Source organism: Myxine glutinosa, chromosome 1 (genome assembly GCF_964187855.1).
Source record: "Myxine glutinosa chromosome 1, kmMyxGlut1.1, whole genome shotgun sequence".
Classification (NCBI taxonomy): Eukaryota; Metazoa; Chordata; class Myxini; order Myxiniformes; family Myxinidae; genus Myxine; species Myxine glutinosa.
This window is the reverse complement of record NC_136261.1, coordinates 402,589,742-402,878,099: the sequence shown is the minus strand read 5'-3', so window position 1 is coordinate 402,878,099 and position 288,358 is coordinate 402,589,742. Positions and strand designations below refer to the sequence as shown.

The following is a 288,358-nucleotide window of genomic DNA, read 5'->3' as shown; positions in this document are numbered from 1 at the left end:
GCCACGTCTTATCCTTCAGTTAAAATAAGGTTATGGCTTAAAAAAAAACAACGCGGCTCTTTGAAGAGGACCGTCTGCGTCATAGCTTGGGGGAGGTTGAGTCACAGAGTTTAATTCTCAGTACTTATGAAGATGCAATTATATCTTAATACATTAGTTGTGCTAAATTAAGTTGTGCTAAATTAATAGAATTAATTCCAGTGTGAACGAGGAAGTGTACATTCATTCTGATTCCCCAGAGAACTATTTCTCCAATGTCGTTGCTCGGTGACGATCTAGTTTTTTTTCGTGGGATGTGACGTGTGCAATCTTGTACAAAACTCAACACTTATTAATATAGCTTCAGACCTAATCTATTTGCTTATACGATATACTAATAATTAAATGTTTGTTCTGTAGACTAAATCGTGGAATACATGAGTTTGAAGTGTGGTGCTGCGCACACAACTTGCTTGCCAAAGAGGTAGGCCACAACACGTTTGTTAAAACCAAAAGAGTCTTTATTACAAAAGCTCGAACTGCAGCACTGGGCAGGCTCGAGCTTAGAGCCCGCATATATGTGCCGAGGCCACGCCTAGTCCACGGGCGTGGCCGCTCGGTCGAAGGGCGGGGCATGTGGCATCGGTCCCCGCCTGGGCGCTCGTGCCACCCACTGGTGCGCGGATTTATTGCCCCATGTGCCCGCCACACGTGCCCCCACCAGAATTCCCACGCACCTGAAGGGTGAGTTTGCGGGGAAGCCGGATGACCCGGCTGAAATGCCCCCTGGCGATGGGTGCAGGTTGGGGGGTGGCGGGGCTGGGGGATGCCGGGGGTCCGATCGCCGGGGGGCGGCCTCGACGCGGAGGCAGAGCTGCTGGCGGGGGTGCTGGGGGTCTGACCGCCGGGGGGCGGCCTCGACGCGGAGGCAGAGCTGCTGGCGGGGGGTGGTCCGGATCGAGGTGGGCCGGCTTGAGGCGGTCCACGGAAATGCGATCCGGGGCACCGCCGATGTCGACCGTGAAAAATTTGTCCCCGGTCGCCAACACGCGGAAGGGCCTGTCGTACGGGGGCCGTAGCGGTGCCCGGTGGGCGTCGTGCCGGATGAACACGTACTTTGCCGTGCGAAGCTCCAGGGCGACGTGGGAAGGCGGGCAACCGTGGTGTGCCGTTGGCACCGGGGCAAACCTCCGGGCGGTCTCCTGAAGGGTGGAGCGCTGTTGTGCCGTGGACCAAGGAGCCGTGGAGTCGGGGATAAATTCACCCGGTACCCGCAGTGGTTGCCCGAAGACCAGCTCCGCCGAGGACGCGCGCAGGTCGTCTTTGGGCGCCGTCCTGAGGCCCAGCAGGACCCAGGGGAGTCTGTCGACCCAGCCGCCGTCGCAGAGGCTGGCCTGGGGGTGGTAGGCCGTGGTGCGGTGTAGTTTCACCCCGAGCCCTTGCGCCACCGCGGCCCAGAGCTCCGAGGTGAACTGGGGGCCGCGGTCGGACGAGATGTCCGAGGGGGCACCAAACCGGGCAACCCAAGTGGCGATAAAGGCTTGCGCCACCGCAGCCGCAGAAGTCGTCGCCAATGGGACGGCCTCCGGCCACCGTGTGGTGCGGTCGACCATGGTGAGGAGATGGGTGAACCCTCGCGAGGGGGGCAGAGGTCCCATCAAGTCAACTTGCACGTGGTCGAACCACCGCTCCGGCACCGTAAACGGGGCCAATGGTGCCTGGGTGTGGCGGTGGACCTTTGTGCGCTGGCACGCGAGGCACGTCCTGGCCCAGTCGCGGACGTCCTTCCTGAGGCCATGCCAGACGAACTTCTCCCCGACGAGTTTCTGGGATGCCCTCGCGCCAGGGTGGGACAGGCCGTGGATGGCGTCGAATACTGGGCACTGCCAGCCAGCGGGCATGATGGGGCGAGGCCGGCCGAGGGAGACGTCACATAGGAGGGCCGTGCCTGCGGCGTCGAATGGCACCTCGGTGACGCGGAGGCCCGTGACGGCGGTCCGCAAGGCCTGGACGCCGGGGTCGGCAGTCTGGGCCTCCGCCATCCGGGCATAGTCGACCCCGAGGTGGACCGCATGCACGACGGACCGGGAAAGGCAATCCGCCACCGGGTTGTCCTTACCCGCCACGTGACGGATGTCCGTCGTGTACTCGGACATGGCAGAGAGGTGGCGCTGCTTCCGTGCCGACCATGGCTCGGCGACCTTGGCCATCGCGAACACAAGGGGCTTGTGGTCCACGAAGGCCGTGAATGGGCGGCCCTCCAGCAGATGGCGGAAGTGTCGGACCGCCAGGTGGAGCCCGAGCAACTCGCGGTCGAAGGTGCTGTACCGGCGTTCGTGCGGGCGAAGCTGCCGGCTGAAAAATGCCAGCGGTTGCCAAGCACCACGCACCCATTGCTCGTGCACCGCGCCCACCGCGTAGTCCGACGCGTCTGTGGTGAGGGCGATCGGTGCATCGGGCGCCGGGTGCGCCAGCATGGTGGCGTCGGCCAGAGCCAGCTTTGCGCCAGCGAACGCCGCGGCCATCTGCTCCGACCATGCGATGTCACCTTTGCCCGGCTTACCCCGAAGGGCCTCGTGCAAGGGGCGGAGGAGCTGGGCGACATGGGGCACGAAGCGGTGGTAAAAGTTTACCATGCCCAGGAACTCCTGGAGCCCCTTGATCGTGCGGGGCCGCGGGAAATCCCTGACCGCCTCCACCTTGGCCGGTAAAGGGACGGCCCTGTGCTCGGTGATGCGGTGCCCCAAGAAGTCGATGGTGGCGACGCCGAAACGGCACTTGGTGGGGTTGATGATTAGGCCATGCTGGCCCAGGCGTTCGAAAAGCGTGCGGAGGTGGAGCAGGTGCTCGTCCCGGGACCCGCTCGCGACTAGGATGTCGTCCAGGTAGACAAACAGGAAAGGTAAGTCACGCAAGACGCTATCCATAAGCCGCTGGAACGCCTGAGCCGCATTCTTCAACCCGAAGGGCATCCTTAGGAACTCGAAGAGGCCGAAAGGGGTGATGACGGCCGTCTTCGGGACGTCGTCCGGTTAGTCGGGGACCTGATGGTAGCCCCGGATGAGGTCCACCTTAGAAAACACGGTCGTGTTGGCCAACCGGGCGGAAAAGTCCTGAATGTGTGGGACCGGGTAGCGGTCGGGGGTGGTGGCATCGTTGAGCCGGCGGTAGTCCCCGCACAGAACCTTCCAGCAAGCCGCTTGGCAAGCCGCTCGGTGAGCCGCTCAGTGAGCCGCTCAGCGAACAAGCGAGCGAGCTAAAGGTTTCGGCCTGGACAAGCCGTCTGCGCTTCACGTCGACCAACAACCCATTCGCACATAGGATGTCCGCACCAAGCAATGCCATTGGCACGCTGGCGGTCACGAACGACCATTGAAAGTGCTGCCCTCCGAACCGCAGGGAGAGGCAGCGCTTCCCGAATGTGCGGATGGGTGTACCGTTGGCGGCAAGCAACGTGGGTCCCCGGCCCGCAGTTCGCTTGTCGGACATGGAGGCGGGGATGACGCTTACCTGCGCTCCTGTATCGCAGAGGAAACGGCGCCCGGACAAGGTGTCCATAATGAATAGGAGGCTGCCGGAATAGCCGACGCTCAGGGCCACTAATGAGCGCCGGCCTGGTCGTTTCCCGACTTGTGAAAAGAGCATGGTGGGCGACACGTCCTAGCCTTCGGGCCGAACCTGGCGTGGAAATAGCACCAGGCTTGCGGCGGCGGCCGCGGTTTTCTCGGCGGCGGTGGTGGTGGGCGGGGCGCGGCAGCGGCCACGAGGGACGCTGTCGCCTCTGCCCCGGGATCCACGATGGCAGCACCATAACTCGACCGCGTGTCGCAAGCCGCGAAAAACTTGTCGGCCTCGACGGCCAGGGCGTGGGGTTCCTGTAGAGGTAGCTGGCGTAGGAAAAGCGCCCGGAATAAGAAATCCGGGGCTTGGTCACCCAGCAGCGACAGCATATAATCCATCCGGATGGATGGTCGTGTGTCGCTGAGTTCGGGAAGGTCCAGGAGGCGGTCGGCCCGTTCGATCTTCGTGAGGCCGAACGTGGCGATGAGGAGACGTTTGAGCGCCCTGTACTTGTGGTCGGCCGGCGGGTGCCGCAGGATGGACACGACTCGGGCGGCAGTGCCGGGCCCGAGGGCGGTGACCACGTGGTAGTAACGGGCCTCATCCGCCGTTATGCCTCGAAGCTGAAATTGCGCTTCGGCCTGCACGAACCACACATCGGCCTGTGCTTCCAAAAACTCGGAGTTTTACCACGACGGCGTTGTTGGCCATGGCGCGTTCGGTGGTCAGCAGCGGCTGAACCAATCGGGGTCACCAGTGAAGTGTGGTGCTGCGCACACAACTTGCTTGCCAAAGAGGTAGGCCACAACGCGTTTGTTAAAACCAAAAGTCTTTATTACGAAAGCTCGAACTGCAGCACTGGGCGGGCTCGAGCTTAGAGCCCGCATATATGTGCCAAGGCCACGCCTAGTCCCCGGTCGTGGCCGCTCGGTCGAAGGGCGGGGCATGTGGCATCAGTCCCCGCCTGGGCGCTTGCGCCACCCACTGGTGCGCGGAATTATTGCCCCATGTGCCCGCCACAAGTTAAAGTTTAATTCCATATTGCAAAGGTAATATGAAATCATAGACGGTCCTTTGGAGAACAAAGAATGCTTTGTGAGACTTTAATTATCGGCTCCCCAGTACATTTGCCCTTCATAACTGATAAAGTTTCAAGAGTTACAACTGCAGGAAGCTTTTTCCCAAACTGATACATATGTATTTAATTCTGAATACACATCTTATTCGTTGAATACAAATTACATTTTTTGTCCTACAATATTTAATTAAAAGAAACTATTACTTTTACCTACTTCAAACTTGTCGATTTGACTGCGAGGCTTTGAAACTGATAACACCTAATTTTTCGAGCAGGCAGGTCCCCCTGAAAACTGTTTGCCTGCAGCCTAATTTCCGACCTGTCAGTCCAAAGCTCTCAGACAAATAGTTGTTAGGTTGGTAAATTCTATAGAACACAATTAAAGCCGATTAATATATGCATTAATGTAGCTTAGCACTTCCCAACCTTTTTTCTGTCGTTTCCCCCTTCAACCAGTTCAACCGTCCGGATTTCCCCCCACCCCTCCTCCCCCCCCCCCATATATATATATATATATATATATATATATATATATATATATATATATATATATATATATATATATATATATATATATATATATATATATATATAAACAAGGAAAAAAGTAGCCAAAACACAAAATTTACACACACACACACACACACACACACACACACACACACACACACACACACACACACACACACACACAAACCTACACACACAGAGAGACATATACACACTCACACATATACATTTTATTTTAAAAAAATTATTGTATATAAATTTTTATTTACCGACGATGTTATAAATGTTTATGTGAAGTAAAAAGTCGAAGAACAAAAGAATTAAAGATTTCAGATTTATTCACGAAAGCACAATATTACACAGATGCTAATATTGTATTTCCCTTGGAATAAGTTTCCCCCCTGGAATCCTAAAATATTCCCCAGGGGGAAATTTCCCCCAGGTTGGGAAATGGTGATGTAGCTTAAGCAAGCAATTAAAACAATTAAAACTTAAGTGTTTGCAACAAACGGTCGAGGCTCAAGAAAAATCCACTCGATCACAAATTAAGTACGCAAATAATTAATTTTCTTCAACATCTGGCAGCCATATTGGATCAAAGAAAAAAAAAAAGTTCAAAAACAGAAGAGTTGGCTCGCAACAGGTTGACTGCGCAGGGTAAGTATTCTATGAATACCATCTAGTTATGTTCAGTGATGTCTACTTAGATGGAAAAAAGATGTTAACATCAAAAAAATTATTTTGTTCTGTTTTCTTTTGCCATTTTGGTAGACATGTCAAAATGACCCTTTTCCAATATATTGACCATTTCTTGAGCTTTGCGAATTACCTGCACACTAATCATGATTGTTCCCATGGTTACACAGAAACACTGCATAGTCATAAAACAGTCATAAAACTTATACATGCATATAATTATGGATACATTATCAAGCAGTCACCGTTTTTGTACACTGCTCCTTTCCTACGCCATCTCCAGGCGCTGCATGACGTCAATGCCGGGCACGGAAGGAGGCTCGGCAATGATGCATGCTGAAAGGGAGTACTCAGTTTTTACTCTGGTTGTTTTCTTGTTGTACACCGCTCCTTTCCGATGCCATCTCCAGGCACTGCACAACGTCATTGCCGGGCACCGAAGGGGGCTCGCTGAAAGGGAGTACGCAGTTTTCACCCTGGTTGTTTTATTTCTTGTTTGTCTGGGCGATATCTCAGCCATCCTTTGAGCTAGGAAGCTGAAATTTCGGCACAATAGTGAGCAAGTACTTTGTCAAAAACAATATTTTTTGTTTTTTGATTAATCAATTAATTGATGAGTTATTTAATTATTAGCGATTAATTAAGTACTTATATATTTCCTTTCTCTTCTGGGCATTATCTCTGGCACCTTTTGAGCTGAGAAGCTGATATTTGGACATGCCAATGACCAAGTGATCTGGCTGTAAAGGCTATTTTTGATTTATTGATTAATTGATTAATCGATTAATTATTTAATTATTAGCAATTAATTAAGTACTTATATATTTCCTTTTTCTTCTGGTCATTATCTCAGGCACCTTTTGAGCTAGGAAGCTGATATTTGGACATGCCAATGACCAAGTGATCTGGCTGTAAAGGCTATTTTTGATTTATTGATTAATTGATTAATCGATTAGTTATTTAATTATTCAATTAATGACAATTAATTGATTTTCTTAAGGTTGCAGATTCGGATGAAATGGTGGTGGTTTCGGTATGCTATAAGCCAATTGGTTATTTATTTAAATTTTTTATGATTAATATTGTTACGGATCTTAGACGACGGCACTCCCCTTAGCAAGGGGGGGGGGGTTAATCCCCGTTCTATTTGTACTGGCCGTCTCCGATCCTGAAGCTACCCCGCTCCCCTGTGGGGCGGGATTGGCCGAAGTGATTGGTCAAGGGATTCTCGTACACCTCCGCCAATCCCTCCACAAGGCAGTGGGTAACTCCGCTAGAAACCACGGACAAGATGGTATTTGCCGAGCGGGTTAGCAGTCCGAAGTTCGAGCCATTTAACAAAGACTAACCCGATTCATAAGCGTTGGACGAAATCGCACCACAGGTACTCAATGGGGAAATCACAAAGACGATCGGATGTGAAGGAAAAAGAAACCAAAGGTAAGAAATAACAGGATTTATTATTATTTACACCAAAAAAACCCAAAGAGGAAGAAGAAACGAAGTAATTCACAATAGATAGACACAGAGCAATTCTTACTTATACAGGCTTAACTTATATCCCGGACAACACAAAGGACAGACGACGGGCAGACTCACACGAATGGGGAATGAATGGGAAGGATGGTATGGGCAGGCAGAGAAGGGTCCAGGCAGATGGTAGGCGTCGAGGTAGGCTCCAAGCGCGTGCTCCGATCCACGCTTTGGGGTCGAGGCAAAAACCCGGCAAACAGCTCCGCTCTGGGCTGGCAGCGATGAGCCGGTAGCTCCACGTATTCGGCTTCACACCGGCAGCTTTCTCAGGCGTACCCTGCCTCATGCGCGTCCTCTGACTCACGCGTCTCTGAAGTTCTCTCAACACTCCACAGAATCTGCCTCTGGTCCAGCGCACCTCCCTCAAAACTCTCTCTCTCCTCTGGCCCCTTACGCATCTCTCTCGGTGGGGGCTGAGGCAACGGGTTTTATAACCCCGCCCTCTTGAGCCATACCCACTCATCCTTGGTTGGTCGGCAAGGGCTTTCCTGGCTCCACCTTCTGATGACGATGGGCGGGCAACGCCCTTCTTCTCCGGGCTGACCGCGTGCGTAATGGAGTCAAATGCAGTTTGTAACGGAGGTAATGCAGTTGGTAATGCGGTTGGCAATGGAGGTTCTGGGGCCATTGAAAGGGGATCTATCTTATTTCATTTGGTGCAGCGCAAGGTCAACTAGTGGACACAGAGCCTTACCTGAGACATATAATAATGAGATAACTATTGAGGGAAGCCTATTATTTGCTACGTGATGCGATGGACTAACTAAGGTGCAAACAATTAACAGCCAATTAAGGGGAAATGTACACGGTGGGTTATTAGGGATTTTAATACTAAATTTGATAAAGTGAAGGTTCTAAGAACCATAACAATATTTATTAATTTTCATAATTAGTAATTTATTTATTTTCTTTCTCATCTGGGCAATATCTCGGGCACCTTTTGAGCGAGGAAGCTAATATTTGGACATGGCAGTGACCAGGTGATGTGGCTATCAAGGATATTTTTGATTTATTGATTAATCATTTAATCGATTAATTATTTATTGATTAATCAATTAATTATTTAATTTGGTATTAATGACTTATTTAATTACATTTCTAGAAGATACATCTTCAGATGAAGCACTAGTGGTTTAGTTATGCTATTAGCCAATTGATTAAGAAAAATTTTTACAATAATCTTTTGTTGATTTTAATTATGCAATTAATCAATCAATTATTTTACATCTCTCCCTTCCAATACAGTCTCGATGAGCTTCACGGCGGTATTTCCGGGCACCCGAGGCGCCCCGGCAATGCCACGCTGGAGGATGTTATTTATTTATGTGGCATGGAGCGGTGTACTTTGAATGTATCTGTACTTGTTTTCTTGTTTGTACACTTGGTTTTTTGTTTGTTTGTCTGGGCGATATCTCAGCCATCCTTTGAGCTCGGAAGCTGAAATTTCGGCATAATAGTGGGCAAGTACTTTGTCAAAAACGGTATTTTTTTTTTTGATTAATCAATTAATTGATGAGTTATTTATTTATTAGCGATTAATTAAGTCCTTATACATTTCCTTTCTCTTCTGGCCATTATCTCAGGCACCTTTTGAGGTACAACAGCAACAACATGCATTTTAAGGCCATTTTCCCTGCTAGAGCGGGGGTTAGCCTTGTGGTACCCATGACAATCTTCTCCATTTTGCCCTATTTTCTGCATCTCTCCTTGTTAACCCCCTTGCCCGCATTTCTTCTTCCACCATCTTTAGCCAAGTCTTTCTCGGTCTTCCCCGTCCTCTACTTCCTTCTACATTAATTTCCATCACTCTTCTCAACCAGTCACTTTCATCCTTCCTCAACACATGACCAAACCATCTCAACCTGTTCCTCTTCACAGCATCAATCACAGGCAATATTCCCATCATCTTTCGCAATTCATCATTTTTCTTCCTCTCTCTCAACGATACTCCGCACATCCATCGAACCATTCGCATTTCCACCCTTTCCAGCCTTCGTTGCTGCCCTACGTTAATTACCCATGTCTCGCTCCCATAAATCATAACACTTCTCACACATGCAGCATACACCTTTCCCTTCAGCTTCAGCAACACCCTCCTCCTCATCAGCACGCCACTCAGTTCCCGAAACTTCTTCCATGCACATCTCACTCGAGCAACCGTTGCCGAGTCTGATCCACCTTCTCCATTCAGCATGTCTCTGAGGGAGCAAAATGTTTTCACACCTTTCAGCTTCACGCCGTCTCCAAGATCCAACTCAACATTTCCTCCATCTGCAGCTCCCTCTGTGCACACCTTACATTTGAATGTAGCTGCCACACTGGTAAATGACCCTCTCAGACCACTACATTTTTGATGAACCCACTCAGCGCACATTGTACATTGAATGGAGTTCACTACAACACCCTTCCTGCACACAGCACACGGCCACTTCCCAGTTCTTTCCACCTCACCACATGCTTTACCACTTGCCATCACCTTCGTCTTTCCGATATTCACCTTCAGACCTTTTGTCTCTATACATTCCTTCCACTTGTTCATCTTTTCCTTCAGTCCATCCATACTTTCCGCAATCAACACCAGATCATCTGCATACAACAACTCCCACGGTAAACCCTCCTTTACATTCTGAGCCAGCACCTCCATCACAGCTACAAATAGTAGTGGACTTAGTACCGACCCCTGATGCACTTCCACCTTCACCTCAAACTCACCACTGTTCCCGTCCTTCGTCCTTACAGCTGTGCGCGCTCTTTTGTACATTGCCATCACTACTCTGATCAACCATTCCTCCACTCCTAACTTCCTCAATGCCCATGTCAATACTTTGCGTGGAACCCTATCGAATGCTTTCTCCAGATCAACAAACCCAAAAAACAACTGCTTCCTCTTCTCCATGTACTTCTCCTGCAACTGCCTCACAATGAAAAGCGCATCTGTCGTTCCTCTTCCTGGCATAAATCCAAACTGCATTTCGTCGATCTTCACTTTCTTCCTTATCCTCCTCTCCAACACCCTTTCCAATACTTTCATTCCATGCTCCAATAACTTTATCGCTCGGTACGAGCCACACTCCAGAGGGTCACCTTTCCCCTTGTATAGAGGGACGAGGGTACTCAGTTCCCAAACCACTGGAATGCGGCCTTGTTTCACCACCAGATTACAGATCTCCGTCATTCTCTTCACACCCCCAACTTCCTGCTGCCTTCAACATATCTCCCACAACTCCCGTCGGCCCTCCCGCTTTTCCACTCTTCATTGCTTTTATCGCTTCCTCAACTTCCTTCTCAGTTATCTTCTCTGCCGGTCCTAAAACTGGGTTACTCTCTATGTTGCCATCCCATTCATTCTCTGTATTCAACAGCATTTCCATATATCTTTTCCATCTTCCTTTAATTCCATCTGGGTCGACAATGATTTGTCCCACTTCATCCTTCAAGCAACTCACCCCCATCACATCACACCTCTCTTTCGCTATGTGCTTTGCAATCCTGAATACTGCTTTCTGACCCTCTTCCGAATCCAAGCGTTCTCCGAACATTTTCCTACATGCCTCCTGCGCCTTTGCTACCTCTTTCTTTGCAGCCTTCCTGGCTGCCTTATAACTTTCATGCTCTGCTGTTTCTGCTCCCGTACCCTTCGCCTTCTGCCACTCCTTGAACTTCTTCCTCTTCTCGTCAATCCACTTTCCAACTTCATCATCCCACCACCATGTTTCCGAGTGCCTCGGTGGTCCTTTTGTCCATCCACATACCTCACCAACGGCTCCCAACAGACTAGCTTTCATTGACATTGAACCACTTTCAAACTCAACCACATCATCCTCTACCCTACTCAGCCTCTCTTTTAATGCCTCCCTTACTGTCACCTCTTTCAACCTCCACACCTTCATTCTTGGTTGGTACTTCACGCGCCGTGCTCTCCTCGCACCTTTCACCCTTATGTCGCAGACAACCAAGTGGTGCTGTGAAACAGCCTCCTCCCCCGGGATCACTTTTGTGTCCCGGAGGTGCCCCCTATCTCTCCTACGCACCATCAGGTAGTCAACGGTTGTCGTCGACCCACCTGACGTGTATGTAACAAGCTTATTGTCCTTTTTCTGGAACTGAGTATTACAAATCAACAAATCAGCTCCATCAGCAAACTCCAAAATCCTTTCACCTTCTCCATTTCTCACACCATATCCGTAACCCCCATGAACTCCCTCAAAACCATCCATACTCCTTCCCACATGTCCATTCAGGTCTCCTCCCACCACAACAACTTCCTCATCTTTCACGTTTTCCATCAGCTTCTCTATCGCACACCAGAACTTGTCCTTCTCTTCATTGCTTCGACCAACCTGCGGAGCATATCCCGAGATGACGTTCACCAAGAGCTTTCCAATCATCATTTTCACCATCATCAACCTATCACTCACTCTAGTCACACTCACCACACTGTCTACAAACTCCTCAGAAAACAGGACACCAACACCATTCATGCCCTCCGGGCACCCTTGCCACACAAACTTGTATTTCTGTCCCTGCCTACCCTTCACCATTCTCACACCACTTCCCTTCCATTTCGTCTCTTGCACACAACATATGTCCACTCTTCTTCTGACCAATACTTCCACCACTTCTCCTGATCTCCCTGTCATTGTCCCTACATTCCATGTCCCAAACCTCAGAAACCGATCTCCACTTCGGGCTGCACCCTGCACATATGTAGTTGTAATTGTCATGGTTCTCTTTTTGAAACAATGTTTTTATAGCCGGATGCCCTTCCTGACGCCAACCCTCTTAGTTGTCTCTTACGAAACGCAGGGATACGGTGTACCTATTCTGACCAGGGTACACACTGGGAAACGTTTAAAACATGGAAATTCGGGGGGGGGGGGGGGCGTCAGCATCACGGCTGCGCTTTGAACATATTCCAACAATATCCAAACAGAACCATGAAAACCATGAAAAACAATCTGGGAAAAGTCTACAAGCGAGAACTTGGATTTGAGAAAGAAGGAGCAGAGGCGGAAGAAAAACGAGATACAGGGGGCGGGGCACAAGTCGAGACGAGGAGGAGAGCGAACAAGCAACGTGTCCAGGAGGAGAGAAAGAATCAATATATAATTATTTGTCTAGGGAGGTGAGGTGAGGGGGAGAAAATAAAATAAAAGAAACAAGCAATACAGTGAAGGAAAGAACCCAAATCGACAAAACACCGACGGGGGGAGGGAAGCCCCAAGTTACCAGGCCGCGCACGAGGTACGACCCAGAAAACGATTAACTACACACAAGTTTGTACGAATTACAAACCAATACCAACCAGAAACACACAATAACACGTACACAGCAAAATAACCAGTGGAAATTTGACAAAGACAAGAATGGGAAAACACTTAAAGTTCGATGCCGTGGGGAGCTCGAAGTACCCTTCACTCGCCCGAGGAACCGGAAACTGATATTTAGAAAGTAGGAAGTAGGAAGCTGATATTTGTGAAGCTGATAGGAAGCTGATCGTAGGAAGCTGATATTTGGAAATGCCAATGACCAAGCGATTTGGCTGAAATTTTTTTTTGATTTCTTAATTAATCAATTAATTGATTTATTTATTTAATTATTCGCAATTAATTAAGTACTTATATATTTCCTTTCTCTTCTGGTCATTATCTCAGGCACTTTTTGAGCGAGGAAGCTGATATTTGGAGATGACAATGACCAAGTGATTTGGCTGTCAAGGCTATTTTTGCTTTGTTGATTAAACAATTAATCGATTAATTATTTCATTATTTGATTAATGACAAAAAAAATGCTTTTTTAAGTTACAGATTCGGATGAAATGGTGGTGGGTCATGTGTTCTATTAGGCAATTGATGAATTTTTCATTTTTTATTTTTTACGATTATTATTTATTTATTTTCATTATCAATCATGTATTTATTTTCTTTCTTGTCTGGCCAATATCTCAGGTACCTTTTGAGCTAGGAAGCTGATATTTGGACATGACAATGACTAAGTGATTTGTCTGTAAAGGGTATTTTCGATTTATTGATGAATCAATTAATCGATTAATTATTTATTGATTAATCAATTAATTTTTTTTTTTTTTCATGATTGACTTGTTTAATTAAATTTCTAAAAGTTACATCTTTGAATGAAGCACTTGTGGTTTAGTTATGCTATTAGCCAATTGATTAAGAAAATATTTTATGTCAATATTTTATTGATTGTAATTTTTATTTTTATTTTTTTTTGTATACAAGATCGAGGCTCGTGTAACAGCTAATTTGTGCAATTAATCAATCAAATAGTGTGCACCTCTCCCTACAAATAGTCTGAGCTGCACGGCGGTATTGCCGGGTGCCGGAGGTGCACTCAAAGGAGGATATTTAATTATTTGGCATGGGGGCGGTGTACTTTGAATGTATCTGTACTTGTTTTCTTTCTTGTTTGTCCTGGCGATATCTCAGCCATCCTTTGAGCTAGGAAGCTGAAATTTCGGCACAATAGTTAGCAAGTACTTTCTCAAAAATTGTATTTTTTGTTTTTTGATTAATCGATGAATTGATTAGTTATTTAATTATTAGCGCTTAATTAAGTACTTGTACATTTCCTTTCTTTTCTGGCCATTTAAATCTCGGGCTCCTTTTGAGTTAGGAAGCTATTTCGACATGTCAATGTTCAAGTGTTCACTGTCCTCCGCTTCCGGTTTCGCGATTGAGGTGGCGACTTTTGTTCTCTCCCAGCATCCAAAGTTAAGTTATTTTACCATTTGTGTGTTTTTCCATTTTCCACTCGTTAAATTTCCACTCGTTGTTTTATCATCGTTGCGTTATTGTTTGTTTCTAGTTCGTTTTGGTTGGAATGTCCTGTAACTTCTAATATATTAATAGTTTCTGTTTGCCCCATGTGTGCGGCATTGTAGCCTGAGGCTTCCCCCGTCGAAGTTTGTTCACTTAAGTTCCTTCCTTCGCTGTTTTTGCTTGGTTCTTAGATTTTTCCCTTCTCCCCCGAACTTCCCCGAACATCTACTCTTTGTCTAACGTTAAAACTCCCCCCCCCCCCCACCCCACCAAAACAAACAAACAAAAAAAAACATAAATTTCCCTTTCTCCACGTGTGCTGTTGTTTCATCGTGTGCTTCTGTCCACGTGCGCTATATCGCCCCGCCCACATTATCTCCTTGCCTTCCACCTGTTGCCCTGTTCACGTGACTCGTGGTTTTCCCTCCAGGCCTTCTCCCCATTGGTATTTTTGTGAATATAAGATTGTTCTTCACGGTTCTGTTTAAATATGTTTAAACTTTCCCCTGCAGTGTTTTATTCAGTGGTATATTACAACATGCTGTTTTTCTTCCTATTTTAAAGGCTCTTTTCAATTTCCTCTTCAACTCATTCCACTTCAAAACAAAAATTCAATCTCTTATAATTCTTCCTCACTACATGCTCTAAATTCACATTCATTCCACCCCTCCTCTATCGCTCTTAAACGGATCGCTAACTTGAAAATCACAATAAACCCAATTTGTTATAAATGTTTGTCTTTCATGAATCATCCACTTTCTAAACTCCCCCCTTGCCCCTCCCCTCCAAATCTCCCCCCTTGCCCCTCCCCTCCTAAACACCCCCCTTGACCCTCCCCTACTAAAGTCCCCCCTCATCCCTCCCCTTCAAAACTCCCCCCCTAACCCCTCCCCTTCAAATCTCCCCCCATACCATCCCTCTCCAATTCTCCCTCCTCAAAGCTGCCTCCTCCCCACTTCGTCTCCCTTCTATCTCATACCTCCACCTCCCCCAACCTACTTTCCTCTGTCCCCCCTCAAACAACCCCTCACTGTGCCTCCCCCCATCACCATCAAACCTTTCATCCTCCTCATCCTTCCCTTTCTTGTAACTCTTCTGTAATCTCTGACACACTATCAACTGCTCTCCCTACCTCCCCCTGTCATCCTTCATCTGACCCTACCCCTCTCCTCCCCGGTCCTGCACCTGATGTTCCTCCTCTCTCCTCATTAACGGTATGGACCTCAAACATCCGGGGCCTTTGCTCAAACCTGATTGATCTCTCCATTCAGGTTGCTTCTGACAATCCAGACTTGATCTGCTTAACAGAAACTTTCCTCCTTCAAGATGTCTCTGATTTCTTAATATCTCTTCCTGGGTACTTCCTCCTCCGGTATGATAGACCTAAGCCTCGTCCTGGTGGTAGGGTTGCTGTCTTTAACAAAAACTCTCTTCCTCACTCTCCTTGCACTGCCCTCTCTCCAACCCACCCCCAGCAGTACCTCCTGCTACGGCTTCCTCTCTGCTCCCACCTTTTGTTCATATGTGTTCTGTCCCGTCCTCTAACAGTGATGACTCCATTTACATTTCGCTGTCTGACAACATGGACCAACTTCGATCAACTCATCCAAACTCTCTCTTCCTCAAATGTGGCGACTTCAACTGTCATCATGCCAGCTGGCTGGGTGTGGGTTCCTCTTGTCGTGGAAGTGTGTAGGGAGACTCAAGACTCCAATGATGTCACAGGTTACAAAAGATCACAACTTTATTAACTGGTTGTTCACTTCATTCCAATACCAAATAATGCCGTTTAACTCAATGGACCAGGTAACTCTATCCGCATAGTCCTTCTTGTTCGGCCGATGCTCCTCCGCCATTCCCGTCCTCCTTCCTCCCATCGGGCAGAGGTTCTGATGACAAGTCCCCTGACTCATAGTTTGCTCTGGTTTATATGGGCCTTGTCGCGCTAATCCCTTCTCCGCAAATGCCCTGAGGTCATGCATGCTCGCCCCCCTGCTGGGGAGTTCCTTCACCCTCTTTGCATCCCGATGTCCCAAGTCAATAGTGAAGGCTTGGGAATGTGTGTTAGCCCGGGGCCGTGCTAAAGCTACACAACAGCACTCCCAGCTTCGACAGGGCGAGATGCATTCCTGACATTCTTACGACCACCTGCTCGTACCTTGGTTCGTTACCAGTTCCAACCAATGAGTTACACTGAGTTACACTTCCACAATTCCCTCATCTTTTTGTTTTTGTTTATATTAACCATTAATCTAAACATCAATATAAGTAAACAATCAATCACTGCAAGTAAACATCAATACAAATATAAGTAAATAAATCAATCACTGCAAGTAAACATCAATACAAGTATAAGTAAATAATCAATCACTGCAAGTAAACATCAATACAAGTATAAGTAAATAATCAATCACTGCAAGTAAACATCAATACAAGTATAAGTAAATAATCAATATCTACAAGTAAATATCAATACAAGTATTCAAACCATAACTTTGGTAATCAAATTCCCTTAGGCATACACCGTCATCCTGCAAGAATCAAAAAACATTTCGTTGGTCATTTACTCCTTCAATATTGTTCAATCTATTGCATTTGCATCACAAATATCTTTTCAAAACAACACTTCACCATCACCAAGATACAACAATTTCACTTCATTTTCAAGTTTTGTAAAGCATCTGCACCATCTGGCAAAAACGTTTGCCTCCACACAAATGTTGACTTTGTTTGAAAGGAAGGGCTGATCACTTGTGTTTGAATCCAGGTATGAAACATTTTCTCCTAATGTCTTCATAGCACCTGCACTACTTCGTGTAGGATTTCGCTGTTGTGGTAACATTGCGGAGTCATAGACTGACCCTGCTCTCCATGTAGCATTCTTGCCACTTTTTGCTGTAAACCATAGTAATTCCTGAACAAGGCCTTCACCCAGTTGGAGTCGACTTGCCTCCTCCCTCATTGTGAGTGGGCAGCAAGTATTGGTGTGACGTTGATTGGCCAGCAAGATGTGGAACAGGGATGCCGGATGCATCCACAATGATGTTGGGACCATGGTGTTCAGGTCATCCATGGTCCATACCAGGAGTGGCCTGCAGAATCGTGCACAGCTGTTGTGAAAAGGCACAGCCATTGCTTTGCAGCTCCATGCTGGCTCCCCGGAAGTTGGTGAAGTAATAACATATGTCCCCGCATTTCACAGAGGTTGCAGGTAAGGTGTCGTTGTCCTGCAACTTCTGATGTGTTGAATGTTCCAAGCCTTCGAACAAGAGTAAGTGATCGCCTTTCTTTCATCTGTTGCAGTGTGATCCAGGCAAATGGTCACATAAATTTCCTTGGTGAAGGTAAGCATCCTTTTCCAAGTTACACGGGAGAATGTCTTCATCATTCTTTGAGAAAGAGGGTGTATGCCACGTTTAACTTCATTTTTTAGCCACAAATTTTCTTTCTCGAACTTCTTCCCAAATCCGTTAGCACTCTCTTCAAAATGTGATCTCGTCTTATCCTTATGCTCAGTCACATCTGAATCTGCTTTCCACACACACTGAATCAGATAGGGTACATCTTACCATGAAATCAGCATAATCATGTATATCTTCCGACAGTTTCACATTCAACAATTTGTTGTTTTTCCTTAACACAAAAAAGTTATATTCATTTATATGCGTCACACAAATAATATTCAATCAGGTATGTATTTTATTACTAAACTAAGAATAGCATCCACAATTGCTTTCAGGTTAATATAGTTCAAAAATTAACTCATGCAGGTATTTTAGCACTACTCTAAGAAAATAAATTGTATATGATTACAATCACAAACGGGAATACCTAATTCCCAACAACAATTTTTTCAAACCAACAAATTAAACATAATGTATTATTACCATAATTCCTCTCCACTTTTTCTTTTCCCTCTTTTTTTTTTTTTTTAACAGTGTGTCACTCGTGGTGATATGAGTTCACCGATATTGTAATTGACACAACTCATAACATTGTCGTTATGCCATTATCTTAATTCTACTGTATTCATTTGCAACATCACTTGATTTAATCTTTTAATCTCAGTATTTATGTCGCCATAAAAGTCTTCCTTTTCTGGTTCCACATTTCTTTCCTCATTTGTCACTTCATGCGTTATCATCGTGTTGTTGGTTACCTTATTCAAACACACCGTCACTAAGGCTTTCAAGCAAGCCACCACTAAAACAATTGCCAATATAACTACTAAACCAACAAACAAGTCTGCTATTCCTTGTATATATTCATACCTATGACATAATTATATGTCAATGACATTCAACATTGTATACCAAACTAACAAGCTTCCTAAAAGGTAAATAAAGACAATCCCTTAATATGTAACATAAATCAGATTATTTGTCTTACCCTGATCCCCCTATCTCCCGGGGTCGAAATAAATCCCCTAATCATGAGTGTAGTTGTGATACATTATCCCTCATGTTGCGCTAATATCAGTAGATAATGGTATGTAATGTAGGCAAATAAATGTCACTATCCCAAGTAGGAATATCACATGTTGAAAATGTAATGTTTATCAATGCAAGGGGTGTTAAAATGTAATTCAAATGAATGTATATCACGACTATCATTTATCCGCCACTGAATGTTCTGCTGGGCTGCTAGGTGCAGCCTCATTTTCTGTGGGATCGTCCACCTTAGCCCCATGTGCTTGCTTGCAATGAGAGGCATGAATCCAACTTTCTATTTTGGGTCCATATTTGTTTCTATTCTTATCAATCTCCTATGGTTTATCAATTCGTTCCAAGATACCGCAACCAAAGGTTTTAACCAAAGCTCGACCAAACTATTTCCAATGTGAACAAAAAATGCCAGTGAAACAATGATTCGAGGAATTAACTTCAAGGGGTCAATAAATTTATTCTATAACCAGATCTAATTTTCCCATCCAATAGTTTGCCTTGCCACATGTCATATTATAACACTTTAATAAACCTTCGAAAAATGTTTCCCATCTCAACAAATTTCCTTTTTTTACAAATAGCCATGTGTAACTTACGTATTTAACTACAATTTCCTCTCAATTTGTTTGGCCTAACTGGCCGCAAAAGTGGCTGCCAGCATGCAGTACCGTTTTTTATCTACCAAGGAAGTGCTCGTCCACACAAGACCTCTACCAAAATGTTGTTTGTAAAAACAAATCTGGGATTTCTGATTACATGGATGCACACTCTCAGGACATTTTCAGGCTGCTGTTAACAATCCACTACGATAAATTAATTCCTTTACCCACAATCAAATAATTAGTACAAATTGAGGATATTATCCCTATCACATTCTTTTATAGATTCATTATGTTGGATCTAATTTTTTCCAATAATTTTCCACTGCTGTAAGGAAGAACAATAGCTCTCATAAGTCTTAGTAATATCGTACTTAATTTGCCCAGCATCGAATAATTTATTTACTATCCTTTCTCATCTGTTAACCAGTGACTTTGTTTGAACTCCAGAACTCAAAACCCACAATAGTTCAAACCAGCAAAATTTTCTTTACTATTTTCCCATATCATCTATGCCTAAAACACATCCATACATACAGCACAATTTATATGCTGATAAAATTCAAGTTTATATATATAAAAATCCATGAGCAGAGTACTCTGGGAAGTCAGTGTAAGACCTCTCCAAAATTTGCCTAATTTTGTACTCCCACATTTTTATGAAGCTCATATCCATAAATAGCTTTGATTCTCATATAAATTCGATCACAATGGAATCCCAAGGTTACTCCCAATTTTTACTATTAATGAATAGCTGCTCATAACTCAGCAAATCAAATCTTTATTCTCCATCTCACTTGACAAAAGTGATAATTTTCATAATCAAATTATATTTCTATTTTTTTTTATTTTACGAATTCTCTCGATATGCGATCCCATCCCCATGGAACTATCTATTTTCCAGACAAGGCACACTGTCGGTGTCAACAATCTTGTAAGATTGATACACAAAAACACTAACATTGACACACAAAATACCCACACACACATGCATTATGCGTATTTGTTTGCGTTGGAACCTTTATTTACAGATCCGGATGGGTGTCAACTTTATTTCAATTTCTCAAAATTTGTCCTTCAATTTTATAAGCGCTAATACACAAATGGACCAAAAAGTTTATTCTTAGAAAACCCCTATGACGTCACATTGACATTACCCTTTCAGTTCCTACAATAATTTATCCAAATTTGACTACCCACCCATTTGTATGTCAGTCGACCACTGACCTATCAATCGTGTGGAACAATAGTCCGAAATTCCCACCTGATCATGATCATGTCACTTGGTTTGCCAAAAAAATTGCAAAGCCATTGTTCCAAACTTTGTAAATTTAAAATTTTGTGCCCAACATAAAAGATCCAATTTCGGCATTTGATCAATTAAATATCAATTTGCTTACAATCAAAAGAAAAATGAATAAATCTTGCTCCGAAAACTTTTCAGACCCAAGAATCATCGACAGTTATTAACGCACAGGTTGTAAACCTGGTGCGTTATAGCGTTTGCCTGGGAATTTCTGTCGCTCCAAAAGTGAAGCACGTTTCTGTCGCTCCAAAAGTGAAGCACGTTTCTGTCGCTCAGATGTGTAAACATGACGTCATCAAATCTATATTTAGGCTAACCATGGGCTACCCCTTTGGCTGGTACGCGGCCGCTCGCTAGTACATAATATAGGATATATTTGTTATATGTTATGTTATAGGATATATAGGATATATGTTATATGATATAGGATATATATAGGATAGGTTATAGGATATATATGTTATAGGATAGGAATATAGGACCCAAATGACCCAGAGGACCCAAATGACCCAGAGGACCCAAATGACCCAGAGGACCCAAATGACCCAGAGGACCCAAATGACCCAGAGGACCCAAATGACCCAGAGGACCCAAATGACCCAGAGGACCCAAATGACCCAGAGGACCCAAATGACCCAGAGGACCCAAATGACCCAGAGGACCCAAATGACCCAGAGGACCCAAATGACCCAGAGGACCCAAATGACCCAGAGGACCCAAATGACCCAGAGGACCCAAATGACCCAGAGGACCCAAATGACCCAGAGGACCCAAATGACCCAGAGGACCCAAATGACCCAGAGGACCCAAATGACCCAGAGGACCCAAATGACCCAGAGGACCCAAATGACCCAGAGGACCCAAATGACCCAGAGGACCCAAATGACCCAGAGGACCCAAATGACCCAGAGGACCCAAATGATCCAGAGGACCCAAATGACCCAGAGGACCCAAATGACCCAGAGGACCCAAATGACCCAGAGGACCCAAATGACCCAGAGGACCCAAATGACCCAGAGGACCCAAATGACCCAGAGGACCCAAATGACCCAGAGGACCCAAATGACCCAGAGGACCCAAATGACCCAGAGGACCCAAATGACCCAGAGGACCCAAATGACCCAGAGGACCCAGAGGACCCAAATGACCCAGAGGACCCAAATGACCCAGAGGACCCAAATGACCCAGGGGACCCAGAGGACCCAGAGGACCCAAATGACCCTCTGGGTCAATAAAAGTTGAAACTGGGCAAATGTCAATGAAAATTTGCCAGACCCAGACCAGAAAATGACCCAGAGGACCCAAATGCCCAGAGGACCCAGAGGACCCTGTGAATGTGAATGAATGTGAACATAATGTGAATACTAGTAGCAATTTTACAAAAACCATGGCATAATTTCAAATCTTGACCCGAGATGATAATTATGCTACATCATAATTTCCATGTGCCAACCTGGGCGGAATCCAAGTGGATTCACTTGTTCATGTTTTTTTTTTTTTTTGTTTGTTTTTTCTATACAAGATCGAGGCTCGTGAAAGAGCGAACATTAATCACACAGAAAGACAAACCGACACATAAAACATATAACATAGGGAGCGGTAGACAAGATGGGGAGAGAGGGGGAAGGACACAAACACAACATTTGAGAGCAGGGACCGAGAGACATGGAGACATCGAGAGATCTGAGAGAGGGCGAGGGCTTTGGGGGGGGGGCATGGGAAGGGGGCAGTGGGGGAGGTATAAAACATATGGACACTGCCAGGACTTCCAGGAAAGAAGTTGGAATTTCAAACAAGGTGGATCTGGGGTGAATTAGCGGGGGTAGAAAAGATCAAGGTTTTGGATGGGGGAAGATAAGAGATGGTGGTGAACAGCTGTTTTAAAGACCTGGAGGGAGGAGTGGGATTGAAGGGAGTGAGGGAGTTTGTTCCAGAGGCGGGAGAAAAGAGGAATGAAAGAGTGAAGGTGAGCGGAGAGCCGAGATTTCGGCAGTTTAACCATCAGAGGGTTGCTGGCAGATCTTGTGCGACCTGTAGGAATACTTGGGGGACAGAGCACAGAGAGAGCTGGGGGTGCAAGGCCGGAGAGGAGTCGGTAGAAGACAGAAAGACCACCTACCTGCCTGCGGTGAGTGAGTGAAAGGCCCTCAGAGATAGCTTCATCGCGGGAGATTCCAATAATTCTGAAAGCTTTGGTTTCAACGGCGTGAAGCCGAGCTAGGTGTGAGGCAGGAGCACCGGCCCATAGGGGAGAACAGTATTCCATTGAGCTGTGGATGAAAGCCTTGTATGTGGTGAGGAGCTCAGGTGTGCCGAGGAAGGACTTCGCACGACGGAGGATGCCCAGTCGGCGACTGGCTTTGGAGGCCAGCTTGGAAATGTGGTTTTCCCAAGAAAGATCATGGCAGATAGTGAGACCCAAAATCTAGAGCGACAGAACTTCTTGGAGAGGATTGTTGAGAAAGTAGATGGGAGGGTTGTCCAGTCGATCTTTTCGGAGAGACATAGTAAGAGTGTGAGATTTGTCAGGATTGAAAGACATGTTCCACTTGTTTGACCAGTCTGTGATTTTGTCCAGGTCTTCAGAGAGTGAGGAGGCAGCAGACTGCCGATCTGAGGGAAGAGGAATGGAGCGGCAGAGAGTGGAGTCATCGGCAAAGAGATAGAGAGGATTTTCGAGAGAGTCAGAGAGATCATTGATGAAGACCAGAAAAAGCACGGGGCCCAGAACACTGCCTTTGGGAACTCCAGCCTGAACAGGAAGAGGAGATGAGAGAAACCCATTCAGGGCCACACGTTGACGACGACTAGAGAGGAAGTCCGCCAGCCATGCGTGGAGATTTCCATGGATACCAAAGGAGGAGAGTTTGGTGAGCAGAGCGGGGTGCCAGACCGTGTCGAAGGCACGTGATATGTCGAGGGAGACAGCTCTAATTTCCTGTTTGGCATTGAGGACCTCCATCCATTGTTGAGACAGCAGAAGCAGCATGTCCAGAGTAGAGTGACCTGGTCTGAAACCAAATTGATGATCAGAGATCAAGCCATTGGAGAAGAGGAAAGATTTCATATCAGAAGCAATGATGGATTCCATGACTTTGCTGATAATTGGGAGAAGGCTGATTGGTCTGTAGTTGCTAGGATCTGTTTTTGCACCTTTTTTGTGCAGAGCGGTGATGTTGGCTGATTTCCAAGCAGATGGCAGTTGACCTTGAGCAAAAGAGAGGGTGAAGAGAACAGAGAGAGGGTGAGATAGAGCAGCAGAGCAGGATTTTAGGACCCGTGGGCTGATGCCGTCGGGTCCAGTTGCAGAATCAGAGTCGAGGGTTGACAGAAACTTTTCCACCTTGTCAGGAGGAAAGGACACGGAGTCCAGGAGCAGCAGGGTACGACTGGGTATGGTGGGTACAGAGAGGGATGGGTTTGGGACACAAGATTTAGAGGCAAACACAGAGTTGAGGCATTCAGCTTTTTCACGTGCGGAGTCAGCTGTGTAGCCGTTTGAGGTAAGGGAGGGGATGGAGGGGGAACAAACACCAGAAACGGATTTGACCAGACGCCACCAGGATTTGGAAGAGGGAGACAGATAAGAGAGTTCGGTCTTGAGAACGGAGAGATATTGTTTCCTGGCTCTCCTGAGGGTGGACACACACTTGTTTCGGGCTTTGTGAAAGGAAATGAGATTTCCTTCCATTGGATTTGCTTTCCAGGAGACGAAGGCAAGTTGTTTCTGGGCAACAGCCTCACCACAAGATTCCGTGTACCATGGATGGGAGGAAGGGTATGACAACTGAAGACGAGATGGGATAAATCTGTGCATGAGAGAGAGCAATTTACTTTGGAAAAATTCCCAGGATGAGTTGATGTCAGAGGTGGTAGAGATGGGAGACCAGTCCAGATGATTGATGGCTGCTTGAAGACCGTGCCAGTTGGCCTGAGTGAAATGCCAGACTCGTCGACGCTGAGCAGGCTCCCTGAGGATGGTCAGAGAGATGTCCACTTTAACAAGGACATGATCAGATGATCCGATCGGAGCAGAAGAAGAGCAGCAGACATTTTCAGGGAAGTTAGTCATAACCAAGTCCAGAAGAGAAGATGTTCCGTTGACTGAGATCCGGGTCGGGAAATTGACAGATTGTGTCAGTCCCAGTGAGTCGCAGAAGTCCTTTGCTGAGGAGCCATGGCTGGTGAGAGAGGTACCCACACCCAGCCAACTGGCATGATGACAGTTGAAATCACCACATATGAGGAAGAGAGAGTTGGGATGAGTAGATAGAAGTTGGTCCATATCATCAGACAGCGAGATGTAGATGGAGTCATCACTGTTTGGTGGACGGTACAACACACATATGAACAAGAGGTGGGAGCGAAGGGGAAGCCGTAGCCAGAGGTATTCCTGGGGGTGAGGTGGAGAGAGTGCAGTGCAGGGCGAGTGAGGAAGAGAGTTTTTGATAAAGATAGCAACCCCGCCTCCAGGACGAGGCTCAGGTCTATCATACCGGAGGAGGGAGTAGCCCGGGAGAGATACTATGGAATCAGAGACATCATAAAGGAGGAAAGTTTCTGTTAAGCAGATCACGTCTGGTTTGACAGAAGCAACCTGTATGGAGAGATCAGTTAAGTTTGAACGAAGGCCCCGGATGTTTGAGGTCCATACCGTTAATGAAGAGGAAGGGGGAGCATCAGATACAGAACAGGGGGGAGGAGGGGTAGGGTAAGATGTGGAAGAGGTGGAAGAGGTAGGGAGAGCTGTTGAAGGTGTGTCAGAGATTTCAGAATAGCTCGGAGAAAGGGAAGGATGGGGCGGACAAAAGGTTTGATGGTGATTGGGTGAGCCACAATGAGGTGTTATTTGAGGAGGGGGAAGAGCGAGGCAGAAGGTTGGGGGAGATGGAGGTGAGAGTTTGAAGGGGGAAGAAGCGGGGAGGACGCTTTGAGGAGGGGGAGTGAGAGGGGGGAAATTGAGAAGCAATGAGGGTGGGGAGATTTGAAGGGGAGGGGTGAGGGGGGAGTTTGGGAGGGAAGGGACAAGGGGAGGGATTTGAAAGGGATGGGATATGGGGGAGATTTGGAGGGGAGGGGTGAGGCAGGAGTCTAGGAGGGGAGGGGCGAGGGGGCGTCTTGGCGGGGAGGGGTGAGGGGGTAGTTTAGGAGGGAGGGGGCAAGGGGGGAGATTTGAAAGGGATGGGTGATGGGGAAGATTTGGAGGGGAGGGGTGATGGGGAAGATTTGGAGGGGAGGGGTTATGGGGAAGATTTGGAGGGGAGGGGTGAGATTGGATTTTTGAAAGTGTACGATTTATGGGAAACGAACATTTATTGCAAAATGAGTTTCTTGTGACCTTCGAGTTAAAAATACGTTTAAGGACGCTGGATGGAGGATGGAGTGCAGGAGAGTTTAGGGAATGTAGAAAAAAGGCACTATAGGAGATGGATATTTTTTTTGGGATGAATTGATTTGGTGAGAAAGTCGAAAGCAGCCTTTTAAAGAAGAAGAAGAAAAAGGTGTTATAAAATATGACGGAATACATAACTTGAGGGGAAAGTGTAAACATTGAAGGTTAATGAGTGAAAACTATCTGGGGAAATGGGGGAGAAACACGTGGTCGAAGAACGAACGAACGAATAAGAATGAATAAACGAATGAGAACAGAGAAGGAAATGTTTTTTTTTTTTTTTTTTTTTTTTTGAGTTGAGATTTACACAAGGAAGTAGGTAGGCTATGGGTGAAAAGACTGGGAATACAGAGAACGAAAGTTATTGGATCACAAACGACGGACCACTGAGAGAAAAACATAGCCTCAAGGTTGTACAGTGCACACTGTACAAGGCCTTGCTCGCGACACGGCAAACAGACGATCAATTTATGAAAGATAAACACCGAGAAACAACCAAAGTTGCACACAATAACTTCACACACCGAAAGATAAATACAGTTTCGACAAAATACAATTGTGAACAGACTTAACTTCGAAAAACGTGGAGACCGTGTGGAGCTTCGAAAATCCCTGCCGCCGTCTCCAAGATCTCGCGAGATCCAGGGACGATGTTTGTCCAGTAATCTAATTTGTTGAGGCCAATCGTCATTTGGGATTTGTCGCAATGAAGGCCTAATCATTGTCTGAGGTATCGGTCAGCACTGGTACCCTTGATCTTGGTTTACCCTATGAACTTGTCTTCCTTTTGGTATACGGACATCCTCTTTTCCAATGTCCCATCCGTCCACACTTGAAACACCGGTTTCTGTCGTTGCCTGGTCTGTGCACCTGTGCACTTGTATTGCTGGGCTGCATCTCTACATCCCTGAGTTGCCACTGCAATCTCTCGTTATCTCCTGAAACACGAAAAAATTCTCTGTACCGTCCTTTTTGGGGAGACAACTGGAAATCAGATGGGACAACTGTCACTTTCATTCCTAATTTCGAGGGCAGTTGTGCATTTGTCTCCTCCACTGTATCCTGTATCCTTTTTATTTTAAGTTCTAGATCCGTTATCCGTTCTTGCTGTTCCCGTTGTCTGGATTCACCATCCCAAAGATGGAATGCAAGCCAGTCTACCGTTAGATTCTGTCTTTTCCTGGCTTTCAATCTTTGTTCCAATCTTTCCAATCGACTTCGCTCAAATGTACCATCTCTTGGAAACTCCTCATCATGTCCCTTTGTCCACAAATACCAATTCTCGACCTGCCTTATAGCTTCGGCACCATAACGGTCATACATATGATGTGTACAAGTACCTTTTTGTGGAATCTCTGGTTGTCCTTGTGTATTCTTGCAGGCTCCATTTCCCATTTTGCCTTTTATCAAAGTAGCGTTGGATGTGTTGTAGTTTGTTCCTCTAAAGCTTCTCTCGTACCTCCAGGAAGGATCTCTCCACCTGTTCAAACGGTGATTTCCAGAGAATCTCTCTCACCTGTGGCTTTTGCACAATCCAATCTCACAGATCAGTATTTGCAGATGAGCCAGAGGGTCAGTATGAAATGGGTGAATCCTCAGGTGTCCGCTCTGTCGAAGGGGAAATCACACAATGGTAACCGCACATATATCTATATATATATAACTCACCACCTTGCTCAATTTTCCAAGGTTGTCTTCACATTGATAATATCTCACAAAGATATCAAAGCTTCTTTCTTGAGACCGCATTTTCATCAATCAAACAATCAATATATTCAATTCAATTTATTCAGTTCAATTTATTCAGTTAAATTTATTCAATTAAATTCAATTATTCAATTTCAATTAATTTATCAATATTCATCAATAAATCAAATTAATCCTTTTGGATGACTCCTTGCATAAGCCCTTTCCCCAATGATGTCAGGACAGGTCCATCTATTGACTGAGATCGAAGCTCATCGGTCGTCACCTCTGGTTCATACCTCATGTCAATTGACGAATCATTGTTCTGTCCTAGGGTCATATCTGACCTATTTTTTTTTTTTTTTCCATTTTTCCCGGTCTTCACAAATTTTCTTTGCAACCACTAAAGGCAACTCATCCTTCATTCGTGAGACCGCCAAAATGGATGGCAGATATTAAAGTTCTTTGGGAAAAAGATCTCATCATTTTTCTTTTAATAGTACCCAAATCTCTTGGCAATATAAATTTCGTAAAACTCCTGAAATAAGACTGTAAAATTCCTTCAATCATGCTAAATTTTGAAACTCCATCGCTTGTAACACCCAATTTATCCCATAGGGCTTGAAAGTTCTTTCCCAAGTTCATGCAATCATTCTGCATTTGAACCCTATGATATCATTCATAATAATCATCATGATTTTATAGTCATGGTCCTATCACCATCATCTATTTAAAACGAACATTTCCTTTATCACCACAGCTATGTGGTATAATCAACAATAGAATAAAACTGTACATAGCAACAGGCTACCTCATGGCCACTTAGTATACCTATTGACAATAAGTCATAACAATATCGAATAATCATTGAACAATTAAAAAAATCGCTTCCACTGCTCCAGCCGCAGCATTCATCATTTTGTCTGCTCATCCGCGTGACCAAAACGAAATAAAGGGAGCTCAACCATTACACAGCGCTTTTAATGGCGCATGCCATAGGAACTCAACGCAATTTTGACTCGGCCAGAAAACGAGCAAATTTTGCAGGATGTTAACTGGAATTAGTCGTGAAAATATATCCAAAATACACAAAAATACACACCCACACAAATAAACAGCATTTATTCCGTTCAACAGAACAAACATTTCCTATATCATGACATGCATGTCTTCAAAATTATATGACCAAGAGAAAAAGTAAAACTAATTAAAACTGCGGGCAGTGATGATCCGGGGACCATACCGCTCCATCCTGATTGGACGGGTGCGTGCTAGAGTCGTTAACAACGACAGTCCAGATCCGATTGTTCAAAATTTCAACTCAATCGATCGAAAAATGAACGCAGGGATGCATTTTAAAGGTGCAGTGGCACTAACTGAGTTGCCACGAATATGGCCACGAAATTGCCAATATGGCCATCACAAAATATTTTCCTTAATCAATTGGCTCATAGCATAACCAATCTGCAAGTATCTCATCCAAAGATGTATCTCTGAGGAATTTTAATTAAATAAGTCATTTATAAATCAACGAGTTAATTTATTAAATGATTAATCAATAAATCAACATTTTCCTTGACAGCCACATCACTTGGTCAGTGTCATGTCCAAATATCAGCTTCCTTACTCAAAAGGTGCCTGAGTTAATGTAATGTAATTACTGTAATAAGATTACTGCAATTACTGTAATGATTACTGTAATTACTGTAATTACCTCAGGTAATTACTGTAATGTAATTACTGTAATGTAATAAGAAATGTAATTAATTAAATAAGTACTTCATTAATCGCTAATAATTAAATAACTCGTGAATTCTTATCCGATTTACTTAACATTTGAGTGTCCCCAAAACGTTGGAGCAAAACGTTGCAACAACGAAAGTGAAACGTTGTAGCGACGTTGTGGAAACGTTAGCAAAACCCAACATTTGAATGTTCCCAAAACGTTGGAGCAAAACGTTGCAACAACGAAAGTGAAACGTTGTGGCGACGTTGTGGAAACGTTAGCAAACCCAACATTTGAATGTTCCCAAAACGTTGGAGCAAAACGTTGCAACAACGAAAGTGAAACGTTGTGGCGACGTTGTGGAAACGTTAGCAAAACCCAACATTTGAATGTTCCCAAAACGTTGGAGCAAAACGTTGAAACAACGAAAGTGAAACATTGTAGCGACGTTGTGGAAACGTTTTACAACAACATTATTTCAATGTTGCAGGAAAGTAATGTGAAAAAACGTTGAAACAACATTGTCGATACGTCAGCAAAACCCAACATTTGAATGTTCCCAAAACGTTGGAGCAAAACGTTGCAACAACGAAAGTGAAACGTTGTAGCGACGTTGTGGAAACGTTTTACAACAACATTATTTCAATGTTGCAAACTTTACTTTACAACTTTACAACAACTTTTGTTGAAACTTTACAAAGTTACAACTTTACAAAGTTACAAAGTTACAAAGAAACGTTACCACAATTTTTACAATTCGAATGGGATTTATATATCCGTCAACTAATTCAATCAACAACTATTTTATTCAACATAGCCCAAAAGTCAACAACAATTTCAAAAATCCTTAATTTTCATCCGATTCACTTGACTTTTGAATGGGATTTATATATCAGTCAATTAGTTCAATCTGCAACTTTTTATTCAACATAGCCCAAAGTCAACAACAATTTCAAAAAATCCTTAATTTTCATCCAATTCACTTGACTTTTGAATGGGATTTATATATCAGTCAATTAGTTCAACCCACAACTATTTTATTCAACATAGGCCAAAAGTCAACAACAATTTCAAAACATCCTTAATTTTCATCCGATTCACTTGACTTTTGAATGGGATTTATATATCAGTCAATTTAGTGCAATCTACAACTTTTTATTCAACATAGCCCAAAGTCAACAACAATTTCAAAAAATCCTTAATTTTCATCCGATTCACTTGACTTTTGAATGGGATTTATATATCAGTCAATTAGTTCAATCTACAACTTTTTATTCAACATAGCCCAAAGTCAACAACAATTTCAAAAAATCCTTAATTTTCATCCGATTCACTTGACTTTTGAATGGGATTTATATATCAGTCAATTAGTTCAACCCACAACTATTTTATTCAACATAGGCCAAAAGTCAACAACAATTTCAAAACATCCTTAATTTTCATCCGATTCACTTGACTTTTGAATGGGATTTATATATCAGTCAATTTAGTGCAATCTACAACTTTTTATTCAACATAGCCCAAATTCAACAACAATTTCAAAAAATCCTTAATTTTCATCCGATTCACTTGACTTTTGAATGGGATTTATATATCAGTCAATTAGTGCAATCTACAACTTTTTATTCAACATAGCCCAAAGTCAACAACAATTTCAAAAAATCCTTAATTTTCATCCGATTCACTTGACTTTTGAATGGGATTTATATATCAGTCAATTAGTGCAATCTACAACTTTTTATTCAACATAGCCCAAAGTCAACAACAATTTCAAAAAATCCTTAATTTTCATCCGATTCACTTGACTTTTGAATGGGATTTATATATCAGTCAATTAGTTCAACCTACAACTTTTTATTCAACATAGCCCAAAGTCAACAACAATTTCAAAAAATCCTTAATTTTCATCCGATTCACTTGACTTTTGAATGGGATTTATATATCAGTCAATTAGTGCAATCTAGAACTTTTTATTCAACATAGCCCAAAGTCAACAACAATTTCAAAAAATCCTTAATTTTCATCCGATTCACTTGACTTTTGAATGGGATTTATATATCAGTCAATTAGTTCAATCTACAACTTTTTATTCAACATAGCCCAAAGTCAACAACAATTTCAAAAAATCCTTAATTTTCATCCGATTCACTTGACTTTTGAATGGGATTTATATATCAGTCAATTAGTTCAATCTACAACTTTTTATTCAACATAGCCCAAAGTCAACAACAATTTCAAAAAATCCTTAATTTTCATCCGATTCACTTGACTTTTGAATGGGATTTATATATCAGTCAATTAGTTCAACCCACAACTATTTTATTCAACATAGGCCAAAAGTCAACAACAATTTCAAAACATCCTTAATTTTCATCCGATTCACTTGACTTTTGAATGGGATTTATATATCAGTCAATTTAGTGCAATCTACAACTTTTTATTCAACATAGCCCAAAGTCAACAACAATTTCAAAAAATCCTTAATTTTCATCCGATTCACTTGACTTTTGAATGGGATTTATATATCAGTCAATTAGTTCAACCCACAACTATTTTATTCAACATAGGCCAAAAGTCAACAACAATTTCAAAACATCCTTAATTTTCATCCGATTCACTTGACTTTTGAATGGGATTTATATATCAGTCAATTTAGTGCAATCTACAACTTTTTATTCAACATAGCCCAAAGTCAACAACAATTTCAAAAAATCCTTAATTTTCATCCGATTCACTTGACTTTTGAATGGGATTTATATATCAGTCAATTAGTTCAACCCACAACTATTTTATTCAACATAGGCCAAAAGTCAACAACAATTTCAAAACATCCTTAATTTTCATCCGATTCACTTGACTTTTGAATGGGATTTATATATCAGTCAATTTAGTGCAATCTACAACTTTTTATTCAACATAGCCCAAAGTCAACAACAATTTCAAAAAATCCTTAATTTTCATCCGATTCACTTGACTTTTGAATGGGATTTATATATCAGTCAATTTGTTCAATCTACAACTTTTTATTCAACATAGCCCAAAGTCAACAACAATTTCAAAAAATCCTTAATTTTCATCCGATTCACTTGACTTTTGAATGGGATTTATATATCAAGCACAGGGAGCAGAGGAAAAACACGAAAAAACAACAGCCCTGGCTTTGCTTCCTGGAAGCTTCCTGCAAAACGCTTTGCTTCTCGCAAAACGTCCGCCAATGGGAACTAGAGGGAGGGGAGGGAGAAGGAGCGGGAGCAAGAGACAGGTAGCCGAAATGGAAATGAGGGACAATGAGGGACAGTGAGGGAGTGTCGGTATGCAATTTTCATCCAATCGCCATCTTTCACAATAATTCTGGACCGGCATGAGATGGCGTTGTCTGTCATTAATTTATATTGTAATCAAACGAGTTTTAGACATGGCGGGAAAACTGAAAAAAAATTATTTATTTATTTATTTAAAACGGGTGTACACGATTTGTACACGTGTACGGACCTTACCGAACCTTACCGAACCGGCAAACAAATCGCCTCATGGTGCACTTCATGAGCCGATTTGCCCGCAGACCAGAGTAAGGCTCTTCACACCCAGCGTATAACGTACGTATCCTCGCAAGCACACGAATAATAGAATCATTTAAAACGTTCCATCCGTGACTTTTACCTCGGACGGTCGTGACAAAAATACGTTTACACTCCTTGGATTACCTATGGAATGCAAGCCCCACACACACATCCTCCACCATGTTCAGAATTCGTTTTTCATAATGGACCATCCCCAAGACGCCATGCTTACCTTGGCGACGTCCACTCGAAATCCCAGCGGTGCCTCCAGATTGTCGTGGAAGTGTGTAGGGAGACTCAAGACTCCAATGATGTCACAGGTTACAAAAGATCACAACTTTATTAACTGGTTGTTCACTTCATTCCAATACCAAATAATACCGTTTAACTCAATGGACCAGGTAACTCTATCCGCATAGTCCTTCTTGTTCGGCCGATGCTCCTCCGCCATTCCCGTCCTCCTTCCTCCCATCGGGCAGAGGTTCTGATGACAAGTCCCCTGACTCATAGTTTGCTCTGGTTTATATGGGCCTTGTCGCGCTAATCCCTTCTCCGCAAATGCCCCGAGGTCATGCATGCTCGCCCCCCTGCTGGGGAGTTCCTTCACCCTCTTTGCATCCCGATGTCCCAAGTCAATAGTGAAGGCTTGGGAATGTGTGTTAGCCCGGGGCCGTGCTAAAGCTACACAACAGCACTCCCAGCTTCGACAGGGCGAGATGCATTCCTGACATTCTTACGACCACCTGCTCGTACCTTGGTTCGTTACCAGTTCCAACCAATGAGTTACACTGAGTTACACTTCCACACTCTCTCACCAGCCATGGCACCTCAGCAAAGGACTTCTGTGACTCATTGCGACTGACACAATCTGTCAATTTCCCGACCCGGATCTCAGTCAACGGAGTATCTTCTCTTCTCGACTTGGTTATGACAATCTTCCCTGCAAATGTCTGTTGCTCTTCTTCTGCTCCAGTCGGTTCTTCTGATCATGTGCTTGTTGAAATGGACATCTCTCTGGCCATTCTCAGAGAGCCTCCTCAACGCCGACGAGTCTGGCATTTCACTCAGGCTGACTGGCACGGTCTGCAAGGAGCCATCAATCATCTGGACTGGTCTCCCATCTCTACCGCCTCTGACATCAACTCTTCCTGGGAATTTTTCCAAAGTAAACTGCTCTCTCTCATGCACAGATTTATCCCATCTCGTCTTCAGTTGTCTTACCCATCCTCCCATCCATGGTACACTGAATCCTGTGGTGAGGTAGTTGCCCTGAAACAACTTGCCTTTGCCTCTTGGACGGCAAATCCAACTGAAGGCAATCTCAGTTCCTTCCACCAAGCTCGGAATGTGTCTACCCTCAGGAGTGCCAGGGAGCACTATCTCTCCACACTCAAGAATGAACTCTCAAACCTGTGTTACGTGCTCCTCCCAAAACCCCGGTCACGGTGTACCTCCGAGCCCTGAGAGGAGTCACGGCAGAAAGATGTGTTATTCTGTGTCAAAGATCAATGGTGAAACCACACCAATTGTTACCAACAAACAAATATTGTATTAAGGTCACACAAGAATAACAACACAAAACAATAGTAATCAATTGTACAACCAATATATATTTCCTACGATGGTACCATCAGGTTCGTACAATATAACTCACTGTGCTCCAAGTGAGCAAAAAGAAGAACATTCCCAATGTCTCTATTCCCGGCTTCAAGCCAAAGTTGATTTCGGCTTCAAGCCAAAGTCAATCCACTCCAGTGATCATCCGTACAATGTAGTATCGAGACCAGAATCCCGTTGGGTTGGCAGTTACACTGCCAAAGATGGGCGAAGGTGTCCTCGAGAAGTGACGGGGAAATCACACCTTCAGGTATGGACGTTTGACGGCTCTCAATCGGCGAACCGCAGATTTCCCACTCAAAAGCCACGTTACACACACACACCAAATTAACATTTGGATGCGGTGAGAATGGTTGAAGCGAAGTGAAAAACCTTGAGCGATGCGCAAAACGCGCGAGTCAAAATGGCCGACGGCCCGTTCTCGTGGCGTAGCGGCACTCCGATGATTCTCGTCGGAATCAACCGCAAAACCTGTCACGCAGGTTTATCTGTCACAGCGATAGCAACTCTGTCACAGGAATCCCTTTCCCAGGAAACCCAAAGTTTACACGTGACCCTCGTTCGCCAACTTTCGCTCAGGACCTTGAAGCAGCTCGGCTTCTTGTCCGACTCACTTGCTCCGCCTTTTCTTCCTCTTCTTCCTCTTCATCGTCGTCCGGTTCCGGTTTCATTTAAAACATTAACTTTTTTACCTTTTGAAAATAGTAATCTCCATTTCCCTTAAACGACAACAATAATAGTACATGGATTCAAAAATGTTTACAGTGGATGAAAACCACAACAACGGAAGTGACGAATCCGTAACACTTCCCCCCCTCAAGAAAGAAAGTTGGAACATGGTGAAAACTTTCTTTACATGCAAAAACTCTTTTAACAACAAAAGTAAAACTCACTCCCAAAAGATCAATTCACGTGAACAACAATAATTTGTATTCCCCAAAATAAAGCAACAAAACTTCCAAACCACCAACAGGAAATTCCAGAGTTAGTTCACTCTGGATAAATCATCGGCAATTTTTTTGAATGATGGTTAAGGGGTTGTGATCAGAAATCCAAAGCAAAGCAAATCTATAGCACTTTTTGAAGGAGGCCGAGCTGAGAGCTAGGTTTCATGGTGGTTGGGTGGTGAGGCCTGGAACTTTTTTTTTTTTTTTTTTTTTTGTATACAAGATCGAGGCTCATGAAAGAGCGAACATTAATCACACAGAAAGACAAACAGACACATGAAACAAATAACATCGGGAGCGGTAGACAAGATGGGGAGAGGGGGGAAGGACACAAACACAACATTTGAGAGCAGGGACCGAGAGACATGGAGACATCGAGAGAACTGTGGGAGGCAGAGGGCTTTGGGGGGGAGGCATGGGAAGGGGTGGGGGGTGGGAGAGGTATAAAACATATGGACACTGCCAGGACCTCCAGGAAAGAAGTTGGAATTCCAAACAAGGTGGATCTGGGGTGAATTAGTGGGGGTAGAAAAGATCAAGCTTTTGGATGGGGGAAGATAAGAGATGGTGGTGAACAGCTGTTTTAAAGACCTGGAGGGAGGAGTGTGATTGAAGTGAGTGTGGGAGTTTGTTCCAGAGGCGGGAGAAAAGAGGAATCAAAGAGTGAAGGTGAGCAGAGAGCCGAGATTTCGGCAGTTTAACCATCAGAGGGTGGCTGGCAGATCTTGTGCGACGTGTAGGAATATTTGGGGGACAGAGCGAAGAGAGAGCTGGGGGAGCAAGGCCGGAGAGGAGTCGGTAGAAGACAGAAAGACCACCTACCTACCTGCCTGCGGTGAGTGAGTGAAAGGCCCTCAGAGATAGCTTCATCGCGGGAGATTCCAATGATTCTGAAAGCTTTGGATTCAACAGCGTGAAGCCGAGCCAGGTGTGAGGCATGAGCACCAGCCCATAGGGGAGAACAGTATTCCATTGAGCTGCGGATGAAAGCCTTGTATGTGGTGAGGAGCTCAGGTGTGCCTCGGAAGGACTTCGCACGACGGAGGATGCCCAGTCGGCGACTGGCTTTGGAGGCCAGCTTGGAAATGTGGTTTTCCCAAGAAAGATCATGGCAGATAGTGAGACCCAAAAGCTTGAGCGACAGAACCTCTTGGAGAGGATTGTTGAGAAAGTAGATGGGAGGGTTGTCCAGTCGATCTTTTCGGAGAGACATAGTAAGAGTGTGAGATTTGTCAGGATTGAAAAACATGTTCCACTTGTTTGACCAGTCTGTGATTTTGTCCAGGTCTTCAGAGAGTGAGGAGGCTGCAGACTGCCGATCTGAGGGAAGAGGAATGGAGCGGCAGAGAGTGGAGTCATCAGCAAAGAGATAGAGAGGATTTTCCGGAGAGTCGGAGAGATCATTGATAAAGACCAGAAAAAGCACAGGGCCCAGCACACTGCCTTGGGGAACTCCAGCCTGAACAGGAAGGGGAGATGAGAGAAATCCATTCAGGGCCACACGTTGACTACGACCAGAGAGGAAGTCCGCAAGCCATGCATGGAGATTTCCATGGATACCATAGGAGAAGAGTTTGGTGAGCAGAGCTGGGTGCCAGACCGTATCGAAGGCATGTGATATATCAAGGGAGACAGCTCTGATTTCCTGTTTGGCATTGAGGACCTCCATCCATTGTTGAGACAGCAGAAGCAGCATGTCCAAAGTAGAGTGACCTGGTCTGAAACCAAATTGATGATCAGAGATCAAGCCATTGGAGAAGAGGAAAGATTTCATATCCGAAGCAATGATGGATTCCATGACTTTGCTGATAATTGGGAGCAGGCTGATTGGTCTGTAGTTGCAAGGATCTGTTTTTGCACCTTTTTGTGTAAAGCAGTAATGTTTGCTGATTTCCAGGATGCTGGCAGATGACCTTGAGCAAAAGATAGGGTGAAAAGAACAGAGAGAGGGTGAGATGGAGTGGCAGAGCAGGATTTTAGGACCCGTGGGCTGATGCCGTCTGGTCCAGTTGCAGAATCAGAGTCGAGGTTTGACAAAAACTCCTCCACCTTGTCAGGAGAGAAGGACACAGAGTCCAGGAGCAGTTGGGTTCGACTGGGAAAGGTGGGAACAGAGAGATATGGGTTTGGGACTAAGGATTTTGAGGCAAACACAAAGTTGAGGCATTCGGCTTTGTCATGTGCGATGTCAACTGTGTGGCCATTTGAGGTAAGGGAGGGGATGGAGGGGGAACAAACACCAGAAACGGATTTGACCAGACGCCACCAGGATTTGGAGGAAGGAGACAGGTTTGAGAGTTCATTCTTGAGTGAGGAGAGATAGTGCTTCCTGGCACTCCTGAGGGTAGACACACACTTGTTCCGAGCTTGGTGGAAGGAACTGAGATTGCCTTCAGTTGGATTAGCCTTCCAAGAGGCAAAGGCAAGTTGTTTCAGGGCAACTGCCTCACCACAAGATTCAGTGTACCATGGACGGGAGGAAGGGTAAGACAACTGAAGGCGAGATGGGATAAATCTGTGCATGAGAGAGATCAGTTTGCTTTGGAAGAATTCCCAGGAAGAATTGATGTCAGAGGCAGTGGAGATGGGAGACCAATCCATACGATTGATGGCTGCTTGAAGACCGTCCCAGTCGGCCTGAGTGAAATGCCAGACTCGTCGACGCTGAGGAGGCTCTCTGAGAATGGCCAGAGAGATGTCCACTTTGACAAGCGCATGATCAGAAGAACCGATTGGAGCAGAAGAAGAGCAGCAGACATTAGCAGGGAAGTTGTCATAAACAAGTCTAGAAGAGAAGATACTCCATTGGCTGAGATCCGGGTCGGGAAATTGACAGATTGTGTCAATCCCAGTGAGTCACAGAAGTCCTTTGCTGAGGTGCCGTGACTGGTGAGAGAGGAACCCACACCCAACCAGGTGGCATGATGACAGTTGAAGTCACCACATATGAGGAAGAGAGAGTTGGGATGAGTGGATAGAAGTTGGTCCATGTTGTCAGACAGTGAAATGTAGATGGAGTCATCACTGTTTGGGGGACGGTACAGAACACATATGAACAAAAGGTGGGAGCGGAGAGGAAGCCGTAGCCAGAGGTACTCCTGGGGGGTGAGGAGGAGAGAGGGCAGTGCAAGGAGAGTGAGGAAGAGAGTTTTTGATAAAGATAGCCACCCCACCACCAGGCCGAGGCTCAGGTCTATCATACCGGAGGAGGGAGTAACCATGAAGAGATATTAAGGAATCAGAGACATCTTAAAGGAGGAAAGTCTCTGTTAAGCAGATCAAGTCTGCATTGTCAGAAGCAACCTGTATGGAGAGATCAGTCAGGTTTGACTGCATGGATGCATTTAGGGACATGGAGTTCACAGGTTAATCCGTGGAGGAATCTTGGCTCGGCTGTTCCTGAGCACTCAGTGCTTCCAACTCTTCTCTTGATCATAAAAATCATAATCATAGTTGTAGAGTCGGTTGCTGTAGTCACGTGAGTCGCGGTCCCCATCTCGGCTACCACCGTAATAGTCATCCCGTCGAGAGTTGCCAAAACTGCGCTGCTGCTGCTGGGAGCCTCCGTAGTAATCACGACTGCGGCCGCCACCAAAACTACTACTCCCACCCATAGCCACCCATAGCCAGCCATAGCCACCCCTGACACTACCTCCATGTTTTCCTCCTCTGTAGCCCCCTCGATGCCCAGGGCCTGCCTTCTCCACTGTTATGGTCCGACCATCCAAATCCTTGCCATTCAAATCCTTTTCTGCAGCTTTGGCGTCCTTTGTGTTTTCAAACGTGACAAAGCCAAACCCTCTCGACTTTTGCGTCTCCCTGTCTTTTATCAGCAGCACTTCCAAGAGTGGTCCATATTTGCCAAAGATAGAGTCCAGAACAGCTTCACTTGTGTCAAAGTTCAGTCCACCTTCAAAGAGCTTGCCAACATTGCCTCCATCCATGACTTGTGTGTGCTGACACTTAGTTTCAGGGTACTCGACAAGAAGTGACTGTGCAAAGCGTGACGTCAGTACCTTCTCCTTCTCTTCAGAGCGCTTCCTACCCATAGCACGAGTCACTGCACAGGATGGAAAGATACCCGGAATCTCCTGCTCTAACTGTGCAGTGTTATTTTCCATACTGGGCTTTTCAACCAACATTGGATTACCAGAAACTCGACCACCAGCCAAATCAACCCCGATAATAAAAGAGATTCCCTTTACAGGAAGAGTGGCTTGTAAACCTACGGTGACCGGTCCTGACACCAAATAAGACTCTAAATGGATGACATGAAGAGGAGCTTTAACATAGCCACCAACCCCCTGTAAATGAACACTAACACCAGTTGCCTTCTTCTCTGACAATGGCAAAATGCCCTCATGCATCAAAGATTGATGTGCTCCTGTGTCCCTCAATACCCTAACAGGTCTCTGGTTAGTCAAGTCTCCATCCAGTAACACAAACCCCTCTGAAAGAAAAGGTTTGTAACCCTCTTGAACAAGGTCATTCTGTGATGCCGTAACTTTGGCATGGGAACCTTCACCAGGCACTGTCCCCGAAGGACGATTTCTCGCATTGGCCAATGCATTCGGAGTTGTACTAGTCTGATTGGCCGCTCCTGATTTTTCCTTTTCAGGGCATAACATTGGGACATCAAATGCCCAGGTTTCTTGCAAAAAGCGCAAGTAGGCCCGGAGGAAAAACTCGTGGTTTTCCTCAGGCCCCCCGGAAGATAAGTCTGTCTTGGAACTGTAGTCTTCTGATCCCTAAAAGTCGCGGTATCAGATTTGTCCCCATCGTCATCTCTAGGCCGCCTCCATGAATATTTGTTCTCCGCACCTGATTTACCATAACTCCCCTGGCTAACTCTAGATGGGAAGTAAGGTTTGTGGAACCCCATCCTGTGTGTCGAGGCATAGTCATCTGCCACGGTTGCTGCCTCATACAACTCTGGTACTTTCTTTTCATCCAGATGTACTTTAATGTCCGCGTGGACACACTGTTTGAATTCCTCCACCAAGATCAATTGTCGCAACAGGTTGAAGTCTTTCCCAATCTCGTTCGAGTCACACCACCTATCAAACATGGTTTCCTTCATTCTGGCAAACTCCACATGCGTCTCACTCTCCCTCTTCCTGGCATTCTGGAATTTTTGCCGGTAAGCTTCAGGGACCAATTAATAGGCTTTGAGAATGGCTTTCTTCACTTTCTCATAATCTGCACATTGGTCAATCGGTAAAGCCGAAAATATATCTTGAGCTTTACCCACCAAAACACTTTGCACTCACATAGTCCAGGACCCCACAGGCCATTTTAGCATTTGAGCCACTTTCTCAAAGTGTAAAAAAAACTTGGCTACCTCCTTTCCATTGAAGGGTGGAACCAGCCTCACATGCCTACCAACATCCCAAGTGGTCTGACTAGTTGTCGAACTAGCCGGCATGGATACTACTTCTCTCCGTTCCCCCAGTAATTCCAGCTCCTTGAGTTTAAATTCCCTCTGATACTCCATGTCACGTTCCTTTAACTCCCTTTCGGCTCTCCTTTTAGTCCATGGGCCCGGACCCGAAATTTCACTAATTGGTACCACCCGAGGTGGCAAGTTCTAGTAATGATTTTTGGAAAGGTGCATGTATGTGGGATACATGCTGATGTGATAGCAATTCTGGACTGGTAGCTTAGTGGTAGTTATCAGCTATTTTATACCCGCACCCTGTGAAAAGGCGTTCGACGGTTCGGATTGATTTAGTCCATGTGTGAAATTTTGGGTACGGGCCCATGGACTAATTGGGCATATTAATCAGAAAGTACTGAGACAACGTAGATCCCAAAATTATCGCTTTATGTCTTATTTTAAACATACAATCTTCACATAGTGTAATTTTGGAATACAACAGCTACTATAATACACGTACGTGATTGTTATGGAAATTGTCACATAAACATGTCACAACATGAAAAGGTCACAACACATATTAATCAAACGGTTTTCTGAATCAAGGGAAAGAAAGTCCAGAGGCTGTACTGAGCTCATCTGCTGAGCCCATCTCAAGTACATGTATGCCACAATAGCTATAAACAGTACTAGTACTCAAATGTTATACAAAATGGTTGGAAATCACATACTAACAGAACTAACAGACTGTAGGCTATGTACCCGGTATGGTCAGGTAGTGCTTCACATAAAGATGAAATGACACAACACATTATCAAAATGTCTACATGTCTACATGTATTCTGAGGGTGTTTCCAGGGAAAGCACGTCCTGTGCTCTTCAGAATAATACTGAGTATGTCAATGTACCAAACTAGCGATATCATAGTCAGTCATCGAACTGCTCGTCTTCATCGGAGTCTCCGAGTTCGAAGGATTCTTCATCTTCCTGTTGTTTCTGGTTACTGCAGGTTTGTAGCTTGCACATGTCTGTGCATGACAGTCCATTGGTCAGGCATGTGCATTTTGGCAATTTGCAGGAACGCACACACTTGCAAGCTAAGAGTTCCAAGACCACATCTGGTGCTGGTGGTGAACGCATCCAGTGGATGGCGAGCTTGCCATCTTCATCCACTGTCCATCCATGCTCGGTAGGGTTTGGCACCGCTGGGCGAGCCTGCAGACAGCACTTCCATATTGCTGCCTGGTAGTTGGCTCGTAGGACGTGCATGAAGAGACAGTCTCTACATGGTGGCAACTGGCTGGACTCGACTCCTCCCCTCTTTGCGCAGAAGAGCTGGTAGCGCAGTTCGTTGACCTCACCAGTCCTAGCAGCTGCACTATACATGCGACAGATGAACTGCTGTACCTTCTCAAATAGTTCTGGGTTGACATCCCATGACTGACCAAGCTGTCTAAACGTCTCCTGGTAGTTACTGTCGTTCCTCACCAGCTTCAGTGCTATCAGCTTCCCACGGCCAGCGAATGCGCTCACAGTGTCACACCCTGTAAAGGCGTGTAGCCCAACCAGGCTGTCACACATGCTGTCTCCAATTGAGGTTGCCAGTTTGCTGATGTCGACAAACCGTGTGTGCCACATTTCTGGTAGCGGGGGCAGGGGATCTCCTTCTGGAAGGCTACACAGAGCACCATGACATCAGTGTCCTCAGCTGTGACTACGACTGCCTTTGAGCCAGCATTTGCAGCATGCAATGCATGCAGGAGCAGACGGGTATCCGCTTCTTCTTGTGTCGACTGCAGCTCTGACACTTCCACCCATTCATTTTCTGTTATCTTGTAGCATGTTTCCTCACAAGTCACATACAGTTCCTTGTCATGCAGCATCTCTTGGAACCTTGGGAGTTTCCACTGCTCCACCAGGAACTTGATGAGGCTGGTCTTGTTGCAGGCGCTACACAGGAACTTTCTCCATTGCTGGATGTTGTGCCCCCCTGCAAGGCTCTTGTACTGAAGGGCTGTGCTTGCACCACGGTTGAGCCTTTCAGCATCTTTGATCGAAGGCTGGCGGTAAACATCAAATACCACGTCAACCCTCTGACTCTGTCCACACTCATGCAGGACCCTAGACAAGGCCACCTCTGCTAGCTGTGCAAAGGTTTTGTTGTTTCCATTAATCTTTTGCACCAGACTCATCCCATCAATGATGCACGTCGAAGGTGTTGGGATAGTGTCTGCAGGAGATACATTCTTCTCAAGCTCCCTGGCAACTGCGGCCTTGTTCGTCTTTCGTAGGGATCCATCAGCATTTGCCAGTGCCCACGGTAACGGACCTAGTGGGTGGGCCAGGACATCCTTCATGTTCACCTTTCTGCTCTCAGCGACAAGGATCATATGGCTGAACAGTTTTCGATCTGCCTTCAGAACAACATCTTGTGCTTTCTTTCCACGGGATGTCTTTGTGGTGACATTGGCGAATGTCTTCAGGCTTTGCTTGGACATCTTGTCGTGGAATTTGACAGATGGTTGATCCTCATCTAACCTTGTCTTCTTGAATGTCTGGTACGCTTCTTCTCCTATTTCAAGCGCCTTCAGAAGGTCCCTGGCCACGTCGGGTGGAGCCATGGTGCCAGTGGACAGACCAATCAGGTCAGTGTTGTCAGGGAACATTGGATTCAGCCAGTTGTTTTCCATGAGATCTATGAGGGACTTGACAGCAGTTTCGTCTTTCCTGATCCTTGGAGCATGTATATCTGGATGAGACAGTTTGGAACTGCCCTGACCTATCATGTCCCTCAGTGCTCTCAGATACATGGTCCTGTACTCAGCTGTCAGGTAGTACTTGCTCACAGCCCCTGGTTTCAAGCTGAACCCCTTTGTCCCTCCTGCCGTCTGGGTGTCTTTGTTAACTGTCTCTTCGGTCGTTTGGTCGACAGGGATTCTTCCGAAGGGGTTGTTGGGACCGAGTTGAACTGAGAATCCCCCTCGCATGAACTCAGCATACACGTCTGGGTGTGTGGTGGGCAGCTGGGACATCTGGGCATAGTAGTATGGGAGGTAGCGTGCATAATTCAGCCTGTCATATGCGAAGCACCATGGGATCATTGCACGAATTGATGCCAGGTGTAGCACCCAGTCTCCCTCTCTTGATGCTCGAATGAGACCCAGCAAGATCTCGACAATGTCCAGATACGACATCCAGAATGCTGAGAGGCTGCCGTTTCCACCTCTGAGGAACTCGAGGTATATTCCAAACAGTTCCATGATGCGTGCGCATGAGCGGTCACCAAGGACCTGCTTCAGGGATGCCTGTGAGATATCTTTGCAGAGGCTGTCAATGATCCTCAGTGTCTCATCCATGTGGACCACATCGTTGGCGTGAGTGGCTTCCAGCCACGAGAGGAAACCCTTCCAGGCCAGTCGAGTGAGTGCCTCATAGACATTCTTGTGTAGGTGGACTGCCCTGTTGTACTTGCGGCCATCCATGACACCATTAATGGAACCTTCTGCGATCACACCAGACTCGATGCAGAGATCTCGCAATCCAGCATCTTGAAATCGCTTCCCTATTATTCCCATCAGTGTGCAGATGGTGTGGAATACTCCGAGCCTGGTGATGATGGTGTTTTGGAACTTGTCAGGGTGTTTCCATATAATCTCCACAGCCTTTGCATACAGTGCCTGGTCAAAGACACAGACAATCTTTGTCAGGTCCAAGGAGTGCATGATGTTCAGTGACTGGTTTAGCACTTCATTGACAGTCGACATTTGTGTCGCTGGAGCATTAATGGTAGGCAGGTAGCCTACATTGTCTGGAATGACTGTCACGTCATCTCGAGTCCGGATGTTGAAGCCTGTCCAGCTGCTGATTGATTGCTCTTCTTGTTGCGACATGCGTGCCATGACCCAGACAAGATTCTTCTCTTTGGCGAGCTGAGTCTCAGCTGCAGTGTCAGCATCTGCACTTTTGCTCTGTGGTGGTCCCACTCGTTGTCCAGCGTTGTATGCTTGTAGCATTGGTGGTGGTGCATCAATACTTCTCTGCTTTGTTTATCCTACAGTCAGCATGGTTCTGGTGGACACTGGGGTGATTGGCTTTGCTTGTACGGCAATCCCATTCACTCTGTGAGATGTTCCTTCTCCACTGGTGGTCTCTTCCAGACGGTCGATATTATCCCAGGCTAAGGTTGTGAATATGCCAGGATGGATGTTACCTGGGAGGGCAACATCACTCCCTGATAGCGAGAGCTTTTGGAGACACAGAGCAGTGTCGATCTCTTCCATCTGAGAATAGGACACACTATGGCCGAGTCGGTTGAGGATGTGTATCAACTCTATATTCCCGGTCAGTGACTTGATAGCGAATGGCAGAACGATGTGCTTCGGGGGCTTTATCAGTCCACGTGTTACAGCATATACCATGTCATAGCCGAGTGAACACAGAAGCCGCTGGACTCTTTGAGATGCATGATCAGGGTCATTGGAACCTGTAAGTAGATAGCACAGGAAGACCATGACCGACTCTGGAATGGTAGTGTCCTCTGCTTCTGGTTTGACTTCCGGTGGCCAGGCTTGAGGGGCATCTTGGTTCTTGATGTCGGCTCTCATTTTCAGGGCTGCTTTGGAGACCACATCTTCAGCATGGAGGCCTTTCTGAGTATGCAGCTCTGCTTGTAGCGATTGGTATTGTTTGGCAAGTTCGTATATGGACAGGTTGTCTGGAAACAGGAGGAGTTTCCCTTTTCCCTCAGAGAAGATGTGCAGGGAGTCTGCAAACTCGCTTTCCAGTTTCCGTCGTATGTGTTTCTTGGTTGATTCCCTTACATGGGCAATACCAAGAGAGTTCATTGAAGCCACCAGTCTAGAAGAGAGATCAGTCATTGTCATCACTTGAGGATTGCCAAAAAGCTCCCTTCTGATGAACAGGAACAGCTCATTGTAGGCCTGATCCACAGCAGCGCCATACTGAGCTTCAGCATCATCATCTTGGCTTGCATCCTGTCCACTGCGAACCTCTCTTTTGGTATAGAACCGATAGCACGACCTATGATAGTGACCTTCTGCAGCTACCAGGTCTCTGCTGACTATGGCAAGGATTCTGCTGTCCATTTTCTCCATGGCTACATTCCTGATTGTGGCGTCAGCTCGCAGTTCTCGACATTGTATGAGGATTTCTCTCGTCTTCTGTCCTTTAGCATACTTGGTGTCTTTCTGGCAGAAAATGCACTCTGCCTCATAAGTCCTTGATGTGCTTGCACATTGTCTAGCTGCTCTCTGTGATCCTGTGTCTTGAGCAGGTTCACTGGCACTGGCACATTTGAGGATGCCATCAAGATGTCTTTTCATGGTGAAGAGACTGCGACATTTTCTGTGGTACTGGATTGTTGGAATCTGTCCATCAGGAAGGGTCGTAGCTAGTTTCAAAATTGCTGCATGTTTTCTGATCTGGGCTGCCCTCAGCAATGTTCTCCATGAGTCAATGTCTTGTAGTGAAACCAGCTTGTCTGTATTGTCATTGGAACAGTGGATGATGCACTCCACTCGTGGCCGCTTTAGTGGCAGGCTGCTTGCTCCGTCAGAGGCCATGTTCAGTCAGTTTTCACCTGCAACATAGAATTATCAATCCACATTACTATGTTGCACAAATTAGTAGTCTGCCAGTCCTTAATTATATTTAATTACACTTAATTAGACTGGTGAAACCATTGGACTGATATCTGAAAGCAAATCAAGCATTCATGACTGGACTTATTCTAACCAGGCTGCAAATGTATATCACCACTGATGAGGGGAAATCAGCACTTTACATATCTGTCATATATTTTCTGCTTAACTAAATAGACATAATTATTGCAGAGCCTCTTGTTCTTGCCTCACCTACCAGGAAGTATCCACCAGTGGCCAAGTATACGGAATACGGAAGAAAACTGGACACTGCCAGCATCCAACATATATTTTGTTCTTAACTAAGACACTAAAACTGAAGAAAAAGTTAGTTTCCACACATGAATAAATACAAGAATATGTATTATATAGTATAACATACATGTCTTTATTACAAACATCCATTTGCTAAGATATTTAAGCATGTTACATTGTCTATTCAGCTAAAAAAATGATTTGGAAGATGATACTAGTAACAACAGCGCGGAGTTGCGGTATCGCGATTAATGCAAAAACAGCTTTCCTGCAAGAAAAATGAAAAAGCTACCCATTTGGAATTGCTATCACATATTATTTTACTTATATGGGTGTAACAAATAAATTGGCACCATGGAACTTTTGCCACCTCGGGTGGTACCGATATCTGGTCTGGCCCATGGACTATTTCCTCTGCTATTTCCTCTGCTCTTCTTTCTTCTTCAGCTCTCCTTTCCTCTGCTCTTCTCTCCTCGAGTTCTCATTCCTGTTCTGCTCTTCGTTCCTCGAGTTCCTTTTCAGCTCTCCTTTCCTCAGCTCTTTCCTCTGCTCTTCTTTCCTCGCGTTCTCGTTCCTGTTCTGCTCTTGCCTTTTCTGCTCCCCATTTCCTCTGCTTTTAACCTTTCCTGGCTCTGCAGTTGCATCTCCATTTTCCGGAGCTCCACATTTTCTTTTTCCTTGGGTAACCAATCCAAGGCTACCTCTTTCCATGTTCCTTGTCCCACCAGAGATTCTACCACCAATGTCTGCATCTCTGCTTTCTTCATATTAACTCGGACCTCCAAGTTAAAATATTTGGCCAATATCAAGAGTTCCGATGTTTTTAACGCTTGGAACTGTGCCTCATTCGGGGACGCCGCAAATTTTTCTGCGTCAAACACCATGGTGACTATTAGTTAGCACCTGTTAACCTTCACACAAACATTTTCAAATTTTTTTGAAATATTTGGGAATGTTTGAAAAATTCCAAATTTGGTAATTTTGGGAATGTTAGGGAATTCTATCCCGGATGAGTATGTTAGGGAATTCTATCCCGGACAAGTATGTTAGGGAATTCGATCCCAGACGAGGATGTTAGGGAATTTAATTAGCAAAGTCGAGCCCTCAATTTCTGTTACGTGCTCCTCCCCAAACCCCGGTCACGGTGTACCTCCGAGCCACGAGAGGAGTCACGGAAGAAAGATGTGTTATTCTGTGTCAAAGATCAATGGTGAAACCACACCAATTGTTACCAACAAACAAATATTGTATTAAGGTCACACAAGAATAACAACACAAAAACAATCATAATCAATTGTACAACCAATATGTATTTCCTATGATGGTACCATCAGGTTCGTACAATATAACTCACTGTGCTACAAGTGAGCGAAAAGAATAACATTCCCAATGTTTCGATTCCCGGCTTCATGCCAAAGTTCATTCCGGCTTCAAGCCAAAGTCGATCCACTCCAGTGATTGTCCGTACGATGTCGTATCGAGACCAGAATCCCGTTGGGTTGGCAGTTACACTGCCAAAGATGGGCGAAGGTGTCCTCGAGAAGTGACGGGGAAATCACACCTTCAGGTATGGACGTTTGACAGCTCTCAATCGGCGAACCGCAGATTTCCCACTCAAAAGCCACGTTACACACACACATACACACACCAAATTAACGTCTGGATGCGGTGAGAATGGTTGAAGCGAAGTGAAAAACCTTGAGCGATGCGCAAAAGCGCGCAAGTCAAAATGGCCGACGGCCCGTTCTTGTGGTGTAACGGCACTCAGATGATTCTCGTCGGAATCAACCGCAAAACCTGGTACGTAGGTTTATCTGTCACAGCGATAACAACTCTGTCACAGGAATCCTTTTCCCAGGAAACCCAAAGTTCACACGTGACCCTTGTTCGCCAACGTTCGCTCAGGACCATGAAGTAGCTCGGCTTCTTGTCCTACTCACTCACTCCGCCTTCTCTTCCTCCTCTTCCTCTTCGTTGTCGTCCGGTTCCGGTTTCATTTAAAACATTAACTTTTTTACCTTTTGAAAATAGAATCTCCATTTCCCTCAAACGACAACAATAATAGTACTTGGAATCAAAAATGTTTACAGTGGATGAAAACCACAACAACGGAAGTGACGAATCCGTTACACCTGTCTCCTTCCTCCAAATCCTGGTGGTGTCTGGTCAATTCAGTTTCTGGTGTTTGTTCCCCCTCCATCCCCCCCCCCCCCCCCCCTTACCTCAAATGGCTACACAGATGACACCGCATGTGACAAAGCCGATTGCCTCAACTCTGTGTTTGCCTCAAAAGCTTGTGTCCCAAACCCATCTCTCTCTGTTCCCACCTTACCCAGTCGAACCCAACTGCTCCTGGACTCTGTGTCCTTCTCTCCTGACAAGGTGGAGAAGTTTTTGTCAAACCTCGACTCTCATTCTGCAACTGGACCAGACGGCATCAGCCCATGGGTCCCAAAATCCTGCTCTGCCGCTCTATCTCACCCTCTTTCTGTTCTGTTCACCCTCTCTTTTGCTCAAGGTCATCTGCCAGCAACTTGGAAATCAGCAAACATTACCGCTTTGCACAAAAATGTGCAAAAACAGATCCTTGCAACTAGAGACCAATCAGCCTGCTCCCATTTATCAGCAAAGTCATGGAATCCATCATTGCTTCGGATATCAAATCCTTCCTCTTCTCCAATGGCTTGATCTCCGATTATCAATTTGGATTCAGACCAGGTCATTCTACTCTGGACATGTTGCTTCTGCTGTCTCAACAATGGATGGAGGTCCTCAATGCCAAACAGGAAATCAGAGCTGTCTCCCTTGACATATCACGTGCCTTCGATATGGTCTGCCACCCGGCCCTGCTCACCAAACTCTCCTCCTGTGGTATCCATGGAAATCTCCACGCATGGCTTAGGGACTTCCTCTTTGGTCGTAGTCAACATTTGGCCCTGAATGGATTTCTCTCATCTCCTCTTCCTGTTCAGGCTGGAGTTCCCCAAGGCAGCGCTTTGCGCCATGTGCTTTTTCTGGTCTTCATCAATGATCTCTCTGACTCTCTGGAAAATCCTCTCTGTCCCTTTGCTGATGACTCCACTCTCTGCCATTCCATTCCTCATCTGTCAGATCGGCAGTCTGTAGCCTCCTCACTCTCTGCAGACCTGGACAAAATCACAGACTGGTCAAACAAGAGGAACATGTCTTTCAATCCTGACAATTCTCAAACTCTTACTATGTCTCTCCGAAAAGACCAACTGGAAAACCTTCCCATCTACGTTCTCAACAATCCTCTCGAAGAAGTTCTGTCGCTCAAGCTTTTGGGTCTCACTATCTGCCATGATCGTTCTTGGGAAAACCACATTTCCAAGCTGGCCTGCAAAGCCAGTCGCTGACTGTGCATCCTCAGTCGTGCGAAGTCCTTCCTTGGCACACCTGAGCTCCTCACCAAATACAAGGCTTTCATCCGCAGCTCAATGGAATACTGTTCCCCCCTCTGAGCCGGTGCGCCTGCCTCACACCTAGCTCGGCTTCACGCTGTTGAAACCAAAGCTTTCAGAATCATTGGAATCTCCTGCGATGAAGCTAACTCCGAGGGCCTTTCACTCACTCACCGCAGGCAGGTTGGTGGTCTTTCTTTCCTCTACCGACTCCTCTCCAGCCTTGCTCCCCCAGCTCTCTCTGTGCTCTGTCCCCCAAATATTCCTGCAGGTCGCACAAGATCTGCCAGCAACCCTCTTATCGTTAAACTGCCAAAATCAAGGCTCTCTGCTCACCTTCACTCTTTCATTCCCCTTTTCTCCTGCCTCTGGAACAAACTCCCCCACTCTGGAACAAATTCCCCCACTCCCTTCAATCCCACTCCTCCCTCCAGGTCTTTAAAATAGCTGTTCACCACCATCTCTTATCTTCCCCCATCCAAAACCTTGATCTTTTCTACCCCCGCTAATTCACCCCAGATATACTTTTTTGAAATTCCACCTTCTTTCCTGGTAGTCCTTGCAGTGTCCATATGTTTTATACCTCTCCCGCCTCCCCCCAAGCCCTCTCCCTCCCACAGTTCTCTCGATTTTCCTGCTCTCAAATGTTGTGTTTGTGTCCTTTCCCCTCTCTCCCCATCTTGTCTACCGCTCCCCATGTTATATGTTTTATGTGTCGGTGTGACTTTTTGTGTGATTAATGTTAGCTCTTTCGCGAGCCTTGATCCTGTATACAAAAGTTAGCTCTTTCACGAGGCTCGATCTTGCATACAAAAAAGAAAAAGAAAAAGTGATTTGGCTGGGAACGCTATTTTTGATTTATTGATTAATCAATACATCGATTATTTATTTAATTATTCGATTAATGAGTTTTAAAAAATAATTTTTTGTTACAGATTCGGATGAAATGGTGGTGGTTTCTGTGTTCTATTAGGCAATTGATTGATTTTTTTTATTTTAAATTCGATTATTATTTGTTTATTTTAAATATTTATCATTTATTAACTCGACTGGACTACCATCCAGTTGAGTTCATCACATGCTGAACCCTCCGGTGTCCAGCGTCTGTCATCGTCGTCATCGTCTGTCATCTGTCGTCCGTTAACTTTTCGACGTTAACACTCAAGAGTCCACCAATATCAACCGATTATGATCAAACTTGACATGCAGCATCCTTACCTCAAGGACCAGGTTGGTATTACATTCCAGCCCGATCCGTTGAAAAATGGCAGACTTAGGCAACCATTTTGTTTTTGGTCATGAAAATGACTAACACTCTAGCGTCCACAAATATTAACAGATTTTGATCAAACCTATAATGTTTAACTCTTACCACACAAGGTAGGTTGCTATCGCATTCCAACCCGATCCGTCACAAAATGGCCGCCATAGGCTGCCATATTGTTTTCAGCTCTGTTACGACGTTAAGACTTCAACGTCCACAAATATTTATGGATTTTGATCAAACTTGGTGTGTGGGACTCTTACCACCTACTCAAGTTCAAAATTTAGTTCAGATCCTCGTGATCGACAATGCACTTGCATGAGTCTCGGTATGTTGGCACATGTGTTTGAAAACTATGATTTTTCAGAAGATTTTCTGAATACTGTATTGAGAGAGTGTGACAGAATATACCGGTCTCAAGTTGATATGCTATTAAGACGAGGTACGTTCAGATTGTATCAATTGTAAAACAAGGACAAGTATAAGGATACAATGACCTTAAAATTATTACACAAGGTTGTTGGCTTTTCATTTATGTCAAATTTAGTACAGACAACTGACCTACTTTAAAGTTGTCCAGTCAGTTCAGTTGAGTTCTGCTTCCCTGGAAGCTCTAGTTTTCCTTCTCATCTGGCCAATATCTCAGCCACCTTTTGAGCTGGGAAGCTGATATTTGGGCATGACAATGGCCAAATGATTTATCTGTAAAGGGTATTTTTGATTTATTGATTAATCAATTAATCGATTAAATATTTATTGATTAATAAATTAAATATTTAGTTATTTTAATTAATGACTTGTTTAATTAAATTTCTAAAAGTTACATCTTTGGATGAAGCACTGGTGGTTTAGTTATGCTATTAGGCAATTGATAAAGAAAATATTTTATGACAATCTTTTATTGATTTTAATTATGCAATTAATCAATCAAATATTGTGCACCTCTCCCTCCAAATACAGTCTCTTTGAGCTGCACGGTGGTATTGCCGGGTGCCGGAGGCGCCGTGCTGGAGGATATTTAATTATTTGGCCTGGTGTACTTTGAATGTATCTGGGCAGTGTACTTTGAATGTATCTGTACTTGTTAAGTATTTTCTTTCAACCAATGATTGTTTGGCTCATTTTGAGGGTCTGTACTTCACTTACGAGAAAATATCCACATGTAGATGCTGTAGCAGTGTAGTTTACAACTTGATGAATTATTTAGCTTGCATATTCGCTCAAAAGCAAGGTGAAAATTATTTAATTATTTTTTTAAACATAATTTCAAATCCATTCTAGCCTGGTGTTGGCTTAATGTTTAGGGTGCTGGCTTTGGGTCCGAGGATCTTGAGTTTGAATCCCAGTCAATCGTTGAATGAACGCCAGGGGGGTTGACTCAGCCTGTCATCCTTCCAAGTTCGGCAAATTGAGTACCAGCTCACTGGTAATTGGGGCACTGCATCAGTGCCGCAAACACGCTACCAGAGAAATGATGCAAACCCGCAGCCACCGCCTGCATACGAAACAACAACAACAATTTCATTATTTTGTCAAATTTTAGATCTCCATTGGGCATTTTAAAATGGAAGACGCCTCTTCCCCACCCCCCATCCCTCCCCCCCCCCCCAACCCAGAAGTCAAGAAAACGGAAACAGCCTTCCTTACAATGTGATGAGGTCAGAAAGGCCAAGGTTCATCAGGTGTGTGTGCTTTATTCATCAGGTTCAATGAATGGACAATTTACTTTCTTATCTCATTTGAAAGATCCTATTCAGAGGTTGAAAACGCTTCAAGACATCCGTGACAAGCGACTTTCCGAACCTTCAGGGTTGCCCCTCCTTATGGAAGAGGCCTGTCGATGCATTCCCGCAGAATGTTTATTAGAACATGATTACCATTGAGACTGTTACCAGAAGTTCACCATGAATCTTCATCTGTCGATGCATTCCCGCAGAATGTTTATTAGAACATGATTACCATTGAGACTGTTACCAGAAGTTCACCATGAATCTTCATCATTTGACTCAAAGTGAAAAGGATGATGCAGGCCCTTCAACTTCTTGAGTATAACGACGATCTTCAAGCGACAAAGATACCATTATATTTCAACCTGACTGTATCTTTTGTGCAAAAGGAAGGCTTGAAAGGTATTAAGATCAAAGGTGTGTGGACAACAGAGAGCACATCCAAGTTTAAATATAATGGTTAAAAGAAAGTACTTGATGTTGCAGATAAAAGGGGTGATGAGCAGTTGTTGGTAAGAATAAGGGGCTTTGATTTGTTTGCCTCTGAGGCAAGGTATCGCAAAAGTTGTACAAATTACATTGCAAACATAAAGCCAGGTAAATGGAGAAGCCTAAACGAAAAAGAGAAGATCGAGCAACAAAATCTAGAAGAAGCTCAAAACAAGGCTTTCAAACATGTATGTCGAATCGTAAATGATGAAATTCGATGTAACTGTAAAGTAATGGAGCTAAGTGATCTTTGCAAGCAATATGTATCTGTTCTCCAAAGCAGCCCATTTCCAAATCCCAAGTACAGAGCAAGTAAGTTGAAAAGCAAACTAGAAAGGAATGAAATGTACGTGGTTAAGTTGTCATTCTGCAAACTTGTTGACAAAGGAAAGTTTCAACGTTTCCTGGTATTTAGTTCCAACATTCAGTGTAGATGGAGCCATTAAAAGATGAGGCCAATAAATTTGTTGAGACATATCCATCTGGGATATTAAAGCATGATTAGATATTTTGTGCGGAACCCAAAAAATAATCTTGATTACACATGTGCACGACATTTTCCTTTGAGGAGTTCAACATTGATATTTTATTTTGTTTTAGAGCTAAAGGGCCGATATCTGTGTCCAGTTTTAATCATACATTCTCATGGGGTGAAAGTTAACTTTTAAAGTTTTGAAGATGAACACGTGCTACAACATTCCTCGTTGATTTCCTCTTCTGCCCCCCCTTTTGGGGGGGGGGGTTCATTTTCATCTTTTTTTCATGTTTTCAAACTTGTAATGATGTATCTTATTGTTCATGAGCAGTGTACACTCGACAAGTTAACTATTTCTTTATCATGTAGATGGTGCAACTCTACCCCTAGGATGCTCAGATTAATGCTTTTACAGAACAATTTGTCCATTACTGCATTATGTTCACCATATCCTTGTGCATTGTATTGCTCTCGTTGAATTTCTCCATTTTCCAAAATATATATGAATTGTGTTGAATTGTTTACTCATAGACTGTTTTAGATGTGATAACCATGAATGAAAAAAAATATCTTCGTCTGCCTTTACTCAAAAACATCACATGGATTGATAAACTTATCGGAGATCAACAAAGTCTTCATGAAATGTCCAGGAAATAAATCAAATATCCCAAACATATTGATACTCTCTCAGACAATCTGTCTCCACAAAATATGTTCCAGAAGTTGTTAATGAAACTGTTTGAATTAAAGTGATTTTGCTGATCTACATATATCACATTTTAAAAAAGTATTCTTTATGGAGACATGTTCACGGTTTTCTTTAAATCTTTGAAACAAGTGAATAGTCCAATGTAATGTCACGACCAACCTGTCAATTATTTTTGGAATACATGTGGTATTAGTTATCAAGTTTATTTGCATGTTTGCTTGTGAATAAATTAATTGTTATGTGTGTATTCTTGATGCTGCATATTATTTATTTCCGACTGCAACATCAATACTTGTTCTAACCAGGAAAAAAAATCCCTTTTATGTGGGTTAACTACAGAATGTATGATGTTTTCAGCATGCTGACGTCATGTGATGTCATTAAGTATAACACAGACAACATCTGTATAAACTGAAATAAGTGTAAGAATAGCGGCAGATATGACATATTTCAATATGTGCTGAAATGACTATTAACACAAGAAGACGTCATGCGTAGCACGATACTTGCAAAATCCGCCCTCCCCCCCCCCCCCCCCCAAGTTTTCCATTGATACAGCAAATTGTCCATTTCATGAAGATTAAAATTTACAATCTTGATCAAAGCTCGGGTCAACAGGATGAAAAGTGACGATTTTTCAGATGAAAAATGAGGATATTAGAAATTTGACCTATGTTGACCCTTTGGCCTATGTTGACCTTTTGGCCTATCTTCACCTAAAATATAATTCGTGGTTGAATTCAGTGACCAGATATGCAAGTCCTCTTCAAATTTCAAGTCAATCAAATGAAAATTGAGGATTTTAGAAATTTGGCCTATGTTGACCTTTTGGCCTATGTTGACCTCAAATATACTTGGTGGTTGAATTCATTGACCAGATATGCAAGTCCTCTTCAAATTTCAAGTGAATTGGTTGAAAATTAAGGATTTTAGAAATTTGGCCTATGTTGACCTTTTGGCCTATGTTGAGCTTTTGGCCTTTGTTCACCAAAAATATAATTTGTGGTCGAATTCAGTGACCAGATATGCAAGTCCTCTTCAAATTTCAAGTCAATTGGATGAAAATTGAGGATTTTAGAAATTTGGCCTATGTTGATCTTTTGGCCTAAGTTGACTTCAAGAATACTTGGTGGGTGAATTCAGTGAGCAGATATGCAAGTCCTCTTCAAATTTCAAGTCAATTGGATAAAAATTGAGGATTTTAGAAATTTGGCCTATGTTGACCTCAAAAATACTTGGTGGTTGAATTCAGTGACCAGATATGCAAGTGGTCTTCAAATTTCAAGTCAATCGGATGAAAATTGGGGATTTTAGAAATTTAGCAAATTTGGTGACCTTTGGCCTATGTTGACCTTTTGACCAATTGACCCCAAAAACAATAGGCTTCTGGCTTTTGACCAACTCTACCATTTGGGGAAGTTTGGTGAAGATCGGTTGAAAATTGTGACCTGTAGGCCGGTGACAAACAAACAAACAGACAGACAGACAGAGTCACAAACACAACCGATCAATATACTTGAAAAATCTTCGAATTTGCAAGTAATAAAATCAAAATTTGACAAATAAGTAAAACTTTGTCAGATTGTTAAACATAATAAAAAGTAATGACATGCCAAATTCGGTGTCATTTGAGCTGATAATTATTGAGAAACAACATAACGAGGGTGCAAGTAATTCACATACCTCAATATATTAAAATTACATCGATATATTAAAAAATTAAATATATATTAAAATATATATTTATTATTAAAAATATATATATTATATTAAAATATATTATAGTATAGTCTTTGTGGTATTTATATATTTATATATTACTTATATATTTATATTATTATATATTATAGCATTTAATATATAGTCGATATATTAAAAAAAGGGACATTTTGACGTGTGTGTACCAGTATGATAATAGAAAACATAGACCAAAATAATTTTTTTGATAACATTTTTTTCCATCTAAGGAGAAATCACTGATCATAATTATGCACATTGGGGAGTATCACGGGGGGGGGGAGGTTGGCTGAAGGGGGTGCACGATAGGCCCGTCTGGCCCATGGACTATAAGATCCAGGCTTTCAGTGACATATTGGATGCTACTATCCAGTCTGTACCTCTCTGTGGCGAGGATGTTGAGATCACATCGGGATTCACTTAACTTTTTTTTTTTCTTTTTTTTTTGGGATACTTAATCGAGGCTCGTGAAAGAGCTAACATTTATTTCACAAACAAATCAACCAGACAAACAAAACATACAAAAAGAGGGAGCGGAAGACAAGATGGGGGAGAGGAGGGGAAGCACACAAACACAACACCTGAGAGCAGGGAGAAGCATGGGAGGGAGAGGGCCTGGGGGGAGGAGGCATGGGAAGGGGGGGGGGGAGGTGTAAAACAAACTTGGCAGTGATATTAATGTTTCCACATGTTGTCCCCGAGATGTGTAAGCCTGAGGGCCGACCACATGCCTCGTGGTTGCAGTAGGTTGATCGGTATCTCAAGGAGATGGGAATGGGCTGGGCGTCATGCTGTCTGGGGGATGGTGGCATGGAGGCCCGTGGAGTATCGGCAGAAAGTGGGCGTGGCAATGCGCTGCCATACCTGACCTAACCTGGCTAACAGTGTTTGTGGTATTTTCAGCTGGGATGAAAGTTATGGGAAAAAAAATCTCAGTTTAACTGTGGTGTCAGCAAGGGGTTTTTTATTTTTTATTTTTTAAATACTGAATCGAGGCTCGTGAAAGAGCTGACAACCACGAGGGAAAGACAGCACAGGGGGACCACGGGGGAAAGACAGTACAGGGGGAAACATTCATTAAAACACATTCAACAAAAAGACATCCAGGAACACAGTACAGGGGGACCACGAGGGAAAGACAGTACAGGGGGAAACATTCATTAAAACACATTCAACAAAAAGACATCCAGGAACACAGCACAGGGGGACCACGAGGGAAAGACAGTACAGGGGGAAACATTCATTAAAACACATTCGACAAAAAGACATCCAGGAACACAGCACAGGGGGACTACGAGGGAAAGACAGTACAGGGGGACCGCGAGGGAAAGACAGTACAGGGGGACCGTGAGGGAAAGACAGCACAGGGGGAAACATTCATTAAAACACATTCAACAAAAAGACATCCAGGAACACAGCACAGGGGGACCGCGAGGGAAAGACAGTACAGGGGGACCGCGAGGGAAAGACAGTACAGGGGGACCGTGAGGGAAAGACAGCACAGGGGGAAACATTCATTAAAACACATTCGACAAAAAGACATCCAGGAACACAGCACAGGGGGACCATGAGGGAAAGACAGTACAGGGGGAAACATTCATTAAAACACATTCGACAAAAAGACATCCAGGAACACAGCACAGGGGGACCATGAGGGAAAGACAGTACAGGGGGAAACATTCATTAAAACACATTCAACAAAAAGACATCCAGGAACACAGCACAGGGGGACCGCGAGGGAAAGACAGTACAGGGGGAAACATTCATTAAAACACATTCGGCAAAAAGACATCCAGGAACACAGTACAGGGGGACCTTGAGGGAAAGACAGCACAGGGGGAAACATTTATTAAAACACATTCAACAAAAAGACATCCAGGAACACAGCACAGGGGGACCACGAGGGAAAGACAGCACAGGGGGAAACATTCATTAAAACACATTCGACAAAAAGGGTTGCTGCAAATTGGAACATGCATTCCATAATATTGGCATTTCTTGTGCCTTCACCACAAAAGACATTTGGATTCCCATTTTGTGCTTGGAGGTAGCTGTTTCATTACCCCACACACTCAAAGTGATAAGTGGACTTAAGCAATTGGTTCACGTCTATCTGTCCACAAATGTGGATAACTTATTTAAATTGAATGTTATATTTTGAACATTAATCGGAAAATGAACCAGTAAACAAACCTGTCGCTTAATTGGCTGTCTGTTTTCACCGACTGCACATGCGCAGAGAAGAGAAAGATAGTATTATGATGGTTGTGAACCGCCCCCCCCCCCCTCCCCCCGGGGTGAGAACATCGATGAACGTGAAGAACTCTCTAGAATCAGTTATGCTGTTGTGTTGGGTGGGTTTAGTTAGATTATCCCTTTCTCTGCAATTCTCTTACCTGATGCTCTCGCATCTTTCAGACAAAAACCCAAAAGCACTCGGAGGGAAAGATCGTTGGGTGTACGGGAAAAACCATGACAAGAGCAGCAGCCGACCATGGGGATGGTCCGGCCATTCGGAATGATTGTTGCGGGAGAATCATGTTGTACATGCTGCACATATTGTACATGTTGTACATGCTGCACCGAGTCAAAGGGCACGCCACGACCTCACCTTCCAGAAAGCCCACCTCTTACGCACATTACTCCCTCATATATCCGCTCGATCGAATTGGCTTATAAGCCGGAATACCAGAGTTGCTGCTGTTGGAATGTGCTGTTGACCCGAGGAGAAGCTGCCTACCTGTTTGCGCCATGGAGGGATCGCTTGCCAAGATCAATTGCGCTGAAGCTTGGACGGGCTGCTCCATAGGTGAGACAGACAGCGCGAGGCAGACTGCATTGTGAGGAGTCAAGCATGGTGCTGATGGACGAGAGCAAGAGAGCCACAAGGTTCTAAGCGTGGGAAGATATTTCCATTACTGATACACATGATCCTTCTCTTGCTTTCCTCAAAATAACTGCTAATTTGTCTCCTTCGGATGCACAAGGAGTATCACAGTTGAAAGAACTATCAACGATTGGCCTCTTGATCCATCTGTTTGATGTTTACATTCGCACGTCACACTCTTCCTCTGAATTCTAAAGCTTACACGACACACACTGTTCTCATTCACACTCACTACATTCTGCTCTCATTACCCCTCCCTTTTTCCTTGTTTGTCTTCCCATTGCGGGATTGGCACACGTATGTCGATGCCTGCCGAGGGTGAGACAAAAGTCTACCATATACTTTGCCCTCCCTCTTTATCATTGTCACTTCCTCTTTGTACTTTTTGTCCCACGTCACACCGCGGAGCAAAAGGGGGACTATGGTTTTCCCCTCCGTCCGTGTGTCCGTCCGTGTGTCCGTCCGTGTATGCATCCGTGCATGTGTGCGTAAGCGAAGGACTGAATTATAAGTTGGTGTGTGGGTGCAACCCACGTCAAAATCCAAGATGGCCACCGCCATGTATGTCTGACGCCATGTATGTCTGACGCCATGTATGTCTGAACCTTGTGAGCGGAATATCTTGAAAAATAAACGAACTACTCACTTTTAATCTGGTTTGTGGGTGTATCTACACATGAGGAAGAACGCTATTGAAAATTGGGTCGCCACGTCAAAATCAAAGATGGCCACCGCCATGTATGTCTGAACCTTGAGCGGAATATCTTGAAAAATAAGCGAAGTACCAACTTCTAATCTGGTGTGTGGGTGTATCTTGGCATAAGGAAGAACGCTATTGAAAATTGGGTCGCCACCTCAAAATCCAAGATGGCCGCCACCATATATATGTCTGAAATTTGTGAGCGAAATATCGTGAAAAATAAACAAACTACTAACGTCTAATCTGGTGTGTGGGTGTATCTACGCATAAGGAAGAACGCTGTTGAAAATTGGGTCGCCACGTCAAAATCGAAGATGGCCACCGCCATGTATGTCTGAACCTTGTGAGCGGAATATGTTGAAAAATAAGCGAAGTACCAACTTCTAATCTGGTGTGTGGGTGTACCAAGGCATAATGAAGAACGCCATTGGCAATTGGGTCGCCACGTCAAAATCCAAGATGGCCGCCACCATGTAGATGTCTGACCCTTGTGAGCGAAATATCTTGAAAAATAAACGAACTACTAACTTCTAATCTGGTGTGTGGGTGTATCTAAGCATAAGGAAGAACGCTATTGAAAATTGGGTCGCCACGTCAAAATCTAAGATGGCCACCTTGCATCTTCCACTTTGTCAACTCACATCACTTCACCGACGGGGGACCTAGGCATAACGCTTGTTTAAGTGATTCTTCACCATTGGGAAATAGGGCCGTGGATGGATGCTTTTGATTACAAGTAATTATGTATTATGTATTGTGGTTTTCTGGTCGACTCTAGGATACAAAACGTAAACTGTTCACCTGGCTGACGTATGCTTTCTCCTGAGTGCCGTTCTAGTTGTTTGATGTGCTTGTAAATGCACGACGTGGCCAAAAGTATGTGGACACCTGAACATCACACCTGTATGTGCTCGTCAAACATCTCATTCCAAAATCATGGGCATTAATATGGAGTTGGTCTCCCCCTTTGCTGCTATAACAGCCTCCACTCTTCTGGGAAGGCTTTCCACTAGATGTCAGAATATGGCTGCGGGGATTTGCTTCCATTCAGCCACAAGAGCATTAGTGAGGTTGGGCACTGATGTTGGGCGATTAGGCCTGGCTCGCAGTCACGTTCCAATTCATCCCAAAGGTGTTCGATGGGGCTGAGGTCAGGGCTCTGTGCAGGTGAGTCAAGTTCTTCCACACCGATCTCGACAAACCATTTCTGTATGGACTTCGCTTTGTGCACAGGGGCATTGTCATGCTGAAACAGGAAAGAGCCTTCCCCAAACTGTTGCCACAAAGTTGGAAGCACACAATCGTCTAGGATGTCATTGTATGCTGTAGCGTTAATATATCCCTTCACTGGAACTAAGGGCCCCAGCCCGAACCACAAAAAACAGCCCCAGACCATTATTCTTCCTCCACCAAACTCCACAATTGGCACTATGCATTCGGGCAGGTAGCGTTCTCCTGGCATCCGCCAAAACCAGATTCATCCGTCGGACTGCCAGATGGTGAAGCGTGATTCATCACTAGAGCACGCGTTTCCACTGCTCCAGTGGTCCGTTTCCACTGCTCCATTGCCATTTTCACATGCAGTGTCAGGGCTGCCAAACCATATCGAAGACACAACATATGTCAAGGGAGAAGGCTCTGATTTCCTGTTTAGCATTGAGGACCTCCATCCATTGTTGACACAGCAGAAGCAGAATATCCAGATTAGAGTGGCCTTGTCTGAACCCAAAATGATGATCAGAGATCAAGCCATTGGAGAAGCGGAAGGATTTAATATCAGAAGTAATGATGGATTCCATGGCCTTGCTGATTATTGGGAGTAGGCTGATTGGTCTGTCGTTGCAGGGATCTGTTTTTGCACATTTTTTGTGTAAAGTGGTAATGTTTGCTAATTTCCAGGATGCTGGCAGATGACCTTGAGCAAAAGAGAGGGTGAAAAGAACAGAGAGAGGGTGAGATAGAGCGGCAGAGCAGGATTTTGGGACCTGTGGGCTGATGCCGTCTGGTCCAGTTGCAGAATGAGAGTCGAGGTTTGACAAAAACTTCTTCACCTTGTCAGGAGAAAAGGACACAGAGTCTAGGAGCAGCTGGGTACGACTGGTTAAGGTGGGTACAAAGAGCAATGGGATTGGGACACAAGATTTTGAGGCAAACACAGAGTTGAGGCATTCAACTTTTTCACGTGCAGTCAGGTGTTTAGCTATTTGAGGTAAGGGAGGGCAATGGAGGGGAACAATCACCAGAAACAAATTTGACCAGATGCCACCAGGATTTGGAGGAGGGAGACAGGTTTGAGAGTTCAGTCTTGAGAGGACAGAGATATTATTTCCTGGCTCTCCTGAGGGTAGACACACACTTGTTCCGAGCTTTGTGAAAGGAAATTTTGAGAATTTTACAACAGAAGTAAAATCTAGAATTTTTTCTTGATTAATTTTGCAATCTTTATTTTATTTAAATTGAATAAAGTACTTTAACACTGTTGAACACAAATCGCCTTCTTGTTGCTTCCACTAAACTCCAGTTTAGCAGTACTTGAACATGTTAATTAAGTTGGTGAATAAGGGTGATGTGGAAGACTGCTTCATTGTGCTTAACATCTGGAATTTTTCTTTTTACCAATTTTAATTTCATTATTATATTTAAATTGAAATACACATTCCATGGCGTAACATGTTCAATGAACCTAGATGGTTCTCAATCTCATTTCCCTGCAAAAGACTGATGCTGATTTGTACACAGGTGATGTCTATTTTGTAAATGTGGAAGGCAGACAACACAACAACGATTCATCTGTCACAGAAGATTCAAAATGTGCTTCTGCAAAGGAAGGCTCAGATGATATTCACATGACAAACGGAAGTGCTTCCTGTTTTGCAAATGGTGAGTGGAAAATTTAACATACAATCTTTTGTGTTGAGAAAATACAAGATTTTCAGAAATGTGTTAAATATTTCGCATTTTGATTTTGACCAAAAAATGTGTTCTTTCTTTCTGTAGAACAATCAAGAAGTAATATGGGACAAATAAGGTCCAGTCGTTGCTTGACAGTGTGGAAGAAGCCTTTTTTGAAGAAACCATCACAAGATCAAGGCTCGCTTCCGTTAAAATACAAGTGCGTGTCTGGGCCTTGCAACACTAACATTCAGATTAAATTATGCAAACACAAAAAGGTTGTTGAAAGGCGAATACGCTACAAGTGTAATGTGTGCAGAATGGATTTTTCTTCAACGAGTGACATCAAAATACACATGAGGATCCACACTGGAAAACACCTCCACAAATGCTCGATATGTGATAAAGCTTTCTCTCAAAAAGGCAGTTTGAAATTACATATGAGGATCCATACAGGAGAGCGACTTCACAAATGCTCGATATGTGATAAGGGTTTCTCTCAAAAAGGCAATTTGAAATTACATTTGAGGATCCATACAGGAGATCGTCCTTTCAAATGTTCGATATGTGATAAAGGTTTCTCTCGAAAATGCAGTTTTAAATTACATATGATGATCCATACAGGAGAGCATCCTTACAAATGTTCGATATGTGATAAAGGTTTCTCTCATAAAGGCAATTTTAAATTGCATATGAGGATCCATACAGGAGAGCGACCTTACAAATGCTCGATATGTGATAAAGGTTTCTCTCATAGCTGCAAATTGAAATTACATATGAGGATCCATACAGGAGAGCGTCCTTATAAATGCTCGATATGTGCCTACGGTTTCTCTAAAAAAGGCAATTTGAAATTGCATATGAGGATCCATACAGGAGAGCGTCCTTACAAATGTTCGATTTGTGATAAAGATTTCTCTCAAAAAGACAGTTTGAAATCACATATGAGGATCCACACAGGAGAGCGACTTCACAAATGCTCAATATGTGATAAATGTTTCTCTCAAAAAGGGCATTTGAAATTACATATGAGGACCCATACAGGAGAGCGTCCTTACAAATGTTCAATATGTGATAGAGGATTCTCGACAAAAAACAATTTTAAATTGCATATGATGATCCATACAGGAGAGCGTCCTCACAAATGCTCGATATGTGATAAAGGTTTCTCTCAAAAAGGCAATTTTGAATTACATATGAGGATCCATACAGGAGAGCATTCTTACAAATGTTCGATATGTGATAAAGGTTTCTCTCATCAAGGCAATTTTAAATTACATATGATGATCCATGCAGGAGAATACCCTTACAAATGCTCGATATGTGATAAAGGTTTCTCTCATAGCGGCAAATTGAAATTACATACGAGGACCCATACAGGAGAGCAACCTTACAAATGCTCAATATGTGATAAAGGTTTCTCTCAAAAAGACCATTTGAAATTACATATGAGGATCCACACAGGAGAGCGCCCTTACAAATGTTCGATTTGTGACAAAGGTTTCTCTCAAAAAGGCAGTTTGAAATCACATATGAGAATCCATACAGGAGAGCGTCCTTTCAAATGCTCGATATGTGATAATGGTTTCTCTGAAAAAGGCAGTTTGAAATCACATATGAGAATCCATACAGGAGAGCGTCCTTACAAATGTTCGATATGTGATAACGGTTTTTCTGAAAAATGCAGTTTGAAATCGCATATGAGGATCCATACAGGAGAGCGTCCTTACAAATGTTCGATATGTGATAACAGTTTTTCTGAAAAATGCAGTTTGAAATCGCATATGAGGATCCATACAGGAGAGCGTCCTTACAAATGTTCGATATGTGATAAAGGTTTCTCTCACAACAGCAGTTTGAAATCACATATCAGGATACATACAGGAGAGCATCCTTACAAATGCTCCATATGTGATAAAGGTTTCTCTCACAACAGCAGTTTCAAAAGGCATATGAAGATCCATACAGGAGAGCGACCGGACAAATGCTCGATATGTGATAAAGGTTTCTCTCGTACCAGCCATTTGAAAAGGCATATGAAGATCCATACAGGAGAGCGATTTCACAAATGCTCAATATGTGAGAAAGGTTTCTCTCGAAAAGACCATTTGAAATTACATATGATGATCCATACAGAAAAGCATCCTTAAAAATGCTTGATTATGTAATAATGGTTTCTCTCAAAGGCAGTTTGAAAACGCATATGAAGATCCATACAAGAGAGCTGAATACTGAAATACCAGAATATGAAAAATGAGGTGAAGAGAATTTCGAAATTGAAGAAACCTGAAATTGTACTCGTGATAGTCAGAGCAACAGTAAATCCGGATGATCAAGAAAAATCCAAACTGAGCTCTTAAAAAGTATTCCGGGGAATATCATGACAAATAACCTGCAGATGGAGGCTGTCTGAGGTTCATTGAGGATTCTAAAACTTGGAAAAAAGCTATGAGAATGAAATTTCCACAACCGGATTCATGAATAATAATCGTTTACGGAAAAAGGAATTGGAGATTTTGAGTTCTGGGGGAACTTCTTTCCACCTCCTAAAACCCACCTATGGAGATAACAACCAACGAGGGCATCCTTACAAATTTTCTATTTGTGACAAGGATTTTTTTTCTAAACGGTGCTTCAACTTCCATCGTGCAACCCAGGCTGGAGTGTTTGCATAAAAAGTGCTCTGACTGTGGGAAAAGGTTTGTTTTTGCTGATAAACGTTTGCTAAATTCACATAGCATTACCCATACTGGGTTGTACATTCCCCCCTTGTAAGCGATCCTCAGCCATAGGCAAGGTATTCAGTGAACCAGTAAGGAGAAAGCTATGGTAAAAGCGCACAGTCCTTTGGGCAAATACCTTGTAATCACAACTTCTCAGAGTACTATCTATAACCCCCGACAACCAGCCAGCACCCCGAACCCCTTGATGAAAGCCATATGGCTGGCTGTCACCAGAATGTCCACAACAATGACTGCAAACTGGCGTTGGAAGGCAACAAGAATCTCAAAATGCGAACCCCATCCGCATCCTCAAACTAAGTTTCAACAAAATGACAGCTTAAAAAAAAAGAGTAAACTTTATTAATTTGGTTCTCCCTATTCTTGTAATCGAGAATTGTTGAAAAATTGATGCCAAAAACTCAAATGTTAACAGAGCTTAATCTCTCAGTCTCTTCTTGGATCTCATCGTGCTTCTTTCAGGGTCTTCCTTAGGTTGCCAGTTTGTAATTCTTGTCTCTGTCCTTGCCATGCAACCAGCCAAGCTCCATTTGAGTTTTTTAATTGCAACCAGTGTTTAGGAATTTTGCTTTCTATCTGATTTGGTTGTTTTTCTTGTCCCTTTTTGGTTATGCTCAGATGGCATCTTTCCATGGGTTGAACATCAATTTTTACTCAATATTTGCTGTAGTCCATGTTTTATTGACATGTGTGATATTGGGAGAACAGCCTTGTTGTAAAATTGTGTATCAGAAGAAGACTCCTGCCTATGTTTTTCATGAAACTTGAATTTGTGAAGGGTTTCACAATAAAGAGAGGTCCTCAAAACACAAATCCACTGTCTGTATTATTGAGAATACAAGCATGATTCGGCGCCCCCCGCGCCGATATGTCTGAACCTTGTGAGCGAAATATCATATCATGCATGTTTTCTGCGTCTTCCACTTTGTCAACTCACATCACTTCCCCGACGGGGGACCCGGCGCGTAACGCTTGTTTAAGTTGAATTAAATACTTGAACACTGTTGAACACAAATCGCCTTCTTGTTACTTTCAATAACCACCAGTGTGGCAGTACTTGGACATGTTAAATAGGGTGGTGAATAAGGGTGATGTTGAAGACTGCCTCATTAGCCCTTAACATGCGGAATTTTTCTTTTTAACAATCTGTCACTTCATTATTGTCCCCCGTCGCACCGCGGAGCGAAAGGGGGACTATGGTTTTCCCGTCCGTCCGTCCGTGCATGCATGCGTGCATAAGCGAAAGACCACATTCGAATTTGGTGTGTGGGTGCAACCCACGTCTAAATTCAAGATGGCAGCCGCCATGTATGTCTGACGACATGTATGTCTGAAAGTTGTGAGCGGAATATCTTGAAAAATAAGCGAAGTACCAACTTCTAATATGGTGTGTGGGTGTACCTAGGCATAAGGAAGAACTCTATTGAAAATTGGGTCGCCACGTCAAAATCCAAGATGGCCGCAGCCATGTATGTCCGAACATTGTGAGCGGAATATCTTTAAAAATAAGCGAAGTACCAAATTCTAATCTGGTGTGTGGGTGTATCTAGGCATAAGGAAGAAAGCTATTGAAAATTGCGTCGCCACGTCAAAATCCAAGATGGCCACCACCATATATATGTCTGAACTTTGTGAGCGAAATATCTTGAAAAATACACGAAGTACCAACTTCTAATCTGGTGTGTGGGTGTATCTAGGCATAAGGAAGAAACGTTTTGAAAATTGGGTCGCCAGGTCAAAATCCAAGATGGCCGCCGCCATGTATGTCTGAACATTGTGAGCGGAATATCTTGAAAAATAAGCGAAGTACCAACTTCTAATCTGGTGCGTGGGTGTATCTAGGCACAAGGAAGAAAGCTATTGAAAATGGGGTCGCCACGTCAAAATCCAAGATGGCTGCCACCATATATATGTCCGAACCGTGTGAGCAAAATATCTTGAAAAATAAACGAACTACTAACTTCTAATCTGGTGTGTGGATGTATGTACGCATAAGGAAGAAGGCTATTGAAAATTGGGTCACCACGTCAAAATCCAAGATGGCCGCCGCCATGTATGTTTGAATCTTGTGAGCAGAATATCTTGAAAAATAAACGAACAACTAACTTCTAATCTGGTGTATGGGTGTATCTATGCAGAAGGGAGAACATAATTGAAAATTGGGTCGCCATGTCAAAATCCAAGATGGCCACCTTGCGTCTTCCACTTTGTCAACTCATCACTTCACCGATGGGGGACCTAGGCGTAACGCTTGTTGTCCCCCGTCGCTCCGCGGAGCGAAAGGGAGTCTATGGTTTTCCCCTCCGTCCGTCTGTCCGTGCGTGCGGGCGTACGTGCGTGCGTAAGCGAAGGACCGCATTCGAATTTGGTGTGTGGGTGCAACCCACGTCAAAATCCAAGATGGCCGCCACCATGTACGTCTGATGCCATGTATGTCTGAACCTTGTGAGCTGAATATCTTGAAAAACAAGCATTCTGAGCATTGCACTGCAATACATGTCCCCTACCTGCAGTCTGTCATCCGGAAAACTGTTGGGGAAATTACCAAGGGTTATTTACCCACAGGTTCTGAATCGTTCCCAATCGCTAATTACCTCAGGACGGGCTCACCTGTGATTCGCACTTGGGACTTCGATTTATACACCTTGCAGACAGGTCGGCAGAAGCATGAGAAAATAAGTTGTTGATAAAGAACCTTTCGAGTCGCTAAATATCAGTAATTTATTATATTTTCCGGTTCGTGATCAATGATCGATGTATATATTGTTACGGATCTCAGAGACGGCACTCCCCTTAGCAAGGGGGGGGGGGTTAATCCCCTTGGCCTGTTAAGGTGGCCGTCTCTCGTCCTGGCACTTGTAACGCTCTTTTGCGGGGTGGAATTGATCAGGGTTATTGGTCAAGGTGTTCTCCCGAATACCTTTACCAATCCCTCCGCAAAACAGGGAGACAAGTACCGCTCGAACCACGGACAAGATGGTATTTGCCGAGCGGTTTAGCAATCTGCGGTTTGAGCCATTGGCAATGGACTATCCCGATACCGAGCGTTGGTCAAATCGGGCCACAGGTACTCAATCGAAAGAAGGGACTAAAGCGATCGGGGGAAAGAAGAAACCAAAGTAAGGAATACCAGACATTTATTGATTATTTACAAAACCAAAGAACCAAATAAGAAACGAAAGTAATATACAGAAGAAGAAGAGGAGGACACAGAGCAAGCCTTAAAACAGTCTTATATTATATCCCAGACAAAACGAACAGACTCACACGACAAGGAATGGCAGGCAGGAATGACTGGAAGAAGGAGAAGGGTCCATGCAGGTGACAGGGTAGGAAGGTTCGGGCCGGTGCACAGCGTCGAGGTTGGCTCCAGTCCACGCTCTGGCTCGAGGCGAAAACCCGGCGGCAGCGGCACGTATTCGTTTCACGCGGTAGGGGCTTTCCGAAGCAGCTCCGCGCAGCTTCGTCTCTCACAGCCAGACCCAACCAAGCGCCGTCTCCAACCCAAGTCGATTCTCGTGTATCTCCTTCTCACCCGACTCGTACCTTCTCATGCGTCTCTCTCTGCCTTCTTCGTAAAAAGGCTTCACGCTCGTCCTTATATTACGCGTGTTGCAATCAATGCGCACTTCATGGAGCCACGCCCGCGATGGTACGTCGCCAGCCCTAGTTGGTCGGTAGGGGCTCGCTGACTCTGCCTCGGGTGGTGCGTCGGCGTGCCACGCCCGTGATCTGGCGGCTCCGCCCCCTTCTTTCTCGGCTTGACCGCATGGCTAATGGTGGCGTGGTGCCAACCCGAATCAAGGCAAGGAGCAGCGAACGCTGCTGGCAATGAAGTACTGGGGCCTATCTTATTTGATTAATGCAACGCAGATTCAATGACTGGGAACAGATCCTTAACTGAAACACATAATAATGAAATAACTACGAAGAGGTCCGATTGTTCGCTACGTGTTGTTCATGGACTAACTAGGGTGCGATCTTCAACAAACCAATTGATGGGGATATTTACAGGGGAACATTTATAAGGGAAACATTTACTAAAATTTACTAGTGAAGGTTCTCATAACCGTAACAATATATATGTTGCTCGGCTTGGCTACGCCCCTTCCGAAAGTGCGCGCTGTGTCACGCTTTTGACGTTCGCAGATGAGGCTGAGGGCGCGCGGTGCGGCTTGAGGAGAACTCTAGAATTAACAAGAAATATCCATTTTTAAAATATTTTCGTTTAATTAACGATATCTGCAAAACCACATGCCCCATCGCAAATTCCAAAAGCACATTTTAGTAGACTGACATGCTCAACAGATCTGTGAAGTTTCCCCTCGATTGGATAAAAAACGAGGGAGGAGCTCGATTTTAAAGGTTCATGCTTAAAAACGTCATAACTCTGAAACCATGTGACGCATGACGTCATGCTCGCTGAATTTTTTGTTCGTCATGGGTATGCGATTCTGCCTGCAAAGTTTGGCCTCGATCTGTTCAGCCGTTGCAGAGAAAAAGGGGTTTTCGTGTTTTCACGAAAAACAATATGGCGGCCGAACCACGTGATCTGTGACGTCATAATTACCATTAAAATATTCTGCAGATCGAGTCCCCTCTACGGTGAAAATTTGATCTCAATCGGTCCTATTATTGCAGAGAAAATCTTTCGAGTCGCTCGAAAGAACCTTTCAAGTCGCTAAATATCAGTAATTTATTATATTTGCCGGGTCACGATTGTTACGGATTCGTCACTTCCGGGGTTGTGGTTTTCATCCACTTGAAACATTTCTGGTTATATGTATTATTATTATTATTGTTTGAGGGAAATAGCAATTATTATTGTCAAAAGGTTAAAAGGTTAATGGTAAATGAAACTGGAAACCGGATCGGAAACCAGAAGACGAAGAAGAAGAGGAGGTGAGCGAAAAGAAAGGAGCGAAAAGTCAGACAAGAAGCTGGTTGCTTCGCGTTCTGGATCGAACGTTGCCGAGCAAGAGTCACGAGTGAACTTTGAATTTCCTGGATAGGAATTCCTGCGATAGGGGTTATCGCTGTGACTGATCAACCTGGGTGTCAGGTTTCGCGTTGGGATTCTGAAGAATCATCGCCGGGTCATCGCGACCCGAGAACGAGCCGTTGGCCATTTTGATTCATGCGCTTCGTGTCTCAAGCAGGGTATTTGCTTCGTCAGCCATTTCCACCGCTTTCAGATGTGTCTGATGTGTGTGTGCGCACTGTGGCTTTTGGAAGATTAATTTGCGGTTCACCGACTGAGATGTGAAAGTTCAGACCTGGAGGGTGCCTTTGGATTTCCCATTCGCCTTGAGCTTGCCTTACACAGTGGCGCCTTTGGATTTCCCATTCGCCTTGAGTTTGCTTTAGGCAGTTTTGGACCACGTGACTCTTTGCACCGCTTCGGCCGCATACGCCTTTCTGTTGTTTTGGCGGTGTGACTGGGCACGTCATCTGAACGTGGTTTGGGTTTCGGTTCGACATCGCTCCAATGATCACTGGAGGGGATCAACTTTGAGCTATAGAGACATTGGGGAATGTTCTTTTTTCACTCACTTGGAGCACAGTGAGTTATCCTATACTAGTTGATGGTACCATCATAAGATGTGTTGATTGTACTTTTGATTGCTATTATTGTTGTATCGTTATTCTTGTGCGATTTTTAATACAATATTCTGTTTCTGGTCAAATCTGTTTCTGGTGTTTGTTCCCCCTCCATCCCCTCCCTTACCTCAAACGGCTACACAGCTGACTCCGCACATGAAAAAGCTCAATGACTCAACTCTGTGTTTGCCTCTAAATCTTGTGTCCCAAACCCATCCCTCTCTGTACCCACCGTACCCAGTCATACCCAGCTGCTCCTGGACTCCGTGTCCTTTCCTCCTGACAAGGTGGAAAAGTTTCTGTCAACCCTCGACTCTGATTCTGCAACTGGACCTGACGGCATCAGCCCACGGGTCCTAAAATCCTGTTCTTCTGCTCTTTCACTCCCTCTCTCTGTTCTCTTCACCCTCTCTTTTGCTCAAGGTCAACTGCCATCTGCTTGGAAATCAGCCAACATCACCGCTTTGCACAAAAAGGTGCAAAAACAGATCCTAGCAACTACAGACCAATCAGCCTTCTCCCAATTATCAGCAAAGTCATGGAATCCATCATTGCTTCGGATATGAAATCTTTCCTCTTCTCCAATGGCTTGATCTCTGATCATCAATTTGGTTTCAGACCAGGTCACTCTACTCTGGACATGCTGCTTCTGCTGTCTCAACAATGGATGGAGGTCCTCAATGCCAAACAGAAAATTAGAGCTGTCTCCCTCGACATATCACGTGCCTTCGATACGGTCTGGCACCCCGCTCTGCTCACCAAACTCTCCTCCTTTGGTATCCATGGAAATCTCCACGCATGGCTGGCAGACTTCCTCTCTCATCGTAGTCAAAGTGTGGCCCTGAATGGGTTTCTCTCCTCTCCTCTTCCTGTTCAGGCTGGAGTTCCCCAAGGCAGTGTTCTGGGCCCTGTGCTTTTTCTGGTCTTCATCAATGATCTCTCTGACTCTCTTGAAAATCCTCTCTATCTCTTTGCTGATGACTCCACTCTCTGCCGCTCCATTCCTCATCCCTCAGATCGGCAGTCTGCAGCCTCCTCACTCTCTGCAGACCTGGACAAAATCACAGACTGGGCAAACAAGTGGAACATGTCTTTCAATCCTGACAAATCTCACACTCTTACGATGTCTCTCCGAAAAGACCGACTGGACAACCCTCCCATCTGAATAATCCTCTCCAAGAAGTTCTGTCACTCAATCTTTTGGGTCTCACTATCTGCCATGATCATTCCTGGGAAAACCACATTTCCAAGCTGGCCTCCAAAGCCAGTCGCCGACTGGGCATCCTCCGTCGTGCGAAGTCCTTCCTTGGCACACCTGAGCTCCTCACCACATACAAGGCTTTCATTTGCAGCTCAATGGAATACTGCTCTCCCCTCTGGGCTGGTGCTCCTGCCTCACACCTAGCTCGTCTTCATGCTGTTGAAACCAAAGCGTTCAGAATCATTGGAATCTCCCGCAATGACGCTATCTCCGAGGGCCTTTCACTTACTCACCGCAGGCAGGTTGGTGGTCTTTCCGTCTTCTACCGACTCCTCTCCGGCCTTGCTCCCCCAGCTCTCTCCGGGCTCTGTCCCCCAAATATTCCTGCAGGTCGCACAAGATCTGCCTGCATATGGTTAAACTGCCAAAATCAAGACTCTCTGCTCACCTTCACTCCTTCATTACTCTTTTCTCCCACCTCTGGAACAAACTCCCTCACTCTCTTCAATCCCACTCCTCCCTCCAGGTCTTTAAAACGGCTGTTCACCACCATCTCTTATCTTCCCCAATCCAAAACCTTGATCTTTTCTACCCCCGCTAATTTCACCCCAAATCCACTTTTTTGAGGTGACTTTTGTCTTCTTTCCTGGAAGTCCTTGGTGTCCTTGCGTTTTATACCTTTGCTGCCTCCCCCCTTTGCTGCCTATTATATATATATATATATATATATATATATATATATATATATATATATATATATATATATATATATATATATATATATATATATATATATATATATATATATATATATATATATATATATAGAGAGAGAGAGAGAGAGAGAGAGAGAGAGAGATTGTTGTGGATATGAGAATGTTTTTTTTTTTTTATTGTTGTGGTAAAATGTTGTTGTAAAAGGTTGTTGTAAAATATCACCCCTCCCTCCGTTTGTGGTTGTATAAAGGTCAAAGGGCGTTCCTGTAGTTAGTCCATAAAACATACATGCAGGACACGATATATCTTTTTTGACCGTTATATCCTTATTATGTGTATTAGTGTAAGGCTGTGTCTTCCGTTAATTGAAATACTCCATTGCACCAAGTGAAATAGATAGATCCCCTTTCATTCCCCATTCCCACTCCCAAAACTTCTACGGCCAACGACATTTGCCGCCATCACCCGAGGTAATCTCGGAGAAGAAAGGCGTGTCTACACCTCGTCATAGAGGGGAGGAGTGAGCCAGCCCCGAACAACCAACCAAGTACAAGGGGGTTTGGCTTGAGAGGGCGGAGAGAGAACGCTCGGGGAGGTTCGCGAAGGTTCGAGGGTGTGGCCTATATAACCCGCGGCCCCGCCGCCCCCAGGGAGTTGAGTAGAGTTGTTGAGTTGAGTTGAGAGTTGAGTTGAGGAGAGTTGAGTAAGGGATCCCTGAAAGAGCAGCTTCAGCCACCGCAGTTTCAGCCACAGCAACTTCAGCCCCACAGCTTTGAGCTTCGACGGCAGTTTTCGTCCGTGGCTGCGAAGGAACGGCGGCTGTGAAACGCGCCGATCGAGAGAGGGCGGCGGCTGCCCATCCCCGACCCAACCGTGCTGTGGTTCCAGCTGGACCTTCCTCCCCCTCCAGCCATCCACCTCCTGCCATTCCTGTCATCATTCCCCGCATGAGTCTGTCTTTTGTTTGTTCTGTCCTGGGTTAATTAAGACTGTAGGTAAGCTAGCATTGCACTGTGTCTCTAATATCTTCTGTAAATTGTTTTATTATCCTTCCTTCTCCTTGGTTTTTTTTTGGCCTGTAAATAGCAAATAAATTATAATCGAAATCCCTATTTCTCCTTCTTCTTCTTCACATCCGTGTCGCCTTAGTCTTTTCCCCATTGAATATCTGTGGCGCGATTCGGCCAACGTTCAGGAATCGGGTTAGTCGGGGTAACTGTTAGGGCCGTGGCGCCATCCGCTTGGCAAATCAACATCTTATCCGCGGTCTGTAACAATTGGTGTCAGGAGTGGGATCGGACCCAAAGCGCGCTTAACGCGCTCAAAATTACGAGCTGCTGAAATTTGTTTTGTTTTAAGAAAAACCTGAATTTTGAAATCGCGCCATGGCTTGTCAAGGCGATCGGATGCCGGTGGGGGAACTAGAAGAGGGGTTAGGAGTAACCCAGGATCAGAGTGAAGAAATAGAGGAGAGCAATGAGGTGGTTGAGGAGGTTTCAGGCGCGCAAGATGGCGCCTCGCACATGGCTACGGCTACGGCGGCCGCGCCCGCTGCACAAGTGGGAGGGATTGACATGCAGGCCCTCATTGCGCAGCTGCAAGCAGCTGTGCAGATGAGTATGGGAAACCAAATTGGAGGTTTGGAAAACAGAATGGGGGAGCGACTAGGAAATCAAATCGGGGGGTTAGACAAGAAATTTGAGGGGTGAGACAAGAAATTTGAGGGGTTAGACAATGGGATAGAAGGTGTGAAACATGGGTTAACAGGGGTGGAAAATAGAATGGCTGCCCAGGAGAATCAGATAGAGGGGGTGAAAAATGGGTTAACGGGGGTGGAAAATAGAATGGCTGCCCAGGAGAATCAGACAGAGGGGGTGAAAACTGGGTTAAGGGGGTTAGAAAACACAATGGACGACAAATTGCGGGAAGTAGGGGAGCAATCCGCCCGGGAAATCAAACGGATGGGGAACCAGATAGAGGAGGTGAAAATCGGGTTAGAAGGTAAATTGGATGCTCAGAGGGATGAATTGGGACAGATGAGGGTGGCATCTACAAAAGAGATGGAGGAGATGAAGGAGGAGATACGACGAGGTGGAAGCGAGGAGGTCTCGGGGGTACGCGAGGAGGTAAAGCGAGGTGAGAAGCGTATGGAGAAAGAGGTGAGGAATAATACGGCTAGGTTACAGGGGGGAATAGAGGGTCTGACGAGGGGAGTAGAACAGCTGGCAGTGGGACAAAAGGAACTCGTGGACCAAGTGGAAAAGAACACTGCAATAATCGGGGGGTTAAAAGCGACACAAAAAGACATCAAGAACGACTTGATAACGACGAAAAGGGAATGTCAGATGGTACGTGAGGGACTGACAACGAGGTTGGACGAGATGACAAGTAATGGAGACAAAGGACCGGGAGGTGAGGACGCACATATAAACGGTCAAGGTGGCCTTAGAGGACGAAATTGAGGAGACGCACCGGGGAATAAAAGAGGTGAAGCAAAAGTTAGAGAAGGTGGAAGAGGGGGTGAGTGAAATTAAGAAGAGACGGACGGAAACTAAGAGAGAAATATAGGAGGAAGTAATGGAATATGTACAAGGTCGGTGCTCAAATCGTGATGGTGTGCTCGCGAACCAAATAAAGAGTTTGCAGGTGGCGAAGGAGGTGCGGAGACGAGGTGCCAAGGTGAGTGGCGATATACGTGGAAAAGTATATGATGTGAGGGGAGCTTCAGTCGGCTTGGGGGTTGGTGTAGATCCGGGTGTTCGTGAGAGGCCGTTGGTGAAGTGTGCGACAGGTACGGAGTGCGAAAGAGGAGGTGTGCGAGAATGTCCGACTCTGGGGTGTGTGAGGAAAAAGTGCACGCCGAGGAGTGAGTGTGCTGTCGAGAGTGAGTTGGTCGTAGCGCGTGTCCGAGGGAGCACATGGAAGCGCGTCGTAGGGAGTGTTACAAGGGATGTAACGGAAGCATGCACGCCTGTGGTGAGTGTTACGGAGGAAGTAATGGGAGAGTGTGCGCAAGAGGATGCACGAGAATGGTGTGTGATGGACGGGTGCATGGGGAAAGAGTGCGCTGTCAAGAGTAAGGGAGAATGCACGCCTGTGGTGAGTGTTACAGGAGATGTAACGGAAGCATGCATGCCTGTGGTGAGTGTTATGGAGAAAGTAACGAGAGAGTGTGCGCAAGAGGATGCGCGAGAAAGGTGTGTAATGGACGGGTGCATGAGGAAAGAGTGTGCTGTCAAAAGTAAGGGTGAGTGCGCGACCGAGTGTGGAGGTGAGAGTAGTGAGAATGACACGAAGCGTGAGTTGGTTTTGGCAGGTGAGAGAGTATGTACACCTGGAATGGAAGGATGCACACCTGGAATGGTAGAGCGCGTATGGGAATGCACACTGGAATTGGTAGTGAGGCACGTGATTGTCTGTGCAAGTGAGAGCACACCTGTGGTTGTCACAGAGGAGGTGACCGAGGAGGGGGTGCGAAGAGGTGTGTTGGTGAGGTGTGCGAATGACGAGTGTGTGCAAAGGTGTGTGGTGGTCAGGTGTGTGACAAAGTCTGTAAGCGGCATGAGTGTACCTGGGTGTGTCAGGGAAGGTGCAATGACAAAGAGCATGGAGACGGCTGGATGTATGAGCAAGGAACGGGCTGCGGGGTGTAAGCATGCGAATGGAGCATCGACGGTAACCGGGTTAGCGGTTAGAGCGACGTATAGCCGAATCGGGCCTTCGGTGCGAACCGGGCAGCTTTGCGTGCTGCGTGGATCCGCGGCGGTTTCGAAAGAACCGCCGTGTGGGATTCACGCCGGGCCGCGCTTTGAACGGCCGCGTCCGTGCTCCACTAGGCGGAGCGGGCAGCCCGATAGGAAGGGTCGTCATGGCGACCCCTTTTTGTTGAGGCGTTCCGGCAGGTCGAGATCGGGCCATTGGACGGCTCTGTGCCGAGATGGTGCGTGGGATCTCGGCCCGGGTAAGCGTCCTTCCCTGCACCGAGTGCCGGACGCATCCAGCCGCCGGCACCAAACAACCCGCATTCATTGCTCAGCTTTACGAAGCCGAGCTTTAGAGATGAATTGGCGCACTGAGAGGCTCTAGTGAGTAGACTGTGGTGATGACGATAGTGTTTTGGACCCGAAATTTAAAAGCAAAAATTTCATTATTGGCAAAGGATTGGTAGAGTGATGATTGGCAGATGATTGGTAGTGATTGGCAAATTTTTGATTTGTGAAATTTGGTGTGCAAAATTGATAGTGGAAGATACCCGATGTGATGGGATGGCAACTCTGCCATCTCTCACAGCGGGGGCAAAGGAGCACTAGATTTATGGGGTTTATGGCAGTGAAAACTAGCCCGGGAGGGTTAGGATATAGTGTGTCGGGACCGAGAAGATTGACCTTAGGTAACGGTAAGATTAGGTAGTGACAATGATACCTGTATTGGGGACGCAGGTAGGTTAGTGTGGATGATAATGACGTGGTATGTGCTTAGTTTAAAGGGAAGACGGGGAGCACTAAGTTAGCAGGGCAACAGGTAGATTAGATGATGCCATGTGTGTGGTTAAAAGGTGTGATTGCACAGGTGTGCAACTGGACAGGTGCATGGAGCAGTGTTTGAGTGAGTGATAGTGATGTGTATTGTGCTGACCAAAGGGTCCAGGAAGGAAGGAGGGTGCAGGTGGCATCAGGTGTGATTGCACAGGTGTGCAACAACAGGTGAATGGAGAACAGGTGTATGGAATAAATGGTCTGGAGTATATGGAGTATTGGAATGGATGGTCGTGGGGTGAGTATGATGGAAACTGGAATGGAGTGGATGGTGCGGAGGTGTGAATGGGGGAAGAGTGGACCCCCATCACGAATACCCGGGGAGGGTAGTTTAAGTGTTAGGTAGAGGGTATAGGTAATTTGTGGTTGGATATTGGCATCTGTGGTGCGGGTAGTTGCACAGGAGTGTAGTGATGGGTGCATTAGTGTTGTGGAAATGGCTGGGCGTGTAGCTTGTTAGTGTGTATAGTTGGTTGGGCACTCCACCACTGTGAGGATGTCGGCCAGGTGAGGCCGCAGGTGGGCTCTGGGAGCCGGTAGTAGTTGTTGTGGATGGGGCCCAAGGATCCGGAGGACGGACCCGGGTAGCCCAGTGCCAGAGGGCACCGAGGGGTGACAGAGCCAGGAGGGGCCTTCCCCAATTAGATAGGTTAGGGTGAGGAGCTAGGTAAGCTCGGGTGGCAGCCACAGTGGTGGAGGTGTGCAGGTGGGTAGACCTGCTGGGAGAGCTGCACGACCCAGCCCGGAAATTGTGCAAGGGCACCGGGAGATGAATCGGGGGAGTGAGACCCCAAATTGAGAAGCACCACAGTTTGGTCAATCGGAATTGGTTTTTAGAACCCATAGTGTAAGTTGGCCAATGGATTGGCAGGGAAAGACCCCGGGTAGTGTAAAGTGTGTTAATGTCATTTAGAAGCTAGCTAGGTTTGAAGTCTCCTCGCACCATCTACATCCACTCACCTGAGGTGACAGGACTCCACACCATGCCATGTTTTTGTTATTTTTATTTTAATGTGCAAATGTTTTGGATTGTGAGACGCATCATGACGTGGGTGTGACATTGTGCTGTGTTCCATCTCTTCCTCCTTATGAGGATTGATGATGAATTGGGTGATGGCATATTTTGGTTAGAAGGATTGTGGAGACGAATTTGGTATAAGGGAAATATGGGGAAGACGTGATAGTAGGCGAATTTGTAAATGTGTAGATTTTTGTAAATATGGGGTAAGGGCAAGGGTAGAGTAGGTGACAGGGGGGGGGGGGGGGGTGACGTACAGTAGGGACGAGCTTCGTCACTTCGCTCTCCGTACGCACTTCGCCTTGCATTGCCTTATTGATGTGTACCCTTGTGACCTTACCCCTCGCTCATCTGTCTTTTCCCCCTTTTGTCTCCCACATGAGGACTGTGCACCACTGGGCGCCGAGGGGAGCGTGCGGGAGTCCGCCATTTTGCACCCGGAACTCCCAGAACCAGCTGTCTGCATCGATGCACCACATTATGGACCACATGTCTGTGGCTGCGTACCACTTATGGACCCCATGGGTTGGGGCATGGCCCCTCTGCTGGAACCGGCCATGACGGCCCGAAATCTTGCTGGCGGACCTTGATCACAGGGCACCGATGCCCCACAGGTGAACCACACTAGTCGGCCCTGTGGGGCATAAATAAATAAAAAATGGACACGGGTGCATTTTATTATTGCAAATAGACCACCAGCAAAGAAGATGACAACACCTGGAAGATAGCAACAGCCAGCAGAGGGAGCCGAAGAGCAAGAGACCACCAGCAGGGTTTGTCGGTTTATTTTTATTCATTGAACAGTGATGACTGTGCACCGATTGGTGCTTGAGGGTGTATTGGTGCGGTTTTGGGTGCTTCATGGTGCATTGATGCAGAGCAGACTGTCTTCCGCCCCCAGAAAGAACAATCACAGGTCCTGAGTTACGTTTTGTAAATAAAGTAACGTCATTGTAAATAATGCTCCCCACCGTCAATGTATAGTTTGAAGACAATTCCGCAATTCGGTTATCTGTGGGCATGAGTCTGTTAGGTAGGGTGCAATGGAGCAGCGGGACATATTTATTGGTGTTTTAAAACTGTCACACTCAGGGTCAGGTTAAAAGTAGAGGGAACGACACCTACGTGCCACACTAAGGTAAAAGGTTATAGGCCTGGGATGTGGCTAAGGGGAGGAGGGTGCAGTGTTGTGGATATGAGAATGTTTTTTTATTTTTATTGTTGTGGTAAAATGTTGTTGTAAAAGGTTGTTGTAAAATATCACCCCTCCTTCCTCCGTTTGTGGTTGTATAAAGGTCAAAGGGCGTTCCCGTAATTAGTCCATAAAACATACATGCAGGACACGATATATCTTTTTTGACAGTTATATCCTTATTATGTGTATTAGTGTAAGGCTGTGTCTTCCATTAATTGAAATACTCCATTGCACCAAGTGAAATAGATAGATCCCCTTTCATTCCCCATTCCCACTCCCAAAACTTCTACTGCCAACTACATTTGCCGCCATCACCCGAGGTAATCTCGGAGAAGAAAGGCATGTCTCCACCCCGTCATAGAGGGGAGGAATGAGCCAGCCCCGAACAACCAACCAAGTACAAGGGGGTTTGGCTTGAGAGGGCGGAGAGAGAACGCTCGGGGAGGTTCGCGAAGGTTCGAGGGTGTGGCCTATATAACCTGCGGCCCCGACGCCCCCAGGGAGTTGTTGAGTAGAGTTGTTGAGTTGAGTTGAGAGTTGAGTTGAGGAGAGTTGAGTAAGGGATCCCTGAAAGAGCAGCTTCAGCCACCACAGTTTCAGCCACAGCAGCTTCAGCCACCGCAGCTTCAGCCCCACAGCTTTGAGCTTCGACGGCAGTTTTCGTCCGTGGCTGCGAAGGAACGGCGGCTGCGAAACGCGCCGATCAAGAGAGGGCGGCAGCTGCCCATCCCCGACCCAACCGTGCTGCGGTTCCAGCTGGACCTTCCTCCCCCTCCAGCCATCCACCTCCTGCCATTCCTGTCATCATTCCCCACGTGAGTCTGTCTTTTGTTTGTTCTGTCCTGGGTTATTTAAGACTGTAGGTAAGCTAGCATTGCACTGTGGCTCTAATATCTTCTGTAAATAGTTTTATTATCCTTCCTTCTCCTTGGTTTTTTTTTGGCCTGTAAATAGCAAATAAATTATATTCGTATTTCCAATTTCTCCTTCTTCTTCTTCACATCTGTGTCACCTTAATCTGTTCCCCATTGAATATCTGTGGCGCGATTCGGCCAACGTTCAGGAATCGGGTTAGTCGGGGTAACTGTTAGGGCCGCGGCGCCATCCGCTCGGCAAATCAACATCTTATCCGCGGTCTGTAACAATATATATATATATATTGTTGTGGATATGAGAATGGTTTTTTTAAATTTATTGTTGTTGTAAAAGGTTGTTGAAAATATCGCCCCTCCTCCCTCCGTTTGTGGTTGTATAAAGGTCAAAGGGTGTTCCCATAGTTAGTTCCATAAAGCATACATGGAGGACACCATAATACCCCTGTTCAGTAGTTTATTTCCTTATTATGTGTATTAGGGTAAGGCCTTGTCTTCCATTAAGATGACACTCCATTGCACCAAGTGAAACAAGATAGATCCCCTTTCATCCCTATTCCCAAAACCTCCATTTCCAACTGCGTCATTGCCAAGCCTCAATTGCCAATTACATCCCCTCCAAGCCTCAATTACCAACTGCACTGGGCAGTTTGTCAGGTTTGCTACAGCTGTGGGTTGTTGATTTCGCCCCAAAACCACCATTGAACATGTGCTCGGGTCGGGGAAGAAAGGCCTGTCCCCACCTCGTCATAGAGGGGAGGAGTGAGTCAGCCCCACTCAACCAACCACAAACAAGGGGTTGGACTTGGAGAGGGTGTGGAGAGAAACATCAAGGAGGTTCGCGAAGGTTCAGGGGCGTGGCATATATAACCCGAAGAAGACGCCCCAGCCTCAGATGAGTCCTGGAAAGAGCACGCGACGTACACACAGCAGCAACAAGAGCAGCAGCCACAGCAGTAACAACAGCAGCAGCCACAGCAGCTTGGGGCCTTGACGGCAGTTCTTGAGCAGGGCCGCGAAGGAACGACGGCTGCTAAACGCGCCGATCGTGCTGCAGTACCCGTGGACCTTCCTCTCCCTCCAGCCATTCACCTCCTGCCAGTCCTATCATCATTCCCCGCATGAGTCTGTCCTTGTTTGTTCTGTCCCTGGGTTAATTAAGATTGTAGGTAAGCTAGCGTTGCACTGTGTCTCCAATATCTTCTGTACATTATTTTATTATCTTTCCTTCTCCTTGGTTACTTTGAGCGTGTATATAGTAGGAATAAATTTAGTAGTATTTCCCACCTTTTTGTCTTCTTCTTCTTCTTCTTCACATCCGTGTCGCCTTTGGCTTTTCCCTATTGAATACCTGTGGCGCGATCCGGCCAACGTTCGGGAATCGGGTTAGTCGGGGTAACTGTTCGGCCGCGGTGCCATCCACTCGGCAAACCAACATCCTTATCCGCGGTCAGTAACAATATATATATATATATATATATATATATATATATATATTGTAACGATTTTGGAAAGTGTAAAGAATGTGAGAACTGGTTTGCTGTGTTTTAACTGACCCTCGTAGAGTAAATAAGGTCGAAGGACGTCCCCCTAGTTAATTCCATGAACCTACAGACAGGCGACGATATATCTTTTTAAATAGCTTATTTCCTTATTCTCTGTCGGCTAAATATGTGTTTCCCACTAGATTGACTCTGCATTGTATCAAACGAAATAAGCGTAGGCCCCTTTCAATTTCCCCAATCATCTCCGCTCTCCAAAGTTCCTTTCAAAAGCGGTGCGAGTGGTGTTCAATCCCGCAAGCCGCCATTGCCCATGTGCTATTCTCGGAGAAGAGGGGGGTAGGAACCGCCAACGCACGGGCGTGGCACGTCGTCATGATCAAAGGGGGAATCGGACAGCCCTAACAGCCAACCAGCACCGCGGTGAGCGACCCGGTAGGCGTGCCCTCGCAGCCGGCGGCTTGATTCCGACCCGAGTAATAAAAGAGACTGGAAGGGACTGCTTCGGCAGATGAGATGAGATGAGATGAGATGAGATGAGAGAAGAGATGAGATGAGAAGAGATGAGAGGAGAGATGAGCTGTGAGAGGAGAGAGGAGAGACGCTCCAAAAAAAGGAGAGGTACTTGGAGATGAAACAAGCTTTGGAAGGACGCGCTGAGAGGAGGGAGACGGCTCCACCAGAAGGAGTGATTCACTGTGTGACTGCTTCTTCCATCCATTGCTTGAAAATAACTTTGATCGCTCCTTCTTTTTGCTTGTGTGTATAATAAATCCTGTTATTCTTCCGAACTCTGTCTTCTTCTCTCTTCCTTCTCTTTCGGTCGCTTTAGAGGTTTCCATATTGAATATCTGTGGCGCGATTTAGTCAACGTTGGGGGAGTCGGGCTAATCGGGGATCCTGTAATGGTCGCGGTTGACCATCCGCTCGGCCCAAAGTAACATCTTGTCCGCGACCCGTAACAATATATATATATATATATATATATATATATATATGAAACTCGGTTTGTGCTTGGGTGGGAGATGTGTGCATGGAAGGCTGAGTGTTGTTCGCTTGGCGCGGCAGAGACAGACACACACCTGTGTCAAAAGACAGACACATACACAGACTCGCACGGCAGACACAGACACAGACCGGCGCAACAGAGACAGACTGGCGCAACAGAGACAGAAGACACAGACAGACCGGCTGGGCAGACAGACACCCACAGGCATGGCAGAGACAGTGTGTGTATGCCTGTGTTTGTGTGTGTGTATGTGTGTGTTTATGTGTGTGTGTGTGTGTGTGCACGTCTGTGTGCTTTTGTGTGTGTATATGTGTGTGCTTGTGTGTATGTGTGTGTGTATATGGCTGTGTTTATGTGTGTGTATGTGTCTGTGTTTTTGTGGGGTAAAATGAGCGTATCTTTCATTAAAACAGCTGTTCACTACCATCTCTTATCTTCCCCCATCCAAAACCTTGATCTTTTCTACCCCCGTTAATACATCCCAAATCCACCTCTTTGAATCTCAGACTTCATTCTGGAAATTCCAAGCAATGTCCATTTGTTATATTCTGTGTACCACTCGACCCCCCCCCCCCACCCCCTCTCCAACAACCTCCTACCCTCTCCCTTCCATAGATCTCCCGATGTCCCTGCTCTCTACTGTTGTGGTTGTGTGTTTCCCTCTCTCTACCCCTCTTGTCTCCCGCTCCCTTCATTTTATGTTTTATGCGTCTGTTTGTCTTTTTTTGTGTTCAATGCGTTAGCTCTTACACGAGCCTCGACTTTGTATACAAAAAAAACAAAAAAAAAAAACAATTTTTGTTTGTTGATAACCATTGGTTTTTCCTATTGATTTTTGACACAGAATAACATTCTTTCTGCCGTGGCTCCTCTTGGGGCTCGGAGGGACACCGTGACCAGGGGGTCGGGGAGGAGCACGTAACAGAAATTGGGGGCTCGTCCAATTGGCTCGGGGGCTCGAAATTGGGTCTTCGTCTGGATAAAATTCCCTAAATTTCGTCCGGGAAAGAATTCCCTAACATTCCCAAAATTCCCAAATTTTGAATTTTTTCTAACATTCCCAAATTTTTCAAAAAAGAAAAAGAAAATAGAAAACATTTTGTGTGAAGGTTAACAGCAGGAAAGTTTGCGGCGTCTCCTAATAAGGCAGAGTTCCTAGCGTTAAGAAGATCGGAACTCTTGAGATTGGCCAAACATTTTAACTTGGAGGTCTGAACTCATATGAATGAAGAAAGCAGAGATGCAGACTTTGGTGGTAGAATCTCTGGTGGGACAGGGAACATGGATAGAGGTAGCCTTGGATTGGTTACCCGAGGAAAAAGAAAATGTGGAGCTTCGGTTAAAAGAGTTGGAATGGAAAGCCGAGGAGAGAAGAGCAGAGGAAAGGAGAGCTGAAAGAGAACTCTTGGAAAGAAGAGCAGAACAGGAACTCGAACTCGAGGAAAAAAGAGCAGAACAGGAACGAGAACTCGAGGAGAGAAGAACAGAGGAAAGGAGAGCAGAAAGCAAACTCGCGGAAAAAAGAATAGACCAGGAACGAGAACTCGAGGAGAAAAGAGCGGAGGAAAGAAGAGCCGAAAGGGAGTTAAAGGAACGTGACATGGAGCTTCAGAAGGAAATTAAATTCAAGGAGCTGGAGTTAATGAGAGAACGGGGAGAGGTAGCATCCATGCCGGCTGGTTCGACAACCAGTGTTGTCGGCATCTCGCACGGCAGACAGTCGAACCAGTCAAACGGCTGTTTCGACAACTAGTCAGAACACCTGGGATGTTGGTAGACATGTGAAGCTGGTTCCACCCTTCAATGAAAAGGAGGTAGCCAAGTTTTTTTTACACTTTGAGAAAGTGGCTCGAATGCTAAAATGGCCGGAGGAGTCCTGGACCATGTTAGTGCAAAGTGTTCTGGTGGGTAAAGCTCAAGATATATTTTCGGCTCTACCGATTGACCAATGTGCAGATTATGAGATAGTGAAGAAAACCATTCTCAAAGCCAACGAATTGGTCCCTGAAGCTTACCGGCAAAAATTCCGGAATACCAGGAAGAAGGAGAGTGAGACCCATGTGGAGTTTGCCAGAATGAAGGAAACCATGTCTGATCGGTGGTGTGATTCGAAAGGGGTTGGGAAAGACTTCAAACTGTTGCGACAATTGATTTTGGTGGAGGAATTCCAACAGTGTGTCCACGAGGACATTAAAGTACATCTGGAGGAAAAGAAGGTACCAGAGTTGTATGAGGCAGCAACTGTGGCAGATGACGATGCCTTGACACACAGGATGGGGTTCCACAAACCTAACTTCCCGCCTAGAGTTGGTCAGGGGAGTTATGATACATCCGGTGTGGAGAACGAAAATTTTTGGGGTGGCCTAGAGATGACTATGAGGACAACTCTAATACCGCCACTTTTAGGGATCAGAAGATTACAGTTCCAAGACAGACTTATCTTCCGGGGGGCTCCAGGCGGACCACGAGTTTTTCCTCCGGGCCTACTTGTGCTTTTTGCAAGAAACCTGGACACTTGATGTCCCAATGTTATGCTCTGGAAAGGAAAAATCAAGAGCGGAGTCAGACTAGTACAACTCCGAATGCATTGGCAAATGTGAGAAATCGTCCTTGGAGGACAGAGCCTTGTGATGGTTCCCATGCCAAAGTTACGGCATCACAGAACGACCTTGTTCAGGAGGGTTACAAACCATTTATTTCAGAGGGGTTTGTGTCACTGGATGGAGACTTAATGAACCAGAGGCCAGTTGGGATATTGAGGGGCACAGGAGCACATCAATCTTTGATGCTTGAGGGCATTTTGTCATTGTCAGAGAAGACGGCAACTGGTGTCAGTGTTCGTTTACAGGGGGTTGGTGGCTATGTTGAAGCCCCACTTCATGTCATCCATTTGCAGTCTGATTTGGTGTCAGGACCGGTCACCGTAGGTTTACAAGCCACTCTTCCTGTAGAGGGAGTATCTTTTGTTATCGGGAATGATTTGGCCGGTGGTCAAGTTTCTGGTAACCCGATGTTTGTTGGAAAGCCTTGTATGGAAAATAACACCGCACAGGTAGAGCAGGAGATTCCGGGTATCTTTCCATCCTGTACCGCGACTCGTGCTATGGATAGGAAGCGCCCAGAAGGGAAGAGGAAGTACCCTGCAAATAAGTGTCAGCACACACAAGTCACGGATGGAAGCAATGTTGGGAAGCTCTTTGTAGGTGGACTGAACTTCAACACAAGGGAAGATGTTCTGGATTCTGTCTTCGGCAAATATGGACCGCTCTTGGAAGTGCTGCTGATAAAAGACAGGGAGATGCAAAAGTCAAGAGGATTTGGCTTTGTCACATTTGAAAACACAAAGGACGCCAAAGATGAAGAACAGGATTTGAATGGCAAGGATTTGGATGGTCGGACCATAACAGGAGAGAAAGCAGGCCATAGGCGTCTAGGGGGCTACAGAGCAGGAAAACGTGGAGGTAGTTTCAAGGGTGGCTATGGCTCCCAGGGTGGGAGTAGTAGTTTTGGTGGTGACCGCAGTCGATATTACTATGGAGGCTCCCAGAGTTACGGCAGCTCCCGAAGGGATCATTATCAGGGTAGTGGCCGAGAAGGAGACCGCTATTCACGTGACTACAGCGACAAGCGGTCCAACCATGATTATTATGAAAGTTAGGAAGAGTTGAAGCACTGAATGCTGCGCAGCAGCCGAGCCAAGATTCCTACATGGATTAACCGTGAACGCCACGTTCCTAAAGGCGTCCATGTAGTGAATACTTCCAGGCCTCACCACCCAACCGCCATGGAACCTGGCTCTCAGCTCGGCCTCCCGGAAAAAGTGCTATAGATTTGCTTGACTTTGGATTTTTGATCACAACCCCTTAACCTTCATTCAAAAGAAACTAAAAATAAAAATCAGAGGTTGATGAGATGGAGTTTGGCTTTGCAGGAGTTCAACTGGGAAATTGAGCATGTAAAGGGCAGGGACAATGTCGTTGCTGATGCTTTGTCCAGAGCGAATTAACTTTGGAAATCTTTGTAGGTTGTTTGAAGTTTTGTTGCTTTATTTTTGGGAAATATTGATTATCGTTGCTCATGGGAATTGATGATTTCGGTGTGAGTTTACTTTTGTTTGTTGGGAGAGTTTTGCCTACAAAGAAAGTTTTCACTATGTTCAAACTTTCTTTCTTGAGGGGGGGAAGTGTTACGGATTCATCACTTCCGGGGTGTGGTTTTCATCCATTTGAAACATTTCTGGTTCGATGTATTATTATTATTATTGTTTGAGGGAAATAGCCATTATTATTGTCAAAAGGTAAAACGGTTAATGTTAAATGAAACAGGAAACCGGATTGGGAACCGGAAGACGAAGAAGAAGAGGAGGTGAGAGAAAAGAAAGGAGAGAAAAGTCGGACAAGAAGCTCGTTGCTTTGCGTTCTGGATCGAACGTTGTCGAGCAAGAGTCACGAGTGAACTTTGAATTTCCTGGATAGGAATTCCTGCGATAGGGGTTATCGCTGTGACTGATCAACCTGGGTGTCAAGTTTGGCATTGGGATTCTGAGGAATCATCGCCGGGTCGTCGCGACTCGAGAACGAGCCGTCGGCCATTTTGATTCGTGCGCTTTGCGCCTCAAGCAAGGTATTTGCTTCGTCAGCCATTTCCACCGCTTTCAGAAGTATCTGATGTGTGTGTGTGTGCACCGTGGCTTTTGGAAGATTAATTTCCGGTTCGCCGACTGAGCTGTGAAAGTTCAGACCTGGAGGGCGTCTTTGGATTTCCCATTCGCCTTGAGTTTGCTTTACGCAGTTATGGACCACGTGACTCTTTGCGCCGCTTCGGCCGCATACGCCTTTCTGCTGTTTTGGCAGTGTGACTGGGCCCGGCATCTGAACGGGGTTCGGGTTTCGATTTGACATCGCTCTAATGATCACTGGAGGGGATGAACTTTGAGCTATGGAGACATTGGGGAATGTTCTTTTTTCACTCACTTGGAGCACAGTGAGTTATCCTATACTAGCTGATGGTACCATTATAAGATGTGTTGATTGTACTTTTGATTGCTATTATTGTTGTATCGTTATTCTTGTGTGATTTTTAATACAATATTTGTTTGTTGATAACCATTGGTGTGGTTTCCCTATTGATTTTTGACACAGAATAACGTATTTTTCTGCCGTGGCTCCTCTCGGGGCTCGGAGGTACACCGTGACCAGGGGGTCGGTGAGGAGCACGTAAGGACGATCAATGATCGATGTGTATATATATGTTGTTTGGCTTGGCTCCACCCCTCCCGAAAGTGCGCGCTGTCGCGCTGTTGATGTTCGCGAGACGAGGCTGAGGGCTGAGGGCGTGCGGTGCGGCTTGAGGAGAACTCCAGAATAAACAAGAGATATCCATTTAAAAAAAATATATTTTCGTTTAATTAACGATATCTGCCAAACCATGTGCCCTATAGCAAATTCCAAAAGGACATTTTAGTAGACTGACATGCTGAACAGTTCTGTGAAGTTTCCCCTCGATTGGATCAAAAATGAGGGAGGGGCTCGGTTTTAAATGTTCATGCTTAAAAACGTCATAACTCTGAAACCATATGACGCATGACGTCATGCTCGTTACCTTTTTTGTTCATCATGGGTATGTGAATCCGCCTACAAAGTTTGGCCTCGATCTGTTCAGCCGTTGCAGAGAAAATGGGGTTTTTGTGTTTTCACGAAAAACAATATGGCGACCGAACCACGTGACTTGTGACGTCATAAGTACCATTAAAATATTCTACGGACCGAGTGCCTCCTATGGTGAAAATTTTATCTCAATCGGTCCTATTATTGCGGAGAAATTGGTTTTTAAAGAAAATTAAAACTTAAAATGGCACCGAGTTAAGGATCATCAGAATTATCAGAATTCCCAAAGTTCAAAGTGCCATAACTTTGTCAAAAATGATCGAAACGTCGTGAAGTTCGAACTTGGTCTGCAACCGATCATGAGGAAACCATTTGCCAAGTTTGAAATCATTAGTATGAAGAGTTTAGAAAAAAAGTCCGGAAAACTGTTCTTTGCATGACGGACTGACGGACGGAGGGACGGCGTGCAAACCTATAGTCCCCCCCGGTGTGCACCGGTAGGGGACTAATAAGCGAAGTACCAACTTATAATCTGGTGTGTGGGTGTATCTAGGCACAAGGAAAAACGCAATTTAAAATTGGGTCGCCACGTCAAAATCCAAGATGGCTGCCGCCATGTACGTCTGAACATTGTGAGATGAATATCTTCAAAAACAAGCATTCTGAGTATTGCGATGCAATACATGTCCCCTACCAAAGTTCATCGTGCCATAACTTTGTCAAAAATGATCAAATATGCAAATTTATGCACGGTTGATGCTGGTTTTCAAACTTGATCTGAGGTATGCTGAGACACGTGTCACGCCTCGCCTCGTTGATAAGCCCGCAAGGTCGCTCCGTGGAGCGGCCTGCACGTGTTGCACTGTGAATTATATAAATTATTACCAACTCACGGTCTGAGGTACTAGCGATTCAAGAGATATCCATTTTTTTATGGCACATTGGAGAAGCCAATGCGAGGTTTCTTCTTCCTCAGCTTGTCACAACTCTGTCAAATGCGATCGAGTTTAAAAAGTCAGGATTTGACCAAATCTGTTTTATTCGCTTGTTAATATACCTCAGCTATTGACAAATCTTAAATTAGAATTTTATTTGAGGTTAAAATGACCGCGACAGGTCGTGTCCAACGATCCTTTCAGTCTGTACATGTGAAAAATAATTAAATCCACACACTTTACGCCTCTTCTTCTTCTTCATGCAATAACAACTTCTAGCTTCCAGACCGTATATCCAATCATCTTGAAATTTTGCACACTTGTTACTCTTCATGACTTCTACTATAGTTTGAAGTTTCATGTCGATCAATAAAGTGATTCAAGAGATATCCATTTTAAAAAATATTTTCGTTTATTTAACGATATCTGCCAAACCACGTGAGCTATCGCAAATTCCAAAAGGACTTTTTAGTAGACCGGCATGCGGAACATATCTGTGAAGTTTCCCCTCGATTTGATCAAAAATGAGGGAGGAGCTCGGTTTTAAAGGTTCATGCTTAAAAACGTCATAACTCTGAAACGATGTGACGCATAACGTCATGCTCGCCTACTTTTTTGTTCGTCATGGGTATGCGATTCTGCCTGCAAAGTTTGGCCTCGATCTGTTCAGCCATTGCAGAGAAAAAGGGGTTTTCGTGTTTTCACGAAAAACAATATGGCGCCAGAAACACGCGACAAGTGACGTAATAATTACCATTAAAATATTCGACAGACCGAGTCCCTCCTACGGTGAAAATTTGATCTCAATCGGTCCTATTATTGCAGAGAAAATCTTTTTTAAAGGAAATTAAAACTTAAAATGGCACTGAGTTAAGGATCATCAGAATTATCAGAATTACCAAAGTTCAAAGTGCCATAACTTTGTCTAAAATGATCAAAACGTCGTGAAGTTCTAACTTGATCTGTAACTTATCATGAGGAAATGATGTGCCAAGTTTGAAATCATTAGCATTAAGTGTTTAGAAAAAAGTCCGGAAAACCGTTCTTTGCGTGAATGGGATTTGGACCCGAAGTGCGCTTAACGCACTCCTGACACTTGACACCAATCGTTACGGAAGCGGGGGGACGGCACTCCCGTTAGCAAGGGGGGGTTAATCCCCTTGTCCTGTTAAGCTGGCCGTCTCCGCCGGACCTGGTACTTGTAACGCTCCTTTGCGAGGTGGGATTGATCATGGTTATTGGTCAAGGTGTTCTCCCGAATACCTTCACCAATCCCTCCGCAAAACAGGAAGACAAGTACCGCTCGAAACCACGGACAAGATGGTATTTGCCGAGCGGGTTAGCAGTCCGAAGTTTGAGCCGTTAGCAAAGACTAACCCGATTCATAAAGCGTTGGCCGAAATCGCACCACAGGAACTCAATGGGGAAATCTCTAAAGCCATCGGATGAGAAAGAAGAAATCAATGAATGGAGGAACAGGTATTTATTAACTACTATTTACACAAACCAAAGAAGAGAAGAAAAGAAATGTAATTTACAGGGAAAGAAGACACAGTGCAATTCTTAAAAACAAGCTTGACTTATACCCACAGGACAGAACAAACAGACTCACACAAATCGGGAATGGCAGGCAGGAATGGCTGGAAGGAGGAGAAGGGTCCATGCAGAACGGCAGGGCTGGAAGGTACGGCGGGAAAACGCAGCAACAACGTCCGCTCCAGCTCCACGCTGGAAGTGAGCAAACGGTGACTCGACGTATTCGGCTTCACACCGGCAGCTTTCTCATGCGTCCTCTGCCTCCTGTGCTCTCCTTCTCATGCGTCTCCGAAGCTCTCTCAGCAGAACTGCCACGTGCGCAAGCACCTCCCTCAAAACCCTCTCTGTGGGGGGCTTCCTGTAACGGGTTATATAGCCACGCCCTGGAACCTTCACAAACCTGCTCGATCTTTCTTTCTCCGCCCTCTCAAGCCAAACCCACTCAATTCTTGGTTGGTCGGCAAGGGCTTTCTTGGCTTCACCTTCTGATGACGATGGGCGGGCAAAGCCCTTCTTCTTCGAGCTGACCACGTGCGCAATGGAGGTGAATGCTGTTGGAGATGTAGGCGAATGCTGTTGGCAATAGCGTTTTGGGGCAATTGAAAAGGGATGATCTATCTTATTTGATTCGATGCAACGCAAAGTCAACTATTGGAGACATGGACTTACCTGATACACATAATAAAGAAATAACGATTGAGAGATCCTATGATTTGCTACGTGGTGTGGTGGACTAACTAGGGGACGACCCTTGACCTTTACACAAATGGAGGTATTTACAAAGAATCATTACATTATTTACAAGGGGGTATTTACAATCAATCAATTACAATTATTGTAAACAATAATTACAATTACAATTAATTACAATTACAATTATTGTAAACAGGTATTTACAATCAATTACACAAAGTGCACGGTTTCCCAAATCCGTTACACTGCCCCCTTCCTCCTCCAGGCACGTCCCGGGCCGATAAAACTTTAACTTAATGTGGCACACTGGTGTAGTTCCCTCTACATTTAACCTGACCCTGAGTGCGACAGTTTTAAAGCACAAATAAATATGTCCCCCTGTTGCGTTGCACCCTACCTAACAGATTCACACCCACAGAATAACCGAATTGCGGAATTAATTTTCAAACTAAACATTGACGGTGGGGAGCATTATTTACAGGTGACATTATTTTGACTATTTACAAAACACAACCCAGGACCTGTTATTTCTTGTGGGAGACACAAAGAGAAAATACCTGTGGGAGGGAGGATAGCGCATGCACTGCATCGACGCACCACCTCACATGCCCGGGGGATGCAGAATTGAGATTCTGTCATACATCCCCGGGCATGCAAACACCAAAGCACCAATAAAGAGTACCAATAATAAGCACCAAAATGCACAGTCATCACATTTCCAATAAGGCTGAAGGATGATGTCTTCTTCTTGTTCTGCTCCCTCTGCTGGCCGTCGTTCTTGTTGTTGTCGCTCTTCTGGCTTGCTGCCTATTTGCAATAATAAAACAAAAGCACAAACCATGTCCATTTTTATTTATGGCCAACAGGGGCCAGCTATGGGTGGTCCACCTGTATGGCAAAAAGGGGGCCACCTGACCGTGGTCTGCAAGCGAGATCTTTCTCTGGCCAACCTGGCAGAGGGGCCATGCCACAAAACGTGTGGTCCATAAGTGGTGCTCGGCCACAGTACTGTTGTCCATAAGTGGTGCGTGGATGCAGGCAGCTTGCAGTGGGAATTCGGGCACACAATGGCGGGCTCCCGCTCACTCCCCCTCAGTGCCCAGAGAGCACGGTCCATGGGTGGGGAAGGAAGACAAAGCAGAATTTGCGAGGGCAAGGGCGCAAGGGTACACATCAACACAGGTAATGCAGAGGTGAAGTGCGCACGGCGAGCGAAGTGAGAAAGCTCGTTCCTAACGTACGTCACCCCCCCCCCCCCACCCCCTGTCACCTACTCTACCCTCGCCCCTTACCCCGTATTTACACAACAATTTACAATTCGTCACTACGTCCTGTCTTCCCATATCTCCCCTAATCCAAATTCGTACCAATCCCAATGTCTAACCAAATTTGCCATCAACCAAATTCCTCATCAATTCCTCATAAGGAGGAAGAGATGGAACATCAGCACAATGTCTCACCCACGTCATGATGCGTCTCACATTTCCAAAACATTTGCACAAAAATAAAACAACAACACATGGCATGGTGTGGAGTTCTGTCGTCACCTCAGGTGAGTGGATGCAGATGGTGCGAGGAGATTTCAATCCTAACTACTTCCTAAATGACTTTAACACACTTTACACTACCCGGGGTCTTTCCCTGCCAATCCATTGGCTATCTTACTCTATGTGGTTCTAAAAACCAATTCCCATTGACCAAACTGTGGTGCTCATCAATTTGGGGTCTCACTCCCCCGATTCAACTCCCTGTGCCTTTGCACAATTTCGGGACTGAGTCGTGTGGCTCTCCCAGCAGGTCTACTCACCTGCACACCTCCGCCACTACAGTTGCCTCCGAACTTACCTGCTCCTTTACCTAACCTATCTAACTGGGGAAAGCCCTCCCTGGCACTTACCCCCTCGGTGCCCTCTCTGGCACTGGGCTAACCGGATCTGTCCTCCGGATCCTCGGGCCCCATCCACAACAACTCTACCAGCTCCCAGAGCCCACCTCCGGCCTCACCTGGCCGACATCCTCACAGTGGTGGAGTGTCCAACCAACCACACACACTAACAGGCCACACGCCCAGCCATTTCCACGTCACTAATGCACCCATCCAAACACCATTCTTCCACACGCACCACAGATGCCAATATCCAACCACAATTTACCTATACCCTCTACTTAACTCTTAAACTACCCTCCCTGGGTATTCGTGATAGGGGTCCATCCTCCCCATACACTCACTTCGCACCAACCACTCCACTCCACAGTTTCCACCATACTCACTCCACACCATCCATTCCATACTCCATGTATTCCATACCAGCTATTCCACACAACCATTCTCACCTGGATTTGCACACCTGTGCCCACACACCTGGTGCCACCTGCACCCTCCTTCCTCCCAGGCTTCTTCATTCGTTCAATACAATGCACAATCACCTCACACTTTTCACAATATGCTACTGGATACACTTTCAACACACACACGGCACCATTCACGAGCATTGCCTCATTTGCTCAACACAAAGATTCTTCCATACGCAATGCCTCATTCTATAAACCACAAACACACTGCATCATCTAACTACCTGGTGCCCTTCTAAAACTCACGCTTCCCAGTCGCCCCTTATATTATTGCACTCCCCCGTCGTTATAATCCACTAATCTGCTACGTCCCCTACTACAGGTATCATTTCGCTACTTAACCCTACAGTTACCTATGCTCATTTCTCTAGATCCCTATACATTTATCCAAACCCTCCCTCGGCGAGCTTACACTGCCAAAACCCCATAAATCTAATGCCCATATGCCCGGGGATGTGAGGGATGGCAGAGTTGCCATCCCACCACATCGGGCATCTCCCACTATCACCCCCCAGTCCCCTGACACTACGAGCCCCCTTCGCAAGAGGTACTGGGTCCTGCCTCGGCATCTAGAGCCGAGGCGATCCACTAGGGCGCCTGCTCGCCTGCGTAAGGTCTTATCCGGTCGGCATGGACGATCCGAGGGAGGGCCCGTGGCCCCATTTTGATCTTTACGACCACGTCACAGACTTGCGACAGGACGACTCCCGGGCCTTGCCAGGGGGAGATGAGTTTCGGGCACCTACCCTTCCGCCTCCGAGGATTAAAGAACCAAATCTTCATCCCCGGAGCGTACTGGCTCCCCTGGCTCCGGTGGTCATACCTGTGCTTCATCTTGGCCCCCGCCAGATGGAGCTGGCGGCGGGCGAAGGCATGGACCCGCTCCATGCCTTCCTCCAGGTGACGTGCGTAACCCTCCCTCGGCGGGATATCTGTGGTGTCTGGCACGGGACAGCATAGCAAGTCGGCGGGAGCCCGCAACTCCCGTCCATACATAAGCAACGCTGGACTGCATGCGGTGGCCCCGTGCTGGCTGGTTCGGTAGGCCATCAACAAGTATGGGAGATGTTCGTCCCAGTCATCCTGACGGGTGGTGGTGAACAATGCTAGTTGTTGTATCAATGTTCTGTTGAATCTTTCCACCATCCCGTCAGATTGTGGCCGCAAGGGCGTGGTCCGTGTTTTCCTAATTGACAGGAGTCTGCACACATCTTTTAGTAATTGGCTTTCAAAATTTCGACCCTGATCGGTGTGCAGCTCCTGTGGAATCCCATGCCGGCATACAAATCCTTCCACGAAGGCCTGCGCTACCACCCCGGCTTCTTGGTTGGGGAAGGCGCAGGCCTCCGGCCACTTGGTGAAATAGTCCATTACAACGAGGATGTACTTATTACCTTGGTGGGTGCAGGGCAGCGGTCCTAGAATATCCATAGCCACCCGCTAAAGGGGGGCCCTCATCCTCCATGCTGGTCCCTTTTTGGCAGAACAGGCGTCGCATCTCCGACACCAGTCCTGGATATCGCGCCCCATATTAACCCAATAGAACCTCCGGAGGACCCGAGATGTTGTCTTTGTCCTGCCCAAATGGCCGCCGGAGCGGGTACCATGCACCTGTTGTAATATGACGTTCTTAAATTTGTCAGGGACTATCACCAGCCAGGAAGTTCTCTCAGAGGGAACCTCCACCCACTTGCGATACAAGATGTTGTCTTTCAATTCCAGGGTCTGCCACTGAGCCCAATACGCCTTCGTTTGCGCCCCGAGGGGGGTGACCTCTTCCCCCTTAGGTCTTTGCCCCAATTTGACCCATTTGTTCACCGGTCCCAGGACGGGATCCTCCTGCTGGGCCGTGCTCCAAGCCAAAGTTCCAAATTCTTCACCTGCGGTTAGTGGCAAAATTGGCCCTCTCACCCGGGTTGCACGGACGACGAGGATCGGGGCAGAATCGCCCAATTGCTCCCTCTCCTCGTGTCTCGCACAAAATTTACAGTTTTCTCCCAGACAAGGACGCCGAGAGAGTGTGTCGGCATTACCAAGGGCTTTCCCGGCCCTATGGGTCACATTAAAATCGTACTGCTGCAACTTTTCCAACCACCTTGCAATTTGGCCCTACGGTTCCTTGAACCAAAGGAGCCATTGCAAGGAGGAATGGTCAGTTTGAACCAAAAATTTCCGCCCATACAGGTACGGGTGGAAATGGTTCATGGCAGCCAGCATAGCCAATAGTTCCTTGCGGGTGACGCAATAATTTCGTTCGGGCCTACTTAAGGCCCAACTATAATAAGCAATCGCTCTCTCCACGCCCTCCTGTGTCTGAGACAAAACTGCGCCCAATCCTTCCTGACTTGCATCCGTGTCCAGGGTAAATGTCCCGTCACTAGTGGGGTATGCTGGAATGGGTGCGGATTTCAAACACCCCTTCAATTTTAGGAAGGCCTCTTGGCACTCCCTTGTCCAATTAAATCGCGTCCCCTTCTCCGTAAGCTGGTGGAGGGGACGGGCCAACTCTGCAAATTTCGCCACAAAGCGCCGGTAGTAGGAGCAGAGTCCCAAAAATCCCCGCACCTCCTTGATGGTATGTGGTGCGGGCCACTCCTCCACCGCTGTAATTTTGCCTGGGTCTGTTTTTACCCCCTCGCGACCGAAAACGTGACCTAGATAGGCCACCTCTCTTGCAAACAATGTGCACTTACTCGGAGTCAGCTTCAACCCTGCCTGTCTGAGGCACCCAAACACCTGGTCCAAATTAGCTATCGCCTGGGGGAATGTTTTGGCATGTACTAGGATGTCATCCAGGTATATCAGGCATGATTGCCATGGCATGCCGCCTAGTACATGTTCCATTAATCGTTCAAAGGTGGCGGGGGCGTTACACAAACCAAACGGCATCACAGTGAACTGATACATCCCCTTACCTGTGGAAAATGCCGTTTTCTCCTTCCCTGTCCTATCCATCTCCACCTGCCAATACCCACTCTTGAGGTCTAAAGTCGAAAACCAATTTGAGCCCGCAACTGCATCGAGGGTATCGTCAATTCTTGGCAGGGGATATGAGTCCTTGAGTGTCACGTTGTTTAGCTGGCGATAGTCCACGCAGAAACGCGTGGTCCCATCTTTCTTTTTAACCAGCACAACAGGTGACATCCAGGGACTTCCCGAGGGCTCGATGACGCCTGCATCGAGCATCTTTTCTACCTGCTCGTCAGCTTCCGCCCTCTTGCTCCAAGGGAGCCGTCGGGCGGGCTGACTAATAGGCCGGGCCTCACCGGTGTGGATCTGATGTTTCACCAGGCCTGTACGTCCAATATCCTCGGGGGACAAGGAGAAGAGATCCAAATGGGATCCAATCAGTTTGTGTAAGGCCTCCCTCTAGGTACCTCCCAACTCTACGCTACTTCGATTTACCATCTCACAAATGGGATCGGGCCAATTCCTCGTATTTATTGAAGGCTCCCCCTGGGGCCGGCTCGGCTGGACGTTCTCGCCCCTCACTAACGCGACTACTCTAACTGGGGTGCAGCCAGCTACCTTCGTGCCCCTCACTATAGTGCGTGGTTCTGTGCTGATATTAATTACTCGGACGTCCACCACCGGCCCGTCCATTTTTACAAGGGTGCGGCCCACGATTAAACCAGGTATGGATCGTGCTGCCTCCGGTTTGACCGGGCCGCAGAACTCCTGCCATGTTGGGCGAGCTGACCATCGGGCCGGCATTATGGCCTCGGCCCCCGGAGGGATGGTCACAGCCTCAGGAGCCTCCAGCTCCACCCTTTCAGCTGTGCTCACCCCCTCCAATGGTAGCTCTTCCACTCCCACTTGCAGGATCCCCCGGCTCAAGTCAATTTTACAACCGCTGGCAGTCAACAAATCCAACCCTATTAAGCATGGGCCGCACACCTCCGCCACCCAAACCTCTATCTCTCTCTTTACCGACCCCAACTTGAGGGTCACAAAACCACGCCCTATGATCGGAGCCGTTACCCCAGTAGCCAGCGGCAAACGATTATTTTCCAGACGCTGGATTTTACCCCAGCCGTCTGCACTCCAATTAAGGATCACAGGGCTGATGATCGAGGTGCTGGCTCCTGTGTCCACAACGGCGTCTACCCCCACACCGGCAATTTTGCATCGAATTGTCAAACTACCTGTTCCAATTTGGCCACAATGAATGACCTATCGCGTCAATGAGGGCTCTGCTCCATCCCTTATTGCCGAACACCGCCCTGCATGCTCGGCACCTTCTAGTTTCCCGGGCTCTGGCGGGGGGGTGTCTGAGGTCGGCTAGGCCGATCTATACGGGGCGGAGTTGAGGGCATCGGCTGTCGGGGAGCGTCCCGGCGCGGAGCTCGACACTCCCACGCACGGTGACCCAGCCGAGCACAATTATAGCACCTCACCTGGTAAGGTGCTTGCTTCCGGTACTCCAAATCCCCCCCCCCCCCCTGAATGTCCGAATTGGCGTACTTTGTCGTGGCCCACCGGGTGCCACCGCCGGGGCCCCCTGCCATGGTCCAGGCCCCGCCAGACGCCGGTCCACCAGCCTCCGGACCATGCTCTCCAGGTCAGGGCCCCCTAGGGGGGCCGCCACCCATCACGGGCCCTACCTGACGCACCGCCACTGTGTGGCGCTCGCCTCCCCGAGCCAGGGGCCTCGCTGCTTCCCAACGGGCTGCAGCATCGGCCGCCTGGCTCATGGTCTGCCGGCGCCACATGGTGAGCTGTTGTCGGAGCTCCAGATCCGGAAGAGCCTGCATAAAGTGATCCAGCACCAGGCTTTCCTGGGAACTCGCTGCCATGTCCGCGTGTGCGATTCCTACTGCGTGGCGAATGTCATGGGCAAGTCTCCTGGGGTTTGCGTTTTCGCTGAGCAAGCTGAGCTTTAACAAGCTCGCTTTGCTGTTCAATACCGAATCTATTAATTAAGGCCGCACTGAGAGCTGGCAGAGTGAGAGCACCCGGTGGTAAAGCTGTCAGCACCTCCGCCGCTGCGCTGCGCAGTGCCCCCACAAGGTATACTCCACCTTCGTGTTGATTCCAACCGTTGCCCCTACATACATATTCGAACTGCGCCAGGTACGCCCTCGGATCACTCTTGCCGTCATACGGTGCGAGTGGGACCTTGTGGGCACCTGAAGGCCAGACCCTGTGTGTCGCTCCTTGCGAGGTCAGCACGGGGCCAAACCGTTCGGGCCCCCACAGTACACTATTCCCAGGGGGCTCGCGTGCATCCCCCGTCCCTCTAAACACTACCCCCGTTGGTGTCGATGCCTGGGTCACCCCTCCGCAACCCGCTACCCACTCCATACCCGCACACCCTTGCTCACCAATGCCCCTCGCATTCCCCATAGTCAGACCTCCTTGCACACCTCCTCTTTCCACACACTCTGTACCTGTCGCACACCTTACCAGCGGCCTCTCACGAACGCCCGGGTCTAAACCAACACCCAAGCTCACTGAATCTCCCCTCACACCATATATATTTCCGAGTATATTTCCACTCACCTCGGCACCCCGTCTTCGCTCCTCCTCCGCCACCTGCAAACTCTTTATTTGGTCAGTAAGCACATCATCACGATTTGAGTACAAACCTTGCACCACTTCCATCACTTCCTCCTTCAGCTCCTTTTTAGTCTCCCTCCATCTCTTTTTAATTTCACTTACTCCCTCTTCCACTTCCTCTAATTTTTGTCTCACCTCTTTTATTTCCCGGTGCGCCCCCTCAATTTCTTCCTCTAAGGCCACCTTGGTCGTTTCTATGTGCGTTCTTACTTCCCGTTCTTTTGTCTCCATTGCCTCTGTCATCTCGTCCAACCTCTTTGTCAACCCCTCGTGTACCATCTGACATTCCTTCTTAGTCGCTATCAGTTCTTTTTTTATTTCCTTCTGGGTCACCTTCAACCCTCCTATTACCGCCGTATTATTTTCCACCTGCTCCCCTAATTCTTTTTGTCCCACCGTCAGCTGCTCTAATCCCCGCGTCAGGTCTTCTATGCCCCCCTGTAACCTAGCCATACTATTCCTCACCTCTTTCTCCATGCGCTCCTCACCACGCTTTACCTCCTCACGTACCCCCGCGACCTCTTCGCCCACACCTCGCCTTATCTCCTCCCCCATCTCTTTCCTGGGGTCCTGGGCTGCTTCTAACCCTTCTTCTTCTAGCTCCCCCACCGGCATCCGGTCGCCTTGATTATCCATGGCACGACTTTAATTTGGGATGTTAAAATAAAAATTTCGGCCACTCCAAATTTCGAGTGCGTTAAGCGCACTTCGGGTCCGAATCCCACACCTGACACCAATTGTTACGGAAACGGGGGACGGCACTCCCGTTAGCAAGGGGGGGGGTTAATCCCCTTGGCCTGTTAAGCTGGCCATCTCCGCCGGTCCTGGTACTTGTAACGCTCCTTTGCGAGGTGGGATTGATCAGGGTTATTGGTCAAGGTGTTCTCCAAAATACCTTCACCAATCCCTCCGCAAAACAGGGAGACAACTACCGCTTGAAACCATGGACAAGATGGTATTTGCCGAGCGGGTTAGCAGTCCGCGGTTCGGGCCGTTAGCAAAGACTAACCTGATTCATAAGCGTTGGCCGAAATCGCACCACAGGAACTCAATGGGGAAATCACTAAAGCGATCGGACGAGGAGGAAACCAAACGGGTAAGAAATAACATGATTTATTATCATGTACACGAATCCAAAGAAAAAAAGAAGAACGAAGTAATTTACAGGGAAGAGGAAGAAGCAGATACACAGGGCAATCCTTAGCTTATACAGTCTTAACTTATACCCAGGGACAGGACAACACAAACAGACTCACATGAATAGGGAATTGCAGGTAGGATTGGTTGGAGGGAGAAGAAGGGTCTGTGCAGAACGGCAGGGCTGGAAGGTGCGGCGGGAAATCGTGGCAACGACATCCGCTCCAGCTCCACGCTCCAGGCTGGAAGTGAGCAAACGGTGACTCGACGTATTCGGCTTCACACCGGCAGCTTTCCCAGGCACCTCTGCCTCCTGCGTTCTTTCACGTTCAGCTGGATCACGCACCTCCTCCACAGAACTCTTGATTCATGCTCCCTCCCTCATCTCTCTCATCTCTTTGGTAGATGCCGCCCTCATCTGTTCCAAATCATTCCTCTGGGCATCCAATTTACCTTCTAACCCGATTTTCATCTCCTCTATCTGATTCCCCATTTGTTTAATTTCCCGGGCGGATTGCTCCCCTATTTCCCTCAATTTGCCTTCCATAGTGTTTTCTAACCCCCCTAACCCATTCTTCACCCCTTCCATTTGGTTCTCCTGGGTGGCCATTCTATTTTCCAACTCCGTTAACCCATCCTTCATTTCCCCAATTTGATTACCCACGTCCTTCAGTTGGCCCCCCAATTTACCTTCTAGCCCTTCCAACCTGTTGTCTAACCCCTCAAGTTTATTGTCTAACCCCTCAAATTTATTGTCTAACCCCATAAATTTATTGTTTAACCCCTCAAATCTGTTGTCTAAACCCTCAAATTTGTCTAAACCCTCAAATTTGGCTTCTAGCCCCCAGATTTGATTTCCCATGTCATTTCTCAACTCCCCGATTTGATTTCCCAATCCTCCAATTTGGTCGCCCATCTCATTTTTTAATTCACCAATTTGTTCACTCATCTTGACCATAAGGGCCCTCATTTGTGCCATCCAGAGGTCCAGATTCACTGGTGCTGCGGGCTTTGCTGCCGCAGCCATGTGTGAGGCGCCGTTCTGTGCTTCTCTACCCTCGTGCGCGACGCCGCCATCTTGTGCACCTGAAACCCCCTCTACCACATCCTCATTGCTCTCCTCCTCCAATTCTCCCAATTCCTCCCCGGGATCCTGGGTTGCCTCCAAACCCTCTTCTAGCTCCCCTTCCGGCATCCGATCACCTTGATCATCCATGTCACGATTTTAAAATTTAGATGTTAAATAAAAAATTTCGGCCGCTCGTAATTTCGAGTGCGTGAAGCGCACTTCGGGTCCAAATCCCACTCCTGACACCAATTGTTACAGAAGCGGGGGGACGGCACTCCCGTTAGCAAGGGGGGGTTAATCCCCTTGTCCTGTTAAGCTGGCCGTCTCCACCGGTCCTGGTACTTGTAACACTCCTTTGCGAGGTGGGATTGATCAGGGTTATTGGTCAAGGTGTTCTCCCGAATACCTTCACCAATCCCTCCGCAAAACGGAGACAAGTACCGCTCGAAACCACGGACAAGATGGTATTTGCCGAGTGGGTTAGCAGTCCGAAGTTCGAGCCGTTAGCAAAGACTAACCCGATTCATAAAGCGTTGGCCGAAATCGCACCACAGGAACTCAATGGGGAAATCTCTAAAGCGATCGGATGAGAAAGAAGAAATCAAAGAATGGAGGAACAGGTATTTATTAACTACGATTTACACAAACCAAAGAAGAGAAGAAAAGAAATGTAATTTACAGGGAAAGAAGACACAGTGCAATTCTTAAAAACAAGCTTAACTTATACCCACAGGACAGAACAAACAGACTCACACGAATAGGGAATGGCAGGCAGGATGAGAAGGGTCCGTGCAGAACAGCAGGGCTGGAAGGTGCGGCGGGAAAACGCGGCAACGACGTCCGCTGCAGCTCCACGTTCCGGGCTGGAAGTGAGTAAACGGTGACTCGACGTATTCGGCTTCACACTGGCAGCTTTCTCATGCGTCCTCCACCTCCTGCACTCTCTTTCCCATGCGTCTCCGAAGCTCTCTCAGCAGAACCGCCACTTGCGCAAGCACCTCCCTCAAAACCCTCTCTGTGGGGGGCTTCCCGTAACGGGTTATATAGCCACGCCCTGGAACCTTCACGAACCTGCTCGATATTTCTTTCTCCGCCCTCTCAAGCCAAACCCACTCATTCTTGGTTGGTCGGCAAGGGCTTTGTTGGCTCCACCTTCTGATGACGATGGGCGGGCAAAGCCCTTCTTCTTCGAGCTGACCACGTGCGCAATGGAGGCGAATGCTGTTGGCAATAGCGTTTTGGGGCAATTGAAAAGGGATGATCTATCTTATTTAATTCGATGCAACGCAAAGTCAACTATTAGAGACATGGACTTACCTGATACACATAATAAAGAAATAACTATTGAGAGATCCTATGATTTGCTACGTGGTGCGGTGGACTAACCAGGGGACGACCCTTGACCTTTACACAAATGGAGGTATTTACAAAGAATCATTACATTATTTACAAGGGGGTATATTTACAATCAATTACACAAAGTGCACGGTTTCCCAAATCCGTTACAATATATACACATTGGTTGTACCTCTAAATATATCTTCACATTGATTGCACCTGTTATCGACAGAATAGATCTTCACATTGGTTTAAAAGTAATATTTGAATGAAACGCACATTTGAGGAAGAAGAATCCGTATTGTATCGTGAGGAGAGTGAAGAGTTCAGGTTAAAGTTCATTTCACACCAAATAAGATAAACAATGAACTTATTAAAATTATATAAACTTTATTATAATATAAACATTAATCAGTAATCACAACGTCATGAACGAGTAAATGATTTTATTGATTTGAACCCAAAATAACGGGATCAGTTCATGATGAAAGTTTATTTCACTAAACGTACAAAATGAACGGAATCACCATCATTCAAAACCCCAATGGCGGGTTTAACGGGGACCATGAAGTTTCCCACGAACACGCACAGGACCCGCGAGTCCCCGAAACACGTCAACTCTCCCGCCTCGCAATCCAAGAAGAACCCAAACCGTTCAGGATCCCGCGGCACGGACAGGTCGTTACATTGATCGTCGTGAAATGCGGAGTATTCGTTATCACGTTTCTCTAAACACCAAGACTCGGGATTCCTTCCCAACATGCAACCTCTACCTCTCCGTTTCCTCCCCATGGAGTTTAAACAGATCCCGATTCTGCAGAAACGACACGACCTCACATCGACCTCCCAGTAATGACGACTCGAGGAGAAACTCTCACGGGAAACAACTTGTGTGTGAAAATCAAACCGATCAGGATGTTTCGGGTATGGATTCTCGAACACGGTTCGAGTCGCCGTCCTGAGGCTGCGGGAGATCTCGAACAATCGATGTGCAGAGTTTGGGTCCAGACTCGGGGTCCGTCCATCTGCGCACAAAACACGGGGTCACGGACATTGTTAGACAAACGGACAGAAACACAAACACATTTATGTTTTTATAAACTTTGGGAATCACATTTATCACAAAAACTTTTGACAATTGTTTTATTTATTTACTTCACTTCACCAGCGACAACTTCTATTATTTATTTATTTACTTCACCACCAACAACTTATATTATTTATTTACTTCACTTCACCACCAACAACTTATATTATTTATTTATTTACTTCACTTCACAACAAACGACATATATATTTACTTCACTAGCAACAACTTATATATATTTACTTCACGACCAACAACTTTTTTCTATATTTATTTTCTTCACTACCAACAACATATATTATTTATTCATTTACTTCACTACCAACAACTTATATTATTTATTTACTTACTTCACAACCAACAACTTATATTATTTATTTATTTACATCACCACCACCAACTTCTATTATTTATTTATTTACTTCACTACCAACAACCTATATTATTAATTTATTTACTTCATTACCAACAATTTTTTTTTTTTTTGTATACAAGATCGAGGCTCGTGAAAGGGCTAACATTAATCACACAGAAAGACAAACCAACACGTAAAACATATAACATGGGGAGCGGTAGACAAGATGGGGAGAGAGGGGAGAGGACACAAACACAACATTTGAGAGGAGGGACATCGAGAGATCTGTGGGAGGGAGAGGACTCTGGGGGGAGGGGGGGGGAGAGGCAAGGGAAAGGGGGGTGAGGTGGGAGAGGTATAAAACTTATAGACACTGCAAGGACTTCCAAGAAAGAAGTTGGAATTTCAAACAAAGTAGATCTGGGGTGAATTAGTGGGGGAAGAAAAGATCAAGGTTTTGGATGGGGGAAGATAAGAGATGGTGGTGAACAGCTGTTTTAAAGACCTGGAGGGAGGAGTGGGATTGAAGGGAGTGTGGGAGTTTGTTCCAGAGGTGGGAGAAAAGAGGAGTGAAAGAGTGAAGGTGAGCAGAGAGCCTAGATTTCGGCAGTTTAACCATCAGAGGGTTGCTGGTAGATCTTGTGTGACCTGCAGGAATATTTGGGGGACAAAGCACAGAGAGAGCTGGGGGAGCAAGGCCGGAGAGGAGTCGCAAGAAGACAGAAAGACCACCTACCTGCCTGCGGTGAGTGAGTGAAAGGCCCTCGGAGATAGCTTCTTCGCGGGAGATTCCAATGATTCTGAAAGCTTTGGTTTCAACAGCGTGAAGCCGAGCGAGGTGTGAGGCAGGAGCACCGGCCCATAGGGGAGAACAGTATTCCATTGAGCTGCGGATGAAAGCCTTGTATGTGGTGAGGAGCTCAGGTGTGCAAGGAAAGACTTCGCACGACGGAGGATGCGCAGTCGGCGACGAGCTTTGGAGGCCAGCTTGGAAATGTGGTTTTCCCAAGAAAATCATGGCAGATAGTGAGACCCAAAAGCTTGAGCGACAGAACTTCTTGGAGAGGATTGTTGAGAAAGTAGATGGGAGGGTTGTCCAGTCGGTCTTTTCGAAGAGACATAGTAAGAGTGTGAGATTTGTCAGGATTGAAAGACATGTTCCACTTGTTTGTCCAGTCTGATTTTGTTCAGGTCTTCAGAGAGTGAGGAGGCTGCAGACTGCCGATCTGAGGGAAGAGGAATGGAGCGGCAGAGAGTGGAGTCATCAGCAAAGAGATAGAGAGGATTTCCCAGAGAGTCGGAGAGATCATTGATAAAGACCAGAAAAAGCACAGGGCCCAGAACACTGCCTTGGGGAACTCCAGCCTGAACAGGAAGGGGAGATGAGAGAAATCCATTCAGGGCCATATGTTGACCACGACCAGAGAGGAAGTCCGCAAGCCATGAGTGGAGATTTCCATGGATACCATAGGAGGAGAGTTTGGTGAGCAAAGCTGGGTGCCAGACCGTATCGAAGGCACGTGATACGTCAAGGGAGACAGCTCTGATTTCCTGTTTGGCATTGAGGACCTCCATCCATTGTTGAGACAGCAGAAGCAGCATGTCCAGAGTAGAATGACCTGGTCTGAATCCAAATTGATGATCGGAGATCAAGCCATTGGAGAAGAGGAAGGATTTGATATCCGAAGCAATAATGGATTCCATGACTTTGCTGATAATTGGGAACAGGCTCATTGGTCTGAAGTTGCAAGGATCTGTTTTATATTTTTATATATAAATTATATATAAATGTTTTATATATAAATAAATAAATATATCATATATTATATATTTATTTATTTGACTACCAACACCTTATATACTGTTGCGGTTTTAGAACCCCTCACTTTGTAAATAATAACTCTTGTAAATATCCCATCATTAAAAGGTTAAAGGTCGCACCCTAGATAGGCCACAGCAACACGTAGGACACCATAGGAACTTTCAGTTATTTCCTTAGTCTGTGTTTAGTTGAGGCTGTGTTCCCAATAGTTGAATCTGCGTTGCATTAATCAAATAAGGTAGGCCCCATTAATCACATTCGAACCTCTCTCTCTCTCTCTCTCTTCAAGGTACTCCATCATGCCCACCTCCAGACGGGGCTTGTCCCTCCCAATGCTCTCACTCGGTTTTGTTAGCAGCGTTCGCTGCATTCAAACGCCATTGAACACGTGGTCAGCTTGGAGAAGAAGGGGGCGGAGCGCCAGGAATAAGGCGTGGCCCTGTCAACGACCAATCAAGGGCAGAGCCGGTGAGCCCTCGCTGACCAACCATGGCTGAGGTGAGCTTCCTGGTGGGCGGAGCCTAAATTGCACGGCTTGATTTGGAAGCGGACTATATAAGCGCAAGCGCGGCACTCTTATACAGATGAGAGGAGTGCAGATGAGTGGCGTGACACAGAGGAGTGAGGGAACGGTTGAGTGGCGTGACACAGAGAGTTGGAGAGAAGGTGGTGCGTGAGGCGAGTTGAGTCGAGTCGAGTTGGTTTGAGTTATTGCGAAGGACTGCGCAGGGAGCCGATCCATATGGACTTGTGAAGGACTAACCCCCCCCCCCCCCCCCCCCGCCAGATATAAGGTCTGATCGCGCGCCAATTGGACACGCTCGCTGCCTGCCCGGGTTTTCGCCCCGGTACGAGTCTACACCTGGAGCCGGACCTCAACGCCCAACCATCTGCTTGGACCTTCCTCCCTTACCATCTGCTTGGACCTTCCTCCCCTACCCATCACCATCCCGTGTAAGTCTGTCTGTTTGTCCTGGGGTTAAGTAAGACTGTTTAGTTCAGATTGCCCTGTGTCCTGCTTCTTCCTCTTCTCTTATACATTCTTTCCTTTCCTCTTCTAATTTGGTTTGTAAATAAATTCACCCTGTTCTTCCTTGGGTTTCCCTAATCCGATCGCTTTCGTCCTTTCTCAATTGAGTACCTGTGGCACGATTTCAGAAACCGCTCAGAATCGGGTTTAGTCTTCTGGTTAACGGCCCGGGCTTCGGATTGCTAAACCGCTTGGCAATTTCCATATTGTCTGCAGTCCAAGCGGGAGCTATCTCCCTGCTTTGCGGTCGGATTGGCACTCAGGTATTTGGGACTCTTTTGACCAATCACCCTGGCCAATCTCGACCGGAAAGGAGCGTTATAGTTTCCAGGATCGGGGGACGGCCAGCTTAAAAGACAAGGGGATTAACTCCCCCTTGGTAAGGGGAGCGCCGACCCTGAATCCGCAACAATTGGTGCCAGGAGTGGGATTTGGACCCGAACCAAATTTTTTATATTAAAAAAAAACATATGGTTAAAAAATTACGAGCGGCCTAATTTTTTTATTAAACATCCAAATTAAAGACGTGCCATGGATGATCAAGGCGGCTGGATGCCGGTGGAGGAAAATGACGGGGTAGGGGAAGGGTTAGAGGCAACCCAGGACCCCAGGGAGGAAGTGGGTGTAATGGAGGAGGAGAATGAAGAAGGTGCGGTCGCGGGGGTTGCAGGCGCACAAAATGGCGGCGCCTTGCACATGGCGACGAGCGCCGCACGCGTGGCGCAAGTGGGAGGGATGGACATGTAGGCCCTCATTGCGCAGCTGCAGGCAGCCATACAATTGGGGGTGGACGAAACGAGGAAACAAATTGGGGGATTGAGAAATGATGTGGGAAACCAAATTTGGGGATTGAAAGAAGGATTGAGTAATTTGGAACATAGAATGGGGGAGCAATTGGGAAACCGCATACAAAAATGTGGGGAGAGCATTGACCGCATGGCAAGCTGGAAAAGCACACGGGTACGCGATGAGGTAACACGGCTAGAGGAGCGCGGGAAAAGCGAAGCTGAGCAAAGCACAGTCACGTGGACAGGTATAGAAATCGCGACTCGGGGTGTGAAAAACCTGACGGCCGCCAAATTGGACAGGGCAAATTCATATACACCGGCGGAAAAAGAAAAGGAAATGGAAATAGTTGAAATCGGGATTCAAGAGATGGCAGAGATAGAAATTAAATCGAGGGAGGAAGAAATGGAAACTGCCCAAAGTCCGTATTCACATCACGATGCTGTGCTTAATAACCAAATGGAAAGTTTGCAGATGGTGGTGGAGCGAAGAAGAGGAAGCGCCAAGGTGAGTAGGGCTGTATATGGTGCTTAGAGGTTTTGCGGAAGTGTTTGGCGCGAGAGGGTTTTTCGTGCGCTTGGGATCGATACGGCACCCGGGCGCTCGTAAAAGGTCCGTGGTGCGTGTTGTGAAAGAGAATGGCACGCGTGTGAGAGAAAAGTGTGTGCCGGAGCGCGAGTGTGGAATGGAGTGTGGAACGGCGTGTGATACGGAGTGTATGTGTGAAACCGAGTGTACGGAGAGTGACACGGAGAGGGAGTTGGTTGTGGCGAGTGAGAAAGAATGCACACCTGGAATGGTTGAGGAGCGTGTGCGAGAATGTACACCTGGGTTGGTTGTGGAGCGCATGATTGGGTGTGCGACGAGGGATTGCACACCCGTGGGTAGGTGTGCGCTGAGTGGGTATGTGCAAGAGTGCACACCCACGAGTGGTACGGAGTACGTACCGGGAAAGTGTGCACAAGAAGGTGCGCGAGAGTGGTGTGCAACAGAGTGTGCGAGAGAAGAGTGTGTACAGAGAGAGAGTGCGGTGATAGAGTGCAGGGAATGTATGGGATGTACGAGAGGCGTTGGAGCGCCGGGTTTTGTGAGTAAAGAACGGAACGCGTGGTATGAGAATGCAATCCGGGCATCGACGCTGACCGGGGCAGCGGTTAGGCTGACAGGTAGCCGACACGAGCGCTCGGGGCGTGGTGCTCTTTGTGTGCTGCGGGGGCCGGCCGGGATCGTAGTCGCGTCGCTCCTGCACGGAGCGTCGTGCACGATTCGGGCCGGGCTCCGCTCTGTATGGTCGGTGCCGCGTTGTAGCGGCGAGCGGCGCGATTCCGGGGGAGAAGGGCCAGGTCTGACCTTCGCCCCTGGCGGGGGCGGTGTTCCGACCAGGTGAGTTTGGGTCATCGGGCCGGAGACCGCAAGGGTCCGTGCCGGGATGGACCCTGGAATCTCGGTCCGACAAAACCTCCTCTCCAGAATCGATGCCGGACGGACCCAACCTACAGTAGACCAACCATCCGCACAGATAGCTGGCTTTTCGAAGTCGAGCTATGGAAATGTATTTCCCGCACCGAGGCTCGTAGTGTAGTGGACTGATAGTAGTAATGGTGATAGTGATGGCGAATGGTAGTTTCACCATTCACCTCACATCATTCTCGGGCACATGAGCAGTAGTTTTATGGGGTATGGCGGTGGAAACCTAGCCCGGGAGGGTTAGGATAATGGTTAGGATCTAGAAATGACCATAGGTGACTTTAGATTTAAGTAGCGACATTGTACAGGTAGTGGGGACGTAGGTAGATTAGATGGTTGATAATGACGAGGGATGTGCAATAGCTTCATGGGATGACGGGAAGTACGAGTCTTAGAAGGGAAATAGGTAGCCAGATGATGCAGTGTGTTTGTAGTGAGAGTGATGAAATTCGGTATTGAGAGGCAATGCTCATGAAGGATGTGTGTATGAGCTTGAATTGTGTATGAGCAAGAGTATTGGATGTGTGTCATTGTGTGTTGAATGAATGGGCTTGCAGAGGGTGCAAGTGGCGACAGGTGTGAGAGCACAAGAATGTGCAAGTGAGAATGGTTGTCTGGAATAGATGGTCTGGAGTGAATGGAGCATGGAATGAACAGTGTGGAGTGGGAGTGTGGAACATCTGGAGTGGAGTGCATGGTGCGAAGGAGTGGATGGGGGAAAGATGGACCCCCTCCACGAACACCCGGGGAGGGTAGCTTAAAAGTAGGTAGAGGGAGTAGGTAAATTTGGTGGATATTGACATCTGTGGTGTGAGAGTGGCAGAGTACTGCTTGATTGGTGCATGAGTAAAGTGGAATGGCTGGGCGTGTGGCCTGTTAGTGAGAATGGTTGTTTGGGCACTCCGCCACTGTTAGTCTGTCGGCCAGGTGAGGTCGCAGGTAGGCTCTAGGAGCCAAGTTTGTGTTCAATGTGGCCCGAGGATCCGGAGGACGGACCCGGGTAGCCCGACGCCAGAGAGGGCGGTAGTGGGGTAAGGGAGCCGGAGGGCCTTCCCCAGGTAGGTTAGGGTGAGGAGCAGGTAAGCTCGGGTGGTAACGTGCAGTGGCGGAGGTGTGCAGGTGAGCGGACCTGCTAGGGGAGCCACACGACCCAGCCCCGAAATTGTGCGAGGGCACAGGGTGAAGAATCGGGGGAGTGAGACCCCAAATTGGTAGGCACCACAGTTTGGTCAATGGGAATTGGTTTTTAGAACCACATAGTGTAAAATGGCCAATGGTTTGGCAGGGAAAGACCCCGGGTAGTGTAAAGTGTTAATGTCATTTCGAAGTTAGTTAGGAGGAAATCTTTTCGCACCATCCGCATCCGCTCACATAGGTGACAGGACTCCACACCATATTTTGTGCAAATGTTTGGGAATGTTGAGACGCATCATGATGTGGGGGAGACATTGTTCGTTGTTCCATCTCTTCCTCCTTAGGAGGGATTGATGACCAATTTGGATTAGGGGAGACATGGGGGACAAGACGGGTAGAGACGGAATTGGTAAAGGTGTAAATGTGTAAATACGGGGTAAGGGCAAGGGTAGAGTAGGCGACAGGGGGGGACGAACGCTAGGGACGAGCTTTCTCCGCTCGCTCTCCAGCGCCCTTCATGTTGCATTATCTTGTTTTGATGTGTACCCTTGCGCCCTTGCCTGCTGCTGTGCTTGTCCTCCCTTCCCCACTCATAGATTTGTTTATTTTGGGCCCAGGGGGAGTGCGCAGGTGACTGCAGTTGTGTGCCCGCACCTCCGCTGCCTCCGGCCTGCACTGATGCACCATATGGACCACATGTCTGTGGCCTAATGCACCAGCTTATGGACCACACGTTCTGTGGCCGAGCACCACCATATGGACCATCATATATCTGTGGCATAGCACCACATATGGACCCCACGTTCTGGGGCCTGGCACCTCTGCTGGGGACCGGTCATTGCTGCCAGCAGCACTTGCTTACGGACCACGGTTAAGGTGGCACCTATGCCACGCAGGTGAACCACCTCGGTTGGCCCTGCTGGCCGTAAATAAAAAGTGGACGCGGTGTGTGCCCTTTTTGATTATTAAATAGACTGCAAGCAAGAAGATCAACCAGAACCAGTGGCCCAGCAGAGAAGACGGCACAAGGCAACATTGCTTATTATTTTAAAATGTTTGTTTTGTGCATTGTTTTCATTTGGGTGTTTCTTCGTGATGGTGCTTGATGGTGCTTTTTGGTGCATTTTCTAATTTGGTGCTTACGGTATGGTGTATCAGTGCAGTGCATGGCAATGATTTTTCCTTCTTCTCAAAAGTTCTGCTTTTGTTCCCAAAAAGACAGGTCCTGGGTTCGTGTTGTAAATAATCAAATTAATAGTGTTTTTGTAAATAATGCTCCCCACCGGCTTTATGTTTAGTTTCAAGACCATTCCGCAATTTGGTTAGTCTGTGGGCATGAGTCTGTTAGGTAGAATGCAATGCAGCAGGCGGGACATACTTAATTGTTAAAACCGTCGCACTCAGGGTGAGGTTAAAAGTAAAGGGTTACTACACCTGAGTGTCACACTAAGTGAAAGTTTTGTCGGCACGGGACGTGCCTGGAGGAAAGGAGGGTGCAGTGTTGCGGTTTTGAGAACCCCTCACTTGTAAATAATAACTCTTGTAAATATCCCATCATTAAAAGGTTGTAAATAATAACTGGCGGGTGGGGGGGGGGGGGTCGCACCCTAGATAGGCCACAGCAACACGTAGGACACCATAGGAACTTCTCAGTTATTTCCTTAGTATGTGTTTAGTTAAGGCTGTGTTCCCAATAGTTGAATCTGCATTGCATTAATCAAATAAGGTAGGCCCCATTCATCACATTCGAATCTCTCTCTCTCCAAGCTACTCCATCATGCCCACCTACAGACGGGGCTTGTCCCTCCCAATGCTCTCACTCGGTTTTGTTAGCAGCGTTCACTGCATTCAAATGCCATTGAACACGCGGTCAGCTTGGAGAAGAAGGGGGCGGAGTGCCAGGAATAAGGCGTGGCCCTGTCGACGACCCATCAAGGGCGGAGCTGGTGAGTCCTCGCTGACCAACCAGTGCTGAGGTGAGCTCACCGGTGGGCGGAGCCTAAGATCACGTGGCTTGCCTGAAGGGCACTATATAAGTGCAAGCGCGGCGCCCTTGGACAGATGAGGTAGATGGGTTGAGTGGCGTGACACAGATGATTGAGGAGAGACGGCAGATGAGTGGAGAGAAGGTGGTGTGCGAGGCGAGTCGAGTCGAGTTGGTTTGAGTTATTGCGAAGGACTGCGAAGGAGCTGATCCATACGAACGTGCGAAGGACTACCCCCCCCCCGCCCCCCCCCGCCATATATAAGGTCCGATCGCGCGCCAACGGTACGCGCTCGCTGCCTGCCTCGGTTTTCGCCCCGGTACGAATTGACACCTGGAGCCGGACCTCAACGCCCAACCATCTGCCTGGACCTTCCTCCCCTACCCATCACCATCCCGTGTAAGTCTGTCTGTTTGTCCTGGGGTTAAGTAAGACTGTATAGGTAAGATTTCCCTGTGTCCTGCTTCTTCCTCTTCTCTTGTACATTCTTTCCTTTCCTCTTCATTTGGTTTGTAAATAAATTCACCCTGTTCTTCCTTGGGATTCCCTAATCCGATCGCCTCCGTCCTTTCCTTCCATTGATTACCTGTGGCACGATTTCGGAAACCGCTCAGAATCGAGTTTAGTTTCCTTGGTTAATGGCTCGGGCTTCGGATTGCTAAACCGCTCGGCAATTACCATCTTATCCGTGGTTCGAGTGGGAGTTATCTCCCTGCTTTGCGGTCGGATTGGCACTCAGGTATTTGGGACTCCATTGACCAATCACCCTGGCCAATCTCGACCGGAAAGGAGCGTTATAACTTCCAGGATCGGAGGACGGCCAGCTTAAAAGACAAGGTGATTAACCCCACCCTTGATAAGGGGAGCGCCGACTCCGAATCCGCAACAATACTTTATTTATTTACTTCACCACCAACAACTTGGAGGGGAGAAGACGAGAGAGGTGTGTGAGATTGAGGAGGATGAGGAGGAGGGATGAAAATCCTGCAGATGTGACGCACAGTTTAACGTGACGTCACACACATTGATGAGTCAATCTGCACCTGTGAAACACCAGGATGAGAGTTTATAACTCGGTCCGGATTCAAACCAAGGTTAGACACCTTAAGGCACGTGTGCATACCTCTCCGACATCGTGCTTCACATGTTACTTTCATCCTCCAATTTATTTTTTCTTCCAATTCCGGAGATGTCCACATGGAGAAGCGAGCCACCATATCACCATGTAAACCAAGTGGCTTTGGCATTCCACGTTGCTCGTTTTACACGTTTATTTATTATTGGTATAATAAGTATAATTATATTAATATAATGAAAGCACATCGTACAAAAAGGGGGGAAATAAGACATTTATAGCAGGTGAAGCACCGCCCGAGGCACTGCACGTCGCTGCCGACCACAACATAGGTGGCGGGTAAGTTTAAAGAAGAAGAAGAATTTTTCAGAAGTAGATGGTTTCTTAAATTTTTTCCCAAGTTTAAATAAATAGTTTCTCGTGAGTTTGAAGAACTGGGTGGTGTATGGTGGTGTGGAAATGTAACTCATTGATTGGGAATGGTAACTCATTGATTAGGGCTGGTAACGAAGCAGATAGACGATTTCGTAAATTAAGTCAGGAATGTGCACGAACATGGTAATCTCTTGTCCACCTGGTCACAGCCCCAGGCTGGAGCACCCCCCTATTGTTTGGTAAATGGAACTCGCAGCAGGAGGGGAGGGAGCTGGTGCCAGTGAGACGACTGAGTAAGCAGCGGAGAAGGGATTACGATTTCAGCGGACAGAGGATTAAATGAAGTGTGCCGATATAAACAGAAGGGACTTTGAGCCAGGAGAGCACTCATCCTCAGAAGCCCTGCACGACGGAATGAACGCGTACCACGAGTTCGGCACTGCAGCCGAACAAGAAGGACTATGCGGATAGAGTTAACCTGGTCCATTGAGTTAAACGATATTATTTGGTAATGGAATGAAGTGAATAACCAGTTAATAATAAAGTCATGACCTTTTGTAAAACCTGTTTCCGACCATTGGCGTCTTGAGTCTCACCCTACCACTTCCCTGACAGTGGCACAAATGCAGGGAATAATAAAATTTGTTGTTTTTAGGTCACGTGGAACGAGGTTCAGGGGAGATTATGTGATGGCGCGTCGTCCGTCCGTCAGTCTGTAAACACTTGAAACTTCTTCAAAACCGCTGATGGGGTTGTGACAAAACTTGGCACAAATGATATTTGTTGTGTTGAGACTAAAGTTTGTTCACGACATTATTGAAAAAACAAACAAAAAAAAACTTCAGGGTCTAAGGGGGCCCATCCCTATTTGGCTATCTGGCTCCAGGTTTGACCCCCGGAAATAGGAATTTGGTTTTTCCTCTGAAACTACACACACAATTTTGATGATACTTCACCACAACCTTCACTACCTGTGGTGTACCAATGTTTGGTCACGGTAAAAAACGGGCCATAAGGGGAGGTATAGGGGGTGGGGGTGAGGAGGTATGCTTTCCCCCCAAAATATGTATATTTTTGATTGTTTGTTTAAAGTCTTATGATTATGTTCGTATGATTCTACATGCTGCCCTGTCTTCTAGCAACCATTGAAATTGGTTTAAAATACCTTTAGTGATTAGTCAGTGTAGTATACCGTTTATTCTTCAAGGTGAGCACCAGGGATATTGCCCATATTTCTACTCTTCAAAGGAAGGAACTAAATATAATAGACTCAATCTGACGAGGGAGCAGGGGTGTTCCATCCATTACCAAGCTGCTTGTAGAGCACTCACCAAGCAGCTCAAGCAATCAAGCAAGCCTCAATGTGGCAGAATTAAGACAAAATGGCCAAAGTAAGACCTGGAGCTGAGCGACCTGAACGCAAGCTGACCAAAGGTAAGTGTTATGTGTTCCTCCCCTGACCTCCTGGTCTCGGTATATCTCCCAACCGTACAAAAAGCACATCGTACAAAGGTCCGTGTAGAGGCGGGAGGGGCCACGGCAGAAAAAGATGTTATCCTGGGTTGCAATCCATCAATAATGAAACCCTCAATGAAACCATCAAATGAAACGATCAAATCAATAATGGAACCACACCAAGGGTTTTGAACAAACAATAATATATTATAAATCACACCGGAATCACGACACAAATAAAAATATCAATTCACCCTACAATCACTCACCTCACCCTCTCTGACCACTTAGCCATCACTATGACCATCAACATCCCCACCCCAGCACCAAGGCATTATCGCACTATCAACTTCCGTAAGCTAAACGCTCTTTCACCTACCTCATTCTCATCCAGCCTCTCTGAAAAAATGTCCACTTCTCCCTCCGTTGACCTCCACACCCCTTCTGACCTCACTGACTACTACAACCACACTCTCTCCTGCTGCCTTGACCAGCTTGCGCCTATAAAAACCAAAACAGTTTCTTTCACCCATTCTGCTCCCTGGTTTACCCCTGAACTCCACCTGATGAAAACTCGTGCTCGCCAACTTGAAAGACTCCGCAATAAAACAGGTCTTACAATTCACTCCCAAGCCTACAAGGACCACCTACAACACTACAAAGATGCCCTCTCCTGCGCCCGCTCCGCCTACTACTCTCAAATTATCCACTCTGGCTCTGGAAACCCAAAAGCACTCTTCTCTACAATAAACAAACTCCTCAGCCCCCTGAACACCACCACCCAGTCATTTACAGTAGACAACTGCATCTCCTTCCTTTCATTCTTCCAATGCAAAATTGACAACATCTATAACAGCTTAATCACCACCGCACCCACTCCCCCTCAAGCCACCCGCCCCCCCTTATCCTGCCAACCCCTGTCTCAGTTCTCCCTAGTCTCCCCTACTGACCTCTCTGAACTCCTCATAGGAATGAAAACTGCCACCTGCACTCTTGACCCCATCCCCTCCAGCTTTGTCAAGGCCTCCCTTCCTGCTCTCTCTCCACTTATCACTGCAACAATAAACTCCTCCCTGTCTACAGGCATCGTCCCACCATCCCTCAAAATTGCTGCTGTTACCCCCATTCTGAAAAAACCTGGACTCAACCCTGAAACCCTAAATAACTTCAGACCCATCTCCAACCTACCCTTTCTGTCAAAAGTTTTGGAACGCGCTGTAGCCACTCAACTCAAACATCACCTCTCTGCCAATAACCTGTATGAAACATTCCAATCCGGATTCCGCTCCAACCACAGTACTGAAACTGCTCTCCTCAAAATCACCAACGACCTTCTCCTCTCCTCTGACGCTGGCAACCTCAACATTCTCATCCTCCTCGACCTCAGCGCCACCTTTGACACCATCAATCACACCATCCTCCTCACCCGAATTGAAACCACCTTTAACATTACCGGCACTACCCTCTCTTGGATCAAATCATACCTCTCTGACAGACGCCAGTTCATCTCCATCAATAACTGCAAATCCCCGACTGCTCCCCTCCCCCAAGGTGTCCCCCAAGGTTCAGTTATTGGCCCCCTCCTCTTCATCCTGTACCTGTCCCCCCTTGGTCACTTAATCCGCCGTCATGGTCTCCAATTCCACTGCTTCGCCGATGACATCCAACTTTTCATCTCCACCAAGTCCATCTCCACCGCCACCCACTCTATCCTGACAAACTGCATCACTGAAATAAAATCCTGGCTTCAAATCAACTTCCTCAAACTTAACTATGATAAATCTGAAATAATCATCATTGGCCCAAAAACGCTCACCAAATCCACCCATAACTTTGCCCTCAACATCGATGGTTTCCCAGTATCCACCTCCCCTCACATCCGGAATCTTGGCATCATCTTTGACCAAACCCTCTCCTTCGACAAATACACTAAACAGATCACAAAGACAGCCTTCTTTCACCTGAAAACCATCGCCAGTCTCCGTCCATCCCTCTCCTCCACGGCTGCAGAAACCCTCATCCACGCCTTCAACACCTCCCGTCTGGACTACTGCAACAGCCTCCTCTATGGTTCACCCTCAATAATCATCAATAAACTCCAATGCATTCAGAACTCCGCTGCCCGTCTACTCACCCATTCCCGGACCCGTGACCACATCACCCCCGTCCTTTACAAGCTTCACTGGCTCCCCATCCCCCAGAGAATCCAGTACAAAATCCTCCTCTTGACCTACAAAGCCCTCCATAACGTGGCCCCATCCTACCTGACTGACCTCCTCTCCAGACACACTCCCACCCGCAACCTCCGCTCTGCTGGTACCAACCTCCTGACATCCCCCCCCGCCCATCCGGACCAAATTCAGATCCTGGGGGGACAGGGCCTTCTCCATCGCTGCTCCCACCCTCTGGAACTCACTACCTCACACCATCAGAGATACCTCCTCACTCACCACATTCAAAACATCACTCAAGACCTACCTGTTCAACAATGCATTCAACATTTAACCCACAGCATTTAACCCCTGACTATCTCTTCTCCTTCTCCTTCCTTTTGCTTTGATTATTTACCTATTGATTTTTGTCCTTTTGCACTTGTTTTTTGTACTCAGTCAAAGCACCTTTGGGCTTCTTGAAAAGCGCTATATAAAATAAATGTATTATCTATATAATAATACCGTAAGGACTCGACTTTGTTATCCCTTTTACGCCACACCCAGTGACCCGATGCCCACGGCACTAATGCATTTTCCATCTACGAACCGCGCTCTTTGTTTATCACGTAGAGCCATACTCGAAAAATCTGAATTCGCCGACTTTGGGACCCAAAAGCATCCGATTATTGGCCGATACGACGCCATCTTACGACACCATCGTATTGGCGTCTGCTGGGCGAAAGCGATGCGAGCCGTCCGCTGATTGGACAGTCGAGTGGTGTGATGGGTGGTGTGAACCAAATGGTCTTTTTATTCCCTTGAACATTTTAAATTAGGATATATAAGGAAACGTCTTTATCGTAATTTTAATAAAGTTAAATGGAGTGACGTTGCGATACTCGGGGTGCGTTGCATAAATCCTCATAACTCAGAGAGGTGTAGCAGGTGGCGAGATGTAAGGAAGCTTTTTTATTCCCTTGAACATTTGAAATTAGGATATATAAGGAAACGTCTTTATCGTCATTTTAATAAAGTTAAATGGAGTGATGTTGCGATACTCGGGGTGCGTTGCATAAATCCTCGTAACTCAGAGAGGTGTAGCAGGTGGCGAGACATAAGGAAGCTTAAAGATAACGAGCTGAAAACAGACGAACGATATCCCTTCCGTGGATGTTCCACGGGTTTCACATCTTTATCATCATTTTAATAAAGTTAAATGAAGTGACGTTGCGATCAGTGAGTTGTACTTGTATACGAAGAGATAAAAGGATGGCATTGACTTCGAGACAGTACGTGATAGTTGGCTGCGGCTGGCTGATGCTGCGTTTTTTTCTAAGTGCCATGGATGCTGATGGACATAATAAAGGTATCGGCTGATCTCTCATCATAATATTACCCGATGGAAATGAACTGTTTCTTTGTTTGTCATTTCCTGTGCAATAATGTCAAATTGATGTCAGACATCCTTTTCTATTGACAGCTGCTCTCCTTTTCGAAGGCATCATCTATTGATATGCATGTTCTTCTTTCATATAATTTTACACATTCACAATCAGTATTTCAATTCTTGCAGACATTGGAAAGGAAGTTGACTCACAGGCCAACTCTCTGGCTCAATCACAGGCCGACGCACAGGCGATGTAATTGTGAGTAGCATTTTTGCACAAGTGAAAATTGATCTTTCTTCCTAACTCTTACTCGGACAAGCAAATCCCCTAAGCCATCCATAATGGTACACTCTATCCATACACCACATCCTCCCTTCCGTGGATGTTCCACGGGTTTCGGCTAGTCTATATAATAATAGCGTAAGGACTCGACTTTGTTATCCCTTTTACGCCGCACCCAGTGACCCGATGCCCACGGCACTAATGGATTTACGATCTACGAACCGCGCTCTTTGTTTATCACATACAGCCACACTCGAAAAATCTGAATTAGTCGACTTTGGGGCCCAAAAGCATCCGATTAACTGCCGATACGACGCCATCTTACGACGCCATCGTATTGGCGTTTGCTGGGCGACGGCGATGCGAGCTGTCCGCTGATTGGACAGTCGAGTGGTGTCATTAAATAATGGGCCGTGCTTACTGCTTACTGATATTGATCTGAAACTTGCAAATGGGCATGTATTGCAAAGCAATTTTCCTTCTTATATTGTCCAAGTCTAAAATGCACACCCACACACACGCATAAATCAGCTGATCGTCAAATCTGCATTCCCTACAACCAGTAATTACAGGTTTAAAAAATGATTTTGTGACGTATTGACTCAACGATGTAAATAGGAAAGCATTCATTTAATTATTTCCTTCTTATTCTGTAAAAGCGGCCTCGACGGTATAGTGTGCAATTGCCCAAAGCAGGTTCTTATTTTGACAATCGTTAGTCGTACAATAAATACTTACGGAATATTAAATGAAAAAAAATGTTTCTTTCTTGAATATTTTAATGCATTTTGTTTTTCATTCCACATGGTGTGTTTCTTCCCTCCCTCTGTGGACAACCAAGTGCCGGCTTCCGGTGGTAGTATAATCCTCTGTAGCAGTGTAGGGTTTTATGCGCCAATGATTATGGTGCGGCACATGTCGAGTCACAGCAGGATTTTATGAAACGCCATTTGAAGTTGTGAAAAAGGTCAGAGTACCTGCTAACATGTCAAGCTACAGCAGGGCGGCGCAGGTCAGTTATAGTTAATCAACGGATCAATGAGAATGTCCTTTACTGTACGTACTGTACTTTACTACATCGGTTAGAAACGCTGCCGCAGGAGATCTCCGATGGTCTTTACTTTAGCTTCTGTTTTGGATTTGGTTCCCGCCTCCTGATACCTCGCAGGTGTGACGTCGCATCAGAGGACGTTAAGCCAGCTGTCTCATCTGATTGGACAGTCGGAGGCGACAGCAAGCCGTCCACTGAGTGGACAATCCAGAGCATGCATTTGTGCCGGTGTCGGCGATCGTTGTTCATATATGCACTCTTCATTCTCATCTTTCTTCCTAACTCTTACTCGGACAAGCAAATCCCCTATGCCATCCATAATGGTACACTCTATCCATACACCACATCCTCCCTTCCGTGGATGTTCCACGGGTTTTGGCTAGTCTATATAATAATAGGGTAAGGACTCGACTTTGTTATCCCTTTTACGACGCACCCAGTGACCCGATGCCCACGGCACTAATGGATTTACGATCTACGAACCGCGCTCTTTGTTTATCACGTACAGCCATACTCGAAAAATCTGAATTAGCTGACGTTGGGGCCCAAAAGCATCCGATTAACTGCCGATACGACGCCATCTTACGATGCCATCGTATTGGTGTCTGCTGGGTGAAGGCAAAGCAAGCCATCCTCTGATTGGACAGTCGAAGGCGACAGCAAGCCGTCCACTGAGTGGACAATCCCAGAGTGGTGCTATGCCGATTCCTATTACGAATCCATTCATTTTTCAAAAGTATATCGTAGCGTTGTCATTTAAGTGGATTGCAATAAATACGTTGTTCATATACGCACTCTTCATTCTCATCTTTCTTCCTAACTCTTACTCGGACAAGCAAATCCCCTATGCCATCCATAATGGTACACTCTATCGATACACCACATCCTCCCTTCCGTGGATGTTCCACGGGTTTCGGCTAGTTATTATTATTATTACAATCACTATCTGAAGATGGTACCGCCTTAGCTAGTCCCTTAACCCAAACTCACGGCACTCCCCCAATGTGTCTGTACCCCTCCAAGGCGAAGTCGATTCGCTCCAGCGATCGTTGAATCAATTTCCCATCAAAGTCAATTGAAGCGTGGGCGATCGAAGCGACCCAGAGGTCACGTGGTTCAGCACCCAGCAAAATAGCGATGGAATGGAAAACCTCCCAAAGACGCGCTCTAACGTACACATTTGCGGTTCAATCAGCGAGCCTCCATATAATCCTAAAAAGCCACGTTGTTGCACAGCCGTCCCCGACAAACCGCCGGGGAATAATGCCAGCCGACGCGACAAAAACCTTTTTCACTGTAGGCAGCGCGCGTGGCGAAATGGCTGACGGCTTTCACTCGCACTGTACGCTCGCCCGCTCGGTACGGAGCTTCAACCAAGACGTATTTTTACGATCTCTTCATGCCTCTTCCTCCTCGCTCCCTTTGTATTCCGGGTCACGATCCGATTTCCTGTCACATTTTTCCAGGAGCGCTTTTAAACCTTTCAACCACAATAACCCTTTCCCTTAAACCACCATAACCATAATACCTAGAACCAGCAACAATAACAATAACAACAATAATTAGGGCCGAATCCGTAACAGTAAGCCTGTTTGTGTAAATTATCTTAAACACACACACAAACACCTAGTTTTCATTCATGTAATTCCTTGGAGGTGGAGAAGTATGTATGCAAAGTTTGGGGGTGGTAGGTTTCATGGCTTTGGAGTTATGGAGGAGACGGACACACACACACACACACACACACACACACACACACACACACACACACACACACACACACACACACACACACACACACACACACACACACACACACACACTTTTATTATTATAGATATATGTTTCCACAATGTTTGTTAATGCAAGATGTTTATGTGAGAGATTGGGAAATATCTTACAAGTTCCTTCAGGATTGTAAATTATCAGGATGAAAGAGCAATATATACCGCTTATGCTTGTAGAACGAACCAGTAATCGTCCAAAAAAGGTCTTGTTCTCATTACATTGTTGGTGAGAGGGGGAGGGAGAGAGAGAGTGGGATGGGGTAGTGGGGGAGAGAGTGGGAGAGAGAGAGAGGAGGATGGGGTAGTGAGGGAGAGTGGGATGGGGGTAGTGGGGGTGAGAGTAGGAGAGACAGAGGGGGATGTGGTAGTGGGGGAGAGAGAGTGGGATGGGGTAGTGGGGGTGAGAGGGTGGGAGAGAGAGGGGGGATGGGGTAGTGGGGGAAAGGGAGGAGGAGGAGAGAGAGGGGGATGGGGTAGAGGGGGTGAGAGAGCGGGAGAGTGAGGAGGATGGGGTTGTGGGGGAGAGGGAGGAGGAGAGAGAGAGTGGGATGGGGTAGTGGGGGAGGAGAGGGTGGGGATTAAGAAAGGCCTTTAATCAGTAAACACAAGTTTGGACTATCCCCTCCTCCTGGTTGGACATCGTTCAATTGAACAAACTTTGGGTCTTGTGACATTTGACAAGTGGGAGAATAGAGTTGGAAAATCATGAAGTGGAATAGAGTGAAGGAAAATTTAATGAGGGAAATAAAACAAAAGAAAAAGGAAAGAATGAAAAGGAGGAATTATGGAATTTTAAATAAGAAGAACCCCATCCCCATTTCCCTTCACTTACAATGATTTCTCAAGTTGTTCTGATCCAGATCAACCTTCTCCGGATGCTCCACCGGAAATAAATGCTCCGGATGCTGCAGATAAAGCATCTCTGGATGCTCCACCGGAAATAAATGCTCCGGATGCTCCAGATAAAGCATCTCTGGATGCTCCACCGGAAATAAATGCTCCGGATGCTCCAGATAAAGCCTCTCTGGATGCTCCACCGGAAATAAATGCTCCGGATGCTCCAGATAAAGCCTCTCTGGATGCTCCACCGGAAATAAATGCTCCGGATGTTGCAGATAAACCTTCTCTGGCCCTTCTGTGGAAATGATTAAAGATGAACAAAAATTACAAGATGTGAAATTCTCTTGTTTTTATGTTTATGATGTTTTTATTTTTATCATTTAACCAAAAATCTAAGTACAACAAACATGGGGGAAGAGTAATGGAACCTCCATTTTGTATGAAAATAAAATAAAATATTCATTGATTCATTGAGGAAATTTCACAACATTGTTCTTACACTTCCCTCTAATGTACTAAAATCGAGTGATCGCAAATTCGTTTTCTCCACAAAATAGAATGAATCTTTGGTTCTTCACTGGAATTGAACATCACATGATTCCAGGAATAAGTGAATGATTGATTCAAGGTACACGTGAATGATTCAAGGAACAGGTGAATTATTAAATGTGCATGTGAATGATTCAAAGTACATACAAATTATTAAATGTGCATGTGAATGATTCAATATGTATGTGAATGATTCAATATGTATGTGAATGATTGTATGTGAATATGTGATAATATGAATATGTCTGAATATGTCTGTATATGTCATATGTGAATATGTCTTCTGTTGTGTGATATGCATGTAAATGTATGTGAATATGTACGTATGTGAATGATTTTAGGAACATGTGAATGATTTATGTTGATGTTGAAAGTTCTTGGTGAATCTAGGGCAGTGCACCTGTGAAAAAATTATAGATTTCAAAATTCCCTTTACCAACTCAGAATTTTTAGCTCACCTGGACTTTAGTACGGTGAGCTTATGCGATCAGCAGTGTCCGTAGGGAAGTGAGTGAGTGAGTGAGTGAGTCTGTTAAAACTTTAATCACTATCGCTTGAACCAAACACTGGATTTTGATGAAACTTGGCCACAAGCTTCATACCTGATGCCTAACGAAGGTGTATTGATCGCATCAAAATCTGCGCTCACTAAGGGGAACTAAGGGGGTGATTTGAACCCCCAAAATAGGTATTTTCCCTCTTCTCCGAAACTACATGCACATTTTTGATGAAACTTGATCACAACCATCATCGCCCATGATGTACCAAAGTTTGTTCGCCCATGATGTACCATGATGTACCAAAGATTCGGATCTTCACAAAATCATATGAATTCGTCCTTGTCACACACCCAACCTCTCCACAAAATTCTGTCCGAATCCATCCACAACTTATTGAGATTTCCTGCTCACAGGAAAACAAACAGACAACCAAGACAGAAACAGACAAATACACAGGGGTGAAAACATAGCCTCCATCCAGCTTCAAAAGCAGAGAGAATAAGTGGGATCCAAGTAAGTTATTTCCTGGAAATGTATATTTAGGGAGTAGAACTAGAACATATTTTCCTTCATCATTCGCTCAATCACCAATTTTTCCAATCATAATACTTCGATTTCCTGAATCCATGCTGGAATTCCAACTTAGAGGATCCTCCATATGGTGCATCCTCCATCTGTCAAAGTCATTACTTCAAAAACTTGAGAGTTCATAGAACATGATACACCACGCAGTGTTCAAGTATTTACTTCAAGGAACCGCCTCCTTGGCATCACCCCAATCGCAGTAAAGCACGACCAGCAGTGAGAAAAGCTCTCCAGCAAAAGATGGAGGAAACCACCCCACCATTAGCAACGATTCACGGATTGAGGTCATTCTCCATGTAGTCAGTCATGCTTGAATAAAGCGAGTCCATGTGTATTGGTGCAGCCAACTCTGTGTACAGTGTGACACCGAACAGGAAGAAGGTGATCACACGGCCCCAGTTGATGCCTTCTATGAAACAGCTTGGTAAGCACGTTCACCAGACAGCCCTGACATGCCGCCAGGCTCTCCATCCCCGATGCGTAACCGCCAATAACAACGATCCAGCTACATGAACACCGCCAATGACCACCATCCAGCTCCACGAACACCAAGGGTGTGGTCAGTTACCAAGATTCTTGGAGAGCACTCACCAAGTGGTTTGAACACTTAAGCAAGCACTCCATTCAAAACCGTTAATAAGGAACAGCTGGCTCGACAAGCGCTACCTAGTTGCTTGATAAGAGAACATACCAAGTGCAGCCATGTTTTGACGTCACGTGTGTGCGGGATCACAACCAAAATAAATCTCTTCCAAGATGTCGACATATAACATGGTTCTTGGAGGTATTATGAAGATTTGTTTTATAGTGTTCAAGAATAAAATTAATTAAATTTGATTAAAGGTTTAAAGGTGCACAAATAAATTGATTCCAGATTTTACTGCCGTTTTACCCAGTGTCTATTACATCACCCTGTCGAACATGTTAATTAGTTCTTTATGCCTGTGTGATTTATAACATCCTTAAAAACATCAAGGTTCCTGTTTGAATGATTTTCACTTTTGTTTGATTGCCAGACAGGTGGACAGAATAATAATATTATCTCGCTCTGCTCTGCACTGTATGATCGGGACAAATTCAAAATAAAGTACCTGCAAAACGAAAAAAATGGTCTTCCGACTCGTGTTCAAAATATCACATTTAATTTAAATAAGTAGTTCCTCGATTATAAACTGATGATGATAAACTGATCAGACAGACGAACGGACATGAATAAATTCCCTAACCCACCTTTTCACTTCATGTGCACGGGGTAATTAAAACTACTCACAACCAACACAGCTTTTCCACAGCACAATGGAGTAATGCTCCACCCCACTGGCTTGCACCTCCACTTCACACCTGTCTCTCCTGTAAATAAGTGGAAAATAAAACTATCAATGTTATTATTATCTCACATGACAAGACCAAAGAACAAGACCTGCTGCTCTCACATTGCAGAGGTTGCTGGATCCTCAGTTATTTCCCATTTCCTCCAGTCTTGATCCCTCTGCTCTCTACGATCTCCGACCATCTTTAATTTATTGTGTTACGGATTCGTCACTTCCGTTGTTGTGGTTTTCATCCACTGTAAACATTTTTGAATCCATGTACTATTATTGTTGTCGTTTCAGGGAAATAGAGATTCCTATTTCAAAAGGTAAAAAAGTTAATGTTTTAAATGAAACCGGAACCGGACAACGATGAAGAGGAAGAGGAGGAAGAGAAGGCGGAGCGAGTGAGTCGGACAAGAAGCCGAGCTGCTTCAAGGTCCTGAGCAAACGTTGACGAACGAGGATCACGAGTGAACTTTGGGTTTCCCGGGAAAGGGATTCCTGTGACAGAGTTGTTATCGCTGTGACAGATAAACCTGCGTGACAGGTTTTGCGGTTGATTCCGAAATGAATCGTTGGAGTGCCGTTACGCCACGAGAACGGGCCGTCGGCCATTTTTATCTTGCGCAGGATTTGCGCATCGCTCAAGGTTTTTCACCTCGCTTTAACCATTGTCACCGCATTCAGACGTTAATTTCGTTTGTGTGTGTAACGTGGCTTTTAAGTGGGAAATCTGCGGTTCGCCGATTGGGAGCCGTGGAACGTCCATACCCGAGGGTGTGATTTCCCAGTCGCCTTGAGGACACCTTTGCGCAGCTTTGGCAGCGTGACTGTGACTGTCATCCAAACGGGATTCTGGTCTCGATTAGACATCGTTCTGACGATTACTGGAGCGGATCGACTTTGGCTTGATGCTGGAATAGAGACATTGGGGAATGTTCTTCTTTTCACTCACTTGGAGCACAGTGAGTTATATTGTACAAACATGATGGTACCATCATAGGAAATATATATTGGTTGTACAATTGATTACTATTGTTGTTGCACTGTTATTCTTGTGTGATCTTAATACAATATTTGTTTGTTGGTAACAATTGGTGTGGTTTCACCATTGATCTTTGACATACAGAATAACACATCTTTCTGCCGTGACTCATCTCGGGGCTCGAAGGTACACTGTGACCAGGGTTTGGGGAGGAGCACGCAACAATTGAGGATGAATCCCTTCTTACAGTAACTCCTAACTCCTTCTTCTCAAACTCCCAAAATCTCTACTTACCACAAATATCCGGTCTTTCATCCGATTTGTGGAACTGCTTTCTGGAGATTATTCAATCCAAATTTTCATTCCAGGGACCTCAAGTTCGTGTTACACCAGCATATTGTCAAGTCTATGGCCGATGAAAACCAGCCTTGGATGGATAGCCGGTCGATCTTTACTTTGAGGTAATCAAGTCAAAAATTGGTGGTACTTTTTGGCACGCACGCGGGATGGAACCAAATTGATTAGTTCAGACGGTCACCACACAGGTTTTGTTTCTCGAACCGAACACCATGCAAACAAGACACAACAACGAAAAATGCACAGCAAGGAATTTAATGAAGGAAATCAAAGAACCAAAAATTAACGGTGAGGTAAAAACGAATATCCTAAACTTGAGACGTCTCCACTCAGACAGGAAAACAGACAGGGGAATGATTAAAGGAAATTCAAGAAAATCCCCACTTTTCTTCTGGCACTCAGCTCTGGTATCGCCGAGCACTCAGGTGGGTTTGGTGCGCGAGAGGACTGCGCGTCGAAGCACCCATACAATGGCGCAAGTCAATCATGCCAGCATGCAGCCAAACGTCTCCCGCTTGATCCCGGGGGGGGGGGGTGGGGGAGCACAACACGGTCCCCAACTCCCCTGAAGAGCACAAAGTCAAACAACAACCCTGGCCCTAACACTGCAGGGTTCTCTGGGCTCAGAACAGTTCTCCCCACAAGCACACACGAGAAAAGCGACCACCCTCCACAAAGCCAGGACCAGCGAGAGCAATCCTTCCTCCTCCATTCTTGAAGTCTCTCAATGATGTCACCCTGACCAATCATGCACTTCGGGGGTGGGGCTTCATGGCCTTCTTTACCGCCAACCGATACTCCGCCCCTACTGGGCGAGGCCTTTTTCCTTAGTCGGTTGGTAGGGTGGGATTAATTGTCTATACGATTCCTTGGAGGAACACAAACAACCTTAAGCTCACTGTTTTTATACTTACAGACATCGAAATAGGCTTCCTACTCACACGCTGTTCATACTAATTTATACAATCCTGACTCCACTATGGTAATTCGTCCTCCACACCCACAAACATAATGTCCAGTCCGTGGTCGATGAACACCGGAACACAAATAGACAAACGTTGTTACTCCGAGGCGTATACCCGAACTTGGTGGGATTATCTTTTTCGCACAGGAGGGAAGGAACCGCGGCCTTTCCTGAATGTCCTGCCAATTACGATCCTTGAAGGCAGAGTCTAATCTCCTTCGGGAATGTTCAGCTGGGCGGGGTTTACTCGCCATTCGGCAAATGTTCGGGTCTTTGTCGGCATGACTGTGTTGTGGGTGAATGGAGCACTTGTTTGCATGGCCGGCCGATTACTTGTAAACAAGCATGACGCCTAGGTCCCCCATCGGTGAAGTGATGCAAGTTGACAAAGTGGAAGACGCAAGGCAGCCATCTTGGAATTTGACGTGGCGACCCAATTTTCAAAAGCGTTCTTCCTTGTGCCTATATACACCCACACACCAGATTAGAAGTTGGTACTTCGCTTATTTTTCAAGATATTTCGCTCACAAGGTTCAGACATACATGGCGGCGGCCATCTTGGATTTTGACGTGGCGACCCAATTTTCAATAGCTTTCTTCCTTATGGCGAGATACACCCACACACCAAATTAGAAGTTGGCACTTCGCTTATTTTTCAAGATATTCATCTCACAAGGTTCAGACATACATGGCGGCGGCCATCTTGGATTTTGACGTGGCGACCCAATTTTCAATAGCGTTCTTCCGTGTGCCTAGATACACCCACACACCAGATTATAAGTTGGTACTTCGCTTATTTTTCAAGATATTTCGCTCACAACGTTCAGACATATATATGGTGGCGGCCATCTTGGATTTTGACATGGCGACCCAATTTTCAATAGCGTTCTTCCCTATGCCGAGATACACCCACACACCAAATTAGAAGTTGGTACGTCGCTTATTTTTCAAGATATTCATCTCACAAGGTTCAGATATACATGGCGGCGGCCATCTTGGATTTTGACGTGGAGACCCAATTTTAAACAGCCTTCTTCCTTGTGCCTAGATACACCCACACACCAGATTAGAAGTTGGTACTTCGCTTATTTTCCGAGGTATTTCGCTCACAAGTTTCAGACATATATATGGTGGCGGCCATCTTGGATTTTGACGTGGCAACCCAATTTTCAATAGCGTTCTTCCTTTTGCCGAGATACACCCACACACTAAATTAGAAGTTGGTACTTCGCTTATTTTTCCAGATATTCATCTCACAAGGTTCAGACATACATGGCGGCGGCCATCTTGGATTTTGACGTGGCGATCCAATTTTCAATAGCGTTCTTCCTTATGCCTAGATACACCCACACACAAAATTAGAAGTTGATACTTCGCTTATTTTTCAAGATATTCAGCTCACAAGGTTCAGACATACATGGCATCAGACATACATGGTGGCGGCCATCTTGGATTTTGACGTGGGTTGCACCCACACACCAAATTCGAATGCGGTCCTTCGCTTACACATGCACGCATGCACGGACGGACGGATGGACACACAGACGGAGGGGAAAACCATAGTCCCCCTTTCGCTCCGCGGTTGACGGGAGACAAAAACAGAACGACAAAAACAGAAGGACAAATCACAGGAGGTGATTACATATTGGGAATTATTAATCTTACGCCCTAGAACTAATAAACACAAAAACACCCTCCATGTGGTGACACGTAAACACTCTTAAGCTCAAAGTTTACCCTGCTTACGTACATTGAAATGGGCTTTCTACACGTCAGGCGGTCAATGCAAAACTAAACTATCCTACCTTTCCAAGGGTATTTCATCCCTACCCCCACAAACATAAAAGTAACAATATCATGATATCTCCATCGCTACCTGTAAATATTTCTACCCTTGTGAGCTCGACCTCTCCCAAGCCTCCTGGTTTCAGATGAGCATATTTGATTTGTGAGCCCTCCTATCTTTAGTTTTCTCCTTTTCATAGGTTGCTTTGCTTGTTGCACCCACCTGTTGCATACACCTGTTTCCCCACTGAAACCATGTCAGCTTTTTGCCCTCGGTAACCACTCTTCCTCAGCCATGATTTGGTACAAAAAAATAAAATAAAAAATACGTCGTCATTTGTTCCTTTTCTAGAATTTTCTCTTCCTGCTTCCCTTCCATATTTGTGTCACGTTTTGTGTTCCCTTATTATTTTATTGATAAAATGTCCAGTTTGTGTCACTCACTCTGTATCTTCTCCATGAACTTCTTATTGAGCGTAACAAGCCCGTCCAAAGTCTTCTCCTCCTTCGAGAAGTCCAGAACTGGGAGCGGTGTCCTCTTCAGACCTTCATGGTCTGACATGGTCCTGAGCCTTGGAATAAAAAGGAAAAACATCAGTTTTAGAAATTCATGCAGAGAATATTGTTCAAATAATACATTTTCACATATCAACACAAGTTATCTGTAAAAGAGTGGTAAATAATGAAAAAATAGAAAATAGAGAGAGCAAATTTTTATATTCATTTGTATTTTTATTCAGAACTCTAGATTTCAGAGGAGCCGAATAAATGAATACAAAGTAAACAGGTAGAAAAAAAAACTATGGACAGTATGGAAAGAGAGTGTCGGTGAGGGTTGGAGAGAATGAGGTGTGATTTGCGGAATGAATAAATCAATGATGAATGACATGATTGAAAGATGAGATGAAGAGCACGAGGCAAGCACCAGACATGGTGAGTCAGTGGGTCCTGGACTCGGCTTCCTGACAGTAGATGGACAGAAGAAACGACAAATTCAGAAGTGATGGTATAGAAAACCGGATGTCTGGAGTTGTCTACACCTGGGCGAGAATAATCCAAAAAGGTGTTTGCGTTGGGATGTGGGACAACACCATTCTAACAAATGACGTGTTACTGTTGACCTGTTGGTGTTTCCATCTGAGCTCCTTGAACAAGATGCAGAGAATCCAGGAACAAATGTTATAAACCATGTCCATTGTCCATCAATCTCCTTGTAATCCATGAATCCATGTTCAAATGTTATAAACCATCTCTTTGTCCATTGTTTATTAATTTTTTTGTAATTCATGTTGATGTACACTGTGTACTTATGCATTTGTCCTGTACTGTTAGACAGTCTATCATGTTCCGTGCATGGATAACACTTGCATCCTGATGATTGCATACCATATGTAAGAAATTGTTTATTTTCTCTGACTCTGCAACGTTTGTTTGGTAAGTTGTTAATTGTGAAAGTTGATTCGAGTGGAAAGATAACAAGCATTCTTGGGGAAAATGCCAAGGGCATAGAAAAGGGCCCTTTATATGGTATGTGCCATGTGGCAAACAATAGAAAAGAATGGACATTCAAAAAATATCCCGTGTGCATGCTGGACTACCTTGTATTCTTAGGATGAACCAAGTAATGGTCCAGAAAGGTTCATATAAAGGGGTGCGCTATATCTGGCAAATAAAATACTGTTACGGATCCGGGGGACGGCACTCCCCTTACCGAGGGGGGTTTAACCCCCTCGTCTTTTTAAGCCGGCCGTCCGACCGGTCCTGGTACTTGTAACGCTCTTTTGCGGGGTGGGATTGATCAGGGTTATTGGTCCAGGTATTAGCCCGAATACCTTTATCAATCCCTCCGCAAAACAGGGAGACAAGTACCGCTCGAATCCCGGACAAGATGGTATTTGCCGAGCGGTTTAGCAATCCGGATTTCCGAGCCATTAGCAATGGACTAAACCTGATTATAAAGCGGTTCGGCCAAAATCGTGCCACAGGTACTCAATTGAAAGAAATCACGAAAGCGATCGGACGAGAATGAAACCAAAGTAAGGAGGAACAGGTATTTATTATTAACTATACAAAACCAAAGAAACCAAAGGAAGAAACGAAAGTAATTTACAGAAGAAGAAGAAGACAGCGCAAATCCTTATACAAGCTTACTTATACCCACAGGACAATACAAACAGACTCACACGAATAGGGAATCGCAGGCAGGAATGAATGGCTGGAAGGAGAAGGTTCAGGTGGGACAACAGGGCTGGAAGGTTTGGCAGGGCACAGCAAGCAGGTCCGCTCCGGGCTGGAAGCGGGGAGCCGGCAGCTCCACGTATTCGGCTTTACACCGGCAGGGCTCCCTGCAGCAGCTCCATGTCTCAACAGCCGGCGACAATAGGGCCCTAGAGGGTCTCGGTCTATTGCTGCAATACGAGCACCCCCTCTCGTCTCTCTTCTCTGGTTCGGCTGGATCACTCAACTGCTTCTCGTGCCACCTCCCACGTCTCTCTCTCTCGTACCTCCTCTTTGGGGCCTCGCGCCAAGGGTTTTATAATCACCCCTTGGAACCCTCTCAAACTTGCCAGATCTTTCCTACCACGCCCTCTCAAGCCATGCCCACCAAGCTCTAGTTGGTTGGTAAGGGCTCCCTGACTCCACCTTTGATGACTAGGTGGGGCCATGCCTGTGCTTCTGGCGGCTCCTCCCCCTTCTTCTCCGAGATGACCTCATGCGTAATGGAGTTTGGGGCGATGTGGAGCCAGTAAACACCCAATGCAACGGCAGCGAATGCCGCCTTACTGGCACTTTTAGGAGGCCACGGGGATATTGCAAGGGATCCTATCTTATTTGATTTGATGCAACGCAGAGTCAACTATTGGGAACAGGTCCTTAACTGAAACACAGAATAATGACATAACTATAGAGAGGTCCTATGGTTCGCTACGTGTTGTACATGGACTAACTAGGGTGCAGTTATTTCAATTAACAGCCAATTAAGGGGAAATGTACACAGGAGTTATTTATAAGGGAATTTACAACTAAATTTACATGTGAAGGTTCTAAAAACCGCAACACAACACCCTCATTCCTCACGGCACGTCTCGGGCTGAAAATGTTTTTTTTTTACTTAATGTGACATGCAGGTGTAATACCCTTGACTATTAACCTTGCCCTTGAGTGCGGCAGTTTTAAAACACAATTAAGCATGTCCCGCCTGCTACGTTGCATCCTGCCTAACAGATTCGCACCCACAATTAACCGAATTGCGGAATTAATTCTCAAACTACACATTGACGGTGGGGAGCATGTTATTTACAAGTGACACTATTTGTATTTACAAAATGCAACCCAGGACCTGTCATTTGTTTGGGAGACAAAAGAAAAATAACCCTGTGGGGGGGAGGAAAAAGCATGCACTGCATCGATACACCACCTCTACATGCCCGGGGATGCAGGATTGATATTGCAAGGCATCCCTGAGCATGCGAGCACCAAAGCACCAATAAGCACCAATCAAGCAAGCACCAGTCAAGCACCATCCAGTGCTACATTGCATGCACAATAAAAACAAACTGATGGTCTTGATCTTGCTGCTCCCTCTGCTCCTGCTGGTCCGATGTTCCTTCCAGATGTTGTCTTTCTTCGTGGCTTGCTGCCTATTTGCACAATAACAAAAAAAGCACAGAACGTGTTCATTTTTATTTATGGCCCACAGGGGCCAACTATGGGTGGTCCACCTGGAGGGCAAAAGGGGCCACCTCACCGTGGTCCGCAAGCCAACTCTTCCCAGGCCATCATGGCTGTTCCCAGCAGAGGGGTCATGCCACAAACGTGTGGTCCATAAGTGTGGTGCTCGGCCATAGAACCGTGGTCCATATAGTGGTGCATGGCCGCAAGACGTGCAGTCCATAAAGTGGTGCATCAATCCAGGCAGCTGGCAGCGGGGGCTCGGGCACACAAATGCGGCTCCCGCACGCTCTCCCTCAGTGCCCAAAGAGCACGGTACATGGGGGGGGGGGGGGGGGAGAGGAGGAAGACAAAGCAGAGTCAGCGAGGGCAAGGGCACAAGGGTACACATCAATAAAGGCAATGCAGAGGTGAGGTGCGCCTGGAGATCGAGCGGAGAAAGCTCATCCCTAACGTACATCACACCCCCCCAGTCACGTACTCTACCCTCGCCCCTTACCCCGTATTTACACAACAATTTACAAATTTGTCACTACGTCTCGTCCTCCCCATATCTCCTCTAATACCAAATTGGTTCACAATCCCTCTAACCAACCAAATTTGCAATCACCCAATTCATCATCAATCCCTCTCAAGGAGGAAGAGATGGAATACCCAGCACAATGTCTCACCCACGTCATGATGCGTCTCACATTCTCAAAAACATTTGCACAAAAATACCAAACCATGGTGTGGTGTGGAGCACTGTCATCACCTCAGGTGAGTGGATGTAGATGGTGCGAGCAGATTCCAATCCTAACTACTTTCTGAATGACTTTAACACACTTTACACTACCCGGGGTCTTTCCCTGCCAAACCATTGGCCGTCTGACACTATGCGGTTCTAAAAACCGAACTCCCATTGCACATACTGTGGCGCTCTCCAATTTGGGGTCTCACTCCCCCGATTCAACTCCCTGTGCCTTTGTACAATTTCAGGACTGGGTCGTGTGGCACTCCCAGCAGGTCCGCTCACCTGCACACCTCCGCCACTGTAGTTGCCTCCGAGCTTACCTGCTCCTTTACCCTAACCTATCTAACTGGGGAAGGCCCTCCCTGGCACTTACCCCCTCGGTGCCCTCTCTGGTACTGGGCTACCTGGGTCCGTCCTCCGGATCCTCGGGCCCCATCCACAACGCTACCGGCTCCCAGAGCCCACCTGCGGCCTCACCTGGCAGACATCCTCACAGTGGCGGAGTGCCCAACCAACCACACAAACTAACAGGCCACACGCCCAGCCATTTCCACGTCACTAATGCACCCATCCAACCACCATTCTTCCACACGCACCACAGATGCCAATATCCACCACAATTTACCTATACCCTCTACCTACTCTTAAACTACCCTCCCCGGGTATTCGTGATGGGGGTCCATCCTCCCCATCCACTCCCTTCGCACCAACCACTCCACTCCACGTTTTCCACCATACTCACTCCACACCATCCATTCCATTCTCCATTTACTCCAGACCAGTTATTCCATTCAACCATTCTCCACACACTTGCTCACTTGCACACCTGTGCTCACACACACCTGGTGGCTCTTGCACCCTCCTTTCCTCCCAGGTTTCTTCATTCACTACAATGCACAATCACCTCACACTTTCCACAATACGCTGCTCAATACACTTTCAACTCTCGATACAACTCACAATCACAATTATTCACTCATACACTGCATCACCTCCTTCACACACACGGCACCATTCACGAGCATTGCCTCATTTGCTCAACACCAAGATTCTCACACACACAACTGCATCATCTACACTACCTGGTGCCCTTCTAAAACTCACGCTTCCCAGTCGCCCCTTATACTATTGCGCTCCCTCGTCGTTATCATCCAACTAATCTACCCCTACTACAGGTACATGTCGCTACTTAACTCTACCGTTACCTATGGTCATCTCTAGGTCCCTATACATTTATCCTAACCCACCCTCAGTGAGCTTACACTGCCAAACCCCATAATCTATAGCTCATGTGCCCGGATATGGGAGGGATGGTAGATTTGCCATTCCTCCACATCAGGCATCTCCCACTATCAATTTTTGCCCATCCAATTTTCTTTTTTTTTCCAATCAAATTTCAATTTTGCCAATCAAATTGCCCATCAAATTCCCAAATCATTTCTGCCAATCATCAATTTCCTACCCCTATTCGTCCATTATTCTGAGCCTCGGCATGGGAAATTACATTTTCAAAGCTCGGCTTCGCAAAGCCGAGCGATGAATGCGGGTGGTTCGTCTACCGCGGTTGGATCCGTCCGGCACTCGGTTCAGGGGAGGAGGTTTACTCGGCCCAAGATTCCTAGGTCCACCTCAGCACGGAGCCTTTCGGTCTCCCGCCCGATGGCCCAATCTCGCCCGGCCGGAACACCGCAACCACAAGGGGTCGCCGTCCCGACCCTTTCTACCTTCCCTCGCACCGGGCCGCCCGCTCCGCTTAGCAGAGCGCGGACGCGACCATGCAGGGCGAGGCCCGGCCCGGGTCGCGCACGGCGGTTCTTTTAAAACCGTCGTGATTACGACCCCCGCCGGTTCCTGCAGTACCCAAAGCCCGGCACGGACCGAGGGCTCGCTTCGGCTAAACATCGGTCTAACCGCTGCTCCGTTTAACGTCGATGCTCCCCGTACATACTCACACCACTCGTTCCTTTTCCTCCACACACATCCAGGTGTCTCCATACACTCCGTCATTGCACCTTCTCTTACACACCACCCAGGTACACTCATTCCAGTCACAGACTTCGTTAAACACCTGACCACCGCACACCTTGGCACACACTCGTCGTTCGCACAAGTCATCAACACACCTCCTCGCGCCCACTCCTCGGTCACATCCTCTGTGACAACCAGGGGTGTGCACTCTTTTGCACACCCAATCACACGCTTCAATGTGCCTTCTCGCACCCGCGCCACCACCAACTCAGATGTGCATTCCCGCACACGCTCGACCATTCCAGGTGTGCATTCTTTCATTCCAGGTGTGCATTCCTTCTCACCTGCCACAACCAACTCGTACTCTGTGTCACTCTCACCACCACACTCTGTCGTGCATTTACCCTCACTCTCGACAGCACACTCACTCCTCGGTGCACACTTTTTCCTCACAAACCCCATAGTCAGACATCCTCGCACACCTCCTCTTTCCACACACTCTGGACCAGTCGCACACCTCACCAGCGGCCTTTCACGAATGCCCGGGTCTAGCCCAACACCCAAGCTCACTGAATCTCCCCTCACACCATATACATTCCCGAGCATATCGCCACTCACCTCGGCACCTCTTCTCTTTTGTTCCTCTTCCGCCACCTGCAAACTCTTTATATGGTCAGTAAGCACATCATCACGCTGTGAGCACAAACCATGCACCAATTCTATCACCTCCTCCTTTATCTCCTTTTTAGTCTCCCTCCGTCTCTTCTTAATTTCACTTACCCCCTCTTCCACTTCTTCTAATTTTTGTCTCACCTCTTTTATTTCCCGGTGCGCCCCTTCAATTTCTCCCTCTAAGGCCACTTTGGTCGTTTCTATGTGCGTTCTGACTTCCCGTTCCTTCGTCTCCATTGTCTCTGTCACCTCTTCTAACCTCTTCGTCAGTCCCTCATGTACCATCTGACATTCCTTCTTCATCGCTATTAACTCATTCTTTATTTCCTTCTGCGTCGCCTTCAACCCCCCTATTACCGCCGTGTTCTTTTCCACCTGCTCCCCTAACTCCTTTTGTCCCACTGTCAGCTGCTCTACTCCCCACGTCAGGTCTTCTATGCCCCCCTGTAACCTAGCCGTACTGTTCCTCACCTCTTTCTCCATGCGCTCCTCACCCCGCTTTACCTCCTCGCGTACCCCTGCGACTTCGCCCACTCCGCGCCTTATATCCTCCCCCATCTCTCCCATCTATTTGGTAGATGCCACCCTCATCGGTTCCAAATCATTCCTCTGGGCATCCAATTTACCTTCTAACCCAATTTTCACCTCCTCTATCTGATTCCCCATCTGCTTAATTTCCCAGGCTGATTGCTCCCCTATTTCCCTCAATTTGCCATCCATCTTGTCTTCTAGCCCCGTTAACCCATTCTTCACCCCTTTCATCCCGTTGTCTAACCCCTCAAATTTGGCTTCTAGCCCCCCGATTTGGTTTCCCAATCCTCCAATTTGGTCGCAGTCTCAATTCTCAATTGCTCATTATCGGCCCTCATTTCTGCCCTTGATTTGTCCCCCTCTACCCTAACGTCTTCACTCGCCTTGACCATAAGGGCCCTCATTTGCTCCCAGAATAGGCCCCAGTCCATCGGCGCCGCTGCTGCGGTCACGTGCGCGGCGCCATTTGGTGCTGCTGCAACCTCGTGTGAAGCGCCACCATCTCGTGCGCCTGCCACCCCCTCTACCACATCCTCATCGCTCTCCTTCTCCCTCTCTCAAGTCCTCCCTGGGGTCCTGGGTTGCTTCTAACCCTTCTTCTACCTCCCCTACTGGCATGTGATCACCTTGATCATCCATGGCACGATTTAATTTGGATGTTAAACAAAATTTCGGCCACTCCAAATTTTGACCAAATTTTTAGATGGATTAAAAAATTTGGTTCGGGTCCAAATCCCACTCCCCGACACCAATTGTTACGGATCCGGGGGATGGCACTTCCCTTACTGAGGGGGGTTTAATCCCCTCGTCTTTTTAAGCTGGCCGTCCGACCGGTCCTGGTACTTGTAACGCTCTTTTGCAGGGTGGGATTGATCAGGGTTATTGGTCCAGGTATTAGCCCGAATACCTTTATCAATCCCTCCGCAAAACAGGGAGACAAGTACCGCTCGAATCCCGGACAAGATGGTATTTGCCGAGCGGTTTAGCAATCCGGAATCCGAGCCGTTAGCAATGGACTAAACCCGATTATAAAGCGGTTCGGCCAAAATCGTGCCACAGGTACTCAATTGAAAGAAATCACGAAAGCAATCGGTCAAGAATGAAACCAAAGTAAGGAGGAACAGGTATTTATTATATTAACTATACAAAACCAAAGAAACCAAAGGAAGAAACGAAAGTAATTTACAGAAGAAGAAGAAGACACAACGCAAATCCTTATACAAGCTTACTTATCCCCACAGGACAATACAAACAGACTCACACGAATATGGAATCGCAGGCAGGAATGAATGGCTGGAAGGAGAAGGTTCAGGTGGGACAACAGGGCTGGAAGGTTTGGCAGGGCACAGCAAGCAGGTCCGCTCCAGGCTGGAAGCGGGGAGCCGGCAGCTCCACGTATTCGGCTTTACACCGGCAGGGCTTCCTGCAGCAGCTCCATGTCTCAATTTCCGGCAACAATAGGGCCCTAGAGGGTCTCGGTCTATTGCCGCAATACGAGCACCCCCTCTCCTCTCTCTTCTCTGGTTCGGCTGGATCACTCACCTGCTTCTCGTGCCTCCTCCCGTGTCTCTCTCATACCTCCTCTTTGGGGCCTCGCGCCAGGGGTTTTATAATCACCCCTTGGAACCGTCTCAAACTTGCCAGATCTTTCCTGCCACGCCCTCTCAAGCCATGCGCACCGAGCTCTGGTTGGTTGGTAAGGGCTCCCTGACTCCACCTTTGATGACGAGGTGGGGCCACGCCCATGCTTCTGGAGGCTCCTCCCCCTTCTTCTCCGAGATGACCTCGTGCGTAATGGAGTTTTGGGCGATGTGGAGCCAGTAAACACCCAATGCAACGGCGGCGAATGCCGCCTTACTGGCACTTTTAGGAGGCCACGGGGATATTGCAAGGGATCCTATCTTATTTGATTTGATGCAACGCAGAGTCAACTATTGGGAACAGGTCCTTAACTGAAACACAGAATAATGACATAACTATAGAGAGGTCCTATGGTTCGCTACGTGTTGTACATGGACTAACTCGGGTGCAATTATTTCAATTAACGGCCAATTAAGGGGAAATGTACACAGGGGTTATTTATAAGGGAATTTACGACTAAATTTACATGTGAAGGTTCTAAAAACCGCAACAATACATTTAATTCTTCATGCAGCTGCATCAATCAAATTGGCACCCCTTAATATTTCAAGATACATATTGCATTGAATTTCCCCGGGCAACGCCGGGTACTTCAACTAATGTTTTATATTTTGAACACTGTGGAATACAAATCCCCTTGTTGGCAGCTCCAAAAAACTCCAGTTTAGCAGTATTTGGACACAAGCAAATTTTCGCTATCATGACCAATCAAATTTGCCGCTCACGCTGTCAGCATTGGAAAATATCAAGATTCAGACAAAAATATAGATCGTGATCGGAAAAGTAAACCACGAGTTGAAAAGACCCTTCCAAAAGTCCTTTTTCTCAAGACAGTGTGGGGTAAGGTGTTCCATGAATTTTCTTAATTATTTGGAATGGAATGAGGAATAATTAGAAAGAGGAGTTCTAGAAGAAGGTGAGCAGAGAACATGGATGGACATGGAGAGAAGAAGCAATAAGACAAGGTGGAACACGAGAAATGAGCAGAACAGAATATTCAAGGATGTTCGAGACTTCGAGTTTATCAATGAACACAGTAGATCTTGACAATTTAGAAATTAATAGTTTTAAGGTGATGAGGATGGGAGAAAACGAAGAAAAGGACAGAAAGGAATGAACTGTAAACATAAACTCAAATGAGAATCAATGAGAATTAAAGGTACTTATTAAAGTTTGTGTCTAATTAATAACACAAATGAACTTTATAATGACCCTCCTCCCTTAGTCAGCCCAAAACCGTTCATTTATAGATCAGAAATGGGGAAGAAAATCAAGGGAGGAAAGAATCAAGTTCAGGAAGACAACTGAGTAACCTGAATAAGTAACATCTTGTTCACCCCATGTGTCCCTCACCCTAATTCTTTCCCCACCCGAATTCTTCCCCTCACTCTCATCCTCATTCTTTCCCAAACCTTCATTCTTCCTCTCACCCTCATTCTTTCCCTAACCCTCATTCTTTCAATAACTCTTATTTCTCAAAGTCTCCCTCTATTTTGTCTTGGTTTATTATTTACTAATTGAAATGAAACACGAAATATGAAACACGATTGGGTCAAAAAATTTAAAAAATCAGGATTTGCTGATAACATGTCGCACACCAATGCAGTCTCACCTTTTCAGCATGTTCTTGGAACCCTGAAAAGGAAGAAAACAAAGAATGAGATCAGATATTTGAATGAATGAACGTTTGTTTTTATTTATTAAATACTAGAGTGTTCGAGGTTGAGTCAGCATTTAGGAGATGGAGGACTGACATGCACGGGATAATAAAGAAAGACGTTTTCAATTTGTTAAGGAAAATCTGTAACCTGAACAGTATTCACATGAATAACATTGAATCATTCAGGAACAAAGTATGTGAAGAAGTTGTTTGACCATAATTGACATTAACGTTCTCCAGGTGGTTACACACAGGTAACTTTGACTACCTGGATAAACATGGCGCAGGATAAACCAAAATATTCACGATGATCCAGCACATGATGAAAGCCATGATGTCATGGTACCTGGAGGTCCACATGAACATCCCTTGGATACAATCCTTGAATGGAATGATTGAAACCCTCAACAGTGACCAGGTAGTCGTGCTGTATCACTGCTTTGGAGACCGTGACATGAACTCGCTCTCATCCCAAACCTTCATGATGACAAAACCTAAATCTCACTTTATGATGACGTAAACACACCTGGAAATGCATTCACTTACCTTTCTTGTCCATTTCATTAATCATTTTTGAACCATTGTATCGTATACTGCACCTTTACCATCTGCCATGACATGTAATAAGGCCTCACTCAACTCAAGGCTTGTACTGGAATACTGACAGACTCCCCCAAAACAATATATTTTAAACATAACAACTTTTGTAATACATTTATGGCAAACCACACCTGCAGAAAACAAACGGCCTCCAGCTCCTGGAATGCTGTGTCCATTGTGGATTTTCCTTCACGTAGATTCTCCATCTGCTGCTCCAGTTTCTCCCTCTGCTTCCCAAGAAGAGAAAGCTTCTCCATTTTTCTCTTGTTGATTTGACTCTTCATCAGATCCACAGATTCATTCACAAATTGGCACACCAACATCCGCTTCTCCTCCAACCTGTCCTCGGCATCTCTGCTGGAGTTCTGGGAGGAATCATTGTTTGAATTATTCAAAAATCAAGAAGAAACTTTCAGTGAATATGTAGAAACGAACAAAAGGTACAATGGATTATGGCTGATAGGATCAGATCACTGGTACCAGGAGTGGGTTTTGAAGGTAAAATGAAGTGGGCACTCTTATCTGAAAAGATTATCGAGTCCAGGAACCAATCGGACATTTCAACATCTAATAAGTCTAAATTAACATTTATAGATTTCAATTTATTTATTTTCAAAACTGGTGCACAAAGAGGAGAAAAGTGGAAATAGAAAATATAATTCAAAGCAAATGTGCTGATGGATATGCCTCTGTCCATGTTAGATGTTAACCCGCTGTTACGTTTCATCGCAAAGGTTGAATAAAAAATTAAAGATCACATAAGGGAGAGAGAGAAGAGAGGAAGACAGGGAAGGAGAAGAGTTTACATTTGATGATATTTTTACTTCATTTTATTTTATTGATGATGTTAACATCATTTTTTGATGATGAAGTATACATTTGATGTTTTTAACTCGACTTGTGGTCTGTAAAATAAGACGTAAAGGGCATGTGACCTTTCACCTGTTGAACACAAAAATGGCATCACTTTATCCTTTGAATTTAAATCCGTACTTGTGCCAAGTTTGGTTAAAACCCTTCAGTGCTTCTCCAGTTGTGGATCTCCAGAGAAACAAGCGTTACGCCTCGGTCCCCCGTCGGGGAAGTGATGCGAGTTGACAAAGTGGAAGACGCAGAAAACATGCTACGATATGATATTTCGCTCACAAAGTTCAGACATATATACGGTGGCGGCCATCTTGGATTTTGACGTGGCGACCCAATTTTCAATAGCGTTCTTACTTATGCCGAGATACACCCACACACCAAATTAGAAGTTGCTACTTCGCTTATTTTTCAAGATATTCATCTCACAAGGTTCAAACATACATGGCGGCGGTCATCTTGAATTTTGACGTGGCGACCCAATTTTCAAAAGTATTCTTCCTTATGCCTAGATACACCCACGCACCGGATTAGAAGTTGGTACTTCGCTTAATTTTCAAGATATTCAGCTCACAAGGTTCAGACATACATGGCGGCGGACATCGTGGATTTTGACATGGGTTGCACCCACACACCAAATTCAAATGCGGTCCTTTGCTTACGCATGAACGCATGCACGCACGCCCGCATGGACGGACGGACGGACAGACGGACGGAGGGGAAAACCATAGTCCCCCTTTCGCTCCGCTGTGCGACGGGGGACAATAAAGGTGAGAGTGACAAGCTCCCACGTGTGCATTCCTTTTTTAAATAGGGAAGGGGGTGGGGGACATGACCCTTTCCAAGTTTCCAAGAACACCCATTCCTTGATGATTCCTACCTCTGTTTGTTCTTCCTCTTCCTGAACCTGCTGTAGTTGGGATGCCACGCTCTCCATTGACAGTGATACATCCGGATACTTTGCAGCCAAAACACCCTGCACAAAATAAAGAAACAACTGAAGTGAAGAATCGTGAACCTGTGGTGGATTAAAAAGGAACATCCTGCACAAAATTAGACAAATACTGCACATTATACGGCGGCACCTATGACGTCATCATTCACATGTGTTATTCCGCATGGAGAGTTCTTTGCAATGAGACCTGTCTCAATTATTTCTGTGCAGCGGTTTTTGAGATATCGAGGTGCAATTTTTTGGGGGTTTTCCCAAGATGGCACCTGTACCACGTGACCTGTGACATCATAAAATTCACTAAAATATTCCACAGGAGGAGGCCCTCCGATGGTGAAAATTTCATGTCAATCGGCCAAAGGTTGCCGAGAAAATGATTTTTTTAATGCAGACACGCATGTACATTCCCGAATGCTTAACCCTGCCTTTCGCTTCACGAGCGCAGGTTAACAATTCTGATGAGACACTCATTCTCAGAAATCTCACATTTGTTAGGAAAATTCAATGACCATGATGTAACAAGCTGATCAGAAAAGAATCAGAAAGAACAATCGGAATGTAAAAAAAAAAAAAAAAAAAAAAAATCAGGCCGAAACCCAGGCCTAATACATTACAAAACATTTTGGATAAAATTCATACAACAACCATTTTCACTGATTTACTCACCTTCAGTTCAACATAAGCAATCTCCACAGCAACAACTTTGTGTTCTTGATGTTGTCCACCTGTGCACATCAAGCACATCAAGCTCTCATCATCCTTACAATAGAGTTGGATTGGCTTTCCATGTTGAGTGCATCTTAGTTCCTCAATCTTCACTTCTGGATCCACCAGTTTGTGCCCTTTCTGCTGATGAGGCTTCAGGTGTTTCTCACAGCAGAGGATCTCACAAGGTACACACCTCTTGGCTGCCTCTCCATTACAAAGCTCACAGTAACTCTCACTGCCCCCTGATTTCACTCCTTCCTTAACATTTACATTACCATGTTCTGCATCTCCGATCTCAACCCCCAACCCAACCTTTCCCTTTTTCAACTTCATATTTTCTACCAAGTTGGCAACGATCACATTCTTCTCGAGCTTTGGTTTTTGTGGAAAAACCTCACGGCAATTTGGACAAAAACAACCTGTGTCTTCTTTCCTGTTCTCCCAGAATGTCTCTATACACACACGACAAAATGAGTGGCCACATGGCAAAGCAGTGGGCTCCTTGTAGAGATCAAAGCACACTGGGCATGTTAGTTCATCCAAAATAACTCCGAAATCAGAAGAAGAAGCCATTTCCTTGGGGTTGGAGGAGAGTGTGAAGCAGGGTTGAATTGAAACCTGCAAATGGAGATGGAAAATTAGAAAATCTTAAAGTAATGAAAGAGCAAGTATGTACATATATATATATGTATATGTATATATATATATATATATATATATATATATATATATATATATATATATATATATATATATATATATATACAGTCAAGTGAAAAAGTAAGTACACCCCATGTAAAGTTTTGACTTTTTCAACATATTTCAACATACAGCTATTTGATTTTCATTTCAACAATATTGATAGATAAAGGTGATATAATATAACAAATATCATGAAACATTTATATTTTGTAGTCCATTGTATGATTTAAATGAACATAAATTTAAATTTCGCATGTGGAAAAAGTAAGTCCACCCTTGGCTCTAATAGGTGGTATTGCCCCCTTTGGCAGAAACAACCTGAAGTAGGCGTTTCTTATAACTGTCTGCCAGTCTCTGACATCGACTGGGAGAAATTTTTGTCCACTCCTCCATGCAGAATTCTTTCAGCAGTGCGATGTTCGAGGGATTTCTTGCATGCCCAGCTCGTTTCAAATCCCCCCACATCTCCATGGGATTTAGATCCGGGCTTTGACTTGGCCATTCCAGAACCCTCCATTTCCTTCTTTTCAGCCATTCCTTGGTGGATTTACTGGTATGTTCAGGGTCATTGTCATGTTGCAAAGTCCACCTTCGGTTGAGCTTCAACTTTCCGACAGATGGCCTCACATTATCCTCAAGCACCCTCTGGTGCAATGAAGAATTCATAGTAGATTCTATGATGGTGAGATGCCCAGGCCCTGATGCAGCAAAGCTGCCCCAAAACATAATATTTCTACCACCATGCTTTACATTTGGTATCAGGTTCTTGTGAATCAGGAGAGAGAAAAGAAAGGACAACAGTATGTGACCCAATTTTTCACAAAGGAAGGTGGGTATAGTCCATGAGTGGTGGAAATTAACCTGTTTGCTTAACTAGTCCATAGGCTACCTAACGTTACAATTTGCTCCCCGAGCTAGCAATGTCGGCTAAAAAAGGAGCAAAATGCAGAGCGAGTTAATATCTTCACAGAAAATTATGAGCGTTTACATTTTGCTCCTCTTTTAGCCAACATTTAATCAATGCAGGCAAACTTTCAGCAAGCTATTCATACTAAATCAGTTGTCCCTGCCCCTGCCTCAATAGTATAAGTAGTCCCACTCCTCCCTCCAGGTCTTCAAAACAGGTGTATAAAGCAATAAAGTACCGAGCGATAAAGTTATTGGAGCATGGAATGAAGGTATTGGAAAGGGTGTTGGAGAGGAGGATAAGGAAGAAGATGAAGATCGACGAATTGCAGTTTGGATTTATGCCAGGAAGAGGAACGACAGACGCGCTCTTTATTGTGAGGCAGTTGCAGGAGAAGTACATGGAGAGGAGGAAGAAGTTGTTTCTTGGGTTTGTTGATCTGGAGAAAGCATTCGATAGGGTTCCACGCAAAGTATTGACATGGGCATTGAGGAAGTTAGGAGTGGAGGAATGGTTGATCAGAGTGGTGATGGCAATGTACAAAAGAGCGCGCACAGCTGTAAGGACGAAGGACGGGAACAGTGGTGAGTTTGAGGTGAAGGTGGGAGTGCATCAGGGGTCAGTATTAAGTCCACTACTATTTGTGGCTGTGATGGAGGTGTTGGCTCAGAATGTAAAGGAGGGTTTACCGTGGGAGTTGTTGTATGCAGATAATCTGGTGTTGATTGCGGAAAGTATGGATGGACTGAAGGAAAAGATGAACAAGTGGAAGGAATGTATGGAGACAAAATGTCTGAAGGTGAACATCAGAAAGACGAAGGTGATGGCAAGTGGTAAAGCATGTGGTGAGGTGGAAAGAACTGGGAAGTGGCCATGTGCTGTGTGCAGGAAGGGTGTCGGAGTGAACTCCATTCAATATACAATGTGCGCTGAGTGGGTTCATCAAAAATGTAGTGGTCTGACAGGGTCATTAACCAGTGTGGCAGCTACATTCAAATGTAAGGTGTGCACAGAGGGAGCTGCAGATGGAGGAAATGTCGAGTTGTTTCTTGGAGACGGCGTGAAGCTGGAAGGTGTGAAAACATTTTGTTACCTCGGAGACATGCTGAATGGAGAAGGTGGATCAGACTCGGCAATGGTTGCTGGAGTGAGATGTGCATGGAAGAAGTTTCGGGAACTGAGTGGCGTGCTGATGAGGAGGGGAGTGTCGTTGAAGCTGAAGGGAAAGGTGTATGCTGCATGTGTGAGAAGTGCTATGATTTATGGGAGCGAGACATGGGTAATGAACGTAGAGCAGCAACGAAGGCTGGAAAGGGTGGAAATGTGAATGGTTCGGTGGATGTGCAGAGTATCGTTGAGAGAGAGGAAGACAAATGATGAATTGCGAAAGATGATGGGAATAGAGCCTGTGATTGATGCTGTGAAGAGGAACAGGGTGAGATTGTTTGGTCATGTGTTGAGGAAGGATGAAAGTGACTGGTTGAGAAGAGTGATGGTAAATGAATGTGGAAGGAAGTAAAGGACGGGGAAGACCGAGAAAGACTTGGCTAAAGATGGTGGAAGAAGAAATGCAGGCAAGGGGGTTAACAAGGAGAGATGCAGAAAATAGGGCAAAATGGAGAAGATTGTCATGGGGACCACAAGGCTAACCCCCGCTCTAGCAGGGAAAATGGCCTTAAAATGGATGTTGTTGTTGTTATTGTTGTTGTTGCCCATGTCGGGTGTCAGGCCAACAGATGCAGCTTCAGGCTCAGTAGCCCTGTCTCCCGATAATGAACCAGCCCTACTCCCAACTGAAGAAGGTGAGCAGCATTGTGTTCAATGTGTTGACATTATTGTCAACAGTTAATTCAAGTCAACAAAATGGTAGGAACTGAAATTTTGGTTTTGATGTTATTAAAAATTGTATTATATTATGGGATAGGCTATATTATCATATGCGTCATGTACACTCCACAGAGCCAGGGCCCTCTTCAAGTGATACAGTTTTGTTAGGGAGGAGTGTGGAAGTGGAGGAAGAGGTGATGGAGAGTGCTGGCAGTACCAATGCAGATGATGAGGATGGAGCAAATGAGAGAAGGTGCACAGAAAGAGAGGAGGAGAATCTTCTATCAGATGATCCAGGTTTGTGGCCAGCAAAAATAACTGCTTTGGACAGGGAGACTATTGTTAGGAAATTGGCCACAAGAGATGAAGACCAAGGAATGCCACAGGATTCAGAGGGAAAGCCATTCCCAGAACACTTGCAGTATACTAAGGCAGCCAATGGAAGAGAAAAGGTGAAGAGAGACTGGGTAATTCATAGCAAAAGTACTAATGCACTGTATTGCATCCCATGTGTGCTTTTCTCCCATGAACAAAAAAGACCTTCCCTTAGTGCACTGAACAGTCAACATGGATATAAAATGTCCGATGTGAAGTGGCGTCGTATGTATGATAAATTCCCAAGCCATGAGAGCAATAAGGCACACAGAGACTGCAACTTGAAGTGGAAGAATTTGCAACAATCTGTAATGGCAGTTAGTGGCATTGACTGTCAATTGCAGAAGCAGATACAAGGAGAAACAGCGAAAAATAGAGCTCTCTTGCAGAGAATCCTAGATGTAACACTGCTCTTGGCATCAAGGAATTTACCTTTCAGGGGTAAAACCAAAGACCAAGATGATATCCACAATGGTAATTTCCTCGGCACACTAGAGCTCTCGTCTCATTACGATCCACTGCTGAATGAGCACTTACAAAAAATCAGGGACAAAAAAAAAAAGGAACCAGGCTGACATTATCTGAGCTCTGACATTCAAAATGAGTTCATTGAATTATGTGGCAAAAGAGTTTTGAAAAGAATTCTAAAGGAAAGGGAGGATGCTATTTATTATTCAGTCATGTGTGATGCTACGCCAGATATTTCCCATACTGAACAGAATGTTGTGCTTATAAGATATGTGAATTATAACAAAGAAACATATGACTGGGAGATCACTGAACGGTTTCTTGAATTCCAGGACTTTAACATAAAGACAGGAAGTGAGATAGCAGAGATGATTGAAAATGTGTTTCATGACCAAGCGATAAACATCGGAAATTGCAAAGGGCAGGGATATGATAATGGGGCAAACCAGTCAGGAAAGTCAAGGGAGTCCAAGCCCAAATATTAAAGAACAAGCGTTACGCCTAGGTCCCCCGTCGGGGAAGTGATGTGAGTTGACAAAGTGGAAGACGCAGAAAACAAGCTATGATATGATATTTCGCTCACAAGGTTCAGACATACATGGAGGCGGCCATCTTGGATTTTGACGTGGCGACCCAATTTTCAAAAGCTTTCTTCCTTATGCCGAGATACACCCACACACCAGATTAGAGGTTGGTAAGTCGCTTATTTTTCAAGATATTCATCTCACAAGGTTCAGACATACATGGCGGCAGCCATCTTGGATTTTGACGTGGCGACCCAATTTTAAACAACGTTCTTCCTTGTGCCGAGATACACCCACACACCAGATTAGAAGTTGGTACGTCGCTTATTTTTCAAGATATTTCGCTCACAAGATTCAGACATATATATGGTGGCGGCAATCTTGGATTTTGACGTGGCGACCCAATTTTCAATAGCGTTCTTCCTTGTGACTAGATACACCCACACACCAGATTAGAAGTTGGTACTTCGCTTATTTTTCAAGATATTCAGCTCACAATGTTCAGACATACATGGCGGCGGCCATCTTGGAGTTTCACGTGGCGACCCAATTTTGAATAGCGTTCTTCCTTGTGCCTAGATACACCCACACACCAGATTAGAAGTTGGTACTTCACTTATTTTTCAAGATATTCAGCTCACAAGGTTCAGACATACATGGCGGCGGCCATCTTGGATTTGGATGTGGCGACCCAATTTTCAATAGCGTTCTTCCTTGTGCCGAGATACACCCACACACCATATTAGAAGTTGGTACTTCGCTTATTTTTCAAGATATTCAGCTCACAAGGTTCAGACATACATAGCGGCGGCCATCTTGGATTTTGACGTGGCGACCCAATTTTCAATAGGGTTCTTCCTTGTGCCGAGATACACCCACACACCAAATTAGAAGTTGGTACTTCGCTTATTTTTCAAGATATTCAGCTCACAAGGTTCAGACATACATGGCATCAGACATACATGGCGGCGGCCATCTTGGATTTGGAGGTGGGTTGCATCCACACACCAAATTCGAATGCGGTCCTTCGCTTACGCACGCACACACGGACGGAGTGGAAAGCCATAGTCCCCCTTTCGCTCCGCGGTGCCACGGGGGACAAAAATGCGTTTCAGGTTCAACCCTGGATGTCTGGGTTTGAATCCCGACCCAGCTATAAACTGGGTACCTCATCCCCATCCATAAACCTGATCCCAATCAATAAACCTGATCCCAATCAATAAACCTGATCCCAATCAATAAACCTGATCCCAATCAATAAACGTGATCCCCATCAATAAACCTGATCCCCATCCATAAACCTGATCCCAATCAATAAACCTGATCCCAATCAATAAACCTGATCCCCATCAATAAACCTGATCCCAATCAATACACCTGATCCCAATCAATACACCTGATCCCAATCAATAAACCTGATCCCAATCAATAAACCTGATCCCAATCAATAAACCTGATCCCAATCAATAAACCTGATCCCAATCAATAAACCTGATCCCCAGCCATAAACCTGATCCCCATCCATAACCCGGATCCCCATCCATTACCCGGATCCCCATCCATTACCCGGATCCCCATCCATAACCCGGATCCCCATCAATAAACCTGATCCCCATAAATAAACCGGATCCCGATCAATAAACCTGATCCCCATCAATAAACTTGATCCCCATCCATAAACCTGATCCCCATCCATAAACCTGATCCCCATCCACAAACCTGATCCCCATCCATAAACCTGATCCCCTTCCATAAACCTGATCCCCATCCATAAACCTGATCCCCATCCATAAACCTGATCCCCATCCATCAAGCTGATCCCCATCCATAAACCTGATCCCCATCCATAAACCGGATCCCCATCCATAACCCGGATCCCCACCCATTACCCGGATCCCCATCCATAACCCGGAACCCCATCAATAAACCTGATCCCCATCAATAAACCTGATCCCCATAAATAAACCGGATCCCCATCAATAAACCTGATCCCCATCCATAAACCTGATCCCCATCCATAAACCTGATCCCCATCCATAAACCTGATCCCCATCCATAAACCTGATCCCCATCCATAAACCTGATCCCCATCCATCAAGCTGATCCCCATCCATCACGCTGATCCCCATCCATAAACCTGATCCCAATCCATAAACCTGATCCCAATCCATAAACCTGATCCCCATCAGTAAACCTGATCCCCATCCATCAAGCTGATCCCCATCCATAAACCTGATCCCCATCTATAAACCTGGTCCCCATCCATAAACCTGATCCCCATCCATAAACCTGATCCCCATCCATAAACCTGATCCCCATCCATAAACCTGATCCCCATCCATAAACCTGATCCCCATCCATAAACCTGATCCCCATCCATAAACCTGGTCCCCATCCATAAACCTGGTCCCCATCCATAAACCTGATCCCCATCCATAAACCTGATCCCCATCCATAAATCATTCCTATCTGTGGCGGTTATCACACTTTATGTTTTCATCCTCAGAGGTCACGAGCCTTGTCTTGGTTTCAAAATATTGTCTTTAATTCACGTAAAAACTGAAAAGTAAAAAATCAGCCTTTCAGTAAATGTCGTTACTTGTGGCGGCACAACGAACTTGCTAAATACCTTACACAAAAGTTACTATGACGCACGTTTTTCATCCGCACAATAGTCCGGCAGCTAAGCTAAATATAGCATAACAATTGTGCATTTTGTGAGGAAAGCACCAAATTTGGCACACTAGTAGATTATCATATTATGAAAAGATCTGGATATTGGGCCATCTCACATTCAGAGATTTGATTTTTGCAAGATTTGCAGATTTTGCAGATTTGCAAGCAGAGATTGCAACGCCAGGGACGGCCGACTCCTTCCGACGAGCTGCCCACGTCACCCGCACAAGAAGAGCTCATCAAATCACTGCAGCGGCACTGCACATCCTGCAACACCGTGCGTATGAACGCCACTGTATGACATATGCTGATGATGCAGAAGACCTGCCTGAGTTCGAAGACGGGTGTCACCAGAGAGGAGAAGACATTCCCAACTTTCAGTACTGGGCAACTGTGCTGGAACTAGAGATGTTGGTACTGGTCTTCGTGCGTTCTCTGCGGCAGGCTTCATTCACGACGTACCTTGATGCCCTGACGGAACTGGTCCCATGGTTCCATGCCTTAGACCACACACACTATGCCGGGTGGGTCCCTGTTCACCTGAGGGACATGGTTGCACTCCCAATGAAGCACCCAGATGTAGCCAGAGAATTCAGGGCTGGCAACTTCACTGTTCAGAAGACGAAGAAGGTGTTCTCTTCGATCCCAATCGAATCGAAATCTTGCAAAAATCAAATCTCTGATGGCCCAATATCCAGATCTTTACACAATATGATACTCTACTAGTGTGCCAAATTTGGTGCTTTCCTCACAAAATGCACAATTGTTATGCTAAGTTGCCCCACAACAACACAATAATTTGCCTCAACTTACTTCAAGAAGTTCAACAATAAATTGAGATTCAGCTCACCTCTATGCAAGGGTCGGGAATGAAAGAGAAAACATCGAAAATGGAGCCGATCAGTTCTTTCGTTTGTCGCGGGTAAAAACAGTTTGGGGTGAAGAAGGCGGAAGCTCAAGAATGCGAATGCGTCGCACAACTGACACCGGAAGTGATAACACGCCGTGCATAAACAACAGCTGCACAAACCCATAGGAATCTCTTTGGGAATTCCCTTATTTGTCGCAGTTTTAGTCAAAGAAACTTTCGAGACTGTCTCGGACAGAACAATTTATCTTCATCTTCACCTGTGGAATTTGGGCTGCTCTTTAAATGACAACATCGCATAATTATATTTGCTGTTACTGGTTGTTACAATATAGCTTCATCACATGATATATTTTCATTTTCTTTGTACTGCAACTGGTAATGTTAAATTTAATCAACCGGTATTTTGATTTATTTATGACGCACTTCCGGTCATACAGTGAAGTGTTTTTAGCGAGACCGCATCACAACTCACAAATTTGTGTACATACGTAATCAGGAAATAGTGCTGCATATTACCCCTGACTTGTATCGATACGATATACTTCAGTTTGAACACTGTTACCACAAGATGTGTTTGTCCAGCCCAGAGTCATGCATAGGAATACCTTGTAATGTACGTGTGATTACTTTGACCATGTTCGAAAGTGGGTCCAACGGTTTCTATTCATTCGCCCAACGTCTTTGAACGGAAGGGAAGCCGCCGAATTGAAGAACGGCACCTCGTCTTTGGAGCCCAGCATAAAGAGGTAACAACGTATTCCTTCATTATAATTCAGTGTATTAAAGCGCGGCGTTACGCGCGCTGCTTGCAAGCAAGGAGGAAGCGGACAAGCGGTAACTTATAAGCGTCTTTATTTCAGGAGCTCACTGTAACACAAGCGCTCTGGGCTGCGCGCCCCGTGTATATCCTCAGGCCACGCCTACTCCTCGGGCCTGGCCCTCGCCCACTTGGTGCGCGGAATGATGTCACCACGCCAGTGGCTTTCACCACCACGGGCTTTCGTGTCCGCCACACGCGCCCCCCCAGAATTCCCGCGCACCTGGAGGGCCAGTTTGCGGGGCAGACGGATGACCCGGCCGAAGCGCCCCCTGGCGATCGGCGGCGTCCGGGGTGCAGGGATGCCAGGTGGGATGCCCCTGGCTGCCCCTGGGATGGGTGTAGGACCGGGGGGCGGTGTGGCGGCGGGGCTGGGCGGTGCCGGGGGTCCGCCCGCAGGGGGGCGGCCCCGACGCGGGGGTCGGGCCACTGGCGGTGGATGGTCCACGTCGAGGTGGGCCGGCTTGAGGCGGTCTACAGAAACGCGGTCAGGAGTACCGCCGATGTCCAGGGTGAAGTGCTTCGCCCCGGTCTCCAGCACGCGGAAAGGCCCGTCGTACGGGGCCGCAGTGGTGTCCAGTTGGCATCGTGGCGGACGAAGACGTACTCCGCCGTGCGAAGCTCCGGGGCGACGTGCGTCGGTGGGTGCCTGTGGCATGCCGTTGGCACCGGGGCGAACCTCTGGGCGGTCTCTTGCAGAGCGGAGCGCTGCTGTGCCACGGACCATGGTGCCGTGGAGTCGGGGAGGAACTCGCCTGGCACCCGCAGCGGTTGCCCGAAGACCAACTCCGCGGCGGATGCGCGCAGGTCCTCCTTGGGCGCCGTCCGGAGGCCCAGCAGGACCCAGGGGAGCCTGTCGACCCAGCCGCCGTCGCGGAGGGTGGCCCGGAGCGCGGCCTTCAATGAGCGGTGAAATCGCTCACACAGGCCGTTAGCCTGGGGGTGGTAGGCCGTGGTTCGGTGCAGCCGGACCCCGAGCCCCTGCGCGACCGCCCCCCAGAGCTCCGAGGTGAACTGGGGGCCGCGGTCGGACGAGATGTCTAAGGGGGCGCCGAACCGGGCGACCCAGGTGGCGATGAAAGCCTGCGCGACGTCCGCCACCATCGTCGACGCCAAGGGCACGGCCTCCGGCCACCGGGTGGTGCGGTCCACCATGGTGAGGATGTGGGTGAAACCCCGCGAGGGGGGCAGAGGTCCCACCAGGTCCACGTGGACGTGGTCAAACCGGCGTTCCGGCACCGTGAACGGGGCCAACGGGGCCTGGGTGTGCCGGTGCACCTTGGCGCGCTGGCACGCGAGGCACGTCCTGGCCCAGCCACGGACGGCCGTCCGGAGGCCATGCCAGACGAACTTGTCGGCGATCAACCTTTGGGAGGCCCTCGCGCCCGGGTGGGACAGGCCGTGGATGGCGTCAAACACCTGGCGCTGCCAGCCCAAGGGCACGATGGGGCGAGGCCGCTCGAGGGAGACGTCGCACAAGAGGGCCGCGCCCGCGCCGTCGAACGGCACCTCGGTGACGCGGAGGCCCGTGATGGCGGTCCGCAAGGCCTGGACGTCGGGGTCAGCGGCCTGGTCCGCTGCCATCCGGGCATAGTCGATGCCGAGGTGGACTGCGTGGGCGACGGCCCGGGAAAGGCAATCCGCCACCGGGTTGTCCTTCCCCGCGACGTGCCGGATGTCCGTCGTGTACTTGGACACGGCCGAGAGGTGATGCTGCTGCCGGGCCGACCACGGCTCGGTGACCTTGCCCATCGCGAAGATCAGCGGCTTGTGGTCGACGAAGGCCGTGAACACACGGCCCTCGAGCAGACGGCGGAAGTGCCTGACCGCCAAGTGAAGCCCGAGCAACTCGCGGTCGAAGGTACTGTAACGGCGTTCGTGCGGGCGAAGCTGCCGGCTAAAGAACGCCAGCGGTTGCCAAGCTCCACGCACCCAATGCTCGTGCACCGCGCCCACCGCGTAGTCCGAGGCGTCGGTGGTGAGGGCGATTGGTGCATCGGGCGCCGGGTGCGCGAGCATGGTGGCGTTAGCCAAGGCGAGCTTCACGCCCGTGAACGCCGTGTCCATCTGCTCGGTCCAGGTAATGTCATCTTTGCCCGGCTTACCTCGGAGAGCTTCGTGCAGGGGGTGCAGGAGCTGGGCGATACGGGGCAGGAACCGATGGTAAAAGTTCACCATGCCCAGGAACTCCTGCAGCCCTCTGATCGTGCGGGGGCGCGGAAACCCCTTCACCGCCTCCACCTTGGCCGGCAGGGGGACAGCTCCGTGCCTGGTGACACGGTGCCCCAGAAAATCGATTACGGCGACGCCGAACCGGCACTTTGCAGGGTTCACAATCAGGCCATGCTGGCCCAGGCGTTCGAAGAGTGTGCGGAGGTGGCGTAGGTGCTCTTCGCGGGACGCGCTGGCGACGAGGATATCGTCCAGGTAGACGTAGACAAAATCCAAATCGCGCAGGACGCTGTCCATCAGTCGCTGGAACGCCTGAGCCGCATTCTTCAGACCGAAGGGCATCCGCAGGAACTCGAAGAGTCCGAATGGCGTGATGACCGCCGTCTTCGGGACGTCCTCCGGCCTGACGGGGACCTGATGGTAGCCGCGTATGAGGTCCACCTTTGAGAAGAAGGACATGCCCGCCAAATGGGCCGAAAAGTCCTGAATGTGGGGGACGGGGTAGCGGTCGGGAGTGGTGGCGTCATTGAGATGGCGATAGTCCCCGCACGGTCGCCATCCCCCGTCGGGCTACGGCACGATGTGCAGCGGTGACGCCCAAGCACTCTTCGAGCGCCGAACGATGCCGAGTCGCTCCACGGTAGCGAACGCCGCTTTTGCCACCGCCAGCTTCGTCGGCTCGAGGCGGCGTGCCCGGGCGAAGACCAGTGGCCCGACGGTGGGGATGTGATGGGCCACCCCGTGCTTGATGGCCCCCGCCGAGAAGGTGGGCCGCGTGAGGGCCGGGAAGCCGGCGAGGAGGCGGGTGAATGCGTCCGCTGCCGGAAGCGTACAGATCAACATGGCCGGAACCGAACCGTTCGGCAAGCCGCTTGGCAAGCCGCTCGGCGAGCCGCTCGTTGAGCTACTCGACGAGCTGGGCAGCGCACAAGCGAGCGAGCTGAACGTCTCGGCCTGGACAAGACATCTGCGCTTTACGTCGACCAGGAGCCCATTAGCGCACAGGAAGTCCGCGCCAAGCAGTGCCATGGGCACGTCGGCGGTGACGAACGTCCATCGGAAAACCTGCCCTCCGAACCGTAGAGATAGGCAGCATTTTCCGTACGTACGGATGGGCATCCCGTTCGCGGCAAGCAGCGCGGGGCCCCCGCCCGCGGCGTGCTTGTCTGACATACCGACGGGAACGACACTCACCTGCGCTCCCGTGTCGCACAGGTAACGGCGCCTGGATAAGGTGTCCATTATGAACAGCAGGCTGCTCGAACGGCCGGCGCTCATCGCCACTATTGAGCGCCGGCCCGGGCGTTTCCCGACCTGTTGAAGGTGCATGGCGGATGACACTGCCGAGCCTCGTGGCCGAACTTGGCGTGGAACCAGCACCAGGTGGTGGAGCTGGAGGAGCGCGGCTGGCTCCGCCAGGCCGGTGGAGTTGGCGGGTTTCCCCGCGGTGGCGGTATTCGCCGCGGCGGTGGGCGGGGCGTGGCGGCGGTCACGAGGTGCGTATCAGCATGCTGCTTATGCTGTGTAAGCTGATGCTGTGGATCAGCATCATCAGCAGCATCAGCCTCGAGGTCCGTGACGGCCGCGATGTACCTGTCCGCCTCGGCTGCCAATGCTCGGGGTTCCGTTAGCACGGTCCCGGCCAACGCGAGGCGAACCTGCGCTGGAAGTTGGCGACGGAAAAGCGCCCGGAATAGAGAACCGGGGGCTTCGTCGCCCAACAGTGACAGCATATGGTCCATTCGGACCGACGGGCACGTGTCGCCGAGCTCAGGGAGATCCAGGAGGCGGTCGGCCCGTGCGTCGTCCGTGAGGCCGAACGTGGCTAGGAGTAGCCGCTTGAGTGCCTCATACTTGTGGCCGTCCGGTGGGTGGCGAAGGACGGACACAACTCGAGCGGCCGTGCCGGGCCCGAGGGAGGCGACGACGTGGCAGTAGCGCGTGTCATCGCCGGTGAGGCGCCGAAGCTGAAATTGGGCTTCGGCTTGGACGAACCAGACTTCGGCCTGAGCCTCCCAAAATTCGGGAAGTTTGATGAAGTTGGTCATGGCAATGGCGTCGTGTGTGGAAGGATCGCTCCGGCAGATCCAACGTCGAGGTCACCAGTAAAGCGCAGCGTTATGCGCGCTGCTTGCGAGCAAGGAGGAAGCGGACAAGCGGTAACTTATAAGTGTCTTTATTTCAGGAGCTCACTGTAACACTAGCGTGCTCTGGGCTGCGCGTCCCGTGTATATCCTCAGGCCATGCCTACCCCTCGGGCGTGGCCCTCGCCCACCTGGTGCGCGGAATGATGTCACCACGCCAGTGGGCTTTCGTGTCCGCCACAGTATAAATATATGGGACATCTGTGGAACAAAGTATAATGTGGTTTCAAGGGTTTTTAATATTAAACTTTAGTATTATTTAGTTTCTGTTCTCTCCTCCGCCTCGTGTTTCTGGGCCCAAGCCGTGTTTTTTTTTCATATATATATATATATATATATATATATATATATATATATATACACATATATGTTGGATGCTCCAGGCACGGACAATGTAGCCCTCATCGAGGCCAGGCCTTAAATAGAAGAGAAGAAAAGTTTATGATTAAAAGTGTGTGTTGTTTGTGAGAAAGAGAGATTGAAGCTAGCCCAGTAGCGATAGTTTGAGTGAGACAGAAAGTAAAACCAGCAATCATGATATGGCATGACATCCCTTACGGGGTGCAAGCATTTTATTGTGAGAAGGATGAAGTTCAACACAAGACACCCGTGTTGAGATCTTTGCTCGCGATTGTGCTGAGACATCTACAGGATCTTTGAGGGTCGAGAACTCCACTGTCCGCAAAGTTTCAATTCATTTCACCAATTTCCATGGACATGGATATACCACATGGATTACTCCATGGCTCTCCCTCAGCTACCTGGGAATTTGACACGAAATCCGAGCCTTGCAAAATTCCGACCCTCACAACACCTCGTCCCGACCCTCACAACACCTCATCCCGACCCTCACAACACCTCGTCCCGACCCTCACAACGCCTCGGCCCGACCCTCACAACGCCTCGTCCCGACCCTCACAACGCCTCGTCCCGACCCTCACAACGCCTCGTCCCGACCCTCACAACGCCTCGTCCCGACCCTCACAACGCCTCGTCCCGACCCTCACAACGCCTCGTCCCGACCCTCACAACACCTCGTCCCGAGCCTCACAACACCTCGTCCCGACCCTCACAACACCTCGTCCCGACCCTCACAATGCCTCGTCCCGACCCTCACAACACCTCATCCCGACCCTCACAACACCTCGTCCCGATCCTCACACCTCATCCCGAACCTCACAACACCTCGTCCCGACCCTCACAACACCTCGTCCCGACCCTCACAACACCTCGTCCCGACCCTCACAACACCTCGTCCCGACCCTCACAACACCTCGTCCCGACCCTCACAACACCTCGTCCCGACCCTCAACACCTCGTCCTGACCCTCACAACACCTCGTCCCGACCCTCACAACACCCCGTCCCGACCCTCACAACACCTCGTCCCGACCCTCACAACACCTCGTCCCGACCCTCACAACACCTCGTCCCGACCCTCATAACGCCTCGGCCCGACCCTCACAACGCCTCGTCCCGACCCTCACAACGCCTCGTCCCGACCCTCACAACGCCTCGTCCCGACCCTCAACACCTCGGCACGACCCTCAACACCTCGTCCCGACCCTCACAACACCTCGTCCCGACCCTCAACACCTCTTCCCGACCCTCACAATACCTCGTCCCAACCCTCACAACACCTCATCCCGCTGAGCACCCGATTTGCATTCAATTCATAGATCGCCAGATATCAACGTGGAGCACCAAAAATTTGACTTTGGGGAAGGGGGAGCCCTACGCTTGTCTCCTGAGGGTGCAGCAAGGAATTCACATGGTGCAGGTGTGCTCCCTACCGAGTGTTGTTCTCGTTGAGCTATGTTTCACTTTTAATCACCGCCCTGGTAGTTTGGTTGCATCATCATCCTCGGGTAGTTTGGTTGCATCATCATCCTCGAGTAGTTTGGTTGCATCATCATCCTCGAGTAGTTTGGTTGCATCATCATCCTCATGTAGTTTGGTTGCATTATCATGCTTGGGTAGTTTGGTTGCATCAACATCATCCTCGAGTAGTTTGGTTGCGTCATCGCCACTCGGGTAGTTTGGTTGCATCATCTTCCTCGAGTAGTTTGCTTGCATCATTATCCTCGGGTAGTTTGGTTGCATCATTATCCTCGGGTAGTTTTGTTGCATCAGTATCCTCGGGTAGTTTGGTTGCATCATCATCCTCGGGTCATTCTCTTGCATCATCATCCTCGGGACAGGAATTGTGATTTTATAAACCGCAACGTTCCGCCGATCTCACGGGTTATTTCATTTACAAATGAGAAGCTTCTTTTGTCATTGTAGATTATATTATATTTCTAGTGTGCATTTGATAAACAATATCGATATGTATTGACAATAGCAATTATAGAATTTTAATGTCATTATTGTTGCATTTGTATACATTCAATGAGTTATTCATTATTCCGCTTGACCTGCTTTTTTACCAACACTAACTTCACCCTTTAATTTTATAATAGTCTCGTCCAGTTAAACATCAGGGAAAAACGTTTTCTTGTACCCCGTCGCACAGCGGAGCGAAAGGGGGACTATGGCTTTCCCCTCCGTCCGTGTGTCCGTCCGTCCGTGCGTGCGTGCGTAAGCGAAGGACCGCATTCGAATTTGGTGTGTGGGTGCAACCCACGTCAAAATCCAAGATGGCCGCCACCATGTATGTCTGATGCCATGTATGTCTGAACCTTGTAACCTGCATATCTTGAAAAATAAGCGAAGTATCAACTTCTAATCTGGTGTGTGGGTGTATCTAGGCACAAGCAAGAATGCTGTTTAAAATTGGGTCGCCACGTCAAAATCCAAGATGGCCGCCACCATGTATGTCTGATGCCACGTATGTCGGAAACTTGTAACCTGCATATCTTGAAAAATAAGCGAATACCAACTTCTAATCTGGTGTGTGGGTGTATCTAGGCATAAGGAAGAACGCTATTGAAAATTGGGTCGCCACGTCAAAATCCAAGATGGCCACCACCATGTATGTCTGAACCTTGTGAGATGAATATCTTGAAAAATAAGCGAAGTACCAACTTCTAATTTGGTGTGTGGGTGTATCTCGCCATAAGGAAGAAGGTTATTGAAAATTGGGTCGCCACGTCAAAATCCAAGATGGCCGCCACCATATATATGTCTGAAACTTGTGAGCGAAATATCTTGAAAAATAAGCGAAGTACCAACTTCTAATCTGGTGTGTCGGTGTATCTAGGCATAAGGAAGAACGCTATTGAAAATTGGGTCGCCACGTCAAAATCCAATATGGCCGCCGCCATGTATGTCTGAACCTTGTGAGATGAATATCTTGAAAAATAAGTGAAGTACCAACTTCTAATTTGGTGGGTGGGTGTATCTCGGCATAAGGAAGAACGCTATTGAAAATTGGGTCGCCACGTCAAAATCCAAGATGGCCGCCACCATATATATGTCTGAAACTTGTGAGCGAAATATCTCGAAAAATAAGCGAAGTACCAACTTCTAATCTGGTGTGTGGCTGTATCTAGGCACAAGGAAGAATGCTGTTTAAAATTGGGTCGCCACGTCAAAATCCAAGATGGCCGCCACCATATATATGTCTGAACCTTGTGAGCGAAATATCTTGAAAAATAAGCGAAGTACCAACTTCTAATCTGGTGTGTGGGTGTATCTAGGCACAAGCAAGAAGGCTGTTTAAAATTGCGTCGCCACGTCAAAATCCAAGATGGCTGCCGCCATGTATGTCTGAACACTGTGAGATGAATATCTTGAAAAATAAGCGAAGTACCAACTTCTAATCTGGTGTGTGGGTGTATCTAGGCACAAGCAAGAAGGCTTTTTAAAATTGCGTCGCCACGTCAAAATCCAAGATGGCCGCCGCCATGTATGTCTGAACCTTGTGAGCGAAATATCATATCATAGCTTGTTTTCTGCGTCTTCCACTTTGTCAACTCACATCACTTCACCGACGGGGGACCGAGGCGTAACGCTTGTTTACCTTAAACTGCCTTACTTTTGTTTGGGGGAACTCTCCTACACTCTTTCGTGCCATGTTTGTTTTTACCCTTAAACTGCCTTTCCTTTGTTTGGGGAGCTCTGCTACAAGCTTTCGTGCCATGCTTGTTTTTACCCTTAAACTGCCTTTTCTTTGTTCAGCGAGCTCTGCTACACGCTTTTGTGCCATGCTTGTTTTTGCCTTGAACTGCCTTGTCTTTGTTCAGGGAACTCTGCTGCACGCTTTGATGCCATGCTTGTTTTTACTCTGAAACTGCCTTTTCTTTGTCCAAGGAGCTCTCCTACACGCTTTCGTGTCATGCTTGTTTTTACCTTAAACTTCCTTTTCTTTGTTCAGGGAGCTCTGATCCATGCTTTCATGCCATGCTTGTTTTTACCTTAAATGGCCTGTCCTTTGTTCAGGGACCTCTGCTTCACGCTTTCGTGCCATGCTTATTTTAACCTCAAACTGCCTATCCTTTGTTCAGGGAGCTCTGCTGCATGCTTTCGTGACATGCTTGTTTTTACCTTAAACGGCCTATCCTTTGTTCAGGGAGCTCTGCTACATGATTTCATGCCATGTTTGTTTTTACCATAAATGGCCTATCCTTTGTTCAGGGAGCTCTGCTTCACGCTTTCGTGCCATGCTTGTTTTAACCTCAAACTGCCTATCCTTTGTTCAGGGAGCTCTGCTGCATGCTTTCGTGACATGCTTGTTTTTACCTTAAACGGCCTATCCTTTGTTCAGGGAGCTCTGCTACATGTTTTCGTGACATGCTTGCTTTTACCTTAAACGGCCTATGCTTTGTTCAGAGAGCTCTGCTTCACGTTTCTGTTTTATGCTAATTTTAAGCTTTGACAGTCTTTCTTTGATCTGCTCATCAGTTTCGTTTAAGTGCTTTAATGGTTGAGCTATTTTTTTTTCTTGCTTTCCTTTTTCTCTAAACTTTGCTTCTTAGTTTGAAGCATTGTGTATTTTTGTTGTTTGCTTCTAAAAAAGCAACCTTTAAAATAAACTATTTACAATGGGGTTGTCTTCAAACAGGATGTTTCTCTGCATCACTAACCAAGAGCAAACCTGAAAATAGTTGAAATAAAAAATTAATATCTGAAACATTTGTGTTTAAAATCCCACAACAACAAATAAGTTGCATACCAACACTAAAACGACACTCGATGGACTGCATACCTCCGCCAGGCTGAACAGTTTATATTTTGTATTCCACTGATCGGCCGGATCTGGATTCGGACCTGAACCAAAATGGAATCGGCTTGTTCTTGTCACCGAACCAACTCCTCCATAAAGTTTTTCGTCCAAATCCGTCCATAACTTTTTGAGATATCCTGCTATATATGGTTGCGGATCTCGAAGTACGGCACTCCCGTTAGCAAAGGGGGGTTAATCCCCTTGTCTTGTTAAGCTGGCCGTCTCCGGTCCTGGAACTATCCCGCTCCTTTGCGGGATGAGATTGGCCAGGGTGATTGGTCAAAGGCTTCCCAAATACCTTCACCAATCTCTCCGCAAAGCAGGGAGATGAGTCCCTGCTCGAACCGCGGATGAGATGGTAATTGCCGAGCGGTTTAGCAATCCACGATCCGAGCCTTAAGAAAAGGACGAAACCCGATTTAACGCGGTTGGCCAAATCGTGCCACAGGTACTCAATGGGGAAACGACTATAGCGACCGGATGAAAGGAACCAAAGAATAAGAAGGGTGAAGGAAGAACAAATATGGTTTATTAACTATCTAAAAGAGGAAACGAAAGAAGGGAATATACAAGAAGAGGAAATAAAAGGACATAGGGCAACCTTATACACTCTTATATAACACGCCCATGACAATACAAACACACTTACACGAATGGGGTGGTGGTGGTGGTGGGAAGGAAGAGAAGGGTCCAAGCAGATGGTTCCAGGCTCCGGGTCCGCTGCGAAGAATGGTAGGCAGTTGGTGTCGTTGGTGCGCGACCGGACCTTACAAATGCGAGGGGCTGGAATGCGCGTACGTATAGCGTGTCGAACACTCTCAAAACCACGGCAGTTCGTATCGAAAACGATCGTCCCAAACGATCCTCCGCGCAATGTTCTTATATTCGCCGCCTCTGCGCTGTTCGCTCAAGTTTGCCGATCTTCTCTCCTCTCTTGATCATCTGCTCTCTCTCCCCCGCATCTGCCGATTGCCCCCGCATCTCTGTGAAAAGGCTTCGCTCTCGCACTTTTATCACAAGCCTCGCGTATGAAGCCACGTCCGCTTCACTCCGCCTACCGGTGAACACGCCTTGGCCCGGATTGGTCACGAGGGTTCATTGTTACCTCCCCTCGTGACGCGTTGATGGGGCCACGCCTATGTTCCTGGCCGCCCCTCCCTTTTTCTCCTGCTCTGCCACGTGGCTTATGGTGGCGTTGGCAGGAACAAACCAAAAGGCAGCGAACGCTGCTGGCAATGGCGGCTTGGGCAGGAACAAACCAAAAGGCAGCCATGACGGCAATACCGCTACTGGCACTTTGGAGAGAGAGAGAGAGATTGGGGATAATTGAAGGGGCCTAGGTTATTTGATTAATACAACGCAGAGTCAAACTATTGGAAACAGATCCTTAACTGAAACATAGACTAATGAAGTAACTAAAGAAGAAGCCTATGGTTTGCTACGTGTTGCAATATGGCCTAACTAGGGTGCGACCTTTGACCTTCACACCAAAAATGGGAGTATTTACAGGGGATTATTTATAAGGGAACATTTACAAAAATGTACGAGTGAAGGGTTCTAAAAACCACAACAATATCATCGTTGGCCCTATCTCCCAATGGTGAATAATCACTAAAACAAATCTACCAGCTGGATCCAAATCCGGATCTTTAATTATTTGCTTTTAATTTCGTGATGGCTGTCATACCACGTGACCTATGACGTCACAATTATCATAAAAACATTCTGCATGGGTGTCACTCCGACCCTGAAAGTTTCGTCTCAATCCCCATTCATAAACTGATTGACTTGGATGGACTATTTACAAATGCTTGACAAATGTCAAGAACATATGGTTGCTGAGAAAAACGAGGTGCAGCCCATACAGACGCACAACCCGAAAACATATAATATCTTCACCTTAGTCGCCGGAGGCATAAAAACCCGATGTTGAACATGTCTTCAACCATTTCTTGGTCAGGCATTCGTCGATCTTGTTCAAATTTTGCACACAGATAATGAATAATGGCTTACATGTCATTTTATTTTGATATCAGCTCCAAGATGGCCGACTGATGGCCATTTTGTTACTTAAACGTGTCCTCGACCATTTCTCGGACATGCATGGCCCATTTCTGTTCAAACTTGGCACAAGTACAATACATGATGGCAGAAACATGAACCTCACTGTATTTTGCTATCTGATCAAAGATGGCCGACTGGTAGACTAGCGGGCCATTTTAATTGTAAAAAAATACCCGATATTGACCACGTCCTCAACCATTTCTCAGACATCCCATTTATCAATCTTGTTCAAACTTGGCACACTGATAAAGAATGATGGCTTACATATGCATCATTGCTTTTCGAGATCAGATCCAAGATAGCCAACTGGTGGCCATTTTGTTACTTCAACATGTCATCAATCATTTAGCAGACATGCATGGACCGATTTTGTTCAAACCTGGCACTGAGTCAATACATGACAGTATACATATGCAGAATATTTTGGTTTGTAACCCGATCAAAGATGGCTGAATGGTAGACAGGCAGCCATTTTCGTTGTAAAAACCATGGAGACCATGACAGTATGACATTTTATATCTTTTTCTTCTTGTTCTGAAATTAATTATCTGGCCAGTTATGAATTGCCAGTAATCGCAACACAAACAAAAGAATGTATTTGAAATCACCTGATATTCTGTCAATTCCTTCATGTCCAAACATTCCCAATATTGAATCGAGTGTCAATTAAAAGCATTTTTGGTATAATGTTTACAAGACTTTATAATTGTTTGAGGGTACCCTGAAGTTGTGCTTGCACGCATTTCTTTGATTCCATCAATGGAATGGAATGATGTGATGATGAGTGAGAATGAGTGAGATAGAAATATTGAGTGAGAGAGACAGATGCAAATTCTATATGCAAATTATGTGTATTATATAGCACCACCCGATGGTGGTGGGAGAGGGTATCACAAGTCAGCTGTGGAGATGACCTGCAATTTTGCAGTGGACATGTGACATAGTAAAAGACGGTGCTTTACTGACCCATACTAAAGGGCTTCGGTATTATGCACTGGTAGGGAGCACATTTATCTCACAGTAATAATAAAAAAATGAAAATTGAGGATTTTAAAAATTGCACTGAAGTTGTTGACCTTTGGCCTATGTTGACCTTGAAAATACTAGATGGTTGAATTCAGTGACCGGATATGCAAATCCTGTTCAGATTTCAAATTAATCGGATAAAAATTGAGGATTTTAGAAATTTGGCCTTTGTTGACCTTTTGGCCTATGTTGATCTCAAAAATACTGGATGGTTGAATTCAGTTCTCTGATTTGAAAATCGTTTTCAAATTCCGAGTCAATCGGATGAAAATTGAGGATTTTATAAATCTGGCCTGTGCTGACCTTTTGGCCTATATTGACCTCAAATAGTTGGGGTTGAATCCAGTGACCAGATATGCAAATCCTCTTAAAATTTCAAGTCAATCGGATGAAAATTAAGGATTTTAGAAATTTGGCCTATGTTGACCCTTTGGCCTATGTTGATCTCAAAAATAGTTGGTGGTGGAATTAAGTTCGCTGATATGAAAATCCCATTCAAATTCCAAGTCAATCAGATGAAAATTGAGGATTTTATAAATTTGAAATGGTTGTTGACCTTTGGCCTATGTTGACCTTTTGGCCAATGTTGATCTCAAAAATAGTTGGTGGTTGAATTCAGTTAGCTGATACATAAATCCTATTCAAATTTCAAGTCAATCGGATGAAAATTGAGAATTTTAGAAATCTGGCCTATGTTGACCTTTTGGCCTATTTTGACCTTTTGGCCTTTGTTGACCTAATAAATACTTGGGGGTTGAATGCAGTGACCAGACATGCAACCTCCTCAAATGCATGATGTCAAATTTCAAGTTAATCAGATAAAAATTGAAGATTTTAGAAATTCGGCCTTTGTTAACCTTTTGGCCTATGTTGACCTTTTGGCCTACGTTTGCCTCAAAAATAGTTTGGGGTTGAATTCAGTGCCCAGATATGCAAATCCTCTTAAAATTACAAGTCAATCAGATGGAAATTGAGGATTTTAGATATTTGGCCAATGTTGACCTTTTGGCATATTTACCTCAAAAATAGTTGATGTTTGGTTTCAGTAAGCTCATATGCAAATCCTATTCAGTTTTCAAGTCAATCAGATTAAAATTGAGGATTTTAGAAATTTGAAATTGTTGACCTTTGGCCTATGTTGAGCGTTTGGCCTATGCTGATCTCAAAAATAGTTGGTGGTTGAATTCAGTTAGCTGATATATAAATCCTATTCAAATTTCAAGTCAATCGGATGAAAATTGAGAATTTTAGAAATCTAGCCTATGTTGACCTTTTGGCCTATTTTGGCCTTTGACCTCAGAAATACGTGGGGGTTGAATGCAGTGACCAGACATTCAACCTCCTCAAATGCAATGACCTCAAATTTCAAGTTAATCGGATAAAAATTGAAGATTTTAGAAATTTGGCCTATGTTGACCTTTTGGCCGAAGTTTGCCTCAAAAACAAGTTTGGGGTTGAATTCCGTGACCAGATATGCAAATCCTCTTAAAATTTCAAGTCGATCAGATGGAAATTGAGGATTTTAGAAATCTGGCCTATGTTGACCTTTTGGCCTACGTTTGCCTCAAAAATAGTTGGTGGTTGGTTTCAGTAAGCTCATATGCAAATCCTATTCCGTTTTCAAGTCAATAAGATGAAAATTGAGGATTTTAGAAATAAGAAATTGTTGAACTTTGGCCTATGTTGAGATTTTGGCCGATGCTGATCTCCAAAAATAGTTGGTGGTTGAATTCAGTTTGCTGATATGTAAATCCCATTCAAATTTCAAGTGTATCGGATGAATATTAAGGATTTTAGAATTTAGAAATTGTTTTTGACCTTTGGACAGACAAACACAAACAAACACACAAACTGGAGTGATCGACATACTTGCAAAAAAAATGGTTTTCTTTCCCAAGTAACAAACACAAAAAACCAGAATGATGAACATACAAAAAAAAAAAAAAAAAATTGCCAAGTAATCATGCACAAGTTCAACCAATATACGTACTTGAAAAATATTAGATTTTCACTGGTAAAAAATCTTCAATTTTCGCAAATAATAATATATTCCGGAGTACCTCCATGGATCAATGCAAAATGTCACACATGATTAACTTCTGATGTGGCAAATATATTTGTTAACTATGACAGCATCATTCACGTAATATGGTGGACATCTTGGAGTTAAGGAAAACATTTCATCATTTTTTTTTTCGCCAAAACTACTGAACGGATCAATGCGAAATTTCATATGTACAAGTGAGGTACCCGTGCTATGCAGGGGTGGGAGGCCAGAAGCAAACAGACAATGCAGAAACGGTGAATGCTAAAGCATGGAACCAATAAATTCCACATTCCTGCAGCACCCTCAGTCACACGTCAGACATGGACAGCAAGTTTGTGAAGGACTTTCACGCAAAACATACCCGTTTGCAAACAAACAGGTATGTGTGTTCCATACCCAGTCAATGGCGAATCTGCATATGGCGATCCGCGAATGTCACGTTTTGAAAGTAGAAACCATCACGGCATGTCATCATTCACTTGAACTCTATCTTTTTTCATTCCAAACAGCATAATCCAATCACAAATGAAATAACATTAATATAAAAAAATTAACTTTTTAACAACATTTGTGACATAAAAAAATATTTAAATCCTGATGTGAATTTCCGTACGGTTGGCTGAACACAATTACGAATTCAAAATCGTAATTGTATTCACTCAATTCCAATCATCAATTGATACTTTAACAAAACGATTAACACGATTAACGTTTAACGATTTAACATCACGATTGAATGACGGTCCGATACGTCTTTCGTCTTTGACGTCTTTTCGAAGCTGTTCCACGCGCTCACGCTTTCGAAGCTAAGTAATCTTTCACAATTGTGTTTTTGTCGAGACTGTATCTATCTTTCGGTGTGTGTACCTATAGCGTATCTTTAGGAAAATTTTCGGTGCTAATTTTTCGTACATGTATACACAATCGTCGGTTAATGCGTATCGAGTATTCTGAGGCCGAGTACTCGTAGGCTTCGGCTGCCGTACCGTCTCCAACCTTGTGGTTTTGTTTTTCTCTCAGCGGTTCGTCGAATGCGCTGCAATTATTTTCGTTCTCTGTTTCGTCCCAGTTCACCCCATACCTCCTTGTTTAATATCTCTACTCAAAAAAAAAAAAAAAAACCCCAAAAAGATTTCCTTCTCAGGTCTTATTCGTTTAATTGTTGTTCTTATTTGTTCGTTCATTCTTCGCTCACGTTGTTCGCGATCACGCGATCACTTGGTTAGAAATGTATAATCTCTCCCCTGAACAACTATTTTCTCTCATATATTATAACACCTTTTTCTTCTTCTCCTACAAAAGGATTCTTTCGTCTTGCTCACCAAATCTATTCATTCCAAAAAATATATATAATACCATCTCTTACAGTGCCTCTTTTCTACATTCCCTAAACTATCCAGAACTCCACCCCTCCTTCAGCATCCTCAAACGTATTTTTGACTCGAAGGTCTCAAACTCATTTTGCAAAAAATGTTCGTTTCCCATGAATCGTACACTTTTCAAAATCCAATCTCACCCCTCCCCTCCAAATCTTCCCCATCCCCCCTCCCCTCCAAAACTTCCCCATCACCCCTCCCCTCCAAATCCTCCCCATCACCCATCCCTTTCAAATCTCCCCCCTTGCCCCTTCCCTGCCCTCCCTCCTAAACTCCCCCCACACCCCTCCCCTCCGAGACTCTCCCTCGCTCCTCCCCTCCTAGACTCCCCTCTCACCCCTCCTCCTCAAAGCATCCTCCCTGCTTCTTCCCCCTTCCAACTTTCACCTTCATCTCCCCCAACCTTCTGCCTCGCTCTTCCCCCTCCTCAAATAACACCTCACTGTGCCTCACCCAACCTCCATCAAACCTTTTGTCCGCCCCATTCTTCCCTTTCTCCAAGCTATTCTGAAATCTCTGAAATCTCTGACACGCCTTCAACAGCTCTCCCTACCTCTTCCTCCTCTTCCACATCTTACCCTACCCCTCGCCCCCCCCCCCCCTGTTCTGTACCCGATGCTCCCCCTTCCTCTTCATTAACGGTATGGACCTCAAACATCCGGGGCCTTCGCTCAAACTTGACTGATCTCTCCATACAGGTTGCTTCTGACAAACCAGATGTGATCTGCTTAACAGAAACTTTCCTCCTTCATGATGTCTCTGATGCCTTGGTATCTCTCCCAGGTTACTCCCTCCTCCGGTATGATAGACCTGAGCCTCATCCTGGAGGTGGGGTTGCTATCTTTATAAAAAACTCTATTCCTCACTCGCCCTCCACTGCCCTCTCTCCACCTCACCCCCAGGAATACCTTTGGCTACAGCTTCCCCTTCGCTCCCACCTTTTGTTCATATGTGTGTTGTACCGTCCACCAAACAGTGATGACTCCATCTACATCTCGCTGTCTGATAATATGGACCAACTTCTATCTACCCATCCCAACTCTCTCTTCCTCATATGTGGTGATTTCAATTGTCACCATGCCAGTTGGCTGGGTGTGGGTAGCTCTCTCACCAGTCATGGCTCTTCAGCAAAGGACTTATGCGACTCACTGGGACTGACACAATCTGTCAATTTCCCGACCCGGATCTCAGTCAACGGAGCATCTTCTCTTCTGGACTTGGTTATGACTAACTTCCCTGAAAATGTCTGCTGCTCTTCTTCTGCTCCAATCGGCTCATCTGATCATGTGCTTGTCAAAGTGGACATCTCTCTGACCATTCTCAGAGAGCCTCCTCAGCGTCGACGAGTCTGGCATTTCACTCAGGCCAACTGGCACGGTCTTCAAGCAGCCATCAATCATCTGGACTGGTCTCTAGTGCTGTTAGCTAGATTCAAAATCCCGTCTTGGAACGGTCTCGATAAATTTTCAATTTTCATAACGGGATCTCGGATTCCTGACAAAGTAATACATTAAAAATAATAATAATAATAAGTAAGGCTTCAAAAATAATGGAATTTCATTACAATATATAAACAACAATGAAAAAAATTCATTTCTGATGTTGAGTACTTAAATTCCGACTTAGCTTCCATTTACCGGGATGAAATAAAATACACCGCCTACATGCAGATGATCGGCCACCGATGGGACCGGGTTATCTCATTACAGTTTGTATTGTCGTGTAATTTCTTGCTCGGAATGTCAGAGAGAGGGAGAAAATGTTTCTGCCCAGGCATATTCGAGTCCCGGTTGGAGTTTCATTATCATTTTGTGAGTTGTGATCGGGCATGTCAAGCGTTCTCGTAGCTCGCGCGCGTACACGTACGACCGTTCGATATTCATGATAGTTCAATAGTTGCCGCGTCCTGCTGCTGCGCACATGTGCATGTTACTTTTTTTTTAAATAGTTCCATTAAGCGGGCTATAATGACGCAGCGTTGCGTGCCTCAACTCAAATCGGAATGTACATTTTTTTGTTCAACCCGTTGATAGCCGTTCGGTGGACGGATCGAATATACCGACCCCTTTTTCCAGAAATTGAAACTAATAACGCTAAATAACGCCTTTCATCGAATGTTCACGTGTTTTAACAATTGTCGACTGATAAGGCACCCAGGTTATCCGAGCCCATGCTTTGATCAACCCGACTGCGTTACCTGAATTCCTGGGAAGCCCCACCAGGACGACAGCAGACATTTTCAGAAGTTCCTGCCACACAACGAAATATTTTTTATTCATATTTACCTCAGCGCATTTCAGCGCACGGAATCCACGGCATCAGAGCAGGTGGGCGCTGATTCGCTCAGAGCGATCACGTGATGACGCTATGACGCTATGAACGCTATTACGCTATGAAAAAAAAATCGCTCGCTTTGCCAAGGGGCTCGCTCCCCCCCCGTTCCCCTCCCATCCCCTCCCCCACCCAGCAATGCCGGGTACTTCTGCTAGTAAATTATAAAGCAGGCGGTGTAGTGATCACCCCCCCCCCCCCCTCCTTATTTTGACTCTGTGACTAAAGTAAACGTAATCAACTTATCAGGCCTAAAGTGGAGATAAGATAACCAAAATACTTTCACATTCAAACCGTCAAACCAAACCCCGAGGGATTCTTACAATTTATAGATTTAGCGTTGCAATTAAACATAAACGTTCATCAAAAACGCATTTCATAAAACTACATAATGTATTGTACTTGTATTAATACATTGTGTGTAGAATAATCCGTTATAAACGTGTTTTTAATCTAAATAAACATCGTCCCTCCAATCACGGGGCCTCGAGCGAGTCCCTCGATATTAATGTGCTAAAGACCATAGCAACCACATTCCGTAACTCGTCTCCAAGGACGGACACGTGACCGCAGCGTAGCGGGGCGAGGCGGAGTGATACGGCGGAAGGATTCAACGGTTTAAATAAAGTCACGATGCGGGGGATTTTCATTGGGACCTTTATCCTGATTTCATTACCTCCGCCACCAAAGATCGATGGAGATTATGTTTTCACTCCTGTCTGTTTGTCCATTTGTTTGTGAACACAATATCTCAAAAAGTTGTGGACGGATTCGGACGAAATTTTGTGGAGATGCAGCGTGTGTGACAAGGACGACATGATTAGATGTTGGTGAAGATCCGGATTCGGAATTCGGATTCGTTTGCAGTGCATTGTTTGTTGACAAGGGGAAAATCCTGGAACAGTGAGTTTACTTTATCTATCATCGTTTGTGTCAGTTCAGCTGCACTTGTGAAAAATGATGCTTGTGCAGAAGCAGAGTAATGAAAGCAAGGCTCAATAAATGCCTCTATTATGGAAAATATCTGCAAGAAGTTGGAATTTTAACCGGGATTTTTTTACCGAGAAATTGCGTCAGTCAATTTATCTCGGGACCGTCCTGAGACCGTCTCGAAAGCCGAAACCGCCGGGATTTCGTCCCGGTCTCGGATCGGTTGACAGCCCTACTGGTCTCCCATCTCTACCGCCTCTGACATCAACTCATCCTGGGAATTCTTTCAAAGTAAATTGCTCTCTCTCATGCACAGATTTATCCCATCTCGTCTTCAGTTGTCATACCCTTCCTCCCGTCCATGGTACACGGAATCTTGTGGTGAGGCTGTTGCCCTGAAACAACTTGCTTTCGTCTCCTGGAAAGCAAATCCAATGGAAGGAAATCTCATTTCCTTTCACAAAGCCCGAAACAAGTGTGTGTCCACCCTCAGGAGAGCCAGGAAACAATATCTCACCGTTCTCAAGACTGAACTCTCTTATCTGTCTCCATCTTCCAAATCCTGGTGGCGTCTGGTCAAATCTGTTTCTGGTGTTTGTTCCCCCTCCATCCCCTCCCTCACCTCAAATGGCTTAACGGCTGACTCCGCACGTGAAAAAGCTGAATGCCTCAACTCTGTGTTTGCCTCTAAATCTTGTGTCCCAAACCCATCCCTCTCTGTACCCACAGTACCCATTCGTACCCAGCTGCTCCTGGACTCTGTGTCCTTTCCTCCTGACAAGGTGGAAAAGTTTCTGTCAACCCTCGACTCTGATTCTGCAACTGGTCCTGACGGCATCAGCCCACGGGTCCTAAAATCATGGTCTTCCGCTCTTTCACTCCCTCTTTCTGTTCTCTTCGCCCTCTCTTTTGCTCAAGGTCATCTGCCATCTGCTTGGAAATCAGCCAACATCACCGCTTTGCACAAAAAGGTGCAAAAACAGATCCTAGCAACTACAGACCAATCAGCCTTCTCCCAACTATCAGCAAAGTCATGGAATCCATCATTGCTTCAGATATGAAATCTTTCCTCTTCTCCAATGGCTTGATCTCTGATCATCAATTTGGTTTCAGACCTGGTCAATCGACTCTGGACATGCTGCTTCTGCTTTCTCAACAATGGATGGAGGTCCTCAACGCCAAACAGGAAATTAGAGCTGTCTCCCTTGACATTTCACGTGCTTTCGATACAGTCTGGCACCCTGCTCTGCTCACCAGACTCTCCTCCTTTGGTATCCATGGAAATCTCCACGCATGGCTGGCGGACTTCCTCTCTGGTCGTAGTCAACGTGTGGCCCTGAATGGGTTTCTCTCATCTCCTCTTCCTGTTCAGGCTGGAGTTCCCCAAGGTAGTGTTCTGGGCCCTGTGCTTTTTCTGGTCTTCATCAATGATCTCTCTGACTCTCTTGAAAATCCACTCTATCTCTTTGCTGACGACTCTACTCTCTGTCGCTCCATTCCTCATCCCTCTCAGATCGGCAGTCTGCAGCCTCCTCACTCTCTGCAGACCTGGACAAAATCACAGACTGGGCAAACAAATGGAACATGTCTTTCAATCCTGATAAATCTCACACTCTTACGATGTCTCTCCGAAAAGACCGACTGGACAACCCTCCCATCCACTTTCTGAATAATCCTCTCCAAGAAGTTCTGTCACTCAAGCTTTTGGGTCTCACTATTTGCCATGATCTTTCCTGGGAAAACCAAATTTCAAATCTGGCCTCCAAAGCCAGTCGCCGACTGGGCATCCTCTGTCGTGCGAAGTCCGTCCTTGGCACCCCTGAGCTCCTCACCACATACAAGGCTTTCATCCGCAGCTCTATGGAATACTGCTCTCCCCTCTGGTCTGGTGCTCCTGCCTCACACGTAGCTCGTCTTCACGCTGTTGAAACCAAAGCGTTCAGAATCATTGGAATCTCCCGCGATGAAGCTAACTCCAATGCCTTTCACTCACTCACCGCAGGCAGGTTGGTGGTCTTTGCGTCCTTTACCGACTCCTCTCTGGCCTTGCCCCCCCCCCCCAGCTCTCTCTGGGCTCTGTCCCCCAAATATTCCTGCAGGTCGCACAAGATCTGCCTGCAACCCTCTTATGGTTAAACTGCCAAAATCAATACTTTCTGCTCACCTTCACTCCTTCATTCCTCTTTTCTCCCACCTCTGGAACAAACTCCCTCACTCTCTTCAATCCCACTCCACCCTCCAGGTCTTTAAAACAGCTGTTCACCACCATCTCTTATCCTCCCCCATCCAAAACCTTGATCTTTTCTACCCCCGCTAATTTCGGTCCCCTTGTGTTTTATACCTCTCCCGCCCCCCCCCCCCCACCCCCCTTCCCACGCCTCCTCCCCCCAAGCCCTCTCCCTCCCACACTTCTCCCTGCTCTCAAATGTTGTGGTTGTGTGCTTCCCCTTCTCTCCCCATCTTGTCTTCCGCTCCCTCTTTTTGTATATTTTGTTTGTCTGGTTGATTTGTTTGTGAAATAAATGTTAGCTCTTTCACGAGCCTCGATAAGTATCCAAAAAAAATAAAAAAAATAAAAAAGATACAAAAGTGTGATTTAACATCACGATTGAATGACGGTTGTATTGGGATATTATCAAAGCCCCGCATTACCGTCATCTGTTGACTTCCGCATGCGCGGCAGGTTCATAATTCTCATCAAAATCTAAACAGTATTTGTAGAATTTCAACAAAAGCCACATCACTGTTCATATCGGTAAATATTGTTGCGGATCTACCGCCGGCCTTCTCCCCTCACCAAGGGGGGATTCGTGCCCCTTGTCTTTGACTGGCCTGGCGGGACCCGGGACCTATGACGTCCCTCCCGGACAGCGCGAAATAGGGTATTAGGACTAGGATTCACTATTACCTAATTACTCGTGCTGCCCTGAAACAAGGAAATAAGCCCCGCACGAACCACGCGTGTTGAGACGCCGAGCGGTGCGTACACGCGATCCGGGCCGTTTAGGTGGTGAACCCGGTTCTAGCGAACTTATTCGTGCCAGGCTTAGTCAATGGATAAATCACAAAAGCGGTCGAATTGGAAAAAGGAAGAACAGATTTATTTACACTATTCACAATGGTTCAGAGAAAAAGGGGACACAGTGCAGCCTTAAACAGTCTTAATGAATACCCAGGACAAACGGGCCCGTCACACACACACTCACGTGGGGTTTACAGCTGCAGGATGATGTTCACCACGTCCAAGGATGCCTCTCGTGCAGCTTCCTCCGGTCTCCGGCTCGTCCCGTGCAGATGGTAAGTAGAGAAGGCAGGAGAGCTCCACGTGTCGTTTGGACGCACAAGGTTATTACGGGGAGAACGGTAGGGTGTGGGCTCTGGCGGTTAATCACTGGCAGGCTATTTCCGCGTTTACTCGTGTGGCTGAAGTAGGCGCTCTTTAAGAATCTAGTCTAGTTACTTGTTAATGGTTCGAGCCGCGGGCTGCCATCCGCTCGGCAAATAACATCTTGTCCGCGGTCACGAACGAGGTTGCTCACCTGCCTCTCCGGAGGGAGCTGCGCAACTTCAGGAGCGGAGACGGCCAGTGAAAATAGAAGAGGGAATAACCCCACCCCCCCTAAGGGGAGTGCCGTACTCCGGTTCCGCAACAATTGGTGTCAGGAGCGAGATTCGGACCTGAAGTGCGCTTAACGCACTCGAAATTACGAGTGGCCCAATATTTTATTTTATTTTACATCCTAAATTTAACATCGTGCCATGGATAGTCAAGGCGATCGGGTGCCGGTGGGAGTAGAGTTATAAGGGGGGTTAGAAGCGACCCAGGACCCCAGGGAAATGTATATGGGGGAGAGAGAGGAGGAGAGCAGTGAGGATGTGGTAGTGGAGGCTTCAGGCACACGAGATAGCGCCTTCGCGCACGAGGTTGGAGGCGCACAAAATGGCGGCTCGCACATGGCCGCGGCAGCCGCAACCTTTGTACCGACAGCTGTCGAAATGCAATCATTTATGATGCAAATGGAGGCCCTTATGGCCAAGATGAGAGAGCAATTCAAAAATGACTTGGGAAACCAAACTAAAGAAATAACTGAGGGACTGGCGAGGGACAGAGCCGCATACGAGGCAAGGGAAGCGGAGAGGGACATTGACCGCAGGTTGGGCGAGCAGGTCCCACGGGTGCACGGCGAGGTAAAGAAGGTCGAGAAGCGCTGGTTGAGCGAGGCGGAGGAAAGCACAGGTAACTGGACCGGGGTAGACATCGCGACCCGGGGTATGAAAAAGCCGGCGACCGCTGAGGTAGAGGGAATTTTAATAAAGCCAGCGGTCGTCAAAGAAAAAGCAAAAGTGGGAATTGAAATTGGAGAGACCGGGGGCTTAGAAAAGCACTCGCGGCAGGGAAAGATGGAAAATGTGCAAAGTCCCTGCTAACATCACGATGCTGTGCTTAACCCAAATGAAAGTTTGCAGGTGTTGGAGCGAAGGAGAAGAATCCCCCAGGTGAGTCGTGCTGTATATTGTGCGGGGAGATTTTGTAAAAGGATGTTTGGCGCAGAAAGAATTTTCGCGCGCTTGGGATCGAGAAAGCATCCGGGCGTTGGTGAAGGGTCCCCTGTGAGTGGTGTGAGTGGAAATGGCGCGCTTGTGGAAAAAAGTGTGCATCGGGGAATGAGCCTGTTATGAAGCGCGAGTGTGAAACCGAGCGGGTGCGAGAATGCACGCTTGGAATGGTTGAGAGTGTGCGAGACCGCACACCTGAGTTGGTTGTGGCGTGTGTGCGGCAGGGCACATCGGAGCGCATGAGTGGGTGGATGCGAGAGTGCACGCCCATGGTGAGAGTTACGGAGGACGTAACGGAGGAGAGTGCGCAAGACGGTGCGCGAGGGGTGTTAAGGAAGTGTGCGAACGGCGAGTGTGCGCAAGAGGTGTGGTGTGTAACAGGGAGTGCGGTGGTGGAATGGACGGAGTGTGTGGAATGTATGGGCGGCATTGGAACGTCGGGTTTGGTGAGTGTGAAAAGGGTCGCGTGGTGTGAGCATGCAAGTGAAGCATCGACGTTAACCGGGTTAGCAGTTAGGGCGACGGATAGCCGAGGCGAGCACTCGGGGCGCGGTGCGCTTTGTTGGATGCGAGGCCTGGCGCGGGTCAATGCTGCATCGCTTCTCTTCGAAGCGTCATGCCCGATTCTGGCCTGGCTCCGCCCCGCATGGTCGAGTCCGGGCCTTGTCGGGCAAGGCGACCGGTCCGGTTCAGGGGCAGCTAGGAGGAAGCGGTTTGGTGCCCCCTGGCGGGGACGGGGTTCCGACCGGGCAAGATTGAGCCATCGGGCCGGAGGCCGCAAGGTTCCGCGCCGAGATGGTGCGTGGAATCTCGGCCCAACCAAACCGCCTCCCTTGAACTGAATGCCGGACGGATTCAACCTGCAGGCGACCAAACCACCCAAATTCATTGCTCGGCTTTGCGAAGCCAAGTTTTAATGATGTGACGACGCACCGAGGCTCAGATATAGCGGACTGTGATGATGATCGTGTTTTGGATTCGAAATTTTGGGATAGGGAATTTGTGATTGGTTGAAATTGGATGGGCCAAATTGATACTGGAAGATGCCCGATGTGGTGGGATGGCAACTCTGCCATCCCTCACATACGGGGCACATGAGCAATAGCTACGGGGTTTGGCAGTGTAAGCTCGCCGAGGGAGGGTTAGGATAATGTATAGGGATCTAGAGAAGAGATGACCATAGGTAATGGTAGCGTTAAGTAGCGACATTACACCTGTAGTGGGGACATAGAGAGGTTAGAATGGTTGATAACGACATGGTATGTGCTTAGTTTAAAGGGAAGACGGGGAGCACCAAGTTAGAGGGAAACCAGGTAGATCAGATGATGCCGTGTGTTTGAGAATTGAAAGTGTATTCGGAAGTGTATGAAGCAGCGTATGAGGAATAATTGTGATTGTGGATTGTATTGAGCGTGGAAGTGTATGGAGCAGTGCATGAGGAACAATTGTGGTTGTGCATTGTATGGAATGATTGAAGAAGCCTGGGAGGAAGGAGGGTGCAGGAGGCACCAGGTGTGATTGCACAGGTGTGCAAGTGAATAGGTGTATGGAGCGGTGTACGAGAATGGTGATTGTGTGTTGTGTTGACCGAATGGGCCTGGGAGGAAGGAGGGTGCAGGAAGCCCCAGGTGTGGGAGTGATTGCACAGGTGTGCAAATACAGGTGTATGGAGAATGGTTGTATGGAATAAATGGTCTGGAATATATGGAGTATGGAATGGATGGTGTGGCGTGAGTATGGTGGAAACTGTGGAGCGGAGTGGATGGTGCGAAGGTGTGAATGGGGAAAAGTGGACCCCTATCACGAATACCCGGGAGGGTAGTTTAAGAGTTAGGTAGAGGGAGTAGGTAAATTGTGGTTGGATATTGGCATCTGTGGTGCGTGTGGAAGAATGGTGGTTTGGATGGGTGCATTAGTGACGTGGAAATGGCTGGGCGTGTGGCCTGTTAGTGTGTGTAGTTGAATGGGCACTCCACCACTGTTAGGATGTCGGCCAGGTGAGGCCGCAGGTGGGCTCTGGGAGCCGGTAGAGATGTGGATGGGGCCCGAGGATCCGGAGGATGGACCCGGGTAGCCCAGTGCCAGAGAGGGCACCGAGTGGGGAGAGCGCCAGAGGGCCTTCCCCAGTTATATAGAGGGTAAGGAGCAGGTAAGCTCGGAGGCAACTGCAGTGGTGGAGGTGTGCAGGTGGGTAGACCTGCTGGGAGAGCCACACGACCCAGTCCTGAAATTGTGGAAAGGCACAGGGAGTTGAATCGGGGGAGTGAGACCCCAAATTGATGAAGCACCACAGTTTGGTCAATGGGAATTTGGTTCTTAAAACTGCATCGAGTAAGATTGCCAATGGATTGACTGGGAAAGACCCCGGGTAGTGTAAAGTGTGTTAATGTCATTTAAGAGGATAGTTAGGATTGAAATCTCCTCGCACCATCTACATCCACTCACCTGATGTGACAGAATGCCACACCATGCCATGTTTTTATTAATTTCTGTGCAAATGTTTGGATTGTGAGATGCATCATGACGTGGGTGTGACATTGTGCTGATGTTCCATCTCTCCTCCTTAAGAGGGATTGATGATGAATTGGTGATGGCAAATTTGGATTAGAGGGATTGTGGTGACGAATTTGGTATTAGGGGAAATATGGGGAAGACGAGACAGTCGTGACAAATTGGTAAGGGTGTAGATTTTTGTACATACGGGGGTAAGGGGCAAGGGTAGAACAGGTAACAGGGGGGGTGACGTAATGGTAGGGACGAGCTTTTCTCCGCTCAGTCTGCAGACGCACCTCACCTTGCATTGCCTTTATTGATGTGTACCCTTGTGACCTTACCCCTCGCTAACCTGCCCTCTCTGTCTTCCTTCCCCGACCCATGGATCGTGCTCTCTGGGCACCGAGGGGAGCGTGCGGGGAGTCCGCCATTGTGTGCCCGATCCCCCGCAACCAGTTGCCTGCATCGATGCACCACTTATGGACCACATGTCTGTGGCTGAGCACCACTCATGGACCCCACGGGTTGGGGCATGCCCCTCTGCTGGAACCGGCCACGATGGCCCAAGATCTTGCTTGCGGACCCAGTGAGGTGGCACCAAGCCCACAGGTGAACCACTCATAGTCGGCCCCTGTGGGCCATAAATAAAAAACGGACACGTTTTGTGCATTTTTTTAATTTCCACCAAATAGGCCGCAACCAAGAAGATGAGAATGACAACATCAAGAACGACAACAGCCAGCAGAGGGAGCCGAAGAGGAAGACCAGCACCAGGGTTTTGGATTTTATTTGGATTGTGGTGACTGTGCACTCTGGTGCGTTTTTTGGTGCTTTATGGTGCTCTTTGTTGGTGCTGGTGTGTCGATGCAGCGCAGGCTGTCCTCCCCCCCCCCCCCCCCCCCCCAAAAGAACAATCGCAGGTTCTGGGTTGCGTTTTGTAAATACAATCAGCGTCGCTTGTAAATAATGCTCCCCACCGTGCATGTTTAGTTTTGAAAACAATTCCGCAATTCGGTTATCCTGTGGGCGTGAATCAGTTAGATAGGGTGCAATGCAGCAGGGGGACATACTTATTTGTGTTTTTAAAACTGTCACACTCAGGGTCAGGTTAAATGTAGAGGGAACTACACCTACGTGTCACACTAAGTTAAAGTTTTATAGGCCCGGACGTGCCTTGGAGGATGAGGGTGCAGTGTTACGGATTTGAGAATTGTTGTAAATATCACCCTCTAAGTAGTGTAATGATTTCTTGTAAATATCTCCGTTTTGTGTGTAAAGGTCAAAGGTCGTCCTCTTCGTTAGTCCATATACATGCACGTAGGCCACCATATACCCTTCTAAATAGTTATTTCCTTATTACGTGTATTAGTTTAAGGCTGTGTTTCCCATTAGTTGACTCTGCATTGCATCAAATTGAAATAAGGTAGAATCCCCTGTTAAGTGCATAGCCTCTATTGCCAACTGCATTCGCCCTCCATTGAGCACGCGGTCAGTTCGGAGATGAAAGGGCGTGTCTCCGCCCCTCGTCATAGGAAGGAGGAGTGAGCCCTTGCCGATCAACCAACCAAGCATGAGGGGTTTGGCTTGAGAGGGCGGAGAAAGACCGATCGGGGAGGTTCGCAAAGGTTCGAGGGTGTGGCTCTATATAACCCGTCACGCGACGCCTTCACGAGGACAGAGAAGAGATGCGTCAGAGAGAGAGAGTTGGGAGTCCACCGCAGCTTTGAACAAACCGCAGCTTTGAACAAACCGCAGTTTTAACCACCGCAGCTTTGAGCGTCGACAGCGGTGATGGCAGTTGCGACCACGAAGCAACACCAGCGTGCGGAGACGATTGGGGAGAGTCGGCGGCTGCTCAACTCGAGCCGGGATCACACCCACCACCCGCATCCTTCCAGCTCTGTGGACCACCTGAACCTTCCTCCCCGTCCAGCCAATTCATGCCATTCATCCCTATCATCATTCCCCGTGTAAGTCTGATTGTCGTCCGTCTTCTGTGTTGTCCTGGGGGTTAAGTAAGACTGAATAGGTAAGTTAGTATTTGCACTGTGTCTTCTGGTCCTTCCATCCTTCTGTCTTTATTTTCGTATCTTCCTTCTCCTTTGTTACTTTTGATTGTGTACATAATAGTTAGTAATAAATTCCTGTTCCTCCTTACTCTGCCTTCTTTCCTTTACATCCGTTTCGTCCTTGTCTTTTCCCAATTGAATACCCGTGGCACGATTTGGCCAACATTTAAGAATCGGGTCTAGTTACTTGTTAATGGTTCGAGCCGCGGGGCTGCCATCCGCTCGGCAAATAACATCTTGTCCGCGGTCACGAACGAGGTTGCTCACCTGCCTCTCCGGAGGGAGCTGCGCAACTTCAGGAGCAGAGACGGCCAGTGGAAAATAGAAGGGGGACCAACCCCCCCCCCCCCCCCTAAGGGGAGTGCCGTACTCCATTTCCGCAACAGTATTTTGAGGCATTTGGCTGTTCATTTAATGAGGTGTTTTTCACTCGTTTTGTTTTATCACGACATTGTTTTTTTATCACATCATCACTAAATTTCATAAAACGATGGTTAAACCTCATTCTTCTTTTAACTACAACCAGGCAGAAAGTTTTTATTAATAACTTGTATATCCAATGTGATCTCTAAATGAGGAGGTGTTATAAAGGTTGTAGAGCGATGGATGGATGAGGGATATCTGTAGCTTGGTATGGAAAAAAATGTCAGTCCCATCTGCTGTCGATGGTCAACCCCCCCCCCCTCTCCTTCCCCCCCCCCCCCCCCCCCCCCCAACGGGAATCACCTGAACAACTCGGACAATCACCGGAAGATTTATTAAGAATTTACGTGCTGGGAGATTGCAGCAGTGTGTAAGCAAGTAACACTGCACAATACACACAGTATAGCATCTCAAATAAAAGTCAGCGCTGCCCATATATATATATATATATATATATATATATATATATATACAGTATATATATATATATATATATCTATCTATAATTCCAGTAATCTCTGTCTGTACGTTTGTTTGTCTGTGACCGCTGTTTCTCGACAACCACGGGTCCGATATACTTTTAACTTGCCAGGTATATTGCTGGGACCCGAGGATGTGCCTTTCAAGGTTTATATTAATCGGACAATTACTTACCGAGCTATGTCCAAAAAACGATTCAACCAATCAGAGAGCAGCGAACGATCGCGTGTGCCGAACGTGGCGGGCACACTCTGCCTCGGATGGCACATTTGAGAGCGTATCATTTATTTCACGTTTGCAAACTATGTTGGCGTTAAACTATGTTTTACAACTAATAAAAACGAATTTGCGATTCATTCGCTTTCCTGCGCGTTTGTGCACGCGATGGCGATTTCTTTACCAAACTCCGGAAGCCGTTCGCTTTGGACCAAACCATTGCATGTAAATAGAGGGGGGGGGGATTGTCACCACTCGCAAGCCGTTCGCTTTGGACCAAACCATTTCATGTAAATAGAGGGGGGGGATATAATTTTAGATATAGATATAGTACGGGCATGCCCTAGTATATATAGATTGTGGATATGAGGATTGTGTTTTTTTTGTTTTTTTATTGCTTTATTCTGGACCCTCCTGCCTCCAGTTTGTTGTATAAAGGTCAAAGGGCGTTCCCGTAGTTAATTCCATAAAGCATACACGAAGGACACCATATATCCCTGTTCAATAGTTATATCCTTATGGTGTGTATTAGTGTAAGGCTGTGTCTTCCATTAATTTAAATACTCCATTGCACCAAGTGAAATAAGAGTAGATCCCCTTTCATTCACATTCCCCTTCCAACAATTGCCAACTGTTCCCTCCGCGACTCCATTCGCCACGAGGTCGGCTTGGAGAAGAAGGGGGAGGAGCTGCCGACTCCTGGGCGTGCCCGCCCATCGTCATCATGGGCGGAGCCAGAGGGCCGTGCCGACCAATCAGGGCCGAGGCGAGCTGACCGAAGGGCGTGTCCTGGACACCAGCGGCTTGATCGCCAGAGGCGCTATATAGAGCGCGCGCGAAACCAAGCAAGATAAGTTGTTGTTGGACTAAGCAAGAGAGGAAGAGTGGGACTAAGAGTTGGACTAAGCAAGAGAGGAAGTTGTTGGACTGGGTTGGACTAAGAAAGAGAGAAAGAGTCCTGGAGTTTGTGAGAGAGGGAGAGAGAACCCGTCACGCTAGACCCCCCACCAGCAGCATTGGCTCCACCAAGCAGCTCCGACCCGTTACCCCGTGCACACGACAGGATCGGTGGCATCGGCGGCCGTCGAGGTCCAGCCCGACGTCCCGTGCGGGATCAAGCTCCAGCCAGCTCCGTGCCTTCCTCCCCCTCCAGCCACCCACCTCCTGTCATTCCTGCCTGCAATTTCCCCATTCGTGTACGTGAGTTTGTTCTGTGTGTCTTGTCCCTGGGTATTAATTAAGCCTGTTTAGATAAGCTAGCGATTTTCACTGTGTCTCTTTGAATCTTCTGTAAATTATTTTATTATCCTTCCTTCTCCTTGGTTACTTTTGGGTGTAAATAGAAATAAATTATATTGGTATTTCTTACCCTTTGTCTTTCTTTCTTCTTTACATCCTTCGTTTTAGTCTTTTCCCCATTGAATATCTGTGGCGCGATTTTGGCCAACGTTCAGGAATCGGGTTAGTCGGGGTAACTGTTCGGGCGCGGCGGCCATCCGCTCGGCAAACAACATCCTAGCCGTGTCCGTAACAATTGGTGTCGGGAGCGGGATTGGACCCGAAGCGCGCTTAACGCGCTCAAAATTACGAGCTGCCGAAATTTGTTTTGTTTTAGAAAAACCCGAACTTTGAAATCGCGCCATGGCTAGTCAAGGCGATCGGATGCAGGTGGGTGAGCTAGAAGAGGGGTTAGGAGTAACCCAGGACCAAAGGGAAGAAATGGTGGAGGAGAGCAATGGTGAGGTGGTTGAGGGAGTATCAGGCGCACAACATTGCGCCCTCGCGCACGTGGTTACAGCGGCACCAAATTTAGCCGCGCCCGTGGTTGCAGCAGCCGAGCCCGAGATGCCAGAGTACATGCGAGTCTTTATGATTCAAATGATGGCAAAAATGGATGCCCAAAGTGATAAGTCCAACCGAGAGCGAAGAGAAATGGGTGGCCAATTGAGAGACGGGTTAAACAATATGGGAAATAAATTTGAGGGGTTAGACAATAAATTTGAGGGGTTAAACAACGGGATAAAAGAGGTGAAGAATGGGTTAACGGGGGTGGAAAATAGAATGGCTGCCCAGGAGAATCAGATGGAGGAGGTGAAAAATGGGTTAAGGGGGTTAGAAAACACAATGGACGACAAATTGCGGGAAGTCGGGGAGCAATCCGCCTGGGAAATCAAACAGATGGGGAACCAGATAGAGGAGGTGAAAATCGGGTTGGAAGGTAAACTGGATGCTCAGAGGGATGAATTGGGACAGATGAGGGCGGCATCTACTAAAGAGATGGAGGAGATGGAGGAGATGAAGGAGGAAATACGACGAGGTGTAAGCGAGGAGGTCTCGGGGGTACGCGAGGAGGTAAAGCGAGGTGAGAAGCGTATGGAGAAAGAGGTGAGGAATAATACGGCTAGGTTACAAGGGGGCATAGAGGCCCTGACGCAGGAGGTGGAACAGCTGACGGTGGGACAGACGGAGTTAGTGGAGCAGGTACAAAGGAACACTGCGGTATGAGGAGGGTTAAAGGCGACACAAAAAGAACTAAAAGACGACTTGATAGCGACGAAGAGGGAATGTCAGATGGTACGTGAGGGACTGACAACGAGGTTGGACGAGGTGACAGAAGTAATGGAGACGAAGGACCGGGTGGTGAGGACGCACATAGAAATGGTCAAGGTAGCCTTAGAAGACGAAATTGAGGAGACGCACCGGGAAATAAAAGAGGTGAAGCAAAAGTTAGAGGAAGTGGAAGAAGGGGTGAGTGAAATTAAGAAGACACAGAGGGAGGCTAAGAGAGAGATAAGGGAGGAGGTGATGGAGTATGTACAAGGTCGGTGCTCAAATCATGATGGTGTGCTCGCTAACCAAATAAAGAGTTTGCAGGTGGCAGAGGAGGTGCGGAGACGATGTGCCAAGGTGAGTGGCGATATATTCAGAAATGTATATGATGTGAGGGAAGCTTCAGTCGGCTTGGGGGTTGATTTGGATCCGGGTGTTCGTGAGAGGCCATTGGTGAAGTGTGCGACAGGTACGGAGTGCGAAGGAGGAGGTCTGCGAGAATGTCCGACTCTGGGGTGTGTGAGGAAAAAGTGCGCGCCGAGGAGTGAGTGTGCTGTCGAGAGTGAGTTGGTTGTAGCGCGTGTGCGAGGGAACACACGGAAGCGCGTAGTGGGGAGTGTTACAGAGGATGTAACGAAAGAGTGCGCGCCGGTGGTAGTGTTACAGAGGATGTAACGAAAGAGTGCACACCTGTGGTGAGTGCTACAGAGGATGTAACGAAAGAGTGCACACCTGTGGTGAGTGTTACGGAGGATGTAACGGGAGAGTGTGCGCAAGAGGATGCGCGAGAAAGGTGTGTAACGGACGGGTGCATGAGGAAAGAGTGCGCTGTCAAGAGTAAGGGAGAATGCACACCTGTGGTGAGTGTTACGGAGGGTGTAACGGGAGAGTGTGTGCAAGAGGATGCGCGAGAAAGGTGTGTAACGGACAGGTGCATGAGGAAAGAGTGCGCTGTCAAAAGTAAGGGTGAGTGCGTGACCGAGTATGGAGGTGAGAGTAGTGAGAGTGACACGGAGCGTGAGTTGGTTGTGGCAGGTGAGAGAGGATGTCTGGAATGGAAGGATGCACACCTGGAATGGTAGAGCGTGTGTGGGAATGCACACTGGAATTGGTAGTGAGGCACGTGATTGGCTGTGCAAGTGAGAGCACACCCGTGGTTGTCACAGAGGAAGTGACCGAGGAGGGGGCGCGAAGAGGTGTGTTGGTGAGGTGTGCAAACGACGAGTGTGTGCAAAGGTGTGCGGTGATCAGGTGTGTGACAAAGTCTGTAAGCGGAATGAGTGTACCTGGGTGTGCCAGGGAAGGTGCAATGACAAAGAGCATGGAGACGGCTGGATGTATGAGCAAGGAACGGGCTGCGGGGTGTAAGCATGCGAATGGAGCATCGACGGTAACCGGGTTAGCGGTTAGAGCGACGTATAGCCGAATCGGGCCTTCGGTGCGAACCGGGCAGCTTTGCGTGCTGCGTGGATCCGCGGCGGTTTCGAAAGAACCGCCGTGTGGGATTCACGCCGGGCCGCGCTTTGAACGGCCATGTCCGTGCTCCACTAAGCGGAGCGGGCGGCCCTGTAGGAAGGGTCGTCACGACAACCCTTTGTGGTTGAGGCGTTCCGGCAGGTCGAAATCGGGCCATTGGACGGCTCCGTGCCGAGATGGTGCGTGGGATCTCGGCCCGGGTAAGCCCCCGTCCCTGCACCGAATGCCGGACGCATCCAGCCGCCGGCACCAAGCAACCCGCATTCATTGCTCGGCTTTGCGAAGCCGAGCTTTAGAGATGAATTGGCGCACCGAGAGGCACTAGTGAGTAGACGTGTGACGAGGATAGTGTTTTGGACCCGAAATTAGAAAAACAAAATTTGATGATTGGCAAAGGATTAGCAGAGTGATGATTGGCAGATGATTGGTAGTGATTGGCAAATTTTTGATTGGCTGGAATTTGGTGTGCAAAATTGGTAGTGAGAGATACCCGATGTAGTGGGATGGCAACTCTGCCATCTCTCACAGCGGGGGCAAAGGAGCACTAGTTTATGGGGTTTATGGCAGTGAAAACTAGCCCGGGAGGGTTAGGATATAATGATAGGGACCTAGAGATGACCTTAGGTAACGGTAAGATTAGGTAGTGACAATGATACCTGTAGTGGGGACGCAGGTAGATTAGTTTGGATGATAATGACGTGGTATGTGCTTAGTTTAAAGGGAAGACGGGGAGCACTAAGTTAGCAGGGCAACAGGTAGATGAGATGATGCCGTGTGTGTGAGGATCGAAAGTGTATTGAGCAGGGTATGAGTAAATGATTGTGAGTGTGAGTTGTATTGAGATTGCACAGGTGTGCAACTGAACAGGTGTATGGAGCAGTGTTTGAGTGAGTGATAGTGATGTGAGTTGTGCTGACCAAATGGTCCAGGAAGGAAGGAGGGTGCAGGTGGCACCAGGTGTGATTGCACAGGTGTGCAACACCAGGTGAATGGAGAACAGGTGTATGGAATAAATGGTCTGGAGTATATGGAGTATTGGAATGGATGGTCGTGGTGAGTATGGTGGAAACTGTGGAGTGGAGTGGATGGTGCGAAGGTGTGGATGGGGGAAAGGAGGATGGACCCCATCACGAATACCCGGGGAGGGTAGTGTAAGATTTAGGTAGAGGGTACAGGTAAATTGTGGTTGGATATTGGCATCTGTGGTGCATGGTGGAAGAATGGTGATTGAATGGGTGCATTAGTGTTGTGGAAATGGCTGGGCGTGTAGCCTGTTAGTGTGTATAGTTGGTTGGGCACTCCACCACTGTGAGGATGTCGGCCAGGTGAGGCCGCAGGTGGGCTCTGGGAGCCGGTAGAGTTGTGGATGGGGCCGAGGATCCGGAGGACGGACCCGGGTAGCCCAGTGCCAGAGGGCACCGAGGGGTGACAGAGCCAGGAGGGGCCTTCCCCAGTTAGATAGGTTAGGGTGAGGAGCTAGGTAAGCTCGGGTGGCAACTACAGTGGTGGAGGTGTGCAGGTGGGTAGACCTGCTGGGAGAGCTGCACGACCCAGCCTGGAAATTGTGCAAGGGCACAGGGAGATGAATCGGGGGAGTGAGACCCCAAATTGAGAAGCACCACAGTTTGGTCAATGGGAATTGGTTTTTAGAACCCATAGTGTAAGTTGGCCAATGGATTGGCAGGGAAAGACCCCGGGTAGTGTAAGGTGTGTTAATGTCATTTAGAAGGTAGTTAGGATTGAAATCTCCTCGCACCATCTACATCCACTCACCTGAGGTGACGTAACTCCACACCATGCCATGTTTTATTATTTTTATTGTGCAGATGTTTGGAATGTGAGACGCATCATGACGTGGGTGTGACATTGTGCTGGTCTTCCATCTCTGCCTCCTTATGAGGATTGATGATGAATTGGGTGATGGCAAATTTTGGTTAGAGGGATTGTGGAGACGAATTTGGTATAGGGGAAATATGGGGAAGACGTGACATTAGCGACGAATTTGTAAAGGTGTAGATTTTGTAAATATGGGGTAAGGGCAAGGGTAGAGTAGGTGACAGGGGTGGTGACGTACGGTAAGGACGAGCTTTCTCACTTCGCTCTCCATACGCACCTTGCCTTGCATTGCCTGTATTGATGTGTACCCTTGTGACCTTACCCCTCGCTCATCTGTCTTTTCCCCCTTTGTCTCCCACATGAGGACTGTGCGCCACTGGGCGCCGAAGGGAGCGTGCGGGAGTCCGCCATTGTGTGCCCGGAACTCCCAGAACCAGCTGTCTGCATCGATGCACCACCTTATGGACCACATGTCTGTGGCTGAGCACCACTGATGGACCCCATGGGTTGGGGCATAGCCCCTCTGCTGGAACCGGCCATGAAGGCCCGAGATCTTGCTGGCGGACCTTGGTCACAGGGCACCTATGCCCCACAGGTGAACCACACTAGTCGGCCCTGTGGGCCATAAATAAATAAAAATGGACACGTTGGGTGCAAATTTTATTGCAAATAGGCCGCCAGCAAAGAAGATGACAACAACTGGAAGAAAGCAAATAGCCAGCAGAGGGAGCCGAAGAGCAAGAGACCACCAGCAGGGTTAGGGGTTGTTTGGTTATTTTTATTGAGAACTGTGGTGACTGTGCACCGATTGGTGCTTGATGGTGTGTTGATGCATTGTTTGGGTGCTTCATGGTGCGTCGATGCAGGGCAGACTGTCTCCCCCCCCAAAAGAACGATCACAGGTCCTGGGTTACGTTTTGTAAATAAAGTAGTCATTGTAAATAATGCGCCCCCACCGTAAATGTTTAGTTTGAAGACCATTCCGCAATTCGGTTAGCTGTGGGCGTGAATCTGCTAGGCAGGGTGCAATGGAGCAGCGGGACATATTTATTTATGTTTTAAAACTGTTGCACTCAGGGGCAGGTTAAATGTAGAGGGAACTACACCTACGTGCCACACTAAGGTAAAAGTTCATAGGCCCGGGACGTGCCTAAGGGGAGGAGGGTGCAGTGTTGTGGATATGAGGATTGTGTTTTTTTTGTTTTTTTATTGCTTTATTCTGGACCCTCCTGCCTCCAGTCTGTTGTATAAAGTTTAAAGGGCGTTCCCGTAGTTAATTCCATAAAGCATACACGAAGGACACCATATATCCCTGTTCAATAGTTATATCCTTATGGTGTGTATTAGTGTAAGGCTGTGTCTTCCATTAATTTAAATACTCCATTGCACCAAGTGAAATAAGAGTAGATACCCTTTCATTCACATTCCCCTTCCAACAATTGCCAACTGTTCCCTCCGCGACTCCATTCGCCATGAGGTCGGCTTGGAGAAGAAGGGGGAGGAGCTGCCGACTCCTGGGCGTGCCCGCCCATCGTCATCAAGGGCGGAGCCAGAGGGCCGTGCCGACCAATCAGGGCCGAGTCGAGCTGACCGATGGGCATGTCCTGGACACCACCGGCTTGATCGCCGGAGGCGCTATATAGAGCGCGCGCGAAACCAAGCAAGAGAAGTTGTTGTTGGACTAAGCAAGAGAGGAAGAGTGGGACTAAGAGTTGGACTAAGCAAGAGAGGAAGAGTGGGACTAAGAGTTGGACTAAGCAAGAGAGGAAGTTGTTGGACTGGGTTGGACTAAGAAAAAGAGAAAGAGTCCTGGAGTTTGTGAGAGAGGGAGAGAGAGAACCCGTCATGCCAGACCCCCCACCAGCATCGTTGGCTCCACCAAGCAGCTCCGACCCGTTACCCCGCGCACACGACAGGATCGGTGGCATCGGCGGCCGTCGAGGTCCAGCCCGACGTCCCGTGCGGGATCAAGCTCCAGCCAGCTCCGTGCCTTCCTCCCCCTCCAGCCACCCACCTCCTGTCATTCCTGCCTGCAATTTCCCCATTCGTGTACGTGAGTTTGTTCTGTGTGTCTTGTCCCTGGGTATTAATTAAGCATGTTTAGATAAGCTAGCGATTTTCACTGTGTCTCTTTGATTATTCTGTAAATGATTTTATTATCCTTCCTTCTCCTTGGTTACTTTTGGGTGTAAATAGAAATAAATTATATTGGTATTTCTTACCCTTTGTCTTTCTTTCTTCTTTACATCCTTCGTTTTAGTCTTTTCCCCATTGAATATCTGTGGCGTGATTTTGGCCAACGTTCAGGAATCGGGTTAGTCGGGGTAACTGTTCGGGCGCGGCGGCCATCCGCTCGGCAAACAACATCCTAGCTGTGTCCGTAACAATATATATATATTTATATATAAATAAAGGAGGAGTGTCTGTGTGTCTGTCTGGATGTCCGCTTATAACTGAAGAACTACACATCGGAGAAAAGTTTTAGACAGATTCGGAATCGGCATAAAATTCCGGTGGTTTCGGCTACTTTTTATTTTAATATCAATGGTTTAAAAAACCGTGCCAGCTGCAATTCCATGGTGTAGTTTGTGGCGGCGCTATTGCCCCTTTCCGATCCCATGACGCATTGCGGTTCCGATTCGCGATAAGGTCTATGCGCTATCACCAACACTTTTCCACCTTTTCCATACCTTTTAATCAGATTTACCTTATCGTCCATCGTAACCACATTACGCTTGGAAACACAAGCATTATCCTTCTTCGGACCCATGGCTAACACAGAGACAGTAAAGGAATACTGTACGTCGCCTCTGTTTTGAATGAGAATCAGCGGTTGCGCGTACGTACAGTATACTGTACGTACATATTTATATATTTTTAATGTGCTTTTTAATGTATTTTAAATTGTTTTTTAGCTTCTTTTATTGTTAATTTATGTACTATTTTATTTATTTTAAATATATTTTTAAGGAAAACAAATGTTTTCACGTCCGTATGAGTGATGTAAAGTCGCACATAATGACGTTCGCTGCCCGGTCATGAAAGAAATTATGACGACAAAGTGACAGATGAAGATCAGGCAGTAAACCTCCCAACTGAGTTTCTCAACAGTCATCAGCCTCAATTCTAAAATCCTTAATTTTCATCCTATTGACTTGAACTTTGAATAGGATTTACATATCGGCTTACTGAGTTAAACCACCAACTATTTTTAAGATCGGCGTAAGCCAAAAGGTCAACGTAGGCCAAAGGTCAACCACTTTTTTTTTTTAGTTTCTAAAATCCTCTTTTCATCCGATTCACTTGAAATTTGAATGGGATTTACATATCAGCAAACTGAATTCAACCAACAACTATTTTTGAGATCACCATTAGTCTAGTAGGAAGACTAGGTCCCCCTGCAACCCCCCGGAGATATACTTCTAATCAGTGTTTCTAGATTGGAAAAAATGTGTAGAAAATGACTAGCTATGGCCCCAAGCTGAAAAAATGTCCCACATACCATTTTTATGCAAATTACTGCTGCCATTATCAAAAAAACGATTTTTGACATATCTCAGCCAATATTGCAGATAATTGAAAAATGAAGGTGTCTAGACCCATGTTTTGAAGGGCATAGATCATGATAGAACTATTCATAACATGATTACATGTGTCTATGGTATACTAGTATGCATATTAATGCTGTAATTACAAAATAATCAGTTTTACAAATGATAAGGATACGTTAATACTGCAGATAACTTAACATGGTACATAAGGGGTCTAAACCCAGGTATTTTCAAGGTTAAATGTCAACAAGATGCTCCTGAGTCTTGCATAGGGGCGGGACATTGGCAGTAACATTGGTACCACTCAACTTTTCTTCCCACCATTGACTTTGTATTGCGAGAGATTTTCACTTGCTTATTTAAAGGTTTCTCACCCAGCCCACGTAAAATCTACCAACTCCTGCTGTTAACTCCCAAACATATTTTTTTATGTTATCCAATCACAGTGCAGAAATGACAGACTAGAGATCCAAATTAGTGCTGCTATAGCTGCCATTTTACATTTCCATCCATGTAACATGCGCGCTCGCGCGCTCATATCAATTGGTAATGTCGCGCGCTCGTATCAATTGGTAACGTTGATGTTATTGAATACCTCAGTTGAAAGTTCAGTCTTCCATTCCATCTGTGTGTTGTTCTTGGTATTCATCCTCCAATCTAGCCAGGTAAGATGCTAACTATAATGTTACTCACACTCTTGACTTCAGTTTCTGCATGAAATCATAAACAGGCAGAATAACAGCTGAGCCAGCTAGCACCATGTTAGCTAACGTTAAAGCTAGCCTCATCTATGTACAGTATGTTCCTAATGTCGGTGTAACTTAAACTTTTGTTAATGCCAAACATGAGACATATCTGTTGACTTCTGTATATGAATTGAACCAGAAAGAGGCACGACAGCTGAGCTAGCTACAGTAACTTAGCACAATGTTTCATTGGCCTAGATAGCTAACGTTAGTGTGGAAGAATTTAGATGTTTTAGCTATTAGCACTTTTGATGCCACTAAACATGGTTTAGTCAGCTAAAAAGTACCCTAGTGTAGAACATGACTCAGAACCTCTGTTACCTCACTGAAAACTCAGAGCCTCCTTTCACAGGCACTTTTAACATCATTCGTGATTTCTTATTTGTCATTTAACAGTGATGGTAGACATCGACAGCAAGCATGCCCAAAAGAAAACGGAGTGTAGAACCTGCAGCCCAAAGCTCTCCTCCTACATGCATCCTTCATGTACCATCCATGTCTGATCATGGGGATTTCACGCCCCTCCGTAAAATTAAAGGATCTGCTTCAGAAAAACTGCAACTGCTTCAAAAGATCCGGGATAGACGTCTCAACCAACCGCATGACTCCCCATGTCGTATGCAATCAGTATGTGATCAGATCCCGGCAACTCTTCCTGATGACCTAGAAAGAGTAGGATATCACAGCAAGTGTTATAAGCACTTTGTCCGCCACTTTCATCGTCTGGGAGATGATACAGAACCAGGGCCATCAACCTCATCATGGCATCACTCTCCTCGTAAACCAGGAGGTTCTGCTGAACCCATCTTCCCGCCAGAGTGTATATTTTGTGAGAAAGTTGAGACCAAAGATGCTCATCGCAATACTGAGAGGCCTACAACCTTCCCATCCTTTAAAAACAAAGAAAATGCATGGGAGCAAATCGAAACACGGGCTGAGAAAATGGGTCTCTATCGACTCCATCGAAAGGTGAAAAACAAAGACCTCTTTGCATGTGAGGCCAAACACCATCCGTCATGTTTTAAAGCTTTCCGCACAGCATTCTACAACTATGAGCGTGCGATTCACAGAGCCGAAGCACCAAAGGAGCAGGCTTGCATGTCAGCCGCCCATGAAAAGGCATTCAACTCAGTACTGGAACACATTCAAACCCAGGTCATCCAGCAGAATAAAGTTCTACAGCTTTCTTCCTTGCGCTTGCTCTATGTCGAGGAACTGAAACTGAATGGATATGAGAACTCAAATTATCGGTCAGAGAAACTACTGAAACGCCTACAGAATGACCCAATCAAGGAGCATATCCACTTCACGAAGGTTGATCATGACAAATGTGATGTCATTTCTTTCTGGCTTGTGCACAGCTCAAACATAACAGTTTCCAATGCTCTCGCACGAGCATTCACACTCGGAAGCACAAACAAGAACCAAAATGTTGCCCTCCAACTTCGCCAGGGTATTCTACAGGCTTTCAGAGAGTGTAAAGACCAACCATGGCCACCAACAGCTGAAGACATGGAGCTCAATCCTGAAGACATCCTACCTCCAGACCTTGTCCGCTTTCTCAGCGTGCTAATGACTGGCAAGGAGGGCATCGAGACAGAAAAGGTGAAGCGTCTGGTCTTCTCCATTGGACAAGATCTGTGCCGTGCAGTGTCAGATGGAAAATGGAAGTTACCAAAGCACATTCTCCTCTGTGTGACTGTAAGGCACCTGTTCCGAAGCAAACAGCTCACCACAATACTACACAGGCTTGGACACTCTGAGAGCTACGATTTCGCCTTGGAGTTGGAAACTGCTCTCGCCAAGGTCCTGGATGAAGTCTCAACTTATCGTACACCACAAATTGTGACAGGAGAGGGCAACCTTGTATTCAACTGTGAGTGGGACAACTTGAATAAAACCACTACCAGTGTGCACGGCAGCAACATTGTAAACAGTGCTGGAGGAATCATGGTGCAGGAGGTCAAGCCCGGGTTCGAGAGCAGCAAGGACCGAATGCTACCTACCATCAATAGGTCACAACAGCGTAGCCTGAAGGTTGACACACCAAAAACTCTCCCACCCTTGCACTTTACTCGCGTTGGCCCGAAGTTCCCTGAAGGCTCATCATTCACACCGCCAGCAGAGAATGACACAGTCTATGCCACTACGATGCAAGAGTACTACATCTGGCTCTTCATCAGATACATCGGAAGCTGTGGCCTGCAGCCTGTGCCTGGGCTAGGGGGTTTCACCTCTGCAACTGGTTCTCCCCCACCCAGCAAATCAACAGTCGACTACTGCACGCCTATCCACCAACCGATCACAGACAACGCAGTTGTTCGTGAGCTACTGAAGCGTTCCGAGGCAGCAACTGCTGAGGTGGGTCAGAGATGGGTCCTGAATACATTTGATCTGGGTGTCTGCATGAAAGCCCTTCCCATCATCTGGCGCTGGCCAAATGAATTTGCTAGTCATGTAGTAACGATTGGACCCTTCCACACATCCATGAACTACATCGGGATGCTCACTGGACACAAGATGCGTGGTTCTGGATATGCAGAGATTCTCTTTGAGGCACAACTAGTAACAAGTGGATCTCTCAAAGGTGTTCTCAGTGGAAAGGCCTACGCAAAGTCCCTCTTTTGCCTCAAAACAGTGTGTGAGGCAATGGAGAGGCTGTTGATGGAGAGATTCACTGAGGAGGAGAACATCATGATCTCTGACCCTGCTGTGCTTCTCAGAATGACCCAGTCTTGCAACCGAGAGCACCTCGATGAAGCCCTCAAAGACCCCTCAACTCTACTCCTCATCAAAAATTTGCATAAAATTTGCATAATTTTGCATAAAATTTGCAGCAGTAATTTGCATAAAAATGGTATGTGGGACATTTTTTCAGCTTGGGGCCATAGCTAGTCATTTTCTACACATTTTTTCCAATCTAGAAACACTGATTAGAAGTATATCTCCGGGGGGTGCAGGGGGACCTAGTCTTCCTACTAGACTACATGGGTCAAAAGAGCAACATCGGCCAAAAGTCAACAAGAATTTCAAATTTCTAAAATCCTCAACTTTCATCTGATTGACTTGAAATGTGAAGAGGATTTGCATATCAGGTCACTGAAATTGAACCACCAATTCTTTTTGAGGTCAGCATAGGCCAAAAAGTAAACATAGGCCAAAGGTCAACAACTTAAGGTGAAGTTTTTAAAATCCTACATTTTCATCCAATTGACTTGAAATTTGGATAGGATTTGCATATCGGGTCACCTAATTCAACCACCAATTATTTTTGAGGTCTAAAGGTGAAAATATCAATATGGGCCAAATTTCTAAAATCGTCAATTTTCATCTAATTGACTTGAAATTTGAAGAGGATTTGCATATCAGATCACTGAATTAAACCACCAATTATTTTTGAGGTTAACATAGGCCAAAAGGTCAACAACTTATTTCAGGAATATTTCAAGACATATTTCTGGCGCAGGGGCAATCGATGAAGGTTGTAGGCCTGAACTTCACAGAACAAGTGTTTGCCCATGGCCAGCTGTACGTGGGCTGCTCGAGGGTTGGAAAACCAAGCAATCTTTATGTCTTGGCACCAAGTAAGAAAACCAGAAATGTTGTATACCCAGAGGTTTTGAGAAATTGAAAATTGAAAAAACGTCATGTCGGAAATGTACTGTGATATTGCTCTAAAATATACATGTTCTTTTCATCATATATTTGTATTATTCTTATTCAACCCGGGTGAAGCCAGGTACCTCAGCTAGTATATATTGTTACGGATCCCAGCGTCGGCCTTTCCCTTTAAGGAGGGGGGATTAATCCCCTCGCTGATGACTGACCGACGTGGTCCCGGGGGTATGACGTCATGCCCGGTCGGCGCTGGGTAGGGTATTAGGCCCAACCGTCCTATGACCTAAATACCAGCGCCTCCCGGTACGCAAGGAAATACTCCCCGCTCACGGCCGCAGCGTAATGGATGATTTGCGCCGAGCGAAGCAAACTGCGGCATGAGCAATTTACCAAGACTAGACCCGATTTATATTCGTTGGCCGAATCGCGCCACGTACCCTCAATATGGAAACCTCTAAAGCGACCGAATGTGAAGAAGAAGACAAGGTAGGAAGAACAGATATTTATTATTATTTACACACAACTAAAGCAGAAAAGAAATGAAATACGATTTACAAGGCAATGGAAGGAGCAGCAGACACAGTGCAATTATTAGCTTACCGATACAGTCTTACTTATAAACCCCAAGACAACATGAAAGACGGACAAACGGGCAGACTCACACGATGGGGAAATTGCAGATGGATTGGCTGGAGGGAGAGGAAGGTCCAGCTCGGACCGAAGCACCGTCGGGCCGGGAGCGGGCAGCCGCCGTTCCTTCGCGGCCATGTCGGCACCGCCGTCAAAGCCCAAGCTGCGGTCGTGCAAGCTGCTACGGTTCAAACTGCGGCGGTGGCAAAGCTGCGTGGTGGAGTCAAAGCTGCATGGTGGAGTCAAAGCTGCGTGGTGGAGTCAAAGCTGCGTGGTGGACCCAAAGCTCAGCTCTCGTATCTCATCTGCTCCGAGTCTCATCTCCTCTCTGGTGGGGGCGTCCCGCCGCAGGTTATATTGACCACACCACCGAACCTTCGTGAACCTCCCCGAGCGTTCTCTCCACGCCCTCTCAAAGCCAAACCCCTCGTTCTTGGTTGGTCGGCAAGGGCTGGCTCACTCCTCCCCTCTATGACGAGGTGGAGACATGCCTTTCTTCTCTGAGATTACCTCGCCTTAATGGCGGCAAATGTAGTTGGCAAGGCGAATGGCAATGACGCAGTTGGAAATGGAGGTTTTTGGAATGGGAATGAAAGGGGATCTATCTTATTTAATTGATGCATTGCAATGAATTAGTGGACCACAGAGCCTTATACTGACATTTACTAAGGACATAACTACTGAGGGAATCTATGATATGCTACGTGTGCGCGATGGATTAACTAAGGGCGACCTTGGATCTTTACAATTGGAGGGTGATATTTACAAGATTTACAGCATACAAAAAAGGAAAATTTACATCAAATTACACACACAATTCCCATATCCCCAACAATATATATATATAGTCAGGCTCAGAGGAAGTGAAGGAAAGCAGATAAGACACCCTGTTTCTAGGTCAGCAGGAAACTATTTCCCTACCCACTCACTTTTAGAAAGTGCATCAACAGAAGATAGGAAATGCATTAACAGGAGATGAGCCAAGAGAAAATGTAATAAGAGTTCCTTTTGCCAAGGCTAAGGGAAGGGTGGTAATCACAGTTTGCCCTTTGTTTTCTTACTCAGACCAGATGGCCCTTGCAGTTGCTTAGCAACAGCTTTGTGCTGCCCAGTTTTACTCTTCCCAGAATACTTTGTAGCAGTTGCCTAGTATTGGCCTTTAGTTGTATGTAAAACAGAAAATATGAAGCTTAAATGTATGAAATCCCTGACACTGCTCCATCCAAAACGAAAGTTGGAGTATCTTCTCGAAAAAGTCGATTAGGCTACATATTCGAACCTGCCTGGTCTGTTCATTGTCGAGGCAGGTATCTCTTTTCATTACTCCAGATCATGGCAAAAGCGAAAAATAGGACTGCGGGTCCTGACGCTCACCTGCATCAGGAGCAACAGTCACTCAAACCCCTCGCAGACCCCCCCTTTAGACATTGATTTGTTTTATATGCCGAGAGCACACTTTGGTACATCACAGGTGATCAAGGCTGTAGTCAGGTTTCGTCTAAATTGTGTGTTTAGTTTTGGAGAAGAGAGGAAATACCTATTTTCAAACCCCTCCCACAATCCTTCACCTAACCTCATAAACACACACATACAAATAAACACAAATAAACACACACAAATAAACACACAAATAAGCACACACAAATAAACACACAATTAAACACACACACACATAAACACAAACTCACACACATAAACACACACTCACACACATAAACACACACTCACACACGTAAACACACATAAACACACACTCACACACATAAACACACACTCACACACATAAACACACACTCACACACATAAACACACACACACACATAAACACACACTCATACACATAAACACACACTCATACACATAAACACACACTCGTACACATAAACACGCACATACATAAACACACACACACACACATAAACACACACACACACATAAACACACACACACATAAACACACACACACACATAAACACAAATACACACACACATAAACACACACACACACACATAAACACATGGTAACACACATATACACACATATACACACATATACACACATACCACACATATACACACATACACTCACACACACACATACACACACACACACATACACTCACACACACATACATACATAAACACACACACACACACATGCATACACTGTCTCTGCCGTGACTGTCTGTGCTGCCTGGTGTGCGTCTATGCCCGTCTCTGTCGCGCCGGTCTGTATCTGTGTTTTCTCTGCCCACTTTGCATGTCTGTGTTTTTCTCTGCCTGTGTTTGTCTCTGCTTACTGTGCAGGTCTGTGTTTTTCTCTGCCTGTGTTTGTCTCTGCTCACTGTGCAGGTCTGTGTTTTTCTCTGCCTGTGTTTGTCTCTGCTCACTGTGCAGGTTTGTGTTTTTCTCTGCCTGTGTTTTTCTCTGCCCACTGTGCAGGTATGTGTCTGTCTCTGCCCACTGGTGTGTGTCTGTCTCTACTGCACGCCAAGAGAACCTTCTATGCATATGTCTCCCATCCAAGCACAAACCGAGTTTCTGAGATGGCAGGATTATGCCAGTTGAACCTGAAAAGCTTAACTTCCAGCAAAGTGGAGACTCCTTGGTGCATGTGTGTGAGATAATTGCAGTAAGAGGAAAACAAAAACAGGTTTTATATGTACGTGTGTATTAAACAAGAGGATCAACTCTGACCCTGAATGCGGCATGATGCTGATGTTGCATACGTAAATTATGCCAACACTTCACCTTCAAACTAGTGTTGTGGAATTTTTAAATAGCCTTTGCATTGATTTGACAAGACTCAAGAGAATTAAATGTCCACATTTCATCTCAGAAGACAATTATAGATTTAATGACACATGGTAATACTTGATTCACTTTCACCAAAGGTGTTTACAGAATACACTTACATTTGAGTTACACAAACACGAATAAAACGAAATCACCACGCTACATTCTACACACATTCAGATGAGAAAATGAACCAAGAACTCCCTGAGGGTGCCGTGAAATGGCTTTTTAATAGTCAGAGATCAAAGAGAGGGGTCAGGTAAGGTTCAAGAAAGATAACAAGCATTGCGTGAGTCTCCAATCCTCGGGTCAGCTGTTTTCTTTCTTCATCAAATGTAAACAAAGCCTCCTGCTCTTTCTGAAAGCGTGCATGGAGACATCGGTTAAAGAAGAAAAACAGGGTCGGTGAAAGTTCGAACATACATCATTCTTATAAGTTCTATGTATTAAATCTTTTTAATACATATGTGTATTTAGGTGTCGTATGAAAAGTCGGATCATATAAAAAATATACTATATATGCAATATCAGGCTAACAAAGGACTATATCTCTCTATTCTTTAATTGAGCTTACTTTGGTGCGTGGTTATAAAACGAGATAGGCATCACAGCTTGGGTTGAATGTCTGCCTCTAATGCGAGCCTATTGAATTGTTATATAGTTCATAGAATGCAGTTAACACCGATTAATATATATATTCATTAAGTTTACGTATTTTCAATGGCAAAGTCGAGGCTCAGGTAAATCTACTTGATTTACACAAATTACGTACACAAATTAATTTTCTTCTTCTACACTAGGATAGCATCCATGTGCTGGTCAGGTCTTTGAAGACAGATTTTTGGTCACAAATACATGGAATTCGAGTTGTCGATGCAGCTTATGCCCTCATTATGGGCTCATCTGGATAACATACTGATGAATCATTTATTTGTGACCATGCTTCACAGCTCAAATGCGAGTGTGGCTGTGTCTCTAACGTATACTGTCAATCTAAAGGTGGTGATCAAGCTGGATACGTTTAGCATTTACCTGGATATTTGATCAAATTGGATAACATACTAACTCACAAAACATTCCAAACTGAGAAAAGTAGCTAACATGTACAACTTTTCTGTGATTAACATTAGCATTGTATCCTTGGCAGGTCATTGGTGAAATGGAAAACTTCTTTGAATGGCTCAACTCCCAAGGCCTGAGAGCAGAAACAGCCCAAGCAGTGATGGATAAGCTTGGAATTGAGGATCAGAAGGTTATTCGAGCTTGTACTGAGTCGGATGCATTGCGGACCGAGCTCCTCTCTCTCGCCAAAGAGAAATTACAATTTGCAATGTATGCTGACTTCTGTAAATTTATGAATTCTTTTTCGAAGCCGCAAGATGTCCAGATTGCAGGTTCGTCTCTTTTTGGAAGTATTTTCATCACCTTGGAGAATGTTATTCGGGAACTTTCCAGTTTCTGTGAAAAGATTTTCGGATCCCAAAATGTGCACCGGGACAACGTTTCTGCTTTCTGTGGAATTGTGCTCAGTGATTCCTGCAGTCTCCAAATTCAGGATGATGGATTAACACCCAAGTCTGGTACGTGACTTATTTTTTAAATACAACATAGCATGTCAAGAAGTAACCTTTTTGTTCTGTGATTTATTTTTGTATTTTAACCTCTTCCACCAAAAGTGGGTGGAGGTTATGTTTACACCCCTGTCTGTGAGTAGAATTCTTAAAACATTATGGATGGATTCTGACGAACCTTGGTGGACATGTTGCGTGTGTGACGGGAGGTCTTGGTTAGATTTTGGTGAAGATCCGAATGCGGTTCCAATAATTATCCCTTCCGCCTTACTGCAGGAGACAGGGTTTTGCCTTCCTTTTTTGTGCCTTAGTATGATATCCTGTCACATTGCTTTATTTTCTATGCTCGATGTGATAATTAGATTGTACCTGAGCCAGGGATGACTTCATTGTTTTCAGTGATTGCTTTTAGATAACGTTTCCATGAGTTTTCTGGAACTGGAATATTGACACTTTTTCAGATTGGTTAGCGGATTACTCCACATTCCTTGTTGTTTATTTGGGTGTCACCCAAACTGCAATTTTGTCCGTTGGTTTTTTTCTGGTATAGTTGTGGTCTTTCCCCAAATGGTGCAAGCTCATCTCCACTATTTTGTTTGCCAACTCTTATTCCATTCTCCGCTGTTCCTCATCATCCTTATACTCCTTCACCTCCCTGTTCCCTTCTGTCCTTTTGTGTGTTGTCATCACATGATATAATCATATCATGATATCACATGATACAATAATACATGATACATGATACAAGTTCTCAATTTCATCCCATTCATTTATACTAGTGAGGTACTCGTGCTATGCACGGGTGGGAGGCCAGAAGCAAACAGACAATGCAGAAACGGCGAATGCTAAAGTATGAAACCAATAACTTCCACATTCCTGTAGCACCTTCAGTCGCATGTCAGACATGGACAGCAAGTTCGTGAACGACTTCCATGAAAAACGTACCCGTTGGCAAACAAACGGGTACGTTTGTTCCATACCCAGTAAATGGCGAATCTGCATATAGCGATCCGCGAATTCACGTTTCGAAAGTAGAAACCGTCACGGCATTTCGTAATTCACTTGAACTCGATATGTCTTTTTTTCATTCCAAACAGCATAACTCCAATCACAAATGAAATAACATTAATATAAAAAATAAACATTTTACAACATTCATGACATAAACAAATATTTAAATCCTGATGTGAAGCTCCGTACGGTTGGGTGCATACAATTACGAATTCAAAATCGTAATTGTATTCACTCAATTCCAATCATCAATTGATACTTTAACAAAACGATTAACACGATTAACGTTTAACGATTTAACATTACGATTGAATGATGGTTGTATTTGGATATTATCAATCCCGCGCATTGCCGTCATCTGTCCACTTCCGCATTTGCGGCAGGTTCATAATTGTCATCAAAATCTAAACAGTGTTACGTGGTCCCCTCGGTGAATACCTGGTCTCAGTGACCCCCGGACCGTGAGAGGAACTTCGCCAGAAAGCTGTATTAAATATGCGCTTTCGCCACGCAATCCATATGAATTTCACCCCAGGAGACAACTGACGTTCAAGGATATATTTCACTGGGAATGACCATACAATTGCAATGACACAACCACGGAGATTTTCCCCGAGCAATCAACCATATACAACCATCAACAATTCCCAATTCACAAGCACTTTCCTATGAGTAAGATGGCCATCTTATATACGTGTGTCCCGGTGAGTACTCACGACACCCTTTTGGTCTCGGTCCCGCACAATGTCTCTGGGCCCCTCCTGACCAAGATGATGGTCGCCGTCACCGCACTCGGGCGGTAGAACGAACCCCGGGTGGACGTTTTTCCACCGGGCAGGTATCGTACCAAGCACCGAGGCTGCAGCCCCTCGTGGCCACGCGAAGCGGATACGGTAGAGCAAGCCAAACCCCACTCCGCTTGCAAGGCGCGTTACTGTTAGGCCCCAACGTGCGACCCACACGCGTCTGTTTGGACGGTGCCGCGAACGAGGCCAGATGCGGGTTCGATGCACGGCCCCACGTCAACTTGACGTCTCCACCGGGCTGGTACACGTTCCGGTAATTCCTCTCGCCAGACAGGCTTCGGAACGCCGCTGTTTCACGCAGCGCCAGGTCGATCCCACCTTTCGTCGGAGCGGGGCGAGGAAGAATAATAATCGTCCTTTTTTCCTCGTGTCTTTTCCTCTTCCGTTTCCGGTCACTTCCGTTTCCGGCCACTCCCTCGGAAGGGCTCCTGACCCTCCAACCACAACAACTACACAACAACTTAATATACTACACCCGGATAAGCAAAGACCTGAATGGTAATTCACATACATTCACATAAATATGTAACACTCCCCCCCTTCAAGAAAGAAAGTTTGAACCCAGCGAAAACTTTCTTTGCCGGCCAATTTGGAGAAACAAACCAGATAACTCAACCCCCCCCACATTATCCGTTCCCCCCGGGCACAGTTATCACTTAAAAATAAAGCAACCAAAATTTCACCACAACCCCTCCAGATTACTCCCTCTGGACTAAGTACCAACAACGACATTGTCCCTGCCAAATCAAACTCCATCTCATGACCCTCTGACTTTGACCGTCAGTTTCTTGGGAATGAAGGTTAAGGGGTTGATCAAAGATCCAAAGTTAAACAACTCGATAGCACTTTTTCCGGGAGGCCAAGCCGAGTATTCACTACATGGATGCCTTTAGGAACGCGGAGTTCACGGTTAGTCCGTGCAGGAAAGTTCTCTACATGGGCGCCTTGAGGAACGTGGAGTTCACGGTTAGTCCGTGCATGAAAGTTCACTACATGGACGCCTTTAGGAACGGCGTTCACGGTTAATTCGTGTAGGAATCTTGGCTCGGCGGCTCCGCCGCCTTCAGTGCTTCAACTTCTCAGAACTTCCCTAATAATTAGGGTGGGACCACTGGTCCCTGTAGTCCCATGAATAGCGGTCTCCTTCTCGGCCACTACCAAAACTACCGCCCAGTTGTCCTCTCCTGTAGACCTCTCGACGCCTACGAAATGCCTTCCCTACTGTTATGGTCCGACCCTCCAAATCCTTGCCATTCCAATTCTTCTCTGCCTCTCTGGCGTCTTTTGTGCTGGCAAACGTGACAAAGCCGAACCCTCTTGACTGTTGCGTTTCCCAGTCTCTTACCAACCGCACTTCCACCAGCGGCCCATATCTGTTGAAGACAGAGGTCAGAACTTCTTCCTCTGTTTTGAAGTTCAGTCTCCCTACAAATAACTTGGCACTTTGGTCGCCATCCCGAGCTGGTGTGATGTTATTTTCCCTGCTGGGCTCTTTACCAACCCTCAGGTTACCATAAACTTGACCCCCGGCCAAATCATTCCCGATAACCACAGATACACCCTCTACAGGAAGCGTGGCTTGTAAACCGACGGCGACCGGTCCTGACACCAAATCGGACTCCAACTGGATGACCTGAAGGGGAGCACTAACACCGCCCCCGATCCCCTGTAAACGAACACTATCCCCCGTTGCCGTCTCCTCGGACCATGGCAAAATGCCTTCAAGCATTAACGATTGATGGGCCCCTGTGTCCCTCAATATCCTAACCGGTCTCCGGTTAGTCGAGGCTCCCTCCAGTGACACAAACCCCTCTGAAATAAATGGTTGGTAACCCTTTTGATGGCGATTTCTTACGCTAGCCATCGCATTCGGAGTTGTAATAGTCGGACTCCGCTCTGGGTTGTCCCTTTTCATGAGGTAACAACTGGACATCAAGTGTCCAGGTTTCTTGCAAAACGCGCAAGTAGGCCCGGAGGAAAAACTCGGGGTCTGCCTCGGGCCCCCCGAACTATAAGTTTGTCTTGGGCCCGCATCCCTCTGATTTCGAACCGGTGGGGTATCATAGTTGTCCCCATAATCATCTCGAGGCCGCCGCCATGTATGGTCGTTCTCCGCACCTGCTGTTCCCCACCTCCCCTGCGGAGATCGAGGCGAGGAGTTAGGTTCGTGGACCCCTATTCGGTGGGTTAAGGCATAATCATCTGCCATGGTGGCTGCGTCCCACAACTTTGGTACCTTCTTTTCCTGCAGGTACACTTTGATGTCCTCGTGGACACACTGCTGGAATTCCTCCACCAGGATCAAGTCCCGCAATGTCTCGAAGTCTTTCCCGACTCCTTTTGACTCACACCACCGATCAAACATGTTTTCTTTCACTCTGGCAAACTCCACATGGGTCTCACTCTCCCTCTTCCTGGCATTCCTGAATTTTTGCCTGTAAGCTTCCGGAACCAACTCATAGGCCTTGAGGATGTGCTTCTTCAGTACCTCATAATCTGCACATTGGTCCATTGGTAGCGCCGAATAAATTTCCTGAGCTTTCCCCACCAGCACACTTTGCACGAGTATGGTCCAGGCCTCCTCCGGCCAGTTTAATTGTCGAGCCACTTTCTCAAAGTGTGGGAAAAATTTCGCGACTTCTTTTTCACTGAACGGTGGAACCAGCCTCACATGTCTGCCCACATCCCAGGTTTTCTGGTTAGGTGTCGACCCCGTCAGCAGGGGTGGTGCCTCTCCCCGTTCTCTCATTAACTCCAGCTCCTTGAATTTGATTTCTTGCTGAAGCTCCATGTCACGTTCCTTTAATTCCCTTTCCGCTTTTCTCTCCTCTGCTTCGAGGTCCCTTGCAGCTCTCCTTTCCTCTGCTTGTTCCTTTTCTCTTCTTTCCTGGAGTTCTCTTTCCACTCTCCTTTCCTCGGTTCTTTTGTCTTCTAACCTTTCCTGGAGTTCTCGTTCCACTCTCCTTTCCTCTGCTTGTTTCTCTTCTCTCCTCGCTTCTGCTTTCCTTTCTTCTTCTTTAATCCGTTCCTGGCTCCGTAATTGCAACTCCAGTTTCCGGAGCTCAACGTCTTCTGGTTCTTCGGGTAGCCACTCCCAGGCTAACTCGTCCCATGTTCCTAATCTCACCATAGATTTGTATCACCGTGGCCTGCAATTCTGCCTTCCTCAAATTAGTTCGGACCTCCAAGTTAAAATGTTTGGCCAATTTCAAGAGGTCCGACTTTAGCAACGCTCGGAACTGTGCCTCACTCGGGGTTACCCCAAAGTTCTGTGCCACAAACGCCATGGTGCCTATCGTTAACACCTGTTAACCTTCACCCAAGATTTTACCCCAATTTCTCAAAAAAAAAAATTACCAATTAATAATTAATTAATAATTTTTAATTAATAAAAAATTATTTTATTATTTTATACAATTTTAAATCCCGGACGTAGACCCAATTGCGAAACCGCAAATCGTAATTTGGACGAGCCCCCAATTCTGTTACGTGGTCCCCTCGGTGAATACCTGGTCTCGGTGACCCCCGGACCGTGAGAGGAACTTCGCCAGAAAGCTGTATTAAATATGCGCTTTCGCCATGCAATCCATATGAATTTCACCCCAGGAGACAACTGACGTTCAAGGATATATTTCACTGGGAATGACCATACAATTGCAATGACACAACCACGGAGATTTTCCCCGAGCAATCAACCATATACAACCATCAACAATTCCCAATTCACAAGCACTTTCCTATGAGTAAGATGGCCATCTTATATACGTGTGTCCCGGTGAGTACTCACGACACCCTTTTGGTCTCGGTCCCGCACAATGTCTCTGGGCCCCTCCTGACCAAGATGATGGTCGCCGTCACCGCACTCGGGCGGTAGAACGAACCCCGGGTGGACGTTTTTCCACCGGGCAGGTATCGTACCAAGCACCGAGGCTGCAGCCCCTCGTGGCCACGCGAAGCGGATACGGTAGAGCAAGCCAAACCCCACGCCGCTTGCAAGGCGCGTTACTGTTAGGCCCCAACGTGCGACCCGCACGCGTCTGTTTGGACGGTGCCGCGAACGAGGCCAGATGCGGGTTCGATGCACGGCCCCACGTCAACTTGACGTCTCCACCGGGCCAGTACACGTTCCGGTAATTCCTCTCGCCAGACAGGCTTCGGAACGCCGCTGTTTCACGCAGTGCCAGGTCGATCCCACCTTTCGTCGGAGCGGGGCGAGGAAGAATAATAATCGTCCTTTTTTCCTCGTGTCTTTTCCTCTTCCGTTTCCGGTCACTTCCGTTTCCGGCCACTCCCTCGGAAGGGCTCCTGACCCTCCAACCACAACAACTACACAACAACTTAATATACTACACCCGGATAAGCAAAGACCTGAATGGTAATTCACATACATTCACATAAATATGTAACAACAGTATTTGTAGAATTTCAATAAAAGCCACATCACTGTTCATATCGGGAAATATTATTCCATCGTGTTTTGAAAAACTGAAAAATTGGAAAAACAATATAGCCTGTTTTACTCCCAGGGGTCCCAGGAATACCCACCCAAAATATCGTTGCAATCTGTTGAGCCGTTTTTGCGGTACCTTTGAACGTACAGATAGACATTTGGTGAATTATAGTAAGACTAGCCGAAACCCGTGGAACATCCACGGAAGGGAGGATGTGGTGTATGGATAGAGTGTACCATTATGGATGGCATAGGGGATTTGCTTGTCCGAGTAAGAGTTAGGAAGAAAGATGAGAATGAAGAGTGCGTATATGAACAACGTATTTATTGCAATCTACTTAAATGACAACGCTACGATATACTTTTGAAAAATGAATGGATTCGTAATAGGAATCGGCATAGCACCACTCTGGCCACACTGGCGCAGTGGTATGTGTCAATGGAAAGGAACAGCAGTAGAACAATAGACTTTAAAAAAATGAATGGATTAGTAAATCGACTGGAATTAGCTCCATACTGGCGCATTGGTAAGCGTCAATGTCAAGGCAGAGCAGTAGGAATATAATACAATGAACGCAGTATCAGAGGTTGAAATTATTTTAAAACTTCTGGATAAACAATGTTTGGGGTAATAGTCAAGCCTCTGACAACTCCTTGCGTACTCGTATTATCAACCTTGATATACACATCTTTGAACGACCGTGCTCTTGAACATGCCACATATAACTGGCCAATCAGCGGACGGCTTGCTTCGCCTTCACCCAGCAGACGCCAATAAGATGGCGTCGTATCGGCAGTTAATCGGATGCTTTTGGGCCCCAAAGTCGACTAATTCAGATTTTTCGAGTATGGCTGTACGTGATAAACAAAGAGCGCGGTTGGAAGAAATTATGGTAAACCCACCTGATGAGGTTAGCGTACACCACGATCGACGACACCGGCACAAATGCATGCTCAGAATTGTCCACTCAGTGGACGGCTTGCTGTCGCCTTCGACTGTCCAATCAGTGGACGGCTTGCTTCGCCTTCACCCAGCAGATGCCAATAAGATGGCATCGTATCGGCAGTTAATCGGATGCTTTTGGGCCCCAACGTTGGCTAATTCAGATTTTTCGAGTGTGGCTGTACGTGATAAACAAAGAGCGCGGTTCGTAGATAGTAAATCCATTAGTGCCGTGGGTATCGGGTCACTGGGTGCGGCGTAAAAGGGATAACAAAGTCGAGTCCTTACGCTATTATTATATAGACTAGCCGAAACCCGTGGAACATCCACGGAAGGGAGGATGTGGTGTATGGATAGAGTGTACCATAATGGATGGCATAGGGGATTTGCTTGTCCGAGTAAGAGTTAGGAAGAAAGATGAGAATGAAGAATGCGTATATGAACAACGTATTTATTGCAATCTACTTAAATGACAACGCTATGATATACTTTTGAAAAGTGAATGGATTCGTAATAGGAATCGGCATAGCACCACTCTGGGATTGTCCACTCAGTGGACGGCTTGCTGTCGCCTTCGACTGTCCAATCAGCGGACGGCTTGCTTCGCCTTCGCCCAGCAGACGCCAATACGATGTCGTCGTAAGATGGCGTCGTATCGGCAGTTAATCGGATGCTTTTAGGCCCCAACGTCGGCTAATTCAGATTTTTCGAGTATGCCTGTACATGATAAACAAAGAGCGCGGTTCGTAGATCGTAAATCCATTAGTGCCGTGGGCATCGGGTCACTTGGTGTGGCGTAAAAGGGATAACAAAGTCGAGTCCTTACGCTATTATTATATAGACGAGCCGAAACCCGTGGAACATCCACGGAAGGGAGGATGTGGTGTATGGATAGAGTGTACCATTATGGATGGCATAGGGGAGCGCTCATGGGATCTTCTTCTTCCGTTAAGCTCCAATTTTTTCTCTTTAAGTTAAGTCCAATCAGTCCTCTCTGCTCGAAGTGCTCAGGCCATGCCTACCCGCTCTCATACTTTTATTTCCGTTCGGTGTAGAAAGAGATTGACATATCGTTCGTCTGTTTTCAGCTCGTTATCTTTAAGCTTCCTTACGTCTCGCCACCTGCTACACCTCTCTGAGTAACGAGGATTTATGCAACGCACCCCGAGTATCGCAACGTCACTCCATTTAACTTTATTAAAATGACGATAAAGACGTGAAACCCGTGGAACATCCACGGAAGGGAGGATGTGGTGTATGGATAGAGTGTACCATTATGGATGGCATAGGGGATTTGCTTGTCCGAGTAAGAGTGAGGAAGAAAGATCAATTTTCACTTGTGCAAAAATGCTACTCACAATTACATCGCCTGTGCGTCGGCCTGTGATTGAGCCAGAGAGTTGGCCTGTGAGTCAACTTCCTTTCCAATGTCTGCAAGAATTGAAATACTGATTGTGAATGTGTAAAATTATGTGAAAGAAGAACATGCATATCAATAGACGATGCCTTCGAAAAGGAGAGCAGCTGTCAATAGAAAAGGATGTCTGACATCAATTTGACATTATTGCACAGGAAATGACAAACAAAGAAACAGTTAATTTCCATCGGGTAACATTACGATGAGAGATCAGCCGAGACCTTTATTATGTCCATCAGCATCCATGGCACTTAGAAAAAAAACGTGGCATCAGCCAGCCACAGCCAACTATCACATACCGTCTCGAAGTCAATGCCATCCTTTTAGCTCTTCGTATATAAGTAGGCTACAACTCACTGATCGCAACGTCACTCCATTTAACTTTATTAAAATGACGATAAAGACGTGAAACCCGTGGAACATCCACGGAAGGGATATCGTTCGTCTGTTTTCAGCTCATTATCTTTAAGCTTCCTTACATCTCGCCACCTGCTACACCTCTCTGAGTTACGAGGATTTATGCAACGCACCCCGAGTATTGCAACGTCACTCCATTTAACTTTATTAAAATGATGATAAAGACGTTTCCTTATATATCCTAATTTAAAATGTTCAAGGGAATAAAAAGACCATTTGGTTCACACCACCCATCACACCACTCGACTGTCCAATCAGCGGACGGCTCGCATCGCCTTCGCCCAGCAGACGCCAATACGATGGTGTCGTAAGATGGCGTCGTATCGGCCGATAATCGGATGCTTTTGGGTCCCAAAGTCAGCGAATTCAGATTTTTCGAGTATGGCTGTACGTGATAAACAAAGAGCGCAGTTCGTAGATGGAAAATGCATTAGTGCTGTGGGCATCGGGTCACTGGGTGCGGCGTAAAAGGGATAACAAAGTCGAGTCCTTACGGTATTATTATATAGATGTTGGCCTTTGCCGCTGGGGCCGCAGTGACACTCATTCCAAACCATTTCTTCATTGTGCAGTCCCTCCCCCGCACCATTGTGGCCACTTTTCCACCTCTCCTATGTCCATCCCTGGTGAGCGCATGGCTCCCATCCTCCTCATTTCTTCTGCTTGTCTTTTGGCCTTCACTGTTATCTTTTATTTTATTTTCATTTCAGGATTTACGTGCCGTTGACGCAGCTTTTTCGAATTTTTTTGTTGGCACCGTCTCTGCTCTGGTGGTCAATCTGGTCTTCTTCAGCTGGTCCATTAATGTAGCTCCTCTACTGGCCATCCCCAACTGTTGATGTCTTGAATAGATGTTACAATAGTAAATGGACTCCTTCTCAAGGTTCCTTTTCTTGAGTTTAGTTTTTGAGATGGGTAGCACCTTCACAGCCTCTTGCCCTGGTGCAAATCTCCATCCAATTGTGAGTTGGTCTTTGTTCCCACGAGAGGAGGTGCAGGGTTCATTCGTTGGAGTGTGCTCGGTGCCGCCGCACAGACTAACACCACACGGTGGTCTGTGTCCCATAATTTGTTTTTTCCTTTATTTCCAACACTCATTTTGTTTGTCGAATGCTCTTACCTTCCCCCACCCTCCTTTGGCCCATCGGAAGTAGTTTCTCACCAAAGCGATCACAGAGCTGATGACTTGACATTACATTTGTCGATCGCTTCTCTGCATAACATTCCTCCGAGGCTGCATGCAGCACGCAATCAACTGCAAGGCCTTGTTCGGGTTCGCATATCGAATACCTTGTATCGAGCACCTTGTATTGAGCTTCATCTCCACTCCTTAATTAACTCTCTACATTCCACTCACATCACCAGCCTTCTCTCAGCTGCAGCTCCTTTCTTTCCTTCTCTTTGTCACTAAGGTCCTGGTTTTGGGACCACCATCGGCGGGTCCAAGTGAGATGGTGTGATGAGGAGATGATGTGCCAGCGTATTTGATGCCATCTTGTGTGTATACATCAGGGTGTATCCATGTCCTTGCTCATTAATGAGGTTTGTCTGTCTGTGTCTGTCCCCTAACTTTTTTTGTACCATTTGAGTTTTGTCATCAAGTTTTCAACATAACTTTATTTTGAGAATATGGAGAAGTAATTAATAATTTGGTGAAAAGGTAAAAGGTCAGTGTCACATGAATGATCGTTTTAAGGCCATTTTTCCTCGCTAGAGTGGGGGTTCGCCTTGCGGGCCCCATGACAATCATGGTTCCCTTTTTGAGGCAATGTTTTTATGGCCGGATGCCCTTCTTGACGCCAACCCTCAGTCGCCTCTTCCAATGCGCAGGGATACGGTGTACCTATTGGTGAAATTGATCTGGCATTTAAAGAACTAGTGAGGTACCCATGCTACGCATGGGTGGGAGGCCAGAAGAAAACAGACAATGCAGAAATGGCAAATGCTAAAGCTTAAAAATAATAAGTTCCACATTCCTGTAGCACCTTCAGTCGAACGTCAGACATGGACAGCAAGTTCGTGAAGGACGTCCATGAAAAACGTACCCGCAAACAAACGGGGTACGTTCACGTGTAGAAACATCGATCGTGGGACCGTGGCGAATCTGCATATGGCGATCCGTGAATTTCACGTTTAGAAAGTAGAAACCATCACGGCATTTCGTCCATAGATATATATATATATATAGATTGGCAGTTGCCGGCCAATCGCAAGCGGCCGAGCCAGATTTGCGTCCGCCATCTTGCCACAGGATAACTGGGCGTTGTCATCAATCTGCGCTGCTGGTAGCCAGTGGTAGGTGCCACGTCTTAATGAAGTCTGATGTCGGCCAGGCTTCAAATATCACAATGTGCTTTAGGCCTTTGCTGTAATTATATTTTGAAAGGAGTGGGAAGTCAGAAGATGTTTGGAGACTCTTGTAACGGGCTCGAGAGAGGAAAAGGAAGATGTGACTGGCACTGACAGCTCTTGTTTCAGGATTCGCGATGGTACTCTATATCAGCCTGTGGATATGGCCTGTTGTTTGTTCAGCGATTTGTTGACCATTCAACAAGGATAAATGCAAAGTCATGCATATTGGTCCTGGCAACAAACATATCGACAACATGGAAGATAAAGAATTGAGCGAAACATCACCAGAAAATGAATCTTGGTGTACGGATTAATATAATGATCTCAAACCCAGACTCCAATGCTCCAAAGCCGCAGCTGAAGCCATTTTGGGACTAATAAACAGACCATTTAAATACATGGACAAGGATTAATTCATCATATTGTACAATACAGTACCTTATACTGAGCGAGGGGTCTGGGACTATTTGCCCCAGTGTGAGAACAATATGTTCACATATTAATTATTGTAACAGTGTCAAGGCGTTCATTGTTTGACTTGCTATTTGCAGGAGTTGAAGGTTGTCACTCACAAGCACAATGTGGATCTGTCATCATTGAATTTAACTGCTTTCTTTAACATTTGTACTTGTCCACTTTTGCGTTGAAAATAGCAATAAATATATAGGCTTACATTATATGCACCACACTTTCCTTGCGGTTTGAACTCTGCCTCACAGCAACAGCAGACCAGCACATCACACTAGTTAACGACGGTGCAATCTTCGCAACACCAACGAAAACTGCTCTCCCAAGCAAAGTTGAAGGGATATGAACAGAAAACTTACGCAGACACCCACACAAAATACCAGCAGCTGTGGCCAAATCTCTGCCAAGCATTTGTTGGTTTCCTGTGCAAATATTAACGGAGAAATATTTGTTTGAATTAAAGATGCCACTATCATTGCGCAATTTTAATAAAAAGAATCAAAGATTGTTACATGTAATATATTCATGGATATACACAGAGCTAAGAAATAAAACCACATCACACGTTAACAACATTTTAATAAAACACAAATACACGGGTTAGTGATATCTAGTTCGTTAGATTAGTTCGTTTAGAAAAGATCACAAACAACACAAACATACTTTTTGCAAGTGCTCTGGTAAGTCAAACTTTGATGGGACTGCATCATGACGTAGTCTTTTGGTTTGGCCTGTAAGATCGAAGTCCACAGGTAAAAAGTGTTGGCTGCACATGACATCCCAGGGCTTTGGCTTCCACCCCTCTACCCGTTTCATCTGAATACACCATTTCCTTCTTCTTTCTTCATGCCCTTCACTGGTGGGGAAGCTGAAAATAAGATAGCTAATTGTTTAAATTCAATCTGATTGAGCTGCATGGAAAGCAGACCTCAAACCTGCAGATTTTATTAGGTCTACTACCCTGTAAACACAAATAAGAGATATACATGTCATATATTTCGAAGAGATATTGTGGTATTCAACTTACAGATGAAATGTCAGACCATTCCCCTTCCTCTGTATATTTCGGCATCTTGCATGTGCACACTGCCTGGGCATCTTAACTGTAGCCTAGGCTACTCCCTCCTATATTTGAAGAAAGAACAAGCACAATGTAAAAGTTAATGCTTATATTTATAATGCTTATATAAATATAATAGGCCTACCTTTGACTGCTTGGCAATAATATTGAATACAGGATAAGTCAACCCCTTGGTGTTGAAGATCTCGGTCGAGAATTCTAACCCCATGAGAATTCCTGAACATGGCCAAGTTTCCTCATGAGTCATGGATAGTCCCAAATGTGCCCCAGAATCTCCTATCTTTATTCAATGATTTATGAGAGCTGCATTTTGGAGGTACATGTACCTCATGGACAGAACATTTTTAGAGAATTAACATTCTACTATGAACCAGTGTTAGTGTAGACAGGCAGACGATGCGTTAAATATCACCAAAGTTACAACATTATCAGAGTCTGGCAACTGAATGTGTTTTAATCCAATGTACGACACTAACCTGATACTTTGTTCGCCAGTTGTAGTCAATTTAATCAACAATAACTTGCAAATGACGATGACGCGAGTGCATTCCACAGATGGCAACTTGAAAGCTTTCCTGTGGCAAGATGGCGGCCGGAAATCTCGTCCTGTCGTGACCCACTGCCAATCTATATATATATATATATATATATATATATGATTTCGTCATTCACTTGAACTCGATATCTTTTTTTCATTCCAAACAACATAACTCTAATCACAAATTAAATAGCATTAACATAAAAAATAAACTTTTAACAACATTGTTAATGTTTCTTTCAATGTAAGAACTACCAAGTCAACAGTTAAAAGGATTTTGAGCCTGTAGGTGTTACGGCCTTAGCAAGATCGATGGAGACAGCGATCTGTTAGCTTATACACTGCCCAAATAGCTATGTGGAATTCTCTCATGTAGAGATTAAACCCACGTCGTTTGAACTTTGGCCGAGGTCATTATTTACTTTTAATGATGTTTATATAGGAATCAAAAAGAAGATAATTGGTTCTGGGTCGTCCTTTTCGCATGTCTCGTGGGATTGTGAGTTGGAGAGACGACCGTGATGGCGGGGATGGGGTTGGGATTCTCTCAAGCAGGGATTCCACCCATGTCCTTATGAAAGGTCCTTCTCCGAGGTCATTATTTTTTACTGTGCGTTTTCATTTGTCAGGTTGCGATCGGTACAGCCGTTTGTGCGGTACCCAGGAAAATAACGTAATGTGGGAGTCCAAACCTGAAAATGCTGGAGACCAAAGCTGAAATAGGAAAAAAACAATATAGCCTATTTTACTCCAGGGGTCCCCAGGATTACCCACCCAACATTTCGTTGCGATCAGTTCAGCCGTTATTTGCGGTACCTTTGAACGGACGGACAGACGGACATTTGGTGAATTATAGTAAGATTTGCATACTGGGCCACTGGATTGGTTCACCAATCAAAAGCTAGAAGCCGAATGTTTTATTTATTTCTTTATTTATTTTCGAACAAACAGTCAAGGTTGTATGAAATCATTAATTTTCATACGATTGACTTGCAATTTGAGCAGGGTTTGCATATTGGTTTTCTGAAGCCGATTGCTTTTGTGGTCAAAAGGTAAACGTCACCTAAAATTGTCAATTTTTTGTTAGATATCTACCATATAAAACACAATGTGTGTTTGTGTATTTGTGTGTCTGTCCCCTTTCATGAGGCTGGATTTTAAAGGCTTTGAGTAGCGCTATAGGAGGGAGTGGGGTTTTTTGTGGGGTTTTCCCGGGCAATCTTTGAACACGACTGTTTGTCCACCAGTTAAAAGACCCTAAACGACCCTGAGGATCCAAACGACCCAGAGGATTCAAAACATCCAAATGACCCTGGATCTATAGGACCCAAAAAATTCCGAAGACCATGAAGACACAATGGACCCAAACACCCTAAATATCCCGAAGACCCAACAGACACCGAGGACTCAAAAGTCCCCAATACCCTTAATGACCCAAGATACCACAAAAACCCAAAATACCCTGAAGACCCAAAATTCCCTAAAGACCCAAAATAATGAAAAGACCACAATACCCTTAAAAACCCCAAATACCCTGAAGACCCAAAATACCCCAAAGATGCTTAAAGACCCCGAAGATCCAAAATATCCCAAAGACCCTGAAGATGAAAAAGACCCAAAAGACCACAAAAACACAAAAGTGCCTGAAAACCAAAAATTCACGAAAGACCCTTAAAGACAAAATCATCACAAAGACCCCAAATACCCCCAAACACCCTCAAAGACCCCAAAAACCCAAACAATTCGAATTACCCCAAAGACCCTTAAATACCCCCCAAATACCCAGAGGACTGAAAAGACCCAAAGATCCAGAGGACCCACAAGATTCAAATGCCCCAAAAGACCTAGAGGATCCAAAATGACCCAAAAGACCCTGAGGAACCAGAAGACCCAAAGGACACCGGAGGACTCCGAAGATCCAAAAGAAGAGTAATTATGTCTCTTACATTGGAATTGTAGATGGTGGCTGACAAACCAAGCCTCAAGGTTGGTGTACAGAGGCTTTTTATTTTTATTTTTATTTATTTTTTTGATTGTTTTTTAAATCACATTTTTATCACATTTATTTTTTATCTATATATAAAAGGCGCAGGGAGGTGAAATTTGCTGCATGTGAAAATTTTGATGTGCAACACGTGCAGAGTCTGTGTCTGTGTCACAATTTTTCTCAGAGATGGCTGAACGGATCTTCGTCAAACTTTAAGAGGTTCATCAGTGAGTGCCTGGGAGTGCTTTAGGGCCCAATTTTTACTTTTAATTCATTTTTGGGGATTTTTTTTTTTTAATCGCTCGATAGTGTCGAAGCCTTTTTGTAATTAATGACATTTATATAGAAGTGCTCATTCACATAAATAAATACAAAACAATCACCAGACATTTGAACACAAATAAATCAAACAATTCCGGAAGTGAAAGAAGTTGGTAGCAGGGCTTCTTCTTGTTCTTTCTGATCGGCATCACACTTTTTTCTTCTTTTCTTTTTTGTATACAAGATCGAGGATCGTGAAAGAGCTAACATTAATCACAAAAAGAAAAACTGACACATAAAACATGAGATAAAGGAAGAGAGGGAAGCACACAAGTACAACATTTGAGAGCAGGGACATTGGGAGATCTGTGGGAGGGGGAGGGCTTGGGGGGAGGAGGCACGGGAATGGGGAAGGAGTGGTATAAAACGCATGGACATTGCTTGGGATTTCCAGGAAAAAAAGTCGGAATTTCAAAAAAGTGGATCTGGGGTGAATTAATTGGGGTAGAAAAGGTCAAGGTTTTGGATGGGGGAAGGCAAGAGATGGTGGTGAACAGCTGTTTTAAAGACCTGGATGGAGGAGTGGGATTGAATAGAGCGAGGGAGTTTGTTCCAGAGGCGGAAGAAAAGAGGACTGAAAGAGTGAAGGTGAATAGAGAGTCTTGATTTTGGCAGTTTAACCAGAAGAGGGTTGCAGGCAGATCTTGTGCGACTGGTAGGAATATTTGGGGGACAGAGCACAGGCAGAGCTGGGGGAGCTAGGTAGGAGAGGAGTCGACAGAAAGACCACCAACATCTCTTTGGTGAGTGAGTGAAAGGCCCTCGGAGTTAGCTTCATCGCGGGAGATTCCAATGATTCTGAAAGCTTTTGTTTCAACAGCGTGAAGCTGAGCTAGGTGTGAGGAAGGAGCACCAGCCCAGAGGGGAGAACAGTATTCCATTGAGCTGTGGATGAAAGCCTTTTATGTGGTGAGGAGCTCAGGTGTGCCAAGGAAGGACTTCGCTTGACCGATGATGCCCAGTCGGCGACTGGCTTTGGAGGCCAGCTTGGAAATGTGGTTTTCCCAGGAAAGATCATAGTAGATAGTGAGACCCAAAAGCTTGAGTGACAGAACTTCTTGGAGACGATTGTTCAGAAAGTAGTTTTTTTTTTTGTTTGTTTTTTTGTATACAAGATCGAGGCTCGTGAAAGAGCTAACATTAATCACACAAAAAGACAAACCGACACACAAAACACAAAAAACAAGGGGAGCGGTAGACAAGATGGGGAGAGAGGGGGAAGGACACAAAAGAGAGGGGGAAGGACACAAACACAACATTTGAGAGCAGGGACATCGGGAGGACTTGGGGGGAGGTGGGAGAGGATTAAAACATATGAACACTGCAAGGACTCTGGGGTGAATTACCGGGGGTAGAAAAGATCAAGGTTTTCGATGGGGGAAGATAAGAGATGGTGGTGAACAGCTGTTTTAAAGACCTGGAGGGAGGAGTGGGATTGAAGGGAGTGGGGGAGTTTGTTCCAGAGGCGGGAGAAAAGGGGAATGAAAGAGTGAAGGTGAGTAGAGAGCCTAGACTTTGGCAGTTTAACCAGAAGAGGGTTGCAGGCAGATCTTGTGCGACCTGAAGGAATATTGGGGGGACAGAGCACAGAGAGAGCTGGGGGAGCAAGGCCGGAGAGGAGTCGGTAGAAGACAGAAAGACCACCAACCTGCCTGCGGTGAGTGAGTGAAAGGCCCTCGGCGTTGACTACATCGCAGGAGATTCCAATGATTCTGAAAGCTTTGGCCTCAACAGCGTGAAGCCGAGCAAGGTGTGAGGCAGGAGCACCAGCCCAGAGGGGGGAACAGTATTCCATTGAGCTGCGGATGAAAGCCTTGTATGTGGTGAGGAGCTCAGGTGTGCCAAGGAAGGACTTCGCACGACGGAGGATGCCCAGTCGGCGACTGGCTTTGGAGGCCAGCTTGGAAATGTGGTTTTCCCAAGAAAGATCATGGCAGATAGTGAGACCCAAAAGCTTGAGCGACAGAACTTCTTGGAGAGGATTGTTGAGAAAGTAGATGGGAGGGTTGTCCAGTCGGTCCTTTCAGAGAGACATTGTAAGAGTGTGAGATTTGTCAGGATTGAAAGACATGTTCCACTTGTTTGACCAGTCTGTGATTTTGTCCAGGACTGCAGAGAGTGAGGAGGCTGCAGACTGCCGATCTGAGGGATGAGGAATGGAGCGACAGAGAGTAGAGTCGTCAGCAAAGAGATAGAGAGGATTTTCAAGAGAGTCAGAGAGATCATTGATGAAGACCAGAAAAAGCACAGGGCCCAGAACACTACCTTGGGGAACTCCAGCCTGAACAGGAAGAGGAGATGAGAGAAACCCATTCAGGGCCACACGGTGACTACGACCAGAGAGGAAGTCCGCCAGCCATGCGTGGAGATTTCCATGGATACCAAAGGAGGAGAGTTTGGAGAGCAGAGCAGGGTGCCAGACCGTATCGAAGGCACGTGAAATGTCAAGGGAGACAGCTCTAATTTCCTGTTTGGCGTTGAGGACCTCCATCCATTGTTGAGAAAGCAGAAGCAGCATGTCCAGAGTAGAGTGACCAGGTCTGAAACCAAATTGATGATCAGAGATCAAGCCATTGGAGAAGAGGAAAGATTTAATATCTGAAGCAATGATGGATTCCATGACTTTGCTGATAATTGGGAGAAGGCTGATTGGTCTGTAGTTGCTGGGATCTGTTTTTGCACCTTTTTTGTGCAAAGCGGTGATGTTGGCTGATTTCCAAGCAGATGGCAGATGACCTTGAGCAAAAGAGAGGGTGAAGAGAACAGAAAGAGGGAGTGAAAGTGCAGAAGAACATGATTTTAGGACCCGTGGGCTGATGCCGTCAGGACCAGTTGCAGAATCAGAGTCGAGGGTTGCCAGAAACTTTTCCACCTTGTCAGGAGGAAAGGACACAGAGTCCAGGAGCAGCTGGGTACGACTGGGTACGGTGGGTACAGAGAGGGATGGGTTTGGGACACAATATTTACAGGCAAACACAGAGTTGAGGCATTCAGCTTTTTCACGTGCGGAGTCAGCCGTTAAGCCGTTTGAGGTGAGGGAGGGGATGGAGGGGGAACAAACACCAGAAACAGATTTGACCAGACGCCACCAGGATTTGGAAGAGGGAGACAGATAAGAGAGTTCGGTCTTGAGAATGGTGAGATATTGTTTCCTGGCTCTCCTGAGGGTGGACACACACTTGTTTCGGGCTTTGTGAAAGGAAATGAGATTTCCTTCCGTTGGATTTGCTTTCCAGGAGACGAAAGCAAGTTGTTTCAGGGCAACAGCCTCACCACAAGATTCCTTGTACCATGGACGGGAGGAAGGGTATGACAACTGAAGACGAGATGGTATAAATCTGTGCATGAGAGAGAGCAATTTACTTTGAAAGAATTCCCAGGATGAGTTGATGTCAGAGGCGGTAGAGATGGGAGACCAGTCCAGATGATTGATGGCTGCTTGAAGACCGTGCCAGTTGGCCTGAGTGAAATGCCAGACTCGTCGACGCTGAGGAGGCTCTCTGAGAATGGTCAGAGAGATGTCCACTTTGACAAGCACATGATCAGATGAGCCGATTGGAGCAGAAGAAGAGCAGCAGACATTTTCAGGGAAGTTTGTCATAACCAAATCCAGAAGAGAAGATGCTCCGTTGACTGAGATCCGGGTCGGGAAATTGACAGATTGTGTCAGTCCCAGTGAGTCGCAGAAGTCCTTTGCTGAAGAGCCATGGCTGGTGAGAGAGGTACCCACACCCAGCCAACTGGCATGGTGACAATTGAAATCACCACATATGAGGAAGAGAGAGTTGGGATGGGTAGATAGAAGTTGGTCCATATTATCAGACAGTGAGATGTAGATGGAGTCATCGCTGATTGGTGGACGGTACAACACACATATGAACAAAAGGTGGGAGCGAAGGGGAAGCCGTAGCCAAAGGTATTCCTGGGGGTGAGGTGGAGAGAGGGCAGTGGAGGGCGAGTGAGGAAGAGAGTTTTTTATAAAGATAGCAACCCCACCTCCAGGACGAGGCTCAGGTCTATCATACCGGAGGAGGGAGTAACCTGGGAGAGATACCAAGGCATCAGAGACATCATGAAGGAGGAAAGTTTCTGTTAAGCAGATCACATCTGGTTTGTCAGAAGCAACCTGTATGGAGAGGTCAGTCAAGTTTGAGCGAAGGCCCCGGATGTTTGAGGTCCATACCGTTAATGAAGAGGAAGGGGGAGCATCGGGTCCAGAACAGGGGGGGGGAGGGGTAGGGTAAGATGTGGAAGAGGAGGAAGAGGTAGGGAGAGCTGTTGAAGGTGTGTCAGAGATTTCAGAATAGCTTGGAGAAAGGGAAGAATGGGGCGGACAAAAGGTTTGATGGAGATTGGGTGAGGCACAGTGAGGTGTTATTTGAGGAGGGGGAAGAGCAAGGCAGAAGGTTTGGGGAGATGAAGGTGAAAGTTGGAAGGAGGAAGAAGCAGGGAGGATGCTTTGAGGAGGAGGGGTGAGAGGGGAGTCTAGGAGGGGAGGAGCGAGGGAGAGTCTCGGAGGGGAGGGGTGTGGGGGGAGTTTAGGAGGGAGGGGAGGGAAGGGGCAAGGGGGGAGATTTGAAAGGGATGGGTGATGGGGAGGATTTGGAGGGGAGGGGTGAGATTGGATTTTGAAAAGTGTACGATTCATGGGAAACGAACATTTTTTGCAAAATGAGTTTGAGACCTTCGAGTCGAAAATACGTTTGAGGACACTGGAGGAGGGATGGAGTTCTGGATAGTTTAGGGAATGTAGAAAGGAGGAACTGTAAGAGATGGTATTATATATATATTTTTTGGAATGAATAGATTTGGTGAGCAAGACGAAAGCATCCTTTTGTAGGAAAAGAAGAAAAGGGTGTTATAATATATGAGAGAAAATAGTTGTTCAGGGGAGAGATTATACATTTCTAACCGCGTGATCGCGAACGAAGAACGAACGAACAAAAAGAACAAATAAACGAATAAGACCTGGGAAGGAAATAGTTTTTTTGGGGGTTTTTTTTTTTTTTTTTTTTTTTTTTGTGAGTACAGATATTAAACAAGGAGGTACGGGGTGAACGACTGGGATGAAACAGTGAACGAAAATAATTTCAGCGCATTCGACGAATCGCTGAGAGAAAAACAAACCACAAGGTCGGAGACGGTACGGTAGTCCAAGCCTACGAGTACTAGGCCGCAGAATACTCGATACCATTAACAGACGATTGTGTATACATGTACGAAAAATTAGCACCGAAAATTTTCCAAAAGATACGCTATAGGTACATACACCGAAAGATAGATACAGTCTCGACAAAAACACGATTGAGAAATATCACTTAGCTTCGAAAGCGTGAGCGCATGGAGCAGCTTCGAAAAGACGTGCCCTCGCCGTGATCTCAAGATGGGAGGGTTTTCCAGATAATCTTTGTGGAGAGACATAGTGTGAGTGTGAGATTTGTCACGATTGAAAGACATGTTCCACTTGTGTGACAAGTCTGTGATTTTGTCCAGGTCTGCAGAGAGTGAGGAGGCTGCAGAATGCCGATCTGAGGGATGAGGTATGGAGCGGCAGAGAGTGGAATCATCAGCAAAGAGATAGAGAGAATTTTCCATAGAGTCAGAGAGATCATTGATGAAGACCAGAAAATGCACAGGGCCCAGAACACTGCCTTAGGGAACTCCAGCCTGAACCGGAAGGGGTGATGAGAGAAATCCATTCAGGGCCACATGTTGACTATGACCAGAGAGGAAGTCCGCAAGCCATGCATGGAGATTTCCATGGATACCATAGGAGGAGAGTTTGTAGTGCAGAGCAGGGTGCCAGACCGTATCGAAGGCACGTGATATGTCAAGGGAGACAGCTCTGCTGTCCTGTTTGGCATTAAGGACCTCCATCCATTGTTGAGACAGCAGAAGCAGCATGCCCAGAATAGAATGGCCTGGTCTGCATCCAAATTGATGATCTGAGATCAAGCCTTTGGAGAAGAGGAAGGATTTGATGTCAGAAGTGATGATTGATTCCATGACCTTGCTGATTGGTCTGTAGTTGCAAGGATCTGTTTTTGCACCTTTTTGTGTAAAGCGGAAATGTTGGCTGATTTCCAAGCTGATGGCAGATTACCTTGAGCAAAAGAGAGGGTGAAGGGAACAGAGGGAGGGTGAGATAGAGTGGCAGAGCAGGATTTTAGGACCCGTGGGCTGATGCCGTCTGGTCCAGTTGCAGAATCAGAGTCAAGGTTTGACAGATGGATTTGAGACATAATATTTTGAGGCAAACACAGAGTTGAGGCATTCGGCTTTTTCACGTGCGGTGTAGGCTGTGTAGCCGTTTGTGGTAAGGGAGGGTATGGAAGGGGAACAAACACCAGAAACAGATTTGACCAAATGCCACCAAGATTTGGAGGAGGGAGACAGGTTTGAGAGCAGAGAGATATTGTTTCCTGGCTCTCCTGAGGGTAGACACGCACTTGTTCCGAGCTTTGGGAAAGGAACTGAGATTTCCTTCAGTTGGATTAGCCTTCCATGAGGTGAAGGCAAGTTGCTTCATGGCAACTGCCTCACCACAAGCTTCAGTGTACCATGGAAAGAAGTAAGGTTATGATAACTGAAGACAAGATGGGATAAATCTGTGCATGAGAGAGAGCAGTTTACTTTGGAAGACTTCCCAGTGTTACGTATTCCTCCCCGGCCCCCTGGTCACAATGTACCTCCGGGCCTCGAGAGGAGCCACGGCAGAACAAATATGTTATTCTGTGTCAGAAATCAATCGTGAAACCACACCAATGATTATCAACAAACAAATATTGTATTAAAAATCACACAAGAATAACGGTACAACAAACAGCAATCCAAAGTACACTCAATACATCTTATGATGGTACCATCAACTAGCATAGGATAACTCACGGTGTTCCCAGTGAGTGGAAAAACCTTCCCCAATGTCTCTATATTCCCGTCCTCAAGACGAAGTTGACTCCCATGGGGATGGCAAGGGCAGTCGCACCGCCGAAGCAGCTCTCAAGCGTAGGCGGTTCAAGCGACGCAGAAAGTCACGTGGTCCAAAACCAAGCAAACTCGTGGCGGAATGGGAAATCCCAAAGTTCCTCCAGGTATGAACGTTCCCTGGTTCAGTCGGCGAACCGCCACTTAATCTCCAGACTCAGCGTTGCGCACACACATCCCTGACAGACGACAGGATGGTGAAGAAAAGCTACCGCGTAGCTAAGACCTTTTGCGATGAACAAAGCGCGAGGGTCAAAATGGCCGACGGCTCTTACTTGAGTCGACACGACCCGGCGAGCATTCTTCGGAAAGCGCAGCGCCCAAACCTGACCACGCAGGTTTCTCAATCCCCCAGCGATAACACCTATCGCAGGGACTCCTTTCAAGGGACCTCAAAGTTCACTCACGACTTTCGCTCGACAACGCTCGCTACGGAGCTTGAAACGAATCGCTTCTTGTCCGACCTCACTCGCCACGCCCTTGCCTTCTTTTTCTTCCTCCTCATCTTCTCGTCGACATCCGGTTCCCGATCTGGTTTCCGGTTGCATTTAATGTTAACCCTTTTACATTGTGATAATACTAATGGCCATTTCACTTAAACAATGATAATAATAATACATAGAACCAGAAGTGTGCCAAGTTGATGAAAACCACAACAGCGGAAGTGATGAATCCGTTACACTCCCTCTCCCCACACTCCCCACCCCCCCCCCCCCCCCCCAAGAAAGAAAGTTTGAACACAGCGAAAACTTTCTTTGCAGGCAGACTCTTTAAACAAACAAAAGTAAACTCACAACCCCAAATCATCAATTCCCGTGAGCAACAATACTCAATACTAGCCGAAACCCGTGGAACATCCACGGAAGGGAGGATGTGGTGTATGGATAGAGAGTACCATTATGGATGGCATAGGGGATTTGCTTGTCCGAGTAAGAGTTAGGAAGAAAGATGAGAATGAAGAGTGCGTATATGAACAACGTATTTATTGCAATCTACTTAAATGACAATGCTACGATATACTTTTGAAAAATGAATGGATTCGTAATAGGAATCAGCATAGCACCACTCTGGGATTGTCCACTCAGCGGACGGCTTGCTGTCGCCTTCGACTGTCCAATCAGCGGACGGCTTGCTTCGCCTTTGCCCAGCAGATGCCAATACGATGGCGTCGTAAGATGGCGTCATACCGGCAGTTAATCGGATGCTTTTGGGCCCCAATGTCAGCGAATTCAGATTTTTCGAGTATGGCTGTACGCGATAAACAAAGAGCGCGGTTCGTAGATCGTAAATCCATTTGTGCCGTGGGCATCGGGTCACTGGGTGCGGCGTAAAAGGGATAACAAAGTCGAGTCCATACGCTATTATTATATGGACTAGCCGAAACCCGTGGAACATCCACGGAAGGGAGGATGTGGTGTATGGATAGAGTGTACCAATATGGATGGCATAGGGGATTTGCTTGTCCGAGTAAGAGTTAGGAAGAAAGATGAGAATGAAGAGTGCATATATGAACAACGTATTTATTGCAATCTACTTAAATGACAACGCTACGATATACTTTTGAAAAATGAATGGATTCGTAATAGGAATCGGCATAGCACCACTCTGGCCATTTTCTATGAGACTATATGGTGTGGGTTGGATTTGTGTGAACAAAATCAAGAAAAAGGCGACACTTTGTAGAATCCAACTTACACTGTGTATAAAGTGTCACCTTCTGACTTTGTATTTTATATTGTTAGAGACAAAACAAACACTAAATAACATAGCCACATACCAAAAACGTGTATTTTCAATTTTCACTTGTGCAAAAATGCTACTCACAATTACATCGCCTGTGCGTCGGCCTGTGATTGAGCCAGAGAGTTGGCCTGTGAGTCAACTTCCTTTCCAATATCTGCAAGAATTGAAATACTGATTGTGCATGTGTAAAATTATATGAAAGAAGAACATGCATATCAATAGACTATGCCATTGAAAAGGAGCGCAGCTGTCAATAGAAAAGGATGTCTGACATCAATTTGACATTATTGCACAGGAAATGACAAACAAAGAAACAGTTCATTTCCATCGGGTAATATTACGATAAGAGATCAGCCGATACCTTTATTATGTCCATCAGCATCCATGGCACTTCGGAAAAAAAAAAACGTGGCATCAGCCAGCCGCAGCCAACTATCACGTACCGTCTCGAAGTCAATGCCATCCTTTTATCTCTTCGTATACACCTCACTGATTTCTACCTTATCATGAACAGGGTAAAGCCTACTTTGATAATCATGAACGGTGGCAGATGCAGGAGCGAAACGTAAGCGTAGGCCTCGGCCCTACCTATCCAGTTGTTGTTTCCGTTGTGTAAGGGGGAAAAAAAACAAACATTTTGGCCTCAGACCTTTGAGAGTACGTCGTTCCGTGAACTTTTTGAACGGGCCTCGTATGCCATGCTTCATCAATGTTGGGTTGTTTTTAAATGATTTGAAGGATTAACTTAAGCACCGTGAATAGAGCAGATACTGATGGGCGGCTGATCGGTTTCACTTCGTTGTTATCACAGTATATGGAAGAAATTATGGTAAACCCACCTGATGAGGTTAGCGTACACCGCCATCGATGACACCGGCACAAATGGCGGAACAGATGGATGCTTCTTCATCGCATTGCATCGCATTCTCTTCCTGTGAAACTGTTTCATAGAACTGTGTCGTTTATGTACATTTTTAGCCGCGTCGCAGACGCTGCTCATAGAATGCACTCTGCTGTTGTTGTTGTTACCACGTCTTCTTCTTCTTCTTCTTCTTGTTGTTGTTCTTGCAGAGAAGACAAAACCTCAACGCTCCACCCATTCTGGGAACCATAGCTCCACCCATTCTGGGAGAGCCTTCATATAAACAAATATCCACCATTTTATTAACTCGCATAGCTTTGAGGCCTGTTTTGTAGGCCCGTGGTGTCTTCCTCTCACACAGTTTTCTTTCAAATCAAATTCGATATATCATTTCATTTTTCACAGTCGCCAACATAGTTTTAGACTCGGTTGAAAAAAAACGGGAAGAAAATGCGATGAAAGTTGCCCTTTATAGAACGAAATGAATTCTCAAAGGCCTGTAACTTCAAGTCCATTGAGATATATATATTTTTTAAATCGCGGCATGCTCAGTCATACACCGCCCGAAATAAGAGACGGGAAAATGCCGAGATATATATATTTTGTTTAAATCGCGGCATGCTCAGTCATACACCGCCCGAAATAACAGACGGGAAAATGCCGAGATATATTAAAAATTCGTCCATTTGATGACAATCGTCACGATGAAATATTTAATTTATACGTCATCACAATAATGTGGAGAGAGGAGCATAGCTTCGATCACGTGTCGCCACATACGGAAAATTGCCGAGATTTTTTTTTTTTTTACATCGCGGCATGGTCAGTCATACACCGCCTGAAATAACAGACGGGAAAATGCCGAGATATATTAAAAATTCGTCCATTTCATGACAATCGTCACGATGAAATATTTAATTTATACGTCGTCACAATAATGTGGAGAGAGGAGCATAGCTTAGTTCACGTGTCGCCACACACGGGAAATTGCCGAGATTTTTTTTTTTTTCAATCGCGGAATGGTCAGTCATACACCGCCTTAAATAACAGACGGGAAAATGCCGAGATATATTAAAAATTCGTCGCCACACACGGGAAATTGCCGGGATATATTTTCACTTTGCACAAAAATAACATCAAGTAATCGAATCAATAGGAATGTCCTGTGCTTATAACATCGACGTTATAGGCACAGCTGCATCTAGGCATTGTGTAACATCGACGCGGCTTTTGTTTTAATTAAAACTTTTTGTACTTGTTTTTTTATTACATTCACGTAGTTTCACATTCTTGACTTCGTGGAGCTTCAATCTTTTGTGGTTCAAAAAAATAAAATAAAGATGGATTCTTCTTCATTGCATCGCATTCTCTTCCTGTGAAACTGTTTCTCCATTTAACGTTTCCAAAATCAAAACTTCAAAAACTTCTTCACTTCGATTCGAAAAAACTTCAAACTTCAAAAAACGTTTCCAAAACGTCACTCCATTTAACTTTATTAAAATGACGATAAAGACCATTTGACCATCGCCTTCGCACAGCAGACGCCAATATGATGGTGTCGTAAGATGGCGTCGTATCGGCCGATAATCGGATGCTTTTGTGTCCCAAAGTCGGCGAATTCAGATTTTTTGAGTATGGCTGTACGTGATAAACAAAGAGCGCGGTTAGTAGATGGAAAATGCATTAGTGCCGTGGGCATGGGGTCACTGGGTGCGGCGTAAAAGGGATAACAAAGTCGAGTCCTTACGGTATTATTATATAGATTCCCCAAAAATAAAGCAACAAAACTTCGAACAACCTACAGAGATTTCCAAAGTTAATTCACTCTGGACAAAGCGTCAGCAACGACATTGTCCCTGCCCTTTACATGTTCAATTTCCAAGTTGAACCCCTGCAAAGGCAAACTCCATCTCATCAACCTCTGATTTTTTACTTTTAGTTTCTTTTGAATGAAGGTTAAGGGGTAGTGATAAAAAAATCCAAAGTCAAGCAAATCTACAGCACTTTTCCCGGGAGGCCGAGCTGAGAGCCAGGTTCCATGGTGGTTGGGTGGTGAGGCCTGGAAGTATTCACTACATGGATGCCTTTCAGAACGTGGAGTTCACGGTTAATCCGTTTTGGAAAGTTCACTACATGGACACCTTTAGGAACGTGGCGTTCACGGTTAATCCGTGTAAGAATCTTGGCTCGGCTGCTCCGCAGCATTCAGTGCTTCAACTCTTCCGAACTTCCATAATAATCACGGTTGGACCGCTTGTAGTCACAGGAATAGCATCTCCTTCTCGGCCACTACTCTGATAATCATTCCATCGGGAGCTACCGTAACTCTGGGAGCCTCCATAGTAATATCGACTGCGGCCACCACCAAAACCACTACTTCCATGTTGTCCTCTGTAGCCCCCTTGACACCTATGAAATGCCTTCTCTGCTGTTATGGTCCGACCCTCCAACTCCTTGTTATTCAGATCCTTTTCTGCATCTATGGTGTCCTTTGTGTTTTCAAACATGACAAAGCCAAACCCTCTTGACTTTTGTGTCTCCCTGTCTTTTATCAGCAGCACTTACAAAAGCGGGCCATATTTGCCGAAGACAGAGGCCAGAACATCTTTCCTTGTTTTGAAGTTCAGTCCACCTACAAAGGGCTTGCCAACATTGCCTCCATCCCTGACTTGGGTGGTGTTACTTTCCATACCAGGCTTTTTAACAAACAACGGGTTACCAGAAACTTGACCACCGGCCAAATCATTCCAAATAACAAAAGATTCTCCCTCTACAGGAAGAGTGGCTTGTAGACCTACGGTGACCGGTCCTGACACCAAACCAGACTCTAAATGGATAACATGAAGTCGAGCTTTAACACAGCCACCAACCCCCTGTAAACGAACACTAACACCAGTTGCCGTCTTCTCTGACAATGGCAAAATGCCTTCAAGCATCAAAGATTGATGTGCAGCTCGTGATCTCTTTAACTCAGCTCTGAATGTCCAAGTGCCTAAGTGACTAACATGTTGTTGCAAGACATCTGCCATGTCTTATCCTTCAGTTCAAACAAGGTTATGGCTTTTAAAAAAACAACGCGGCTCTTTGAAGAGGACCATATGCGTCGTAGCTTGGGGGAGGTTGAGTCACAGAGTTTAATTCTCTGTACTTATGAAGATGCAGTTATATCTTAATACATTAGTTGTGCTAAATTAAGTTGTGCTAAATTTATATAATTAATTCCAGTGTGAACGAGGAAGTGTACATTCATTCTGATTCCCCAGAGAACTATTTCTCCAATGTCGTTGCTCGGTGACGATCTAGTTTTTTTTCGTGGGATGTGACATGTGCAATCTTGTACAAAACTCAACACTTATTAATATAGCTTCAGACCTATTCTATTTGCTTATATGACATACCAATAATTAAATGTTTGTTCTATAGACTAAATCGTTGACTACATGAGTTAAAGTTTAAATCCATATTGCAAAGGTAATATGAAATCATAGACGGTCCTTTGGAGAACAAAGAATGCTTTGAGAGACTTTAATTATCGGCTCACCAGTACATTTGCCCTTCATAACTGATAAAGTTTCAAGAGTTACAACTGCAGGAAGCTTTTTCCCAACTGATACATATGTATTTAATTCTGAATACACATCTTATTCGTTGAATACAAATTACATTGTTTGTCCAAACTCGATTTGTCCTAACTTGACGTAACTCGGTTTTTGACGTAAACCGGGCGTAATGTCTTAAAAATGCCTTAAAATGAAGACAAACACCGTAATTCGTAAAACTAGAGTAAATAACTGTAGGAGGCTGCGGCTTCGTCCTGAATCTTTGCCGCTCCCCGTCGGGAGTCCCTCCGTTGTTTTCTTTCGGTCGGGTTTTCTCCTCGAACGGGGTGACCGGCACGGACGTGTCGACCGTGAGCTGGCTTGTGTGCCGAGTGGCTCCGCGGCCCGCTTCACCACGGCATGCTTTACCCAACGTGTCCGAGCAGTTTCACCGGTGGTCATGTCGTGTTGTCTGTGACGAACGAATGAGCTCAGGGTTCCGTGAACCCGGCCGCCCCGGGGATCGACGCTCGCCTCCGAGTCGTAGGCGTGCCCCGTCTTTCCTCGAGCGGCCGAAATTGCTTGCTTCTTTATTTTTGGACGATGCGATAGATGCAGAAACGACGACGTACAGGCAGGCATTTGCAAATCCATGCACGTGTGCACATGTGCACATGCACATGTCGATCGGTCTTTACAAGGATATGCATCAACAACAACTTGCTACTCCCTGCACCACAGATGTCAATTTCCAAACAATTTACCTACTCCCTCTACCTAACTTTAAACTACCCTCCCCATGTATTTGTGAAGGGGTCCATCCTCCCGCATCCACTCCTTCGCACCATGCACTCCACACCACTCAATCCACACTACTCACTCCACACACCAAGTATTCTCTCCATTTATCCACTTGCACCCCATGCAAGTCAATCACTCAACACCATTACACATGTCCTCAATACACCACTCGTACACTTTCTCCGGTCAGCCCAGACTATTGCCTCATTTCACCAAGTTCAACGATAACCAGATTCTCACACACACAACCATTCACTACCAATGCCTCATTTCACCAAGTTCACCAATAACCAGATTCTCACACACACAACCATTCATGACCAATGCCTCATTTCACCAAGTTCATCCACAAACAATTTCACTCAATTCCTCCTTTGCGCCTAAAGCTCATCCTCGTACTCACACACATGATACACCAAGATACACCAAGAGCGGCTTCAGCTTGAAGTCGCCGGTGCAATTACGCCCAAGCATTAGCGCTAGCCGCTCCATCGTGACTTTGTAGCCTGGCATGGTCTTCTCGTCCTTCGAGATAAAGGAGATGATGATGCAGGAGTGACGTAAATTCACACATAATGACGTTCGCTGAACTGAAATTTACTCTAGAAGAGTGGCGTAAAGTCGGATTTGACGTAGGTCGAAATGGCGTAAAACAGGGTATGACTGTATATATATATATATATGTATATATATATATATATATAAATATATATATATATACATATATATATATATATATATATATATATATATATATATATCTATAATTCCATTAATCTCTGTGTGTATGTGTGTTTGTATGTGTGTATGTGTGTATGTGTGTATGTGTGTTTGTATGTTTGTCTGTGACCGCTGTTTCTCGACAACTACCGGTCCGATATACTTGAAACTTGCCAGGTATATTGCTGGGGACCCGAGGATGTGCCTTTTCAAGGTTTGAAATTAATCGGACAAGTAGTTACCGAGCTATGGCGATTTCTTTACCAAACACCGCAAGCCGTTCGCTTTGGACCAAACCATTTCATGTAAATAGAGAGGGGGGTTCTGTGGTCGTTGCGAATGGACCAAACCATTCATGTAAATAGAGGGGGGGGTTCTGTGGTCGTTACTGCCACGTGGTTTCAAAGTTTTTTTTTGTTGTTGTTGTTTGCACGCATGTTTTTTTGCACCCACGTACGGGCACGCCCTAGGATGTTTACACACACACACCCCTACACAAATTTTTTTTTTTTTTTTTTTTTGGCAAGGAACGGGCACCCACGTACGGGCACGTCCTAGCTTATATATAGTACGGGCATGCCCTAGTATATATAATTCCAGTAATCTCTGTGTGTATGTTTGTATGTTTGTATGTTTGTATGTCTGTATGTCTGTGACCGCTGTTTCTCGACAACCACAGGTCCGATATACTTTAAACTTGCCAGGTATATTGCTGGGGACCCGAGGATGTGCCTTTTCAAGGTTTCATATTAATCGGAGAAGTAGTTACCGAGCTATGTCCAAAAAACGATTCAACCAATCAGAGAGCAGCGAGCTATCACGTGTGCCGAACGTGGCGAACAGACTCTGCCTCGGACGGCACATTTGAGAGCGTATTCATTTATTTCACGTTGGAAAACTATGTTGCCGTTAAACTATGTTTTAAAACTAATTAAAACTAATTTGCGATTCATTCGCTTTCCTGCGCGTTTGTGCACGCGATGGCGATTTCTTTACCAAACTCCGCAAGCCGTTCGCTTTGGACCAAACCATTTCATGTAAATAGAGGGGGGGGATTGTCACCGTACTCGCAAGCCGTTCGCTTTGGACCAAACCATTTCATGTAAGTAGAGGGGGGGGATTGTCACCGTACTCGCAAGCCGTTCGCTTTGGACCAAACCATTTCATGTAAATAGAGGGGGGGATTGTCACCGTACTCGCAAGCCGTTCGCTTTGGACCAAACCATTTCATGTAAATAGAGGGGGGGGGGGATATAATTTTAGATATATATATAGTACGGGCATGCCCTAGTATATATAACTGTGAGAAATAGTAGAAACTCCACAGTACGAGCAGGGCTTCTCATTTGCATTGAATAAATAATCGGGAGATTAAATAAGACGCGGACGTAGCTTCAGGACTTCGATCTTTAATTCGACAAGCTTTCAACCAACAAAGGTCTTCTTCTAAGTCTACAAAAACAGCAGGCATGTATATCAGTCGAGTATGTATAATGATATGTGTGTAAGATGTGTGATATGTGGAGAAAATGCATACAAAAGGAAGAGCCATGCCAAAGCTCACTCACCGGCCCCAAGTTCAACGGAAGTGAAGCGCACCTTACAGTTACCGTTTGCGTTACAGTTCTGGTGCACATGCATATACAAATATAGAGATACATACATAAACACACAAGCATATATTCATATACCATTTATATTCAGATAATATATTTATATATTTATATAAATGACATATAAAGGTAGAATGAGAGATATCACAGACACGTACAAGGAAGTTATTGATTTCTGACCGGGTGTTATTAAATCGTGTGTAGAGTGTATTCTCAGTTTTTCCAACAAATTGTTTGTTGCACTTTTGGCAAGTGATTAGAATGAATGAATGGGTGAATGAATGAATGAATGATTGAATGAATGAATGAATGGGTTACGGTTAACAATTTGATTGGGTTGATGTAGGAACATGCTTTAATCATCAAAATTTATGCCATGAGGGATTTTTGTCCGAAGTTTATCTATCCAAAAGGACTCACGTTTCAGAATCATGGTGTGTGATCGATTTGTGATTGATTCAATGGCAGAGATTTGAATGTCATTTATAGAGTGATCCGGTTGATTAAAGTGTATCGTGTAAGGTAGAGATTTGCCCTGACTGGTGTGGAAGTCATTGATTTCTGACCGGGTGTTATTAAATCATGTGTAGAGTGTATTCTCAGTTTTTCCAACATATTGTTTGTTGCACTTTTGGCAAGTGATTAGGTATATGACCCATGTAGATTTGCAGTACATATAGGAGGTTCTATTCTATAGGAGGTTCATTTTTTTAAATTTTTATAGGAGGTGATGGGGAATTTTTGTCCTGTGCTAGAACTACAAAATTTGTTTCCTTCTAGTAAATGCTTGTGAATAATACATTTTTTTGCTGTGCATTTATAGAAGCCAGGGATCCTAGTTTGTTTGTTGTGGGGATGTGGGTGCTTTGCTTTTACCAAGAGAATACACTCTTGCTCGAGCCCCCGAGCCAATTGGGCGAGCCCCCAATTTCTGTTACGTGCTCCTCCCCGACCCCCTGGTCACGGTGTACCTCCGAGCCCCGAGAGGAGTCACGGCAGAAAAATGTGTTATTCTGTATGTCAAAGATCAAGGGAGAAGCCACCCCAATTGTTACTCACAAACAAATATTGTTTTAAGATCACACAAGAATAACAGTACAACAATAATAGTATTCAAAAGTACAATCAATATGTCCTATGATGGTACCATCAGTTTTGTAATATTTAACTCACTGTGCTCCAAGTGAGTGAAACACAAACATTCCCCAATGTCTCTTATTCCCGGCTTCGAGACGAAATTGATTCGCTCCAGTGATCGCCAGAACGAGGTCCAATCGAGACCAGAATCTCGTGTGGATGGCAAATACAGTCACACAGCCGAAGCTGCACAAAGGCGCCCTCAAGGCGCCTGGGAAATCCAAAGGCACCCTACAGGCGACTGAGAGATCACACCCTCGGGTATGGATGAATTAACCTTCAAAAAGCCACGTCACACACGCCCCAGATCGACGTCTGAATGCGGTGGAGATGGTCGAAAAGAGACAAAACCGCGAGTGAAGCCCAAGTCCTGCGCGAGTCAAAATGGCCGACGACCCGGTCTCGTGGCGCATGGCACGGGGATGATTCTCTCCTGAATCGATCGCAAAACCTGACACACAGGTTGACCGGTCACAGCGATGACAACTCTGTCGTAGGAATCCCTTTCCCGGAAACCCGAAAGTTCGCTAGTGACTCTGGCTCGCCAACGTTCGCTTCAGAACCCGGAGCAACTCGGCTTTCTTGTCCGACTCATTCGCTCCGCCCTCTTTTCCTATTCTTCCTCCTCGTCGTCCGGTTCCCGATCTGTTTCTTTTAACATTAACTTTTTTACCTTTTGAAAACAGTTCCTGGACAATAAACCTTTTGAAAACAATAATAGTACATGGAATCAGAAATATTTACAGTGGATGCAAACCACCACAACGGAAGTGACGAATCCGTAACACTTCCCCCCCCCCTCAAGAAAGAAAGTTTGAACATAGTGAAAACTTTCTTTGTAGGCAAAACTCTCCCAACAAACAAAAGTACTCACACCCAAATCATAAATTCTCGTGAGCAACGATAATCAATATTTCCCAAAAATAAAGCAACAAAACTTCAAACAACCTACAGAGATTTCCAAAGTTAGTTCACTCTGGACAAAGCATCAGCAACGACATTGTTCCTGCCCTTTACATGCTCAATTTCCAAGTTGAACTCCTGCAAAGCCAAACTCCATCTCATCAACCTCTGATTTTATTTTTCATTTTTTGAATGAGGGTTAAGGGGGTGTGATCAAAAATCCAAAGTCAAGCAAATCTAGAGCACTTTTTTAGGGAGACCGAGGTGAGAGCCAGGTTTCATGGTGGTTGGGTGGTGAGGCCTGGAAGTATTCACGACATGGACGCCTTTAGGAACGTGGAGTTCATGGTTAATCCATATAGGAATCTTGGCTCGGCTGCTCCGCAGCATTCAGTGCTTCAACTCTTCCTAACTTTCATAATAATCACGGTTTTTTTTTTTTTTTTTTTTTTTTTTTTTGTATACAATATCGAGGCTCGTGAAAGAGCGAACATTAATCACACAGAAAGACAAACCGACACATAAAACATATAACATAGGGAGCGGTAGACAAGATGGGGAGAGAGGGGGAAGGACACAAACACAACATTTGAGAGCAGGGACCGAGAGACATGGAGACATCGAGAGATCTGAGAGAGGGCGAGGGCTTTGGGGGGGGGGGGGGCGTGGGAAGGGGGCAGTGGGAGAGGTATAAAACATATGGACACTGCCAGGACTTCCAGGAAAGAAGTTGGAATTTCAAACAAGGTGGATCTGGGGTGAATTAGCGGGGGTAGAAAAGATCAAGGTTTTGGATGGGGGAAGATAAGAGATGGTGGTGAACAGCTGTTTTAAAGACCTGGAGGGAGGAGTGGGATTGAAGGGAGTGAGGGAGTTTGTTCCAGAGGCGGGAGAAAAGAGGAATGAAAGAGTGAAGGTGAGCGGAGAGCCGAGATTTCGGTTGGAGCGCTTGTCGGTTTTCGGTTGGAGCGCTTGTCGCTGTAGTCACGTGAATAGCGGTCTCCTTCTCGGCCACTACCCTGCTAACCATCCCTTCGGGATCTGCCGTAACTCTGGGAGCCTCCATAGTGATCTCGACTGCGGCCACCACCAAAACTACTACTCCCACCCCGGGAGCCATAGCCACTCCTGAAGCTACCCTCCACGTTTTCCCCCTCTGTAGCCCCCTCGATGCTAATGGCCTGCCTTCTCTACTATTAAGGTCTGACCATCCAAATCCTTGCCATTCAAATCCTTTTCTGCATCTTTGGCATCCTTTGTGTTTTCAAACGTGCCAAAGCCAAACCCTCTTGACTTTTGCGTCTCCCTGTCTTTTATCAGCCGCACTTCCAAGAGTGGTCCATATTGGCCGAAGACAGAGTCCAGAACTACTTCCCTTGTTTTGAAGTTCAGTCCACCTACAAAGAGCTTGTCAACATTGCCTCCATCCATGACTTGTGTGTGCTGACACTTAGTTTTTGGGTACTTGACAAGACGTGCCTGTGCAAAGCGTGACGTCAGTACCTTCCTCTTCTCTTCAGAGTGCTTCCTACCCAGAGCACAAGTTGCGGCACAGGATGTAGACATACCCGGATTCTTCTGCTCTAACTGTGCAGTGTTATTTTCCATGCTAGGCTTTTCAACAAACATCGGGGACCAGAAACTTGACCACCGGCCAAATCATTCCCGATAACAAAAGATATTCCCTCTACAGGTAGAGTGGCTTGTAACCCTACGGTGACCGGTCCTGACACCAAATCAGACTTCAAATGGATGACATGAAGTGGGGCTTTAACACAGCCACCAACCCCCTGTAAAAGAACACTAACACCAGTTGCCGTCTTCTCTGACAATGGCAAAATGCCCTCAAGCATCAAAGATTGATGTGCTCCTGTGTCCCTCAATACCCTAACAGGTCTCTGGTTAGTCAAGTCTCCATTCAGTGACACAAACCCCTCTGAAATAAAAGGTTTGTAACCCTCTTGAGCAAGGTCATTCTGTGATGCCGTAACTTTGGCATGGGAACCTTCACAAGGCACTGTCCTCCAAGGACGATTTCTCGCATTTGCCAATGCATTCGGAGTTGTACTAATCTGACTCCTCTCCTGATTTTTCCTTTCCAGGGCATAACATTGGGACATCAAATGTCCAGGTTTCTTGCAAAAAGCGCAAGTAGGCCCAGCGGGAAAACTCGTGGCCTGCCTCGAGCCCCCCGGAAGATAAGTCTGTCTTGCAACTGTAGTCTTCTGATCCCTAAAAGTCGCGGTATCAGAGTTGTCCTCATAGTCATCTCTAGGCCGCCCCCATGAATATTCGTTCTCCGCACCGGATGTACCATAACTCCCCATGTGAACTCTAGGTGAGAAGTTAGGTTTGTGGAACCCCATCCTGTGTGTCAAGGCACAGTCATCGGCCACGGTTGCTGCCTCATACAACTCTGGGAGCTTCTTTTCCTCCAGATGTACTTTAATGTCCTCGTGGACACACTGTTTGAATTCCTCCACCAAGATCAATTGTCGCAAGAGTTCGAAGTCTTTCCCAATCCCTTTCGAATCACACCACCGATCAAACATGGTTTCCTTCATTCTCGCAAACTCCACATGGGTCTCACTCTCCCTCTTCCTGGCATTCCGGAATTTTTGCCGGTAAGCTTCAGGGACCAATTCATAGGCTTTGAGAATGGCTTTCTTCACTTCCTCATAATCTCTACATTTGTCAATCGGGTAAAGCCGAAAATATATATTGAGCTTTACCCACCAGAACACTTTGCACTAACATAGTCCAGGTCCCCACAGGCCATTTTAGCATTTGAGCCACTTTCTCAAAATGTAAAAAAAACTTGGCTACCTCATTTTCATTGAAGGGTGGAACCAGCCTCACATGCCTACTAACATCCCAGGTGTTCTGACTAGTTGTCGAACCAGCCGGCATGGATATGACTTCTCTCCGTTCTCCCCTTAATTCCAGCTCCTTGAGTTTAACTTCCTTCTTATACTCCATGTCACGTTCCTTTATCTCCCTTTCGGCTCTCCTCTCCTCTGCTCTTTCCTTTTCTCTTCTATCTTCTAGTTCCCTTTCAGTTCTTCTTTCCTCTGCTCTTCTCTCCTCGGCTTCTCGTTCCTGTTCTACTCTTTTTTCCTCGAGTTCTCGTTCCTGTTCTACTCTTCTTTCCAAGAGTTCTCTTTCAGCACTCCTTTCCTCTGCTCTTCTCTCCTCGGCTTTCCATTCCAACTCTTTTAACCTTTTCTGGCTCTGCAGTTGCATCTCCATTTTTCGGAGCTCCACATTTTCTTTTTCCTTGGGTAACCAATCCAAGGCTACCTCTGTCCATGTTCCCTGTCCCACCAGAGATTCTACCACCAATGTCTGCATCTCTGCTTTCTTCATATGAGCTTGGACCTCCAAGTTCAAATGTTTCGCCAATCTCAAGAGTTCCAATCTTTTTAACACTAGGAACTGTGCCTCATTAGGGGACGCCGCAAACATTTCTGCGTCAAACACCATGGTGACTATTAGTTAGCACCTGTTAACCTTCACACAAAAATTTCCAATTTTTTTTTTAAAAAATTGGGAATGCTAGAAAAATTCCAAATTTGGGAATTCGGGGAATGTTAGGGAATTCTATCCGGGACGAATGTTTTCAGGGAATTTAATCCCGGACGAAGACCCAATTTCGAGCCCCCGAGCCAATTGGATGAGCCCCCAATTTCTGTTACGTGCTCCTCCCCGACCCCCCGGTCACGGTGTACCTCCGAGCCCCGAGAGGAGTCACGGCAGAAAAATGTTATTCTGTATGTCAAAGATCAAGGGAGAAGCCACCCCAATTGTTACTCACAAACAAATATTGTTTTAAGATCACACAAGAATAACAGTACAACAATAATAGTATTCAAAAGTACAATCAATATGTCCTATGATGGTACCATCAGTTTTGTAATATTTAACTCACTGTGCTCCAAGTGAGTGAAACACAAACATTCCCCAATGTCTCTTATTCCCGGATTCGAGACGAAATTGATTCGCTCCAGCGATCGCCAGAACGAGGTCCAACCGAGACCAGAATCTCGTGCGGATGGCAAATACAGTCACACAGCCGAAGCTGCACAAAGGCACCCTCAAGGCGCCTGGGAAATCCAAAGGCGCCCTACAGGCGACTGAGAGATCACACCCTCGGGTATGGATGAATTAACCTTCAAAAAGCCACGTCACACACACGCCCCAGATCAACGTCTGAATGCGGTGGAGATGGTCGAAAAGAGATGAAACCGCGAGCGAAGAACAAGTCCTGCGCAAGTCAAAATGGCCAACGACCCGGTCTCGTGGCACACGGCACGGCGATGATTCTCTCCTGAATCGATCGCAAAACCTGACACGCAGGTTGACCGGTCACAGCGATGACAACTCTGTCGTAGGAATCCCTTTCCTGGAAACCCGAAAGTTCGATAGTGACTCTGGCTCGCCAACATTCGCTTCAGAACCCGGAGCAACTCGGCTTTCTTGTTCGACTCATTCGCTCCGCCCTCTTTTCCTCTTCCTCCTCCTCATCGTCCGGTTCCCGATCCGGGTTCCTGTTTCTTTTAACATTAACTTTTTTACCTTTTGAAAACAGTTCCTGGACAATAAACCTTTTGAAAACAATAATAGTGCATGGAATCAGAAATATTTACAGTGGATGAAAACCACCACAACGGAAGTGACGAATCCGTAACATGTTCCGAAATCCGAATCCGTAATCCGTAACATTTGGAGGAGGGAGACAGGTTTGAGAGTTCAGCCTTGAGAGTACCGCGATATTATTTCCTGGCTCTCCTGAAGGTAGACACACACTTGTTCCGAGCTTTGTGAATGGAAATGTTGAGAATTTTATAACAGCAGCAAAATCTAGAATTTTTTCTTCATTAATCTTACAATCTTTATTTTATTTAAATTGAATAAAGTACTTTAACACTGTTGAACACAAATCGCCTTCTTGTTACCTCCACTAAACTTTCAGTTCAGCAGTACTTGGACATGTTAATTAAGTTAGTGAATAAGGGTGATGTGGAAGACTGCTTCAATTGTGCTTAACATCCGGAATTTTTCTTTTTACCAATCTTTAATTTCATTATTATATTTAAATTGAAATACAAATTCCATGGCGTAACATGTTCAATGAACTCTCGAGATGGTTCTCAATCTCATTTCCCTGCAAAAGACATGCTGATTTGTACACAGGTGATGTCTATTCTGCAAATGTGGAAGGCAGACAACACAACAACGATTCATCTGTCACAGAAGATTCAAAATGTGCTTCTGCAAAGGAAGGCTCAGATGATATTCACATGACAAATGGAAGTGCTTCCTGTTTTGCAACTGGTGAGTGGAAACTTTAAAATTTTACATACAATCTTTTGTGTTGAGAAAATACAAGATTTTCAGAAATGTGTTAAATATTTCGCATTTTGATTTTGACCAAGAAAATGTGTTCTTTCTTTCTGTAGAACAATCGAGAAGTAATATGGGACAAATAAGGTCCACTCGCTGCTTGACAGTGAGGAAGAAGCCTTTTTTGAAGAAACAATCACGAGATCAAGGCTCGCTTCCTTTAAAATACAAGTGCGTGTCTGGGCCTCGCTACACCAAGATTAAGATTAAATTATTCAAATACAAAAAGGTTGTAGAAAGGCGAATACGCTACAAGTGTAATGTGTGCAGAATGGATTTTGCTTCAACGAGTGACATCAAAATACACATGAGGATCCACACTGGAAAACACCTCCACAAGTGCTCTGTCTGTGATAAAGGTTTCTTGACAAAAAGCAATTTGGATAAACATTTGAAGATCCATGCAGGAGAGCGACCGTACAAATGTTCGATATGTGATAAAGGTTTCTCTCATAAAGGCAATTTTAAATTGCATATGAGGATCCATACAGGAGAGCGACCTTACAAATGCTCGATATGTGATAAAGGTTTCTCTCAAAGCTGCAAATTGAAATTACATATGAGGATCCATACAGGAGAGCGTCCTTACAAATGCTCGATTTGTGATAAAGATTTCTCTCAAAAAGACAGTTTGAAATCACATATGAGGATCCACACAGGAGAGCGACTTCACAAATGCTCAATATGTGATAAATGTTTCTCTCAAAAAGGGCATTTGAAATTACATATGAGGACCCATACAGGAGAGCGTCCTTTCAAATGTTCGATATGTGATAGAGGATTCTCGACAAAAAGCAATTTTAAATTGCATATGATGATCCATACAGGAGAGTGTCCTCACAAATGCTCGATATGTGATAAAGGTTTCTCTCAAAAAGGCAATTTTGAATTACATATGAGGATCCATACAGGAGAGCGTCCTTACAAATGTTCGTTATGTGATGGAGGATTCTTGACAAAAAGCAATTTTAAATTGCATGTGATGATGCATACAGGAGAGCGTCCTCACAAATGCTCGATATGTGATAAAGGTTTCTCTCATCAAGGCAATTTAAAATTACATATGACGAATCATGCAGGAGAATACCCTTACAAATGCTCGATATGTGATAAAGGTTTCTCTCATTACGGCAAATTGAAATTACATACGAGGATCCATACAGGAGAGCGACCTTACAAATGCTCGATATGTGATAAAGGTTTCTCTCAAAAAGACCATTTGAAATTACATATGAGGATCCACACAGGAGAGCGTCCTTACAAATGTTCGATTTGCGATAAAGGTTTCTCTCAAAAAGGCAGTTTGAAATCACATATGAGAATCCATACAGGGGAGCGTCCTTACAAATGTTCGATATGTGATAAAGGTTTTTCTGAAAAATGCAGTTTGAAATCGCATATGAGGATCCATACAGGAGAGCGTCCTTACAAATGCTCGATATGTGATAACGGTTTCTCTGGAAAAGGCAGTTTGAAATCCCATATGAGGATCCATACAGGAGAGCGTCCTTACAAATGCTTGATATGTTATAACGGTTTCTCTGAAAAAGGCAATTTGAAATCACATATGAGGATCCATACAGGGGAGCGTCCTTACAAATGTTCGATATGTGATAAAGGTTTCTCTCACAACAGCAGTTTGAAATCACATATCAGGATACATACAGGAGAGCATCCTTATAAATGCTCCATATGTGATAAAGGTTTCTCTCACAACAGCAGTTTGAAAAGGCATATGAAGATCCATACAGGAGAGTGATTTCACAAATGCTCGATATGTGATAAAGGTTTCTCTCGTACCAGCCAATTGAAAAGGCATATGAAGATCCATACAGGAGAGCGATTTCACAAATGCTCAATATGTGAGAAAGGTTTCTCTCGAAAAGACCATTTGAAATTACATATGATGATCCATACAGAAAAGCATCCTTAAAAATGCTTGATTATTTAATAATGGTTTCTCTCAAAGGCAGTTTGAAAACGCATATGAAGATCCATACAAGAGAGCTGAATTCTGAAATAACAGAATATGAAAAATGAGGTGAAGAGAATTTCGAAATTGAAGAAACCTGAAATTGTACTCGTGATAGTTGGAGCAACAGTGAATCCGGATGATCAAGAAAACCCAAACTGAGCTCTTAAAAAGTATTCCGGGGAATATCATGACAAATAACCTACAGATGGAGGCTGTCAGAGGTTCATTGAGGATTCTAAAACTCGGAAAAAAGCTGTGAGAATGAAATTTCACAACCGGATTCATGAATAATAATCCTTTACGGAAAAAGGAGGTGGAGATTTTGAGTTCTGGGGGAACTTCCTTCCATCTCCTAAAACCCACCTATGGAGATAACAACCAATGAGGGCATCCTTACAAATTTTCTATTTGTGACAAGGATTTTATTTCTAAACGGAGCTTCAACTTCCATCGTGCATCCCACGCTGGAGTGCTCGCATAAAAAGTGCTCTGACTGTGGGAAAAGGTTTGTTTTTGCTGATAAACGTTTGCTAAATTCACATAGCATTACCCATACTGGGTTGTACATGCCCCCCTTGTAAGCGATCCTCAGCCGTCGACAAGGTATTCAATGAACCAGTAAGGAGAAAGCTATGGTGAAAGCGCACAGCCCTTTGGGCAAATACCTTGTCATCACAACTTCTCAGAGTACTATCTATAACCCCCGACAACCAGCCAGCACCCCCGAACCCCTCGATGAAAGCCATATGGCTGGCTGTCACCAGAATGTCCACAAGAATGACTGCAAACTGGTGTTGGAAGGCAACAAGAATCTCAAAATGCAAACCCCGTCCGCGTCCTCAAACTAAGCTTCAACAAAATTACAGCTTTAAAAAAAAAAGTAAACTTTATTAATTTGGTTCTCCCTGTTCTTGTAATAGAGAATTGTTGAAAAATTGATGCCAAAAACTCAAATGCTAACAGAGCTTAATCTCTGTCTCTTCTTGGATCTCATCATGCTTCTTTCAGGATCTTCCTTAGGTTGCCAGTTTGTAATTCTTGTCTCTGTCCTTGCCGTGTAACCAGCCAAGCTCCATTTGAGTTTTTTGATTGTAACCAGTGTTTAGGAATTTTGCTTGCTACCTCATTTCGTTGTTTTTCTTGTCCCTTTTTGGTTATGCTCAGATGGCATCTTTCCATGGTTTGAACATCAATTTTTACTCAATATTTGCTGTAGTCCATGTTTTATTGACTTGTGTGATATTGGGAGAACAGCCTTGTTGTAAAATTGTTTATCAGAAGAAGACTCCTGCCTATGTTTTTCATGAAACTTGAATTTGTGAAGGGTTTCACAATAAAGAGAGGTCCTAAAAGCACAAATGCACTGTCTGTGTCATTGTGAATATGTAATGTCACATTATGATCAACTAGCAACTGTCTTAATTTTCATTCAAATAACTTGAAATTTGAAGAGTATTTGCTCATTTGGTCATTTCATTCAACTACAAATTATTTTTGAGGACAACATCGGCCAATTTTCTAACATTGTCAATTTTCATCCAATAGACTTGAAATTTGAAGAGGCTTTTATATCAGGTCAGTGAATTCAACCAATAATTATTTTTGAGGTCAAAAAGTCAACATTGGCCTCATTTCTAAAACTGAGAGTCAGGACAAATAACTATATATATTGTTGCGGTTTTGAGTTTTGTATAATAATTGTATAATAAAGGTTAAATTTCCCCCTCATAGTTAGTCACACAAACATGTAGCCTCGCGATGGTGCAGTTATCTCTTAGTATTTGTGAGAATAGTCCTTTTCCTATGTTAGTTCTGCGTTGAGTAGAGTAAGGAGAATAGGTCCTTCTCCTACTTCCTTTGCCTTATCCCACCTCCATTGCCTCATGCCTCTTTGTGCTGCCTTTGGTTATTTTGGCGCGAATTAACATGAGGCAGGCCTCAGAGGGTCGGGGCGGGACCAAATGAGGGCGGCAGAGAAGCTGACGGTGAGCGCGAGCCGCCAATCAGGGCTCACAGGGTGTGGCGGCAGCACTGCGTCACAGGGCATGGTTGGAAGGTTCGAGAAGGTTCAGGGCGTGTCGATATAACCCGTCACGCAAAGCCCCCACCAGCAATTGAGGTACGAGGACTGAGTTGGTATTGAGTGAGAAGTTGAAGGAGCGCGGTCAGCAGTAAAGGACTTTGAAAGATACGGGATTGGCGAAAGACGCTTGTGAACCGGGATATGCGCTCATATGAAACTGACTCGGTTGAGCTTGAAGCCGAACCGCAAAATTGCATTGAGTTACGCGAGTGATAGTGCGCCAGTAACAAAACGCGCTGTGGAACCGCCAGCTCCACTGAGAGATGCATACTTTGCCTTCCTGCTCATCGGCTGCCTTTTGTTCGGGAGACGCGCTACGAGGATCCTTCCACCGCCTGCATGCCTTCTTCACGAGACGTTTTGGGACCGTGGAGAGCCGGACGGGGCCGTTCCTGGACGACCAAGTCGGCGCGTTTGGCCTGAACATCATCCTGCTTGCAATTCCCTGTGTGAATGTGAATGGGCCCAAGTCTGGGAATTACGAATAAGACTGATTAAGTGCTGCTCTGTGTCTCTGCTTATACCGATCCTTGTACATAATATTGGGAATAATAATTAAACCTGTGTTCTTCCTTCCATTCGATCGTTCCTGTGATTTCCCTCATTGACTAAGCGTGGTACAAATTGAACCGCTCGAATCGGGGTCCAATATTTAACGGAGACTGCACGGACCACATGGTACGCAATCCGCTCGGTGTACTCAAATTAAATGTGGCTCATGCGAGGCTTGGTTCCCCGCTTCCGTGGCGGCGCGGGTATTTAGGTACGAGCGAGACTTGGTCCCGAAACCCTACCTTGCGTTTGCCAGGAAGAGGCTTTTCAAGTCTCTCGGTTCCGCCAAGCCCAGAAAGAACAAGGGGCTTAATCCCCCCTTAGTAAGGGTAAGAAGGGCGGCGGAAAACTGTAACAACATATATATATATTACTCCATGCTTAGTCAATGAGGGGAAATCACAGGAACGATCGAATGGAAGGAAGAACACAGGTTTAATTATTATTCCCAATATTATGTACAAGGATCGGTATAAGCAGAGACACAGAGCAGCACTTAATCAGTCATATTTTTACCCCCAGACTCGGGCCCGTCAAACTCACACAGGGGATTGCAGGTAGGTTAATGTTCCGGCCAAGCGCGTCGACGTGGTCATCCAGGAATGGCCCAGTCCGGCTCTCCACGGTCCCAGCACGTCCCGCGAAGATGGCAAGCAGACGGTGGAAGGAACCTCGTAGCGCGTCTCCTGAACAAAAGGCAGCCGATGAGGGAGGACAGAAAATACGCGTCGCTCAGTGAGGCTGGCGTTTACACAGCTGTTGTCACTCGCGTAGCTTAATGCACTGTACGCGGCTCAGCTTCAAGCTCAATGGCGCGTTTCTTTATATTAGCGTGTATCCTGGTTCAATGTACGTCTTTCTCCACTCGCGTATCTTTCAAAGTCCTCTTCGACTCACCACGCTGCTGGAACTCAACTCTCAACCGCTGGTGCTCAGTTCTCCTGCTGCTCAGTCTTCAGTCGTGCGAGTCCTACTCATCAGTCCTCTCATCAGTCAGTCCTCTTGGGGGCTTTGCACAATGCTTATATAGATCTGCCCCGAACCTTCTCAAACCTCCTCGAACCTTCCAACCACGCCCTGTGACGCAGTGCCTCCGCCGCACCCTCTGAGCCCTGATTGGCGGCTCGCGCTTACCATCAGCTCCTCTGCCGCCCTCATTCGGCCCCGCCCCGACCCTCCGAGGCCTGCCTCGTGTTAATTTGCCCAAAATGAACCAAAGTCAGCACAAAGAGGCATGAGGGTAGGGAGGCGGGATAGTCAGTAGAAGTAGGACCTATTCTCCTTACTCTACACAATGCAGAACTAACATAGGAAAAGGACTAAGTTCACAAATACGAAGAAATAACTACACTATCGCGAGGCTACATGTTGCTTGTGTGACTAACTATGAAGGGGAAATTTTAACCTTTATTATACTGACTGTACAAAACTAAAAACCGCAACACTACCCCTCTCCCTCGTCAGACCCGTCCCCGAGTCGAACCTACAAAAATTGGAATGACCGGTTTTGAGAAAGATCGGGGCACTAACTTTTACGTTTACATGTGATATATAGATGTGGTTCCCTCTGACATTTACTCTAACCCGTGTATGCGACAGTTTTAAAACATTAAATATGTCCCACCTATTGCATTGAGTAGCTACTCTAACAGAATCAGGCCCACAATTAACTGAATCTGGAACTGTTTCAAACTAAACATAGAGCCGGTGGGCAGCATTTTTATATACAAGCACAAAACCTACTCTTATTTACAGTTCTATGACCCAGGACCTGTCCTTTTTGGAAAGAAGATTGGAGGGGAGAGAAAGCACAGCAAAGTACACAAACACACTCAAAAATTCACATTTCATTTGCTGCTTGCTTCTTGCTTCTTGCATCTTCTGTGTGCGTATATCAAACCGGCAAGCCCCCAGACCGGCATACAGGCCATTCCTGCTCTTCGGGGCTAAATAAACTTCCAAATCTTCTCGTCCCTAGCACACCATAATAAAAATACACAAAAACTGTTTATTGTATTCTGCCAGCAGGGCCAACCCTATGTGGTCCGACTGCATGACATTGATGCCACTCAAAACAAGTGGTCCGAAGATGCAAGGTGAGTTTGCAGCAAGGTGCTGCACAGTAGAGGTGTAAGGCCACAAAACCTGTGGTCCATAATGTGTATAATGTGCAGCAAAGTGTTTGTGGCAGCAAAGTGCTGCACAGTTCGGCTGCACAAATGTAAAAGTGCAGCAGGGGTGCTGCAAAGGTCGATGGTGCTGCACAGGTCGATGGTGCTGCACAGTTTCACCTCCAAAATGGTCCTGGGGTGGGGGGAGAGACAAAGCACGACCAGCAAAGCAGAAAGGGCACAAAGGTACACGGAAATACAAGATAATGCAATACGAGGGGCGCGGAAGAGTGAGCAGAGCAAGCTCGTCCCTAACCGTCCGTACCCCCCAACATCAGCTTACACTACCCTAGCCCTTTTTGTATTTACAAATTCGTCCCTATGTCCTGTCTCCCATATCCCCCTCTAAGCCAAATTAGTCTCACAATCCCTCCCAGGAAGGAATGGAACAAACACAATGTCCCATTACGTCATGATGCGTCTTACTCACTCAACAGTTCACAAAGATTCCTGGTGTGGAGCTTCGTCCTCCTCGGTGAATGGCTGTGGATGGCGTGAAGGGGATTTCTCATCCTAACTACACTAACTGACATTTACTTTTAACCTACCCGGGGTCATACCCTGCCAATCGGCCTCTTTAAACAACGTGGTTCTAAAAACGGAATTCCCATTGACCACTCTGCGGTGCCCTACGAATTTGGGTCTCACTCCCCAATTTTTCATACTGTGCCCTTGCACAATTTCGGGGCTGCGTCATGTGGCTCGACTAGCAGGTCCAACTACCTGCGCACCTCCGCCACTGAAGTCGCCACCCGAGCTTACCTGCTCATGCGACCACCTAAACTGGGGAAGGCCCTCCCTGGCTATTACCCCCTGATGCCCACCTTGGCATTGGGCAACCTAGGTCCTTCTCTTGGATCCTCGGGCCCCACTGAACAACTCGTAACTACCCTAACTGGCACCCAGAGCCTACCTGTGGCCTCACCTTGCCGACAAACTACCAGTGGCGGAGTGCCCCAATAACCGTACTCACCAAAAAAACCACACGCCCAGCCATTCCATATACTCACGCACCCTTCAAAGCACTACTTGCCACTACCTGCACCACAGGTGTCAATATCCAAACAATTTACCTAAGCCCTCTACCTGACTTTAAACTACCCACCCCAGGCATTCGTGAATGGGTCCATCTCCCCCCATTCACTCTTTCGCACCATGTATTCTACACCTTTTATTCCACATGAAGCATTCCACACCATTTATTCACACACCAATTACTTCGCACACCATTTGTCTGGCACACCTCTTGTGCTCGTGCATTTGTTCTAATACCAGCAGGACCAAACCATCTGGCACCTTTCATGCGAACAACAATTTCATCCAAAGTGAGACCATGACACTTGTGGATTGTAACAGCCCAAGCTAGAGTCATGGGAACAGGCGGCGTGATATCTGTGCACCCCTTTTGCCTGCTTTTTCAAATTTGCCCCCGTGTCGTACAATTGGGACTCCATGTGGATTTTCTTGCCTCCATTGGCTTGAAGTAATTTCTCTCTTTCCAACAATGTTGTTATCAAATTTGACTAAAACTGTGCTTACTTTGCCTGCTGTGCTTTTTATGATAGCCAGTACAGTTCCAATGACACCATTCACTAAACCATCTGCTGTGTCAACATTGTAGGTCAACATGACACGAGCACCTATAGATAGTACCAACACACTATGTAAACCAGCAGTTTTGGAACGCTTTTGTGTTGCATGCTTTTTCTGGAGATCGACAAGACCAGTGCTATCACTTTTGTCATCACATGCAAGAATGGAAGGAAATACGCTGCTTTTCGTCAGGTGCAAGGTTGTGCAGCTGTTTCTTATTTCGTTTATCTACATCACAATTAAGATCAAAGACATGCAGAGCATCAGATGGGTAGTGTGGATCGTCACTACTTATTTCTCATGATCGAAGAGTTTCAATGTCTGTTTCTGTGATTGTGCCAATTCTGATGCGACAGAGCATTTCTGAAAGGCACAATCATCTTTCTGCCGCATGAGTAGTGTATATATGTTGCTTCTGGGACACTCTCATTTTCCCATTGACTTACATGTTAATTTTTCCCCTCCCTCATTGCCCCTAAACACCTCTATTTCTCTCACCCTGTTCTTTACGAACCTTCTAACCTTTTGACATGTTATCCTTATTCATTAGACCACTTAAACAATGGTCCTTCTGTGTGAACCTGTGATCCTTCTGACCTTATGGACCTTTTAACCTTTTACTCTTAATATCATCTGGTGAATCATCTTTGGCCCACTCAAACAACGACCCTACAAATATTTGTTTATGCGTGGGAAATAATTTAATTCTCCTACAACTCTCCTCACCATCTAATACATTAACAAAAAATATGTTTGAGTTTGGTTCTTTATCAAGATATTTTAACTGAGCTAAAATAAAATGGTAAACCTCTCTCAATGTTCTTGTTTGAGCGCCTCCAGTGCCACATACCATTTTTAAATTAAAGTATATATTTTCCTGACAACCATCAAAGTTTTCCGTCCATTCAAAAATATTTCCATCTTTTTTACCCAATTCACCGGTATTTAAATTAATTCTCTTATTTGTTTTGTAAATTGTTTTACCAGTTGTATTTTCAATTATACCTATTTGATATTTTTCACATTCGTTATGTTTACCATTTATATACCAAGGTTGATTACACCTCCACTCTTTAGTCTGGTTGGTACTTGGTTCTATCATTTATATAATAGTAAAAAGGCGGCGGTAGCCCGTTAAAATCCCTAACCCCCTTTTTAACTTATCACTAATATACTTATATAACCATAAGGGAGACTATCAATTCCATTTTCTAAAATAAACCTCTTATCATCAAAAGCCCCCAATGCTTTCTTATTCATCTCTTCTGAATATAATTGATGTTTATAACTTCTTATTCCATTAATCTTTCTAAACTCTTCTTTCTTTGTTGTTAAACAGTTATAATAATCCTTAAAGTTTATTGTTTCTTTAATAACATTTTTCTTTACACCTTTTAACTTCTTATCAGTCTTTTCGACGTTATTCACAATGTATTTATAAGCATAAGCCTTAGACCTCAATCCCACAAATTCACTCATAACATTTCCTCCTAATTCATCCTTGAACCTTCCAATCACCTTTTTATTTTTAGAAGAGAACAACTCACTCTCTGGACTGTAATTACTCGTGTCATAGATATTAATGTCTCTTTTCATGTCTGAATAAACATCGTTGGTATTAATTTTCAAAATAAAACTATCTGTATCCATATAAAGTAGATTAACATCACTTTGATATTTCTTCCTCAAGTTATTATAAAAGTAATCATACATTAATGACTTTGATAAATCAAGAATTGTTGTTCCAATATAAATAGGTTTGTTCATTTCAATACTCTCTTTAATCAAATGGATCGCACAAAAGTTCTCAGTAAAGACCTCAGCTCGAGTAAAACTCGGTCTATTAATTAATTTTGATGCTTGTTCCCAAGATGTTGATAGTCTGATATTTTGTCTTTTCCTCACATTGTCCATAGTCTTACCAAAGACCGCATTATTCATCAATTTATAAAAGTCTTTCTCAAAATCTGTTTTTGACTCTGTTCTTCTTTGTGTATTAAAATCAATGTACCCCTTTAACCAATGACTTTGATTGAACTTTAGAACCCAATGGATCTTCTCTACTCTTAGACCTTTTAATAAATATTGTCGCAAATTTCTTTGGTGTAGAACATAATTTTTCTTGTTATATAATGTAGTAAGTAATTTTTCTGTTGATTCACCTATATCAAACGATCGTTGATAATCACTCAACCATTCTTTCTTTGGACTTTCTTTCTCACAAGCAAATGGGAGATCTTTGTGTAGGTTATGAAGTTCCTCTGGATATTTCAAATCGACCTCAAAATAATAACCAACCTTTGAATCATCCAATTCTTTTTGTGTAGAGATACATACATCTTGTAAAACCTTTTTGTAATCTTTTTCCTTTACCCATCTAAGTTTTCCATAAGGAAGAGCCTGAGACATTGCCCAGCCATACAGGTTGTTCGCATCATAATACATCAAGTAGGAGCTCTCTACCGATGGATCATAATTTGGAATGTACTTGTTATTTGCTTTAGCATATCTCTTTGAACAGACTTGTGAAATTCCTCCTCTCTTTGCCTTTTCAATCATCAAAAGCATATCAACATCGGTTATCAAATCCAAAGCTTGTTTTGTCATTTTCAACATCGCACACCAAGCCAATCCAGGAGCAGTGTAACAGTGAGCAGGATTCAATCCATATCCAGAATGACAGATTGTTCTGAAAGCCTCAAACACATCAGCCAACAAAAGCACATCAGTTTTGAGGTACAAATCATGATACTCACCAAGATTCTTAATGTTATATTTTTTCCAAACATTTTGTGCGTGTACATAATCTTTATCAGATATATGACTATTATTTAATTTGTTATAGAAATTTTCTTTTAAAGGAAGTTGTGTTTCATTGAATCTCTCAAATGAGTCCATGTAGTCATAGGGGTAAATTCCCTTTTGTGTTAGAAAATCTTTATCTAAAAAATACTCTGAAAGACATGGAAACTCTTTTAGATTTTGAACCAAGTTAGCCAATGGACTTGTCATGAATTTAAATGTATCAAGAAATCTGATCTGAGTTATAGGAGATGTATGAATTGTTTTTGTGAATGAAATGTATTTCTGATCTGTGTTTTTGGAATTGCTGAGATACTTCCAGAAGTCTTTGAGAGTTCCTTGATAAATAGATGAGTGTCATAATTAGCATCGTTATGAAGAAAGACAGGAATGAAAGAGGGGAGTTTATAATTAATATTACAACTTTGATGAGCCGGACCTCTATATTTACCATTGAGATGACAATGATCTCTAACCTTTAGGCCTTCACCAATTTTCTCCTCACAAATATGGCAGACATTGTTTTTTCTAAATTCCCCTTTCTCTTCACTCGTCAAGGACATTGGTTTATTGGTTTCTCTCATTATCTTGGTTAATCGAACACAGTCTTTTTCTAGTCGTTTCACAAACTCCTCTGGGGTATTTGAGCCTCTATACACCTCTACCTTGTTATATTCATCACCAACGGATGATTTCATATAACAAAAACCACAAGGAGTATGTTTTTGATATTTATTTGTGTATGATTCTTTTGGATCTGGAGAAGCAGTATCAATTTTTTCTAAAATACTTTCAAAATCAGCATATATAACAAATGGATGTTTTATTGTTTTCTTTTCATCTTTGAATGTGATCTTTGAGTCTTTTTTAGGCATGTTGATTACCGTTGATTTATGTTCACCACAGTAATTTGAATGTTTATCTAATCTTTCTTGTGTATGGAAGAAGTGAAGACAACGCATACAAATATATATTTTATTTGTTCTTTTACATACTTGTGGTTTTATTAATTTTGTAATATCTTTGATGTATGTATAATGTGAATTTTCGTCTGAATTAAAATATAGAAGATTAATATGAGTTTGTTTACAATTGTCAGAAAGCTTTAAAACCTGAATGTTGTTTGTTTCTGTTAGACCATAAACATTAACTGATAAATTATTCAACTTTTCAAATTTAGGAATATCATTTAAAGTCATCGGAAACTTTAGATCTTTCGTATTTAATGTATTCTCATATTTTTTATAACGAGATACTCTTTCATCATGAAAATGTGGAGGATGTAAGTGTGCTAGAATAGACCAGAGAAAACATTTATTGTCTTTATTTTTGATATTGATAACTGCTTTTCTATTTTTGATAACACTGGGTAAATCAATGTAAGAATAAGCTTTTCGAGGATCTGATTTAAGAATATGAATGTCTATGTAAATAATTTTTCCTATATTGAATCCACTTCCTACGATTGAATTATCCACATCTTGCTCTTGTTTAATAAGTTCATCATAGACTCCTGATGTTTTAAAATCTTGATATTGAAGGAACTGCGCTCCAACGCGAGTCAAAAGAATTGACGCGACCAAAGACGGAATTCGTCCGAGTTGCTTTATTGAAACAAAACAGCTCAGGTATTCTGACAAGCCCGTTTTTCGGGCAACAATATATATACACATTTATGTCGGGAAGTTTGCCCGGCAAAAGCTATACCGGGCATGCCCGGGTATCAAGGGCGAGCCTTGGAAAGGCGAGTCTGGACCTGCCCGGGCGTGTTTGGCTGCGGCCTGGCAAGTCGAGGCTGGGCGTGCCCGGGCGCTCCGGGCGAGCACTGGAAAGGCGATAGCGGGCATGCCCGGACGCTCTGGGCGAGCCCTGGAAAGGCGATAGCGGGCATGCCCGGACGCTCTGGGCGAGCCCTGGAAAGGCGAGAGCGGGCATGCCCGGGAAAGACGAGACCGGGCGTGCCCGGGAGGTTCGGGCGTGCCCGGGAACAGTGAGTCCGGGCATGCCCGGGAGAGGTGCGTCTGGCCGTGTTCTGGCCGGTGCAAGGTGATTATGTACATCCAGCGGTAACCTCTACACACGCCCCTCCAGAATCGACCTGCTCCGGCAGGGTCAATTTAAGGGGGGTCCGGATGACCCGGCCGAAGCGACCCCTGGAGGGTCGTGGGGAGGGGTCTGACGTGGTGGTGGGTGGTCGAGCGGGGGGAACTGTGGACGGGGGGTGGCGTCGCCGCGGAGGAAGGGCCAACCGTGGTGGTCGGTCGACGTCCATGTGCGCCGGTTTGAGGCGGTCCACAGAAATCCGGTCCGGCCGGCCACCGAAGTCAACGATGAAAGACTTGTCGCCCCGTCGCAGGACCGGAAGGGCCCGTCGTACGGCGGCCGGAGTGGCCCCCGGTGCGCGTCATGACGCACAAAGACGTACTCCGCTGTGCGAAGCGCCGGGGGGACGTAGGACTGGGGGCCACCGTGGCGGGACGTCGGCACGGGGGCAAATCGTCGGGCGGCCTCCTGGAGGTCCGAGCGCTGGCGAGCGGCGGACCAGGGACTGGTAGCGTCAGGCACGAATTCGCCCGGGACGCGGAGTGGCTGGCCGTAGACGAGCTCGGCGGCGGACGTCTGGATGTCTTCCTTGGGGGCCGTGCGAAGGCCCAAAAGGACCCACGGCAGCCGGTCGGCCCAACCGTCGTCCTGAAGGCCGGCCATGAGTGCGGCCTTCATGGAGCGGTGAAACCGCTCGCACAACCCATTGGCTTGGGGGTGGTAGGCCGTGGTGCGGTGCAGTGTGACCCCCAACGAACGGGCGACCGCGCCCCAAAGCTCAGACATGAACTGTGGGCCGCGGTCGGACGAGATGTCCACTGGTGCGCCGAAGCGCGCGACCCAGGTGGCGATGAACGCCTGCGCCACGTCGGCGGTGGTGGTGGAGGTGAGGGGCACGGCCTCCGGCCACCTGGTGGTCCTGTCCACCATGGTGAGCAGGTGGGTGAACCCCCGCGAGGGGGGCAGGGGACCCACCAGGTCCACGTGGACGTGGTCGAAACGCTGTTCAGGCACGGCGAAAGGTGCCAGCAGGGCCTGGGTGTGGCGGTGGACCTTGGCTCGCTGGCAGGCCGTGCAGGCGTTGGCCCAGTCGCGGATGTTTCGTCGAAGGCCGTGCCAGACGAAACGCGCTGACACCAGCTTCTGAGAAGCTTTCCGGCCCGGGTGAGAAAGGCCGTGGATGGAGGCGAAGATGCGGCGCTGCCAGGAAACGGGCACGATGGGGCGAGGCTGGCCCTGGGAGACGTCGCAGAGCAGGACGGTGCCCGCGAAGGGGATGTCGGCCAGGCGGAGGCCCGTGTCCGCCACGCGGAGTGCCTGCACCGAGGCGTCGGTGGTCTGGTCGGCCGCCATGAGCGTGAAGTCCACGACGAGGTGGACCACGTTCGCGCTGGCCCGCGAAAGGCAGTCGGCCATGGCGTTGTCTTTGCCGGCGACGTGCTCGATGTCCGTGGTGAACTCCGACACGGCGGAGAGGTGGCGCTGCTGGCGGGCCGACCACGGCTCCGTGACCTTAGCCATTGCGTAGACCAACGGCTTGTGGTCGACGAAAGCCGTGAACGGGAGGCCCTCCAGGAGGTGTCGGAAATGGCGAACGGCCAGGAATAGCCCGAGCAGCTCGCAGTCGAACGTGCTGTAGTTTAACTCGTTCGGCCGGAGTTGCCGGCTGAAAAAAGCGAGTGGCTGCCAAAACCCGTCCACCCATTGCTCATGGACGGCGCCCACCGCATAGTTGGAGGCGTCCGTAGTGAGGGCGATGGGCGCGTTGAGCACAGGGTGAGCCAGCAGCGTTGCGTCGGCGAGGGCCCGTTTGGCACTGGCGAAAGCCGCGTCCATGGCCGCGGACCAAACAATGTCAGGCTTGGCCGGCTTGCCCCGGAGGGCCTCGTAAAGAGGCCGCATGAGCTGAGCAGCGCGGGGCACGAATCGGTGATAAAAATTCACCATGCCGAGGAACTCTTGGAGGGCCTTGATGGAAAGGGGACGCGGGAATGTGGTGATGGCCTCGACCTTGGTCGGCAGCGGCACGGCCCCGGTCTTGGTGATGCGGTGGCCCAAAAAGTCAACGGTCGTCGCGCCGAAGTGGCATTTGACCGGGTTGACAATTAAGCCGTGCTCGCTGAGGCGACCGAACAGTGTTCGGAGGTGGAGGAGGTGCTCGGCGCGGGACATGCTGGCGACGAGGATGTCGTCCAGATAGACGAAAAGAAATGGCAGGTCGCGCAGCATGCCGTCCATCAAGCGCTGGAACGCCTGGGCCGCGTTCTTGAGGCCAAACGGCATCCGCAAAAATTCGAACAGGCCGAACGGCGTGATGACGGCCGTCTTCGGGACGTCAGCCGCCCGGACAGGTACCTGGTGGTAGCCCCGTATCAGGTCAATTTTCGAAAAGATGACCCGTCCCGCCAAACGGGCGGAAAAGTCCTGAATATGCGGGATCGGGTACCTGTCGGGGGTGGTAGCGTCATTGAGACGGCGGTAGTCGCCACACGGGCGCCATCCACCCCCCGGCTTTGGCACGATGTGCAGTGGCGAGGCCCACGCGCTATCGGAGCGCCGCACGATGCCGAGGTGCTCCAACGCGTCGAATTCGGCCTTTGCCACGGCGAGCTTGGCTGGGTCGAGGCGGCGGGCCCTGGCATAGACCGGCGGGCCCGTAGTGGGTATGTGGTGCTCGATCCCGTGCCGCACCGCGACGGCCGAAAACGTCGGCCGCGTGAGGGCCGGGAATTCCACGAGCAGGCGAGCGAACTCGTTCGTTGCCGGGAGGGCGCACGCCAGTTCGGTCGGCGCGGAGCTGCTCATTGTGCACGCCAGGGAGCTGAAGGTCTCGGCGTGGACAAGGCGACGTCGTTTGACGTCGACCAGCAGCCCGTGCGCGCAGAGGAAGTCGGCGCCCAGCAAAGCCATGGGGATGCTGGCGGTAACAAAAGTCCATTGAAAGCGCTGGCTGCCGAAGCAGAGGGTGACGACGTGTGGGCCGAAAGTGCGTATGGCCGAGCCATTAGCAGCGACCAAAGAGGGGCCGCAAACTGCGTCCAGCCTGTCCTGCTCGGAGGCAGGTATGACGCTCAGTTGGGCGCCGGTGTCGCACAGGAAACGCCATCCAGACGCTTTGTCCCGAATAAACAGCAAGTTGCCCGAGTGGCCGGCGCTCATGGCTGGGAATGAACGCCGGCCCGGCTGTTTCCCGACCTGCCGAAAGTGCACAGGGGCCGGCACGTCCGAGCCTTGTGTCCGAACCTGGCGTGGTAATAACACCATGCCCGGTCAGGTGGAGGCCCCGGCCGTCGTGTCGGAAGCGGGCGGTGCGGCGTGGCGGCCGCCAGTTGCACCGGCAGTTCGGCCTCCAACCGCGCAGGGCGCTCGGGCGTCGTGGGCGTCGCCTCGGACGGCGGCGGGCTCCAGGTAACCGCGCCGATGTGCTGGCCCGCCGAGGAGATCTTATCGGCTTCCCTGGCGAGGGCGCGGGAATCCGTGATCAACGTGCCAGCCAGGGCGAGGCGTACCGGGTTAGGCAGCTGACGGAGGAACAGCTCCCGGAACAGGAATGCCGGAGAGTGCTCGCCGAGCAACGAGAGCATATAGTCCATGCGCTCGGACGGGCGCATGTCGCCGAGCTCGGGCAGGTCAAGCAGGCGCCGTGCGCATGCTGCCGGTGAGAGGGCGAAAGCGCCGAGGAGGAGCGTCTTCAGCGCGTCGTATTTGTCAGCAGCCGGTGGGTGCTGGAGGAGGCTCAAGGCGCGGGCTGCGGTGGCGGAACCGAGCGCCGCCACAACATGGTGGAAGCGGGTGTCGTCCGCGGTGATGCCTCGCAGGGCGAACTGGGAGTCCGCCTGGGCAAACCAAACAGCCGCGTGAGCCTCCCAGAAGGTAGGCAGTTTAAGCGTCACTGCCGTATCCATGTCGGTAGGTCACCAATGAAGGAACTGCGCTCCAACGCGAGTTGAAAGAATTGACGCGACCAAAGACGGAATTCGTCCGAGTTGCTTTATTGAAACAAAACAGCTCAGGTATTCTGACAAGCCCGTTTTTCGGGCAACAATATATATACACATTTATGTCGGGAAGTTTGCCCGGCAAAAGCTATACCGGGCATGCCCGGGTATCAAGGGCGAGCCTTGGAAAGGCGAGTCTGGGCCTGCCCGGGCGTGTTTGGCTGCGGCCTGGCAAGTCGAGGCTGGGCGTGCCCGGGCGCTCTGGACGAGCACTGGAAAGGCGATAGCGGGCATGCCCGGACGCTCTGGGCGAGCCCTGGAAAGGCGATAGCGGGCATGCCCGGACGCTCTGGGCGAGCTCTGGAAAGGCGATAGCGGGCATGCCCGGACGCTCTGGGCGAGCCCTGGAAAGGCGATAGCGGGCATGCCCGGACGCTCTGGGCGAGCCCTGGAAAGGCAAGAGCGGGCGTGCCCGGGAGGTTCGGGCGTGCCCGGGAACAGTGAGTCCGGGCATTCCCGGGAGAGGCGCGTCTGGCCGTGTTCTGGCCGGTGCAAGGCGATTATGTACATCCAGCGGTAACCGCTACAATATGAAGATATAAAGTGTGGCTCAGTTCTCATGTATGGTGTATCTATAACTCCTTTATCCTTTGTCATTTCTAATTTTACCCCCATATAAAATTTAAGTGGTTTCATTTCTTTTAGTGTTTTTTCAATCAATGTTTGAACAGCAGGTTTGACTATTTCTACAGCATCCACTATAGACTTTGGTTTGGGAGGTTTGAAGTTAAAGATTCGAATCCTGATATGTCTTTTGAAAGCACCATCAGTATTTTTAATAGTAAACAATTTTGACAAGTGTTTGTTAGTTTTAAGATGGGCTTTAAACCCCTTCTTGAGGATGGTTGTTTTACAGACCTTACAATGTTTTGTTTTAGGTGGAAGAGGGGAAAGTTTGTTAAGAATGTTGTATGTATGTTTTGCGGTGAGAATATGTTGTTTATAATATTTTACTTCCTTCTCGCAAGTATCACAATAAACCATATTTATAGCGTGAGAAAACGTGGTGTTTTATATATATCGCTGTGCTTAAACTAAAACACTTTTTCACTCAGAATCATCTAAGTCATAACTATCACATGAATACTCAGAATCATACTCAGAGTCATCAATAAAGCTACTCTCATAACTATCATTTGAGCACAAACTATTAGTATCATAACTATCATCTGTGTTCAATGAAATACTATCATCACCATCGTCCGAGTTCAATGAAATACTATCATCACTATCGTCCGAGTTCAATGAAATAGTAAAATCTTCACTGCTGTAATGACTCATATTTAATTAGCAGAAAAAACCTTTCCATCTATACCAATATACTTTCTTTCATCAACGGATTCAATCTCTACATTTTTAATATCAAAAGTTATCTTTAAATAATCTCTAACTATCATAGAACGAAATGACATTTCACCAGAAATATTAACATCATTCATTTTACTTAGATCTACACCCTTTGGATTTATTAAAGTAAATACAAATTTCTCCACGAGTATTGTTGATGGTCTTATCATTCTTTTTCAAAGTATCGTGGTCAATCACTTTTTCAAGCTTTGAATAAATTGCCAGGAGTAGAGGAGAAACTTTTGTTAGATTTACTTTAATGGATGTCTTTCCAGGTATAGTTAGAGCTCTTCCTTTAAATGAAATAGAGGGGCTCATGTTATTTTCCATAACTGGTTTTACCCAAAAATTTCCATATTTATCTTTGTTCAATTTAACATCTTTGACATATTTTTCTATATCTTTCACCGAAGTAGAGATTGATTGAAATTTGTCTTGTGCTTTGAAACATTGTATTTATTAATGAATAAACTTGCATTTAGTTTAAGTAAAAATTTACCACATAAATATGATAAGTTCTGAAGGATATTTAGAATTTCCAGACTCTCCATATGATAAATTAGAGAATTGTCCGGCTTGTGATAGAGTGGGGCTTAATGATGAGGATTCATATAAACAATGTTTATTCTGTGATTATATTCTAATTAATGATAATAAGAAATATAAAAAAACATATAACTCTTTTAAATTAGAACCAAAAATGAATTATTTACAAGATTAATAAGAGAGATGAATGGTAAGCATTATGGTGATAATACACCATTTCTTACAAGGAAAGAGACTCTTTGTATTGAGGAAATGTATAAGGGTTTAATGATATTTATTATTCAAAATAATTTTAATGGAAATGTTAATACAAGATACTACATAAATAAAATAATGAATTATTTTGAAATTAAACCCGAACTCAGGATAAAATATAGAGTTTCTAAAATAGCTCAAAAAAAGTTGGATGACTTGTTTTCCAAATATATAAATGAATGATTTTTTACCCGTTTGGGAAAATAAGATAAAATTTAATAACCATAAAAACATTCCAAATTCATTGAGATGTCTAATAGTTGGTTCAAGCGGATGTGGAAAAACCTGTTTGCTTTTAAAGATGCTCCTTACCCCCAACTTTTTAGATTATGATAATTTAATAATTTTTACGAAGTCAAGTTTTCAACCCGAGTATCAACTACTCTCACAGGGTTTTAATGCAGGTCTTAAAAAGGAAGACATTATCGGTTTATTTAAACTTCAAAACAAACTGAATGATTATAACATTGAGGATATAATACAACTATTTTGTGATACACAGAAATCAAAATCGAAACCAAAACCCATAACTTGTATTCTCAGTGATAATACGGATGATATACCTTCACCTCAAGATTTAGATAAATCAAAAAAGAACCTCGTCATCTTTGATGATTGTGTTAATGAGAAAAACCAAACAGTAATGGATAGCTACTATACAAGAGGGAGACATTCTTCTTGTAATTGTATTTATCTTAGTCAATCATATTTTCAACTCCCTCGACGCTCAATAAGAAACAATGCCAATACTTTTATTTTATTTAAGTTAAATTCAATAGATGTAAATAATTTTTGGAGAGATAATTGCTCTACGTTATGTAGTAAAAAAGAATTTGAAAATTATATGAAACACACGATTGAAAAATATAAATATATTGTTGTGAAACAAGATGAGATATTAAAGGATGTATTTTTATTTTAAACATAATTACAAATATAAATGACAACAATTAGTATTAACCTTGTGGGTAAATCTGCTTCTGGAAAGAACTTTCATAAATCTAAACTCTTGAATAGTAAAAATGAAAAGATTGTAAGTTTTTTTTAAAAACACCCTATGATTCGTTTTGTGAGTACTACAACCAGAGCAAAGCGACCAGGAGAAGTAGAAGGGAAAGATTATTACTACATTTCAATGGAGGAACATATGCGATTGAGGAACGAAGGTCAAATATTTGAGGAGGTCTCTCTTGGTTCTACAAAATATTCACATTGTAAGAGTGAGTTAAATAAAGTAAAATCTAATGGTCTTGGGATTTTAGAAACTAATCCTGAAGGAATGAGACAAATTATTAAACAATTGTGTGGTGATGGAGTTAAGATTTTATCATTCGGTTTTGATATCGATGAGGAGACTCAACGCAAACGTATGAAAAGCAGAGATACAAGTATTAGTGAAGAAGAAATAACAACTCGTATTAATACCAATAAAGAATTTGATGAAATATTTAAAGAAAAGGCTGTATTTCAACACATTTACTATAATGATGAAGAAAAGGAAAATTTTCCCATTGACCTTTACAATTCATTAAATGATATTTTTCAATACTAAATGAATGCCGAAGAAAGAGAAAGAAAGTTTAAGGAACATCAACAATTAGTTTCAAAAGTTGTTAAACAACAGGAAGAGATAAAGAAGAAACGGAGACAGAAACTAACTGGTGAAGAAGCCTTTGAAAGAAAACAAGAGAAATTCTTTAAACCACTTTTGAAAACTCAACACTCACCTACAGTTCCCACGGTAGAATTTACTCCGAAAAAACTTCAAATGCTCAAAGATTTTAGTCGGATAACAAAACAAGAACTTGGTGAATTAGAATATGATGACGAGGGATTATTTCGGAAACTTGAGGAGGTAAATCAACCCCCTAATTATGTTGTGGAAGCTCTTCAAAACAATGAATATTCGGCGGGTTCAAAAACCAGAGCAGGTCTCATTCCAACAGAAGAACCAGCAGTGTTCCATCTTGTGAAAGAAAAGGTATTGATATTTAATGATGAATTGATATTCTTGAGTTCTACTCAACCAAATGTTAAATTTACTCCAAGATTAATGTTTCTTCTAACAAACCCCGGATTCAGCGGTTCAAAATATTTTGAGGAACCACTTGATATGGAAAGAGAGGAAGATAGGGTATATATTGAGTTGCTAAATGCACTTGATTATGGAGTTTCTGTTGCTGGTAAAAGTAAGAAGAATGAGAAGGAGAAACATATTATTGATGCTTTAAGTAAGCTTGGTTCGGGTGTTAGTGTTCTTCCAAATGACCCATCACAATTGTTGTTAGGTAGTAAGAAGGCTGGAAACAACAATTGTTTTAATGAATCCTCAGCCATTTTAGATCAGTTGATGAATATGAAAATAATTAATAAATGTCAATACAAAGATATTTTATTAGATATTAAATAAGATGAGAAGCACAATTCTTAGTTTTAATTTCACAACGAGCGATTACACAGCTTCATTCCCTTACCCACTACAACTTGACCCCCTTACCTCATATGAGGCATCTTTATTGTCGATGGAAACTTATAATACCTTGTTTAATATCACAGAGAAAAACAACAAGTTTAGTTATAATCCAGGAAGTGGATATAAAACTATAACCGTTTCACCCGGAGCTTACGAGATTTCTCAAATATCTTCTGAAGTCTCTCGCCTTATGAAAGAACAAGGTGATGAACCAAAAAATATTGTAATAGATATTCAAAAACACACTTAAAAATCAACGATTAAACTTAAAAATAATTATAAAGTTGATTTCACGATTGAAAATTCGTTCAGAGAGCTATTGGGTTTCTCTTCAAAAAAGATTGAAACTAACGGGACGTCTTACAGTGATAATGTCATTCAAATATCCTCCGGTATAAATTCAGTATTAATTCATTGTGATTTGATTGATGGTGCTTATAACGATGGAATAAGAACAAATACAATATTTTCATTCAGTGCATACTCAACCCCGATTGGTTATAAATTTAATATGGAACCAAAAAATCTTGTCTATTTACCTGTGTCAGGAAAAACCATATACAGAGTAAATTTTAGGATAACCGACCAAGATAATCGTATGATATCCTTTAATGATGAAATTATATCCATCAGAATTCACCTACGTGAAGTTTTTCAATAAATAAATAATGGTTATTGTGAGAAAACACGAGTTGGGAAAATATAAAATAATTACAGGGGAGGGCATGCACCTTTCACCATACTATACAAGGTATGTGGGTAGAGGATACTATAAACCAAAGAGACAACGGGGTGTGGGTCATCAATTTCGAAATGAAGGAGATGGGATAATTGATGCTCTAATGGGTATTGGTTCAACCATCCTTAAACATAAAGACCTAATTGGTTCAACTGCTTCTGCCGTGGGTTCAGTTGCGGGTGCTATAAAGAGTATAAAAGATGCTCAAAAGGAGTCTCATAAATTACAAGCAATCAAAGAAATAAAAAAAGGTAAAACTCAACTATCTTCACAAGAATGACAAAAAATCATTAAAATACTTGGGTCAGGGTTTCAACAATTTTAATGCTATATAAATACAAGTATGGAAGCGATTGATAGTATCTATGATTTGGATGATACGATAATCATTTCAAACTCCACTAAAAAGGAAGACTATTTTAAGGTAAATGCTATAACAGGAACAGACTGGAATTCAAATGGAACAAAAAGTTTTGAAATAAATAATCAACAAACTTACTTGAATATAGCTGATAGTTTCTTGCTGTGTAAATTTAAATTCACTAAGGCTGCGAATAATACTAATGCTACACTCGTAAATGATTTCTTCTGGAAAATGTTTGACAGTGTCCGCCTGTATATTGGAACACAAGAGGTTGAAGCGGTTGATTATGTCTCTGCTACATCTGAAATGATGAAATTTACACGATATTCATTTAGTGATAGAATGGGTAAGGGAGCTGTTGAAGGTTTTATTCCTGATATGTCAACGGGTACAAACGCAGACCCTGGTTATAGTCAAAGGAAGTCAATGTATAATGATGACGCAAAAGCTGAGAATAGTTTTACCGTAGCAGTACCTCTGAAAGGTATATTTGGATTTTGTGATTATGATAAAGTTTTGTATGGGCTTAAAATTAGATTTCAACTACAAAGGAATGATAATGTAAATAGATTGCTTTTTGGGGTTGAAAATGCTTTTGGAGAAAATAATAAATTTGTTATTAATGATTTGTGTTGGTATATCAGTGAATATACTCCTAATCTTAAAACGGAAGAGATGTTAAATAGAAGACTTAACTCAAAGAAACCGCTAAATGTATCATACCTTAAAAGAAGATGTCAACACGTTAAACTGGAACACACTACCTACACTTGGAATTTGGGTGTTCTTCAAGGAAAGCCACGATACCTCTGGCTCATTTTTAAAAAACCAGATGGAGAGGACTGTACTAATAAGAATAACGCCCTGAGTGATAATGCTAAGGTGAAACAACTTCGGGTTTCTCTTGATGGCACATTTTATCTGCGAGATAGATTGTAAATTGATTGGGAAAAAAATGATTATGCGGAAGCCTACAAGTCCTACCAAAAGGTGTGTGAAAGTAATGTTAATAATGATCCTATTTTGGATATGGTTGCGTTTCAAAAACTTTATACAATCTACGCAATTGATCTGAGTTCTCAAAAGGAAACTATAAAGTCTAATCGAGTGGATACTTCTCTATACATTGAAAGCGGGGAGAGTGAAGAGGTTAATGCATATTGTTTGCTTTTGGAGGAAACAGAATTACAGATTAATACAGATAATGGTGTTATGATTAATATCACATAGGTTTTTTCTCATAAATAAATGGTTGGGGTATATGTTAATCAAATCAATCTTAATAAATTAACATCTTGTATTCAAAATCAAAAGCCTTGTATTATTAATGTTAATACAATTCAAAGAAAAGGAGCTGTAAGAATTGATGTTTTACTCACACACACACAAGTAAAAACACTAAATGATGTTGGATCACTTAAAATTAAAATGACGAAACCTATGTTAAAGAAATATTCAATAGACGAGTCAAGAGGAGGATTTCTCCCGTTTCTAATTCCTTTATTTGCTGGTTTAAGTGCGGCGGGAGCATTGACTGGTGGTATTTCAGCAGCGGTAAAAACTGCTAACGAAAGGAAGGCACAACTAAAAGCTCAAAAATAATTGGAAAGACATAACAAGGAGTTGGAGAAACAAATTAGTGGAAGTGGTGTAATTGTAGATTTTGCTCAAAAACTTGAAAGTCTACCTGATAAAGCTAGATTGTTGGTTGGAGATATGCTTTCCTCTATCGCTCAAGCGGGTGTTAAACTAACTAAACGGGGTAATGGATTGTATCTTTCTCATAAATAAATGGATAAATGGTTTAAACAATTTGCAAAGAATACAACGTCAAATATAGAACTAGCTAAGTATTGTAAAACACTAAAAATTGATAATGTGGTTATTTGTATTAGAGATGAATTAATACATATAAATAAGAATACAAAGAATATTATTATGAAGTTAGACACACAGAATGGTTCTCATTGGGTTTGTATTCATAATAGTCAGGATAAATATTATTTTGATAGTTATGGTATGCCACCACCTGTTGAAGTAATACAATTCTTACAGAATGGTGTTTGTCAAGCATTTCAAGTTCAAGAAATTAATTCTAAATGTTGTGGTCAATTATGTTTATATGTATTATTTCAACTCAACAATAATGAAAATTTTTATGATATCATTTTTAATCTAATATAAATGACATATGTTGGAAAAGATGGTTCTATCTTTGGAAAATCCTCTCAGGATATTGATTTATCAAATTATTATACAAAGGCACAGGCTGAACGACAAAAATATAGTGTAAGTAAAAATATTAATATGAAGAATACTTATAAATTAATCAATTATCCAAACCCTACAGATGCGAATGACTTAATTAGATTAAGTGATTTATCACAATATATATTTTTAAAGAAAACAGCACGTTTTGTTAAACAAGTAAAATTTACAACCACAACACCTGGTTATACTGACCATACACCTTTCCTCATTTAATTTAACTACCTGCTTACAATTGAATTTTATAAAGAAGGACATATAGTTAATATGCGAATTAATAAATGGGGGTATGATATGCCTGATTTAGGGTATAATTGGTCTTTTTCAATAAACATAGAAGACCTACATGATTTTAATCAGTCTCGTAAAGAAGAATATTATCCACTTGGTGAGGATAAGGATTTATGTGGAAGTACAATTAATAAACAACAAATACATGGTTTTAAGAAAAGAAAAATATATGATAGTATAGCGATGGTTAGCATGACAAAGAAGGAAGGTCATGAGATAAGGATAGAAAGCCAAGGAATACAAACCAATTTGGTAGTGGGAAGATGGGGTGGTATTACCTGTCATAATATTAATCTCACATATATTTCTGATACATAAATGGCAGGAAGAAGACTACAAGAGAATTATAATTTTTGTATTCAAGGATACCTACAAGAAAAGGGTGCTCGGTATTACATACCTTATGATTTGGAGCATATACATGGGAATTTTGTCATTAAAAACTGGCCTTATACTGATATTGTTAAACCCACAAATAGAGACTTGTTTAAAGTATTAAATAAAAATGAACTTCTCAAAGTTATGAAATATAAAACTCTTTTAGAAATCGTCAACAAATCTTATTGGTATTCTATTATGAGAAAAATAATTATAGATACAAGAATATCTCAAAATCCAGATGAGTATATGTATAATATTCTTTGGGGTTCAAACTCAAGGGTAGCAAGGGATGAGGAAGGAGTTGAAGAAGAGAAGGAGGAAAGAGAGAAAAGAGAGAAGGAGGAGAGGGAACAAAGAGAGAGGGAGGAGAGGGAGATGGAAATCAAAGCGATTCAAAAAAGAGTGGATGTATTACAGCAAGAAGATCAATCTCAACTCACCGAAGAGGAAAATAAAGAAAGAATGAATGCTGTGAAAATATTGATATCAAAAATTGCTAAGATAAATGAGGAAGGAGTTAAAGAAGAGAAGGAGGAAAGAGAGAAAAAGGAGAAGGAGGAAAGGGAGAAAAAGGAGGAGGAAAGGGAGAAAAAGGAGGAGGAGAGGGAGAAAAAGGAGAAGGAGGAGAGGGAGAAAAAGGAGGAGGAGAGGGAGAAAAAGGAGAAGGAGGAGAGGGAGGAAAGGGAGCAAAGAGAGAGGGAGGAAAAATATAAAAAGATGGAAATCAGTGAGATTCGTAAAAGATTGAGTGTATTACAGCAAATAAATCAATCTCAACGCACCGAAGAGGAAATTAAAGAATTAACCACTCTTATGAAGATAATGGTTTCAAAAATAACGTCAATGTCTTCAATTTCAGGGAGGAGATTTAAACGAGAAAGTGGTGAAGAAGAAGAAGAAGAAGGAGGAAAAGATTATGTGATTGATGATGTTGGTGTCATTGACTTTAGTTAGTTTTTATTTGTAAATAAATGGAGGAGAGAGTGAAGGCATTCCTTAGGATTCTTTATGTTTTAAAAATAAAGATTGAAATGTATATGTTGAAAACCAAAAAGGTTTTGATACTCTGTCGGAATTTTTCTGATAAATAAATATGAGTTATTGTCTCAAATGTAAAAAGAAAACTAAATCTAAAAATATCTCTTATGTTAAAGCTAAAAATAATAGAGTTTATCAAAAAGGAATATGTCAAGTGTGTGGCTCTAAAAAGTGCCAATTCATCTCACCTAAAAGAGGAGGAGATATACAAAAGTTTCTGTCAGGAAGTAAATTTACAACAACTGGAATTCCAGGGGAATTACACCTTCCAGGGTATTCTTTCTGTGGTCCAGGAACAAACTTGGATAAAAGATTAGATGAGGCTGACAATCCTAAACCTTGGTCCAGACCAAAAAATAGGGTTGATGAAGTGTGTATGAAGCATGATATTGCTTATGGGGATACCACCACATTGGATGAAAAACATGAAGCAGACAGAGAAATGTTGTATAATTTGTCTTTGATACGAAATCCGACATTGAGAGAGAAAGTTGATAGGTTTATTGTGAAAAAAATGATAAGTGTTAAATTGAAACTTGGTCTTGGTTATTTCCCAAAAAACTATTAAACTCCAATGATGTTATCAAGACTGAGGAGCTTTTGGCTAATGAATTACATAAACCTATAATCACAAAGTTTAAAAGAAGGAAAGTTTATTCTAAATACACCGACCACATATGGTCCGCTGATTTAATCGAACTAAATAATGATAAGGGATACAGGTATGCTTTAACCGTTATTGATTTGAGGAGTAGATTTGCCTGGGTTGTCCCTTTAAAAAATAAAAGGGGTGATACTTTAATGTTAGCCTTTAAGCTAATATTTGATAGGGATAAAAGAAAACCAAAGAAACTGTGGACCGATGAGGGAACAGAGTTCTACAACAAAATATTCATGAAATTTCTTAAGGGGAAGGGTATTAAATTATACAGCACCTTTAATGAAGGAAAGGCAGTTGTTATTGAGCGTTTTAATCGTACCTTGAAAGAGAAATTATTTAAAAAATTCACACAACTCGGTTCTCAAAAATGGGTGTATTTAATTCAGGATATTGTAGATGATTACAACAATACAGTTCATTCATCAACAAAATCAAAACCATCAGAAACATTTACAAAATTAGAATATGAAAAGGAGATTAATTTGAGAAAGCCCAAGTTCAAAGTTGGTGATATTGTAAGGATATACAAATGGAAAAGCCATTTTGAGAAAGGTTATACACAAAAATGGACTAATGAATTATTTATAATCGTTGATGTAATGGCTACAAACCCTTGGACTTACAAATTAAATGATATAAATCGAGAAGAAATCTTGGGTTCATTTTACTCGCAAGAATTACTAAAAACAAAGCTAATAATTCATTAAACAACATTTCTATTCACCCCACCCAGATTAGCTAATTTAATTCGTGGTAATAAAAAAAAAAAAATTAAATAAATAAAAAATCATAAGCCATGCCCACACCGACCCCGCCCACACAGACCCCGCCCACACAGACCCCGCCCACACCCATCACCCCCCACCCCCCGTGCGTTCCCCCACCCTTGATCCCCCCTCATCCCACCCCCACCTTCCCCACACACACAAGGGGTGGGGAGGGGTGGGATGGGGGGAATCAAGGGTGGGGGAACGCACTCTCCCTTCCTTCTAACCTTTATTCTTTTCTTGTAATTAATAATTAAATAATTCTGGACAAAGCATATATATATATAAATAATATTTTAAACAAAATCTTTATATTTTTAAGACATTTTTCTTGAGGTATTACACATTTAACTTCTTCCCAGCACAAATCATCAATATCTTCCCAACATAAGTCAAAGGTAGTTTCAACAGCAGCAGATATCTTCAGGTTTGGAATCTCTTTCTGTCAAAGGCAAGAGGGGTAAAACAAGGAGAGAAATAAATGAATGATATACCCTGAATCACCTCCCACAATGCGCAGGGATATGGTGTACCTATTCGAAACGGTGTACCCACACATTGACACACATGGCCAAAATACAATACATACACACATGCTTACCTCCAAAAAATCAAGCTTAGCGTTCAGATCGTTGAGATGAAAATTAAGGATATCACAGGATGACAGGAAATAACCATTCCTATGAAGTCCAAAATCGTCCCACTCCAAGCTTTGGTCTTCGAGGCTGCAAACAAAATAAGGAGAAATTACTATGCTGAAGTAAGCTTGACAAAACATCACACACACGCACACACACACACACACACACACATACACACACATACACATTCACACATACACACACACACACATACATACACACACACATACACACATACACATACACACACACACACACATTCACAGATACATACACACACACACATACACACATACACACACACACATACATACACACACACACACATACACACATACACATACACACACACACATTCACAGATACATACACACACACACATACACACACACACACACACACATTCATAGATACATACACACAAGAACACACACATACACATACACACACACATTCACAGATACATACACACACACACGAACACACACACCAACACATACACACACGAACACACACACACACACACTAAGGCAGCGTCGTTTAACACAAATGTATTATATTTGGTATCTTACCTTGCATATGAAACTTCCAAGAACGGTGAAACAGGCAAATGGTTTAAATGCTCATTCGCCTCGTTGTAAATCTCTTTCCGAAAAACTTCATTTTCTGCCAAGACCAGGTCATTTTCAAAACCTGAATTGCTGTAATAAAAAAATATATATCATGTCATATAAATTTAAATTAATCACATACAAAGCTCTCACCAACAGTTCAATTCTGAATGAAACTTACCCTGGTGAGTATTCTTCATCACTGGAATAAGACAAGTTGTCGTTCATCTTCGTCGATTCACAATGTTTAAAATTGAACTGAATACGGCTTTTTATAATGTAAAATGTATTCAGGGAAGAGAACTGGCTGACAGCATTTCGAGGAATCTCAAGGCGTGTGTGAAAACAGGAAACGAAACAATGAAAACTTTCTGGGAAGTTATCCAAGTCAGTGAAACAACGTCATTTCTCAAAAGCGAAGAATTAATTTAAAAATGGTTTGAGTATGGTGATGGAAGTTGGAGGAGAATTAAATTATTTCCCACACATAAACAAATTAATATTTGTAGGGTCGTTGTGTGAGTGGGCCAAAGATGATTCACCAGATGATATTAAGAGTAAAAGGTTAAAAGGTCCATAAGGTCAGAAGGATCACATGTTCACACAGAAGGACCATTGTTTAAGTGGTCTAATGAATAAGGATAACATGTCAAAAGGTTAGAAGGTTCGTAAAGAACAGGGTGAGAGAAATAGAGGTGTTTAGGGGCAATGAGGGAGGGGAAAAATTAACATGTAAGTCAATGGGAAAATGAGAGTGTCCCAGAAGCAACATATATACACTACTCGCATGACTTCATCCAATTCATGCAATTCAAAATTATCTTTCCACATAGAACCATTGAGCCTCTCCACAGGATCACACACAGGATCAAATATGTATGACTGACATACTGGTGTAAGTTAGTACAAATCTCCTTCTGCAAAAATGCAAACATTGCCAAAGAGGATCTCATCTCCAGAGACTTCTTTAATTTCGTCTAAGCGTTTGTTTATATTCAGAAACATGTCTGATCCCACCATAGACACTTCGTCGATGATTAACAGGTGAAGATTTGACAACTTTTAACGGAGAGTGTTCAACTTTTCATTTGTAAGTGGTTGACCTCCCTTGCCATATTTTGACACTCGCAACAACAGAGCAGAATGGATAGTCATGCCACCAATATTGAAAGCTGCCACATCAGTCGGTGCTGTTAACAGTACAGTGACATCAGTCGGTTCAATTTTGTTAGATAATACGAGCAGTTTTCTGGTATCTGATTGAACTAGCCTTATCACATGAGATTTACCAACACCTTCAGGACCACTCAAGAACATTTTGTATGGCACGACTGGTCGACTATGCTTCAGTGCTTTAACTGCATCTTTACACCAACACCGATGATAAAAAAACTTCTCTTTGTTTGGTATTTTGTGTTTGGTATATTGGACTTCCGTTTCCGGTCTTGCTGGCGAGGGTTCGTTTATTCTCAGCTCTCCATGCTATCCATTGAAATCGAAGTTAAGTAATTGTTCCCATTTGTATTTTCGTTATAACTATTTATTTTATGGTGTATATATTGTCTCCCGACGAAGATTTTCGGTGCAAATCTTTCATACCTGTATTGAAAATCGTGTTAATTCGGGTCGTGTTTTGAGGCCTTGTAGTTGTACAGTGAACACTGTACAACCTTGAGGCTTTGTTTTTCTCTCAGCGGTCCGTGTTTTTGTAATCCAATAACTTTCGTTCTCTGTTTTCCCAATCTTTTCACCCCATAGCCCTCTTCCTTGTGTAAATCACAACTCAAAAAAATCCAAAAAAAAAACATTTCCTTCTCTGTTCTCATTCGTTTATTCATTCTTATTCGTTCGTTCGTTCGTTCTTCGACCACGTGTTTCTCCCCCATTTCCCCAGATAGATTGTCAAATTTCAACTCATTATTTTATCGTCCATGCGTTATTGTTTTGATTATAGTTACTTTTGGTTTGAATTTCCTGTAACTTGTAATTATTTAATCGTGTTCTGCTCCTCGTGTGCGGCCTTGTAGTTGTACCCCCGTCGGTGTTTGTTATCTTAATCGTGTTTTGCTTGGCTCTTAGTTTTTTTCCCTTCTACCCCGAACATAATACTCTGTCTAACGTTCTAAATCCACACCTCCCCCCCCCCCCCCCCCAAAACCAAACAAACAAAAAAAAAACCAAAAACATTTATTTTCCTTTCTCCACGTGTACTGTTGACTCATCCTGTATTTTCTGTCCAGGTGTGCTGTTCGCCCCGCCCCCATTAACTCCTTGCCATCCACCATTTGCCCTTCACGTGACTCGTGGTGGTCCCTCTCGGCTCTCCCCCCGTTGGTATTTTTGTGCACATAAGATTGTTCACGGTTCTGTTTAAATATTATTTAAATATGTATAACCTTTCCCCTTCAGTGTTTTACTCAGTGGTATTTTACAACACGCTGTTTTTCTTCCTATTTAAAAGGCTTTTCTCAATTTCCTCTCCAACTCATTCCACCTCAAAAAAAAGAAATTCAATATCTTATACGTCTCCCTCACTACATGGTCTAAATTCACATTCATTCCATCCCTCCTCCATCATTCTGAACCGGATTGCTAACTTGAAAATCACAACAAACCCAATTTGTTTTCAATGTTCGTCTTTCATTAATCATCCACTTTCTAAACTCCCCTCTTGCCCCTCCCATCCAAATCCCTCCCCTTGCACCTACACTCCTAAACTCCCCCCTTGCCCCGCAACTCTTAAACTCCCCCCCTACCCCTCCACTCCTGAACTCCCCCCTTGCCCTTCCACTCCTGAACTCCCCCCTTGCCCTTCCCCTCCTAAACTCCCCCCTCACTCCTCCCCTTCAAAACTCCCCCCCAACCCCTCCCATTCAAATCTACCCCCATACCATTCCTCTCCAATTCTCCCTCCTCCCCCCTCCTCCTCAAAGCTGCCTCCTCCCCACTTCGTCTCCCTTCTATCTCATACCTCCACCCCCCCCCCCAACCTTCTTCTTTCCTCTGCCCCCCCCTAAAACAACCCCTTTCTGTGCCTAATCCCTTCACCTTCAAACCTTTCATCCTCCTCATCCTTCCCTTTCTTGGAACTCTTCTGCAATCGCTGACACACTAACAACTGCTCTCCCTACCTCCCCCTCTCATCCTTCATCTTACCCTACTCCTCCCCTCCCCTGTCCTGTACCCGATGCTCCCCCTCTCTCTTCAATAACGGTATGGACCTCAAACATCCGGGGCCTTCGCTCAAACCTGACTGATCTCTCCATACAGGTTGCTTCTGACAATCCAGACTTGATCTGCTTAACAGAGACTTTCCTCCTTCAAGATGTCTCTGATTCCTTAATATCTCTTCCTGGTTACTCCCTCCTCCGGTATGATAGACCTGAGCCTCGGCCTGGTGGTGGGGTGGCTATCTTTATCAAAAACTCTCTTCCTCACTCTCCTTGCACTGCCCTCTCTCCTCCTCACCCCCAGGAGTACCTCTGGCTACGGCTTCCTCTCCGCTCCCACCTTTCGTTCATATGTGTTCTGTACCGTCCCCCAAACAGTGATGACTCCATCTACATTTCACTGTCTGACAACATGGACCAACTTCTATCCACTCATCCCAACTCTCTCTTCCTCATATGTGGTGACTTCAATTGTCATCATGCCACCTGGTTGGGTGTGGGTTCCTCTCTCACCAGTCATGGCACCTCAGCAAAGGACTTCTGTGACTCACTGGGATTGACACAATCTGTCAATTTCCCGACCCGGATCTCAGCCAATGGAGTATCTTCTCTTCTAGACTTGGTTATGACTAACTTCCCTGCTAATGTCTGCTGCTCTTCTGCTCCAATCGGTTCTTCTGATCATGTGCTTGTCAAAGTGGACATCTCTCTGGCCATTCTCAGAGAGCCTCCTCAGCGTCGACGAGTCTGGCATTTCACTCGGGCCGACTGGGACGGTCTTCAAGCAGCCATCAATCGTCTGGATTGGTCTCCCATCTCCACTGCCTCTGACATCAATTCTTCCTGGGAATTCTTCCAAAGCAAACTGATCTCTCTCATGCACAGATTTATCCCATCTCGCCTTCAGTTGTCTTACCCTTCCTCCCGTCCATGGTACACTGAATCTTGTGGTGAGGCAGTTGCCCTGAAACAACTTGCCTTTGCCTCTTGGAAGGCTAATCCAACTGAAGGAAATCTCAGTTCCTTCCACCAAGCTCGGACCAAGTGTGTGTCTACCCTCAGGAGTGCCAGGAAGCACTATCTCTCCTCACTCAAGAATGAACTCTCAAACCTGTCTCCTTCCTCCAAATCCTGGTGGCGTCTGGTCAAATCCGTTTCTGGTGTTTGTTCCCCCTCCATCCCCTCCCTTACCTCAAATGGCCACACAGTTGACATCGCACGTGACAAAGCCGAATGCCTCAACTCTGTGTTTGCCTCAAAATCCTTAGTCCCAAACCCATCTCTCTCTGTTCCCACCTTTCCCAGTCGAACCAAACTGCTCCTGGACTCCGTGACCTTCTCTCCTGACAAGGTGGAGGAGTTTTTGTCAAACCTCGACTCTGATTCTGCAACTGGACCAGATGGCATCAGCCCACGGGTCCTAAAATCCTGCTCTGCCGCTCTATCTCACCCTCTCTCTGTTCTTTTCACCCTATCCTTTGCTCAAGGTCATCTGCCAGCATCCTGGAAATCAGCAAACATTACCGCTTTACACAAAAAAGGTGCAAAAACAGATCCTTGCAACTACAGACCAATCAGGTTGCTCCCAATTATCAGCAAAGTCATGGAATCCATCATTGCTTTGGATATGAAATCTTTCCTCTTCTCCAATGGCTTCATCTCTGATCATCAATTTGGTTTCAGACTAGGTCACTCTACTCTGGACATGCTGCTTCTGCTGTCTCAACAATGGATGGAGGTACTCAATGCCAAACAGGAAATCAGAGCTGTCTCCCTTGACATATCACGTGCCTTCGATACGGTCTGGCACCCAGCTCTGCTCACCAAACTCTCCTCCAATGGTATCCATGGAAATCTCCATGCATGGCTTGCGGACTTCCTCTCTGGTCATAGTCAACGTGTGGCCCTGAATGGATTTCTCTCATCTCCCCTTCCCGTTCAGGCTGGAGTTCCCCAAGGCAGTGTGCTGGGCCCTGTGCTTTTCCTGGTCTTTATCAATGATCTCTCCGACTCTCTGGAAAATCCTCTGTATCTCTTTGCTGATGACTCCACTCTCTGCCGCTCCATTCCTCTTCCCTCAGATCGGCAGTCTGCAGCCTCCTCACTCTCTGAAGACCTGGACAAAATCACAGACTGGTCAAACATGTGGAACATGTCTTTCAATCCTGACAAATCTCACACTCTTACTATGTCTCTCCGAAAAGATCGACTGGACAACCCTCCCATCTACTTTCTCAACAATCCTCTCCAAGAAGTTCTGTCGCTCAAGCTTTTGGGTCTCACCATCTGCCATGATCTTTCTTGGGAAAACCACATTTCCAAGCTGGCCTCCAAAGCCAGTCGCCGACTGGGCATCCTCCGTCGTGCGAAGTCCTTCCTAGGCACACCTGAGCTCCTCACCACATACAAGGCTTTCATCCGCAGCTCAATGGAATACTGCTCTCCCCTCTGGGCTGGTGCTCCTGCTTTTTTTTTTTTTTTTTTTTTTTTTTTTTTTTTTTTTTTTTGTATACAATATCGAGGCTCGTGAAAGAGCGAACATTAATCACACAGAAAGACAAACCGACACATAAAACATATAACATAGGGAGCGGTAGACAAGATGGGGAGAGAGGGGGAAGGACACAAACACAACATTTGAGAGCAGGGACCGAGAGACATGGAGACATCGAGAGATCTGAGAGAGGGCGAGGGCTTTGGGGGGGGGGGCGTGGGAAGGGGGCAGTGGGAGAGGTATAAAACATATGGACACTGCCAGGACTTCCACGAAAGAAGTTGGAATTTCAAACAAGGTGGATCTGGGGTGAATTAGCGGGGGTAGAAAAGATCAAGGTTTTGGATGGGGGAAGATAATAGATGGTGGTGAACAGCTGTTTTAAAGACCTGGAGGGAGGAGTGGGATTGAAGGGAGTGAGGTAGTTTGTTCCAGAGGCGGGAGAAAAGAGGAATGAAAGAGTGAAGGTGAGCGGAGAGCCGAGATTTCGGCAGTTTAACCATCAGAGGGTTGCTGGCAGATCTTGTGCGACCTGTAGGAATATTTGGGGGACAGAGCACAGAGAGAGCTGGGGGTGCAAGGCCGGAGAGGAGTCGGTAGAAGACAGAAAGACCACCTACCTGCCTGCGGTGAGTGAGTGAAAGGCCCTCAGAGATAGCTTCATCGCGGGAGATTCCAATAATTCTGAAAGCTTTGGTTTCAACAGCGTGAAGCCGAGCTAGGTGTGAGGCAGGAGCACCGGCCCATAGGGGAGAACAGTATTCCATTGAGCTGCGGATGAAAGCCTTGTATGTGGTGAGGAGCTCAGGTGTGCCGAGGAAGGACTTCGCACGACGGAGGATGCCCAGTCGGCGACTGGCTTTGGAGGCCAGCTTGGAAATGTGGTTTTCCCAAGAAAGATCATGGCAGATAGTGAGACCCAAAATCTTGAGCGACAGAACTTCTTGGAGAGGATTGTTGAGAAAGTAGATGGGAGGGTTGTCCAGTCGATCTTTTCGGAGAGACATAGTAAGAGTGTGAGATTTGTCAGGATTGAAAGACATGTTCCACTTGTTTGACCAGTCTGTGATTTTGTCCAGGTCTTCAGAGAGTGAGGAGGCAGCAGACTGCCGATCTGAGGGAAGAGGAATGGAGCGGCAGAGAGTGGAGTCATCAGCAAAGAGATAGAGAGGATTTTCGAGAGAGTCAGAGAGATCATTGATGAAGACCAGAAAAAGCACGGGGCCCAGAACACTGCCTTGGGGAACTCCAGCCTGAACAGGAAGAGGAGATGAGAGAAACCCATTCAGGGCCACACGTTGACGACGACTAGAGAGGAAGTCCGCCAGCCATGCGTGGAGATTTCCATGGATACCAAAGGAGGAGAGTTTGGTGAGCAGAGCGGGGTGCCAGACCGTGTCGAAGGCACGTGATATGTCGAGGGAGACAGCTCTAATTTCCTGTTTGGCATTGAGGACCTCCATCCATTGTTGAGACAGCAGAAGCAGCATGTCCAGAGTAGAGTGACCTGGTCTGAAACCAAATTGATGATCAGAGATCAAGCCATTGGAGAAGAGGAAAGATTTCATATCAGAAGCAATGATGGATTCCATGACTTTGCTGATAATTGGGAGAAGGCTGATTGGTCTGTAGTTGCTAGGATCTGTTTTTGCACCTTTTTTGTGCAAAGCGGTGATGTTGGCTGATTTCCAAGCAGATGGCAGTTGACCTTGAGCAAAAGAGAGGGTGAAGAGAACAGAGAGAGGGTGAGATAGAGCCGCAGAGCAGGATTTTAGGACCCGTGGGCTGATGCCGTCGGGTCCAGTTGCAGAATCAGAGTCGAGGGTTGACAGAAACTTTTCCACCTTGTCAGGAGGAAAGGACACGGAGTCCAGGAGCAGCAGGGTACGACTGGGTATGGTGGGTACAGAGAGGGATGGGTTTGGGACACAAGATTTAGAGGCAAACACAGAGTTGAGGCATTCAGCTTTTTCACGTGCGGAGTCAGCTGTGTAGCCGTTTGAGGTAAGGGAGGGGATGGAGGGGGAACAAACACCAGAAACGGATTTGACCAGACGCCACCAGGATTTGGAAGAGGGAGACAGATAAGAGAGTTCGGTCTTGAGAACGGAGAGATATTGTTTCCTGGCTCTCCTGAGGGTGGACACACACTTGTTTCGGGCTTTGTGAAAGGAAATGAGATTTCCTTCCGTTGGATTTGCTTTCCAGGAGACGAAGGCAAGTTGTTTCTGGGCAACAGCCTCACCACAAGATTCCGTGTACCATGGACGGGAGGAAGGGTATGACAACTGAAGACGAGATGGGATAAATCTGTGCATGAGAGAGAGCAATTTACTTTGGAAGAATTCCCAGGATGAGTTGATGTCAGAGGTGGTAGAGATGGGAGACCAGTCCAGATGATTGATGGCTGCTTGAAGACCGTGCCAGTTGGCCTGAGTGAAATGCCAGACTCGTCGACGCTGAGCAGGCTCCCTGAGGATGGTCAGAGAGATGTCCACTTTAACAAGGACATGATCAGATGATCCGATCGGAGCAGAAGAAGAGCAGCAGACATTTTCAGGGAAGTTAGTCATAACCAAGTCCAGAAGAGAAGATGTTCCGTTGACTGAGATCCGGGTCGGGAAATTGACAGATTGTGTCAGTCCCAGTGAGTCGCAGAAGTCCTTTGCTGAGGAACCATGGCTGGTGAGAGAGGTACCCACACCCAGCCAACTGGCATGATGACAGTTGAAATCACCACATATGAGGAAGAGAGAGTTGGGATGAGTAGATAGAAGTTGGTCCATATCATCAGACAGCGAGATGTAGATGGAGTCATCACTGTTTGGTGGACGGTACAACACACATATGAACAAGAGGTGGGAGCGAAGGGGAAGCCGTAGCCAGAGGTATTCCTGGGGGTGAGGTGGAGAGAGTGCAGTGCAGGGCGAGTGAGGAAGAGAGTTTTTGATAAAGATAGCAACCCCGCCTCCAGGACGAGGCTCAGGTCTATCATACCGGAGGAGGGAGTAGCCCGGGAGAGATACTATGGAATCAGAGACATCATAAAGGAGGAAAGTTTCTGTTAAGCAGATCACGTCTGGTTTGACAGAAGCAACCTGTATGGAGAGATCAGTTAAGTTTGAACGAAGGCCCCGGATGTTTGAGGTCCATACCGTTAATGAAGAGGAAGGGGGAGCATCAGATACAGAACAGGGGGGAGGAGGGGTAGGGTAAGATATGGAAGAGGTGGAAGAGGTAGGGAGAGCTGTTGAAGGTGTGTCAGAGATTTCAGAATAGCTCGGAGAAAGGGAAGGATGGGGCGGACAAAAGGTTTGATGGTGATTTGGTGAGCCACAATGAGGTGTTATTTGAGGAGGGGGAAGAGCGAGGCAGAAGGTTGGGGGAGATGGAGGTGAGAGTTTGAAGGGGGAAGAAGCGGGGAGGACGCTTTGAGGAGGGGGAGTGAGAGGGGGGAAATTGAGAAGCAATGAGGGTGGGGAGATTTGAAGGGGAGGGGTGAGGGGGGAGTTTGGGAGGGAAGGGACAAGGGGAGGGATTTGAAAGGGATGGGATATGGGGGAGATTTGGAGGGGAGGGGTGAGGCAGGAGTCTAGGAGGGGAGGGGCGAGGGGGCGTCTTGGCGGGGAGGGGTGAGGGGGTAGTTTAGGAGGGAGGGGGCAAGGGGGGAGATTTGAAAGGGATGGGTGATGGGGAAGATTTGGAGGGGAGGGGTGATGGGGAAGATTTGGAGGGGAGGGGTTATGGGGAAGATTTGGAGGGGAGGGGTGAGATTGGATTTTTGAAAGTGTACGATTTATGGGAAACGAACATTTATTGCAAAATGAGTTTCTTGTGACCTTCGAGTTAAAAATACGTTGAAGGACGCTGGATGGAGGATGGAGTGCAGGAGAGTTTAGGGAATGTAGAAAAAAGGCACTATAGGAGATGGATTTTTTTTTTGGGATGAATTGATTTGGTGAGCAAGTCGAAAGCAGCCTTTTAAAGAAGAAGAAGAAAAAGGTGTTATAAAATATGACGGAATACATAACTTGAGGGGAAAGTGTAAACATTGAAGGTTAATGAGTGAAAACTATCTGGGGAAATGGGGGAGAAACACGTGGTCGAAGAACGAACGAACGAATAAGAATGAATAAACGAATGAGAACAGTGAAAGAAATGTTTTTTTTTTTTTTTTTTTGTTTTTTTGAGTTGAGATTTACACAAGGAAGTAGGCTATGGGTGAAAAGACTGGGAATACAGAGAACGAAAGTTATTGGATCACAAACGACGGACCACTGAGAGAAAAACAAAGCCTCAAGGTTGTACAGTGCACACTGTACAAGGCCTTGCTCGCGACACGGCAAACAGACGATCAATTTATGAAAGATAAACACCGAGAAACAACCAAAGTTGCACACAATAACTTCACACACCGAAAGATAAATACAGTTTCGACAAAATACAATTGTGAACAGACTTAACTTCGAAAAACGTGGAGACCGTGTGGAGCTTCGAAAATCCCTGCCGCCGTCTCCAAGATCTCGCGAGATCATTGGAATCATTGGAATCTCCCGCGATGAAGCTATCTCTGAGGGCCTTTCACTCACTCACCGCAGGCAGGTAGGTGGTCTTTCTGTCTTCTACCGACTCCTCTCCAGCCTTGCTCCCCCAGCTCTCTCTGTGCTCTGTCCCCCAAATATTCCTACAGGTCGCACAAGATCTGCCAGCCACCCTCTGATGGTTAAACTGCCGAAATCTCGGCTCTCTGCTCACCTTCACTCTTTCATTCCTCTTTTCTCCCGCCTCTGGAACAAACTCCCACACTCACTTCAATCACACTCCTCCCTCCAGGTCTTCAAAACAGCTGTTCACCACCATCTCTTATCTTCCCCCATCCAAAACCTTGATCTTTTCTACCCCCACTAATTCACCCCAGATCCACCTTGTTTGAAATTCCAACTTCTTTCCTGGAAGTCTTGGCAGTGTCCATATGTTTTATACCTCTCCCACCCCCCCCCTTCCCATGCCTCCCCCCCAAAGCCCTCTCCCTCCCACAGTTCTCTCGATGTCTCCATGTCTCTCGGTCCCTGCTCTCAAATGTTGTGTTTGTGTCCTTCCCCCTCTCTCCCCATCTTGTCTACCGCTCCCGATGTTATTTGTTTTGTGTCTGTTTGTCTTTCTGTGTGATTAATGTTCGCTCTTTCACGAGCCTCGATCTTGTATACAAAACAACAACAAAAAAAAAATTTACATTGCGAACCAATTGCTCGATACTCTGCAGGAGGTACAGTGCATTCAGAAAGTATTCAGACCCCTTCACTTTTTTCACATTTTGTTATGTTGCAGCCTTATGCTGAAATAGTTTAAATTCATTTTTTTCCCTCATCAATCTACACTCAATACCCCATAATGACAAAGAGAAAACAGGGTTTTAGAAAGTTTTGCAAATTTATTGAAAATAAAACACGAAATATCACATTGACATAAGTATTCATACCCTTTGGTATGACACTTGAAATTTAGCTCAGGTGTCTCCCATTTCTCTTGATCATCTTTGAGATGTTTCTACACCTTGATTGGAGTCCACCTGTGGTAAATTCAATTGATTGGACATGATTTGGAAAGGCACACACCTGTCTATATAAGGTCTCACGTCTGACAATGCATATCAGAGCAAAAACCCCAAGCCATGAGGTGGAAGGAACTGCCTGCAGAGCTCAGAGACAGGATTGGGTCGAGGCACAGATCTGGGGAAGCCTACAAAAAAAATTCTGCTGCATTGAAGGTTCCCAAGAGCACAGTGGCCTCCATAATTCTTAAATGGAAGAAGTTTGGAACAACCAGGACTCTTCCTGGAGCTGGCCGCCCGGCCAAACTGAGCAATCGGGGGAGAAGGGCCTTGGAAAGAGAGGTGACCAAGAACCCGATAGTCACTGTCTGAACTCCAGGGTTCCTGTGTGGAGATGGGAGAAACTTCCAGAAGGACAAACATCACTGCTCAGACATGTTTCTGAATTGACAACTCCACCGATCTGGGCTTTATGGCAGAGTAGCCAGACGGAAGCCAAACAGTTCAATCTTGGTTTCATCAGACCACAGAATCTTGTTTCTCGGTCTGAAAGTCCTTTAGGTGCTTTTTTGTAAACTCCAAGCGGGCTTTCATCTTGCCTCCATCTTGTATACAAAAAAAATAAAGAAAAAATAAAGGTCACCTGGCAATGTTTCCAACGGTGTGATTAGCGATACCTGATAAACGTTCTGTTAATTCCTTCCATGGATCCACATTCCACCTGTCATCCAAACCCACTCACCTTCACTTTTAACGCTCGTGCTCCATTCCAGGTAAACACAAAGGGTTTCATCCACCTGGAAGGACTTTCTTCACTCAAACATCCCATTAATTGTGCCCTCCGTTGTTATACATCGTTATTCAAACTATTATTAAACGTTATTGTGTATTTTACTATTATTGTAATTATTTTGATCATTAAATGTTTTTATTTTATAATATCAACAATTATTCACACAATTAATGAGGTTGGTCACGATCACGTGATCTCCTCCTTGAACTGTTTGTCCATTCCTCCCTTCAATCCCTCACATCACCATTACCACCCATCGATCCATAGAATATATCTTCACATTGATTGTACCTGTGATTGACAGAATAGATCTTCACTTTGGTTGTACCTGTGATTGATAGAATAGATCTTCACATTGGTTGTACCTGTAAATAGATCTTCACATTGATTGCACCTGTGATCGACAGAATAGATCTTCACATTGATTGCACCTGTGATCGACAGAATAGATCTTCACATTGGTTTAAAAGTAATATTTGAATGATACGCATATTTGAAGAAGAAGAATCCGTGTTGTATAGTGAGGAGAGTGAAGAGTTCGGGTTAAAGTTCATTTCACACGAAATAAGATAAACAATGAACTTATTAAATTATATAAACTTTACCATAATATAAACATTAATCAGTAATCACAACGTCATGAACGAGTAAATGATTTTATTGATTTGAACCCAAAATAACGGGATCAGTTCGTGATGAAAGTTTATTTCACGAAACGTACAAAATGTACGGAATCACCATCATCCCAAACCCCAATAGCGGGTTTAACGGGGACCATGAAGTTTCCCGTGAACACGCAGAGGACCCGCGAGTCCCCGAAACACGTCAACTCTCCCGCCTCGCAATCCAAGAAGAACCCAAACCGTTCAGGATCCCGCGGCACGGACAGGTCGTTACATTGATCGTCGTGTAATGCGGAGTATTCGTTATCACGTTTCTCTAAACACCAAGACTCGGGATTCCTTCCCAACATGCAACCTCTACCTCTCCGTTTCCTCCCCATGGAGTTTAAACAGATCCCGATTCTGCAGAAACGACTCGACCTCACATCGACCTCCCAGTAATGACCACTCGAGGAGAAACTCTCACGGGAAACAACTTGTGTGTGAAAATCAAACCGATCAGGATGTTTCGGGTACTGATTCTCGAACACGGTTCGAGTCGCCGTCCTGAGGCTCCGGGAGATCTCGATCAATTGATGTGCAGAGTTTGGGTCCAGACTCGGGGTCCGTCCATCTGCGGACATGACACGAGGTCACGGACATTGTTAGACAAACAGACAGAACACAAACACATTCATCTTTTTATAAACTTTGGGAATCACATTTATCACAAAAACTTTTGACAATTGTTTTTATTTATTTATTCACTTCACCAGTGACAACTTCAATTTTTTTGATTTTTTTTTGTATACTGATTTCGAGGCTCGTGAAAGAGCTAACATTTACTTCACAAACAAATCAACCAGACAAACAAAATATATAAAAAGAGGGAGCGGAAGACAAGATGGGGAGAGAAGGGGAAGCACACAAACACAACATTTGAGAGCAGGGAGATGTGTGGGAGTGAGAGGGCTTGGGGGGAGGAGGCGTGGGAAGGGGGGGAGGGTGGGAGAAGTATAAAACACAAGGACAACAAGGACTTCCAGGACAGAAGTTGGTATTTCAAAAAAGTGGAATTGGGGTGAAATTAGCGGGGGTAGAAAAGATCAAGGTTTTGGGTGGGGGAAGATAAGAGATGGTGGTGAACAGCTGTTTTAAACACCTGGAGGGTGGAGTGGGATTGAAGAGAGTGAGGGAGTTTGTTCTAGAGGCGGGAGAAAAGAGGAATGAAGGAGTGAAGGTGAGCAGAGAGTCTTGATTTGGCAGTTTAACCATAAGAGGGTTGCAGGCAGATCTTGTGCGACCTGTAGGAATATTTGCGTGACAGAGCCCAGAGAGAGCTGGGGAGGCAAGGCCAAAGAGGAGTCGGTAGAAGACGGAAAGACCACCAACCTGCCTGCGGTGAGTGAGTGAGGCCCTCGGAGATAGCGTCATCGCGGGAGATTCCAATGATTCTGAACGCTTTGGTTTCAACAGCGTGAAGACGGGCTAGGTGTGACACAGGAGCACCAGCCCAGAGGGGAGAGCAGTGCTCCATTGAGCTGCGGATGAAAGCCTTGTATGTGGTGAGGAGCTCAGGTGTGCCAAGGAAGGACTTCGCACGACGGAGGATGCCCAGTCGGCGACTGGCTTTGGAGGGCAGCTTGGAAATGTGGTTTTCCCAGGAAAGATCATCGCAGACAGTGAGACCCAAAAGCTTGAGTGACAGAACTTCTTGGAGAGGATTATTCAGAAAGTAGATGGGAGGGTTGTCCAGTCGGTCTTTTCGGAGAGACATCGTAAGAGTGTGAGATTTGTCAGGATTGAAAGACATGTTCCACTTGTTTGCCCAGTCTGTGATTTTGTCAAGATCTGCAGAGAGTGAGGAGGCTGCAGACTGCCAATCTGAGGGATGAGGAATGGAACGGCAGAGAGTGGAGTCATCAGCAAAGAGATAGAGAGGATTTTCAAGAGAGTCAGAGAGATCATTGATGAAGACCAGAAAAAGCACAGGGCCCAGAACACTGCCTTGGGGAACTCCAGCCTGAACAGGAAGAGGAGATGAGAGAAACCCATTCAGGGCCACATGTTGACTACGACTAGAGAGGAAGTCTGCCAGCCATGCGTGGAGATTTCCATGGATAGCAAAGGAGGAGAGTTTGGTGAGCAGAGCGGGGTGCCAGACCGTATCGAAGGCACATGATATGTCAAGGGAGACAGCTCTAATTTCCTGTTTGGCATTGAGGACCTCCATCCATTGTTGAGACAGCAGCAGCAGCATGTCCAGAGTAGAGTGACCTGGTCTGAAACCAAATTGATGATCAGAGATCAAGCCATTGGAGAAGAGGAAAGATTTCATATCTGAAGCAATTATGGATTCCATGACTTTGCTGATAATTGGGAGAAGACTGATTGGTCTGTCGTTGCTAGGATCTGTTTTTGCACCTTTTTGTGCAAAGCAGTGATGTTGGCTGATTTCCAAGCAGATGGCAGTTGACCTTGAGCAAAAGAGAGGGTGAAGAGAACAGAAAGAGGGAGTGAAAGAGCGGAATAACAGGATTTTAGGACCCATGGGCTGATGCCGTCAGGTCCAGTTGCAGAATCAGAGTTGAGGGTTGACAGAAACTTTTCCACCTTGTCAGGAGGAAAGGACCCAGAGTCCAGGAGCAGCTGGGTACGACTGGGTATGGTGTGTACAGAGAGGGATGGGTTTGGGACACAATATTTAGAGGCAAACACAGAGTTGAGGCATTCAGCTTTTTCATGTGCGGAGTCAGCTGTGTAGCCGTTTGAGGTAAGGGAGGGGATGGAGGGGGAACAAACACCAGAAACACATTTGACCAGACGCCACCAGGATTTGGAAGAGGGAGACAGATAAGAGAGTTCGGTCTTGAGAACGGAGAGATATTGTTTCCTGGCTCTCCTGAGGGTGGACACACACTTGTTTCGGGCTTTGTGAAAGGAAATGATATTTCCTTCTGTTGCTTTCGTCTCCTGGAAAGCAAATCCAAGTTGTTTCTGGGCAATAGCCTCACCACAAGATTCCGTGTACCATGGACGGGAGGAAGGGTATGACAACTGAAGACGAGATGGGATAAATCTGTGCATGAGAGAGACCAATTTACTTTGGAAGAATTCCCAGGATGAGTTGATGTCAGAGGCGGTGGAGATGGGAGACCAGTCCAGATGATTGATGACTGCTTGAAGACCGTGCCAGTTAGCCTGAGTGAAATGCCAGATTCGTCGACGCTGAGCAGGCTCCCTGAGAATGGTCAGAGAGATGTCCACTTTAACAAGCACATGATCAGATGAGCCGATTGGAGCAGAAGAAGAGCAGCAGACATTTTCAGGGAAGTTAGTCATAACCACGTCCAGAAGAGAAGATGCTCCGTTGACTGAGATCCGGGTCGGGAAATTGACAGATTGTGTCAGTCCCAGTGAGTCGCAGAAGTCCTTTGCTGAAGAGCCATGGCTGGTGAGAGAGGTACCTACACCCAGCCAACTGGCATGGTGACAATTGAAATCACCACATATGAGGAAGAGAGAGTTGGGATGGGTAGATAGAAGTTGGTCCATATTTATCAGACAGCGAGATGTAGATGGAGTCATCATTGTTTGGTGGACGGTACAACACACATATGAACAAAAGGTGGGAGCGAAGGGGAAGCCGTAGCCAAAGGTATTCCTGAGGGTGAGGTGGAGAGAGGGCAGTGCAGGGCGAGTGAGGAAGAGAGTTTATTTATAAAGATAGCAACCCCACCTCCAGGACGAGACTCAGGTCTATCATACCGGAGGAGGGAGTAATCTGGGAGAGATACCAAGGAATCAGAGACATCATGAAGGAGGAAAGTTTCTGTTAAGCAGATCACGTCTGGTTTGTCAGAAGCAACCTGTATGGGGAGATCAGTCAAGTTTGAGCGAAGGCCCCGGATGTTTGAGGTCCATACTGTTAAAGAAGAGGAAGGGGGAGCATCGGATACAGAACAGGGGAGGGGGGTTGGGGGGGGAGCGGTAGGGTAAGATGTGGAAGAGGGAGGGAGAGCTGTTGAAGGTGTGTCAGAGATTTCAGAATAGCTTGGAGAAAGGGAAGAATGGGGAAGACAAAAGGTTTGATGGTGATTGGGTGAGGTGCAGTGAGGTGTTTTTTGAGGAGGGGGAAGAGTGAGGCAGAAGGTTGGGGGAGATGAAGGTGAAAGTTGGAAGGGGGAGGAAGTGGGGAGGATGCTTTGAGGAGGAGGGGTGGGAGGGGAGTCTAGGAGGGGAGGAGCGAGGGAGAGTCTCGGAGGGGAGGGGTGTGGGGGGAGTTTAGGAGGGAAGGGGTAAGGGGGGAGATTTGAAAGGGATGGGTGATGGGGAAGATTTGGTGGGGAGGGGCAAGGGGGAAGATTTGAAAGAGATGGGTGATTGATGGGGATTATTTATTGGATGGTGTTTGGTGATGGATGGGGATGGGGATTGAAAGAGATGGGGATTATTTATTTCTTTACTTCACCACCAACAA

The 288,358-nt window shown here is 45.7% G+C and overlaps 4 protein-coding genes and 1 long non-coding RNA gene across 10 annotated transcripts in view; 2 read left to right on the top strand and 3 right to left on the bottom strand.

The window, feature by feature from the left end:
- LOC137417134 (uncharacterized) overlaps positions 1–66,565 on the top strand; it is an 88,137-nt gene extending 21,572 nt beyond the window's left edge. For 2 of the 4 annotated variants that reach the window (XM_068102918.2, XM_068102924.2), the window contains 2 exons: positions 62,859–62,999; positions 63,117–66,565. In XM_068102918.2, coding sequence (XP_067959019.2) covers positions 62,859–62,999; positions 63,117–65,161 — 2,186 coding nt within the window. In that variant the 3' untranslated portion in view covers positions 65,162–66,565. The remainder of the gene's footprint in view (positions 1–62,858; positions 63,000–63,116) is intronic. The other 2 variants (XM_068102933.2, XM_078770397.1) reach the window with 1 other exon arrangement.
- Positions 66,566–104,058: 37,493 nt separating this feature from the next.
- LOC137417223 (E3 ubiquitin/ISG15 ligase TRIM25-like) lies at positions 104,059–153,368 on the bottom strand. The gene is made up of 8 exons (XM_068103058.2): positions 153,068–153,368; positions 144,697–145,356; positions 143,959–144,054; positions 142,346–142,579; positions 141,567–141,589; positions 131,182–131,309; positions 123,692–123,994; positions 104,059–104,652 (listed from the first exon to the last, which is right to left on the bottom strand). The coding sequence occupies exons 2-8, from the start codon at positions 145,309–145,311 to the stop codon at positions 104,120–104,122; spliced, it is 1,932 nt and encodes a 643-aa protein (XP_067959159.2). The 5' UTR covers positions 145,312–145,356; positions 153,068–153,368; the 3' UTR covers positions 104,059–104,119.
- A 151-nt stretch (positions 153,369–153,519) lies between these two features.
- Positions 153,520–245,003, top strand: LOC137417169 (uncharacterized). Of its 2 annotated transcripts, none has more exons than XM_078770360.1 (4): positions 153,520–153,834; positions 201,750–202,182; positions 241,460–241,600; positions 241,726–245,003. In XM_078770360.1, exons 2-4 carry the CDS (start codon positions 201,762–201,764, stop codon positions 243,426–243,428), a joined length of 2,265 nt encoding a protein of 754 aa, XP_078626486.1. In that variant the 5' UTR covers positions 153,520–153,834; positions 201,750–201,761; the 3' UTR covers positions 243,429–245,003. The 2 variants fall into 2 exon arrangements, with proteins under 2 accessions (XP_078626486.1, XP_067959071.2); XM_068102970.2 differs by lacking the exon at positions 153,520–153,834 and adding an exon at positions 180,547–180,820.
- Positions 214,818–215,710, bottom strand: LOC137419575 (uncharacterized). Its single transcript, XR_010982935.2, has 3 exons — positions 215,595–215,710; positions 215,065–215,162; positions 214,818–214,905 (listed from the first exon to the last, which is right to left on the bottom strand). It is a non-coding gene; the product is annotated as an uncharacterized LOC137419575 (long non-coding RNA).
- A 38,915-nt stretch (positions 245,004–283,918) lies between the features above and the next one.
- The window catches only part of LOC137417177 (E3 ubiquitin/ISG15 ligase TRIM25-like), a 63,088-nt gene continuing 58,648 nt past the window's right edge, over positions 283,919–288,358 (bottom strand). For both annotated transcript variants that reach the window (XM_068102989.2, XM_068102982.2), the window contains exon 8: positions 283,919–284,512. In XM_068102989.2, the coding sequence (XP_067959090.2) occupies positions 283,980–284,512 (533 nt within the window). In that variant the 3' untranslated portion in view covers positions 283,919–283,979. The remainder of the gene's footprint in view (positions 284,513–288,358) is intronic.

Coding starts and splice junctions, on each gene's coding strand:
- LOC137417223 (XM_068103058.2), bottom strand. CDS start 145,311: ATGGCTTCTTCTTCTGATTTCGGAGTTATTTTGGATGAACTAACATGC. Junction 144,055..144,696: donor TTGCTTATGTTGAACTGAAG/GTGAGTAAATCA, acceptor TATTTTGTGCAG/GGTGTTTTGGCTGCAAAGTA. Junction 142,580..143,958: donor AAGAGGAAGAACAAACAGAG/GTAGGAATCATC, acceptor GATTCCTCCCAG/AACTCCAGCAGAGATGCCGA.
- LOC137417169 (XM_068102970.2), top strand. CDS start 180,593: ATGGATCGTGCTCTCTGGGCACCGAGGGGAGCGTGCGGGGAGTCCGCC. Junction 180,821..201,749: donor AGGTGGCACCAAGCCCACAG/GTGAACCACTCA, acceptor TATCCTTGGCAG/GTCATTGGTGAAATGGAAAA. Junction 202,183..241,459: donor TGGATTAACACCCAAGTCTG/GTACGTGACTTA, acceptor ATTTGTACACAG/GTGATGTCTATTCTGCAAAT.